This window comes from Loxodonta africana, chromosome 9 (assembly GCF_030014295.1).
Source record: "Loxodonta africana isolate mLoxAfr1 chromosome 9, mLoxAfr1.hap2, whole genome shotgun sequence".
NCBI classification, from domain to species: domain Eukaryota; kingdom Metazoa; phylum Chordata; class Mammalia; order Proboscidea; family Elephantidae; genus Loxodonta; species Loxodonta africana.
In genome coordinates, this window is record NC_087350.1 from 44292592 (window position 1) to 44580949 (window position 288358).

The 288358-nt window shown below is 45.5% G+C and overlaps 4 protein-coding genes across 13 annotated transcripts; 1 reads left to right on the plus strand and 3 right to left on the minus strand.

Moving 5' to 3' along the window:
* The first annotated feature begins 641 nt into the window (after positions 1-641).
* On the plus strand, positions 642-19610 carry FAM78A (family with sequence similarity 78 member A). Its single transcript, XM_003407532.4, has 2 exons — positions 642-1559; positions 17986-19610. The coding sequence occupies exons 1-2, from the start codon at positions 1237-1239 to the stop codon at positions 18512-18514; spliced, it is 852 nt and encodes a 283-aa protein (XP_003407580.1). The 5' UTR covers positions 642-1236; the 3' UTR covers positions 18515-19610.
* A 7928-nt stretch (positions 19611-27538) lies between these two features.
* Positions 27539-153084, minus strand: NUP214 (nucleoporin 214). Of its 9 annotated transcripts, none has more exons than XM_010587556.3 (36): positions 152924-153084; positions 150066-150261; positions 149271-149422; positions 148254-148452; positions 147503-147573; positions 146225-146288; positions 145601-145704; positions 143881-143987; positions 139429-139495; positions 136662-136788; positions 133328-133489; positions 130573-131047; positions 128220-128395; positions 126511-126605; positions 123848-123934; positions 123492-123641; positions 121868-122026; positions 114387-114490; positions 104638-104820; positions 103871-103956; positions 103682-103765; positions 95441-95704; positions 94432-94593; positions 92473-92572; positions 84804-84879; positions 83205-83283; positions 80206-80296; positions 77760-77821; positions 73723-75552; positions 71853-71923; positions 62259-62412; positions 50690-50842; positions 46556-46727; positions 43356-43495; positions 42434-42458; positions 27539-41865 (listed from the first exon to the last, which is right to left on the minus strand). In XM_010587556.3, exons 1-36 carry the CDS (start codon positions 152966-152968, stop codon positions 41832-41834), a joined length of 6306 nt encoding a protein of 2101 aa, XP_010585858.2. In that variant the 5' UTR covers positions 152969-153084; the 3' UTR covers positions 27539-41831. The 9 variants fall into 9 exon arrangements, 7 of the variants coding, with proteins under 7 accessions (XP_010585858.2, XP_010585857.2, XP_023400596.2 ...); XM_010587555.3 differs by having other exon boundaries at positions 62259-62415; positions 152924-153083; XM_023544826.2 differs by lacking the exon at positions 27539-41865 and adding an exon at positions 41872-42009 and having other exon boundaries at positions 62259-62415; positions 152924-153083.
* Positions 153085-156045: 2961 nt separating this feature from the next.
* AIF1L (allograft inflammatory factor 1 like) lies at positions 156046-177862 on the minus strand. Of its 2 annotated transcripts, XM_064291321.1 has the most exons (6): positions 177736-177862; positions 177453-177514; positions 165605-165671; positions 162781-162822; positions 159875-160037; positions 156046-156920 (listed from the first exon to the last, which is right to left on the minus strand). In XM_064291321.1, the coding sequence occupies exons 1-6, from the start codon at positions 177764-177766 to the stop codon at positions 156833-156835; spliced, it is 453 nt and encodes a 150-aa protein (XP_064147391.1). In that variant the 5' UTR covers positions 177767-177862; the 3' UTR covers positions 156046-156832. The 2 variants fall into 2 exon arrangements, with proteins under 2 accessions (XP_064147391.1, XP_003407463.2); XM_003407415.4 differs by lacking the exons at positions 177453-177514; positions 177736-177862 and adding an exon at positions 172080-172383.
* A 5666-nt stretch (positions 177863-183528) lies between these two features.
* On the minus strand, positions 183529-262244 carry LAMC3 (laminin subunit gamma 3). The gene is made up of 28 exons (XM_064291322.1): positions 261872-262244; positions 246759-247063; positions 241446-241576; positions 235978-236144; positions 233519-233707; positions 233322-233439; positions 231022-231120; positions 225365-225501; positions 222950-223060; positions 220485-220677; positions 220178-220299; positions 215051-215281; positions 212846-213034; positions 211784-212029; positions 210585-210738; positions 209794-209936; positions 209006-209184; positions 206816-206957; positions 205582-205787; positions 205060-205136; positions 203504-203638; positions 202177-202324; positions 199967-200116; positions 192029-192131; positions 189103-189302; positions 187690-187836; positions 187504-187603; positions 183529-183779 (listed from the first exon to the last, which is right to left on the minus strand). Exons 1-28 carry the CDS (start codon positions 262242-262244, stop codon positions 183529-183531), a joined length of 4746 nt encoding a protein of 1581 aa, XP_064147392.1.
* Between the last annotated feature and the right edge of the window lie 26114 nt (positions 262245-288358).

Sequence of the window (288358 nt, forward strand, 5' to 3'; positions counted from 1 at the left end):
CGATCTGGCTGGACTGGCGTGGGGTGGGGGGGCACTGCGCCCTCAGGGGGCCGGAGGGAACCGACCGGGAGTGCGGGGAGGCGCCCGGCGCTAGCGGGGTGGTGGGGGTGGAGGTGGCAACAGCAGTGCCCAGGCTGGCAAGTCCACACTGCCCACTGCAGTGCCAGCCGGTCGCCCCCCCACCCCCAGGCCAGGAGGGTGTCAGCGGAGATGTCACCGGCGGCGATTATTCGCTGGTGCGCGCGGTCGTGCGGCCGCCACTGACGGGGCGGGCGGGGGGGCCGCCGCCTCCGGGTAGACCGCCCAGAGCTGCGCCGTCAGCTCCGCAGCCTGCGCCCAGCGCACACGCGTCGCCGCGCCCCTGTCGCCCCCCGCAGCAAAGTTCGGCTCAACTTTGAGACAGGCCCTGACGCCCTGTCCCTTTCACTTCCCACCAGGTCTTCGGGCGGCCGCGGCGGACCAGGCGGCGGTGGCCCGAACGGAGCCCCGGAGCCTGCACAGCGACAGCGGCGAGGCGACCAAGAGCGCGGCGGGCGCTCGGAGGCGGGTGGGACGCAGCGCGCCCGCGTGGGGGCGTCCGGCCTGCGCCCCTGCCCGCGCCCGCGAGTGGGCGCCGACGGGACCGCGCTGCGTCGGGCTCCTCCGGGACCCCGCCAGCGGCCGGAGCCTGGCGCTCCCCTCCTGGAAGCCTCCGGTCGGCGCTCGCCCCCAGTGGCGCTTGGATCTTCGCTGATTGAACAGAAACTGCTCTTTAATTGATTCAGCTCCGTTGGGCGAGCGGCCGGGTGTGTGCCCGGGAGCGCGTGCGGAAGGCTGAAGGGCAGGAAGTCGGTTTTCTGCAGGGAGGGTGGCGGGACCGCGCAGGCGACCGAGGCTTCCTTATTTATGTCAGCCAGCAGTCGCCTTCTTCATCCGAAGACTTCGGGGAGCGTCTCAGACCTGCGTCCCCTGCGCTTGAGGCACGGAAGGGCTGGATGTCAAAACAACATGATTATCCATTAAACTCCAAACTTTTCTTTTTTAACCCAAAGAATATCGGTGATTTTTGTCCACTGCTAGGAGAAGAAGAGAGCCCAGGGCTCCTGAAATGCAGCAAAATTCTTATTTATAAACAGGCCCAAGGTAGTGATATGCAAAACCCCTCTACTCGGTGAATTTTCTATCCTATGGATATCGATCCTGAGCTTTGAGACTGGCGAGCCCTCTGCACTGGGTCGGGCAGCCTCGGTCCTTTCAATGCCTGGTCTTCCCTGGGATTGCTGGCCTTCCCTGGAGATCAAAGCGGTCCTCTGTGCCATGGGCTGTATTCAGAGCATCGGCAGCAAAGCCAGAGTCTTCCGGGAAGGTATCACGGTAATTGATGTGAAAGCCTCTATCGACCCCATCCCTACCAGCATCGATGAGTCCTCCAGCGTGGTGCTCCGCTACCGGACACCCCACTTCCGTGCTTCTGCCCAGGTGGTCATGCCACCCATCCCCAAGAAGGAGACCTGGATAGTTGGCTGGATTCAGGCATGCAGCCACATGGAGTTCTACAACCAGTATGGGGAGCAGGGCATGTGAGTACTTCTCAGGAGCAAGCTCTTCGGACTGCTGGGTGGGTGGGTCCCGGTTTGGAGGTCTGGGTATGGGGGGAACAGGTGGGTCAGAGAGACCATTTACAGAGGGGCCTTGTCAGGGCTAGGGGGACACTTTGGGGAGGTATGAAAGTGGCCTCTGAGTCTGCCTTTGGCCAAGTGACTCTGGGTTTGCCTGTTGATGCAGATTGAAGTTGTGGCTCTAGGACCTCCTCTCTTACTGTCCCGGGCCCCAGGGTTCCTGTGCTCTTTCCCTGCAAAATGCTGAGAAAGCAGAGGAACATTCCACCCGGTGCCTCTTTGGCAAAGCAAGTGTGCCGTCTGCCCAGAGTGTTGATGCCATCAGGGGTCACCAGAGAGAGGCCTGGGCAGGCCTCCGGGAGCATGTGGCAGCTACTCAGGGAAGGAGAATGGAGCCCTCGGAAGCCTCCAGAGTTTTATAGTGCGTTGTGGTTGCCCCTCAGCTTGGCCCTCCGAAGTTTTACAGTGCCTTGTGGTTGGGCCTGAGCTTGGCCTTCCAGTGTTTTTAAATGCACATCAGGACCTGAGGGAGCCCTTTGCTGTTCCAAACAGTGTTTTGTTTGAGGGGTTAGTTTTAGAAACCCTGTTTGCTTCACAGTGTCAAGCTTTTTCTCTCCAAGGCAGAAGGCCACTTTATGCAGACTTCAAATGCCAGTGTCCCAAAGACCCTAACTAAGACTAGCTAAGTGGGGCCCATTGGCCTTTTCTTTCCAGCCTGGTACGTTCCTAGGGTGTTGTAGGTCTTGATGCAAGATGCTGGGACCCTGGGTCTTATTTTCTGGCATATTCCCAGACCCCAGAGATGGCCATCCCCAATGTAGACAGAAGAAAAAGGGATGTGACTTGAAGTGCCACTTTAAGAACAAGAAGGAGAAGACAGTTGTTGTTGACAGAGGCTATGAAAATTATGGTTTCCAAGTACTAGGCCCCTTCTGTATGGTCGTTATGAGTTGGAATGGACTCAAACGCAATGGGTTTTTTTGTTTTTTTTTGTCTGAGAGCTATGCAGGCCCTGAGGGGCAGCCCCCTTTGACCCTCACCATGCAACTAGCCACAAGCACTGCCCCCAGCCTCTCTCTCAACTTCCACCCTAGGAAGCCTCACTTCCTGGTTCTGCAAGTGAGGGCAGAGAATTTCTCCGGGAGTTGGAACTTTTCACCTTTTTAAGAACTTCATGGGCCACCTGTAAATAAGAGGGATTGAGGTGGGTCGGGGGTGGCAGGACCCCAATCTTTTGGCTTCTCCACTTAATGACGTTGACATTATAAGGCAAGCAGGAGGATGACTGTAAAACTTAAAGCGAGAGCGTAACCATGATGGCCCCAAAGAAGGTACATGTGGGATAGATCTAGATACCAGTTAGGTCCCCTCTATCAACCTGATTTCTACACCCTAGCCCCTCAGTTCTCAAAAGCAGCTATTAATTAATTTCGGGTCAGAAATTATTCTTAGTTTTTAGGTGTGGAGCTTTCCTAGGAAGCCTGAAGCCCAGAAACTGTCTAGGACTTTGCAAAGCTTCCAGGACAATTGTCGAGAAACAAAGGCTTTTGTAGGGTGTTTAGGCTAAAACCTAGAAGGGGTAGGGAAGTCAGAGGGCCCTTCTGAATTTGGAAAGATACAACGGCTAGGAAGAAGAAAGCTTGGGGAGAATTAGAGAGACTAAAGGCTAATGAGACAAGATGCGCTGGGCAGAGGTAAAAGCCTGTGTTCGAAATTACACAGCCCAGCTATGGATCTGGTTCTAACTGGCTCCGCCCCCTTGGGGCCCTCCCTGAGCCTCAGCTTTCCCATCTGTATACAGGGGTTTATAGGTGTCTTCAGGCACACAGGCCATGTTCTCCATTCGGTGGTTGTACGTACATTTGGGCATCATTGCTGGATCCAGGCATGAGAGTCAGGAGACCTGAGATGACCTTGTCCTTACTGGGCAAGCCCTTTGTTCCTCGTTAGACCTAATATATGCTTAGCCCCTGCAGGGAAGCAGGCCTGGGCAGGAGTCCCGGCTCTCTCACTTTCCAGGGCTTTGACTTTAGGCAAGTTCTGGAGCCACTCTGAGCCTCAGTCTCCTTGTCTGCAAATTGGGGCTAATATTTGTCCTTACCCATGATTTATTGTGATAATTACTTGAGGCAACCCTTGCCAAGCAGTTAGCACTACACTAAGCCTATGGTAAATACTTAATATAAGTGGCTACTGTCTTTAATGTTATTATTATGTGATGATGATTCTAGCAGTTGAGGTGTGATTCATGGTACCTGTAATGAGCTGGGGATCATGGTTCAAACCACAGCACTGGGGCAAATGCGAATTACTCATTGTCATGCCTTTTCTGTCCAGTCCAGGCTTTCTTCTTTCACACAGGGACCACTTCCTGACTTTTAAAAACTTAAAAATACTTTAAATCATGATTTGAGTTTCAAGTGGTTAAAGGCCATTTCCTTCTTCTCCATTCTCCCCTGATAGTTCCCTTTATTCCCTCCCCCTTCTCAGAATGTATCTTTCAGGGATGGGGTCCCCCGTGTCCTGCCCTCTGTGTGGGGCACATCTCATTTCCCCAGGGTTCACTCGTAGCCTTGGGATGGGACCAGCCCAAGAAGAGGGTGAAGTTTGAGGTTTCCTGGAAGGGGTGGCATGGCGCAGTGGTTAGTGGGCTCAGGCTCAGGGGTCAGAATGATCTAGCAGTCCTAGCTCTGGGGCCTTACTTGTGTCATCTGTGAACTGGGAAAAAGGACAGGATTTCTCTGTAGGCTTCTGTGAGGAATCAATGAGAAGAGAGGTGTAGGTGATGATCCCGTGACTGAAATTATGGCTGCTCGATTTCTTATTACTACTGAAAAAAATCATATTAAGAAAGTGGATGGTCACATAGCAGGACTCCCTAAGCGGAAAGGCCAGTCCCCTAGGCAGAGCTCTGCATTCAACCAGCACCCTCTGAAAATGAGCTGAGCTTGTTTAGACTCAGCCTCCTTCTCCTCCTTGGATGTAAATAGAAGTATTTAGGTGTGATCTAAAAAATTACTCTTCCCGTTTCCCCTACCCCAGACCTCCTGTGATAACTACTGTTTTCTGTGTTTTTTAAGCTTGATGGCTTGAAAGAGAGTGAAGTGTGGTGAGTTGGTGAGACTGGCCATAAACCTCCACCAGCCCAGAATTGTCCCCCTGCCATGCCTGGATCTGAGCCGCATCATTCTTTGTGGTGGGGAGCTAGCTGTCCTGTGCATTGTAGGATTTTTAGCAGCCTCCCTGGCCTTTACCCACTAGATGTCAGTTGCACCTCCCCTCCCCCCAGTTGTTACAACCAAAAATGTCTCCAGACATGGCCTAATGACCCCTGGCAGGGGGAAGTGAGAGGAGTGTGAAATTGTCCCTGGTCGAGAACCAATGGACTGTCGTTACGTGCTGTTGAGTAGGTTCTGACTCACAGTGGCCCTATGTGCAACAGAATGAAACACTGTCCAGTCCTGTGCCGTCCTCACAATCATTGCTATGTTTGAGCCCACACTTGTAGCCACTGTGTTAATCCATCTAGTTGAGGGTCTTCCTCTTTTTCGCTGACCCACTACTTTATCAAGTAGAATGTTCTTCTTCAGGGACTGGTCCCTCCTGACAAAATGTCCAAAGTACCAGAGACGAAGTCTCGCCATCCTTGCTTCTAAGGAGCATTCTGGCTGTGTTTCTTCTAAGACAAATTTGTTCATTCTTCTGGTAGTCCAATGGTACATTCAATATTCTTCAACATCACTGTAATTCAAAGACATCAGTTATTCTTCGGTCTTCCTTATTCACTGTCCAGCTTTCGCATGCATATGAGGCTATTGAAAACTCCATGGCTTGGGTCAGGCACACCTTAGTCTTCAAGGTGACATCTTTGCATTTTAACACTTTAAAGAGATCTTTTGCAGCAGATTTGCCCAATACAATAAGGCATTTGATTTCTTGACTACTGCTTCCACAGGCGTTGATTGCGGATCCAAGTAAAATGAAATCCTTGACAATTTCAATATTTTCTCTGTCTATCATGATGTTGCTTATTGGTTCAGTTGTAAGGATTTTTATTTGTTTATGTTGAGGTGTAATCCATACTGGAGGCTGTAATCTTTGATCTTCATCAGTAAGTGCTTCAAGTTCTCTTCATTTTCAGCAAGCAAGGCTGTATCATCTGCATATCTCAGGTTGTTGATGAGTCTTCCTCCAATTCTGATGCCTCGTTCTTCTTCATAGAGTCCAGCTTCTCGGATTATTTGCTCAGCATACAGATGGAATGTAGTGGTTAAGAGCTACGGCTGCTAACCAAAGGGTCAGTTGTTCGAATCCATCAGGTGCTCCTTGGAAACTCTATTGGGCAGCTCTACTCTGTCCTTATAGGGTCGCTATGAGTCAGAATCCACTTGACAGCAGTGGGTGTGGGTTTTACAGATTGAGTAAGTATGGTGAGAGGATACAACCCTGACACATAACTTTCCTAATTAAACCACACAGTATTCCTTTGTTCTGTTGGAATGACTGCCTCTTGGTCTACGTACAGGTTCCTCATGAGCACAATTAAGTATTCTGGAATTCTCATTCTTTACAATGCTATCCATAATTTGTTATGACCCACATAGTCAAATGCCTTTGCTTAGTCAATAAAACACAGGTAAACATCTTTCTGGTAGTCTCTGCTTTCAGCCAAGATCCATTTGACATCAGCAGTAATATCCCTGGTTCCACATCCTGTTCTAAATCTGGCTTGAATTTCTGGCAGTTCCCCGTTTTTTTCTTTTCACTTGCACAATATTCCGCTGCTATTCATAAGATTTTCACTGGCTGATTTTTTAGAAGTAGATCGCCAGTTCCTCTTTCCTAGTCTGTCTTAGTCAGGGAACTCTGCTGAAACCTGTCCACCATGGTTGACCCTGCTAGTATTTGAAACTGGTGGTACAGCTTCCAGCATCACAACAACATGCAAGCCACTACAGCATGACGAACTGACAGATGAGTGGTGGACCATTGGACTAGCCCCAGATAAAATGAAACATTAAAGGTAAATCCACGCACTGAGGTTTAGTGGCCCCAGGTGGGGTAGCCAGGTGGCAAAGGCTAGGTTAGGCTTTTCATTCTTTACAAATGGGTTGTATTCAAAATATTCATTCCACATACTTAACTGAAATCCGTAATGCCCCCAAACATTATCCCAGCTTGAGATTAATCTCTAATCCAGGAGGTGAACTTTTTAGAGTGACGTTGTGGGTTTGAAATGTTTACAATGGAATAAATATAAACACCAGCTCACTAATACCCTGATTTCTACAGAGGAGAGCTGTAAAATGATGAGTTTCTCCTTGCCAGCTTGAGAAGATTCTATATGGTTTTGGGTCCAACCCACATTACTTTTAAAGCCACCCCCCTCCAAACTGTTGGAGACACCTGCCTCCACAGCCCTGTCCTCCGCAATTCCTCAACTGCCACCTGTCAGCTGGCACAGTAGCTTCTAAGTGACAAGTCACAATTTCTTGCCTGTGTGGGAGATGCTTCAAGTTGCCTCTAGCTTGCCCTTCTCTGTGGCCCCCAGGGAACCTGGCCCAAGGTCAAGGTCAAGGCCAAGGCTAGTTTATGGCTCAGGATTCTACCAAAGGGCAGACTTGTGGTGGGGGGAAGGGGAGGAGAGCAGCTCAAGTAGAGGGGGTCTCTTTGGGTTGATAGTCCTGCCTCGCTGTACCCATGTCCAGCAGGGTGTGTCCCAGTCTCATAGCCTTTCTGAGCCCCAGTGTTCCCATCTACAAAATGGGATAGTAATACCTTCTTTATAGAGTCATCGTGAGGATTAAATGAGATAATGCATGGTGGGGCTTAGCACAGTGCCTGGTGCATATTGAGCGCTCAGTACATGATTGCTATTAATACTACAATTTGCTGTTGTTGTTTTTGGGTGTCGCTGAGTTGATTTTTGACTCATAGCAACCCCATGTGACAGGGTAGAGCTGCCCCATAGGGTTTCCTAGGCTGTGATATTTATGGAAGCAGACTGCCGTGCCTTTCTCCTGCGGAGCAGCTGGTGGGTTTGAACTGCTGACCTTTAGGTTAGCAGCCTAGTGCTTAACCACTGTGCCACCAGGGCTCCTTAATGTACTAATCATAATCATCAATAATTTATTATCAATAAATTGAAATGGCTGGTGAAGAGTCAGCATAAAAATGGCTGTAATTATCGTTGTGGTTGTTCCTGCCCCGGAACCCTGTCTATACTGTGAAAGTCCTCGGATGATGAGACGTCTGTCAGCCAGAGCTGATGACTTCGGGTGTTGCAGGGCTCTGACAGGCAGAGGTGGAGGGACCTGAGATGATGTGAGAATAGCACCTTGGACTCCCTTTCTACTCTTTACCTTCTCATTGTGTCCTCCTGAGGACTTCTTGAGGTTCTTATTTTATGACGAGGAAATGGCTTCTGTGACCTGAAGCCACTTACCTACCCAAAGAGCCCTGCTTATCTCCAGCGGATCTGGGGACCAGCCAGGGGGAATGTCCCTGGTGGCCATGTGGCCTCTTCCTGAAGCCTGGGCCTGAGCAGCAGCTCTGCACATCTGCACAGAACAATTGAGGACGATGCTTCCTCTCTGTGACCAACCGGAAGGCAGCAACTCCAGGGCTGGGCGGAGGGCACAGGCAGGGATGGGGAGGGAAGTCCTTCTTTCAAGGCTCTGCAGTGGGAGGAAGTGGGGTGGGGGGGCATGACACAGCCTAAAGAGACCTCTCCTGGACCAGCCCAGCCGAGTGATCACTCTAACCCTCACCCATCTTCCAAGCACTGAAAACAAAAGCTATCTGCTCCCAGAAAAACCAACCTCAATAATTAGGAACACGAGCCCTGGTGGTACAGTGATTAAGAACTGCAGCAGGCTATGGCCGCTAACCAAAAGAATCCGCCAGGCACTTCTTGGGAACCCTATGGGGTGGTTCTACTCTGTCCTATTTTGTCGCTGAGTTGGAATCGACTTGATGGCAATGGGTTTTTTTTTTTTTTTTTCTTGGTGAATCAGGGAGACAGCAAGTTAAATACTGAGATCCTTTTCTTGTGATCTGACCTGGGTCAAACTGAAAAAAGTCAGTAATAGCCAGTGTTGGAGGAAACCAAAATCCTTTGCTGTTGAGTCAATTCTGACTCATGGTGACCTGGTGTGCTGCAGAGTAGAACGTCTCCATGGGGTTTTCAAGGCTGTGACCTTCCATAAGCAGATCACCAGGCCTTTCTTCCACCTCTGGGTGGGTTTGAACCATCACACTTTTTGTTAGTAGCTGAGTCCTTAACTGTTTACCATACCCAGGGACTCCTTCCTGTTGGAGAGGGGGTGGGGAAATGGACATCCTGGAGTGCTGTGCATGGGAGAAAATTTCGAGCAGCTTCTGGGGGTTCAGTTGGTAATATCTATTAAAATGTCAAGTATACATGCCCTTCAACTGTTAGTCTACTTTTAGAGTCATCCTATGGAAATCAGTACACCTGGCCTGGTTCCTGGCATAGAGTAGGTGTACAATAAATAATCCACCCAACAAATGAATTCATGATGAATAAATGAATGAAAGAACAAGAACATAAAGATATACGTGCGAGGATGTTCACTCCAGCACTGTTCCTGATAGCAAAATTGCAGGAACCAATCCAGCACCCATCAACAGAGGAGGAGATTATTGTCTGGCTACAGTGCAGGATTCAATAGGGCAGCTAAACATGATGAGGTGGGTCTGTAGATGCTCTACATGAGAGAAAAAAGTGTATTTTAAATTAAAAAATCAAAGTTCTAAAACAGTATGTAGGGTAGGAACCCATTTTGTTCAAACCATGTGTATTTGCAAAGAGAAAGATCTAGAAGGATGTTTACCAAACCGTAATATGGTGAGTAAGCTCAGGGTGGGAGGAGGGGAGGGACGAAGAAAAGGCTTTCGTTTTTTCATTTTATACACTCCTTTAGGACTTGAATTTTTTTTTTTTTAAACAAAAAACACACATTTTATAACTAAGAACTAAAACAGGCACTGTTGGTCCCTTCCTTCTGTTGTGAGACCTCCGGGGCCCAGGGCTGTGGCCTGGGGAAGAAGGACGAGGCTGGCAGGAAGAGGGTGGCCAGGCCCCGGAAGGAGTGGGGTTTGTTGTTGGGGGAAGGCCCAGCTGCAGTAGCACAGGCAGCAAGGGAGGCAAAACCTCCAGCGTCCCCCACCTCGGGTGTGTGGGCAGGGAGCTGGGGGCTGGGAGAGGAGGGGCCTGGTGATCTGTTTGGTGGAAAAGGCTAGCCCAGTGGGCAGCGGCACACAGCAGGAGTCAGGAAACCAGATTCTAGACTTTGCTCTAGAAGGGAGCTCCTGGGCCTCAGTTTCCCTGTCTGGCCAGTGTGAGGGGAGTGAAGCCAGGGCTAGGGAGAAGGTCCATGTGCTCTCGGGCAGGCCCCTTACCCTGGAGACACAAACCCTTATGTGTAAAAACTTTTCTTAAAGTGCCGAACTGAAGCCACTTGTGGTAGGTGACAGAATCTTAGGGGAGAGTTATGGCTAAATTTTATTTTAAAGAAACATATTTATTTTAATGTATATTAGGAAACCTTGGTGGCATAGTGGTTAAGTGTTATGGCTGCTAACCTAGAGGTCGGCAGTTCAAATCCTCCAAGCGCTCCTTGGAAACTCTATGGGGCAGTTCTACTCTGTCCTGTAGGGTCACCATGAGTCAGAATTGACTCGACGGCAACGGGGTTTTTTTGTTTCTTAGAAGAGACGCAACTGAATTGGGAGTGCCTGGGTGTTGCAAATAGCTTGACTGCTAGCTGAAAGTTTGAAGGTCCCAGGCCACCCAGAGGCACCTCACAAGAAAGGCCTGGTGATCTACTTCTGAAAGATAAAAAAAAAACCCAAAAAAACCCACTGCTATTCAGTCAATTCCAAAGGCCAGCCTTTGAAAACCCTATGGAGCACAGTTCTACTCTGACACACATGGGGTCGCCATAAGTTAAAACTAGTTTTAATTGTTCTAGAAGAATATCTTTTGACAAAAAAATTATAGCATGTACACATGGGGCTGTCATGAGCTGGAGTCAACTCGATGGCAACTGGTTTTTTAAAACTGTTGAGTTTTTAAAACAGCAACCCATTTTAAGGAAAAAATTAAATCACTAACAGTAAAGGTGATATGTAAGTAGAGAGGACAAAAATAGACACAGGAAGTTTGGGAAACACTGAAAAGAAGTAGAGGTGGGTCTTGTGGCTCTAAAATCCAGAAACAGTTCCCGTGGCCTGGGGAGCTGTAGTCAAAGGGAGCCTGGCGACTCAGAAATTTAACAGGTGGAAAATGGGTTCCCATGAAAGCTTGAGGGGATCCTGCCTAGGCTCAGGCCCACCACCTGGCACAGAGTAGGGCTATTCCATAGTTGTTAGAAAAGACTGGAACCTTCATGTGGGTCGTCCTTCCCAAAGAAGTGTGAAAGGTGTACCTCTGTCTGCCTGGTCCCAGGCCTCAGTGGCAAAGTCACACCCCTTCCTTCTGAGGCATCCCTCCCCTTGAAGCCCCCGGGCACCCCTGGTTTCATCCACACCCCTCCAAGAGGCCTTCTGGAGTGGCCAGCTTCCTGCTGGTGGCTGGGCCTGGAGTTCTCAGCCTGGGCACTCCGCCGGGGTGATCCTCATTCACGCCTGTGCGTGCCTCCCTGGCAGCAGCCTCAGCCCCACCTCCAGCCTCCAGGGCAGGCGTCTCCGCCCCTTCAGATTCACTGTCAGTCACACCTCTGCATGTATGTAGGAGAGGCTCAGTTCGAGGCCACGTGGGTAAGAGCTGGCTCAGGTTGTGGGCCCTGGCCCAGATGCTTCCCAGTTGTGTGACTGTGGAGTAGCCTCTTAGCTTCTCTAAGTCTCCTCTCTAGAATGTCCCCACAGCCCAGCACCCAGGGCAGCTGGGGACTGTGACTGTAAGTACAGCTTCCGGCCATGCTACATACTCAGGGAACATTCCCGGTCTCGCTGGCATTGCTGCGGTGATGGCCATCCTGAACCAGTTGCTGTCATGTTGACTCTGACTCATGGTGACCCCGTGGTGTGTCAGAGTAGAAATGTGCTCCATAGGGTTTCCAATGGCTGATTTTTCAGAAGTGGATTGTCAGGCCTTTCTTCCGAGGTGCCTCTGGGTGGACTCGAACCTCCCACTTTTCAGTTAGCAGCTGAGCATATTAACTGTTTGCACCACCCAGAGAAACCCATTACCATTGAGTCAATTCCGACTCATAATGACCCTATGGGACAGAGTAGGACTGCCCCATAGGGTTTCCAAGGAGCAGCTGATGGATTCAGCTTTTGGTTAGCAGCTAAATTTTTAACCACTGCACCACCAGGGCTCCACCACTCAGAGAGGGGTGGCTATTCCAGCTGCAGCTTCTCCAGGCTGAGAAAGTCCCAAGAGCAGAGGCACCAAGCAACTCTGGGTGCCCTAAACTTGTCACAAAGCCCCCCTTGTGGCTGTGTAGGTTGCTGACAGTCATTGGCTCAGGCCACAGCATCACCTGTGTCCTGATTCTGGGCCAGGCACAGTGACAGATCCTGGAGTTGGGTTGGTGAGCAGGGCAGACGGGGCCCTGCCCTCTCGGCCCTTATGATCTATCTGGGGAGTCGATCTTAAACAAAATGATTGTATAATTATTTAATCACAGTTGTGCATTTGCCAAGAAGAAGCAGTCCCAGGATCCAGTAGCATCCAAAGGGGGCACCTGGCCTTGTATGAAGGGTCAGGGCATCCTTCCCTGGGGTGGTGACTCCAGAGCTTAGTGGTAAGTGATGAGTAGTTGTTACCTTGGGGAGGAAGACGAGGAGGGGGAGGAGCAAGACGGGGGGATGCCCCTGGTAGAAGGCCCTGAGATGGAAAGAGAAGGCCCATTAGAGGAACTGAAAATGAGGCCATGAGTCTGAAGCCTGGCAAAGGCAGGGAGGGGGCGTGGGGTGGCCTGGGGAGGTGTGCACAGAGGCTGGTGAGGTGGGCAGGGCCCTGGGTTTTAACAGCGTCTGGCTTTAAGGGTTTAACACCATTGGAGGGAGGAACAATGAGCGGTCACATTTGTGTTTTAAAAGAACCCTGAGGTTGCTGGGAGGGGAACAGACTGTAGGGCTGGAGAGGAAGCTACAGGCCTTCCAGGGAGAGAGGAGGGGTTGGGGCTGAGCGAAGGCAAAGGAGAAGGGGATGGAGGGGCAATCCAGAAGTGGGAGGGCCAGTCAGGGATGGTGCTGGGTGCTCAGAGGGTGCAGGCTCAGCCCATCTTGGGCACGACGTGGTGGCCAGTGTCAATGCAGATGCTCCAGTGAACGGATGGGTGGGGACGTGGCAGGAATGGGGTGCTGAAGGAAGCTGAGGTGTCCATTTTGGACATGTTGTGAGGGGCCCCAGGAAGCATGCTGAGGTCCAAGTTCAACACTGGACTCACCTGCTGTCCTTTGGGTTCCCACACCTACGAAGACAAGGCTGAGAATGCAACAGGCGGCTTCGTGGGTGGTGGGACAGGGCCCCGGGTATGATTTAATGCTCTGCTGTCACTGTCTTGAAATTCTTAACCCTTTTTAAACAAAGGTCCCACGTTTTTATTTTGTACTGTTGTTGTTTGGTGCCGTGGAGTTGATTTTCGACTCAGGTCGACCCCACATGACAGAGTAGAACTGCCCCATAGGGTTTCCTAGACTGCAATCTTTACAGGAGCAGATCACCAGATCATTTCTCCTGTGAAGCTGCTGTTGAGTTCAAACCGCGACCTTTCAGTTAGCAGTTGAGCGCTTACTGTTAGGGCCTGCCAATTCTGTAGCCAGTCCTGCCTTGAAGACCAGCAGGGGCCAGTGAGAGGATAAAAGGGGAAGAAGGGAGATCAGTGCTTCTCCAGCTCCCTGTGCAAGGGCTAGCTCAACATGCTTGGGTCTGGGAAGAAGGCCATGGGGGGAGAAGGTCAAAGTCTGTGCACTCATGGGCTGCAGGAACAGGTGGGTTTGAACTTATTAACAAAACTCCCCGCTGCCCAAATAGATATGTTGGTTGAGCACTTCTGGCCAGGCTGATGATGAGAGCTTTGCCTATACCTTTCAGTTGCATCTGCAAGTGGGTATCCCAGGATAACCAGTTGCCATTGAGTTGACCCCATGTGTGTCAGGGTAGAACTGCACCCCATACGGTTTTCAATGGGTGATTTTTTGGAAGTAGATTGCCAGGCTTTTCTTCTGAGGCGCCTCTGGGTGTACTTGAACCTCCAACCTTTTGGTTAGCAGCCGAGAGTGTTGACTATTTGCATTACCCAGGGCCCATTCCGGGGTAGGAGCCCTTATTGTTCCCATCAGGCAGACAAAGGCTGAGGTCTGAGCTCACTCCTCTACCCCATGTAGCAAAGAATTGAGGGTCTGCCTTGAAGTCTAAGGTTATTTCAGAACAACAGGAAATCTTACAGGGCGTAGGGAAGGCAGTAACTTATGGAATTCACTACTTAAGAGAAAGTATAATCCAAAAATACATGAGGTTAAAAAAAGGCTTCTGATTAAGTCAGGGATTGGAAATCTGTTACCGTTAGAGGCAGAGCTCTCAAGTGGCTCCAGAAGTTTCCATTTATTGCTGTTTACTGTATACCAGGAAAGATGTATTAATACACTTAATTGTCACAAAAACCTTGCAAGGTGGGTGTGATTATCCAGCTTACCAATCTAAACTGATTCCGACTCATAGCAACCCTATAGGACAGATTAGAACTGCCCCATTGGAGCCCTGGTGGCACAGTGGTTCAGAGCTACAGCTGTTAACCAAAAGGTCAGCAGTTTGAATCCACCAGCTGCTCCTTGGAAACCCTATGAGGCAGTTCTACTCATAGGGCCGTTATGAGTCAGAATTGACTTGATGGCAATGGGTTCGGTGTTTTTTTTTTTTTTTTTTTTTAAATAGGGTTTCCAAAGCTGTCATCTTTATGGAAGTAGACTGCCACATCTTTCTAACAGCGAGCAACTGGTGGGTTCAAATCACCGAGCTTTTGTTTAGCAGCCAAGTGCTTAACCATTGTGTCAACAGGGCTCCTTGAGTTGAAATTGACTTGACGGCAATGGATCCACAGTTTACTGATGAGAAAATGGAAGGTCAAAGGGTTGTGACTTGTCTAAGATGGTAGAGCTAGTAGTTAGTGCTGGGATCGGATCCTGGGCTGCTCTGTGTCATCCTGGGATCTGAGGGGGACCATGGCGACTAGACTGTGCCCACACTGGCCTTGTGATGATTCGAAAACATGACGCTGTTGGCAGCAGGGTCATTTATTTATTCTGAGTAATGCTCCCCATGAGATGCTGCTTGTCTGCCAGCTCCTGAAGCTCATCACCTGCCTGTGACAGGCTTGGGCATTTGGGGGCTGGGGAAAGAAGAGGGAGCCCCCAAGCTCGCTTCAGAGATTGAGTGAGAAGGGCCATTCTGGAGCTAGTCCCCACTTCCCAAAACAAGACCTTCAGCTTTTCGGAGTGAAAGGGGGGCCAAGGCAAGAGCAGAGTTCCTTTCACAAGCTTGCTTTTTGCCTTAAAAAAAAAGAAAAAACTTGCCCAAGCAAGTATATCCACTGTGAGAGGACAGAAGAGAGTGCCTTCCGAGAGAGGAAGTTGGGTCACAGGGGGTGCAAAGGCACAGGACCTCTGAGAAATTCAGACAGGGACCTGATCCTCTACCTGCCTGCAGCCCACCCACTGGGGAACAGACACATGGGGCTAACAGACATTATCGTTGCCCAGCCAATGGCTGCTGGCACCGGCGCTGCAGGGGCGGGGGGCCTGGGAGGACACCGTGGTCTTGGGGGCTGGCAGTACATGCTTTGGAAATGTGGGTTCAGATAAACTGCTGCCTGGGTTCCCTGGGGGTTGGATGTGTTTGGGGCCAGACAGGAGATGGCCTTCTAGGCAAGCATTACCATAATTAGTGAGCTTCCCAGTGAAATGGACAGAAAAATGAGCAAAATCATTTTCTTGATTGTTCTTCCTCTGTTGCTGTTAGTTGCCGTCAGGTAGATTTCAACTTACAGCGACCCTATATGTCAGAGTACCACTGCCAACTAGGGTTTTCTTGGCTGTAATCTTTACAGAAGCAGATTGCAAGGTCTTTCTCCTGCGGAGCTGCTGAGTGGGTTCAAACCGTCAACCTTTTGGTTAGCAGCTGAGCACTTAACCACTGTGCCACCAGGACTCCTTATTCTCCCTCTAGTGGCCCCAGTTTTGCTCATTGTAACACCAAAGCTATACGTCTCAGTGAAGGAGGAATGCATTCTGAAAAGCGACGTGTACCTGGAGAGTACCTGAGCATACACAGGTGTGAGGACTGAACAGCAGCATTCAGCGTCAGCAATGCAGGTGCCAAGTTGGGACTAGCACTGGGGAAAAGTCAGGCCTCCAGCATCCCTGCCCCCCCACTTAGCCAAACCACCTGGGGAAAAGGTCCTTCACTCCCGGCTTGGCTGTCCTCTGTACAGTAGGATTGGATGGAGGTGATTGTGAGTCTGTGCTTCAAAGGGGCCCCTGCCTGGGGAGGAGGGCTCTCCCGATGCTGCTGTGATGTTGCTGTGCCCACCGCCACATGGGAGCATGGGGTCTGTGTGCCACAAAGCAGTTCGGGACAGGCAGAGAGTTACTATAACTACGGCAATGACAACAATACTAGCAGCCACCATTCACCTGCATTTGCTTTGTGGCTTTGTTTTCAAATAGTCACAAGGCTAGTGTGGGCATGCTGTGGTCCCCGCGGTCTTCCCAGTGGGAGAAGGTAAGATGGTGGGTGGTTGGTTAAGGGCCACCGCTTCAGGATGGCGAGGACCAGCTGGGATTCAATGTCAGTGCAGGCTACCAGCTCTGTGATCTTGGGCAAGTCACAAACTCTCTGACCCCTCTTGGTTTCATCAGTAAACTGTGGACAATCACACCTTGCAAGGGTCTTGTGATGATGGAATGCATTACTATATAGTGCCTGGCGCACAGTAAACAGCAGTAAGTGGGGACTTGTGGAGACCCTCTGAGGACAGTGGTGGCCATGAGAGCAGTGCCTGTAACAAGAAGGGGTTTGCAGTCTCCCTGGTGACCCCAGGAGGGACATGTGGGATGAGTCTGGGGTCCAGAGAGAGCTGGGACCTTGCCCAGGGTCTCGTGCCAGTGTGGGAGCAGCTGAGACCTGCAGCAAGGCCTGTGGGTTTCTGTGTCTGAGCTCCGGAGCCCTGGGCTGCTGCTCCCATCCTGGGAGGGCTGAGCCCCCTTGGCCTTCCAGCAGTAAATGCAAGGCAACTACAGGGTGGGGGGTGGGAGGGGGTTTCTGTGTGGAAGGCGCAGGTCTGTTGCAGCAAAGCCCTGATTGGCCCAGTCCAGGAGCTGGTGTGAAGCTACCCCTGAGGCTGGGGCTGAGTCCAGCATTGGGAGGGCCCCGGTCCAGTCGTACTTTGTTCTTTCTAATGCTCTAACAAAGGGCGCTAACCAGATGGAGGCCATTCTGGCCATAGCATTGCTGCTTCTCCTTCTAGGCAAGCATGAGCTGAAAGACAGTGCCCGGGACCTCTCCCGTGGCACTGGCTCCAATCTGGCCAGAGGGGCTGGGGAGGCTGGACCCCTGTGTGGCAATAGCTGTGGCAGTGAGAGTAGCCCCCACACCCCTGAGCTGAGGGGTCTGGGGGCCTGGCTCCTGTGCCTTTCACCACAGCACTGGGGGTGAGGGTCCCTCCCCTTTTACAGCTGAGGACACTGAAGCCCAGAGAGGGCAGGCATTTGCCTGAGGTGACACAGCTGGTTAGTGGAAGGGCCAGGAATTACCCTCAGATCTGGGGACCCCAGGCTCCTGTCGGCCCCTAGAGAAGGAAGCTTGCTGCCACTCTGGGGCAGGTGCAGGCAGGATCTACCCTATCCACACCTGACACGCTGCGTGGCTTCCTGGGTGTCATCCTACCTCTGGGAGCCCATGGTCTCTACCCTGCCTGAGGTCTGTGGAGGCCAGCACTGTGAGCTGGAGGGGCATGCTGCTCAGCCTGGTGCCCAGCCTGCTGCACCAGGACTCCCAGTGTTAACAACCACCAGGTTCTTCCAAGTGGTGCACCCCGCTCCCAAAGCCCAGCTGGGATCAGCCCCCATCTATAATGGTTTCAGTCCTGGGGGGAGACTGGGGATGAAGTGAGAGAAGGGGATATGGCTTTTGAGGAGGATCATGTCTAGGGGAGCCCTGCTTCACCCAGCATATTGTGTATCTGTTTACTGTCTATCTCCCAGAGATGGTAAGCACCCCCATGGACAAAGCGGACACGGTCAGCTTTGTCTGTGCCCTATCCTCAGGGCCCAGGACAGTCCCTGGCCAGCCACAGGGTTACAGAAAAGCCTTGCTGAGTGACTGAGTGTGTGACCTACACTTCCTTTTCCCCAGGTCCAGCTGGGAGCTCCCAGACCTCCAAGAGGGCAAGATTGAGGCCATCAGCGACTCAGACGGGGTGAACTACCCCTGGTACGGCAACACCACGGAGACATGCACCATCGTGGGGCCCACCAAGAGAGACTCCAAGTTCATCATCAGCATGAACGACAACTTCTACCCCAGCGTCACGTGGGCCGTGCCGGTCAGCGAAAGCAACGTGGCCAAACTGACCAACATCTACCGGGACCAGAGCTTCACCACGTGGCTGGTGGCCACCAACACCTCGACCAATGACATGATCATCCTGCAGACGCTGCACTGGCGGATGCAGCTCAGCATCGAGGTGAACCCCAACCGGCCACTGGGCCAGCGGGCCCGGCTCCGGGAACCCATTGCCCAGGACCAGCCCAAAATTCTGAGCAAGAATGAGCCCATACCACCCAGCGCCCTGGTCAAGCCCAACGCCAACGACGCACAGGTCCTCATGTGGCGGCCCAAGTACGGGCCACCACTGGTGGTGATCCCACCCAAGCACCGGTAACAACCATGACACTCGCTAGGTTAGACTCACAAATAATACTACTACTCAGAATGAACCCAAATGCACTCTGTCATTCAGCAAAATACAACCATTCTACCTTTTCCAGCGGGACGGATCTCACTGTGCTCATGCCCAGGATGGCCTCCCCCGGATCTCTCAGAACCACTTCCTTACAGGGAGGGAGGGACACCCAAATGGGACAGACAAATCCCACATGCGCCCTTCCATCTCCTTCCCTCTCCTTTTCTCACAGTTTCATGCACTTGCAACAGACTCCCAGAAACAACTGCTTTTCTAGTTCTTTTTCTTTTTTTTCCAAATCCTCTTTATGAGGTTCAGGGGTGGGAGGAGGAGGAGCCAGCGACGCAGAATGCAGAGGCCGTGGATCCATCAGCCCAATGATGGCACTTGCGGGTGACTTGCGAGAGCGGGGGTCTCCCCGTCGCGGCTCCCCCTCGTCCTCCGTCTGTCACGCGGCCTTACATAGACTTGCTTTGCCAAACTTTTGCCTTAAGCTGGATTTAAAGGGAAAAACAGAATGGGACAAGAAAGCAGCATCTCTTTTCTACTGGACTCTCCGTCCTTCTGCCAGAGGTGGAGGGAAGGGGATTGGGTCTGAGGTGACAGAGATTCAGGAGCTCCTCTTCCTGGTTGCCCTGGAAGAGGTTTAGACCTACAACCAGCTGCATATTCTTTCATTTCAGCAGGAACAAAACCACTGACTGACCCTGCCCAGAGAGTACCTCTTCCCTCCCCCTAGTAGAGCCCCCACCCCAGTACCTGTGGAGAGGGGGTGTGAGCTCTGGCCCTGGGAGGTCTGCCATGGGGCCCCTTTTCTCCCCTTTCCTCAGCATCCTTAACTTGCCTCGGGTGGGTCTAGGAGGAGAGGGAGGGTCCCAGGAGCTGGAGGTTGAGCCCAGGGAATTTCACCATCTCAGTCCTCAATGCCCATCCAAGGTCCATGGCACCTCCTCACAGGGGGGCTGTCCCTTTTCCATCTGCATTGGTCCCGAATGCCTGGAAGGCCGGCCACCTTGACTGACAGGACACAGCTCCAGGGTTAGTCACCAAGATAAGGAAGGTACACATGTCCCTTCTTGCAACTGCATTGTCAGACTTTAACCTGGGGGGCTCATACCCTTCTAGGGGATACTCCTCCCTGGGGGGATGCAGACAAGCACTGTGTGCACATGATGAGCATGGGGAGGGGGGCTCCAGAGGAGGACACCCAAGCCATAGGTGGTCCTGGAGCTGGGCAGCCTGGGAGGCTGTCAGCAGAGACCCCTGCTGCTGACCTCCAGGGCTGGGGAGGGTGAGATGGACCCATGGCAGAGAGGTGCCAGAGCCACTCAGGAGGCTGGACCAGCCCAGTGATGGCCTGGGGACACTGGTCAGGTGGCCAGTTCTGAGCAACATCAAAGTTTCGTAGCAATGTCTGGAGCTTTTTGGGGACACCCTGCTGAAGCCATATCCCTGCAAGCTTGCCAAAACCTGTAGCCACATCACCTGGGCCCTATATTCAAACCAATAATAATCAAGCACAGAAAACTATCAGATAGGAAACAGAATCCATGTTTGCTGCAGATGAGCCACTTGTAGGAGTCTCAGTGACAACTTGGGAGGGTGCGGGTTGCCTGCATCCTTCTTAGACTCCATCATCCATGTGACAGTATATTTATTCAAGGGGTGCTTAATGTCCACTCAGTCTCCCAAGCCAAGTTTGTGCCGGGAGACTTGCAGGAGTGACCCAGAAACAAACTGGGCTGGGAACACTGGAAGTCACTGAGGGTGGACAGTGGGCATGGTGCTTTGGGACACCTGTGTTGTGACCGGGACCTCCCCTCTGGGAACTGCTGTTTCCCCTTTGCATGTTTGGAGCCCAGGCCATCCAGAGAGGCTGTAGCCTTGAGTAGGGGGAAGGTGGGGTCCCCAGCTCCACCTCCAAGGACAGGTGGGGGCAGGAGGTTAGACTTGGTCTCTAACTGGAGTGGCCCTTTTCTGTACTCAGGTTTTTCTTGCACTAAACAGGAGAAAGGGCCCTGTGCGAGGGGTCCACAAACCAGGGTTCTGGGCCGAGTCATCACTAAGGGGTTCTTACTGGGGTGACGGTTCTTACTGGGGTTCTTAATCATCACTAAGAAGAACAGTGGGCTGACCTGAGCTGCCCGAGAGCCCCCCAGCCTGCACGACTCCGAGGCAGGGGCAGCGCTGAGCCCATTTTGAGGGAAGCAACGTCTGCTCTGGCTGCCTCTGCTGTTGCCCCCACCCCACATGCTTGGCCCCCAGCTCACCCTGACCCCTCGCTCCCTATCACCCCCGTGCCCTTTTCTCTCCATCCTTCCAGCCTCTCCAAAGACGGAGCTGGGAAGGCCCTGGAGAGGCCACAGGTCCGACCAAGGGTGCTCAGCTATGGTTGGTGTGGTTCCCAGCCTCCTCCTTCATGTTGGGACCTCAGGCCCCCGGGGTGCTTCCTGGGCCCCCGAGTCCTCTGGCATCCTCCCTGACCTGGACACTGATCCTTCCAGCAATAAGAACTGTCCTTGGTCATGGAGTGTACTGTGAAAACAAACCAATGCACTTACTAGGAGGCATGAGACTCTTGAAGAAAATGTAAAATGAAACCTTTTTTTCTAAAAAAAAAAAAAGAGAGAGAAATAAAATGTAATTTTAAAGTAGGCCTGGCTAGGTTCTGGCTGTTTCTGAGGGGCCGTGGTGTTTCCTTTTGGGGTTGAGGGGTCTGGAGGCTGCAGGAGAGACCGTGTTGAGGGTGAGGGGGTGAAGGACAGTCCGAGGCTGGGTATTGTGGCTCTAGTGGCCTATGGAGAGACCAGGGGGAGCCCGGCCGCTTCAATAATGGATTTGTTCCTTCCCACTGCTTTGTCCAAGTTCCCGCCTCCATCAAAGGCCAGCCCTGGGACTTGGTCATATGCCAAAAAGTGCCACCTGGTTGGTGCCCTGTGTGGAGGGGGATGGCAGACTTGGGGTAGAACTAGGACTTGGGGGCAGCTTGGCTTTTTGGCAAACAGTGGAAACCCATATGACAAGGGTGGTTAGTGTTTAGTTTGGGATATAACCCGGGCCGAATCGTGGACCTGCAAACCTGTCTTCATATGATCATACAGCTGCTAGGACAATATCAGCCTAGAGGACGGCTCTGCGTCCCATTCTCAGAGACATATGAGAGGGGGTTGTATGGAGTCAAAACCCTGGTAGAAATCCCTCTCCTTCTTATATAAGGATGGGCACTGGGGGACTCAAGAGGTCCTGGAGTGGGTATGGGCTCTGAAGGTAGATTGTGGGTTTAAGCCCATTTGTGTGAGCTTGGGCAAGGCATGTAGCCGCCCCCAGAGCCCCATTTATTTCGTGTGGAAATGGGGATTCTATGAGGGGACACCTCATGGCTGAAAAAAAACCAAAAAAAAATTTTTTTTTTTTTTTTCACGGTGTGAAAACACTGCTCTGCTCTGTTTCTGGGTATTAACTCATTGAACCCTCACAACAACCCTGAGGGAGGTGCTATCATTATCCCCATTTTACGGATGAGGAAACAGGAAAAACAGGGTCAAGAAGCTGCCCAGGGCCACGCGTGTAGTGAGAGGCAGGTCCAGGGCTGCAACCCCAGTTCTGGAGCCCATGCTCTCACCATTGCACGCTCCCAACCCGATGCCTGTGGCAGTGGTGAGCACACATTCGGGGCTCAATAATCATTGGATACTATTATTAAGAAAGCCTAGGCCTTTGGCCCTCTCCATCCTGAGGTTCCAGGAAATGCCTTTCTCTCCCCCACAGGAAGTCTTTCTGCAGGCGGCCCTCTGCTCGCCCACAATGAGCCCATCTCATTGCCTTTGAAGAGGGTCTGCCCAGCCACCTCCAGACCAGAGGCTCATTCTCTTGGGTGGGCAGCAGCCCCTTGCATCATCACAGAGGACAAGGAGCTTGTTCTCAGGGATTAGGTTTCTTCTCTGGGTCCTCTACATTGCAGCAAACCAAGGGTTTTGGTCCCTGAATCCTGCCTTCTGGGTCTGAGACACCAAAGCAGGAAATTGCATAATCGCCTTCTTTGGCTGCCCTCCACCCAGATGGCTTATGGGTGGTGCTGTTCACAGCAGTGGTTTGGCTTTTGGTTGTAGAGTCGGCTCCTGGGTTGTGCCCATGGGAGACTATGGTGTGTGTGTACACATGGGTGTGTTTGGGGGGAGGCGGGAGTTGGGAGGCAGAGAACGGGGTGCAGCCCTAACCAACAGCAGGAGAAAGCAGAGCTGGATCCCAGGACAAGGCCGAAAGTGGACGAATCTTCAAGCTGACAAGCAGTTGAGTGAGGCTGGGAGATGGCTCAGGGGGTTACGAGTAAAGTGGATTCCAAGTGGCATTTAGTCACACAGTGGGAGCCCTCCAGCCGCTCAAGCTGATAGCAGGTTAAATTTAGAAGTCCCAGACTGGGTTGAGAGACTCAGACACCAGACACTACTCAGCTGTTGCAGGCCCCCTCCAGGAGCTGGGGTGGGGAGAGCCGCTGTCTAGGCTGGCAAAGCTGTCCTGCCCCAGGACATCTGGGAGAAACAGCCACATAGCCGCCTCGTGGGGACCCTGCCTCTCCCCTTTCATCTTCCCCCCCTCAAGTAACTTCTTGGTAGAGCCCAGCCTCTGCTCTGGGGGACATAGAATCCCTGCAGGCTGGGCCTTGAGGCCATAAAGGAAACCCCCTTCAGGTCCAAAGAGGAGATGGTTTCACTGGGGACTGTAGAAAGGCGACAGCATATGGTGTTCTCTCAGGTTCTGCAAATTTCTAACAGCCGGATGCTCTTTCTGTAACTTCTGGCTTTATCTGTCTCTTGGTCATCAGTTGCCCAAGACCAGCTATCCTGCTTGGGTGGCCTCAAAGAAACTATTTCACACCTGGTTGGGGTCCAGGCATTCGATTAAAGCAAACGTTTTGGGTAACAAGAGGGCCCTCGTGCACATGATCCAAAAACTATCCATCGAAATCATTAGGATGGAACCAAATACTTGGAAGATCCTTGTGTGAACAGAGGGCAGTCTGGTGATGCCACCAATGATCACACTGAATGTTGTCCTTCCCTGTTGACAAATGAGGAAGCTGACTCTCAGAAAAAGCCAAGTGACTTGCAAACAGTCACTGGGCTAGAAAGTCACAGGACTGGGCTAGTTCCAAATACCTGTCTTTTGGCCCTGCATCAGCGTTCTTTCTGCTGCACCACACAGCCTTTCCCTACCCTAATTCTGCCTGGCTGCCTTGAGTGGTTCTTTTGCTAAATGTGGTGCAGAAGGCCCTTGCATGATGACGAATATGAGCCACGGCCTGCCCTGTTGGCGCTGGGCGACGGAAATTATTAAATACAAGAAAACGCGTCTGAGCAAATAAGCTCAGTCTCTGTGTATGTGTCCAGAGAGGCAAACCCACAAAATTGACACTCGGTCCCGGCCAAATCAGCCCAGCTCCAGTCTGCGTAGAGCCCTTCCCACTTGTCTTGGCACAACCCATGGCTGAGGATGCAGAGCAGGATCCGTTCTTCCACTGGGCCAGGCCCGATTTAGGTGTAAGCTCTATTGCCCTGGTTCATATTTGATGGTCCCTTTAAGTTTTTTTTTTTTTTTAATCAGGCAGATGAAAGGTGGCATGGCTGGGTGTTTACAGCAAGCAGACGTGGTTAGGAGCTCTGCGCTATTCCTGGTCATGCCACTTGTCTTGCTGAGTGGGGCCAGGCAGGTCACCTGACCTCACATGCTTGAGTTTCCTCACCCACAACCTGAGAAGCGCGTCGCTAGCCTGTCCTCTCTGCCAGGACCCAGCAAACTTGGAGCCCTGGTGCCCAGTGTTAAATATAAAAATGGGGCTGCCTCAAAGCTAATTAGTCATCCTGGAAACCAGGTTTGTATCAGAGACTAGAAGCTCTTCTCTCTTTAAATGTGGCTAAAGTCATCTGCAACCTCTAGAGGACAAGGACCAGGCTTGGTTATTTTGGATTCTTAGCAACATCAACAAATACACGCTAAGTGCAAGTCAGTCAGATCAATATTTTTTTTTCTTTTTTAAATTGAGGTGAAATCCACATAACATAAAAGTAACCGTTTTAAAGGCAACAATTCAATAGCACTGAGTACAGTCACCATGTTTTGCAATCACTACCTCTATCGAGTTCCAAAACATTTTCATCGCCCTAATAGGAAAACCCCGTCCTAATTAAGCGGTTGTTTCCCATTCCTCCCCTACCCCAGCCCCTGGCAACCACCAGTCTGTGTTCTGTCTCTATGGATTTACCTATTCTGGATATTTCATATAAATGGAAGCATCCAATATGTGTTCCTTGGTGCCTGGCTTCTTTCACTTAGCATGTTTTAAAGACTCATCCCTGCCATAGCATGTATCGGTACTTCCTTTCTCTTTATGGCTGAATAAGAGTTCACTGAATGCATATACCACGCTTTTTTTTATCCATTCACCCACTGATGGACATTTGGGATGTTTCCACCTCTTGGCTATTGAGAATAATGCCGCTACGAACATTGGTGTACAAGCGTCTGTTTGCTTCTGTTTTCAATTCTTTTGAGTATATCCCTAAAAAAACTTGTTGCCATCGAGTAGATTCCAACTCATAGCAACCCTATAGGCCAGAGTAGGACTGCCCCATAGGGTTTCCAAGGAGCGCCTGGTGGATTCGAACTGCCGACCTTTTGGTTAGCAGCCAAGTTCCTAACCACTGTGCCACCAGGGCTCTGAAGTACATACCTAGGAGGGAAAATTCTATGTTTAACTTTTTGAGGGCCCACCAAACTGTTTTCTGTAGCGGCTGCACCATTTTACATTCGCACCCGTAATGGATGAAGGTTCCAATACTTCCTGCTACTTTGAAGGCATTTCTGTCCGAGGCCATCAGTCCTGAATATTCAAAGGGCACCCCGATATTACAGCCCAGCCCAACCACAGTTCATGAGTTCACCAGTAATGGGTAGTTATATTGAGAGAGTGATGTCAAGAAGCAAGTGATGGTCCACTTTGGAAGATTTCCTGGTTAAAACAATAAAATTCCAGTGCTTTAAGGAGGAATTTTCCTCATCTACAAAATTCAGTTATCTGAAAACCCTATTTTCCGTGGAATGAAAAGGAGCCTTAGAATATGAAGATGTGTTTTGCCAAGTGCCATCAAGAACCTGGACTTCAGGGTGACCTTTGAGAAGGTCTATTATGATATCCTCAGGGGCAGGTGTTTACAGGCTTAACCTTGGGCTCTTCCAACTCTTTCCATCTGGACATGAATTATTAGGAGATGTGGTGGGACATGGGCTGAGTCGAGGATGTGGCCAGGTTGCTTCTTCTGGATCATTGGCTGGTGTCCTCCTCATGGTGTAATGGCAGGGCCTCTGCCATGATCGAAGACAAAAACATTTATTTTGTTGTTGTCGAGAATATACACAGCAAAACGCACACCAATTCAACTGTTTCTACATGTACAATTCAGCGACATTGATCACATTCTTGAAGTCGTGCAACCATTCTCATCTTCCTTTTTTGACTTGTTACTTCTCCATTAACATAAACTCACTGCCCCCTAAGTTTCCTATCTAATCTTTCCAGTTGCTGTTATCAGTTTGATCCCAAAGAGATAGTTCTTATAAAAGCATAATGCTCAAGGCAGACATTTTTTTTCCGAAATATTCTTTTTTTTCTTTTAAAAATTTTTATTGTTCTTTAAGTGAAAGTTTACAAATTAAGTCAGTCTCTTAGACAAAAATTTATATACACCTTGCTATATACTTCTAGTTGCTCTCCTCCTAATGAGACAGCACACTCCTTCCTTCCACTCTCTCTTTTTGTGTCCATTTAGTCAGCTTCTGACCCCCTTTCCCCTTTCATCTCCTGACCCCCTTTCCCCTTTCATCTCCCCTCCAGACAGGAAATGGCCACATAGTGTCATGTGTCTACTTGAACCAAGAAGCTCACTCTTCATCAGTATCATTTTCTATCCCATAGTCAAGACCAATCCCTGTCTGAAGAGTTGGCTTTGAGAATGGTTCCTGTCTTTGGCTAAGAGAAGGTCTGGGGACTATGACCTCCGGGCTCCTTCTAGTCTCAGTCAGAAGGCAGATATTTTTTACAAGCTAAGCTCAACTTTGTTTTTAAGAAGATTTCGGGGAATATCTTTGGTTTAAGGTTTAAAGATTATCTCAGTGCAATAGTTTTAAGGGTTCATCCAACCATCATGGCTCCAGGAAGTTTGGAGTCCATAAGAATATGAAATTCTGTTCTGCATTTTCCCCCTTTTGATCAAGATTCTCCTATAGAATCTTTGATCAAAATATTCAGTAATGGTGGCCAGGGACCATCCATTTCTTCTGGTCTCATGGCAAAGGAGGCAGGTGTTCATGGAGGCAATTAGCCACATCATAACTTCCTTTTATTCCTGATTCTCCTTCTTCCTCTGTTGCTCTAGGCAAATAAACCCACTGCTGTCAAGTCAATTCTGACTTATAGTGACCCTATAGGGCAGAGTAGAACTGCCCCATAGAGTTTCTAAGGAGCGCCTGGTGGATTCGAACTGCCAACCTTCTGGTTAGCAGCCAAAGCACTTAACCGCTACACCACCAGGGTTTCCCTCTAGGCAAATAGAGACCAATTATTGTGCCTTGGATGGCTGCTTGCAAGTTTTTAAGACCCCAGGCACTATGAAACGAACTAGGAGATAGAACAGAAGCACTAAACATGTTATTAGGCCAATTAACTGAGATGTCCCAAGAAATCATGACCCCTAAACCTTCAAACCAATGAAACAAATCCCACGAGGTTTTTGGTTGTACATAAGCAGCCTCAGCAGCTACTTTTTTTGGTCATTGCTGTAATAAATCTATCACACAACTTTTGCCAATTCAGCTTTTTATAAGTGTACAACTTATTGACAGCAATTACAAAAATCGGCTGTGCAACCCTACCCTTAATCAATGCGATATTTCCATCACCATCAGACCCTCCCCTTTCCCCTTCCTCTACCTCTAGTAACCACTAACAAAATTTGTTCTCTATACGTTTGCCTTTTCTTGTTTTTTTATATGTGAGGTTATACAATATTTGTCCTTTTGTGACTTATTTCACTCAGCATAATGTCTTCCAGCCCCATCCATATTGTACCATGTATCAAGATTTCATTTCTCCAGCTGGCTGAGTAGTCTTCCATTGTATGTATGCACCACATTTTGTTTTGCCATTCATCTGTCGATGGGCATTTAGGTCGCGTCCACCTTTTGGCTATTGTGAATAATGCTGCAATGAATGTTGGTTTACAAGTCTCTGTTTGAGTCTCTGCCTTCAAGTCTTTTGGACATATACCTAGGAGTGGAATTGCTGGGTCATATGGTAGTCCTATTTTTAGTTTTTTTGAGAAACCGCCACACTGTTTTCCACAACAGCTGTGTCATTTTGCGTTCCCATCAGCAGTTGGTAAGGATTTCAATTTCCCCACATCCTCACCAACATTTGTTCTTTTCTGTTTTTTTTTTTTTTTTTTTTTAAATCTTAGCCATCTCAGTAGGAGTGAAATGGTATCTCATTGTGGTTTTGATTTGCATCTCTCTGATGGCTAATGACGTTGAGCGTCTTTTCCTGTATTTGCTGGCTATTTGAATGTCCCTCTGCCATGATTTTTAGTGATGACTTTGGTTGCTGATCTGGCTGTAGGCAATGGAAAAAGACTCCCTTTCAGGCTTCCTAAGGTGCCTCTGATCAGCAGATTTCTGTGTGGTTGGGCCTCCAGGAATAAGCTTGGTAGCACAGGCACCAGCCCTTCACTGCAGTGCAGAGGATAGAGTGGTTAATGCAGCACTTAGGATGTTGTTACATTCTGGGCCTGGGGATTTCCTGCCTGCTACTTCCTGTGAAGTGAGGCAGACGAGGCTTCTACAGCTGCCTTCTTAACAGACAGTGCCAGGTGATTCCCCACAGGGACCCATTCCAGCTCCCTCCACCGGTGATGGAGGAGGGACACCCACTCCTCCCCCAGCGTGAAGCTGATGATTCTATAGGAATGATGGGTGTGAGAAATAGCTGTGGGATTGGCTGAATTGATGGGCTGATGGCCAGGGAACCCAGGAAGGTCTGAGTCCTGCACAGGATCCATCTTCCTGCCCTGGGGGATTTTAGGGAGATGGGCATGCAGGGAGGAAGGACCACTTCCTTCTTAAATGGGAGTCAGGTTAGAGAATCCGGCAAGCTGTGTCTTGCAGAGGACCCCTTTGGACTTCAGTCCAAAGCAGGCCAGGTGGCTCACCCCACTCCACCCCTCCATGGCCAAACCCAGCCATGCAGCTCATCACCCTCTGGCTGCCTGGAGGGAAGGTAGAAGAATCAGACTCATATGCCCAAGTTCACCTCTGGGATTGCACAGTGACTCCATGCACCAGCACACCTGACTTAATCACCTAATCATAGCGCTCACTTCATAGGCGCTCACACAATTGCAGCCTTATTATTTTTTGGTGGTAGAGTATGTTTAACAAAACATGTATTTTGAGCTGAGCAGCAGGCATCAGCTTTCCGAATTTCTCTTTCCCAGACTAGTGAGAAGGGGAAAGGGCTACTCAAACTCCTGTCTAAAAACAGCTTTGTTCTGGTATGATTGACATACAATATGTAAAGGGAATAATTTGGGAAGTTTTATCATCTGTATGGATTCTCGCTTTCCATGCAGAAGACCCAGGTTTGATGCCCAGCCAATGCACCTCATGTACAGCCCCACCTGTCGGAGTAGACTTGCATGTTGCTATGATGCTGAACGGGTTTCAGCGGAGCTTCCAGACTAAGATGGTCTAGAAGAGATGCCTGGAGATCTACTTCCAAAAATCGGCCATTGAAAACCCTATGGACTGCAATGGTCCAATCCACAACCCACCATGGGGATGGTGCAGGATGGGGCAGCGTTTCCTTCCCTTCTGCATGGGGTCATCATGAGACCGGTGTGGCTGTTTTCCAAGGCAGTTGGACCATTTTACCTTCCAACCAGCAGCATATGAGAGTTCCAGTTGTTCCATATTCTTGCCAATATTTGCTATGGGCAGTCTTTTTAATTTTCAGCATTTTAATAGGTGTGCAGTAGTATCTTATCATGGTTTTAATTCGTACTTCCCTAAATGACTTTCTATTCCATACAATTGATCTATTTGAGTATCCTGACACTAACAGCACACGGTCTTGAGTATGTAGCTTTATAATAAGGCTTAAAAACAAGTAGTATAACTTTCTTCTGTTTCAAAGTTGTTGTGGCTATTACTGGTCCTTTGCATTTTTGTATGAATTTTAGGATAAGCTACAAAAATAGCCTGCTGGGATTTTGACTGGGATTGTGTCAAATCTATAGATCAATTTGGAGAGAACTGACATCTTAATAATGTTGAGTATTCTGATCCATGAGCACATATCAGTTTCCAAGGAGTGCCTAGTGGATTTGAACTGCCAACCTTCTAGTTAGCAGCCATAGCTCTTAACCACTGTGCCCACCAGGGCTTCCTCCACTTATTTAGGTGTTCTTAATTTCAATCAGCAGTGTTCTGTAGTTTTCAGTGCAAAAAGTCTTGCACATCTTTTGTCAGACTATACCTAAGTAATTCTTATTTTTTGATGCTATTGTAAAAGGTATTGTTTTTTTAAAAGCTTCTGATTATTTGTTGCTTGTATATAGAAATACAATTGATTTTTATTTATCGGGCTTGTATCCTGTAACCTTGCTAAACTCAGTAGTTCTAGTACCTGATCTTTTTTTATTATAGATTTTATAGGGTTTTTCTGTGTAGATTATAACCATCTCCAAAGAAAGCCAACTTTACTTCCTCCTTTCCAGTCTGGCTGCCTTTTTTGTTTCTTTATCTTGCCTTAGTGACTGACTAGAACCTCCAGTATAATGCTGAATAGAAGTGGTAAGAGCAGACATTTTTGCCTTTTCCCAATCTGCAAGTGAAATCATTCCGTCTTTCATTACTAAGTATGATATAAACAGAAGGTTTTTCCTAGGTATCTTTTATTGGGTGGAGAAAGTTCCCATTTCTTCCTAGTTAGCTGAGTTTTTTTTTTTTTTTTTTAAAAACTAGGAGTAGACACTGGATTTTATCAAATGCTTTTTCTGCATCTATTAGATGATGGTATATTTTTTGAAGTGTGTTACACGGTCAATTATATTGATTTTTAAACCAACCTTGCACTGCTGGGATAAACCCCACTTGGTCATTATGCATTGTTCTTTTTATAGATCGTTGCATTTGATTGCTAAAATTTTGCTAGGAATTTTCGCACTTGTCTTGATGAGAAATATTTGTAATTTTCTGTTGTTGCATGTCCTTCTCTGCTTTTGGTATCAGAGTAATGCTGGCCTCATAGAATGAATCGGGAAGTATTCTCACATCTTGAGTTTTCTGTAAGAGTTTATGCAGAATTGATACAATTTCTTCCATAAATATTTAGCAGAATTCACTAGGGGAGATATTTGGGCCTGATGTTTTCTTTGTGGGAAGGTTTTTAATGACAAATTCAAATTTTTAAATAGCTATAGGGCTAAGCAGGTTATTTTTTTCTTCTTGAGTGAGCTTTGGCATTTGTGTCTTTCAAGGAATCTGTCTATTTCATCTAAGTCGTCAGATTTATCGTCATAGTATGTTGATAATAGTCCCTGACTGTTCTTTTATTATCTGAAGAATCTGTAATGATGTCACCATCTCACTTTTGACACTGGTAATTTGTGTCTTATCTCTTTTTTCTCTTATCATTCTGGCCAAGGGTTTATTAATTTAATAGATTTTCTCAAAGAATCATCTCTGGTTTTATTCTATTTTTTGGTCTTGTTTTATTTTCTATTTTATTAATTTCTGCTCTGATATTAATTTTTTCCTCTGCCTATTTTGCTCTTCTTCTCCTAGTATCTGGAAACCCTGGTGGTGAGTGGTTAAGAGCTACAGCTGCTAACCAAAAGGCTGGCAGTTCGAATTCACCAAGAGCTCCTTGGAAACCCTATGGGGCAGTTCTACTCTGTCTTGTCGGGTCGCTATGAGTTGGAATCAACTCGACAGCAACGAGTTTTGTTCCTAGTATCTTAAGGTAGAAACTGAGGTCATTGCTTTGAGACCATTCTTCTTTTTATAAAGCAGTTAGTGCTATTTTAGCTCCATAGACACTTTATGGAGAAGGTTGCCCAGGGGCTTGGTCACTTGGTCGATAGACACAGTTCCAATACCATAGCTGAGGTACAGTCTGAAAGAGTTTTACTGTAATGATAAGCAGTGCCAGTTCTGTTTTTTCTTTAGCTTTCTGCCCTCTCAAATCTGGTATTAGTGCCAGGAAAAAAACAGAAGTCATTATTTGGCAGTATTAATAAACTTACAAATGGTAATAGATCACCACAACACAGGTCCCCATGGTTCCATTTCCTGTTACTAGGCAGCCAAACCAAGTGTACTTGGAATATTCTATTTGGTCTCAACAGAAGTTTAGCAGTAAGACAAAATAAACATCTTTGATTAAGCATCTAATGGGAAATTGAGTTCTAGATTAGAGTGACTCTTATCTACTCAGACAACTTGCTCTCATGCCCTGATCAGCTTTAAATGATAAACTGAAAAGAGCTGTGCCCTTTCTCATTCCAGATTCCCCAACTGAATTGCTTGGGAACAAAATACTCTCTAAAAGCAAGATAAGCCATTGGAAAGAAAAATGAGTTTCAGAGAAGCCCAAAGTGTTTTCTGATTTTATACCCAAAAGGCAGTGGATGGACACCATCATGAAGTCTCATCTCTATAATAAAAACCAGTTAAGAAACTTCTTAAAGAGGCAGGTTTTCCTTTGTTGGTAGCTTCCAATTTTAGGCCAAGTGCATTTTGGGGGCTCTCACTTCAACATGGATTGCTGAGAAGTGAAATCGCACCTTCATGGGTGCCATTCCATGGGGGAAATTGTGCAGTGAGGACATGCAGGATGCCAGAAGGTAATTAGGGACAGATCTTTGTAAGCAGTGAAAAGTAGGAGGCAGGGCCTGCCTGGTTTGCACCTTCAAGTGATAGGTATCGTTATCCTGTGGACACACAAACACCATAAATGGCCCATGTGTTCCTGGAACTCCTCAGTCCATTAGAGACTGCATGCAGGTTATAACTAGATCTCCATGGTGCGACTTCCAATAATCGATTTTTATGGCATGGCTGAATATGAGAAGATAAAATATTTACCACAGAAAGTTTGACCATGAATATTTTTCTCATCCAGTGAACATCTATTGCACAAACTGACCCATCATGTACAGCTGAAGAGGAAGATCTTTTAAAGTTGTAATGCTCCAAGAAAGATTTCACCTCTTGGCAGCTGTCTCAATTGTTTTGGACTATAAAGAGCTAACAGAGCAAGCCACTCAGATCTCCTTACAACAGACTCATTTTAGCTCTTTGATTCTAGCCATATGCTAATAAATCCAAGAGTCATTATGTGCAGTAAAAGAGCAGTGGGTCAGAAATGGAAAAATTAGCTTTCTATTCCTACCTTGTCCATAAATATGATGATGATAATAAAACTACCAGCTTTATGTACAGTGTCTCATTTAATCCTCAACAAGTCTAATTGAAGGTATTATTCTTTCCCCCTTTGATAGATCATGAAACTGGAACACAGAGAGGTTTAAGTGACTTGCCCTAAATTGCACTGTTAGGATGTGATTCGAGCCCAGGTATACCCACGGTCTTAACTAATACACTCTACTTCCTTCCCCTTCCTTCTCCTCTTTGGGTCTCAGTTCTCTTTTGTATTCGAGGAGAGAGTTGAACTGGATAATCACTTAGCCCTAAATGCAAGGTACTTGGATGCCTCATGGGTCAGCTTTGCTCTGAGCCACAGGCACAGAAGAGACCACCTACTGCTCCCTGAGCACACGTCTTGCAGCCAGCAACACACACCCTGGGACTAGGGCCTGGGTGATAAGTGTGTGGCTGGAACAGCCCAGACCTAACCCTCCCCATGCTGTGCTGATGGGGGGTTGGCAGGACGGCTTCACACAGGAAGTATGCCACCTCGATAAATGCTTTTGGATGATGACCACCGGTCCCTACCATCTGTGAAGCTGACAACCAAACAGCAGAGTCTGAGCACCACTTGGCTTGACTGTCTCAAAGAAGATATTTCCTCCTGTCTCCAGAGTAGCTCAAAATAAAAAAAAAGAGGGTCCTGAAGGCAACAGCGAGCAGTCAGCCAGGTCAGCAGGCCCAAAGCTCAGCAGTGGCCATGGTGAGGAGGATTAGGGCTTGAAGTCAGCTCAGAGGTACAGCTGCTGCCACTTTGCAAATGGTTCTCATTGGCTAGCTGCATCCTGGGCAAGAGGAACATGTGGCAAGGGGGGAGGTGGGATTCAACCTGCAGGATCAAATCACCAATACGGAGAACCTTGTGACATAAGTAGTTTCATCTCCCTACACTGAGGTAAATCTGTGTTCACTAAAACAAAGAGAGTAAAAGTGAAAAGGCAAACACCCTAAGTCTTGAGAATTTGAAATGCTCCGGAGTACATTGGCTGGTGGCAGTTAAGCTGTTACATCAGCTCATACAGCCCCTTCTGTCAGCTGCAGCCAGGGAGTGACTCAAAACTCAGGATGGCAGCCCTTCCTGCCCTCTCCCCCCGACCCCTGCCCGCCCATGTCCCCTTGGCCAGCTGGAGAGAACTGGGATGGCAAGACTGGCAAGGGGTGGGTGGGAGCATGGCTTTGGTGGGGGTGTGAGCTGTGACTCCAGCGTTCTCTCCTGCAGGGCCAGAAACCAGACCTGCAGACTGGGTAAGTGGACAGAGGTCCTTTCCCAGGGCTAGCCCTGTACCTACTGGGTCAGGCCAAGACCGGGGGGAAAACAGGGCCAGGTATCCTTCAGTCCAGATCTGGCCCTCCTCCCCGGGTCTCTCAGTACATTCCTGAAGGAAGTGCTGCTAGTCAGCTCCTGCATCAGAGGAAGACCTTGTGGGCGTGTGCCTGGGCAGAAGGGCACTGGCCTGGTCTGCTCAGCAGGGCTACTGCAGCTCCTGGGTCTCTCCACAGTGCCAGGGAAGTTACCGTGAGGATGCCTGGTGATTCCATCCCACCGCTGTCTGACGTCCTGTTCATACCCTGCCCTGCCCTGCCTTGCCGTTTCACAGGTGAGGAAGCCGAAGCCTGAATCAGGTGAGACAACTCGTTCTACCTGGCCAGTGGAGCAGACGCTCGTACCCGGCGGGGTCTTTGTGTTCAGGCCGCAATCCTCATCACTTGCTGGGCTGCATGGACACGGACAGCCATTCTGGCCCTGAGCTAGCATGCCCCTGGGATGATGAGAACCAGAGGACCAATGGGCACGGAAGGGGTCACTGTATGGTGCCTGGTGGAAGCTTGGGTGAGCTCGGACGGAGCAGAGAGCGCCGGGGCCAGCCCTGGGCCTGTTCCAATACTAGCCTTGCTGTGTGACTATGGGGGACCAGCTGGCTCCACGCCCTTGAGCTGTCATATCCTACCGCCCCTTTGTCATCCCTTCCTGGGGTCTGGCTTTTGAGCAAGTTTCAGCTTCTTTCTAGGATGTGCTTGTAGGCAGTCATTTACCTGACAGCTCTTGACCCTTGCTCTGACCTGGCACTGTTGGGGGCTGGGGGCAGACAAGGCTGATGCAGTCCTTGATCTTATGCAGCTGTTTAGCAGAGGGGACAAAGACTAAAGAAAGCGATCAAACAATGAATTACACAACTAACTGCAACTGTGACGTATCCCTCAGTGCAGCAGTGCACAAGGGGAGGGGTGCTGAGCAATCCGAGGGTGCAGGCTCTCTGGGGAAGCGGGGTTTAAACCGAGACCCACAGGATGAGTGGGAGTGTGGAACAGCCCTGAGGTGGGGAGAGTGGGCTGTCTGAAAAATGGAGTGTTCAGAGGGGCTGTGCCTTGAGAATAGGAAGAGCGATGGAAGAGGGGCGGTGGAGCGGGCAGGAACTGTAGCCCATGTGACCTGCAGGCCAGGGGCAGGATGGACTTGATGTAGGTGTCCAGACCAAAAACCAAGCCCAGGCACGGCCATGAATCATCATTAGTTTGGCTGCTAAGTAAAAGATTGGCGTTTGAATCTACCAGCCGCTCTTTGGAAACCCTATGGCGCAGTTCTACACTGTCCTATAGGGTTGCTATGAGCCGGAATTGACTCTACAGCAACGGGTTTGGGTTTTTTGGTTTGGAAGCAAAGCCTCTGCATCCTTGTAGCCCAGCCAGCAAGGTCAGGCCAATCAGGATGGGGGAACCAATCACTGAGAACAGATTGGGGCTGGACTCCCGGCTTCCTTCCAGCATGGGTTTCTGCCTCCTGTCTCCCCCCACACAAACTCTTTCTCTGCAGCTGGCAATCTAGGGCCAAAACAATGCAGAGAATCTCCGGCCAGGGCTGTGGTATGGATGGGTTTCTATTTATAAGCAGAGAAGGGCTGGAACAATGCAGCAACTGCCGCCTCAGTGGTCTGTGGCCTGACCTCCTGTGGAATTCTGGAAAGCCTCAAAGCCGGACCTCAGGAGATGGCAAAGGAAGGGGCGCGCTAGACAGCTGAAGGGCTGGGAGCCAGCTGATTCCACGAGGGTGTGATCGTCTTCAACAAAAAAGCCTCCATCTGCCATCTGCACATGGTGTATGCCCCCCTCCCCAGGCTGCAGGTTAGACAGATGATGATGACAAATATGTATGAGATTAGAGCCAGTGGAATGGGAGGCAAGTAAGTGTGCAGAGTAGGAATATTTACTGTGATTGATGTCAAAGGTCAGTTCATTTTCTTGTGGTAAATGGGGGCAAGAGCATGATAAGGTGCTCCACAGGGTCCCTGGCAGAAAGCAGGCTGGTGTTTCTTCTACCGTGAATGAGCATCTTGGGGAAGAAAAACAGTGAGACCCAAATGCAGCCAGCACGGGCCTAGAAGACTGCTTGCTCCCCCAGATAGCTGAGGTGGGGGAGTGGTGTGAAGAGCAGGTTGGGGGGCAGTTCCGGGTTCCAATTCTGCCTCCACCACTTACTCGCCTCTGACTAGGACAAATTTCCTCATCTGAAAGTTATGGGTAATAGGGTTAAACATGAAAATGTTTGTGAAGTGCTTAGAACACAATACTTGGCACATAATCTGCATTCAATAAATCATAACTACTATTATAATCAAGGAAACCCTGGTGGCGTAGTGATTAAGAGCTATGGCTGCTAACCAAAAGGTGAGCAGTTCGAATCCAGCAGGGGCTCCCTGGAAACCCTATGGGGCAGTTCTACTCTGTCTATAGGGTCACTATGAGTTGGAATTGATGCCACAGCAACGGGTTTGGGTATTATAATCAAATAAAGAGGAAAAAAAAAAAGAGGAACGGGTGTTAAAAACAACTTCCAGGAAGCTATACTTCTGTCCAACAGTTCCCGGGAAGAGTTCCAAGTAACCTGACTCCAAGTGAATAGGTCTCATGCTCAGAAACACTTAGGAAACAGCAGGCTATTTCACCTTGTTGATTTACAAAGAATATTCACATATTAAAGGCTCCAAACAAGTCCCTCAATAAAGAGAGCTGTTAAATTTTATTCTGTTCACTTTTTCCCATACTCATTGGCCCCTGGAACTCCTTCTGTTTGGGCAGGATACTAACTGCCCATAGAAAACACTCTGAGGATGGCAAAAGTTTGGAAGCTGAAACTATCTCAATCCAATTATTTTTGTTCCCACATGAATGATGAAGGAACAGCGGAATCAGGGAAGGGGCGTAGGAGGGGGGAGAGAAACCCGATTCAGACAGCACAGCGTCCAAAAATATACCCTCCCCTCCTTCCACCCAAGACGTACTAACAACAAACCTGGAAGAAACGGACATGTGGAGGAAGCTGCCTCCGGCATGAATTTGAGCCAGTTTTATTTGCTAAAAAGCGAATGCCTAGAATTACGGTCAGGTCTTGTTAGAAATTATAAACGAATATCAATGAGCTGATGAAATGTGGGAGAAAAGTACTGAGAGCCAGCCTCAGGCAGGATGAAGCCAGAGATACTCCTCCTCCTCCTAATATAATTTGGAATAAATGACGAGGTAGAAGAACAGAAACAAAGCGGGAGAGAGCTGTACTGTGAGACAGGGTAAGTCAAGAATATCCCCTCCTATTCCGTTCACTGGAGGAGAACTTACCCGAATGGGAAGGAGGTGACTTGGCTCAAGTCAAGTCATACTGATGGGGCCTGTTTTTTTCTGAACAGGTACCCAGAGAACAGTTTACAGTTAAACTTGGTGCTTCTTAACAATTTCAGAAAAGATCCTTTACCCTGAATTAACTACAAAAAATAAACATTTCCATGGGAGTTAGGTTCTATCTTTCACAATGCAGACAGGGCAGCTATTTATATTTATCGTGGTTAGATGAAAGCATTTCTCAAAATGTGGTCCATGGATATCTGCACTACAGTCACCCAGGAAGCTTGTTAAAAACACATATTTCAAGGGCCCACCCCAGCTCTGCTGACTCAGACTCTCCAATCAGGGTTTGAGAACCATTGTTTTAGAGCTACTTACAGTGGGGGAGACGTCCTCATTTGGCACAGGGTATTCATGTTGGTGTTTGATAAGGGGCCCCAGAGCCAGGTGGAAGATGAGGCTCCCCCTCCTCCCCGATCAAATGAAGCCTCAGGGGAAACACGTTTGTTGTTGTTGTTAAGTGCCATCGAGTGGATTTTCGACTCACAGCGACCCCATGTGACAGAGTAGAACTGCCCCATAGGGTTTTCTAGGCCGTAATCTTTCAAGGAGCAGATTGCCAGGTCTTTTTTCCATGGAGCAGCTGGATGGTTTCCAACTACCAACCCTTCGGTTAGCAGTCGCGTGCTTAACTGTTGGGCCACCATTTAGGATTATGTAAACCAGATGCAGGACAAGATGCTATAAGGTGTGAATAAAGTACCATTTACTGACTGCTTACTTTACTGATCACTCACTCACTTATATGTATCAGCTCATTTCATCTTCACAACCACCCTGCAAGATAGCTATCCTAAATTCCATTTTATCATCAAAGGGAAACAATCCCAGGATATTCAGGGGCCAATCCACTTGTTCTCATCAGAGAGCTAGTAAGGCGTAGGGCTGGGGTCTGCCTGCACAGCCCACACCCTTTCCGTGATGCCAGAGGCCCAACCTAGAACTCTCTCTGGAGGCATGCGCTGGGGCCCTCATACAGGGAGGGAAAGGAGCCTCCAGGGGAACCAGAAGGGTGGAAGAAGACCGACTAGGCCTAGGCTGGTCAGGAGACATGCAAAGGCAGAATTTAGCTCTCTTCACCTGTAATTACATTGCTCACTTTAAAACTAGGCCCTCCCCCATCAGCTCTCCCCATGAACACTCGAGTCCCTTTGTCTCAGACAGGACTGTGCAGAGGGGACCACTTGCTCTTGGTGACATATCAATATGCAAGAGGACTTCATACTTCTGCCCAGAGAAGGAGCCCCGTTAATGGGCATTACTTTGTTATTTTGGTTCTGTTTATCCCTGAGAAGCCCAACCCCTGGCCTCTATCACTGTGCTGCCACCTGAAGCACCAATTATGAACGTGTAACATTTATGTCTGGAAAAGCCAAGCAAAACACAACCTCATTAATCTGCTCCCCTTTTTCCTTCCTGCTTTTGAATATATATTCAACCAACTGTACCTGATAACCTACCCACCACACTGTACTGCTTTGAAGAAGCTGGATATGGGTTGCTCTCCTGGGGTCATTTGGCAGTTATGACTGTCTTCTCAGCAGGACACTGATTTCTACACCCCACACTCTCATCCTCACTCTTTACCACCCTAGTTCTGGAAAGGCTCAAGCCCTGCTGGCCTCTCCCCGGCAGGTTGGAGCCACTGTGCATTCCCAGTCTGACATCTGGGAGCATGGGTTTCAGGATGCACGCTGGCTGAGCTCCGAGATGACCCCTGCCACCTACCGTTGTTATAGAGCCCAAAAAAGGAACTCGAGGGGCTGTAACCCTCCAGCAGCACATTCCTCTGGTGCCGCCCGCCTCAGCAGTGAGTGGTGGGGAGTTATCTGGCAAAGCACAGCTGATATGCCTTATGGAGAGATGTCACATGCCACCTCAATAGAGGATTAATGTAGAGAATTTGAGGTCAAGGGTTTAGGCTGAACCCTCTTCTATTTATAAAAAAGAGCCTCCAGGGGAACCAGAAGGGTAGAAGACTGACTAGGCCTGGGTTGGTCAGAAGACATGCAAAGGCAGAATTTAGCTCTCTTCACCTGTAATTACATTGCTCACTTTACAACTACGCCCTCCTCTATCAGCTTTCCCCATCAACACTTGAGTCCCTTTGTCTCAGATAGGACTCTGCATAGGACAATGACAGCATATATGGGAGACAACCCCCTGGCTGATCGTAAAGGCTCTTGGGGACTGGCCCCTTGCAGCTACCAACCCAACTGTCCCCCTGTTTAATGGCTGAGGGGCCTTAAGTGAGAGCAGGGCAAAACCAGATGACAGGCCATCAATTTTGCAAGGACTAAACAGATTAACCTTAAACTTTTGAAGTCCCCAACACTTCAAAAGTGGCAGCCCTGCAATGTAAAGGCAAGTACGAACAGATGCCAACTCCACCCTCACAAACTGCAAAGACAGTGAGTTGACCGTTGACCACAGACACACAGATCCAGTTCCAGCTCTTAGGTCTGCCCACAGCTGGTTCAGGAGGGGTTTCTGAAACCCAAGAGTGCTATACTATGAGACTCCTCTAGTTATGAGCTTAAGATACCATTGAATAAAAATTCATTTGGGGTCCAGCTCCAGATCGGAATCTTGAGCTCGAGGCCTATGAATCTGCACTTTACAAAACGCTCCCCAGATGAGTCCGAGGCCCAGCCAGAATACGGCCTCCCAGATCAGGCTGGGCCACAGGGGAAACCACATTCTGGTCTGCCCTCCCCATACAAGCCAATAAAACCAAGGTTAAACTTGTTGTAACAATACAAATTAATATCACATGTACAACTTTTATTAAAACATTTTAAAATACAACTTTCCAGTACGCAAAACTCTAAACTGACCCCTTTCCAACTCTCCCCTGCTACTGACCCCGCCCAAAGCACTGCCATATTCTGGGCCTGAAAGATAAGAAATTCTCAGCCCTACTTTTGAGGCAGAGAAGCCCTGTTTGTTAGCAACTCTGTAGAATATTACAGGCCTAAGAAATAAAATATGCCCAGGCCTGTAAGATACTGCATTATAGGAAAATAAGCACTTTAACAAAACTGAAATTATGCTCTACTGGCCATGCTAACAAACACTGTTGTCAAAGCCAGCACTGCCTGGCTAGTGGTATCTGGAGACAGCAGTGCCTTCACAACTCCTGGGTCTCCCCAAGGGTTATCCGCACTGTGGTTAAGAGAGTGCTAGGCGTGGTTACCAATGTCACTGTCACGTCCTGGACATAAAGAACGCCTTCTCAATCAACTGCCTACCTCTTCTCCAGGATAGAAGAAATCAGCTGTGGGACACACAGTGCCCAAGAGCTAAATGAAGGTCAATGAGGGTGTTCAAAGGCAGCATACCCGTTTGTCACAACTCAGCTGTGGCCCCTCTCCAAGGAAAGGAGATGGAAATCCTCATTTGATCTATTTTTCATGCTTGCCTCACAGCTAACTATACTTAATGGTGCTATTACCACCTCTGAAGCGCAACTGATGCCTGCTCTTACGTGAGTTCTGACGCATCCACCTGGTCAAAGAGTTGGTACGTTGAGGCCCTGATACACAGTAGCAAAAAGGACATGCTGAGAAGATGCCAAGCTGTGGCCTCAGGAAGGCGGCCCTCCAGCATTCCACTTCCCCTCTACTGGGCCTTAGGTCCAAGCGTGGTCAGGGAGATTCCCTGGGAGAAGCCTCTGCCTAGTCCTTTCGTGTGTCAAGATCCTATGCTGGTTACTTTTGATGTCATCCTTGAAGACATACATTGCTGGCTGGGAGAAGGCTGTGGAGGTTTCTGAGCACCACAGAAATGGGAAAACCTCTCCTTGGCTATAACCTGAAAAAACCCACATATATTCTGTACCAAAACAGACCAGAAGAGTTTAATAGCAGAGAAACAAAAAAACTAAAATCCCAAGATAAAATATAAAAGAAAACAGACAATCAATCAAGCATCTTAGATTTTTTGGTTATTGTTGTTTCTTTCTGGGCATGTGTGTGTTTCAATGGAGAAGGTCCACTTTAGAAGCCGGCTTCAGGATTTCTCTGTGGAGAGGATCTGAGAGTGCAGCCGGTCAGTGATAAGAACTGAAAGGGACGATGACACCCACTCAACTTCTCCATCCACCAAACCCTTGGACAGACCTGCAAGGAAGTACCAGGAGAGAGTGGCGAAATCAGCAACCGCTTCTTACTGTGTAAGGGTCCTGGTGGTTACGCAACTGACTTGTGTTCAAAGTTCAGACTGTGAATTTTTAATGTTGCCGCAATTCTACACAGAAGCATTGCCTGAGGATAAAAAAAAAAGGGCTTGCTAATGGCCTAGAGCCCAGTGGTCAGCAGGAAGCTTCTGAGACACTAACAGGGAAAGAAGGAGAAGCATCTCTCACGTCCTGCCTTCCAGTTCTTTGTTCTTCGGAAGCCACATTTTTCTCTCTTTTATCTACTGTCCTTGAGAGGGCCAGGACTGGCATCTCCTGCCTTATTTTTTGGAGATTAGCAAGTCCACAATCACAGAGGGCAAAACCCAAACACTGCCACTGAAACCTCATGCTTCCAGGACAAGCTTTTGAAACAGTAGAAAAATGGATACGAAATACATTCGGCAAGATTGAGTATTTCAATAGTTATCTTTTCATATCCCACACACTCTTCTATTCTTATTTAATGCTTTTAATAAAAGTCAGACTCAAAGCTGGGGATAGACACTTACGAGTTAGATGTTCCAAAGCTGAATCCTGAAAAATAGAGGAAAAGGGCAATGTTAAAACACTCATACACTTGAAAGACAAATGTGGACTCTAGGCCACGTTCTTCCCTCCCTTATTTCCTATGGTAAAAGCCTCCCACCTGCTGGTTGGGCAGGAAGGGACCCACAGAAACTGCTCTATTCTCTTCAGAGGTGATCAGATCCATTAGGGAAGGCAGGGATATCCTTCAATGTCTAAGCGTTGTTGTTTCACTATTTCAGGGGTCCTCCCCTACCCCCTCCCCAGTTGTAGCAGAGGGTCTCTGGCACAGTCTGTCTCACTTAGATGTGCTATGCCACAGAGATCCATTTCAGTAGGAAAGCTTGTTGTTTTTCCTATTTTTTCATCCACTAGCTTCCTCTTTTTGAGAAGAATTGAGACACCTGGGCTCCAGGCCTGGGTCTGCTGTATAACTGCCTGACTATCTGAGCACACCACTTAACCCCTTGGAGCTTTTGTTTCTTCATTTGTAAAATAATGATGCCTAACTATGTATCTCAGAAGTTTGTTAGGTGATAAAAACAGAACACATATAGTCTGCTATCTGAAGAACCAGGGTTAACAAATGCAAGGTATTCTGTGTAGTTTCTATATCCCATTTTTTGAATTTGCTGGCTTGGATTTTTAAACCAAGGTTTAGTAAGGCTGTATTATTTTGGTTCTCAATTCTTGAGAGAAACTTAAGCCAGCCATTTCTTTGTTAGCAAATGGTACAATGTTACAAGTCTAATTAAGACCTAAAAAGAACTCTCAGCTTTAAAAATACTAAACTGAATAGCCAGGTAAAAAAATACTCCTTTCTTTCGGGGATAAGGCCTTCCTCTGAGGGTTCAGCATAAGATGGAAAAGGCAGGCAGTGCTTGAGAGGGAAGAATGGCTGCCTACCTCCTCCACTGGATCCAAAACCAGAGAATCCACTGCTCTGTGTCCCAAAACCGGAAGTCTGTTGAGACAGTGATCCAAAAGTAGGAGCATTTTGACTTGCGAGGGTGCCAAACGATGTGGTGTTGCTGCTGCTCCCAAACCTGGATTCCAATAAGAAATAAGGCTGTGGTCAGGGTGGCTACATTGTTACCTGGCCACCAGAACGCCTCAGTCCAATGACCTGACTCAGGTAGACTCTCAGAAAGAACCGACTATAACGCAGAGGAAAACTTCCTCTCAGTTTTGGGAAGAAAAATAACAGTAATACAATATGAAATCCAACCTGTCCCATGTTTTAGTTTTCATCTACTGTCTGGAAATTCCAGGTCATTTGGAAATTAAGCAGCACCACACTTCTTGCTCTTTCTACCTCCCACAATTCTTAAATTTTATTCCATCATTTTATTTTAGCATTTCTCATTTATCTACAACTCCCCTCCGCCCTCCTTATTTATTTATCTTCAGCTCTTCTTGGAATGAGGTAAAGCGTCTTTTACATCCAAAGACCACTGTGTGCCTGTACTTACTGCATTTTTCCCCAGCCATGGCCCTAGCTGGCCCTGCTGTATTCCTACTCCTGCCTTGGGTCTCTCTCTCTTTAACAACAGCACAGACTTTTCAGATGGCCTGCCAGAGTCAGGGACAGTCTTACGGCAACTAACTCTTCTGGATACTTAATACCAGAACAGGTACTTACAATCTTGTTTTACGAAATGGAACTAACCAGCTAGTCAGGCAGAATTCAGATGGGAGGGCCACCCCAAAGTAGAAGATGACACTTCTTTTCTACTAATAAAGAAAATAACTGGTTTCAAATAAATAAATAAAACCTCGAGATTCCCAGTCAACCAAAAACCTTCCCCACCTGTACAATAGTATGTGCCAGGCAGTCACTGTAGAGATCAGGGTCCATCAAGACTGCCAAGAATCCTAGTTTAAGCCCCTTCCTAAGTCTCCTTTAAAAGCTTTCCTTAACTTTAATTATTGGCATTTCCTGAAGGGAGACTTAATAGATTCATTAGTCTTTACATGAAATGCGAGAAGCAATACATAAACTTGCTCACTTGCCTTGAAACTTTCAAGCATTCTGCACCTGCATCATGGAGGGTGCTGTTGTAAGGTGTCATTGAGTTGATCCTGACTCATAGTGACCCCAGGTGACAGAGAAGAACTGCCCCATATGATTTTCTTGGCTGTAATTTCTACAGAAGGGAGCCCTGGTGGTGCAGTAGTTAAGTGCTTGGTTGCTAACTGAAAGGTAGGCGGTTTGAACCCACTAACTGCTTAGCAGTAGAAGGATGTGGCAGCCTGCTTCTGTGAAGATTTACAGTCTTAGAAACCTGACGGGGCAGTTCTACTCTGTCCTGTAGGGTTGCTATGAGTCAGAATTGACTCGATGGCAATGGGTTTGGTTTTCTGTAATCTTTACGGAAGCAGATCGCCAGGTCTTGCTTCTGCGGAGTGGCTGGGTAGATGTGAACTGACAGCCTCCTGGTCAGCAACTGATGGTAAAGGGTGTGAATAGGAGGCAGTGGTGTTAGCTGTGGCCAGGGCTGGGGTAGGGAGAATGAGGACTGGCTGCTAATAGACACAGGGTTTCTTTCAGGGGTGCTGAGAGTGCTCTGGAATTAGATAGTGGTGACGGCTGCACAACTCTGTGAATATGCTAAATACTAGTGGATTGTACATTTTAAAAAGATGAATCTTACGGTATGTGAATTATATCTCAATTTAAGAAAACTAAAAATTAAATAAAAAAACAGATTGGGACAAACTTCTCTGTCACACTGCTACTGGATTAACTATGCCTTCCCCTCTTTTGTAAAAGAGAACAAAAGAGTCGGTAGAAGGTAAGGGGAGGGGGGACTACAACCGCTCAGTCTGTCATACCTTGCTGTGACAAAAGAACTCAGTTTAAACCAGTCATGAAAAGAAATGGGTTCATTAAGTACACTGGAAATTTATGGTCAATCCACCTTAACTTTAAATGTGTAGCCTGTTAATTTATAGCTTGTCATTTCTCTTGAACATACAAGAGAAGAGGCAAGAAAGTTTCTAAGCTATGGTAACTTTTGTTTTTAATGTAAACTTTTGGGTTCAGGTCACTTTTACCCTCTCTTATCTCTAAGTCCATGTCAGGGTTTGCTCATGGCCAACTCAGCTGGGTGAGGACAGTGGCAGACCTGACCTCGGGTATTTACAGAACATACTTCAGTTTATTTTCAAGATAAAGATGCTATCATCTTGCCAAGCTTTTCCCAAGTACCCTTACAATTCCCCCAAACAAAACCACCCCTGCCCTCTCAACTCTTTAGTTTTACCCTTCTTGAACCCAGTTACAAGGGCGAGAGGCATATTAGAGTCCCTTCCAGGCATTAATACCTCCCCTGAATTAGAAGCTATTTGTAGTCATCACCAATTCCATTTTACTGGGACTTCGTGGTGTGGCAAAAGGCGATTTTTTCCTTGAGGTTTTGGCAAGAGATTGAATTTCTGGGGCCCTTAAAAGCAAACCCTACTATGGCATTTTCAAGTCAGGATGTGCACAAAACAGAAAGAACAGCTTTGAAAGCTGAGCAATCATCAAAACTCTTTAATGTGTTGGGATGCCAGGTACTGCCTCGTCTGGAAGCTGGCTCACGGGACTGTGAAACTGAATGCCCGCTTCAGGGGTTGGAATGGAGCAGGGACACAAGGAATTGTTTGCTCAAGGACAATGGGTTTAATGCAGAACAATTCCAAGAGGAAAGAATCTGTGAAAACTATTCATTCAGAACTTCATAAGGGAAGTTACCACATAAGGGGCAATCTTGGCTATGAAGTAGCCAAGGCAAGACTATGTATCTTCTTTTAATCAGCTCCACCAAGGAGAAGGGGGTTCTGACAACCAGTGCTCTACATGTCAGGGGACAGCAACACCGCTGATGCCCATCCACACATTCAACAGAGCCTGGCTTGACAAAATGAGCCTCAACCTAGACAGGATCAGGAATCCTGGAGCAACTTGTTTGCTGATTTGGAGGACCAGGTGTTCAGCTCACAGTCAAGAGCTGGAAAAATGTAAGAACTTTCTTTTCAAAACAAGAGCACTGGGCCCCAGCTCTTTTGGCTGGCATGAGCCCATTGGTGTCCCCATGTCATCCCCACCACATGGGGCTTACCCGAATCCTCCTGCGCTGGCAGCCGCAGTGCCCTCTCCGAACACTTTGCCTCCCGTCGAGCCCAGAGGGCTTGTAAAGGCTGGGGCTGAACCGAATGCTGGCACCCCTCCAAACCCAGGGGATCCCCCAAAAGTAGGAGGGCTGCCAAACACTGGAGCAGCACCGAAGCCACCTGAGCAAAACAGAGGCAAACAAACAGAAAAGGGGAGAAAGAAGACAGGAAGAGAAGACATTGAATGATGAGAAACCAAATCAAAAGAAAAAGGGAAAATATGTTAGAAATTCAAATACAGAGAACTATAACAAAGGGAAGCACCCTTCTATCAGCAAAATAAAAATAAAAAATCCTAAAAACCAGAAAACCAAACCACATCCCCCGACTCCTCCGATTCTAACAGAGGGGTCTGGAGTCCACTCAGGAGACTTCCTTGGAACTCTTAGTGTCTGTCTGGCATGACCTGTGTTTGTCCGAGAGATCCCCAATCCCTTCTGGAGGCAAGCTGGATGTCACCAGCTTGAACAGTCTTAGGAAATCAGATCACCACCAAAAACATTCCGGTATATTTCAGATCCCTTCTCAGCTCCTCTGAGTGGTTTTGAGGTTCCTCATTGAAAAAAATCAGTCTCAAGAACTCCAATCCCTGCCCAGCTGTCAAAAGATTTTATTATTTATCAGCATACACAGGCAAGGGATCTAGTTTCACAGAAAGCCAAATTATATAATGAGAGGCTGCAAACCCCTCTCAGGAAGAATCCATGACTCGGGTTACCGCAGAAACACCGGCGCCCAGCCAGGCACTTTTTATTTATTTAAAGCCTAATGGCTCTCACATCTCTCACCAGGGACTCTCTCTCTTTGTAGAGAAGAAGAATTTTTTAAAAAATGCTTTCTTTCCGCAGTCAGGAACTACTCCTAAACAAAAAGCATACCGAATTTCTTTTCTGGAAGAAAGCTGCTGTATCACTCTAAAGTAATAAATCAACTGTGAGGACAGCAGCCAGAGTCCGAGCCATCTTTTGCAAGCTCCCAGCATTGATGCTCACTGGGATACCAGGCTGGCCTGAGGGCAGCACACATGGCTGGTGATCACACAGAACAGAGGCAGACCATGCAGGGCAGCAGCCTCCTCTGATTGGGTGAGATGCCTAGCAGGTGAGAAGATAACGTCCCTCCCTTAGCGATTCTTTCCTTCCGCTTCTCCAAGATATACCTCTGCTTAAATCATTCTAAGGTATCAGAATAGGCACTCAGTGTGCTCTAAAGGGGCCCACCCCCTACAGGAAGTACAGTATTCCCCAAATGAGTAGTGCTCGGTGAGCTACATGCTGAAGGGAGTAATAGTGGCCTAGTAACAACCAAGTAGATGATTAGCCCCTTTCAGAAAGTAAATCTAATTACTAGTGCGATGAATCAGGCATAATAAGCATAATCACACCACAAGCTTCTGCTACTTGAATCAGGAAAGATCAAATACCGCATATGAAAAGCTACCGCTGAATGCTTTAGTTAACTCTTATTTTGTGATCCAATTATTTACTTACCATTAATAGTGGTTGCATTACTAATAAAATACTTTGTGCTAAGGCTCATACTTGGGTTAACATTCTGCATTTTAAAACCTTGAGTGAAATTCCAAGCCATGATAATGGAAACTGTTGGGTTACAAATATAACAGACCGGAAAAAAAAAAAAAAAAAAAAAGTGCTAAAAAAAACCCTTGCAGTTGAATTATTTAAGACTGATTGTAGATCGAGTTACATGTTCTTCCTGGACACACAACACTCTATCTAGTGCCTTGCACTCAATACTGTTTAGATTTCTTGGTGGAAGATGAGTGAAAAACGAGAACTCACAATGATACAGAAATTAACTCGACAGTGGAGGAAAGGAGAGAGAGAAAACACACACAGAGAAAATGCCCCAAAACAACAACAAGCCTGGGTCAACAAACTTGAGTCTTGTTTTTGGAGTTAGGCAACTTACTCCTGATGCTAAGAGGGATTAGATTTTATTAGATGCCATATTTTCATCTCCAGAAAAAACAGAAAATTAACAATAATCGATAATAACAAAGTTGCTAATTTACCAAGGGTCTGTTACGTGCCAGGCATGGTGCCAGGTGCCTTTCAACAGTTCACTTTAATCCCTATTTCACAGATGAGTAAACTGAGGCTGGGAGAATGTCACTTGCCCAAATTTAACCAGCTGGTTAGTGAGAGAGCTGGGACTAGTACTAGCTCTGAGTAACTCAGAAGCCCATCTATCATCAAACCATTATGCATCACACTGCCCTCCTCCACTTCCACTGAATTTATGTCATTCTAATAGCTCCTGTAATTGGGCAGTAATGTAAACGCATTGGACCAGGAAGACAGCATGGTACTTTTTAGTCTATCCCCCACACCTCTCAGAAATCTCCATCAGTATTAGTTTCAAAAGCAGTTTTACTGAAGGGAGGATGGACACTTTTGGAATTCTTCAAAGGCTCATCCAAACCATCACCCTAAAATCACTCTTAAAGCAAGAGGTAATAATCCTGATGCCTCAGATGTTTGTATGGCCTTGGCAAGGTTAACTCCTTATTTAAAGCAGCCTTTCCTTACACTCAGTACTTTGAGGCACTTCCTTCTGTAGGAGCTCCTTGGGACACCAATACACCAATACAAACAAATGCAACAGACACAAAAGGGAGTGGTCTTGAAACACAAGTGGGAGTGGTCTTTCCTCCACATTCACACGCACATTTTGGATTACTAGTTCATTCACCTCATGTATTTCAAAAGTGCTTTCCCCACTGGAATCCTCAATCTAGGTGGTTTCATAGATCTAATAAGAAACATACTCTAAAAGGTACGAGGATACATTTTTCTCTAAGACCCCCAAAAGTAAAAAGGTCAGATTCTCAAATCAATTGGGACTAGATCACAGGATAAGGTACCATATATACGAAAAATACAAGTCAGAGAAAACATTACCAGGTTACTTAAAAATAAATAAATAAAAAGTCCTGATGATTAATGAACTAAAAATTCAGTCAAGTGTTCAAATTTGCCTTGTTAGCTAGGGCCAAAGCTTTGTAGCCCTTTCATTTTTAAATCATTCACTGGGAGAGGGGGATGACCAAAATAAACATTTCTAGTCCGTTTTAAATTCTAGGACAAGAGTATCAAAAACTGACCCTCAAAGATTGAACTGCCCAAGCGACAGGTCTGAATTAAGGTGCACAGTGCATCCAGAAACCACGGAAACTTGGGCTCTAAAATGTGATTATTCCAGGCACTAATGTGGGGTGGTCCCGCTCCCAAGTCAGAGCCACCTATGCCTGCGGTACGATCCTTCCCCTGGAGTTAGCATAATTTCAAAGTATCCCATATACAAGAGAGAGAAGTATCTTGCCTACCGATACTTGGAGAGTTTGTTTTGAAGAGTTGCTTTCTTAGCAAATATTTTCCCTCACTCTCTACCTTTAAAACAAAATCTGCACATAATTTTCCATGCAGTTTATAAATTTATGCTTTAAAAGTAATGCTGGGATAAAAAGCTGTAATGGTTATATTCTTTTTTCTTGGTTACATGGTGTGTTCTAACTGTGAAAATTAATTGAACACTTATGATATATGGATATGGTATATGTATACATGTATATGTAATGTATAAATATATTTCAACTAAAAGTAAAAAAAAAAAAAAAAAGAAGATTTGGGAAAGAGAAGACAAAATGATACAGGCCTAAGCAGTTAAACATACTCTGTCTTGACCAACCATCACAGGTAACGGGAGCCTAAAGCAAATCTGTGTATGACTTCGGATGCTTTCTTGTTTACATGCTCCCTTGTTTTGGTTGTTCTGTAATTGGTAACTATTTACAATGCTTTCTTCCCTAAGAAGACTCTAAGTTCTCTTATGGGTTGCATGACGTGCTTTCCATGTTTTTTAACATGTCTCAGAAGGCCTGGAGCAGTGTTAGGGACACAGTAAATGCTTGGTAAATACAAAAACAAATTGGGGGGGTGGTAATTTCATCCATACTACAATTCTATTCTCTTAAAATAACCACTTCAGAGATGTCACCATCCAGATATCTATGTACATACAAATATCAAAGTAACCATAACTAATACATATAGGAGTACCTGCTTTATTTGGAGTAGAAAACCCAAAGCCTTGAGATGCCACACTTCCTCCTCCAGAGCTAAAAGTGCCAGCCGGTTTCTGTTCTCCAAATGATGAGCTGGTGAATCCACCAAATGTCTTGGCCCCACTGTTTCCGAATAAGTTAGAGGTATCTGGAGAGATGAAGAACTTGTGTGAGGGAGACCCAAGGCCAAGAAATGTCCTTATTTACTTTTCAGAAAAAGAAAAAATAAACCCTCAGTTGGGTGTTTGGGGAGAAAGGAATGACAAAGAAGTCTAGGATCCAAGGGAGCTAAACTCTGGAGAAAGAGATACCCTCTCTGACTTTTATACATCTTGATTATACGTTTTTAATCATTTTGACAACCAGGGTCAAGATTTCCTGACATGATTCTATAGGCACAAAATAAAGCGGCAGCAGGAGACATCAAAAGCAGGCCCTATATAAATGCATTAAAGAATTTCCTTTTTATACTAGCTGAAGAAACGGAAAGGGCCACATAAACCAGAGACTCCATCGGCCTAAGACCAGAAGAACTAGATGGTGCCTGGCTACCATCAACGGCCGCCCTGACAGGGAACATAACAGAGAGTCCCTGACGCAGCAGGAGGAAAGTAGGGTGCAGAGCTCAAATTCTAGTAAAAAGACCAGACTTAGAAGGGACCCCAAAGACATGGCCTCCAGACTCTCTGTTAGCCCAGAACTGAAACCATTCCTGAAGCCAACTCTTCAAACAAAGATTAAACATAAAATCATACTCGTGAACAGAGTGCTTCTTAGCTCAAGTAGATACTGGAGACTAAAAAGGAGCTCCTGTCCAGAGATGAAATGAGAAGGCAAAAAGGGACAGGAGCTGGTTGAATGCACATGGGAAATCCAGGATGGAATGGAGGAGTGTGCTGTCACATTATAAGGAGAGCAACTAGGGTCACAAAACAATGTTTGTATAAATTTTTATATGAGAAACTGACTTGAACTGTAAACTTTCACTTAAAGCACAATTAAAAAAAGAAAAAAAAAATCTTTTTAGAAACTCATCTGTGTGCCCACAATGATATCAAGTCTACCCAGCAACAGATGACCACTATCTGAGCTTTACACGAGACTGGTTTCTGTAGAGTAACAGGGCTTGCTTTCATCAGTTTCTTCACATAAAGACCCACTTCAGTTTTTGTCAAACTAGGGAAACTACAGCTAGGACAAATCCAAACCTAGCATAATAGCTTCAAATACTTACAGCTAAGTTTGGTATCCTTGCCATTGCCTGATCTGTTCAGAGGGTGGTGGGGAAACAAACATCATGCTGCTTCTACTTCTGAGCCAAAGGGAACTGGACAAGTTTTAAAGGATGCAAAAGAGGCCAGCAAGACTTCCAGGCTAATTTCCTCTTTTGAAGAGGTCCAATTGAGCTCTTGACCTTTTAGATGCATATCTAGTACGTCACTCCTTCAACCACTTACTGAAATCTGCTCCAAGAATGAAAGGAAAAAAGAGTAACTACTAGATACTTGCCAGCCGTTTCTTCTCATTTTGAGTTATGCCACATCAGCAAATGAAGGCCGCAAAGGCTCGACTCCATTCACATCAATAAGGTCAACTCTACTTTGAGAAGGCAGCTCTTGCCCAGTCATATTCTGAGTGCCTTCCAACCTGAGGGGCTCATCCACCTGCAATATATCAGACAATGTTCTGCGGCTATTCATAAGGTTTTCACTGGCTAATTTTTTTAAACTTATTGCCAGGTCCTTCTTCCTAGTCTGTCTAAGTCTGACAGCTCAGGGGAAACCTGTCCACCCTGGGTGACCGTGCTGGTATTTGAAATACCAGTATCATAGCTTCCTGTATCACAGCAATACACAAGCCACCACAGTATGACAAACTGACAAATGAGTGGTGGAAACACCCGTTAATAATCGGAATGTGGAATGTATGAAGTATGAATCTAGGAAAGTTGGAAGTCTTTCAAAATGAAATGGAATACATAAATATTGATATCCTAGGCATCAGTGAGCTGAAATGGACTGGTATTGGCCATTCTGAATCAGACAACCATAGTGTTGGGAATGACAAATTGAAGAGGAATGGTGTTGCATTAATCATCAAAAAGAACATTTCAAGACCTATCCTAAAGTACAACTCTGTCAGTGATAGGATAATATCCATATGCCTACAACAAAGACCAGTTAATACAACTATTATTCAAATTTATGCACCAATCACTAATGCCAAAGATAAATAGAAGATTTTTTTTTACCAACTTCTGCAGTCTGAAATTGTTCAAACATGCAATCAAGATGCATTGATAATTTCTGGTGATTAGAACGCAAAAGTTGGAAACAAAAAAGGACTGGTAGCTGGAAAACATGGCCTTAGTGACAGAAACGATGCCGGAGATTGCAAGACAGAATTTTGTAAGACCAATGACTTATTCACTGGAAATACCCTTTTCAACAATATGAACGGTAACTGTACACGTGGACCTCACTGGATGGAATACAAAGGAATCAAGCCGATTACAACTGTGGAAAGAGACAATAGAGAAGTTTAATATCGTCAGTTAGAACAAGGTCAGAGGCTGACTATGGAACAGACCATCAATTGCTCATATGCAAGTTCAAGTTGAAGCTGAAGAAAATTAAAACAAGTCCACAAGAGCCAAGTACAACCTTGAGTATATCCCACCTGAATTTAGAGATTGACGCACTGAACACTAACGACTGAAGACCAGACGAGTCGTGGGGTGACATCAAGGACAACACACATGAGGAAAGCAAAAGGTCATTAAAAAGACAGAAAAGAAAGAAAAGGCCAAAATGGATGTCAGAAGAGATCCTGAAACTTGCTCTTGAACATTGAGTCCCTAATGGAAGAAAAGATAAAGTAAAAGAGCTGAACAGAAGATTTCAAAGGGTAGCTCCAGAAGAGAAAGTAAAGTATTATAATGAATGTCCAAAGACCTGGAGTTAGAAAACGAAAACCGAAGAACATGCTTGGCATTTCTCAAGCTGAAAGAACTGAAGAAAAAATTCAAGCCTCAAGTTGAAATATGAAGGATTCTATGGGGAAAATATTGAACAATACTTGAAGTATCAAAAGAAGATGGAGGGAATACACTGAGTCATTGTACTAAAAAGCACTGGGCGACATTCAACCATTTCAGGAGGTAGCATATGACCAAGAACAGATGGTACTGATAGAAGTAGTTCAAGCTGCGCTGAAGGTACTGAAGAAAAGCAAGGCTCCAGGAATTGATGGAATACCAATTGAGATGTTTCAACAAACAGATGCAATGCTGGAAGTGCTCACTTGTGTATGCCAAGGAATTGGGAAGATGGCTATGAGGCCAACCGACCAGAAGAGATCCATATTTGTGCCCATTCCCAAGAAAGGTGATCCAACAGAATGCAGAAATTATTGAACAATATCATTAATGCCACATGCAAGTAAGATTTTGCTGAAGATAATTCAAAAAAGGTTGCATCAGTACATCAACAGGGAACTGTCAGGAATTCAAGCTGGATTCAGAACACGTGAAACGAAGGGTATCACTGCTGATGTCAGATGGATCTTGGCCAAAAGGAGAGAATACCAGAAAGATGTTTACCTCTGTTTTATCGACTATGCAAACGCATTTGACTGTGTGGATCATAACAAGTTATGGATAACACTGCGAAGAATGGGAATCCAGATCACTTAATTATGCTCATGCAGAACCTGTACATAGAACAAGAGGCAGTTGTTCAAACAGAATAAGGGAACACTGCGTGGTTTAAAATCAGGAAAGGTGTGTCAGGGCTGTATCCTTTCACTATACTTATTCAATCTGTATGCCGAGCAAACAATCTGAGAAGCTGGATTATATGAAGAAGAATGCAGCATCAGGGTTGGAGGAAGATTTATTAACCACTTTGTGGTATGCAGATGACACAACCTTGCTTGTTGGAAGTGAAGAGGACTTGAAGCACTTACTGATGAAGATCAAAGACCACAGACTTCAGTATGGATTACATCTCAACATAAAGAAAATAAAAATCCTCACAACTGGGCCAATAAGCAACATCATGATAAACAAAGAGGAGACTGAGGTTGTTAAGGATTTCATTTTACTTGGATCCACAATCAACACCCGTAGAAGCAGCAGTCAGGAAATCAAAAGACACACTGCACTGGGCAAATCTGCTGCAAAAGACCTCTTTAAAATGTTGAAAAGCAAAGACATCACCTTGAATACTAAGGTGCACCTTACCCAAGCCATGGAGTTTTCAATCGCCTCATATGCATGTGAAAGCTGGACGATGAATAAGGGTGGCCGAAGAAGAACTGATACCTTTGAACTGTGGTGCTGGAGAAGAATATTATATTCCACAGACTGCCAAAAGAACAAACAAATCTGTCTTGGAAGAAGTACGACCAGAATCCTCCTCAGAAGCAAGGATCGCAAGACTAAGTCTTACCTACTTTGGATATGTTATTAGGAGGGATCAATCTGTCCTTGGTAAGGTAGACAGTCAGCAAAAAAGAGGAAGACCCTCAATGAGATGGACTGATGCAATGGCTTCGACAATGAGCTTAAGCATAGCAAGGACTGGGAGGATGGTGCAGGACCAGGCAGTGTTTTGTTCTGAGTCAGAACCGACTTGACAGCACCTAACAACAACTAATAAAAACTGACATGAATGAAAAGGTTTCTGTTTGTTACAAGAAATGCAAACCTGCCAGGCAATATATAAATAGCCAAAGGCATTTACAAAGAAGAGGAATGGAAGCAATCACTCAGATAATACAAATAGTACACTCTATTTCAGGAATTTTCTTTCAAACCCCTCTTTTTTTTTTTTTTTTTTGTGGGTGGGGCAATTCACACTTTCTCACTATATTTTGATAATTTTTTAAATTAAAAGTAGTTTGCAACCACAATAAAGCAGAGAGACTGTAACCCAAAATGGGAGGATGCCCAAAGACACATGCATAAATAGGATGCTGAAATGATATGCTCTGGGTGGGTAATGAAGAGCTGACTCTGTATGTCACTGACAGAGATGGACAAACAGTGCACAAGGCCAGTTTCTTCCCCAGCCAATCAGAAGCTGACAGTGAAGGTGACTGGAAGGGAAAGTAATTCCCTCTCAAAACTTAGCTGTTTAAAGAGGTGTTCCCGCACTAACCTGTCAGTTCCAAGGTATCTCATCTTGCTCTACTTCTAATCCTACCTAATATGAGATGCAATGTTTTTAATACTTCCAGTATTAAAGTGCTCCTTATCTACAATCCAGGAATTGACCTATCTTATCTCAGGGACCCTACCATCTCAAACTGCTGGGTACCAATAACATAGTATCAGGGTCTTAGGTGGTCCCCTATTCTGTAAAACTACTGCTGACAGTTAGGGAGCCTGACTAAGGACCTGTATATTCAAGGTACCAGGCAATAACAGTTGGGTTGGCTAAAAATTCCTTTTTATCACTCTCATATACAGTATCACATGATTGTTTATCCCTGGTGATATCTACAAAACACCCTCTTGAGCAGTAGCAGTCTGATCTTTCCCTGAATGAGGAGAACTGGAGGTTACATTTGATTTGTCGGCAGCAGCATATTTGATTACTAGAGACAGAAAAAGAGGCTTTTCGGCCATTCCTCTTACTTGGTATTTCAAGAACATAAAGACTATAATTTCCTGACATTGTTAGTGCTAGCAATGCAAAATTCTGAAGAAGAAACAAACTCAAGTGCAAGATCAGGCTGGGTCTCCTTTTGGAGAAACTCAGTGCAACCATATGAAATCAGAGGTTAAATAATTTTACTGGAAGCATACTGGGAGACTTAAATTCCTGAGAAGTCAGAGAACATTTAGAAGCCTTTTGATATTATGATCTCTTTAAGAATATTTGTTTTTAAGATCTTCATAGCATGTTGTAGTGGGAAAAGCCCCAAGAGTTTTGCCAGGCGACCTGAGTTAGAATGCCTAAAAGCTGCATGACCTTGAGCATGGACTTAACCTTCCTGAAGTTCCAGTTACTCATACATAAAACGAGGATAGTAATTCTGACTAAGGGTGTGAGGATTAAATGAGATAATATATACAGAGCACCTAGTCTGGCATATAGTAGACTCTCAGAAAATATTACTTCACTTCTCTGTTCTCCTTTAACTGTTCTTCGTTCCATATCCCAGTCATGTTCAATATAAAAAAACTAAACAGGTGAGCAACAGAAAACTAAATCTTTTTCATTTGGTAAAAACTATAAGAGTTAAACCACTAAAATTCTAACAGTTGTCATCTGCAGTCTCAAAAGGAGCTTGGCATATTAAAATGTTTTACAGTTTACTTAAGCTTGCTCTGAAACAAAGTAGCCTAAAACAACTTCCTCCTCTCTCGATCTCCATGGTCACCAGTGAGTCTCTAAGTTCTCTGCTAATGGCTCCAACACAGCAGTCTCTAGCTTGTGAACATATGTGAAAGAAGAGAGTATCTTTGATGTTGGAGCAATATTTCATTGTAGAAGATTGTTGTTCATTGTGGATAAATCAGTCAGTAAGAAAACAAGGTCTGGCTTTGCAGAGCCATCTGACGACTGATACTTTGGGGTAACAAGTACATGTAAAACTAGTATCTGCTCTGGCACAACATGGATCTCTTCAGTCTTTTATTTGGCAAAAATCGACCAAATTAAATTATATTTGATAAAAATTGGATATGAATTACATTTGAAGTTAATATATATCACAAAAACCAGGTCAGAAGGGGGTTCTCAAGACGCTCCTCTCCAAGAGACTGTCCAAGCCATTTTCTTAAAGAACAGTTGTGGAAGGAGCCTTGTGGGCCCAAATGATTATCAACAAATGGCTTCTTCATCACTTGAGTCATATCTTTTGGGCCCTTGAGCAGACAGAGACAGAAAGAATGTGCAGAGAAAGATACTCAACAGAGTCCTAAGGACAAGATGCAAGAAGGTAATGAGTCCTTATAGATAAAAATTTACAGCGGTGTTGAGTTTTAAATGACCTTGGGGATTAATAGTTTATCTTTGGTAGAGACTCTGGGGAAGACAGAGAGAAGAAACCTTTACAGAACATGCCAACTTCAAGCAACAGTGTACCTAGCTTGTCTTTCTTGGTCACAACCATAATTTCAATTACTTCTCATGGCTACAGAGAGTAGCTTCAGGACTAAACAAGAATTACAGAATTAAGCAGGCTGTGGCATCAATTTCACAAAGGAAACTGATGGTTCACTCAATTTGTGCTCAGATATCTATGCAAGGAAGTATGTTAGATGTCATGCAGAACATGCATAAGGGTTGTCAAATAAGGCAAACCCGGGAAAAGGTACATTACACTACAAGACTGGAGAAGATCTCAGGTGGCAATGTGGTGAACCAGAGCTCTGGAGACAAACCTGGATCCAGCCTTGGCTATACCAATTAATAGCTGTGTAACCGTAGTAAGTCCACATCCCCTCTCTGAGCCTGTTTTCTTATATGTAAAACAGGGACAACCACATCTAAAAATATGTTTCAAGATGTGATTAGACTGCATATATTGAGCATCTAACCCTGATGGCGTAGTGGTTGGTTAAGTGCTACAGCTGCTAACCAAAAGTCTGGCAGTTTGAATCCACCAGGTGTTCCTCGGAAACTCTGTGAGGCAGTTCTACTCTGTCCTATAGGGTCGCTGTGAGTCGGAATCGACTCCACGGCAATGGGTTTGGTTTTTGGTTTAGCACACAATGCGTGATCAATAAAGGTTAGTTCCCTTCTACTTGATATTACGTGAAGGAATGGAATACAAAGGCTGCAGGATTTCCAGGGAGGGAGCGATCACCATGGACCTGAGTAACCCTTTGAGAAAGCTGCACAGAGGAATAGACTTAGACTCAGCTTTAAAAGAACGGTAGGTTCAGAGGGGTGGAGCAGAGGGAACAGTGTGAACTCTGGCACTGAAACAGGGAGAAGTAAGGTATGTGAGGCAGAGAAAGAGAGACAAATAACATGCAAGCAGACAACTGGATGAAGCAGAGGCAATGTGCTGTGGAAGAGAGTCAAAGTCAGAACGTCAGTCTAAGGCATTGGTTTGGATTTTATCCTATTGTCAATGGGGAGCTGTCAAAGAGTTTTGAGTAGGACAGTGGCAAAATAAAGGGAAAGTCTTAAGCTACTCAGTTTGGTATGGATTTTCAGCCTATAGTGGAGGAGACTGGAGGTGGGGAGGGGGTGGAGTTTGGAGACCACTGTGATAACCCAGGTAACTATGGGGGACACACCTCACAATACCAGAAAGAAAAGAGAAAAAGAGAACAGGAATTGTTCGCGAGGCAGGAAGAGAACCACGACAGTCTATTAACACAGTCCAGGAAAAAAATGGTGCTCAAAAGTGTCAGATGTTACAGAGCCATCCAAGGAGAAAGAGGCTGTCACTGGTGATTTTACAGAAAGCATTATTAGTACTGTCATGAGGACAATGCCTTTCCCCAAATGACTTCTAGCTCCCTTCTCCCTCCCTCTTATCCTATACCCGGTCCTTGGGGCTACAGAGGCTACTGCCCCTTTCACTATCAAATCACATATTTAGGTTGAACTGGCTAAAGTTGTGTGATGGATATATTTACCAAAAAAAAAAAAAGCGTAGCTACTGAGGTTGCTTATGTACAACCAAAAACTGCATGGGATCTGGTTCCTTGGTTTAGGGTCATGGTTTCATGGGACATCTGTTAATTGGCCTGGTAATGTTTAGTGGTTCTGTTCTGCGTCCTAGTTTGCTGCGCAATGCCTGGGGTCTTAAAAGCTTGCAAACAGCCATCCAAGGCACAATAATTGGTCTCTGTTTGCCTGGAGCAACAGAGGAAGAAGGAGAGTCAGGAAGAGGGGGAGGATATGGAACATGTGGCTAACTGCCTCCTTTGCTGTGAGACCGGAAGAACTGGATGGTGCCCGGCTACCACCACTGAATATTTTGATCAAAGGTTCTATAGAAGAATCCTGATCAAAAGGGGTAAAATGCAGAATGGAGTTTCAAGTTCTCATGGACTCCAGACTTCCTGAAGCCATGAAGGTTGGATGAACCCTTGAAACTACTGCCCTGAGATAACCTTTAAACCTTAAACCAAAAATATTCCCTGAAATCTTCTTAAAACCAAACAAGAGTTTACCTTAACTTATAAAAACTGTTTGCCTTGAGCATTATGGTCTTTTAAGAACTATCCATATAGGATCAAAGTGACAATAGCAACTCTAAAAATTAGACAGGAATCTTAGGGAGCAGCGAGTTTATGTTAATGGGAAGAACAACTCAGAAAAGGAGTGTGAGAGTGGTTGTACTACTCGAACAATGCAATCAATGTCACTGAATTATACATGTAGAAGTGGCAGAATTGGTGTATGTTCTGTGTATATTCTCAACAAGGTAAAATTTAAAAAATCATACATTTAGTTTAAAAAAATAAAATAATATTAAGCCTTTCCTGTGCCCCTTCAAATTCACTTAAACTTCTCTGAAGCATAAATGTAAACAGCTGGTTCAATTTAATAGCCACCATTTAGGAGGTGAAGACCAGTGGGTGTCTGGTATCAAGAATAGATATGTGTTTATTTTAAACCAGAATTAAAGAAATGGAAGCAATGTGTGTCAGGAAATGTTTAACAACAAGCTGGGAGGGTGGGCAGCAGAGAGAGGGAGAAAAGCCCTGATTTGTAGCATTTGCCAATTTCCATGGTATAAATGTTCTCACTGTGGCTGATTTCAGGCTACCACCGTGACACCACTGAACTTGGATTTCGGGTGGTATGCTCACAGCTGGCTCTCGTAAGCCAATGCAAACTAGATCCAGCCCATCACTGAGAAATGGCAATTCTTTGACAGTTAAGAGCCATGGCATTAGACATGAATCAGCCAGAAGGAAAAGAAATTTTTACAAGGATATGACACACCTGTTTTTAAAAAAATTGGCTAGTAACACAGTCTCACAGATGATAACTTACCTGTAGAATAAAGCCAATTTTCTAACTGGCATGTTGATCATCAAGTGCCTACTGTGTGCTAGAAGCTGTGTTTGTCAAGTTACCTATGGCCTAGTTAAGCTCTAGATCTGCCACTTTCTGGTTTTGTGACTTAAAAAAAATCGCTTAACTGTTTTGGGTTTGTTTCCTCATTGGAAAATGGAGAGAGCTATACAAAGATCATGATTTTCAAAGTGTATGCGATGAGGGGTCTTATGGTTCTGTGGTGATTGCTGGAAAAAGATGGGGACACTATTCATATGTTACCTCAGAGTTCTTGACTCCTGCTTCAGAGTGAACCTACTTTTATCTGTTTTTCATATCAAGATTCTGCTTAAGTGTTCATTTGCAAAGAGTTTTTGGGAAAACTACTAGACTTGATTTCTAAGATTCCTTCATTCTGGGATTCTAAATCTATCCCAGCAGACTGAAAGCTGAGTGACAAAAATTTCTGATTACATAATTTTGTGAGTTAAGAGGTATGTGTCTCTTGACAAGTAATCGTTCCTTACATATTACTAGAGTAGACAGTGACATCAAACTAACGCGTTTGATCCATGAATTCAGAAGGGAGAATTAGGATAGAAAGTTTTTGCTTTCAACTACATGGGCCTTAATATTAAGGAAACATCTGTCTTGTTTGTAGGGCATTAGGTCTTGATTCTTTATGATTAAGATCTACTGCATAGAAGGAGCTCTGGTGGTGCAATGGTTAAGTGTTTGGCTGCTAATGGAAAGGTTGGAGATTCGAACCCATCAGCTGTTCCATGGGAGAAAGATGTGGCAGTCTGCTTCCATAAAGATTATCACCTTGGAAACCCTATGACGCAGTTCTACTCTGTCCTATAGGATTGCTAGGAGTTGAAATCAACTCGATAGCAACGGGTTTGGTTTTTTTGGTTATTGCACATTAAATGAGAGAAGCTAAGATGAAGATGAGAAGTTTCCAACTCCCCACCTCAGCTTCCATCAGCAACAGAATATTTTTTAAAGAGTTAAACAAATTTCTTTCACGTTCAGCCATGAATAAACAGATCAACAAAGAATTTTAAAAATTAGCTGGAGAAGAAGAGCCAATATAGCTACAGCATCAGAGAAAATAAAACAAAAATGTAAGAGATGAAAAATAATGAAAGCTTCAGCATTTGGGTGACAATTCCCTAAAGCAAATGAATTTTAAAGCAAATTCAAAGAGAAGTACTACACAGATGAAAATCCAGATGCCCCTCGTCCACGCATCCCCCAGCTTGTTCTGCTGCCGCTCATTTATGCCTGTCTGTCTGCATTCACTTCAAACCATTTCAATCCTAAGAAGCAGAACGCTGTGGGCCTTGGGAGTACCTCCATACACAGATTCTTGCCCTGCAGGTTTAATGTCTTTTCACGATTATATAGGACATCTCATTAAAAAATAAAAAAATTAAAATAAAAACAAACCGCGCTGCTTTAGAGTAAATATTTTAAATGGGCATTCTAGACCTTTCCTTTCTATATTTGCTACTGAAACTTTTGGTAATGTCATGAGGAAGACAATGTCATTAGAGGGGCTGGGAAAACTCTTTCTCAACTTACTTGGGGTAGCTGTAGATCCAAAGCCCCCGCTGGCTGAGCTGAATGGGTTTTTGTTGGCTGCATCCTGGCTGGGTTTCCCTCCAAGGCCACTGAAGAAACCTCCCCCTCTTCCAGTGTTTCCAGAACCAAACACGCTACCACTGGAAGAGGATGACTGCTAAAAAACAAAAGAGGCAGGAAGCAAGATAGGATGAGAGGTCATTGTAAAATGGCAGGCCATATCCGTGGGCAGGAGGCGTTCACATCTGGTACAAATAGAAAAAGCAAGAGAACTGTGATTAGTCCTGGTATGGGTGCTCTAACCACCACAAAAGAAGCTAGACTCTGGACAGGGACTTCCTTCAAACAAGTTTCTCAAGCCATGCTAACGGTCCTCTGAAAACATGATTTACAGTAGCTGGAACTTCAAATATTTATCTGCTCTGCTGCCTTCAGTCTCTGCATGACGTGATGCCAGGGGCAGGAAAACCAATCCTCAAGGGCTTCCCAAAATGAAAAGTTTAAAAACATTTATAGGCTATTATGAGTACCACTTCTTCTGATTCCTGTAGCATTAGGATGAACTAATCAGCAACTGATGACAAGTGATTCATACTGCCTTTTCTCTCAATTTGTGCACTTTTATTTCATAACGGCTTTTCCAGTGATGCAGAAATTGGCTTAAATTAGCTGCATTGTTGAAATGATGACCATAGCTGAATTCTGTACAAGTTTGCAAATCTTATGTTCAGAGGATGCTGCTAGCTCAGGGGCATATGCTGACTCAAAGCTCTATCAGGCACCAGATACTATATTCTCTGTTTGGAACTGGGTTCTCTAAGGAAGACCAGTGCTAGGTTTGGGGGGCCATTAATATTAGTTAGGAGTAATATCGCCTTGGCTGATAATGTAGAATAAGACAGACTTTTAGAAATGGGTCACTGTGCACAGGAACCTTACAAAGGGGGGCAGAGTGGTGTAGTGGTTCCTCTTAAAATGGGGATAATAAACTACCCACCTCGAAATGGTGAGTGAATTAAATGAGCTAAAACATGTAATGCACTTTGCGTGCTCAGAAAATGGTTGTTGTTCAGTATCCGATAACATACTGAATAACAAGAATAATGACACTGGAGCTGTGATGGAACATCTGTGTTGGGCACTTTTCATTTAATTCTCACAGAAGTCAAACCTCCAGTGGGCTACTTCCAATGCCTGCACGCCTAATGTGTGCACTCTCGCTCAGCTGCACAGCCACCACCTGGTCCGAGCCACTGTCCCCTCTGCCTGGACTATGTGATAACTTAACTGGACTTCTGCTTTCACTGCCATCTGTTGTCACACAGTAGCTAGAATGATGGCATCAAGTCACTCCCGTTTAAAAGTTCTGAAGACTCGACATGATCTGGCCTAGCTCTCTGACCTCACCTTTTAACATTCTCCCCCTCACACAGTGTACAGTTCAATCATGCCTGTCTTTTTGTGCCTTGAACATATCAAGCTAATTTCTGCCTCAGGGCAATGTACTTGATAGTCCCTTTCCCTAAAATGCTCTTTCCTAAGATCTTTGCAAGGTTTCTTTCCTTCCTTTTTTTTAAAAAAACAAAAACAGTTTATTATAACCATTTAACGATGAGAAACTGCTTTTTAAAACTTGGAATCCAATCGTAATAGCATAGGCTTTGGTAACTGGGAAACGGCCTTTGAATGGATAAGACAGCTAATGCACGCACACAGGAAGTGTCAGATTTTTTTAGCTGACTTTTAAGTATTAGGCCAAACACGTCAAAGTGCAAATATATGGGCATTTTTGCTCTACAAAAGAAGTAGTTACCTATGGCTCAACCTAATTTTTAAAATGTGATTTGATAAATATCTGTAAAAATGAACAGAAGTAGATAATACACTTCACTGAAATGATTGTGGATTGCTATTGTGGTCCCATAAATGAGCCAGAGAATCCCATTCATTTGAATTGCGATAAATAACAGTTTTAAAAACTTAATTATGGTAAAATTTTTAAATGTACAAAAAGCAGACAGAAGACTGAAATGAAACCCCTATCACCCAGCTTTAACACTTCTCATTTCATAGCTGACTGGGTTTTATCTCTATTCCTACTTCCCCTTCTGTATTAGGGTGAAGCAGTCTCAGGTATCACATCATTTCATTCACAGATTTTCAAATATAAAACTCTAAAGCATAAACCATAAGCACAATGGCTTTATCATGTTTTAAAAAAATTAATAATTCCTCAACACCACTGAATAGAGAGAAAATTCAAATTTCTATTGTCTCATAAATGCCTCTCTTAATTTCAGTTTGTTTCTTTGAATTAGAACCCAAATAAGGTCCACACATTGACACGGGTTGGTATCAGGGCTTCTAATATCAACTGGTTCGAACCCCTGCTGAGAATTTGAATTTCGAAGAAGTCTCCAGGCGATGCTAATGCAGTTGGTTTGGGAACAACTCTGAGAACCACCAGTAGAGCCCTGGTTCTCAAAATTTATTATACATAAGAATCATCTGGGGGACCTTGTTAAAATGTAGATTCTGATTCCGTATGTGTGTGTGTGGGGTGGGGGTGGAAATCCAAATTCTCAGCAGGGTCCTGGTTCGTATGCCTCTTAAATCTCTTTTCACCTATAGATTCCCCTTCTCTGTCTCTATTTTTCCTTATAATTCAGTTGTTGAACAAAGTAGGTCCTTTGATCAAGAGTTTCCCATGGTCTGGTTGCTGACTACATCCCACAGTACAGTGAACTTGTTCCTCTATCCTCTGTTAAAAAACCCAGATGCCGTGTGAGCTGATAGAACCTGTGGTAACCCCATGCGTGTCAGAGTAGAACCGTGCTCCGTAGTGTTTTCAATGGCTGATTTTTCAGAAGATCACCAGGCCTTTTTTCCAAGGTGCCTTTGGGTAGACTTGAACCTCCAACCTTTCAGTTAGCAGCTGAGTGTGTTAACAGTTTGTACCACCCAGGAACTCTGTTAATTCCTGCAAAGTGTCGGTTGGACCTGGAGACTTGACGAGAATCAGATTTGATTTTGGGGGGCAATATTATAAGCCTGGATCTTTCTTGTCTTTCAAGTCTTAGTTCAAATATTGCTTCTTCTGAGAGGCATTTCCTGACCATCTAACTGAAAACACCTTCCCTGATTACTATCAAATTATCCTGCTTTATTTTCTTCATAGTATTTAACACTAACTGAAATTATACTGTATTATTAATGACCGACTCCATCAAATGTAAGCTCTATGAACACAGCCACTTTTCTCTGCCTTACCAGTGAATTCCGAGGTGAATGACTACATTAAGTTGGACAACCCTTGGTTTCAATCTAAGCTCTGCAATCTACTAGCTGTATATTGCCATCTTAATATTGTATCTTCTGATCCATGAACATGGGGTATCTCTTCACTTCTTTAGATTTTTAATTTCTTTCAACAATGTTTTACAGTATTCAGATCATAACTTTTGCACTTTTTTGTTAAATTCATTCCTAAGTATTTTATTCTTTTTGATACTCTTGTAAATATAATTAAAAAAAAATGTTCTTAATATTCAATTGTTCCTTCCAAGTATATAAAAATATAATTGATTTTTGCATATTGATCTGTATCCTGCAATCCTTCTGAACTCTCTTACTAGTTTTAATGGTTTTTTAGTGGATCTGTTAAGATTTTCTATATACAAGATCATGTCACCTACAAATACAGCTTTATTTCTTCCTTTCCAACTGGAGTGCCTTTTATTTCATTTTCTTAACTAATTGCCCTGGCTAGAATCAAACATGCTTTTGGATTCATCCATATTACTTTCCTTTTACTGCTCAGTATTCCACTTTATGAATATACCACGTTTGCTAGTCTCCTGTTGGTGAACATCTGGGTTGCTTACATTTTTCGGCTATAATAACTCTGCTATGAGCATTCTTGTGGAAGTCTTTTTGAAGATTTGTGTTTCAATTTCTTTTGGGTAAATACCTATGAGTGAACCTACTAAATCTTAAAATTAGTGTATATTTAACTTAATAAAAAATTGCTAGTTTTCCAAAGTGACTGCACCATTTCACACTCTCACCAATGATACCTGAAAAGATCTAGTTACTCTGCATCTTTTCCACATTTGGTTTTGTCAGTTTTCAAATTTTAGCTATTTTAGTGGGTATCAAAGCAGGCCTGGTTGCACAGTGGTTAAGCATTTAGCTAGTAATTCACCAGCCACTCCAAGGGAGAAAGATGTGACAGTCTGCATCTGTAACAATCACAGCCTTAGAAACCCTACAGGGCAGTTCTACTCTGTCACTGTGAATCAGACTCAACTTGACAGCAACAGGTGGGCATCAAATGGTATCTTATTACGGTTTTCATTTGTATTTCTCTAAAGACTACTAATGTTGAGCATCTTTTCATCTGCTTACTGGCCATTTATCTTTGGTGAAATATCAGTTTAAGTTCATTTTCCACTTTTTAGTTGGATTCTTTGCCTTTTTGTTGCTGAATCATAGGTGCTCTTTATATATACTACATATATTCTGGATATTAAACCCTTACCAGATATAAGATTTTCAAATATGTTCTCCCATTTGTAGGCTATCTTTTAACTTTTTTTGGTAATATCCTTTCATGCACAAAGGTTTTTAGTTTTGATGAAGTCCAATTTATTTTTCTGTTGTTGTTCATGCTTTTGGTGTCGAATCCAAGAATTCATTGCAAAAAACGAAGTCCTGAAGGCTTACACCTATGTTTGTTTCTAAGAGTTTTATGATTTTAGCTCTTATATTTAGGCCATCTTTGCATTTTGAGTTGATTTTCGTATATGGTGTGGGGAAGAGGTCCAACTTCATTCTTCTGCATGTGGAAATTCAGTTGTCCCAGCACCATCTGTTGAAGAGACTATTCTTTTCCCACTGAATGGACTAGGCACCTTTGGTAAAAATCAATCGGTCATAGATGTATGGGTGAGGTTGGTTAGCATTTTGTTTAGGATCTTTACATCTCTATTCAGGAGGAAGACTGGCCTATAATTTTTCTTTTAAACTTTTTTTTTACGTTAGGCTCATAAAAGAAGTTGAGGAATGTTCTTTTTTTATAATTTGAAAAAAATGTTTCTATAAGACAAACTTTATTATTTCCTCCTTCAATATTTGGTAGGTATCACCAATAGCTGTGAGTTTTTTGGGGGAGGGACGTGGGTAGGAAAAATTTTGACAACTCATTCAACTTCTTTTAATAGTTATATTCAGGTTTGTTATTTCATCTCAAGCCAGGGTTTTTTTTTTTTTTTTTTTAAACACCCTGACACCTCTTCTGAGAACAGTTTATGTGAGATCATTCCCCAGTTTCTGGGCCAGTTTAAGTCCCAGTACAAGAAGAACACTGGTATCTACTTCCCCAGTGAAGGTCCTCAGCCCAGGCCTTTGGAGTCAGCCAGTCATGCCATCACTACCACACCTTCACCTTGAGCAGCTCCCCCATCCTCATAGACACCCACAGCAGCAAAGGGCTAAGGACCATCACTGAGAAAACTTTTAAGGCTGTCTAATGGCGACTGTGTTTAAGAGAACCAGCGTTCCTACAGGGCTGCCCAGATCTTAGCCACTCAACACTGTGTAACTAGCCACTCAACACTGTGTAACTAGCCACTCTACTAAGTCTGTTGTAGGTTACCTGCATCTGAGTGAGGGGCCAGAATTAAAACACTTATGTTGGAAACATTTTGGGGAAAAAAAAAATCCATTTTGCATAAAATTTAAATAATATTGCAATAAGGTTGCTCTTACTGTCTTTTTAACATCAGCGGCTGTGGTAATGACACCCCTCTTTGTTCCAACTTCTTGAGTAGGATGCCAACCTAATTTTTAGCCTTTTTCTCTAATATTTACATTCAAGCATATAAATTTCCTTCTGAGCATTGTGTTTGCTGTATTTCACAAGATTTGATATTTACTATTTTCATTTTTTATTAGTTCAAAGTATTTTCTAATTCCATTATGATTTATTTTTTTTCTATTTAGAATTTATCTTATTTTCCAAACGTGGGGTTAGTTATCTTTTTTTTCTTTTACCAATATTTAGTTTAGTTGCACTGTGGTCAAAGAACATACTTTATGATGTTGATCCTTTGGAAATCTATTAACATATACACTATAGTCAATTATGTAATTATTCTATAAGTTTTTGAAATAAGATACAGAGTATAAATTTTGGCTGTTATCTTCTATAAACTTCCATTAAATCAAGTTTGTTAATCATGTTATTTAAACCGTCTACATTCTTTACTGACTTTGTGTGTGTGGTTTATTCTCTCAACTAGTGAGAAATGTCAGGTTAAAATTTGTCACCGTGATTATATATTTGTCCATTTTTCCTTGTTCTTCAATTTTTGCTTTCTAAGACTTTGGTATTAAATTTAAAACTGTTACATTGTGCTGACGAATTGAACCTTTTATCAGCATAAAGTGTACCCTTTTACCTCTAGTAATGTCTTCTGTTAAAAGTCAATTTGCCCGATATTAATACAGCAGTGCTACCTTTCTTTTGGTTATTATATGCACAGCATACCTTCTTCTAACCTTTCATTTTCACTCTTTCTGTATCCTTATGTTTCAGATGTATGTTCTGTGAACAGCCTAAGACTGTTTTTAAAAACCATCCTGACAATCTTTCCCTTTTTGGGAACATTTAGTCCATTTCAACTTAATGTAGTAACTGATAAATTTATCATCTTATTTGGAACTATCCCTCCTTCCTATCTTATGTTTTCCTCTCCGTTGCCTTCTTTTTAATTTTTTTTACTATTCCATCTCCCACCTCTATTAGTTTCGATGCCATATATTTTGTTTCTATTCTTCCAGTTGTTTCCCCTCAGATTCTAAGGTACTTAACTTTCAAAGTCTAAAATTAAATGCCATACTTTTCCTGGAAAATAAAGGACCTTAGATTACTAAGTCTCTTTTCTCTCCTCCCAACCAATATTATAGTTTTTACGTATATTAATTATTTTTTTAATCCTCCAAATACGCTATTAATATTATGAATGGCTATTTTAAAATGTTGGTCATTTTTCACTTAAATTTATCCATGTATTTATCACTTTTTAAAATTTTCACTCCTCTTGTATTTCAGATCTTCCATACAGTGCAATTTTCCTTCTGCCTGAAGAATACGCTTTAGAATTTCCTTCAAGTCTGCTAGACATGATTCCCTTAGTATTGGTCTGGAAAATGTCTTGATTTCACTTAATTCTTAAGAATATTTTTTGCCAGATTTAGAATAAACACTGCCTCCCGGCATTCATTGCTACAGAGAAGTCGGTTGTCCATTACCTCTTTGGAAGGCGACCTGTGTTTTTTCTTTGGCTGCTTTTAATATTTTTTCTTTGTTGTTCTGGAGTTTCACTATGATAGGTCTTGTCACCAATTTCCTTTTACACATTCTGTTTGCCACTTGTTGGGCTTTCTGAATCTATGGATTACTGTTTTCTACTAGTTTTGGAAATGTCTTTTTCTCTTCTAATATTTCCACACATTTTCTGTCTTCTTCTTTTGAAACTCTGATTAAATACATGTTAGAACTTTTCTTCTTTTAGGAGTTATACTCTCACTGTCATATTTTCCAACTTTTTGCTCTCCAGGATGCATTCTAGATAATGTCTTCTGACCTACCTTCTAGTTCGAGAGTTGGTGAACTAGAGCCCATGGGCTAAATCTGGCCTGCTGCCTGTTTGTGTAAATGAAGTTTTAATGGAACACAACCATGTTCACTCATTTAGGTATTGTCTATGGCTGCTTTTGTGTTAAAACAGCAGAGTTGAGCAGTTTTAACAAAAACTGTATGTAGCCTGCAAAGGCTAAAATATTTACTATCAGGTGCTTTTTAGAAAATGTTTGCTGACTCCTAAGTACATTACTTGCTCTCTTCAGCTGGGCCTAATCTGCTGTTAGGTTTGTCTGTTGAATTTTAAATTGTGATTACTGAATTCTCCTAGAAGTTCTATTTGGTTCTTTTTCAAAGCTGCTATGACGCTTCTTATAATTTTCTATTCCTTGTTGGTATTTTCAGGTTTGTCTTTTATTTCTTTTTCAATGTGTAAAACCTAGTTGTTTTATAGTCTAGAAAGTCTTCACTAATCTGTTTCTGATATTTATCCTGGCTCTTGCTTATCGTCCCTTGTTTCTATGTGTGCCTAATATAGGTGTGGAAATCAGTGTTCTTAAAATGTATTTGTAAGAATAATTTGCAACCTAGAATAAGGTTGTTTGTTTTCAGAGTGGATTTGTGTTGCTTCTGCCAGGAAACTGGAAGCACCGCCATTCGAGGGCCAGGTTAGGTCATATTCACAGTCTGAGGGTAGAACCATTTGAGCCTAGGTCACTGTAGGCAGAGTCTCTTTTAAATTCCCCACATATCTTGGTTAGTGATTTCTGTGAACTTGCCTTTGAGGTTATTAAATAGATAATTCAAATTTTCTCAGATTAGCAAATGCTCTCAGGGCAAAACTGGCCTCTGTGCTCCATTAACTTCTCTAGGTGCTTTTTAATTTGTCTTGGTAAAATACCTTGGCGGCTTGCCAGTGCTTTTGTAAAGATGGTTTTTCTGTTTTATCCAGAAATTTTTAGTTGTTTTTGGTGGGAAACTTGATTTTAGTGACCTAACCTATCATTACCAGAAAATGGAAATTAGAAGTTTCTTTTCAACAAAGAGCACTGACAAGTGCACAGCCCATCTTCAAAGGAGAAAGGATACAATAAAGAAAGTCTTCTACGAAAGATGTGTACAAAACATATACTATGTCTTATATGGGCTTAACCACTGCTCTAATACCAATTTCACTATCAGAAAGTCATACTAATTTCTGATCCATCCTTTCTTCAGAAGGATTCCGAATGAGGTTACTATGATCTAGCAGCAGCTGGCATGTGATTTAACAGTAAATGTAACCTCCCCAGGCCCTGTGTCCTCATCTGTCAATAGGGATAATAACAGTACCTACCTTACATTGTGCTTAGGTGATTAATTAGGTTATTAGCATAAAGCACTGAGAACTATATGTGGCACGTAGATAACTACTAGCTATATAAACTGAAACAGCTCAGTTGACTGAGAGGAGTCCCTGGACTACATACATACAGATTAGCATAGGGGTCTGCAAACTTTTTCTGTAAAGGGCCAGATAATAAATATTTTATGCTTTGTGGGTCACATATGGTCTCTGATCCCATCTTCTTTTTAAACAATTGAAAAATCTAAAAACATTAACTCAAGGACTTTAAAAACAAAACAAAACAAAAAACAAGGCCAAGGGGAGGATTTAGCCCGCCAAACTGTGCCTAACAGAACAGGCAAAAGATCGATGGAAATCAGGCAATGTGTTTTTAAAGTACTTTCCTAGGGGACTGTCACCAAAGGGTCAAAATGCCAGTGATTCTCACATCACAGGCTGAGACGGCTGTGTCCCAAGGGAGCTAAAGAGGGTGGAGCTTAAGAACCACAAACAACTCTTTGCTGGGAATGGACATCTAACATGAATTGATTTCATTTTATAGGAGAAAAGCAGATGGGTCTGGCATAAGCTGATGTGAGTGAAGACAGACACACATATTTACCTGGCCAAAGACTGTTGCACCAGTACTGGCTGCTTGACCAAACACAGAACCAGTACTGCTAGACCCAAAACCTATAAAATACAAAGGAAACATAGGTTCAGTTTGGGTGAGTCTTTTATAATATTCATGATTTTTTTTTTATGGCATTCAGGGGTGCTAAGCTATCCCACAATAAATAAGCTTATGAATAAAATTTGTTTCCTTATTCAGGAAATGGAGAAAATTCTGAGTAACTAGTTTGAAGACTTTTTTATAGCTAATATTATATAATAGCATAAATTCCAAAGTTCCAAGGACTGAATCCTTTTCTCCCACCAAATCACAAGTGGGTGGTCTATTTTCAGAGTATAGCTTCTCTCCACACTTTAAGCCACCAAGAATGGTTTCCAGTGACTGATACAATACCATGAATATTTCTACACTCTGGTATCCTGAATCTCAAATACCAGATTTTTCAGGGTAGCTTATTTTTCTTCCAGGTGGCATAACATGGCTGAGGAGGTGGGCTGAAAAGGACCTGGGAAAACGAGGCAGAACTATTTACTGTAAGAATAGAGCCCTAGATGAGGAGTCAGAAGGCAGGAGTTTTATTCCATTTTGGTCACTGATTGAGGCAGGTGAGCTTAAGCAAGTCTCAATTCTTCAGGGTTGGAGTGGACTGCTCGGGTGCCTTTCTGCACAGTTACTAAATGAATAAAGATTTCTTTACGGGTTCTGAATTGTGTTGAAATAGTTTGGTAATGCCTATGCATAAAGGTTTCTCAAGTGTTGACTGCAGAACAGAGGATGTGCTAGAGACTCCATTAGATATCCTACTCTCTTTTAAGACTCACAATTTACAGGCCTTCTCTCTGCCCATTCTCTAGGGCAAGTCATTATATTTCCCATCATTCAAATGGGCCGACTGACCTCTTCACAGGATATCAGGTGGATCTCAAAGCTATGTCTCTCTTTTTACCACTGTGTCCTCATAGCTCAACACAGCACTTGGAACTTAGTAGGAACTTAATAACACTCGTTGAATGGAAAGAAGGAAAACATTTTCTTTCTAATGAATTATAAACCATTTTCAAAGAACTTATCACTGAAGGAATGAATTAGCAGCTACCTATAATCTTACCCATCATAAAATCATTGATCCTTGTTTATCCCCTAGAGACTAACTGCTGAGGAATTGCCTTTCATAAGATAACCGTTAGAAAGCAAAACTGAGAAAAGATTTTCAAACTGCCTTGTCTATTGAAGACTTCTAGAAGTAAAAGCAGCCACTAAAATTGGACATTCAGTTGTGAAGGACTAAGTTTCACTTTCAAAAGTAGTAAAATTTAGAATTAAAAAAAAGAATCTTCACAATGAGAAATGGAAAAAAAATCCAACTCTATAAATGTCCGTATCTGTTCTCCTAACAAGCAAAATGGTGTTGGAGGAATATAGAATAATAGCAGGCCAGTGGGCTAAGAAGAGGAGACTTCACTGTTAGCACCCTAGAACACTACATCAGTAACCTTTAGTCTCGACAGTTTTGGACACAATGACTTCTAAGTCTCTTTCTCAATTTAAAATTTCATATTTATGAGCCATTAAATTATTTGCCATGGCCTTAAACGAAAGATGCTTATTTTTTCCCCATGAAATTGGCACTGTAGTAGCTAACTGAGTGGAGAACATGCTGAGAAACAAAACTAGAGCTACAGTTAGCTGTGGCAGATCCAACCAGTTAGGCCAAAGAAATGAGACCTCAAGTGCTTCAAAGTCCCTTCTGGATTTTATAGATTTTAGAGATTCTTTTTTGTTTGAGTTCCCTCTCTTTTCTTTACAAAAGTAAAGCAACACAAAAGGGTCAAAGTAAAAATCTTCCATAAATTCTTACCTGAAGATGGACAAAAGTTAAACCCAGAGGATGTTGCTGTTGTGGTGGTGGCTGAAGTACTACCAAATACAGAGCCTCCCTGTCCAAAGCCTGGGCTCTGACCAAAGGCAGGAGGATTACTTTGGCCAAACAGTCCTCCTCCTGTGTTGGCAGAAGACTGTCCAAACGAGAAGGAGCTGGAACTACTGGTGCTTGAGGAGGGGCCAAAGACATTCCCACTGGTAGATGTGGTGGTGGAGGAAATGGATTGACCAAAAGCAGGCACTGAACTGAACCCAGACTGACTGAAGGAGAAGCCACTTGCGGAGCTGCTCGTAGGCTGCCCAAAGGCAGGCGCCTGCCCAAAGGTCGCTTGTCCAAAGACCCCTGTTGCTGAGGTGCCAAAAGCTGGACTGCCAAATCCTGAGCTGCTGACTGGTGCTGTGGAAGCTGCTGTGCTTGCTATGTTGCCTGTCTGCTGCCCAAACAGGCTTGGTGCAGTGCTGGCTGCCACCTGCCCAAACATGGGGGAGGTGGAGGGGGCAGTGGCTGTGTTGTTGGTGAGTTGGCTAAAAGCTGAGCTACAACTGGCAGCAGGTGGCTGAGTAAAGACAGATGCGCCAGAAGTGACAGTTCCAAACACTGCTGTCTCTGCAGCTGTGCTTGGAGCAATACCGGAAACAGTGCTGGAGGTTGTGGGGCTGTTCGATGTTTCTGCAGCCACGAGGACTGCACTTGTGATTGTAGTTGCTGTGACAGCAGCCTGCCCAGGCACTGAAAAAGTGGGAGCCGGAGATACTGCCTCTGTCTTAACGTCAGGTACCCCGGTGGCTGCTGGAGTGGCCTCTGCAGAAGGTGCTGCGAGACTGGCACTAGATGCTATGGTGGTGGAGTTGCTGACAGCAGGCTGGGCAAGAACAGGCTCTTTTTTAACAGAGTCAGAAGTTTGCAGAGGAGACTGGGAAAGCTGGGCTGACTGTTGCTGCCCTAGAGGTGAGGGCATTGATGCTGCAACCTCACTGCTGCCTGGCTTCTCTGGCAGAGCTGATGATGTGACTTCCTCTGTGTTTTTACCAGAGGACACAGGCTGGGTGGTAGCAGATGCTGAACTCAGGAGGTTACCAAGTGACAATGCAGGGAATGATGCAGGCAGGGCAGTGGCAGTTGTAGCTGATGGTGGGACAGATGGGGTCACTGCACTACCTGTCTGTTGGCTTCCAAATGAAAAACTAGCCTTGCCACCACTTAAAGAAGTCCCGCCAAAATTGATTACCCCGGAGGAAGCTGCACTGGTGAGTGGCAGGCTGCCAAAAACACCAGTTGAGGAACTGCTAGTACTTGTGCTGGCTGCTGCTGGTGATGCTACTGTGGTAGAGGTCATGGAGGAGGTCACAGGGGGCTCCACGTGCTTCCCTAACACTGGAGGGCCAGTAAAACTAAACCCTGAAGGTCCGGTTGAAGTCTTGGTTGTCTGTGCACTAGTTAGGCTTGTGGAGGAAGCCTTACTGGCTGACTTTGTAGAATCATCTGCTTGGCCAACCCGCAATCCTGAAAAACTTCCTAGAGTCTCTCCAGTCAGAGAATTTGGGAATAGAAAGTCTCCCAACTTTGATGAAGGAGTTTCTAGCTTGCTAGAGGCTGTGGGAAGAGCAATTCCAGAAGGTGCCACAAGTCTGCTGTTAGATGGAACAAACTCTCCTGAAGAAGCCACAGCAGCTCCAGCGGTGTTTGACGCTGATGTGATTCCTGAAGGAGGTGGGCTTTCAGGGGTGGTCTCATAAAAAGGTTTGCCCACCCCACCAAATGAGAACGCATCAAGCTGGTTTGCCTCTTTACTGGGGGGTGTTGCCCCTAGCAAGAAAAAGAAATAATAGGTTGGATACAGCAAAGTAGGTCCTACCACATTTCCACTGACTCTATTTCTAAGCCAAAGTTTATATTCTCCCTTTATAAAATCAGGGGTCGTTTGTTCTAATACAGCAGTTTTCTCTGGAGAAACTACAATGAGTGCTTCTCCACAGGAATATCAGGCTCTGTCTGAACCACCTTAGTGAGGTCAAAAGGAGTTAAGATGCTTTTGGTGATCATTAAATCACAACAAATACAATATACCTAGAATACACGAAAATAACACATTATCCCAAAATAGAAATAAAAAGGCATCTTCCCTTACTACCCACTGACTCTGTGTGCCTTCCTTAACAATATCCTCGGCAAAGTGCTAGCCTATGGCCTACCAAGGGGCCTCTTGGTAGACCAGAAATTGATCCAAAATGGAAGGTCTTCCTTTAATGGGTAAATAAAATATCGATCCACAGACATTCATTTTTACATACAATTAAGGGTTCCTCACTAGTGCTCTATGAAACAAGTGATTTTACAGAGGTAGTATGGCCTAGCTGCCAAGAACATGGGCTCTAGAGCCAGGCACTCTGCCACTTGCAGGAAGAGTTAGTTGACTTCTCCAGGCCTTAGTTTCCCCATTTGAAAAACAGAGACAATGAGAGTATCTTCCTCATAGAGTTGTCACAAAGATGAAAGGAAATACAGTTAAAGCACTCAAGATAATGCCTAGTCAAACTGTAAGTACTCAATAAATAAAAGTGACTAAAATTTGATATTTATAGACCAACATTAGCTTATTTCAAGTGTTTACTGGTGCTTCTAACTCCATATTGTTTTAAGAAGTCTGGCTTTTTGGGGACACCACCAAGCTCCTACTAGCTGTGTGCAATTTCCAGAAAGACCTCTCTGTATCACTGATGCTGTACTGAGTAGTTTATGATTTTGGATTGTTCTCATTTTAATTAAAATGTTTACAGAACTACTGTACTTTATTACTATTTTAATTTATTTATGATTTTAGATAACTATTTTGTTCCTCCTCAATCTTTTTATATCACTGAGTTGTTTTTCCTTTAGAAAATGAGACTGGTGAGAAGGCGGGCCGTGAGGGTACTCTGCCACATCTACTAACAGGGCAAAGGTTAAAAAACAAGTTTAAGAATGTTTTAAAGAGGAAGGAATAAAATCACCAATGCTTTAAGTGTCACACATGAATCAGGTTTAAGAAGTCTGCTATGCTTTCAGCTCCCTAATTTCTCTTTAAGTAACTTATTAAGAAACTCCTACCATTTTGCTTGGCACACAGAACTCTCTCAAAAAACATTTGCTGAGTGAATAAATGAAAAATGGCTGTAATTACGTTTTACTATAGGGAAAACCTCGAAATACCCTAAAAGTACAATAGGTGAATGGTTAAATAAATTAAAGCATATCCACAAGACAGAAATAATTTAGCCATTAAAGAGTAATATCGATACAAATTTTTTCAGTTATATTAGAAAATTCTCAAGATTGTGTTACATGGAAAAAAGAAAACACTCCAAAAGGAAATACAGCAGGATTATAAGTTATCACCGAGGGCACAAGGTGATTTTTAATTCCTTTGTGCTTATTTATATCTCCGTATTTTCTTCAATAAGGACACATTACTTTTATAATAAAACTTTCTTCAATAAAAGAAAAATGAATTTAATTACTTAAACCACAAAACTGGGTGGCATTTAAAAATACATTTGGTTTCTTTTTAAGTCTCAAATTCTTTAAAACATTAAGAACATGCTAGCTGATGGATTTGTAAAAGCATGCACGGGACCAGTGTGTTTACAGAAATGTTACCAAGGAAAAAAGATGAGCTGGGTTTTCTTTAGTATTATGTCTACCTTGCTCTACAGAGTTGTCCAACAAACTGATGAAATTTTAAATTACAGATGAAAAAGATGTTCACATGTTAATAGTAACATGTTAACACACAGCCCTGATTTTCCAGAAGCATCTCCTTTCCTTGTTGTTAATTACAAAAACAGCCAGAAATCCTTTGCAGGAGTTTCCTGAATTGAACATAATTCTAGTGCACGATATTAACACCAAACTTTACCGCAGAAACTTTAACCAAGACTCAGCAGTGGCTGAAATGTCAACACATTGGTACAAAAATAACCTACAGTTGTTCAGGGAAAACACAAAAATAAAGCTATCCAATGCAGAGACCGTACCTTGGGCACCAGTAAAATTAGAAGCTGGTGTTGATGTGAGTATCCCAAAATTAAAGCCAGTCCTATGGAGTGGAAGAAGAGAAGTTAAAAAAGAACACACCTAAGGCAGTGGTAAGGCATAATATCGCCCTTTTAATACTCCCTTTTATAATTCATCCAGAGAATCTGCTCTCAAGGAATTCACAATCTGTAAGACAAACAACAGAGTAAAAGTACATATCTCAGAAGTGGTAAACGCTCCACGATCTCTAAGCAGAGAGAGGTAATTTGCGGATGACATAAAAATGTGGTAGCAGTTGAGAATGCCTTGGAGAGGTCCAGCCATCCTGAGGTTTGGATGGAGACCTATTCCAAGTAAAGCAAAGGAGCTTAAGAACAGGAGCAAAAATACACTAGAAATGTACACTTGGAAATGGTGGGTAGAGCAAATGGTCTGCCTAGTGAAGTAGTGGAAGAAAAGGCTGGCAACATACAACGTGGCTGGATTAGGATGAGCCTCTTATAACCCACCGCACGATGGAACTGCATGTCAGAAGAGCCCTACGCTAGAAGTAGGGATGAAAAATAGCATGAAATATTAGAAGCTACTGACGCTGCCATTTTAACAGAACTCTTAGTTCTAAGCTGGGAAAATTTAGTTAAAAAACATTCCTGACTCCTTTCATCATCTCCTTTCTTCTTCTGTCCATTTACTTTACACTGTGAGTAAAGACACCAGAGCCAAAGAGGAAAATTCAGCACAACTGTCAATCAGTACAGACTAAAACCGCCCCCCCGCCAAAAAAAAAAACAAAACAAAACTATTCACTGTGATAAAAGCTCAGACAGTAAATTTAAAATTAAATAAAGTGTTTAAACGTAAGGGACCAACCATGTCAAATACAGTAATTAAGGATTTAAATTTTCTACTCATCACTGCTTTCGTCTAATGGACAAAGGCCGCCTAGAAGACGTGTTACACATTTTTATCATATTAAAAAAAAAAAAAATCCTCTTCTTTGTCAGTAGGCCTTAACCTAGATGAAGAGATAAACCATTGACCCAATGATCCAAATCTTCCCAGCTTACTTTAAAAAAGGGATGCAGAGTATGATTTCACAGGGGTATTCTATTAGCATTTATAAAGGATGTGTTAATTCTCGGCATTGACCTACTCTTTAAAATTTGCTTCAAACTACCTTTGTGAAGTACAAAAAAACATAATGATTTATAATGAAGAAAAAAAATACATATAACACACAATTTTCCCCCTTAAATTATTTTCTAACATTCTTTTCTCCCAATGGGTTAGGATGAAGGACATTCAAGAAACATACATCAGGGGAAAAAAACTGTTGTTACTATGATTCCAATTACAAAAGCATAAACTGAAAAAGCTTATGAAGCTTTTCTAATGGAACTGAACACACAACCCTTTAATGGTAAAAATTCTTCTGACAGATTTTACTTTCAGCTACACAGAGTCTAACTTCATCACTGTAGGGAAGGGAACATTTTGAGAGCTTTCACAGGTTTCCACATGAGTGCTTCTAAGAGCCTGCTTTAGCATCCAGATAAACTGACCTTCAGAGAAAAGGCATGCTCATGCCAAGGTTAATGAAAGCTCACTTGAAATGTGGTTTATAAAATTCTTTTGTTTTTAAAAATGACTCTTGGATTTTACAAATACAGTCATCATTACTTGAAGAGAAACAGAAACAAATTCCCAACTTCCGTATAAAATTCAAATGTTCAAACAGCTACTGTCTTTCACTACTTTAAGAAATTCAGTATATTGAACTCTCAATGCAGTAAAACCAATTCAAATGTCACATCTAGCACCCAAACAGCGTCAGAATGAAAATCTTAGTGTGATAAACTAGATTAACTATTGAATTCAACACAGAACCATTACCCAAAGAAAATGAAACTTACCCCCAAAACAAAAACAAATACATAGTAACACATGTAATAAACTTGAATTTCAAAGGGAAAATATATTTATATTAGGACATTAAGATATTGTCACTATTATCAGATGTACTACAGCAACAGTAAGAAATCTGGGCTCATGTACATTTAACAAGCATATAAATGTACCTACTGCTTATACCTCTATTTGACAGACCTGGAACAGTTAATGTCTACTTGTAAGGTTTCCACTACAGATGCAAGAAAAATGTTTCCTCATTCCACTTTGTGTCTGTTTGATTTTGGCAGTCAAGATTGAATGAGGGAATACAGGAATTACTAAAAACTGGGGAGGGGGAAAAAGGGGAAAAGGTGTAGACAATTATTGCAACTCAGAAATAACCTTGTGAACAGTGAAGAATCTGTTTTACTCCATGGTTTAAATGGAAAACAAAACAACAACAACAACAACAAAACCCCTACTGATCATAACATTTGGGGACTCTATCTATAAGGCTGCTGGTGATCTGTCATAAAAGCTAAGTTCATTACTGACCCTGATGGAGAAAATGAGAAAGGCTTGCTGAACTGTCCAGCAGCAGATGGGGTAGACGTCACAGCTGTTTCTATCTTGGCTGTCCCTGGCCCTGAAATTATTGAAACAAATAAAAACATTACAAAAAGTCAGTTAGAAACACCATTCCAGTTAGTGATGCCCTGCAGCACAGCCTGTGTGGTACTGCTAATAGGCGTAGCTTCACTTTTGTGGACCTCGCGTGCAATCTACGAGATAAGTTGGGGGGTCACGGGGAGTGAACGTATTGCCTAACTCATGTTCAAGATCTCTGATCTTGCTCTTTGGCTCTGTCAATGTCAGTTCCAAACTAAGACCTGACACATTCTCCTTTCCAGAGAAGACATCACAGTAATTCTAGTGCAGTATAAAGCTTTAAAAGTATATTTTTTCTAGGTTTTAATAGTGTGGGAAAATGCTTATAATGTGAGGCTAAGCAAAAAAAAAAAATATATATATATATATACATATATAAACAAACTTGTACACAGTTCTATAATTAATGAAAATTAATATATACTGAAGGAAAAAAAAATCCAAAGAGTAATAGGTTAGTATGCTAAGTATCTCTGAGTTATGGCTTAAGGGCTGACTGTATGCTTTCTCTATACATTTCTGTATTTTCCATAGATTTTATATACTTAACAAATAATACTTTTCTTTTTTAATTACAGAGCTAACACGATTGCTGTAATATAGAGATGTGTACAAAGTTAAAAGTACAATCCCTCGTTTTCCCCATAACCAATCTCAATGTAACTACTTTTTAATACTTTGGGGTGTAATTCTTAATATTTGTCTTGTTGCTCTACTTCAAAAGGGGGGTGGAGGTGGGAAAATGACGTAAAAACCCAAATCAAATCAAACCAAACCAAACAATAATAAAAAGCCCTTCTCTTTAAATGAGTATGCAGTAGATTTTAGTAAAAATATTTTTTTAAATGACTGAACTACAATGTGGCATGTCCAAGGATGTTCACTGCAGTATTGCTTATATCTTGAAAATTAGAGACAATCTAACTATTGGTAGGGTATCAGTAAAATTTAATACAGTGCAATTATACAATGGAAGCCCTAAGCACCCATTATACCCAATGAGGTAGAACTGTATCAGACCTGGAAAGGCGAACAAGATATTTAAGCGGGGGATGGGAAGGAAAAATTACAAATCAGTATGCATAGGATATATTTATTTTTGTTTAAAAAACAATGAAGAAACCTCAAGAGATATACATCTGTCAAGAATTGTTATTTCTGGTTATGGAATTTATAGGGCAGCTTGTGCTTTCTACATTGTATCTATACCGCAGAAATTTTTTGTTGACAGGTAATAAATAGTTTCATAATAAAAAAAACAATGAAGGTATTCTCATTATGAAAAAATAAGAGAACTATTCTCCAAAGGTTTTGAAATGTCTTTTTAAAGAAATTCTTTGAAACTCTCAAATTATATTTTTTCAGGGAAATATTTTTCAGGGAAGTTTTCCTAGCAAAAATAAGTCCTTTTCTAAACCTTGATTACCTAGCAACTGAAAACAGAAGTAAACAGAGTATTTTTCGATCATCGCTGAGTAATAAATCTCAGAAATTTATTTTTAAGTCATACTAATTGCATAAGACACGCATGAAACAAAGTCCCTTGGATTTCCTAGATTTGCTTAAATACTTCAAGAGTGACAAAAGGTTCTCCAACAAAGTCCTTAAAAGGAATTAGTATATATATGATCATTTAAAACCCTTTTCCAAAATACGAGCCAGAAATGGAAGCAAATTTCTTGATCAGAATCCTAAAAGATTCAGAAGTCTCTGGCAATCCCACACTACTACTACTCTACTCTGGCTTACACAATGAACACTTTTCTTCTGAGTACAAGGGCTATTTACTGAAGATAAACTCAATATCCAATCAGAAAGCTTTTAATTATAGAGGAAGTTAAAAAAAAAAAACCAAACCCATTGCCATAGAGTCGATTCCTAGTGACCCTACAGGACAGAGCAGAACTGGCCCACAGGGTTTCCAAGGAGTGCTCGGTGGATTTGAACCGCCAACCTTCTGACCTTTTGGTTAGCAGCCATAGCACTTAACCATTACGCCCCCAGGGGTTTCCTAGAGGAAGTTAGGATGATTGTATTACTGAATAGAGATTATGCAAAGGAGGCTGTTAATGCGTGAAGTTCAAGGTCTCTACAGAATTGCTTGAAGATCCACTTGAGAGCACGAATCAAAATAAAAGCCAGAGTCCAAAGTACTATGAAAATGCAGGATTGCAGGTGACACAAGACCCTTGAAGCAGAAGGTAATACATGCCAAATAAGGCGAGCTATAAAAAAGGAGCCTACAAAAGGGGATATTGAGGAAGACTCTACATCAAAATTAAGCTATAAGTAAAAGCGTTTTTTCTGCTCCAAGTTGACTTGGGCAATGGGGACTCCCGGTCAAAACAGCTATGGTGACTATTAAAAATTTAGTTATTTAAGAATAATTATCCTTGAGTGAGTGTTGGGAGGAAGTATGTGAAGTTATAAGTTTACAATATTGATTTATTATATCTATTCTGAGACCTTACATTGTAACAGATCCATTTTAATTTCTGTATTTTACTGACTTTCAAACTGTCACTGTGAACCACTTGGATTTTTGATTCCCTTTAGGAGAAGAAAGATTTCAACATTCTGATACAGTATTCGTATTCTAAACCTTGATTATCTAGCAAGTCAGGAGAAAACAATACTATTACTCCTTTCTAGGTAAACATTTAAAGGAAGGTTTCCTCCTCTTACTCTAACGTTATTCAAGCTAAAGCTCTACACAGCTGTTGGAGGGCTTGCTAGGTTCCTGGAGACTCTTTGTCAACTGAGGATCTTCAAGTATCTCTTTCCTTGATTTCTATGTCAACTGCCTCTTTGATCTAGAACTATAAATTCTATTGCAGAGCTCTTCTTTCACCTTTATTTTCGCTGATACAAAAATGCAAACTGACCTGAAGCTTTGTCACCAGATGACAATGGAGTGGATGTTGGTATGGGCGTAGATGGCTTTAGGGAATCTATTAGAGAACCCTATAACAGAACATAAGAAAAATATTTATATTACACCACTAATTATTCTTTGGAATAGAAGAACATGTGAAATGATGACATAATTTAACATAAGCAAGCACAAACACTTTTAACTTAATTACCAAAAAAAAAAAAAGCTAGATCTAATTTAAGTCAACATTTTAAAATGCTTACCAAATCTAAGATTGTATTAAAAAAAAAAAAAAGATTGTATTAGAGGGTAAAAATACGAATATTCTGTAAGCTCCAAGAAGGCAAAGTTATGCCTGTCTAGCTCATGGCTATTTTCCCAGTGTTTTGCACAGTGCTTGGCACCTGAATATTTGGTAGACAGACGAATGGATGAATAAGTAAATGAATGAAACAGTCTGGCTCTCAATGAATTTATAATAAGGTTAAAAAACAAAACGGTTCACTTATCCATATCCATTCAACGTCCTTTCATTCTTGTTACGATTTACGCCTTATCATGTGTCCTCTGTGGTGAACATGAAAATCTCCAAAAGAATGACCAAATGCTAAATGCTTAAACACATTTTAAGTTATGGGAAACTAAGAAAAAGAGTCATGTTCAAGAACTCACACCAGGCAAGTTCTGATTTTCAATCTCCAACTCTGATCTCAAACACCATCTAAAGTCACTCATCTCAGAGAGAGCTGCAACAGCAGCATAGAAACCACGTTTCTTTAGGAAAACTTTCAAAGGTAGCGTATGTAGCTTGATCTACCTTCCAGTCATCTCCCATTATTTTCTTCTGGATTGTTTAACTGTTTACTACATAACTTATTTTTGTAAGAGACGATGTTTATCAGGCAAAAGCCTGAAGCTAGACGTAACAAACATCACTGAAAAATATGCAAGCTCTGAAAAACAGGGATTGTTGGAGAAAACAAGATAACCCATCTCTTAAACATCAAAACTGTTTAAAAAAAAACCCCAAACCCACTGCCACTGCAGTAGAACTGCCCTATAGGGTTTCTAAGTAGTGCCCGGTGGATGTCAACTGCAGACCTTTTGGTTAGCAGCTATGGCTCTTAAACACTATGCCACCAGGGTTTCCCAATACTGTATGGTGGAGAGAAAAAAAAAAAAAAAAAAAGGCAATGCACAGGGAAAAGTTGGAAGACCTGGGTTCCAACTCAGTCACTTGAACCTAGGTTTCTTCATTGGTGAAACATATCTCAACGCTTTTCCTGTTTACCGCATGCGGTTGTTGTATGGACCAACTGAGGTAAGTGAATGAATACTGTAAACCAAAATACACCATACAAATGTAAGGTATTATCAAGATTACTAGATGCAGAATGTCAAATGGCCTATGAATACACTATGATTCCTAACTGACCTACCCTGATTAACAACCATGTCAATACCTGCATAAATTACGGGGAAAAGATCACAAGTCTTTGTCTGACTTACAGTTCATTTATACAAAGTCAGGACTTAAAGCACTACTATCTTCAGTTACAAAGACAGACACTGGATGACTGTTCACAAAGTAAAAATCAGTAAAAGTTACCTGCTTGGCTTGGTTAGAAGCCACTGGGGTCAACATTGGGTGCGGTACTTTGGCTGCAGAGTATGGCACTGAGGAACTGAAGGACACACAAAGCAGACACTCAGAGAGAAACATGACTGGAGGGAAACCACACCCATCCTTGAGCCAACTTTCTATTTTGGTAAAAAAACAGGTATCTAGAACCCCAACCAAACTCATTTGACATTTTTCTGATTGAAAAACATATTCTTTAATTGATTTGGGGCTTTAGCATAAAGGTCAAAGCAGTGATCTTCAGACTTACTTCCCTCTTGCAATCCTAAGGAAAGATTATTATTACGGTTTAGTAGATATTTTTCTTATCTGGAGAACATGTCCTTTATTCTCCAATTCTAGATCATGTGGGGTTCTTTTCCAAGCCTGAGGAAATGTTATCAGGATTTACGGGATGTATAAAATCTGTTGCCATGTATGGTGCTGCCCAAAGAAGACATCTCAGTTTCTTATAGTAGTCCCCATGCACCATGGCCCTCAAGAGCTCTGGCAGAAGAGAGTCCCAGGCTCACCAGGTCAGTATACAAGAGATTCAAACGTACCCCTGTTGTTTCCTTCCTGCACTTTATGTTACAGTATGAAAAGTGTATCCACTATTTGCAGAAAGAGCTCTCATCATCTCTTGTTAACAAAACATAAAATGTCACACATGCAACCCTGAACACTATATACAGGGAACTGTCAATTCAATAATCACTTAGTGTCAAATGCATAGGAACAGAACCTAATCAATCACCTGTTAATGCAATCACAGACAAATGCTCTATTCTTGGTTCCTGGGCAGTTATTTCAATCAATTTATCTGCTCAAAGTCCTTACAGAAACTGCTTTGACTGGTATGTATAGTGACAGCCAATACAGGATCTCTCTAGCTTTAGGCAAGATTAATATTTTTCCATCAAAAAGTTAACTTGGAAGACGGAATACAAAGGCAGGCCCATAACCTGTAGAAGAAAATTATCAAGCAATTTAACAATCCTTATAAGCAAGTCAGGATTCTCTGCTGGAATAACACAGGAAATTTCCCAATCAGGCTATCAGGTTGAGAGAGAAGAAAGAAAATGCACTTATTTCCAACGAAACAAATCCTCGTTATTTTTCTACTGAAGCCAGGAGCTGTATATGTGGATCTCTCTGGAAAACACATCACTGTTCCCCTAAGATATTCTACCAAGCAGGTACAGAGGTACAGCACTCCCCTGAACACCTCTGGTGAATCTCCAACAGAGAAAAAGAATGTGTAAGCAAAACTGCTGGAACCCAAGAAATCCCTGGGAAGACATAGCAGACTAGGTTAGAGAAATGGTTTGCACTCACAAGAATCACAAGGGAAATGAAAATAGTTTACCTTTCTTCAAAGACCAACAAAAAAGAAGCTGGAAAGAAAATGAAAGCAATTTATCCAATTTTTAGACTTTTTTAATACCCAAAATTTAGTTATGACTTCATGATAAATTAAATCATACATGAATTAGATTGAGGATAATTACTGTTCTATTTACTTGTGATAATGCTATACACCTCTTGGGTATTCTCAATACCCAAAAACACAAGATTAGGATTCATCGTACCAACACGCAGGGTCATGGGACAACCCTGTAGAGAAATGCTGTTCAGTGCAATCAGCCAACAAGCCAACTGATCTAATCTGATCCAGGCACTCTCCATCATGATCCAAGAGTGACAACAGAAAAGAACAGTATACTACCAAATAAACATGTTCAAAGATTTGTGCACAGTCATGAACAAAAGCAATGAAAATCAACAGCTAGAAATGTTCAAGAGAAGATAGAAAACCCAAATTCAGAATTACCATATTTTGGATGACTATCTACTTTTTAGCAACACGAAAGACATCATCAGAAATTTACCTTGATACACTCTGTTCTACAATTGAGGGAAAAAAAATCAATCAAACGACTAGACATTGAAAGCAGAAAACAGAACTTTAACAGGCATGAAAGGGACATATATTTGCTGCACACATCTACAAATGGCATTTCCATTACTGGCTAACTTGGGGTTTCTGCTTTAGAAATGAGAAATAGAAGCACAGTAAGGGCAATGAAATTATGTCCTTGGAGAAAAACTATTCCAATAGACCCTAAATTCTCTGACTCGCCATCATCCAAACTACCCTGGGGAAAAAATAATAAACAATTAAAGATGAAAATATTAAATATGATAAACATGGTGACATGCTACAACAAATCTATTTCAGAAACTGCCTTGAAAACAGAAGGGTCATGTTTTTCTCTGTTTTGCCATACTTTATCAGCACTACGTGTTGAGACAGGAAGATAAACACACACCCGTGCTAGGGATGTATACTCTAAATGCAGTTACAAAACTGAGTTGTTAAGATTATGAGGCATTAAGATGTCACCTAGGTGCTTTCTTAGTGATCCTTAATGAACTTTAACAAAGTAAATATTCCTCCTATTGTTGTCAAAGGGGTCAATTACTCATTCTTTCACCTACTTCAACATCTAAAAGGGCTTTAAAAAAGAGGGGCCCATGCCCTTTATCACCATCCTATCTAACATTGTGCTGGAAGTCCTAGCTAGAGCAATAAGGCAAGAAACAGAAATAAAGGGCATCCAAATTGGTAATGAAGAACTTAAACTCTCCCTATTTGCGGATGATATGAGACTATACATAAAAAACCCAAAAGACTCCACGAGAAAACTACTGGAACTAACAGAAAGATTTAGCACAGCTGCAAGATACAAGATAAACATACCAAAATCAGTTGGATTCCTATACACCAGTAAAGAGAACGTGAAAAGGAAATCAGGAAAACAATATCATTTATAATAAAAAAAAAAAAAAAATTTTTTTTTTCATTTATAATAGCCCCTAAAAAAAGCAAAATACTTGGTAATAAATCTAACCATGGATATAAAATGCCTGTACAAAGAAAACTACAAAACACTACCGCAAGAAACCAAATGAGATCTAAACAAATGTAAAAACATACCATGTTCATGGATAGGTAGACTCAACATTGTGAAAATGACAATTCTACCCAAAGTGATTTACAAATATAATGGAATACTGATCCAAATACCAACAATGTTCTTTAAAGAGATAGAAAAACTTACCATTAACTTTATATAGAAAGAGAAGAAGCCCCAGATTAAGTAAAGCACTACTGAAGAAGAAAAAAGTAGGAGAACTTGCACTACCTGACCTCAGAGCCTATTATACAAAGCTATGGTAGTCAAAATAGCCTGGTACTGGCACAACAACAGATACACTGACCAATGGAACAGAATTGAGAACCCAGATGTAAATCCATCCACCTATGGTCACCTGATCTTCAACAAGGGCCCAAAGTCCATCAAATGGGGAAAAGACAGTTTTTTTAACACATGGTGCTGGCAAAACTGGATGTCCACCTGCAAAAAAAATGAAACAGGACCCATACCTCACACCATATACAAAAACTAACTCAAAATGGATCAAAGACCTAAATATAAAGCCAAAACTATGAAGTTAGTAGAAGAAAAAATAGGATCAATGCTTGAGGCCCTAATACATGGCATTAACAGGATACAAATCACAACCAACAATACACAAGCTCCAAACGATAAACTAGATAACTGGGATCTTCTAAAAACTGAACACTTACGCTCATCAAAAAACTTCACTGAAACGGTAAAAAGGGAAACAATAGACTGGGAAAAAATTTGGGGCTATTACAAATCAGACGAATGTCTAATCTCTACAATCTATAAGAAAATCCAACACCTCTGCAACAAAAAGACAAATAATCCAATTAAAAGATGGGTAAAGGAAATGAACAGACGCTTCACCAAAGAAGACATTCAAGCAGCCAACAGACACATGAGGAAATGTTCACGATCTCCAGCCATCAGAGAAATGCAAATCAAAACCACAATGAGATACCATCTCGCCCCAGCATTACTGGCATGAATCAATAAAACAGAAAGTAACAAATGCCGGAGAGGCTGTGGGGAGATCGGAACTCTTACACACTGCTGGTGGAAATGCAAAATGATACAACCATTTTGGAAAACGATATGATTTTTCCTTAGAAATCTAGCAACAGAAATACCATATGATCCAGCAATCCCATTCCTAGGAGTATATCCTAGAGAAATAAGTTGTCATATGAACAGGTATATGTACACCCATGTTCACTGCAGCACTGTTCACAAAAGCAAAGAGATGGAAATAACCTAGATGCCCATCAACAGATGAATGGATAAACAAACTGTGGTACATACACACAATGGAGTATTACACAACGATAAAGAACAACGATGACAGTGAAGCATCTCATAATGTGGATGAATCTGGTGGGCATTATGCTGAGTGAAATAAGTCAATCACAAACAGACATATTATATGAGATCACTACTGTAAAAACTCATGAAAAGGTTTACATACGAAAAGAAATCTTTGATGGTTACAAGGCAGGGGAGGAGTGGGGATTGGAAAAACACTTAATTAGACAACAGGTAAGTGGAAACTTTGGTGAAGGTAAGACAGTACACAATACTGGGGAAGCCAGCACAACCTGTATAACGCAAGGTCATAGTAGCTCCACAGATACATTCAAAATACCTGAGGAACCAAATTGCTGGACTGAGGGCTGTGGGGACCATGGTCTTGGGGAACATCTAGCTCAACTGGCATAACATAGTTTATAAAGAAAATGTTCTACATTCTACTTTGGTGAGTGGCGTCTGGGGTCTTAATAGCCTGTAAGCAGCCATCTAGGATACTCCAATGGTCTTACCCCTTCGAGAACAAGGAAGAATGAAGAAAACCAAAGACAAAAGGGCAAGATTAGTCCAAAGGACTAATGGACCACACCTACCACAGCCTCCATCACACTGAGTCCAGTACAACTAGATGGTGCCCAACTACCACCACTGACTGCTCTGACAGGGATCACAATAGAGGGTCCCAGACAGAGCTGGAGAAAAATGCAGAACAAAATTTTAACTCACAAAAAAAGACCAGGCTTATTGGCCTGACAGAGAGTGGAGAAACCCTGAGTATGGCTCCCAGACACCCTTTCAGCTTAGTAATGAGGGCACTCCTGAGGTTCACCCTTCAGCCAAAGACTGAACAGGCCCATGGAACAAAACAAGACTGAAGGGGCTTACCAGCCCTGAGGCAGGGACTGGAAGGCAGGAGGGAACAGGAAAGCTGGTAACATGAAACCCAGGGTTGAGAAGGGAAGAGCACTGACACGTCATGGGGCTGTTAACCAATGTTATACAACAATGTGTATACTAACTGTTTGATGAGAAACTAGTTTGTTCTGTAAACCTTCATCTGAAGTTCAATAAAAAAAAAAAGAAGAGGGGTCCAGTTACATTTTATTTTGATGAATCTAATCATTATGACATATCTTTATATAAATTCCTATGTGATAATTATAGTGGATCTAAACTGTCAAAGCCACTAACGTTATTACTTAATGAGCAGTGAATTTTTGGTAATAATTTTAAAGGCTAGGCAAATAGGCGGGACAACTGAATAAGAGCAATTGAGGAAACAGAAATTAAGAGAAAAAACAAAGAAAGTAATAGAAGACATTGAAGACAAAAGCCATCAGTTCATTCTTCGAGTTTCTTCTGTCAATGGAGATCAGAACTTTGAGCTGTGGTCCCTTATTAGTAAATTCTAAGTCTCTGAAAACGCAAATACTCAAAACATCATCTAAAAGTCTGTAAAATCAAACTGCAGTTCCTGCATGAACGTCTAGATGCCAAATAACTTAAATAACGTAAGCTGAAACTGCATTACATCTTTTAAAAGACTAAGTTGAAATCAACTTGACAGCAACAGGTTTATATTAAATATGAAAGGATTCTGTAAGAATTTTTAATGACAGAAAATGTTAACAATAAAGTTTTATGATTAAGATGAAAAAGAAAGTTACGAAGCAACATGGTTCAAGTTTTACTTTAAAAACTAAATTTTTATAGAAAGAAGATTTTAAAAAATGTAGTGATTATACATTTATGGTAGGATTAAACGTGATTTTATTTTTTTTCTTTTTCGCTGTGTTTTTCATAGTATCTTCAACAAAATGAACATTTGCAATAAAAATAATTTTAAAAATAAAAAGGATTAAAGTTTTTTTTTTTTTAACATCTACAGATATTACTATAGCTGTTATTTTTAAAGTAGAGCCAAGATCTTTAAATCAATAAAAGGAAAAAAGCCATCAACCAATGGAGTCACTCCTCTAACAAATTCCTTATCAAAGATCAGCTCAGATCAACCATTTGAGGGAAACTAAGCCTGAGAAAAGGTAAAGTGAAATGACTAAGAGGTGCTTCTCATACATAGGTTAATGGCTAAACTATCTCAGAAATAATAGACCATATTTCTTTCACCGTAAGCTGGATTTTCCCAATCTTATAATATCCTGCCTTTCAGTGGCTTTTCCTAGCCTTTCGTACACTAGGAATCTGGGGAAAATTCCAAAACTCTCTAATGCACAGTTCTTTCCCTTGAAAAGTTCACAGTGACCACAAATACCATCTTGGTCTAAACAGCATACCAAGGCTCCAAGGTCATTATCAAGACAGGAAAGTGGGTAAGCTTGTTTTGTTTTTTGACTTTTAGGATGGCCCTGAGATAAACAAAAAGTTCCTGCAACAGGCATATTGATAAGCAGACCAATGTGAGAAAGAACGCCAGTGGACTCGTGAAGCAAGGCCACTTGATAAAGCGAAAATGGAACTGTGAGCAGAACTGCTCTTTTGGGGGCAGCAGGGAGCTGGCTTGTTTTGGAAAACTCTCAAGGTCTGTGGCTGCTGTTCTTGCCACTGGACTAATCATGGACAGCATCTGTAACTCCCTGAATGACAAGGGTTCTCACAATCTTCACATTCAAACCGAGGGAATGTCACTCAACTTTCCCCATGTCACATAAAGCTGGTTGGACCAAATGGATCACAGCTACAAAACGTGCAGAGCAAAACAGGGCAGAGGCATATTCTCTGAGCTGCGCTCCAGCACAGCATCGTGGGAAGGAGGCAGTGCCTGGAATTGTAAACACAGATTTGGACGAGACAAATACGGCTCTGGATCAAACATGGTGTGGAAGAGAAGCTGGGGCTCCCTACACAGAGCTGCTGTCTTTTATAAGATTATTTCTTTACACAAAAAGCAAAGAAACTTGCGAGATGAGAAATGCCTAGAGAGAAGAAATGAGGGAGAAGATGGCCAATGTCAAGATCATCACTGAGTTATCTCAATCAACAGTCTACATTAGTGTCCCAAAGTGTCAACTCCAGAACACCAAGAATGTTAAAAAAAAAAAAAAAAAAAAAAAACTACACCCAGACTTAACTATAACATGTACCCAAGTAGATTTACACATGGCAAAGAGTAAACTGAGTACACACCAATAAGACAGACTTTAAAGGTTTATGCAGCAATGGTAACTGGCAAACTGAAGAGGCAAATACCCTGAAATCCCAATTGTGTACACGGGATTGGCTGTACATCCCGTTATAACCTAAGGCTTCTTAAGAAAAAATTTTACACTGTGGCAGCAGCAATGCTGCACCCTACAGGCAGCTCAGCCCTATTACAGAGTAAATCACGGGTTTAAAAAAAAAATTGCAAACTAGTAACATACCCCATTGCTGGAGAAGGGGCTGCTGGATTATTCTTCAACTCCTGCACATTTACCACTTGAGGGACATTCTTCAAAGTCGATTCAGTCAAGGTACTTACAGCTATTTAAATGAAGAGGAGAAAGAGGCATGTTAATTCCAGTCAAGGATCAGAAATTCCAACCATACTAGTAGACTGCACAAAGGGAACCTGTTCTAGGTAGTTCTGCAGCAGTGTTCAATGGAACACCCGGCCTAATCCATTAACAAAAAATCATCGAATAAGCCACCATTCAATTTAATCAAATGTACTAGTGTAGGGAAAAAGAATTCCCTGCCCAGCTCTTCTAGAACAGAGCGGAAACACCTACAACATCGTTGGCTCATCCTGGAAAGGGGCAGCAAGAGCCAGAGGATTAAAAGTATTCAGACTTGGATTCGACTCGACAGCAATGGGCTTTTTGGTTTTCTCTGTCTTAGACTAGCCACCTTTATTTCTCTTTTTTTAGCTTACAGTTATCTTTTAACTATATTTCTGGGAAAAGTAGAAACTTGCATCCCAAGGTAGAAGGCGGACCTGTGGTAGCTCTTTCCTTTCCTCCTTAGAGAAGTGACCAGGGACATCTTGCCTATGAATGCACATATTTCATCTTTCACATTCCAAAGTGCCTACTCCTTTGAAATTTTTGCTTTCTAAAATGATAATAGAAATCACACTTCCTCTTGCTGACAGTGGAACAATCCTAAATCCGGGCATATTTCAGTCTACAAATAATTAACTCAATCAGCTTTATTTTGGGGCTGTGCAGCACAATATCAGGATTCTGCCTGGGGTCCAAATAATATTTAAAGAGAACAATGAAGGTTTCTATTTTCATAAGGCTCAAAGGTATCTTAGTTATCTTTTTTATGATCTCCAGTATCTACTTTAGATGTCTTAATAAAAGTTTTAATAAACTTTTGATTTATCATTGCATAATGGTAATTTGCTATCTAAATCAAACCGCCATGTTTTTTTAAAAGGCTGTCTAACTTGACAGACGTTCTAAGCAGTGGTAAGACTAAAAATTTTATTAATCTAAAACTAAAGTATTTTGCTTACACTAAGATTTCTCAATCTTGGCAGTACTGCTGTACACTGTAAGATTTTTTGAAGCATCCCTGGCTTCTATCTACTAGATGTCAGCAGCACACCCCGCCCTCCCTGCTGTGACAGCCAAAAATGTTTGTTTTGCCAAATGTTCCCGGGGTAGGGAAAATCACCTCTGGTTGAGAACCACTGGCTTGTACATATTGAACAAATGATAACTATAGTCCTTGAGGTCAACTATGTAGATTGCTAAATCCTACTGTAGAAAATTTTGGATAATCACAACCACTAACAAAATGTTAACACTGATCAGCTCATTAGAGTGTCCTCTACAAAGGCCAATTTTGCAATTTTAAGAAAAAGCTGTATTGCAATAGAAAGAACACAGGGTTTGGAGTCTAGGTTCTGCCACCTATTGGTCAGGTAACCTTGGGCAGGGGTCTTCACCTCTGAACTTAAGGTTACTCAAAAGTAAAATGAGCATATTAATACTCACCTCACAGGGCTGCTGGAATCCTTAAGATACTATGTGAGAGACTATTCTAATGTATTAGATAATCTAATCACAACCAATAATTTCAGGGCTCAAAGCAGAGGCAGTATTCAAAAGTAAGGATTATCAGCTTCATAAAAGAAACAACAACAACAAAACAACAACGATTTGCCATTTAACTGAGTAGGCAGATCTAGTACCTCCACTTAAAAGGAGAAAGTTTCAGACCTAGTCCCCAGTCCCTGCCTTCTTGAAACTGTGCCCCTGAAAGGTAGAAAGGGCTATCATATCAGTCTTCTCTCCTGAAAGGCAGCAAAGCCATCTCGCTATTTCTTGTCCTGGCCTGTGATTCTGACAACTCACAGTCAGTCTCTGCAAAGGTGTGGGGCTAGTTTTTACCTGGCGCCTGACTGGCCATCTGCCGTCTCAGGGCTGCAGCAGCAGCTGCCTGGGGAGCTGAGATGGGGTGGGAAGAACTAGGGGCACCATGTTTCACGGTTTTTGTTGCAAGCATTGTGCTATCGGCCCCTTGAGGAATAATTTTGCTGGCAGATGTAGATACTGAGGGAAAAGAAAAATTAAGTGAGAAGGTGGGTCAGAGGAGAGGAATATGCAAAACTTACAACAGTAAATTCTCCACAGTGGGGTACAGGCAAAATACTAAAATTAAAAACTTCTGAAGCATTAAGGTAGAAAAGTGCAAATAAACTGACAGGCTGGCACCTGTATCTTCCAAAGATGCCAAGGCCAATTCACTGGCCCACTTCTACCATTAGCTAAAATACTCTATATGGATCGGTCCCTCTGATACTGATCAAGACATAACTTTGATGTCAGTGTAGATCAATTCCCTGCTCTCCTCTCATAAACTCTATTCATTCCAGTATGTCACATTCATCAGTATTCGTCCCCTGCTAGAAGTCACCTGCCATGAAAAGTCCTGGAACTCTGAACTGCAGGTGTGAGAGCGCAATATAGGTCCACTTCACTGAGCCAGGAGCACTGTAGCTGGTGAGTTTTGAGGCAGAATATGGCTACAGGTAAGACTGAAATGAGCTAGAATTTGCAAGGCATGAGTGGATGTTGCTTTATACTGAGGCAAACTAAGAGCCTCCTTCCTTCAGTCCTGAAACAGACCTGTTTTAAAAAATACAGGTTGGACTCAACACTAAAACTGTTCGAGTGTGTAACCTCACAGTCTCTTCTTCCTCATCATTTCCTACCAAACTCTTTCAAAAGGGAACACGTATTTTTTGAATTAGTCTTCTAATTTTTGGAATATTAGCAGAAATTAGTTGGAACCCATAAACTTATTGGCACGACAATATAAAACTCAGCTATAGTGTCTTCATTAATTAGAAATCCAACAAGGAAAAAATGATAGTTTCCTTTCTCGTTCTTTACTTACTTGAAGTTCCTATCACGCCAGGTGAAGAACCATGAATCAGATGAGATTTAGCAAAAGGAGTTGCCTGAGGCAAGAGATTGGGTTGGATGGAGGGTGTGCGAACCACAGGGGTGTGCCTGGGGACTTGGACCACCGTATCCTCATCCTTACATGGCACCTGTACATCTTCACCTTCCAAAGACTGGGAAATGGATGACGTCGAGCTGACTTCATCCAAGTCTTCATAATATCTCTGAGACAGGAAGGCTGACCGAGAAAGGCTGGCTGCAAAGCCCAAAGCAAAACACAATTGAGACAACTCAAAGCAAGTCCAGTGCCATGTAATTTTCGCTGTTGATAGGGAAATATCCAATTTGTAAACCAATTTAATTATTACTTATTTTAAGTGGAAGCAGCTGTTTTAAAATGTGAACAAAAACGGTTTTGGGTCTTTGCTAAAGTGAGGCTTTGAAAAACTGAGCCAAGTAGGACCAGAAAGTTTTCACTATGAAATAAACAAATCCAAGAAAGTGAGAGACAGAATGAGTGCCGGTGTAAAGCAGGAAACCTTATGCCCTCACCAGAAGCTTTCACAGGTAGAATAATAATATATCAGAAAAATAACAGACACGCTTCTAACAGCAGGGTGAGCAGTCACACCACTGCTGTTTCTTTCCAACAAGACACTTCTAAGAACAGGCCTAATGTGAACTGAAAAAGAGAACGTGCTCAGTCTCGAGTGTCTCAAACATTTCCAGATAAATCTCATGATACTTCTCAATCAGACAATTAGGCCCCAAAAATAAATAAATAAAATCACTGAGCTTAATCCTGGTCTTCCCTCTTTTTTTTTTTTTTTAAATCTATAAACTATGAGGTAAAACTTTAAGCTATATTACTTTCTACTATAAGTTTCAGAATTCTGCATATTGTTACTGCCTATATTTGGAAAAAAACAAAAACCAAGCCAAACACCTCACCCTTGCTCCTACCCAAGTTCTTATTTAAAATGGCTTTGCTGATAATTATAGACTTGCCTGTTCTACAGGTACATGATTTTGCAAGGCTTTATTTGTCATAATGACAATGTAACTTATGCAAATGCCACTGAAAACCAATGGTACGTGCTAGAGCTGTGCCATCCGATTTGGTAGCCACTAGCTATAGGGTTGTTAGGAGTCCGAATCGACTTGATGGCAACCGTTTTTTTTAGCCATATATGGCTATTTAAGTTAAAGTAAATAAAAGCTCACTTCCTCAGTTGCACTAGCCTCATTTCAAGTGCTCAACAGCCGCATGTGGCTAGTGGCTACCATACTGGACAGCAGATACATTTTGTATCATCAGAAAAAGTTCTATCAAATAGCGTGATGCTAGAATATTGCGACACAATATGCAGCCGGATCACTTAGAAGTTCCATACATAACCACGAGCACCACCACTAAAACTGCAGTTAACATTTATTCAGAACTCACTCTGAATAAATGTTTCTGTGATGCACAATTATCCTATAAGCTAGAAGTTGTTACTATCTGACTTTACGGTTAATGCTTAAAAAGGTTAAGCAATTTGCCCACGATCATGAGTTGTAAGTGGTAGAGCTAGAATTCAAACCCAACTGTATCTGAACCAAAGACCATATTCTTAACAACAATGTGATATATAAGACTGAACCTTATGGTAGGCAGAATTTTAGCCCTCATGAATATAACCCAAGGTTATATGACGTTAGATAGGAAAAGAGAATCTGCAAATGTAATTAAGGTTACAAACCAGTTGATCTTAAAATAGGGAGATTATCTTGGATTATCCAGGTGGGCCCTGTGTGAAATCACATGAGCCCTTAAAAGCTGAGAAATGAAGCGAAAGAGGAAGTCAGAGGGTTGTGAAAAGGGGAAGTTAGAGATTGACGCACGAGAGAAGGATTCAACATGCTGTTGTCAGCCTGAAGAGGAATAGAGGACACACATCAAAGAAACAAGGATCTCAGTCTTACAACTGTGTGGAATTGAATTCTGCCAACAACGTGAATGAGCCTAGAAGCAGAATCTTTCCCAGAGCCTCCAGGTAGTCCAGCCTAGCCAACAAACTTGATTTTAGCCTTGTGGGGCCACACTGCTCTCCTAGTTCCTAAAGTCCTACTTCCTGAGAGTTAGTAGCAATAAAAGATAACTCAGGCTTATCACCTTCAAGGACCTAACAGAGAGAGAAAACTGGCAAAACTATTTAACTGCCAAGGTGTGATATAACCTTGGGATACTCTCAGTTTCCTCCCTTCATCTTTCTGATGCTATTCATTAGCTTTGGGTGGAGGAAGGTCCATCAATTAAAAGATGCAATGGTCATGCTCACTGTCAAATGGTAGGATCCTGTGCTGCTCACTACCCCCAAAGGTACTGCTTACACAGCTGATATGCATGGCTCCCTGCTGTGATCAAGGATGCAGCTACCTTCCTGGCATCAGAAAGGGTGCCTCACTGAAATTTAAAGGATTTTATTCTGCTTAAGCTCTAGCTCAGATTAGGAAAAGCAGAAAGCCACATAAGCAGAAAAAAAAAGAGACAAATCATATGATCATATCGGTAAATGCAAAGGAAGTGTTTGGTAAAATCCAGCATCTGTTCATGATTTAAAAAAACAAAAACAAAAAGCCCTTTGCTAAGTAGGGATAAAAGGCAAATTTCTCAATCTGATAAAGGTTATCTACACAAAAAGGCAGCACATCTCACATCTTATGGTCAACTACAGAAAATGTTCTCTTTGAGATCAAGGCAAGGATGTCCAATCACCACTTTCATTAGACACTGCACTGGAGGTCCCAGCCAGTGGCATACGGTAAGAACAATAAATAAAAGGACTGGAAAGGAAGAAACAAATAGTATCCATGGATGATATAACTGTTTACATGCATGTTACTATAAAAAAATTAGCATAGCTTACTCACGAAAACAGCTTTCAGGGGAGAGCACAGTTTGGCAAATAAACACAGAAGGTGCACATTATTTGTGTAAAATACAGTAATCCCAAAGTCTCAATTTTTGGGTGGGGGGGTAGAATTTGACAATGTAATTTAATATTAATATGGAAATGTGAAACACTAAGATGAACCAAAACACTAGATTCAGAAGTTAGTAAATGACAACCACGGGCCCGCTGTCTATTTTTATAAAGTTTTATTAAAACACAGACAGGCCATTAATTTGCACATTGACTATGGCTGCTTTCCCATTGCAATGGCAGTCAAGTAGGTACAAGAGAAACCATACGGCCTGCAAGCCTAAAATATTTACTATCTGGTCTTTTAGCAAAAGTTTGCCACCCCCTGCTTTAAACTGTAGAATTTTTTGTTATGATGAAATATTCTAAATTTGTGCTTCCCATTACAGTAGCCACCAGCCATGTGTGCTTACTGAGCATGTGAAAAGTGATTACTGTAACTGAGGAACTGAATTTTATTTAAATAGCCACATGTTGCTTAGTGGCTACTATACTAGACAGCACAGCTCTAGAATCTAGAAATAGAACAGTATTGAGATTTATTTTAATACTGGTCAATTAGGACAGTGTGGTATTAGTGCTTTCCAATCAGTGTATGAGATAACTGATTTATAATAAAGGTGGCCCTGCTAAGCAGCAAGGAGAGTCTCTTCAATTGCACTGGGACAATCAAATATCTAAATAGAAAAAATGATACATGAGCCATACTTCATATCATACACAAAGACTGATTCAAGATAGGATAAATAAAACGTGGCATATCCATAAAATGGAATACTATTCAACAATAAAAAGGAATAAAGTACTGATAAATGGTACATATCACAGATGATTCTCAAAAGCATTATACTAGCAAAAGAAGTCAAACGAAAGGACAACATGTAATTCCATTTATATGTAATTTCTAGAGAGTCTATAAGAAAAAAAGCAGATCAGTGATAGCCTGGGTCTGGGGGTAGAGCAGGCACTGACCGCAAATAAGCACAAGAAAACTTTCTGAAGTAACAGGAATATTTTAAAACTAAAATGGTGTTGGTTGTACAAGTCTGTAAATTTGCTAAAAATCATCAAACTGTATCCTTAAAACAGGTGAATTTTAAGATATATAAATTATGCATCAATAAAGTTGTTTTTAAAAAAACCAATTTCAGGTAAAGAGTAGATCTAAATGTGAAAGGCAACACATTACCTTCTTTTTTTTAGAAGGTAATAAATATGCACACTTTTGTATCTAGAGATAGAGAAGAATTTCTTAAACAGGACACAAAAAGTACTAACTGTAAAAGAAAAGGCTGATAAATCTGACTATATTAAAACTAAGAACTTGCGTTCATCAAAGGACATCATTAAGAGTAAAATGGCAACAAAGTGAGCATCTACAACCCACATAGCCACCAAAGGACTAGGATCCAGAATTTATAAACTTTTTTTGTTACAAATCAACAAGTCAGATTATCCAACAGAAAAACACAGGCAAAAGACTTAATCAGGCACTTCACAAAAGATCTCCGGGGTCAATTTACAACAGCAACTCGAAGATTGGACAGGAACCTTAAGGGGCACTGAGTTATGTTAACGGGAGAGGAACACCTGGGGGAGGGCGAGAATGGCTGCACAAGTTGAAGAATGTAGTCAGTGAAGAATGTGATCATGTCACTGAATCGTACATATAGAAACTTGAATTGGTATATATTTTTGCTGTGTATATTCTCAACAAGAAAAATAAATTATTAAAAAATATGTGCAAATTGTGAAAAAAAAAAAAAAGTATCTACCTGAATGGCTACAAGGAAAAAGACCGGCAATAACAAGCTCAGTAAGGATGTGGAACAACTGGGGCATCTACACGTTGATAGTACAAGTGTAAACTCGTACAACCACTCTGGAAAAAGGTTTAGCAGAACCTACTGAAGCTGAGCATATGAAGAGTACAAGCCAACAATTCCACTCCTAGCTACATACCTAACTAACAGGGGTACAAATGTGCCCCCAGAAACATGGACAAAAATGTTCAGAACAATATTCTTTGCAACTTTCTGTGTAATAATGAAATAGCAAATGTCCAAAAGTGGGAGAACGGATAAATAAATGCAGTATATTCACATAATGGAATACTATACAGCAATAAAATGAATAAATTAACAGCTATACACAACTTGGATGAATCTTACAAATCTAATGTGACAAGCCAATTCAGTGAATTTATGAATGAACTTATGTAGTATGCAAAGACTAAAAAAAGAAAAAGGCAAAGCTAAGTTAGAGTCTTTGGGGTATGCATAAAAAGCAAAGATAAAAGACATTAAAGAGAACGATAATATAATGCATAATCTTGTACTAGATACTAGATTTTTTAAAAAAAGTATTCCCATATAGGACACAATTGGGACATTAGCAAAATTTGAGTATGGACTGCATTTTAGATAACAGCATTCTATCAAGGTGAAATTTCCGTAATTTGGAAACAGTACTATGGTTGTGTAAGAGACTATCCTTGTTCTTAAGAAGATACGAGTTGAAATATTTAGGAGTAAAGGGTACTATCTATAGTTCAGCAGGAAAAAAAAAAAAAACAATAATAATGTGTGTATGGAGGGAGGGAGATAGAAAAAACAACTTTCACAAAAACTTAACACTGGTAAATATGGGTGAAGGGTGTTGTTTTTGTTAGGTGCTGTCGAGTCGGTTCCGACTCATAGCGACCCCATGCACAAGAGAACAAAACGCTGCCCAGTTCTGCGCCATCCTTACAATCGTTGTTACGCTTGAGCTCATTGTTGCAGCCACTGTGTCAATCCACCTTGTTGAGGGTCTTCCTCTTTTCCGCTGACCCTGTACTTTACCAAGCACGATATCCTTCTCCAGGGACTGGGTCTTCCTGACAACATGTCCAAATTATGGAAGACACAGTCTTGCCATCCTGGCTTCTAGAGAGCATTCTGGTTGTACTTCTTCCAAGACAGATTTGTTCGTTCTTTTGGCGGTCCATGGTATATTCAATATTCATCATCAACACCAAAATTCAAAGGCGTCAATTCTTCTTCTGTCTTCCTTATTCATTGTCCAGCTTCCACATGCATATGATGCGACTGAAAATACCATGCTTGGGTCAGGCACACCTTAGTCTTCAAGGTGACATCTTTGCTCTTTGACACTTTATAAAGAGGTCCTTTGCAGATTTACCCAATGCAATAGGTCTTTTGATTTCTTGACTGCTGTTTCCATGGCTGTTGCTTGTGGATCCAAGTAAAATGAAATCCTTGACAACTTCGATCTTTTCTCCATTTATCAGGATGTTGCTCACTGGTCCAGTTATGAGGATTTTTGTTTTCTTTATGTTGAGGTGCAATCCATACTGAAGGCTGTGGTCTTTGATCTTCATTAGTAAGTGCTTCAAATCTTTTTCACTTTCTGCTAGCAAGGTTATATCATCTGCCTAATGCAGGTTGCTAATGATGCCCTGTTCTTCTTCGTATAGTCTAGCTTCTCAGATTATTTGCTCAGCATACAGATTGAATAGGTATGGTGAAAGAATACAACCCTGACGCACACCTTTCCTGACTTTAAACCAATCAGTACCCTCTTCTGCCTCTTGATCTATGTACAGGTTCCTCATGAGTACAATTAAGTGTTCTGGAATTCCCATTCTTCTCAATGTGAAGGATAAGTAGATGCTATTATTCTGCCAACTTTTCTGGAGGTTTGAAAATTTTCAAAATAACAAAAAAAGTCAAAAGAAAAAAAAATCGGGCACAACTATAAGTTTGTATTTTGTTATCTTTGGGGTGGAGGGAAGCTGGGGGTGTAGAAGACAGGCTTATAGGGAGCTGGCAACATTCTATTTCTTAAGCTGGGTTATACAGATAGAGATTTTTATCTTCTGTACGTGTGTACTACTGTACTTCAAAATTTTTAAATTTACAATGTCTATATGCTCTGAGCTAAGCTATTCTTCACAGCATGTATTATGATATTAAATGAGTATATGTATGGTTCTCTGTTTAATGTCTGTTTTCCTCCCTTAACTGAAAGTTTTATGCCATCAGGGGCCATGTCTCTCTTATTTATCACTGTCTGGAACAAAGTAGGCACTCATATTTGTTGAAGGAATGAATAAATACATCATACAAACATCACTTCTAAGGAATCTATCATAAAGATATAATCAGTGATATGGTTACAGATTTGTGAACAAGAATGTTCTAGGTAAAATCTTGGCAACAAGATTAACATTTAACTGGGGCTGGATAAGTAAACTATGGCCTTCTAATACAAGGAAATATTGTGCAGTCATTGCAAGGCATGTTTTCAAAGAATATTTAAAAATAGAAGGCAGGGAAAAAAAGGCTCATGAATTTTTGATAAAAAAAAAAAATCAGGACATAAAACTCTAAGCGTTATAATCCCAAACATCATTTTCAAAAAATCGAATTTACATATTCCAAGAAAAAAGTGTGGAAACCAAAATAAGATTAGTGATGCCACATCGGGATTAAGGGTAAAAGTGATTTTTATGTATACTTCTCCCTGTTTCTCCAATTATCTACCAAGAAATTATAGTCTTTAGATAAGGAAAAAAGTTATTAAAAATTCACTTGTCTATGGTCATTACTTACCTAAGCTAAACCCTATATGATTATAAAAAAAATTAATAAATTATGGTACGGTAAGATTAAATTAAATTTCCTTCAGCTATTTTAACTACCAAGAGACACTGCTGTTGGTATAAAAGAGAACAATCTTAACACAAAATGCAGTATCAAAGAAAAAAGTAGATATGGACATTAAAGCAAAGGACTTTTTTAAAAAAAAGGAAACTGAAGCAATTGTGTAGATAATTCAATGGCAAAAAAAAAAAAAAAAAAATTTTTTTTTCCATCAGCTATGTGGCTTTTTTCAGCCATTATTGCCTAATCAGGTTTGTTTTCTTCTTTCTTAAGAAATCTTTTCCCAAATGCAATCTTACTCAAAACCCCACACAAAGCAGAAAAGTAAAGCTTCTCTGGCTAAAGCGGAGGCTGGGATCGCTGGAGCCAGCGCAGCCTCCCCAAAGCCCCTCGGAATCCCTGCCATATAACATGGGGACTACAGAAAACACAGTTTAAAAAGTCAAAACAACTACCTGGAGCTGCTTCATCAATATGTGTAACCTGCTTCTGACTCCAACATCTAGACAAAGGAAAACACCTCTCCACACACACCCTACCCCACACACCATGTGCTGTATGGTTTATGTGAAAAAATTCCCAACTAGTTCTCTTTACCTGGAGCAGTGGATCTTACTGGTGGGGTCTTCCTCTTGGCCAAGAAGTTTCTCAATTGTGCCTGTTTCACAGGGGACAATTTAGCTGCAAGAAATTCATGAACTCATAAATGCTTAAGGATCAGTTTTTAAGATGTCAGTAGATGGAAAAGAACAAAGAGAGCCATAAGATCGAGAAAAATGCATTTACCTGGTATTTTGGGCAAGGGTTTGGTGTGAGATTCTACGGTGGTTTTCAATAAAGCATTGCGCAGGCTTTCAAGGTCGCTGTCAAAACTGAAAGAGGATAGCGTTACATTACCAACAAGCTATATGATCTGAGAAATCTGAGGATGTGGAGAGCACACTAGCCTCCCAAATATAAATGCAAGAGACAAGAGCAACTCCATTACAGAAACATGCAATCTAATCAATGTAATCAATCCAAAAGGAGGGCCACCAATCTCAGTATTATCCACCACCCCACACCAAGCACAACACCAATAGCACCTTCTATACACCTGGCCTAAAGACAGAAACACACTACCACCTTGACAACTGCCAGGGTCTAAAAGCTTCCACACTCAAGCAAAATGACAAATCTGGGCTAGGAAGACAAGTAAGCTAACCTAACCCTACCAGTTAATTTTCAGTAAGAACAACACTACTATTACTATAGAATGTGCTACCAACAAATGAGCACCTATTTTATCAGGCACAATACTTGGTGCTTTACAGACTTAATTCAACTCTCCAACAATTTCATAAGGCAGGTATTGTCAACCCTGTTTTTTAAGCAAAGAAACAAAAGATAGAGAGGGTGAGGAACCTGACCAAGACTCCACAGATGGCAGAGGGCAGAGTCCATCTCAAAGCTACATCTGAACTGCTCTAAGAATACCCACGTTACTCTCCAAATATTCATTTATTCATTCGACCATATTTATTGAGTACATGAGGCCCAAACTCCTCACAGACCTGTTAGTGCTGCTCTGGGAAGGAACAGGCGAGGGAAGACTCCACTGGGACGTCTGGTTATAAAGACGGAGCTGCTGAAGACTGTCCACCAGGTGATTCAGCCTCTTCCTCTGTTGGTTAATGATCTCCCGGTTGTTGGCTAGGGTGTTAAACAGTGTCTCTCGCTCTGGCACAAGCAGGCGCCTGTTGACAGTAATGAGAAAAGGATTTAACATGAATGGTTTAAGAAACCCCTCCACCAAAAAGCCAAAAACACACACACAAAAAACTTACATCTGTAACAGTGAAAAGAACAAAATAAGAAACCAACAGTAGATAAGAAATTATTAGAAGATAAAAAGGGGATGAAAGCCTAATGATGATAAAACTTAATGAGGAATTCAATAAAGTACAACAGTCATTCCTAATAAAAGCTCTCAAAATAGGTATAGAAAGAAAATTCCTCAACATAATAAATGGCATCTATATAAAACCAACAGCCAACATCATTCTTAATAGAGAGAGGCTGAACACAGTCTCTGAGAACGGGAACAAGATAACGATGCCCTTTATCACCACTTCTATTTAACACTGTGCTAGAAGTCCTAGCTAAAGCAATAAGCCAAAGAAAGAAAGAAAGAAAGAAAGGGCACCCAAATTGGTAAGGAAGAATTAAACTGTCCCTATTTGCAGATGATACTATACTACACATACAGAACCCAAAGGACTCCACAAGAAAACTACTGGAACTAATAGATTCAGCAGAGTAGAAAATCCAAGATAAACATACAAAAATCAGTTGGATTCCTATACACCAATAAAAAGAACTACAAAAAGGAAATCAGGAAAGCAATACCATTTATAATAGCCCCTAAAAAAATAAAATAATTTAGAAACAAATCTAACCAGGGACATAAAAGACCTATACAAAGAAAACTACAAAACACTACTGTAAAAAACCAAATGAGACCTACATAAATGGAAAAACATCCCATGCTCATTGATAAAGACTTGAATTGCGAAAATGTCGATTCTATCCAAAGCAATCTACAAATATAATGCAATCCCGATCCAAACACCAACAGCGTTCTTTAACAAGATGGAAAAATTAATTATTAACTTTATATGGAAAGGAAAGAGGCCCTGGATAAGTAAAGCACTAGTGAAGGAAAAGAATAAAGTAGGAGGACTCGCACTACCTGACCTCAGAACCTACTGAACAGCTACGGTAGTCAGAACAGCCTGGTACTGGTATGGCGACAGACGCATTGACCAATGGAACAGTATCGAGAATCCAGATGTACGTCCATCCACCTATGGTCACCTGAACTTCGACAAAGGCCCAAAGTGCATTAAATGGGGAAAAGACGGTCTTTTTAACAAATGGTATTGGCAAAACTGGAAGTCCATCTGCAAAAAAAATGAAATAGTCTACCAGACTAAGTCTAGTACAGCTAGACAGTGCCCAGCTACCACCACTGACTGCTCTAACAGGGACCACAGCAGAGGGTCCTGGGCAGAACTGGAGAAAAACGTAGAACAAAATTCTAACTTATAAAAAAAAAAAACCAGACTTACTGGTTTGACAGAGACTGGAGAAACCTTGAGAGTACGCCCCCCCACTCCCCGACACCCTTTTAACTCAGTAATGAAGTTACTCCTGAGGTTCACTCTTCAGCCAAAGATTACACAGGCCTATAAAACAAGACTAAAGGGGCGTACCAACCCAGGGACAAGGACTATGGAAGGCAGAAGGGGACAGGAAAGCTTTTAAGAGGGAACCCAAGGTCGAGAAGGGAGAGTGCTGACATGCTGTGTGGTTGTCAACCAGTACCATAAAACAATATGTGTACTAATTGTTTAATTAGAAGCTAGTTTGTTCTGTAAATCTTCATCTAAAGAAAAAAAAAAAAAGCAAAATTAAAAAAAAAGAAAGCAGCAGGACCCTTACCTCACACCATACAAAACAACTAATTCAAAATGAATCGAAGACCCAAAAATAAAACCAAAAACTATAAAAATCATAGAAAAAAAATAGGGTCAACGCTAGAGGCCCTAATACACAGCATAAATAGCATACAAACCATAACTAACAATACATAAACTCCAGAAGATAAGTTAGATAACTGGGACTTTTTAAAAATTAAACATTTAAGCTCATCAAAAGACTTCACCAAAAGGGTAAAAAGAGAGCCTACAGACTGGGAAAAAATTTTTGGCTATGAGAAATCCAACAAAGGTCTAATCTCTAAAGTCTGCAAGAAAATCCAACTCCTCTACAACAAAAAGACAAATAATCCAATTAAAAAATGGGCAAAGAATATGAACAGATACTTCACCAAAGAAGACACTAAAGAAAACCAGTGCCGTCGAGTCGATTCCGACTCATAGTGACCCTACTAGGGCAGCTAAAAGACAAATGAGGAAATGCTTGAGATCACTAGCCATTAGAGAAATGCAAATCAAAACTACAATGAGATACCATCTCACCCCAACATCACTGGCATCAATAAAAAAAAGACAGAAAATAACAAATGTTGGAGAGGCTGTGGGGAGCTTGGAACTCTTATGCACTGCTAGTGGGAATGTAAAATGGTACAACCATTTTGGAAAACAATATGGTGCTGCCTTAAAAAGCTAGAAATAGAAATACCATACAATCCAGCAATCCCACTCCTAGGTTATATATATCCTAGAAAAATAAGAGCTGTAACACGAATAGACATATGCACACCCATGTTCACTGCAGCATTATTCACAATAGCAAAAAGACGGAAACAATCTAAGTGCCCATCAACAGATGAATGGATAAACTATGGGACATATACACAAGGGAATACTATGCAACGATAAAGAACAATGATGTATCCACAAAACATCTCACAACATGGATGAATCTGGAGGGCGTTATGCTGAGTGAGATAAGCCAATCGCAAAAAGACAGATACTGTATGAGACCACTATTATAAAAACTCATGGAAAGGTTTAGACAAAGAAAGAAACTATCTTTGATGGTTACTAGGGTTGGGAGGGGTGAGGATGGAAATACACTAACTAGGCAATAGACAAGTGGTAACTTTGGTGAAGGGTCAGGCAGTGCACAATACTTAGGAAGTCAGCACAACTTGATCAAGGCAAGGTTATGGAAGCTTCATAGACACATTTGAATTCCCTAAGGGACTGAATTACTGGACTGATGGCTGGGAACTATGGTCTTGGGAGACATCTAGCTCAACAGCATAACATGGCTTATAAAGAAAATGCTCTACATTCTACTTTGATGAGTTGCATCCAGGACCTTAAAAGCTTGTGAGTGGCCATCTAAGATACTCTACTGGTCCCACCCCATCTGGAGCAAGGGAGAATGAAGAAAATCAAAGACACAAGGGAAAGATTAGTCCAAAGGACTAACAGACCACAACTACCACAGCCTCCACCAGACTGACTCTAGCACAACTGGATGGTACCCAGCTACCACCATCAACTGCTCCGACAGGGATCACAATAGAGGATCCCGGATAGAGCTGGAGAAAAATGTAGAAAACTCAAACTCAAAAAAAAAAAAAAGACCAGATTTACTGATCTGACAGAAATTGGAGAGACCCTGAGAGTGTGGCCCTCGGACACCCTCAACTCAGTACTGAAGTCACCCCTGAGGTTCACCCTTCAGCCAAAGATTAGACAGGCCCATAAAACAAAAGGAGACTAAATGGGCACGTGAGCTCAGGGCCAAGGACGAGAAGGCAGGAGGGGACAGGAAAGCTGGTAATGAGGAACCCAAGGTCAAGAAGGGGAGAGTGCTGATGTGTCGTGGGGTTGGCAATCAATGTTATAAGACAGTATGTGCATTAATTGCTTAATGAGAAATTAATTTGCTCTGTAAACCTTCATCTAAAGTACAATTAAAAAACAAAAACTAAAAAGGATGGAAAAAATATATCAAGCAAACAATAATCAAAAAAGAGCAGGAGTGGCAATATTAATTTTTCACAAAATAGACTTTAAAGTAAAACGCACCACAAAGGATAAAGAAGAGCACTATATAATAATTAAAGGGTCAATACACCAGGAGGACATAACCATACTAGATATTTACCTACCCAACAACAGTGCTATAAAACAAACTCTAACAGCATTGAAAAGAGAGATAGACGGCTCCACAATTATAGCAGGAGACTTCAACACTTCGATGAAGGGCAGAACATCCAGAAAGCAGCTCAAAAAAGACACGGAAGATCTAAATGCCACAATCAACCAACTTGACCTCACAGACATGTACAGAACACTCCACCCAACAGTAGCCAAGTATACTTTCTTTTCCAGCATGGAACATTCTCCAGAATAGGCCACATATTAGGCCATAAAGCAAGCCCTAACAGAATCCAAAGCATCAAAATATTAAAAGGCATCTTTTCTGACCATAAAGCCATAAAAGTGGAAATCAATAACAGAAAAAGCAAGGGGGAAAAAAAAAAATCAAACACATGGAAACTGAACAACACCTTGATCAAAAACTACTTGGTTATAGAAGAAATTAAGGATGGGATAAAGAAATTCACAGAATTAAACAAGCACGAAAACACATCCTACCAGAACCTCTGGGACACAGAAAAAGCAGTGCTCAGAGGTCAATTTATAGCAATACATGCACTCATCCAAAAAGAATAAAGGGCCAAAATCAAAGCATTAGCCCTACAACTCGAACAAATAGAAAACAGCAAAAGAAGCCCTGGGGCAACAGAAAAAAACCAAATAATAAAAATTAAAGGAGAATTAAATGAAATAGAGAATAGAAAAACAATTGAAAGCGTTAACAAGACCAAAAGCTGGTTCTTTGAAAAGATTAACAAAATTGATAAACCATTGGCCAAACTGACAAAAGAAAAACAGGAGAGGAAGCAAGTAACCCGAATAAGAAATGAGATGGGCGGTATCACAACAGATCCAACTGAAATTAAAAGAATCATATCAGAATACTATGAAAAATTGTAGTCTAACAAATTTGAAAACCTAGAGGAAACGGACAAATTTCTAGAAACACACTACCTACCTAAACTAACACGAACAGTGGTAGAACAACTAAATAAGCCTATAACAAAAGAAGAGATTGAAAAGGTAATTTAAAAACTCCCAACAAACAAAAGCCCTGGCCTAGACGGCTTCAGTGCAGAGTTCTACCAAATTTTCAGAGAACAGCTTACACCACTACTACTGAAGGTAGTTCAGAGCATAAAAAAGGGTTGGAATATTCCCAAACTCATTCTATGAAGCTAGCATAACCCTGATACCAAACCAGGTAAAGACAGCAGAAAAAAAGGAAATTACAAACCAATATCGCTCATGAACATAGATGTAAAATCCTCAACAAAATTCTAACAGAATTCAACAACATATCAAAAAGAATAATTCACTATGACCAAGTATGATTCATACCAGGTATGCAGGGATGGCTTAACATTAGAAAAACAATCAATGTAATCAATCAAATAAATAAAAGACAAGAAAACACGTGACCTTATCAATTGATGCAGAAAAGGGATTTGACCAAGTCCAATAGCGATTCATGATAAAAACTCTAAGCCAAATAGGAATAGAAGGAAACTTCCTCAACACAATAAAGGGCGTTTATACAAAGCCAACAGCCAACATCCTCCTAAATGGAGAGAGTCTGAAAGCATTACCCTTGAGAACTGGAACCATAAAAGGATGCCGTTTATCACCACTCTTATTCAGCCCTGTGCTGCAGGATCTGGCCAGAGAAAATAGGCTAGAAAAAGAAATAAAGGGCATCCAAATTGGTAAGGAAAAAGTAAAAGTCTCTCTATTTGCAGATGATATGATCTTATACACAGAAAATCCTAAAGAATTCACAAGAAAACTACTGGAACTAATAGAAGAGTTCAGCAAAGTATTAGGATACAAGAAAACATACAAAAATCAGTTGGATTCCTCTACATCATCAAAAAGAACGTCAAAGAGGAAATCATCAAATCAATACCATTTACAATAGCCCCCAAGAAGAGAAACTACTTAGGAATAAATCTTACCAGAGACGTAAAAGACCTATACAAAGAAAACTACAAGACGCTACTGCAAGAAACCAAAAGAGACCTACATAAGTGGAATACTAGGCAACAATAAAGAAAGTCATGAATTTGCGAAACATCTCATAACATGGATGAATCTGGAAGGCATTATGCTGAGTGAAATTAGTTGCAAAAGGACAAATATAGTATAAGACCACTATTATAAGAACTCAAGAAAAAGCTTAAACACAGAAGAAAACGTCCTTTGACGGTTACAAGGGTGGGAAGGAAGGGAGAGGTATATTCACTATCTAGATAGTAGACAAGAATTATTTTAGGCTAAGGGAAGGACAACACACAATCCAAGGGATGTCATCACAATTGGACCAAGCCAAAAGCTAAGAAGTTTCCTGAATACAACCAAACACTTCGAGGGACAGAGTAGCAGGGGCGGGGTTCTGTGGACCACGGTTTCAGATGACTTCTAGGTCAACTGGCATAACAAAGTTTCTTAAGAAAAAGTTCTGCATCCCACTTTGGTGAGTGGCATCTGGGGTCTTAAAAGACAGCAAGCGGCCATCTAAGATGCATCAATTGGTCCCAACTTACCTGGTGCAAAGGATAACAGAGGACACCAAAGACATAAGGACAATATGAACCTAAGACATAGAAAGGGCCACATAAACCAGAGATTCTACCAGCCTGAGACCAGAAGAACTAGATGGTGCCTGGCTACCACCAATGACCACCCTGACAGGGAACACAACAAAGAGTCCTTGATGGAGCGGGAGAAAAGTGGGGTACAGAACTCAAATTCTAGTAAAAAGACCAGACTTGATAGTCTGAGCCTGGAAGGACCCCAGAAGACGTGGACCCTGGACTCTCCGTTAGCCCAGAACTGAAACCATTCCCAAAGCCAACTCTTCAGACAAAGATTAGACCGGACTGTAAGACATAAAATGATACTGGTGAAGAGTGTGCTTCTTGGCTCAAGTAGATACATGAGACTAAATTGGCAGTTTCTGCCCAGAGGTGAGATGAGAAGGCAGAAAGAAGGGGCAGAAGCTAGTTGAACGGACAAAGGAAACACAGGGTGGAGGGGAGGCGTGTGCTGTCACATTATAGGGAGAGCAACTAGGGTCACATAATAATGGGTGTGTAAGTTTTTGTATGAGAAACTGATTTGAACTGTAAACTTTCATTTAAAGCACAATCTAAAAAATAAAATACATTCAAAAAATCGAAATGAAAAATAATAACAACAAAAAAACCTAACAAAGAAAGAGCAGCCTAAAATATGCAGGACAGGATCTGTGGCAAAGGACAGCATAAATTAGTCAGGCAAAGCCCCAGAGAGGCTCCAGGAAAAACAGGACAGGCATGAGATGGGTGTCAAATACAGAGGGGGAAAAATTCAGCCAGTCACATATTTAGGATATGCGTATTTTCCTGTACGTAAATTATATGCAATAAAAAGGAAAAACAAAACAAAACGGATTCACTGGAAGGCCACGGGAATCAGCTGTTTCTTCAGGCCACTGTCAAGAAATAGTGGACTACACATACCATTGCGTGTTTGGGAGGTAACCTACCTAAAAGAAGTAACACAGAAAGAGATAATTGTAGCTGTCTCTGGCAAGTAGGTCTTAAAGAGGAATAGGTCAAGAAGTTTCTGCTTTTCATTATAAATTCTTGAGTATCATTGATTTTTAAAAATTTTCTGACTATAAATTTGGAAAAAAAAATTAAAAGGGAAAACTACACACATAAAAGGAGCCCTGGTGGCGCAGCGGTTAAGTGCTCAGCTGTTAAATAAGAGGTTAACAGTTTGAACCCACCAGCCGGCTCCACAGGAGAAAGATATGGCAGTGTGTTCCCGTAAAGATTATAGCCTTGGAAACAGTATGGGGCAGTTCAACTCTGTCCCACTGTGTCACTATGAGTTAGAGCCAACTTGATGACAATGGGTTCGTTTTGGCTGTTTACAAGTAGGAACAAAATGAGTGGTCCTACGGCAGTTACAAACCAACAGTTTGTCAAGATATGTATTTTGCCTCTTAACACTATTCATGGAACGAATGATGCTCACACTGAACAGAAACTTCTGGCTTTGTTCCTCTTTCCCCATTACCTTCTGAGTAGTCCAGAGCCAGGTGAGTGACGGTTTCTGGTTCAAGGTAGTTCAACATAAAGTTTTAAAAATAGGCATTTCAGTAGGGTACAAGGCAATATCTAGAGTAGGGCCTAAAACAGAGAAGTGCTATCTAAATAGAAAACTGTATAGAAGTAAGAATTTGAAATCTGCAGAAACTTAGAAAAGCATGCTTTTAAAAGGCATACTACTTAGAAAATCCATGGGGTAGTCATAAAGGAGAAGAAAGCCTGGCTTCTCTACTGGCATTATGTACTTTTTAAAAAAGCCCATTAATTAATTAACAAAGTGAAATACAACTGTCAAGCAGAGCAGAATGTTCATGCTGACACATCAGGGCCTGCTCTCCCTTGTGAGGAAGCAGCACATATGGTCAAACTGAATTCAGAACCAGGGGAGTAAGGTGTGAAATCTCTATTCAGGGGCCCAACTGCACAAGGGGCCAAGTGCCCCAGTCCATACACCAGAAAATTCTGCCCCTAGACAGTGTGTGGGAGTGTGTGTGCATGTCTGGAGGGGGTGTTAACACTCACCTCTTATCTTCCACATCTACGCTCTGAGGTTCCTCAAGTCAGGGCACCAAGCCTTTCTTCACATTACAATATAATTGATTAAATTCTGCTTACTGAATTATAAGCATATTCTAGTCCTGCCCTTGATATTACACCCAGGTTGCCCCAGTTAAAAGCTCTCTGATTCCACAGCTTTGTAAACAAGTAAAAGACCGTTTCTTGGTTTGTTTCCACAGAGGGCTAATCACACTGATAAAGTGTAGGTGTTTCTGAAATCTAACAGCCTGAGGGCTGATCTGATTTCTGAGTTTCTCCTGAGCACATTTTCACTGCTCTCAATATGTATTGCAACCTATTCTTTCCAGAAATATATGGCATAAAACCAAATATCCTGAGATAGAAGATTGGGCTAAAAGGTTTTTCCGCATCTTTGCCATCATTCCTCTCATTCTTTTAACCATCCACACTAATTAGGGATGCTTTTTCAAAAAGAAAATTTGGGATATACAGAAAAGTATAATAAAGAAAAATTCCTCTTAATCCCATCTCACAGATATAGCTGTCAATATCTGACAGGTTTACTTCCAGTCTCTTTCCCACATTTATACATCCACACTGAGATCACCCAGTATGCTTTTGTGTCTTGCTTTTTTCTTAAGTATTTTATTGTTTTATATGTTGTATTTTAAAAATAGTTATATGATTATATATTTTATACACTTCATGCAACATATAAAGCATACTTAATATACTTTTTTTCTAAGAACATGCTGTTCACTGGTTACACAATATTCTGCAGCAAGAAAAAAATGTGACATTTATTTAGCCATTCTTCTACTTTGGGATAATCAGGTTGAATTCAATTTTTCACTACCCTAAATTATGTTGTAATACAAACACTTTTATGTAAACGGTGAGCACTGCTTATTAATTTTGCAGAACGAATTTCTAGAAGCAGAATGACTGGGTCAAAGAGAATGAATTTTTGTAGGGTGTTTTTATATACGCTGTTAAATCATCTTTTATAAAGGGTATAGCAGTATCTACTCTAAACCATGGTATAGGAAAGAGCTTGCTCACTTTTGTTTTTTCTTTTGTTCCAGATGCCGATCCCACTCCAAGTCTAGAACATCGTTCACATCTTGGACAGCAAATTTCACATATTGATGAAGACGCCTAATTTCCTACAACAAAAAAATTAAAAGACAAATATTTTTCCAGTACCTCGGGGGAAGATACAGCAAAACACTAAAAAATAATTTTGAAGTACTTTTAGATTGAGAACCGTAATGAACAAGGAAAACATAATAATTTTAAAAACAATCATTAAAACTTTCTAATAAAATGAAAACAGTTTTAGAAAAGTCAACATTGTTCACTGTGTGACAGAGAGGTGGTACAAAGACAAGGGAAACTGAATAGGTGTGCCTGCCTAGGGCCTCTAGGGAACAAATGTTCTTGCTTAGTTCTCATTTTTCAGCTCCTGTCAAGTATCTCAACATGGTTGGGGAATTTTCCACCGCACTCTGGTACTCAGATAGTACATACATTTAGTTTTTGCTCTCCCACGCATGAAATTAACTATAATAAAACACAATTATCCTACAAAACAGTGCTGAAAATAATTTGAACCTATCTATTCACAGTGTAGAACATGTAAGTCATCTCACCAGTTGAGAAATACTTGCTTCTTCTGAAAAACAAAGAATAAGTATCCACACTAGAAGTTGCATTCACCATTATTAAAATATCTACCTATTTAACTTATTTTAGGACTAGAAAATTTTCTTTAAATTTGGATCAGTGTTAACCTTCATGGCTATGCAACTTGACTCTAAGAAGTTAAAAATAAAGATGAAGTACTCAGTTAAGCACGCACATTTCAGTACCAGTACGTGTGCTATACGCTGAGGAAAGGTCTTCACATCTGTACAAAGGTCTTATTGTATTTAAATGTACAGGCAGTTCCCGACTACAGGGTTCCATTCCAATGACTCTGTTGTAACTTGGGTCTGACATAAGACTAATACCTCTTTTTTTTTTTTTTTTTTAGTTTTTGTCATGGATTGAATTGTGTCCCCCCAAAATATGTCAACTTGGCTACTCCATGGTTCCCAGTATTGTGTGATTATCCACCATTTTTTTTTTTGTCAACTTATGTGATTTTCCCTTGTGTTGTGAATCTTACCTCTACAATGTTAATGAGGTGGGATTAGCGGCAGTTATGCTAATGAGGCAGGACTCAATCTATAAGATTAAGCTGTGTTTTAAACCAATCTTGTTCGAGATATGAGAGACATGGGGTCTCTGCACTGAGAAGCTCCTAATCCAGGGGAAGATTGACGACAAGGACCTTCCTCCAGAGTGGCCAGAGACAGAAAGCCTTCCCCTGGAGCTGATGCCCTGAATTTAGACTTCTAGCCTACTAGACTGTGACAGAATAAACTTCTCTTTGTTGAAGCCATCCACTTGTGGCATTTTTGTTACAGCAACACTAGATTTCTAAGACAGTTTTTATTACTATTGCCTTTTCTTATTAGTATCTTTATAAATCCAATCTTTGAACATCTGCAAGTGAACACCTGAGAATGACAACATTAGCAAATTACACACTCCAACACTGTATGTAGTACATATTACTAGTGATAAAATGTACAAAAAACAAAAAGCAACACAAGTTGGGTACTACCTGTATTTTCAAAATGATTTTGGATAAAGGTATATGTCCCAACTGAAAGAGAGAAACTGTCATTTAAAAAGAGCCAAGTTGATTCAAAGGACATAGCAGTAACTTTAGCACCATATATAAATTTCAACTAAATACTAGGGGAGGCTCTTTTCTTCGAACACTTCAGATGTAATCATACCTCTGTGCATTAGCTGGTGCTGTTTTTCTGCATGGCAAGCCCTCCTTTGGTTCAGTGAATTGTTTTTATATGGTCTTTCTTGCCATGGTTTCTTAACTCCCACAAAAATAACTGGCTGGGACTATGCAAATAACTTTGAGGAGGCAGTTCTTCCCCAGTCTTATTTTGAGGGACTTCTAACCTGAGGGGCTCATCTTCCAGCACTATATCAGACAATGTTCTGCTGCTATTCAGAAGGTTTTCAGTGGCCAATTTTTTCAGAAGTCGACTGCAAGGTCCTTCTTCCTACTCTGTCTTAGTCTGGAAGCCTGTCCATCATGCTTTGAAATACCAGTGGCACAGCTTTTAGTATCACAGCAACACACAGGCCACCACAGTAGGACAAACTGACAGACACACGGCCTACTCCCCAAAGTAGAGTCGACCTTAATGACTTGGACGGAATTAAGCTTTCAGGACCTTCATTTGCTGATACGTCACGACTCGAGATGAGAAAAAACAGCTGAAAACATCCATTAATAACTGGAACATGGAATGTATGAAGTACGAATCTAGGAAATCTCGAAGATGCCAAAAATGAAATGGAATGTGTAAAAGATCAATATCCTAAGCATTAGTGAGCTGAAATGGACTAGTATTGGCCATTTTTAATCAGACGATCACATAGTCTACTATGCTGCAGATGACAAAGAGGAATGGTGTCACATTTATCATCGAAAAGAGTATTTCAAGATCTATCCCAAAGTACAATGTTGTCAGTGATAGGATAATATCAATAAACCTACAAGGAACACCACTTATTATGACTATTATTCAAATGTACACACCAACCACTAATGCCAAAGATAATGAAATTGAAGATTTTTACCAATTTCTGCAGTCTGAAATTGTTCAAACATGCAATCAAGATGCATTTGTAATTACTGGTGACTGGAATGCTAAACTTCGAAACAAAGAAGGATCAGTAGTTGGAAAATACGGCGTTGGTGTCAGAAACAATGCTGGAGACCACATGACAGAATTCTGCAAGACCAATGACTTTTTCATTGCAACAACATAAATAGCAATTATACATATGGACCTCACCAGATGGAAAACACAAGAAACAAGGAGACGGTGGAAACGAAATCATCAGTCAGAACAAGGCCAGGGGCCCAATGCAAAACAGACCATCAACTGCTCATATGCCAGTTCAAGTTGAAACTCAAGAAAATTAAAACAAGTTCATGAGAGCCAAAATACAACCCTGAGTATATCCCAACTGAATTTGGAGATCATCTCAAAAAAGATTTAATGCACCAAACACTAATGACTGAACATCAGAAGAGCTGTGGGATGATACGAAGGATAGCATACATGAAGAAGGAAAAGGGTCATTAAAAAGACCAAAACCAAACCAAACCCACTGTCGTTGAGTCCATGCCGACTCACAGCGACCCTATAGGACAGAGTAGAACTGCCCCGTAGAGTTTCCAAGGAGCACCTGGCAGATTCCAACTGCCGACCTTTTGGTTAGCAGCCGTAGCACTTAACCACTACACCATCAGGATTTCCATTCAGGAAAGAAAAAAAAGACCAAAATGGATGTCAGAAGAGACTCTGAAACTCACTCCTGAACATCGCTGAAGTGAAAGAAAGAAATGATGAAGTAACAGAACTGAACAGAAGATTTCAAAGCGCAGCTCCAGAAGACAAAGTAAAGTATTATAACGAATGTGCAAAGACCTGGAGCTAGAAAACGAAAAGGGAAGAACACACTCCGTATTTCTCAAGCTGAAAGAACTGAACAAAAAAATTCAAGCCTCGAGTTGCAATATTGAAGGATTCTATGGGCAAAATACTGAATGACTCAGGAAGCACCAAAAGAAGATCGAAGAAATACACAGAGTCACTGTACCAGAAAGAATTGGTCAACCCTCAACCATTTCAGAAGGCAGCGTATGATCAAGAACCAAAGGTGCTGAAGGAAGAGGTTCATGCTGCACTGAAGGCACTGGTGAAACGCAAGGCGCCAGGAAGTGACGGAATACCAATTGAGATGCTTCAACAAACGGATGCAGTGCTGGAGGTGCTCACTTGTTTATGCCAAGAAATGTGGAAGACAGCTACCTGGCCAATCGAATGGAAGAGATCCATATTTGCATCCATTCCAAAGAAAGGTGATCCAACAGAATGTGGAAATTATTGAACAATATCATTAATATCACATGCAAGTAAAATTTTGCTGAAGATAATTAAAAAATGGTTGCAGCAGTATATTAACAGGAAACTGCCAGAAATTCAAGCCAGATTCAGAAGAGGATGTGGAACTAGGGCTATCAATGCTGATGTCCGATGGATCTTGGCTGAAAGCAGAGAATACCAGAAAGATATTCATCTGTGTTTTATTGACTACGCAAAAGCATTCAACTGTGTGGATCATGACAAATTAAAGATTTAACATTTTGAAGAATGGGAATTCCAGAACACTTAATTGTGCTCATGCAGAACCTGTACATGGACCAAGAGGCAGTGGTTTGAATAGAACAAGGGGATACTACATGGTTTAAAATCAGGAAAGGTGTGTGTCGGAGTTGTATCCTGTCACTGTACTTATTCAATTTGTATGCTGAGCAAATAATCTGAGAAGCTGAACTATATGAAGAAGGATGGGGCATCAAGACTGGTGGAAGACTCATGAACAACCTGAGATGTACAGGTGACACAACTTTGCTTGCTGAAAGTGAAGAGAACTTGAAGTACTTACTGATAAAGATCAAAACTATGGATTACACTTCAACATAAAGAAGACCAAAATCCTCACAACTGGACTAATAAGTAACATCATGTTAAACGGAGAAAATACTGAAGTTGTCAATGATTTCATTTTACTTAAATCCACAATCAACACCCATTGAAGCAGCAGTTAAAAAATCAAATACCATATTGCATTGGGCAAATCTGCTGCAAAAGCCTCTTTAAAGTATTAAAAAGTGAAGATGTCACCTTGAGGACTGAGGTGTACCCGGCCCAGGCCATGGTATTTTCAATCGCCTCATATGCATGTGAAATCTGGAAAATGAATAAGGAAGACTGAAGAAGAATTGATGCATTTGATTTATGGTGTTGGTAAAGAATACTGAATATACCATGGACCGCCAGAAGAATAAACAAATCTGTCTTGGAAGAAGTACAGCCAGAATGTTCCTTAGAAGTGAGGATGGCCGGATTTCATCTCACATACTTTGGATATGTTATCAGGAGGGACCAGTCCTGATAAGGAGAAGGACATCATGCGTTGTAGAGGGTCAACTAAAAAGAGGAAGGCCTTCAGTGAGATGGATTGACACAGTGGCTACAACAAAGGGCTCAAACATAGCAATGATTCTGAGGATGGCAGGGAACCAGGCAGTGTTTCATTCTGTTGTACAAAGGGCAGCTATGAGTCAGAACTGACTGGACAGCACCTAACAACACCAACTATGCAAACAAGGTGCCTGTGGGCTACTCAAGGGATTGGTCAGTTTTGCCATCCTGCTAGGCTTAAAAGAACCAATCCCACAGAGGTTTAGGGGGGACCTCACTACCATCAAGAAGAAGAGCCAGCAGTGGAGCACGTCCTTTAGACCTGGGGTCCCTGCACTGAGAACTTCCTAGGCCCAGGAGAGAGTGTTAACACTGAGGACCAAGAGAGACTGCGAGAGATGGTGCAGCAAAAGCAGCAGCAGTACAAGTGGCAAGAACCAGGAGACTGATGCAAGGTGGCTATGGTGGGGCTTGACAACTTATGGAGCTAAAGAGCTGTAACCCTTTCCTGAGCAGGGCCCAGCGGCAGAGGCCAAGAGCAAGGCCTGCCTACGGGCACGGCTGAAAAGAAGCTGTCCTTATTGAAGAACTGTATCTTGAGTTGTTCCTGTTACTTCCAAGTTGATCATGATCCTGAATTATAACCTGTTTCTTCCCTAATAAACCCCATAATCATGAGTATGATCTGTGTGTTCTGTATGGCCACTACAACAAATTGTCGAAACCAGCGGAGAAGTAGTGAATGTTGTGGGGGAGGAGGAGGACAACTGCTGTCAGAATCGGTGAAAATGTTTGGAGAGGAGTTATGTCTGACCTCCACCTCACAGGACTCAGCCTTGGGCTGATGTAAATGGTAATTTTCATCATCTCCCCCTTGTGAATTCAAACAGGTTCTGATACTACTACTAGCGTATTTCACCTCCCACCTTTGTCTATCAGCAAAAACCAGTTCTCTTTTAATGTCTAGCACAAAAAAGTCTCTTTTCTGTGACTTAGCTGCTCCCTCATCTGTGGTCCCACAGCAACATATCCTGTATTATATTTATCTGCTCATCTTTCATTACAGTTATATGTTAAATTCCTATCTAGTTGCAGGGATTCTGCATTATAGTGTAGTGGTTAAGAATGCAGACTCTGAATTTAGATTGTCCAGGTCAAGACTCCAGCATTTATTAGTGGTAAAACCTGGGTAGTTTCAGTATTTCAGTTTCCTCATCTATAAAAGGAGAATAAACAAGTGAATACATGAAAAGCTCTTAGAACAGTGCTTTGTACACAGTAAACACTCAATGACTACTACCTATTATTAACTACTTTGATAATCTACAATGAAAAAAGGTTTTCTTTTGAACAAAGAAATTTCCCTCCAAAAGCCATATGGGATGCACCCTGAGTCCTGTAACCTGATGAATGGCAGGCAAGTGGTTAGTACTTTCTTTCAAGGGAATTAACATCTATAATAAAAGAAGGGCTGCTGAATACAGCAGGGGTTCTTCAACCTTTCTGGGAGGAAGGACCATTTCTTTGATTTTCCTACTGTCAATAAATTTACCAGGTGAGAGATGGAAATGGTGGAAATAGTAGAGTCAAAATAGCCAAAGAGCCCCAAATTCTCTGAGGCAGGAAGGGATTCATCATACTCACAGACCATGATGCTCTAGGTGAGGAGGCCCAGGGCTGCTACCTGTGCGCCCCTCTCTATCAGTATTCTAGGCAAATGTGAGGAGGGGTGAGGTAAGAGAGTGAAATACAACCCCACTGGTGACTGGAGGATCTATGAGGATTTTCTGATCTACTGCCTGGGGACCCATGGGTTTGCAATGTAACAATTTTGGGTAAATAGAAATATGGAAAAAAAAAAAACAGATTTAGCTAAAAGAGAGATTAAACATAATTGAGAATCAGTGAAAAACTAACTTTGCTAAAGTATAGCATATAGGAAAGAATCCGCGCAGACAGAGGTTTCAACCCTGGTTCCACTTGTACTAGCAACATTACTTTGGACAAGCAACTTAGCTTATCAGGCTCAAGTTCCTTATCTGTACAAAATGGGATCGATAATTCTACCCTGCAGACCAGCTGGTTTTAAAGACTAGGAATAATGTATAAAGACACATAACAGAGTACCAGGCACTTAATAGTGCGACTTTACTACTATCAATGATTTAATTTATAAATGTATCTTTTTCAACAGGGTACTCTCTACCAAGCTTAAGGTTTAACAAGGAATTTAATAATTAAAAAAAAAAAAAACATTAAATAGAAAAGTATGCCCTTTGCTTTGCCACAGTTAAGCATATCTATGGAAAATAAGGGAAATTAACAACTTCATTAAAGGCAGTCATTGAAATAAATATCTAACAAAGGATAGCAACTGTTGCATATCCTTCTTTGGACAGATTGTCCTACCTGGAGTTGAGCTTCACTCTTGGGGTCCAGTGGTCTCTTATAAAGTAAATGTCGATATCTAGAGTCACAATTTCTTTCATTTTGTTCTCTGGCTTCTTCAACACCAGCAAAGCCCTCAAGTAAAGTTGTTTTCAGGGTACTTATATCTCCATGAAGAGACTGGAAAAGGTCCAAGAAGATTCTTATACAAAAAGAAATAAAACCTTTCTGTCTAGGGCAAAGAAGGTAGCGTTTCTCAAACATTTAACATGATAAACATCGAAATATACTTAAAAAAAAAAGGTAGTGTTTCTCAAACATTTAACATGATAAACATCGAAATATACTTAATAGTCCTGCAAAAAAAAAAAAAAAAAAAAAGACTGTCACTATTTGGAAAGAAAGACACTAACGTTCTTTAAAAAAAATCTGTTTTCTTCCTCATTAAAAAAATACATATTCTAATGACAGAAAACAAGAAAAGTATTGAGAGTACACATAATAAACCCACTACCCAAAGACAATCACTGCTAATGCCATGGAGAACTTTTCTCTTTTCCAAACATGTTATTTAAGACCAGAGCTCTGGAATGAGATAGCCCAAACTGGGATTCTAGCACCACCACAAGCTAAATGGGAGACTCTGGGTAAATTAATTCGCCTCTATAAGCTTTAGTTTCCTCACTTGCAAAATGGAGAGAGCTATACTACCCACCACACAGGGAAGTTATAGGAATTCAGTGAGATAATACAGGTAAAGGGTAGAGCACAGTGCCAGGTACACAGTAAGTAGTAACTAACAGTAACACAGTAAATAACATCATTCACAATAAGTATTTGGTATTTTTATGCTATATATGCTCTTAAAATTTCTACTTTTTTTACCTAACATTGTACGAGATAGTAAATTTTCAAATGTACCTGTTATGGATTGAATTATGTCCCCCCAAAATACCTGTTGTAAATCCTACTATACCTGTGGTTATAACCCCATTTGGGAATAGGGTTTTCTGTTATGTTAATAAGGTAGTATTAGTACAGCGTGTGTCTTAAATCAATCTCTCTTGAGATATGAAAGAGCAGGGTAACCAAGCACCAAGCAGAGCAGAGATGGGGAAGACAGATGACAAGCCACATGAAGATCACCAACGAACCAAGGTACAAGGACCTTCCCCGAGAGCCGACAGAGAAAGCCTTCCTTCCTCTAGAGCTGGCGCCCTGAATTTGGACTTCTGGCCTCCTAAACTGACTCGACGGCACTGGGTTTTTTTTTTTCAAAACTGTGAGAAAATTTCTGTTTGTTACAGCTACCTATTTGTGGTATTTCTGCTATAGCACCACTAGATAAGTTAAGACAGTATATAAACTAAATTTGCAATTACAATAAACTTTTATAGACTGCCTAAATTTTTTTTTAATACATGCCAATTGGGTAGAAACTATTGTTATCCCATTTTACAGATGAAAAAACTAAAACAGAGTAGCAAGATTAACTTGCCCAAAGTCACATAATTTACTAAGTGCCGAGGGCAGGATTTGAACTCAGGCATTCCTAGGTAAATTACTCAACCACATAAAAACAATGTTGGTGGTCCATTTTTTAAAAATGTAACTCAACTTAAGAAAAATGTCAATAAACACAAACCTCTGTGGTCTCTTTAATCTCCAAAAGAAAGGTGTGCAAGTCATCTGATTCTATTCGCAGCATCCTCATCTCCTCAGAAGTGCCCACTTGGAAACAGGCTTTGGAAGTGCGGGCTTTCAGCTCTTCCAACTCCTTTTGAAAGTGTGCAATCTGTAGAATCCACAAATAAGGAAACTACTCAGTCTTAATGGCAAAGTGGTGATCTCACTGCTCCTGGACTCACTCATGGCACTGACTCCCGGGACAGACCAAGCTTCAATGTGAAAATAAGGTGGTCATTAGGAGTCTACACTCAGAACCATTAAGTCTCCTGGTCAGAGCTACTGCCGAAAAACATCTTCAGGATACACATTTACCTCCTCCCCGATTCCAGCCATCACAGGATCTGACTCTTTCCACTCATGTCCCTGCTTTTCTGAAACCGGAGGCTGAAGTGATTTCACCTGAAATGGAATGCGGAAGGTTTAAGAAGGCATCCTATACTCCAAGTTATGGCTTCTTGAAGCAATCAAATCAGTACCTGTCAGAGGTAATGGCACTCTCATAATTTAGTCATGGTTCCCTCATTCATTCTTTGGAGCATATTTTTACTGGGTACTCATTTTGTATTGACACATTCTAGACAGTAGACATAGCGGTGAACAACAAATAAAGGCCCTACTCTCATGGAATTTATCTCCTACTGAGGCAAGATGGAAAATAAAAAAGTAAACTAGTCAGATAATTTCTGCTAGTGTTGAGTAGTATTATGAAAAAAATCCAGCTTCAGTGAGCTGGCCAAGAAAGTCCTCCCTAAGGGTGACATCTGAACTGAGACCTCATACAGTAAGGAACAAAGTTATAAAAAGATCTGGGGCAAGCACCTTCCAGGCTGCAAGAACAGCAGTGCAAAGAATTTGAGACAGGAAAGACCCTGGCATGTTCTAGGCAAAGAGAGTAAATATGGCTACAGTGAAGTCAGGGAGTGAGCAGATGTAGGTAGAGGGACAGGCAGGGGCAGGTTGTGGAAGGCCATAATAAGGAGTTTGGATTTTATTCTAAGTGCATTGGAAAGCTAACGAAGTTTTAGGAGAGTTTAAAATACGACTTATGTTTTTAAAAGATCATTCTCACTGCTGTGTATGGCGTGGATGATGGTGAGAGGTAGGGGCAGAACCAGGAAGATGAATCAGGAGGCTGACTAGGGGAGAGATGTTGATGACCTGAAATATGATGCTGGCAGGGGAGAGAGACATGGATTTATGACATATGATAAGAGGTGACAGGACCGTCTGCTAGGCTGGATGGGGCAGGAGAGGTGCTGTCAAAGAAAAGAGAGGAATCTAGGATGGCTTCTCAGTTTGGTAGTACTAGCTACTGAGATGACAATACTACAAAAAGAATGGATTCTAGGGGGACAGAAAGAAAAAATTCTGCTTTAAAGATGTTATAATCTGAGATGCCTTTTAGACTGTTTGATACACACACCAATTAACACTAGAGAGGTTTTAGACTGCATAAACATTCATTAAAACAGCAAACATTTATTAAACAAATACCATGTACCATGCATCATGCCAAAAGCTAGAAGTGTTAACTGGGCATTCACTGTGACTAGGGGAAGAGACACAAGGATAAGACATGACTCCTATTCTCAAGGCACTCAAAAAATTAGATGGGAAACTGACAAAAAAATTCTCCTTAAGTTACACCATCAAAATAAACTGAGATCATGAATTGAATATCTAAATATGAAAACTAAACTAATAAAGCTTTCAAAGAAAACCACAGGAAAATATCTTTTTGATTTTGCAATAAGAAATGATTGCCAAAAGGGTCACAAAAAGTACTAATCATTAAAAAAAAAATTGATATACCGAACTGTATTGTTACTAAGAACTTACATTCATAAAAGAAACCACAAAGAGAATTCACAGAGTAAGAAAGTACCCACCCATTCAAGGAAGAAACATTCAGAATATACAAAGAACACTCATGAATCATTAAGAAAAAGGCGATCCAACAGAAAAATGGACAAATGATGTGAATAGATACTTCATAAAAGAAGATAACCAAATGACCAATAATCACATTTCTAAATGCTCAATTTTGCATCATCGGGGATATATAAACTAAAGCCACAAAACACAAGATGTGGAACAGGGGGAGCTCTCACAGACTGCTGGTGGAAATCTACTAAGGGGAAAAGATACGAATGCTCGGTAACTCAGGGTTCCACTCTTAGATATACACCGAAATGAAACGCAAACGTGTTCAAAGACATGACCTAGAGTGTTCAAAGCAACACAGTTCATAATAGCCTCAAAGTGGAAACTACTCAAATCCCCATGAAGTGTTGAATGAACAACTGTGATATAGTCACATAAAGAAATTGCATGTATCAACAATCAGATGGGTAAATCTCGTAATGTTGACCAAAAACAGATACAAGAGTACGTACTATAGGATTCCATTAATAGAAGGTACAAACAGGCTAAACTAATCTATGCTGTTAGAAATCAACTAGGTGTCTAGTTTTGGTGAGGGTAGTGATAAGAAGGGGACACAAGGGGATCTCTTGGGCCCTGGTAATGTTTTATTTCTGGATCTGGATGCTGGTTACCAAAGTGTGTTCAGTTGGAGCCAATTCTTTGAGCTGTATGCTTATCGTGTGTGTAGTTTTTTCTATGTGTATTATACACAAAAATAAATAAATAAAAGAAACTGAGATGGTACGGAAACTCAGTGAAATCTATCCGGCGCCCTGGGATTGAGATTCAATAGTCTAAGATACTCTATAATAACCTATGTAAGTTCAGGAATCAGAAGAGAAAATAATCCTAAGACTCCGGGGTGAAGATTAATGCTTTTTAGGAGTACACATCATAAATATCCAACGTTCACGCTGCAGTATGTCTCATCACATACTCCTAAATACTCTTCAAAGGTCTAAATTCTAAAACATGAAAATCCACTTTATAAACATATATGCTTGGAGCAGTAAACAAACACAAGCACTGTAAGCTAAATTTAAACATACCTGGGGAGAACCTGACTTAGCCACTGGAGGGGTAATCCTGGGTGATTTCTGTACCATTGAGGACGCTGGACTCAGACTGCCCTGAGCAGATCGTCCTGTGAGAATAAGAAGTCAGTCAAAACAGACAGTATTTGTTCCCATTTCTTCTCCCATCACAAACGTCCTTTTCCAAAATCTAAGAAAACAAGTTATTGATTGTCCCTGGTTCCCTTTTACAATCTTTGTAGTCTAGAGTGTTGTCCACCAGTTGTGTCAGCCTCTGCTCCAAGATAACTGAAAAACATGGGTTAGATTTTTGAATGTGAAACCCTTTTATAAAGCAGGTGAAATTGAAGCACCTCTGGTAACAGGTATGTGTATCCATGTGCAGGGCCCAGAACCTGGCCATTTGGCCCATCCTTACACCCCACAGAGGCTCCTGATACACCTCTGAGAACTGGAGAACAAGGTTTTAAAACCACTAGAACAATAATCCCCATCACCCTGTAAGAACTCACAGGGTCTTCAGGACCCTCCTGGAAGTCTTTCAGACAGGCCTCACCCCACTGTGCATTACAATCATGCAGGCAGCTTTTGAAGAAACACACACCAAAAAGCTGTACCTAAGCCTTATCCCCAGAGTCTGATTAAGCTGTTAGAGAGTGGATCTCCCAGTAATTCTAGTGTGCAACTGGGATTGAAATCCAGTAATTTAGGACCCTCCATAATAAAGGCAACTGGGGTAGGGAGATTTGAGTGGTGAGCAGTGGAAAAGGAGAAATGGTGTATGCTTTATGGTTCAAGTTTTATCTCCCGAACAGTAGAGATCTGAAAAGACTCAGGCAAAGCTTCTTAATTTTGGGGGATAAAGGAAAATGCCTTTCAGATTCTGATGAAAACCATGGGCCCTGGAATGAAGAGGCTTTGGCAAATTTCACAAGGCAGCCCTTTCTCCCGGGTGACAAGAGAAGATTTCAGGAACTTCAAAGCTCAATACTTGCTCAATATTTTTCAAAATAATATTTGACACTCAAATACCAAATGGCTACCCAAAAACGTCAGACTAGGTACTATCGTTGGCATTCATGAAAATAACCAACTCAAAAGCTGTGACAGATCTGGCAGACACCACCTTAGCCATGTGAGCACCTAGGTCAGGACAAAGTGAAGGCATGCGCTCCTAAGGTGATACACATGACCCATGTGGGCATCACTGCCAAAAATGTTTAGTCTAAACCTAATGTGGAAACAAGCAAATCCAAAGTGAGGGACTATCTACAAAGCTGTATTTCAATTCTTGGTGCTTATTTGATAGTCTTTTTGCTTACAGTAAATATGAGACTATGAAAATATGAATACAGTAGCCAGAGGCAATTAGCACTAGTCACTGCAAACCCTTTTTCTTCTGTGCACCTTCGTGAATTGTTCTGTAACTGCCCTTCATGCAGGCTTTATCTGAAGGTAAGTAACTAACCACAAGATACCTGCTTTGAATCATCAAGTACACTTAGCTCTACAAGGAATGGCAGAAAAACCAGCATGGCAGTACTGATGCCACTGCAAATCCTCCCAATTTCGAGTTTGCAAATCATAGCACATTAGTGTGAGATACAGGGAGCAAGAAAAAATAATCCTGTCTAACTATTTTGGCTAGGATTCTTAAAAACTTTCAACAATGTTAATCTGAGACTACAGGACTAAGCTCTAAAGTTGGTTGCTTAAAATCATACCTGCTGCTGAGGGAGAGACTGAGGGCTTTAATGCCATGGAGCTGGATGGTGCTGAGAGAGGCATGGGGTGGCTGACAGACCCAGAGGAACCTGTCTTGGAGGCAGGAGAGAAGGGCAGCATCGAGGGTGTGCTCTGTGAGCTATTAACAGGAGCCGAGGTAGCCACAGAAGTAAACCTGAAAATGGCAGCCAAGAATACATCAGAACAGCCTGCTGTAAGATTCTTTCACTTGGGTCATAAGCAATGTCATCACAGGATAACTTACTACCCACGCCTTTTTGCCTTCGTGAAACACAGCTATTTAAACATTATTACAAAAGGTGAAAGTTGTAATGAAACATTTATCTTACTGTCTGCTTGTTCAGGAATGAATTACTCAACTAAAACATCAAGTACTTAACATGAAGATGAAACTAAGTTTACCACGATGTTGTTGTGTGCCATCAAGTCAATTACAACTCATACCAAAACCAAAACCCACTGCCATCGAGTCAATTTCAACCCTTGGCAACCCTATACGACAGAGCAGAACTGCCCCATAGGGTTTCCAATGCTGTAAATCTTTACACAAGCAGACTGCTACATCTTTCTTCTGCAGAGCAGCTGGTGGTTTCAAACCACCAACCTTTCAGTTAGTAGCTGAGCACTTTAACCACTGTACCACCAGGGCTCCTTATTTACAACTCATAGCGATCCTGTAAGACAGAGTAGAGCTGCGCCAGTTTCCTAGGCTGTCATCTTTACGGTAGCAGGTCGCCAGGTCTTTTCTCCCACGGATTTGCTGGTGGGTTAGAATAACCAACCTTCTGTTTAGCAATTGAGCACTTTAACCATTACACCACTAGGACTCCTTTTTACCATGATGGAAATACTTATTTTCTATTCTATCAAGTTAAGAAAAAATAAAAGGGGAGGAGGTGTGGTGAGGCTCAATACTGCCTAGGAGAGCTTACCGCACTTTTACGCAAATAATGCCCCTAAGCAAATAACGTGCAACTTCTGCGTTTGTTTGCCAACTGCCCCCTGCCCCCTCCACAAGGTATCTCATAAGCGCTGCTTTGCCAATTATTTTTTACATGTTGTTGTAAAAAAAATCAGCAAGAGTAGTGCACTTACGAAAATACCTCACAGGGGGACGGCCCGGTTGGCAAACAAACATAGAAGGTGCACATTATTTGCATAAAAATACGGTAGGACTTTCTCTTTTGCCAAAGAAATTAGGAAGCACTCATTCTGGGAGGTGATTGCTGTTGCTCCTGCTGCTGTCACTGTTACTGCTCATGCTCAGTCAGCATGCAGAGAGCCACTTCATTCTAATGTCTGCATAGTGCTGCATTTTCTCGCTGCACCACATTTACCTTACCAGTTAACTGATGCTGGGTATTTATATTCTAACACCCTGCCTGACCTTTTGCTCTTTAGGTGGAACTGACTCAACATTCCTATTGGACCACAAGCATCCCAAAGATGGCATCCTGTTTTCCTCTTCCTTTTTCACTCCCCAGAGGAAGCAATCCGCCCTAAATCTTGGAAATTTTACAGGGCAGTTCCTTTCTGTCCTATAGGGTTGCTATGAGTTGGAAATGACTTTGCTGCAATGGGTTTGGTTTTGAGTTTTGGTAGAGAAAAAAGTTGGTAGTATTTATTATACTCAATGGTTACCTTGCTAAAGGTTACAGGATAAAGGGAATTACGTTCCTCAAGAAGCTTACATTCTAGTGGGGAGAACACAGTAAGTAGATAAAGAAGTAAATAAATAAAATATGAGTGAACGGGCCAGACCCAGATCTACTGGAATTGTACACCATGTTGAAGAATTTGGATTGTACCCGAAGGGCAATGAGAAGCCAGTGGAGACTGTCAGGCAGAAGAGTGACCTATGTGTTTACGATTTCACAAGATCACTTTGGTGGCTGTGTACAAAATAGTTTAAAGAGAGTGGACATGAGTGGACAAAAAGACGACAAGGTATTCACTTCCCTTACAAGATGTTGCTCTTTATTACTTCATTTTTTAAAAATAAGGATATCTCCTACACTTGTAATCTGAAAAAGCAAAGCAAATATTGAAATATAAACCAAAAAAACCAAAGCCACTGCCGTCAAGTTGATTCCGGCTCCTAGTGACCCTATAATCATTATTAAAAAAAAAACTATCTAAAAGACTTCTGGACTCCAACAACTGATGAAATACAAACCTTTTATGTTGTCTGAATTCTTACCATTTCCAAGAGTTACTTCGGAAAAAGGAAAAAGAGAAACCCTAGTCACAGTGACTCTATTTCTACTGAATAACAAGCAATATTTCTACTCATCCTACACAAGAATCAAACCTCCTTTAATAGGTACTTACTTTTCACTAAGGTTGGCTTTGACCGCAGAGGCTGAAGGCGGGAAGGAGGACCTCATTCCTATGTTTGACACAGACACACTTGGCATTGATGTGCTTTCCAGGGTAGGTTTAAAACTTGATGACCCAAAGGAGAATGAAACAGCTGATGGCGCCACAAGATATGCCACAGGGGCAGGAGCTAGAGGAGTCTTAGGAGGAGGAGCAAAAGAGAAGGCCATTGCACCAGAGCCCAGAGTTGGTTTGGAATTGTCTGATGCAATGGAATATGGAGGGGGCTCCCCAGTGACAGAAGCAGATGACTTCAAGGATGAAGAGCCAAAGGAGAACACGGCAGAGGTTCCAACAACAGATGGCAAAGAGAAGGTGGAGGTGGGAGCAACAGGCAACGCAGGTGGAACAGAAGCAGGAGCTGCAGCTGCTGAAGCATCAATCTTCTGTGGGGCTTGAGAGGAAGTTGGGGTTGTGGGAGTACTTCCTGCAATGAAAAAGATGAAGAAGAAAGAAAAAGTTAACACAGTGGCAGTCCACACAACAGAGTGCAAATAGAAAAGGGTTTATGGTAGAAGGAAGCCAGAAATGGCCCTAGTTCAAGAAGCAAAAAACAAGGAAACATAGCTGATCTTGGACTTTACATAGCAAGTATTCCACATAAAGATGTATAAAATTTTGAAAGGAAATGGGAAAAGACAGTAGATGGCTAAAGAGGAATTCACGGGCCCCCAATTTAATAAGATGGAAATATACCTCTTAATGCTATCATGGTATCACAAAACAATGAAGAGTAAGTCATTCTGCAACATTTGATTGACAATCAAGAAATGGTTTTAATTCAGACCTCCACCTCATAATATTCACTAAAAGCAATCCCAGTTGAAGTAAAGATATACACGTGCAAAAGCACATATATATGTATACCTCAAAACAGAGGAGGCAAAAATAAATTGATATATTTGTTAAGTCTCTGAGAATCTAACAACTTGTTAAATTTAGAAGTTATATTAAAAAAATCACAAAAGGAAAAAATTAAGATTTGACTCAATAAAAGATAGTTACTTAGATGTGACAATTAAAAAGTAAATGAACTAAAAATGCAGTAACTGACAAATAATACCTATTTTATATATAAAAAAAATTCTTACACATCGAGATAAAAAATTTCAGGACTATAATAGATATAAGATGGGAGCCTACTTGACAAAAAGAAAATACAGCTCAACTTTTTATTTAAAGAAATGCAAATTTTAATGAAGTATATTTTTGAATGTCCTCTAGATTATCAAAGCCTAAATATATATAACCCTTAATGTTTGAAAAGGTACAATGAAATCTCGAACTCTTTATCACTGGGGGTATCTAATTCAGCACAGTTTTTTTAAGATAACATTTGTCATTACGCCTCAAAAATCATTAAAAACTAAACTCGGTAACCTCACTTCTAAGAATAAAGTCTATGAAAACATAATCTAAAAAATGGAAAAAGATATAAGCACAAAAACATTTTGTACAACTCAAAATAATAAAAATTATTCAGTGGAATACTGAGCACTCATTTTCTTAAACTAATCATGGAGATTACACAAGAACCTGAAAAACACGATTGAAATAAAAAACCAGCTACCAATGATGTATACATTATGATTACAACTATGTAGGAAGATGCTTATTAAAAAACACTGAAAGAGAATATCCCAAAAAGAAGGTTTTAATTTTTTTTCTATTCTCCAAACTTTCTGTGATGCAAACATATTAATACTTTAAAATTAAATCACTAAAGAAAAAAGAAAGGAACATTTTTGTGTCAATACATTTCCTACTTATATTGGTGGGCCTTGGTTCTTCCAAACTGGCTGAGATGCCATAGGTAGTATCTTCCTGAAAGGTACTATATTTAAAGCAATGAAATATTTAGGGTCTAAAATGAAAATACCACCTTGGAAACAGACACCCAAGTATACTGTCACTTTTCAAAAAGTGAAATTTTAGTATGTGAGACAATATAATGCCCTTTTAAAAAGTTTTATATTATCTTCTCACAAGTGATAAACACGGTTACTGAAAATTTTGGAAATACAGATTAGTATTCATACATGTGCATTTACATGCATGAAGAACATGTACCTAAATGCTGACTGTGGATATTGCTGGATCTTGTTTTTGTATTTACTGATTTTTCTCCAAAAAACCAAGGGGAAGAAAAAACAAACCTAAAGAAAATTATAAAATATAAACAAACAGAAAATCCTCATGTTCTTTCCATCCAGAAATAGTCACTATTTACATTTTATCATCCATCTTTCAAGTATTTTTTCCTCATAAAAAAGGGACCACATAGTACTTTCTCATAATATATCCCGCTAACTTTTCTCGTCAATAAACGTAACATTTTTAATTGTTACATAACATTTCACCCTATAAATACACAATCATTTATTTAGCTGCAACCCCATGATTAAGTACAATGTCTTTAGGATTCTGATCATATAATACATGGTCTTATAAGAGGGTATTGTTGGTAAGTAATCTGATGGAATCCATCTGGCTATCCTTCCTTTTTTCTCTAAAGTAAAGAATCAGAGAGTAAAGACTGGTGGTGAGGGAAGCCAAATACATGCATATATATTCAAAGATTATTCCCTGTCTCATGAAAGGAGACAGGGCAGATAGTGATAATCACTACGCACGGTTTTCATCCTTAGGAATACCCCCACACAATCCAGTGATATTCCGTTCCTGCAAAGCAAGGAAAGCCACATACCTGATGACTTGGGTTGTCGCTCCCCTTCTAATGAGAGCTGTTCTGGTGACTTGATGAGGGATCTAATGCCAGGATTTTGATTGATCATATAAAATGGACAAAGCACACCGTCTGTTGAAAGTAACATAAGAACTGGAGCAGGAGGAAGAGTCTTTTCATCATCTGTTAAAAAAAAAAAAAAAAAGTGATAAAAGCAAAGAGCCAGGTCATTTTAAGGGCCTGGTCCCAGAAGGGAAAGACTGCCCTGAAAAAGAAATGGGCTTGACGGACTCATCTCGATAGCAGCTCAAGTCTATTCTGATTCAGACCTGAACAGGCTTTGGTGCAACAGCTATTTAGAGAGTTCTACTGCCATTATCAGATCATCATCAGCCTACAGTGGCCCGCATGGAAACCATTTTAAGCCTGCAGTAGCTCTGACTTTCCCCAAGCTCCCTCAGTTCTTACGTCTTGGTGTTCAGAAGGTAGGTTCAGAATTCTCCTGACCAAAACAGGAGTCTTCGGGCAGTTTGGTTTAGCAGAGAAATGATAGGCGAGACTCTTCGAAAAGCACATGACTGGACACAGAAAGATGGATCAATCAGCTATATTTTTCACAGTAGAATCACCTATGTGTACTTTGTACTTAAGACATCAAGAGAACCAGAGTAAATCAGTATCTCTGTCTGAACAGTGCAAACTGCTAGTTAGACCAAATATTCCTGCCTGACCAGGGAAAAGGACAAGGAACTTAATGGTACCTGACAGAGACACCCCTCTAAACCGGAGGATCAGACCGCAGATAAAGAGCACTTCTCTTCTTGTACGTTCACGTTTCCCCTGACTGCAGCGCTGCGAGACTCCAGCAGTAGAGCACATACAGCCCAGACCCAATGGGGGAGCCACGTGATCAAGGTCTCATTTCCTAATCTAGGCCTTCGAATCAAGTATTGGCATGCAGAATGTTTCCCTGATTAGGGCATTAGAGAACTCTCTGAAAAATTGAAGGGAGGGGAGGAAGACCAAGAACCCTATAGAAATATGAGCAAAAGACACAAACAAGAACTTCGTAAAAAGATTTTTGGCCCTTAAACACATGAAAGGATACTAATCTTCCCTCTAAAAAAGAGAAATACAAAGAAAAACACTTTGTATTTTACAAAAACACTATTCCTCACCAATTAGATTCAAAAGTTTGACAACACATTTCTGGCAAGGCTACGGGGAAACAGACGCTATCAGACATTGTCAGGAGTGCAAAATGGTGCATGAGGGGTGGGGGTGTGTGGGGGGGGGTGGCGGGAGATGGCAACTGGCATATGCATTACCCCCTTGACCCAGCAACCGCACTGCTACGAATTTATCCTGAGGCTATACCTGCACAACTATGAAAACAAATGCACAGAATATTACTATTTAGGAATGACTTGTAATAGCAAAAATATTAAAAACAACCTAAATACTCATGCACAGAAGACTGGTAGAATAAGCTATGGTACTTCTACACAACAGATGCCAATGCAGCTGTTAAAAAAGAAAGAGGAAGATCTCTACCCAGTAATATGGAGTGATTTTTTTTCCCCCAAGATATACTGTTAAGCGAAAAAAAGCAAAGTGTAACGGTACATACACAGAATAGCTTGTATAAGAAAGGAGAAAGAGAAGAAGTATGTATTAAGTGTATGAATTTGCTTATTTCTGTGGGGGGGGAGCAAAGAAGGATAAACTAGAAACTAAAATAACTACCTATGGTGCAGAGGATTAGAGCAGAGTGCAAGAGACAGGAAGGGGAGGGAGACATCTCTGAGTACACATTCTTAGAGTGTTGACTTTTAACCATGTGTAAACATTTTGTACCTTCACAAAAAGTAAAATGCAAACCAGAGTTTAAAAAATAAAATCCTATACTAAGTACACGTAGACACAAATGAACCTAATTGTATATCAAATTGATAACAAACAACATAGGAAAAAAATAGAACTGATTCAAAAAAACTTTTATACACAATAGTCTAACTGTACACCACTGACAGGATATAGTGTAAGCACAAAAAGAACTGCAAGGGAATCCTGACTTTTACTTAGCACGTTTGTTGTTGGTAGTGGTATTTGTGTAGTAATTCATTTTGCAGGATACAGCAAATGAGGAAATACATGCTGTTAAGGTAACCAGGGTTTTCACTCTGGGGGAAAGGGAAAAAAGTTGTAAAATTGTGCTATTTGACTTAAAAACGGTGGTAGCATTTTTTACTTCCTCTTTACTTTTATGTTTTTATGTATACCATGCCTCATTCCCCAAAATCAGAGGGCTTATAGTGAGAACCCATAAAACAAAGTAGCCATAGCAGAATCAGCACCAGTTAAAAATTCAATCACTGAAACCAAAGACCCAGTAGTGAAGGACAAACCGTTCTTACAGAGAAGCTTTAAATCTAGCTCTAAATTTCTTTGGCACCAAACTAAAAGGGAGATAATCAGTTTCATAATTCTTATTGCTAGAAGATACCAGTGGCCTCAAGTGAAGCAAAGTTTTTCCAGCGCCAAATTTCAAAAGAAATTTCTCACATGGAGCTATAAATAGGGAGCTTGGAATGACGGCAGGGATGATTTCCTTGACTGCATTTCTATGGGTTATGTAGTGCCAGATTTCACACATGTGTTCTGGTTCTTCTGATATCCTTGAACCAGGGCCTAACAATGAAATGCAACTCAACGAACCAGTTTCAGTAAGGAAACATTTTTCAGATTTACTTCACTAAGAATGTATTCACAATAATGGGGGAGAAAACCTCTTCTGATGAATGGATAGAGGGATATGTAATAAAGCAAGCAGAGTAAAATTTCGGTGGTAGTGAGTATACGGGTGTTCAAAGTACAGTTCCTCGAACTTCTCTGTATGCTTAAAATTCACATAATAAAATATTGAGGATGACAGACTTATCTGAATATTTAGAGGCCAACAGGCTTCTGTTTCTAGATCAATGATTTTCAGTTCAAGGATGAGAACGCATATGTGGTTTAAAAGTCCCTGCTCCAAGTTTCAGGTATATCTTTCCTTTATCTAAAATATGTTCTATATTTCAACTATATTCTGAAGCACACACATCCGTAGAGAGACAGAGAAATATGGAGAGTGTGTTCACCCTTGGTCTCATCAATGAGTATCCATACAAATTAGTTTTAGTGTTATCACAATGCACTATACATCATTCTTCAACTGTAAGTGGGCTAGTAAAAGTTAAAAGCGCCCAGCTACTGGAGTAGACTTTGCCATGAACATATATAAATCATGTTTAAATATCAACCAGTATAAGAAGGGAGCATATTTTTGCACCAAACATCAGGCCACACTTACTGATGGTGATTTCCATTTGGTTAGTATAATCTATGGCAACTCCCATGGGCAAGGAGTCATCGTTCTTGTCTGTCACAGGTAGTTCAGCTCGACCAGAATCCTCCAGTAGCCAAGACTCCCAGTTTATCTGGGAAAAAAAAAAGAAAATGCCATCTTGTTTAGGTTTGCGTTAGTTCCTCTCAGCATCATTTCAATAGAAAAGAAGAAAAAAGGAGACTAACTTGGTTTAGATTTGTGTATTGACTGTGAGGCTTGGAAATCTGGGAAGATGGTCTAAAAGCCATGGGTACTCCAGCAAGCAAGAGATTAATTTTCCTAGTCAGCCTATCTATTGTTGGTATACCAAGTCCTTGCCTTGTGAATAAATAATCATGATTGTGAACATTTTCTGAGATATCCCCTACAATAACTGGGGCAGATTCCTGACACAGGGCGCAATTCCAGTAGCTGCACTAAGCCAGTCAATACCTACTCCTAGAAATTTGGGCCCAGGAGTTCCACTGATGTCTGCTGGGGTTGTGAACAGAGAAGCCTATAAAGCTGGGCCAGATGCCCTGTGCTTGTTCATCCAGAGACAGAAGGTAACCCTAGTTACTGTCTTTTCAGTTTCAGGTGACAGTTCCTCAGTCTGGTCAGTCTTCCTATGCCAGGATTCCTTGAGAAACCCCTACGTCTTTCCAATAAGCTCCCCTTTTGCTCATACTTGTTTGAGTGGTTCTGTTTTCTTCCAACAAATGATTCCCAATTCAAAAAATCACTAACATTTTGTCTAACTTTCAGTGATGATCAGAACTGGGTGCATGAATCCAAGGGGAGAGCCCACCGTAAGTAACATAAAAACAAAAAGTGCTTCAGGAAAGGGGACATAACCATACTACTTGACTTAGCTACGGAGTGAATATTATTCATATTTTCATAATGTAAACAAAACTGATGTCAACTTTCAAAAACAATCTCCAGACAAAACAAAGGTGTGTAATTAATAATCGATAACTAGTAATACAGTACATTATTATTTAGAGACAAGAAGGTAATCATTAAAATAAAAAGCTTACAAGTTAAAAATGACCCCCTCTAGAGGGCAGGACTGGAACAGGACGCGGTAGAGCAGGGGACAGTGATTTTTTTCATTTATAAGCCCTTTTGCACAATTTGATTTTTTAAGCATGTGCGTAAATGATTTTGATAAAAAGTGAAAATAAATTTTTTAAGCATGGATACATAAAATATTTGTGCTATTAAGAAAATTACTACTGACGTCTAGGGTTTTAAAAGCCTGTGAGCAGCCATCTAAGATTCTCCACTGGTCTCACCCCTTTGGGGGCAAGGGAGAATGAAAAAAACTAAAGACACAAGGGAAAGGACTAATGGATCACAACTACCATGGCCTCCACCAGACTGAGTCCAGTACAACCAGATGGTGTCTGCCTACCACCACTGACTACTCTGACAGGGATCACAATACTGGGTCCCAGACAGAGCTGGAGAAAAATGCAGAACAAAATTCTAACTCACAGAAAAAGACCAGACTAACTGGCCTGACAGATACTGGAGAAACCATGAAAGCATGGTCCCAGACACCCTTTAAGCTCAGCAATGAAATCACTCCTGAGGTTCACCCTTCATCCAAAGATTAGACAGGCCCATAAAACAAAATGAGACTAAAAGGGCACACCAGCCCAGGGGCAAGGATTAAAAGGCAGGAGGGGACAGGAAAGCTGGTAAAAAGGAACCCAAGGTCAAGAAGGGAGAATGTTGACATGGATGTGACATGACATGGAGTTGTTAATCAATGTCATAAAACAATATATGTACTAACTATTTAATGAGAAGCTAGTTTGTTCTGTAAACCATCATCTAAAGTACAAAAAAAAAAAAAATTGCTACTGAAGTCAGTTCACGATAGGTATTTCTAGAGCAGCAAGTCAGAATGCTGAATTCTGTCCTATGACCTCAAAGTGGCCCACTCTGAACACATGAAAGCCACACCACTTTCAGTGGGCCAACTTGTCTCCCAGAGAACGATGGATAACCGCTGAATGACCGAAGAAACACAGGTATTTGTGTATGGAGTGCGCAAGTACTTATTTCTTATTAACAAGGGGGTACAAAACATTTGGAAACGAACAGAAGTTCTTCCTTTCATCTTGCCTCCTCTGGAGTCACTCTGTACAATATGTAAGTGAATGGCTTACCATCACTACCTCAGTCCACTTCTTCACCGCAAGGAAGACTAAGTGAAAGAAGGAAGAGAGGGAGATTCTTAAGTGCAGAGGGGCTCTTTTGCTTTCTGATGTTTTTTTCAAAGTCAAGCAAATTATTTCTGAGGAGTCACAATTTGCTATTATCTGTATGTCTTCCACAACCAAGGGAAGACCACAGTTTCTCGTATAAAAGGGACAGGGTCAAGTACTAGGAAGAAAATAAAGACGATAAAACAGAACAAGGCAGATAAAGCCTCCTATACAAGGTATATTCCTGCTGAAGGTTGATGACGTATTTTACTTCCACAAACTGCGGGGCTAGATCCTCAAAGAACAGAAGGGCTTTTTACAACATTGAAGGAACTGCTCAATCTGACACCCACGTTTATCCAATGCCATAACCAAGCCATTTGATCCAAAGCACTTTGTCACTTATGCTTTGTGCTCATCCAGAAACTCATTAATAGGGGTGTGAACCCCCATCTAAATCTCAAATAGTTAATGCCTTCCAAAGTCTTTCTCTGGAAAATGCCACAAAAAAGTCACAAAAAAGAGAAATTTACCTGATCACTCTGTCGAGCAAGGATATTAACTTCTGTAGAAGCCGCAGATGCTGCCAGCACTAAATCCCTTTAAAGAATAAAACCAGACCATTAAATTCAAACACGGCAACAACTCTACCTTGATTTGGGTCCGTGGAACACCTAGGAGGATATCTTCCAGATGTTAAGGAAGGGGTAAGGTTTCCTGTATTGTTGAAGAAAGGTGGGAAATTTTTAGATGTAAAGTTCAACTTGTTTTTTTTTAAATAATTTTTATTGTGCTTTAAGTGGAACTTTACAGATCAAGTCAGTCTCTCACACAAAAACCCATATACACCTTGCTACACACTCCCAATTACTCTCCCCCCAATAAGACAGCCCGCTCTCTCCCTCCACTCTCTTTTCATGTCCATTTTTCCAGCTTCCAACCCCCTCCACCCTCTCATCTCCCCTCCAGGCAGGAGATGCCAACATAGTCTCAAGTGTCCCCCTGATCCAAGAAGTTCACTCCTCACCAGCATCCCTCTCCAACCCATTGTCCAGTCCAATCCATGTCTGAGGAGCTGGCTTCGGGAATGGTTCCTGTCCTGGGCCAACAAAAGGTCTGGGGGCCATGACCACCAGGGTCCTTCCAGTCTCAGACCATTAAGTCTGGTCTCATGAGAATCTGGGGTCTGCATCCCACTGCTCTCCTGCTGCCTCAGGGGTTCTCTGTTGTGTTCCCTGTCAGGGCATTCATCAGTTGTAGCCGGGCACCATCTAGTTCTTCTGGTCTCAGGATAATGCAGTCTCTGGTTCATGTGGCTCTTTCTGTCTCTTGGACTTGTAATCGCCTTGTGTGCTCTTCATTCTCCTTAGATCCAGGTGGGTTGAGACCAATTCATGCATCTTAGATGGCTGCTTGCTAGCATTTAAGACCCCAGATGCCACTCTTCAAAGTGGGATGCAGAATGTTTTCTTTACAGATTTTATTATGCCAATTGACTTAGATGTCCCCTGAAACCATGGCCCCCAGACCCCTGCCCCTGCTACGCTGGCCTTCGAAGCATTCAGTTTATTCGGGAAACCTCTTTGCTTTTGGTTTAGTCCAGTTGTGCTGACCTCCCCTGCATTGTGTGTTGTCTTTCCCTTCACCTAAAGTAGTTCTTATCTACTATGTAATTAGTGAATGCCCCTCTCCCATCCTTCCTCCCTCCCCGCTCTTGTAACCACAAAAGAATGTTTTCTTCTCATACTATTTCTCAAGCTTCTTATAATAGTGCTCTTGCACAACATTTGTCCTTTTGCAACTAATTTCACTCAGCATAATGCCTTCCAGATTCCTCCATGTTTTGAAATGCTTCATAGATTCATCACTGTTCTTTATCGATGCTTAGTACTGCATGGTGTGAATATACCATAATTTATTTATCCATTCATCCGTTGATGGGCACCTTGGTTGCTTCCATCTTTTTGCTATTGTAAACAGTGTTGCAGTGAACATGGGAGTGCATATATCTGTTCGTGTAAAGGCTCTTATTTCTCTAGGATATATTCCAAGGAGTGGGATTGCTGGATCGTACAGTAGTTCTATTTCTAGCTTTTCAAGGAAGCGCCAAAATTGATTTCCAAAGTGGTTGTACTATTTTACATTCCCACCAGCAGCGTAGAAGTGTTCCAATCTCTCCACAGCCTCTCCAACATTTATTATTTTGTGTTTTTTGGATTAATGCCAGCCTTGTTGGAGTGAGATGAAATCTCATTGCAGTTTTGATCTGCACTTCTCTAATGGCTAACTATCGTGAACATTTCCTCATATATGTTAGCTACCTGAATGTCTTCTTTAGTGAAGTGTCTATTCATATCTTTTGCCCATTTTTTAATTGGGTTATTTGTCTTTTTGCGGTTGAGTTTTTGCAGTATCATGTAGATTTTAGAGATCAGACACTGATTGGAAATGTCATAGCTAAAAACTTTTTCCCAGTCTGTAAGTAGTCTTTCTACTCTTTTGGTGAAGTCTTTGAATGAGCATAGGTGTTTGATTTTTAGGAGCACCTGGTTATCTAGTTTTTCTTCTGCATTCTTTATAATGTTTTGTATACTGTTTATGCGATGTATTAGGGCTCCTAACGTTGTTCCTATTTTTCCTTCCATGACCTTTATTGTTTCAGATTTTATATTTAGGTCTTTGATCCATTTTGAGCTCATTTTTGTGCATGGAGTGAGGTATGGGTCGTTTCATTTTTTTGCAGATGGATATCCAGTTATGCCAGCACCATTTGATAAAAAGACTGTCTTTTCCCCATTTAACTGTTTTGGGGCCTTTGTCAAATATCAACTGCTCATATGTGGATAGATTTATGTCTGGATTCTCAATTCTGTTCCATTGGTCCATGTATCTGTTGTTGTACCAGTACCAGGCTGTTTTGACTACTGTGGCGGTATAATAGGTTCTAAAACCAGGTAAAGTAAGGCCTCCCATCTTGTTCTTCTTTTTCAGTAATGCCTTATTTATCTGGGGCCTCTTTCCCCTCCATATGAGCTTGGTGATTTGTTTCTCCATCTCGTTGAAGACTGTCCTCGGGATTTGGATCAGAATTGCATTAAACGTATAGATCGCTTTTGGTAGAATGGACATTTTCACAATGTTAAGTCTTCCCATCCACGAGCAAGGTATGTTCTTCCACTTATGTAAGTCTCTTTTGGTTTCTTGCAGAAGTGTACTGTAGTTTTCTTTGTATAAGTCTTCTACATCCCTGTTAAGATTTATTCCTAAGTATTTTATCTTATTGGTGGCTACTGTAAATGGCATTGACTTGGTGATTTCCTCTTCGATGTTCTTTTTGTTGGTGCAGAGGAATCCAACTGATTTTTGCATGTTTATCTTGTATCCTGATACTCTGCTGAACTCTTCTATTAGTTTCAGTAGTTTTCTGGAGGATTCCTTAGGGTTTTCTGTGTATAAGATCATGTCATCTGCAAATAGAGATAGTTTTACTTCTTCTTTGCCAATCTGGATACCTTTCTTTCTTTATCTAGCCTAACTGCTCTGGCTAGGACTTCCAGCACAATGTTGAATAAGAGTGGTGATAAAGGGCATCCTTGTCTGATGCCCGATCTCAATGAGAATGCTTTCAGGCTCTCTCCATTTAGGGTGATGTTGGCTGTTGGCTTTGTAATAAATGCCCTTTATTACACTGAGGAATTTTCCTTCTATTCCTATTTTGCTGAGAGTTTTTGTCATGAATGAGTTTTGAACTTTGTCAAATGCCTTTTCTGCAACAATTGATAAGATCATGTGATTCTTGTCTTTTGTTTTATTTATATGGTGGATTACATTAATTGTTGTTCTAATGTTGAACCATCCTTGCATACCTGGTATGAATCCCACTTGGTCATGGTGAATTATTTTTTTGATATGTTGTTGAATTCTATTGGCTAGAATTTTGTTGAGGATTTTTGCATCTACATTCATGAGGGATATGGGTCTATAATTTTCTTTTCTTGTGGTGTCTTTACCTGGTTTTGGTATCAGGGATACGGTAGCTTCATAGAATGAGTTTGGTAATATTCCATCCTTTTCTATGCTCTGAAATACCTTTAGTAGTAGTGGTGTTAACTCTTCTCTGAAAGTTTGGTAGAACTCTGCAGTGAAGCTGTCCGGACCAGGGCTTTTTTTTGTTGGGAGTTTTTTGATTACCTCTTCAATTTCTTCTTTTGTAAAGTTTAACTTTTTAAGCTTTTATACGATACAGCACTGGAGAATTAGCCAAGTCTATTCACTTAAAGATGAGGTAAAAACACAACAGAACCAAGTCAAAATTCAGAGTAAAGACGCCACTGTATAAGCAGAATAATCTAGCTTTAGGAACAGAATCTTTGCTTCAAGTACTCTATCTTTCAAATTTTCTTGCTCTCAGAGAGAAACAATCTATTCATTGTTGTTGATGTTGGTTGCCGTTGAGTCAGGCCCCAGCTCATGACAACCCCATGCATAGCCAGATTGGACCACTGCGATCCACAGGGTTTTCCCTGGGTGATTTTTGAATGGAGACCACCAGGCCTTTCTTCCTAGTCTGTCTTAGTCTAGAAGCTCCACTGAAATCTGCTCAGCATCACAGCAACATGCAAGCCTCCACTGACAGAAGAATGGTGGCTGTACCTGGGGTGCAATGGACAGGAACCGAACCTGGGTCTCTCACATGGAAGGTGAGAACTCTACCACTGAACCACCACTGTCCTCAATCTGTTCCTTAGATACCAGTTTTTTTACGCAGTCACTGGGGTTGCATAGAAAATAGAATTTTAAGATTAGTACCTATTCAATCTAAATAATTCAAGATTGAGGAAGTAGAAAAGCATTATCTAGTACCAGCTGGAAATATTTTCGGGGCAGCCAAAGCCTGTATTTTGCTCTCTTACAGAAAAAAATTCAAAGTGCAAAAAAAGTGACTCAGCAACAGCAGGAACTCACGTTGTGGGTTCTACACTCACCATTCCTCAATGTAACTGAGGAAGTAATGATGCTGTCTCTCCGTGCAGCTGCTGTAGCAGGGCTCCATGAAGTTCACAAATATCTCTGGGTGCTTGTCTTCCTTTTTCTGCAATGAACAGGGTGAGAAGAAGGCCTTGTGTGATTTTTCTTTCATGCAACACAATTAAGAATCTCAAAAGATTAAACCATTTTAGTTTTATACGAAAATTCACTCAAAATCTATGTCTAAAAATATGAACGTGATACTCAGACGGCACTGAGTAGTACAAAGAATATAAACGTTGGCCATCAACTGAAATGCATTCAAACCCTGCTCACCACTTGTAGGCCATGGGACAAAAATGGGCAAATTATCCAACCTTTCTGATACTCAGTTTCCTTATTGTATACCGGCCTTACTAAATCTACTTCAGAGTTTGTTGCAAGTATGAAATCAAATGATGCATGCATATAAAGCTTCTAGCCAAGTATCAGAGCATAAGAAGTAGTTAATAAATGCTAGTGTGTTAATATTATCCTTAGGAATAATAAAATCCTAATGATATCTTGAAATAAGGCACGTTAATAAACACTCCTTAAAAATTCAACCTTATCAAGAGCTGAAAAAAGTTGATTAAAAAAAGCCACTTTTTTCATGTATCTGATTGGCAAGGCACAGGTGCTAGGAAGCTGGTAGTCCCGGGAATATAAACAGGTATAACTTTTCTGAAAGATACTTTGGCAATGTTTTCCAAACCTTATCGGAAAAAAATATATTTCTTGACCTAAAAATAGTATTTCTAGGTATTTATCCTAAAATAAACACGATTAGATAAAATATACTTAAAGAATACAGCAAACCATTCTTTCTTTAAAAGTTGAGAAAAACTGAAAACCACCTGAATATCCAACAGTAAAGGAACAGCTAAAAGTAAATTGCTATTTGCCCAAATGATCAAATACAGATTCAGTGACACACAAACAATGTTTTCAACTTTACTGTTAAGCAAAACAAAGTTGCAAAACAGAATGACTAGTACAACTTCTACTTATAGATGTTCCATCTTATTTGTTTTTAAATGCCGTCGTGGTTTAGCAATACTTCATAGATCTTGTTACTAATATTCTTCTCCCCGTCTTCAAAAAGGCTCATTCCTTCATTCTACTCTGGTCTCTGCTCAAATGGTATCTCCTCAAGAGGCCTTCTGGACCACCCAACCTAAAATGGCACCCCAGTAAAATCATCTGTCCCTTACACTGCATTATTTTCTTCATTACACTTGTCCTTCTTTGATTCTATACTTATTTGTTTATTGGCTAACACATTCATTAGAATGTAAGATCAGCACAAAAGCAAGAACTCTGCCTTGGTTACCACTGTATTCTCAGCTTCAAAACAATGTCTAGCACACTGAAGGCATTCAATAAATATTTGATGAATAAATAAATAAATAAAAATTTTAAATCAAGACATTTTCTTGCTTTTTAAAAATTTTCTAATTGGGTGAACATCTACTAAGAGTTTACAGCTTAAGCAAAAGCAAGTTTCACAATTTTTTTCATTATATAAGTGGACATCATAATTTTGGTCCCCAGGCCCATGCTGCAGCCCTGAAACCTTATAACTGAGGTTGCACCATCGTTGCCAATAAATAAAGGAAACTGAAACCTAAGCCTCAAACTTCCTTAGAAGACTTCTATGACTGTCAAAGTCCCAAGACGTTCCTTCCATACACATACAGGCAGCAGGGCCATCACCACATCTGGCGACGTTTCCAAGGTGCCATCCGCAGCGGCATACACTATCGTGAAGACATAGGTACCGATCCACAGCACATCCAGAACTGAAAGACACATACCCTAATAAGTAGGTAGTAAAAATCAGAGCAACCAGGTGCAGCAAGAAGCTTCCCTATAAGTATAAAAATAGGCACTGAATATTATAAAATTAACATCCTACAGATAAAAAGTCAAGGTATTATAGCTTTAACGAAGGTACAGATTTCACTGACTAAATATAAGTCACGGGTTATGTTTATATTATATTCTTGAATCACAAAGACTCAAGAAGCCCAAATTCATTCCAAAGCGGTATTATAATCATGGCAAATTATGAAGAATCCTAATAAAAATAGGAATTCATTTCATGTCGTTTACCACAAGATACAGTTATCTACCGCAGAATTATCATTAAGCTGATTTAATTAGCTAATTGAAATTACCATAAAGGAAGCATCAACACTGTCCCGTGCAGGTATGCAGGTACATCACATGATCTGAAATTTCTACAATACACACCTAGTCAGGTTATACAGACAATACCTCATTAAAGGTCAGTCCAATTAAGATAAGCAGGCATGTTACCTCTGACTGGATGATCCGACTCATAAAATGGAGGACAAGGGATGACTTTTTTTTCCTGCAAAGTCTGAAACAGATTTGAAGGAAAAAAAAAAAGTGTCAAATGAAACAATCCCTCAACCAATGAAACTGTCAAATACTACACATTCTCCTTTGTTTCACTTTCCTAGACAGAAGAGACAAAGAGAAAAAGTGGACGTCTACGTCTAGAACACTATCCTATGGAAACACTCACATGAACATGTTCACATGCAGGGAATGACAATGTTCAATGCAATACCGTTTATAGTAGCAAAATCACTGATACTGATGTAGACGGCCATCAACAATGGAATAAAGAAATGACGGTACATCCTTCTAATGGACCACTATACAGACTTTAAAAAGAATGAAGTCGCTCTACACGTAATGAGTTAGAAAACAAACCCCAATATACTGTTGTGAGTTAAATAAAAAAGATGAACAGCAAACTAATAAATCGAACCAATTATGTTACCTTTTTACAGGATAATACCCTAAAAGACTATATACCAGATTTCACATAACAACTTTTAGCAATAACAAATAAGGCACAAAAACCTTAACTCCAAATCCATACTACCATGTTCACTTCACACACCATCCAGGGAATAATCTCTCAAGGAGCAATGCACAATAGCATAGGCCTTGGCACTGCCTAGTGAACCCCTCCTTTGTGTTCAGACTTGAGTGCACATATGTAGATTCTCTGTGAGGCAATTTATAATGAAGAATACTTGTGAATATCATCTTAAGAAAATCACAGGGAGAGGATGACAGAGTGTATATGCAACAATGGGAGTATCCATTTTCTTTGCTGTCTATAGTTACAGAAACTGACCCTTCAGATAGGACTTTGTTAAAGGGAAAAATAACACCTACTGTGCTTTTACCCAGAGTGATTTTGCACTGCGGTAGGTAATAATAGCCTTTCACCAACTCCTTTCCCCTTTGAGCCCTATTTTATGGAATGCACTAAAGATAGAGTATGATCACATTTTTATTTAAGAAACAAAACAAAAACCATGCATTTAACATACAGAGTATTTTTATAAGCATCCAGAAAAGTCTGGAAGATTACTCACTAAGTAGAACAAAGTGGATGCCTCTAGGAGGATCAGATGATAAGAAGGAAGGTCAATTTGTTACAATGAGTATAAAACACTTTTTAAAGGAAAAAACAACAAAGACACCACCAAACCACACCAAAACCAGTGGGTAACTTAAGTAACAAGAGTTCTTAAGTCTGAGGCAAGAACTTACAGGAAGATACTGGACCACAGTTCCATTCTGTTTTCCCACTGCCAGCTGCTTTCCTTTGGGGCTCCAGCACACTGAGCAAAGAGAATAATGCTACCAATTAAAAACTGAAGAAAATTGAGCAAACCAATGAGATCTGTCACAAAACAGTTATGTAGCCACCACTTTCATTCCTTCTGTCAGTCCACAGAAGGCTGCAGAATCATCCCTACTCTGCAAAGTTAAAAAAAAAAGTGAAATCATCTTAATAATGCAAGCTAATCATGATTCATCACTGGGCCATTCAAATGAGAGCTGAAAATGCTATTTCAATGGAGTACTAACCAGAAAGCTGGAAAGTATAGAAAGCAATGCAGTCTTTAGATGAGACAAGAGTAGAAAAAGTCTTCAAACACCAAGAAATCATTTTACTGTACCTATTTTTTTTATTTTTATTTCTAATGTCTTTCCCCCAAAGGTACAAATGACTCCCGGAACATGACCCTTTTAGGTCCGGAAACAATTATTCTCAAAAATACAATTCTAAACTAGCTGTACCAAAATATTTCTTTCCCCAGAAAACCGATGCACACGCAAGTAAACTATGCATGTTGTTTGGCTTCAAGGGCATTAACTATAAAAATGAAAAATACTCTCCTCATTTCTACCCCCGCCACCCCCCCCAAAAAAATCAGTCCACTTTTATTTCCAGAAATTAATTCTTAAATAGATCACTGTTACTATATGTTATAGAGTGAAAGCCTTTATTACCCACCAGATGTTACCGCTACTGTGGAAGGAAGAGTTGCACACACTTTCACTGTTTCTGTGACTTGTAGGACAGCTATACTGCCATCAGCCAGACAAACTGCCACCATAGAGGGAACAGCGGGGTTCCATTTCATATCAATCACCATGCCTCCTGCATCTTTTAAAAGCTTATGATAGGCAAATGGGCGTTTCTGCTGTTTAGCCTTTTAAAACAAAGCAAACATAAATTAGTAAATACACAAAGATGCTAAGTATTCAGAGGAAATTGCATATGTAAGTTTTCTCCAATCATAGTTCACATTTCTCCTACAACTATGAAAAAGATTTAGCTCTACACAACAATCTATTGTTTCAGAAAATTCCCATACGGCTTTGAAATGGCAATTATTTTAGCACATTCAGGAAGGACTCCCAGGAGAAGAATATACAAATTCAAAATAACCAACAAAGAGGAGACACTAGATTAAAATTGTGGCTGTGCTCCTTGATAGTGCTGGGACCTAGGCAGTTACTTAAACTCTTTGAGCCTGTTTCTTCATTTATAAGATGACGGTAATAGCACCAAAAGGCTGTGGTAGACATAAATGAGGACGAAGCATATAAAACACTTAGTATAGACACTGGCACACAGTATAAACACTCAATATTATTAACTATTATTATTATTATTAAACTGCTTAAAATGGAAAACCACTACATTAGAAGGCCAGAGACCTATAATACAGAAATTCTGTCATTAGCTATTAACTCTATGACTTTGGGCAAATCACCTAAACATCCCTGGGCTTTGGCTGTCTCATGTATAAATGAGATATGATAATACTTTGTTATGAAATAATCTCTTAAGAGTCTCCTTGGACTCAAAGAGCTATGATGCTGTAAATCTAAGGATTTTTTTAACTCGTATTTTAATCTAGAAAAAGACTTTAAAGGTCAACCTAAGAAGCTTCCAAGTTATGATTCAATACCAGAAAATCTCCTTAAGTTCCCATGTTTACACTAGAGTTTTCCAGTAGCTTACCTCATTTGAGAATGTACGAACATCAAAAAAAGCGATAATGGAGCCATATTCACTGGACATCATGCACACGGACAGTGTGAGGTTATCACAGCTCAGGGCCAGGTGATGTATAGGGAATTTCATAGGCACTAGTAAGCTTTGGACTTTATCAACTACAAAAACATAAAGACAAAGCAGAAAATGGCCTGCTCTGAGCATAGAGTCACAACCCTTTTATCCAGGTCTGTATGAAATAATTTTTGCGTCTACAGAAACAAACACACACACATATACAGATACCTAATTATTATGCATATAAATCCTAACTTTCTTAAAGATGTATAATGATACATTAAATATCCTGGGGACTCTTCTTCATACAACCTAGGGAAACTTACTGGCCATTGTCCTTGTTAACTATAGTATTGCCCTGGGCTCATATTTTTGCAACAATGCTCCAAATACCACACATTGCCATTTGTTTGGATGGTAACATGTCAACTAAAAAGCCATGCAACTAAACCCTTCTCCTAGAAATCCACGACACAAGTTCAACTAAGCAAAAATAAAAGTATGGCATGGACAGTTCTTCCTTCCTTTGTGCTTAGGGAAACAACTCATCAAAAAGAGAAATACAAAGGACCAAAGAGAACACCTAGAAAAGTTCCCAGCATCCCACCTGGAATTTACTTTTCCTGGGGGGTGAAGGGATCACAGCAGTTTTAATTTTAATATTAAAATGACTGTTTGAAAAGGAAACATTAGCACTCCACCACACTCTTCTTTTTAATATGCAACATAAGTCAAGTAACTTACCAATTTTATTGGGATCATCCCCAGGTTTATTTTGAATCAGAAGATTTTTAGTAGGAAAAATTTGCAATCCACTGGTTCCACCAGCAAAGACCAGACCATACTTGTTGGACACGGCAAGCAAACTCGTGCGTTCCTTGGGCAACTTGTCAGGGGACTCAAAGATTCTCACTTTTTTCAGTGCTCTAAACTGAAAATCCTATTGTGAAGGATTGAGGGGAAAAAAAAAAAAATTCAGGGCTAACAGAAAATTATGTCTGTCGTTATATTCCAAGAGACCCAATTCCAAGGCAACAAAAGAATATAATTCCTTGAGGCTAAGGACAGTGTGTCTTTAAATTCTTGTGCTTATTATCATGGTGCCTGGCATAGTGTGCAATATTTGTTAAATGAGATAAATGAGAGAAAACATTCATGAAATTTTTCTTGGACTAATCTAGCTCACACTGATCTCTTCTTTTTTCTGAATTCCTACTGTATTTATTCTTCGAATCACCACAAACTGTATTATTTATAATCTTATCCTATGTCATGTTAAGTGCATATTGTCTCAGACCCAGAGTAGAGCTTAATATTTGTTAAATATTGAAAGTATCACCTAACTACAGTGAACTCTTAACTTCTAGTGTAGTAGTCAACAAATATATATTGAAATAATGATGACAGAAGATGACCAAAGCCCAAGAATTGGCTTACTTATATCATATGCCAAAAAAGCATTCTATCACAAAATGGAAATGGACAATCTCTTGAAGCTCAATGCTTTTAAGCAAAACACAGATGCTATGAGAACATTTAAAACACAAAACCAAAATTCATAACACAATCTATAAGGTCAAGCATGGCTTGATCCCTCTACCTCTGTAGTCTCATCTCCGTTTCCTCTAAAAAATGCACTATCACCACTGCTACAGCTACCTTCCCTGCTCCCCCCCACCCCATTTCCCTCAGTCCTCATGCTCTTTAGTACCTTAAGGCCTTTAGACATAAATAATTGGCCTGGGAGCCTCCTCCCCTGATCTCCTGCCAATGTCTGACTCACCTGTCTTCCATGGATTTATCTAAGTTTTCAATAAGAGATACATAAGTTTATCAATCACTATGTTAAACTACACTGTGGGTATATATATATATATACACACACACACACACTTTTTTTTTTTAATATAATTCTAAGCCTGTCTTTAAGTCAAGGCCTCAGTAAATCAACTTTATGCTTATAATCCAAAATTGTAAAAACAAGGACAGTTTTTCTCAGCCTTCATTTTTTTTCCACACTGGATTCTTATACAGTTTCATATAGGATCCTTTCCACACCCCACAAGAGGATCAGTCCCTGGAGAAGGACACCATGCTGGGTAGAGGGTCAGTAAAAATGAGGAAGACCCTCAACGAGGTCGAATGACACAGCAGCTGCAACAATGGGCTCAAGCACAACAATGATCATAAGGATGGCACAGGATCAGGCAGTGTTTAGATCTGTTGTACACAGGGTTGCTATAAGTAGGAACCAACTCTATGGCCCCAACACAACCCACGTACTAGTTTCCTTGGGTTAGGTGTTTAATACATATTTGCTAAAAGATTAACTGAAATACTCTTTCCTAATTCCAACTAGGAGCCCTGGTGGCACAGTGATTAAGAGCTTGGCTGCTAGTCAAAAGGTTGGCAGTTCGAATCCACCAGCCACTCCTTGGAAACCTTGAAATTCACACAGCTTTTCAGATGAGACCACACTATAGTTTCATACAGGAGGAGAATAAAAATTTCATTTTTGTAATTCTTATCCTGATAATCCTAAATTTTTTATTTGGGTCTTAATCACATGGGTACAGTAGGCCAGTGGGATGAAGAAGCACAGGAGAACTCTCCTTTCTGTTACAATCATATAACTCAAAGGGAGACTATCGTTTCTAAGGCTGTGGTCCTAAAACCTTTCTTTTCTTCTGCTCCAGCATATCTGAGGAACATGACACATTCCCTCTGGGTTGCTCACCACAGCAGTGATTCTCAAGAAGAAAAAGTAAGAATCATTACTCTAAATATGGATCATTATCCCTACGACTCGAGGGCACTGGGTGGGTAAATGCTTCCTAGGGATTTGTTGTTCACATGAATGCCTGAAATCTTCCTGTAACTTATTTCCTCTTAGCCGTTTGCTATGTAAAAGAAATGTAGCTTGTTCTCTGTACTCTCGTTCTATCAGAAAATTTATAAGAAACGTCAAACACAACCATCCTAGGGACCTACCCCCGCACTCTCCAACTTTACCATCATTTGGACCACTTATTTCTCCCCTTTTCTTGACCTTAAGCTGATGTGCTGCGCCAAAATAGCCCTTCTATGCCAGTTACCTAAAGGTTTTGTAAGATGCCTGATCTTCGGCTCTATGTTAAGCAAGTCTGGACCGCCCTACAGAAGTAGTACCGTGACAGTGAAGAAAGTGTCTTAAATAAACCTAGACTTCAGTCCCCTTGTCAAATGTGACTGGATAAGCTACTTTCCGGGTCTCGATTTTCTCCTCTGTAAAACAGGGATACTAACAACCACTTTATAGGGTTGCGGTGATGATTCAGGGAGATAATGCTTACCACAGTGCCTGGCACACAATAAACGCTCAATAAAGTTATTACCACTACTCAGACTACCACATGTAAGCAGCTAAGATAACTCCAGAAGAATGCACAAGACTAACAAAGACCGGGGAAGCTCATTCCGTGGGGCTACCACGCAAGCGGCACAACAGAGCGCTCCAGAGCAACGCCAGTGAGAACTCTGAACGCCGTAACCTGTTCAAGCCGAAGGCGGGGCTCCAAGGCAACGCCAGTACTAAGGGAGGGAGCCCCTGGCCAGTATCTGACCTTCATTTCCCGCTCGGGGATCATCGCATCCATCTCGTCACCCATCGCGCCGCACACAGGTTGTCGAAGCAGCTACTGCTGCCGGCCTGGGCCTTGCCCACAGAGCACAAGCCGCTCCTAGGCCAACTTCCTTCCCTCAGGGACAGTACCGCGCAGCTGAACTCGCATTTCCGGCGCGCTTTGATGACGCCACGCGTCCTGTTCCGCTAAGTGTTTGAGGAAACTAGAGGTAGACTTGAAGCCGCGCGCTCCTCGGACTGCCACCTCCCATTGGCCAGTTCAGTCCGAGTGGGGGCGTGGCCCTAGGGCCCGCACGCCTGCCGCCTGGAGCGTCCTGACTCCGCCCCCACGCTTACGGTCTCGCCTGGGGTTGGAGTTACTCGTTCGGCGTCTGACGCCTGAGGGCTGCAAGCACCTTGTTCCGTTGAAACCTCACAGTAACCTTTCGATGTAGGTGGTTATTGTTCCCGATGCAGAGATGTCAGGGACTTGACAAATATTTACAGGGGCGGCTCTTGAGAGAGGCTTTGGTGGGGCAGGGTAAGGGAAGAGAAGTTCAGAAAATAGGTGGATGGAACCTTGTCACAAAAGTCCGTTTTGAAAAAGGGCACCAAAGACCAGCTTTGTTTACTCCTTTGAAGAGCCGTATCTATCTCCGTTAACAAAATAGTTTGTGCTGAGTTCTGGGCAAAACCCTTTAGTTGTGCTTATCTTATTTAACCGTCAAGACATCCCAGCCACCTGGGATTGCCGTTTAATTGATGAGACGACTGAAGCACAGAGATGTTAAGAAAATTCCTCCAGTGCCCCTCAGCCAGAAAGTGTTGAAGGTAGGATTAGAATTCATGTTGTCTGAATTTGATAACTATTACACAGCCCTGTTGTAGAAGAAATTTTTTGTAATGGAATTATAAATGCTGTAGGATATTCTACCACTAACTATCAGGTTTGCAGTAAGTTGTTTATCTGCTCCAAGCCCAATTCTCATCTGTAAGAGGTTGACAATGACAGAACCTATCTCACGGAGGTTTTTGTGAGGGTTAAATAAGTCTGGCACATTTTAATCTGTTAACTAGCTCTTCTGAATTTGCTGAGCTAAAGAACTGTATTAAAAATAAACCAATCATGACATCGATAAGTTTGTCTGGTTTATTTCCAATCTGTAGAGATGATATCCCACACCACACGCACTCACACACACACACACACATACTTCATCCACCTGGATTTACCCAACAAACTCCTTCCTTTTGAGTCATAGGGACAAAGCCATAATTGGCAGTCCCCAAGTTGCTGGTTACATTACAGATAGATTTGGTCTTTCAGAAATAAAGACAGCTGAAGCGCCAAGAAGCTGAGCCCCTAGCCAGAGAAGTAAGTATCCTAGAGCCAATAGCCACAACCTGAAATACATGCAGGCCCCTTGTCCGAGAAACATTCTTGAGACCCTTTCCACCAAGGGTTGAGTTCTAAGAAGTGGTGAAGGAACTGATGGGGTTTCCAAAGGTACCCCCCACCCAATGAGAGAGCCCCTCTTCCGGCCCTTTCCAGAAGCTGGAAACACACCAGCTTGTTTTCCTTCCTTAAGGAGGCTTCCTTCGGTCTTGTAAGCTGCGGAACCCACTGAAATAAGCCTGGCTAGTTTTGTCTTTCTCTGTGAGTGAGGAACGGGTACACTGAATATGATGGGTAGTAAGGAAGGCTTTACCTTGCTCAAAGGTCCCAGCCTGCCCAAAGAGGACAGGCAGTGAGAAGCCTTGGGGTCAGGTAGCTGCTAATCTATTGATCTCAGGAAAAAAAAAAAAGGCAGAGGAGGGAGAGGTGGGATTTTACATTTACAGGGTGGAGTGTTTTACTCGGGTTTAAACTTCGACTAGGCCTGTGCATTTGAAGCAGCTTCTTAGGCTGAAGATCAGCCAGTCATGGCCAAATAGTCTTGCTCCTGAACTGGTTGAGACCAGTGGACTAATCTAACCTGGCCATTTCCCCACCCTCTTCCTCCCTTATCCTCTCAAGCTACTATAGGGAGCAGCACGTTGGGCCCTTGATTATGGGTCACTAAGGAGCCACAGGGAGCCTGCACTGGCTCCAACAGCCCCCAGACCTTTCTACTTTAGGTTTTGCAAAGGTTTCTCCAAGTCTCCAGTCTTGGGCCCAGCTCATTCCCCCAGGACTGCAGGGCAGTTACCCTTGTATCCCCCATTCCTAACATTCATCTCTCATGTTATTATCTGGGTCTGACTTCCCCACTAGACTCACAATTCCATGAGTCTGTCCTATTTTACTGCTGGATTCTTAGTTCTTTGCTCATAGCAGGTGCTTAATAAATACGTTCAATGAATAAGTGCATCCAAGTCCTGCATGGGGAGAGATGAGGGACTGCAGAGCACAGGTGGTATCAAGGCTGAGACCCCCTGCTCAGCCAAGAAGTGGCCAAGTTTGACATCTTCCTGCATGTGTTCTGAGAACCAGGCACCAGAACTGTAAAGGCAGTCCCAGGCCTTATACAGACCCTGATGCTGACTTGGAAATGCTGGGTAGTTAATCCTGGCCCAGGGCCTTCCAGGCAAGGAAAATCTTACCCAAATGTTGACCTAGGAGACTACCTTTCCCCAATCCTTCCCTGTTTTCACAACTAACTGAGGATTCCAGAGCAGAGATGAGGTGTGGGCAGGGGATCAGAAGACCTGAGCTCTGGTCCAGACCCTTCCATCTCCAAATTAACCCCCTGACCTTGGGCAAGGCACTTAATCTCTATGGGCCAAACATGGTTTTCTCACCTGTGACATGGGAGGACTGCCCAGCTAACCTGCAGGGTGGATTGGGACTCTTAAATCCTGTGAGTCTATAATAAAGAACAAAGGTATCCCCAATCCAATTCCAAAACTCAAGGTTTTGGGTGATTTGGAAAAGGAGAGATGATTTAGAGAGACAGTGGACACAGCACATGTCAGGATAAAGGGGAAGGACTTAAAGCTCGTAACAGATGGTCAATAAATATCTGTAGAATGAATAAGTGAATCGTGTGAGTAGGGTGGGAAGACAAATGGGGGAAGAGTAGTCAGGTTTCATGAAGATTGGGGTCAGAAAGGTAGCTCTTGGTTTAATAGTAAGGTTGACTCTTTGTGCCATGAACATTTTATTCTTGATTCTCCTGTCCTTTTGCCCTCAGCATCCTTCCTAAAAGAGACTAGACTGAGGCGACCCCTCCCCTAAGGTCCCTGGCCCCATCTCTCCCTCCAAAGCCCTTTCCTGCTCCAGCAACGGCCGGCCTGTGCAGCTGCACCTGCCCTCCAAACTGCCTGTAAAAGTGTGGTCGCTGCTGGTGGCATGGCCAGAGAGCTCCTTCCGGTACCTTCTCAAAGGGCTCAAATTGCCAAACTCCTCTCTTCCCCTCCTCCAGTCGCCTCCTTGAGAACCCTCATTGAGGATAAGAAGCACAGACTGAGTGGAGAGCAGCTGGGGTGGTAGGCCATGGTGTGGCCGGCAGGAAGCTGGGCCAAGCCAAGAACGCTGGAAACACAGAGCTGCCAGAGGAAATGTTCACAAGGCTCTGCAGCCTTGTCCCAACTCCAGAGCCTTCCCAGCCTCCCTGCCCTGGCTCTGGCCCTTCCCCTGTCCCTGTGGTTTTTGGTTTGATGTCAGCTCTTCTGCAGAGGGAGGACGGAAGGATGGGTGAAGAGGGGACTGAAGGCTCAGGATTCCACCACCCAGAGCCCTTTTAAGGCAGGTAGTTTGTGCTTTACAAAAAGATCACTGATTCTGTCCAATGAAACAAACAAACAAACCTGCAATGACCAAACAAACAAACAAGACAAATCACAATGAGTCAAGAAGGCCAGCGAGATGTGGAGAGAGGAGGAGGGGCGGGGAGGCCAGGTAGGGCAGGGGCAGGTCCAGGCAGGGTCCTCAGGGTAGGCTGGCAATGTCTCTCTCTGGAGGAGGGCCAACTGGCTTCGGGCTGTTCTCATTGGCTTTTCCTTCAAACATCATGACTCTGGTTTGGAGATGGAGAAAAACAAAAGAAAAGAAAAAAAGGATTAGGACTTCTTCCCCTATCCAGGGAAAGATCATCTAGCCCTCAAGTCTACGGGCCGCAACAGATGCCCCTCAAATCCATTTCCCAGTGGGATCTTGTGGAAGCCTAGGGCAATCTGCTAGGGCCATTGTACAGAGGAGAAAACAGGTGCAAAATGATGACTTGACTCTGCAGAACCACATAGGTACTCCAAGGCAGGGGCAAGAAGAGACACCAAACCTCTGATGCATAGGCCATGTGCCTTCCCCTGCCCACAATGCCTGGTGTAGGCTGAGCAAGGCTGGGCCATGGCTCTGCTTAGGAGACAGTTTTTAAATGCAATCCTGACCTTGCCACCGCCCTTCTTAACTGAACACCTAACCTGTTGCCCTCAACTCAGTTCTGACTCATAGCAAGCAATCCTATAGGACAGAGTAGAACTGCCCTACAGGGTTCCCAAGGCTGTAAATCTTTATAGAGGCAGACTGCCACATCTTTCTCTCGCAGAGCAGCTGGTAGGTTCAAACTGAGACCTTTAGGTTAGCAGTCAAGCGCTTAACCACTGTACCACCAGGGCTCTCTACTTAAAACTCTTCAAAATCCCCTCTTACCTTCAAATAACGCCCCACTGCTCTGAGAGTAAAGTCTGGGAAGTAAAGGGCAGGAGCTCAGAGTGTAATTTAGGAGGGAAACAGCCTGGACTCGAAGCTCAACCCACTACCTCCCAGCTGGGTGACTTGAGCAAGACACTCAGCCTCTCTGAGCCTCAGGCTTCCTTCTGTAAGTGGGGCTGCTAAAAGTGCTCACATCCTAAGGTTGTCCTAAGTAATGGTGCCCACGGTCCTGCCTTCTGCTCTTCTCCATCTATAGTCGCTCCCTGGCTGGGCTCTTCTGATTCCATGGCTTTAAATCCCACCTAAAGGTTGACAGTCCACAAATAACTTATCTCGGAGCCCCAGTCTTGCTCATCCAGCTCTCTCCTTGACTTCTCCCTGTAGATGTCTGAAGGGCATTTCCAATTTAATGTGGAAAACTGAACTCTCAGTTCCCCTCTTCCCCACCTGCTCCTCCATCTCAGCAAATGGCACCATCACTCACACACGTGCTCAGATCCTTCAGTTTCCTTTACACCCCACATCTGGGCCTTTAGGCAAATCCTTCCAGCTCCACCTTCAAAATCCCAGCTGCTCCTGCCCGCCTCCACTGTAGCCTCTCCAGGCCAAGCAGTCTTATCTCTGTCCTGGACAAGTACCTGAGCCTCCTACTGCCTCCCAGCTTCCCTCCTTGTAGCAGCCAGAAAGGGCCTTTTAAAAAAATCAACCCTCAGCACAGAATCCTTCAATGGCACCCCTTCACATTAGTATAAAATCCTAAGTCTGACCATGACCTTCAAGGCCCCATATGACTTGATTCCTGCCCACCTCTGCAGCCTTATTCTCTCACTCACTGCACTCTAGCCGCATTGGCCTCCATGTGTTCCTTGAGTACACAAGCATGGTCCTGCCTCAGGGCCTTTGCACATGTGGTTTCGTCTGTCTGAAGCCTTTTCCCCTGACCTCCACATGGCTCCCTCCTTCCTTTGCTCAGGGCTGTATATCAGATGTTCCCTTCTCTGTGAGGAGTACCCCCTTGCTCACTTTTCCATCCTTCTCTGCTCTCCTTACGCACTTTATTTTTCTTTGGTGCACATCATCACAGTGTGCTTGCTGTTGTTTTATATATTGTCTGTCTCCTGCCTCTAGAATGTAAGGTCCATGAGGCCAGCGCCTCATGTGTCCCCAGTACCTAGAATAATCCCTGGCACATAGTTGGTGCTCAATACATATTTGCTGAATTAATGAATGGTAAATGTAAAGAGTCAACATTTAGACTAATGCCTGACACATAGTAAACTGACCCACTAAGCATTAGGTGTTGTTTTGAGAGCACCATCACTCTTATTGCTACCCACTGGCCTCTCAGGCCCTGTGTGTCTGACCTTGCTGGTGTTCCCCACACACAGCTGTTGCCCCATCCCACCCCAAAATGAAAGCTCTGGCCAGACTGAACTGTGGGCTCACAAGCAGGTTATTCAGCCTCCTCAGCCCTCAGCTTTCTCCTTCATACAATGAGACTTAAAAACCTGTTCATCTTATTTCCTAAAAGCCAAGTGTCCTTTTCAGCTCTGAAAAATGACTACAAGCCTTCCCCCAAGGAATTCCTCTGCAACTCTTTGTGTGAAAGTACCTACAATACGCAAGTTTGGCTACCATATAACTAGATGTTTGCCATCAGCCAGGCACTGGGCTGCAATCTTCAGGGTAACATGTCACAGATGTTTATCATCATCCCTATTTTATAGATGAAGAAACTGAGGCTCAGAGATCTAAGGCAACTGGCCCAGGGTCATGTCAGCAGTGTAGTGGTTAAGAGCTCAGCTGTTGACCAAAGGGTCGGTAGTTCAAATCCATCAGCCATTCCTTAGAAACCCTATGGGGCAGTTCTACTCTGTTCTATAAGGTTGCTGTGAGTCGGAACCAGCTCAACGGCACCTGACAACAACAACAACCCCCCTTTAGAGCCCATTTTTAAGCCTATATTATGCTCAGAACAACACTACAGGGTAGTAGGTTGTTTTGCTCTGGAAGTTTGATGGTAGATTTATCTTTATCCTCATCATCACCACAGTTATTGCTTCCTGAGCACTTATTCAGCCAGTGGCTCTGCTATAGGATTTACGTGCGTAATCCCATCTCATTTCCCCTGCAAGGTTTAACAGATAAGGAGACTGAAGCTCAGAAAGATTAAGTATCTCGTCCTGCAGGTCACACAATGAGTTAGAAACAGAGGGGTGGCTGCCCTACTGGCTGGGATATGGTTGAGGTATTCCTCCCGCCAGCCAGCAGAGTGGCTTTGCCTTCGGAGTTCCCAGGAGAGGCAACGGAGGTACTCACAGCTTGAGGACAGCTGACCGTTTCCCCAGCATCATATTCACAAAGTCTCGGTAGGAGATAGTGTCGCTGACCCCGCCGGTCACCTCTGAGATCATCTTCTTCATCTCCAGATGGGTCTTGGGGACCCCAAGCTTCTCCATCATCCTCTTTAAAGACATCAGGTCTGCCAGGAGGGAAAAGCAGATGTGTTAAGTGTAGACTGGCTGCTGGGGCTGCTAGGAAAAGCTCCACTCTGGGGCCCCCCAAGCCCAGAAGCTGGATGGGGAGATGTCCTCGTGTGGAGAACTAGCCCACATAATCTCCCTGCTCTCGTTGGAGGCAGTATAGACTAGTGGTTAAGGACAGAGGCTTCTAGAGTCAGATACAGCTCTGTGTTCCTTGATTTAAGTCCCTGGGTGGCACAAATGGTTTACATGCGACCACTGACCTAAAGTTTGGCAGTTCAAACCCACCCAGCAGTGCCATGAAAAGGAGGTCTGGTGATCTGTTTCCATAAAGATTACAGCCAAGAAAACTCTATGGAGCAGCTCTCCTCTGTAACAAAGGGATCATAGTGAGTCATAATCAACTCCAAGAAAATGGGTTTGGGTTTTTGTTTTGTTTTGTTTTTTCATGGCTGTGGGGTCTGGGCTAAACTACTCTAGCTCTCTCAATTTCTGCTTCTATCAGTTGTAAATGGGTAATGGGGTCATTCAGAAGGACTAGGTCATGAAGCACCTGGCACAAAGCAAGAGCTCCGTTAACAAGAGCCATTGTTGTTAATTGCCGTCTAGTGGATTCCGACTCATGGCGACCTCATATGTGCAGAGCAGAACTGCTCCATAGGGTTTTCAAGGCTGTGACCTTCCGGAAACAGATCACCATGCCTGTATTCCAAGGCACCTCTGAGTGAGTTCAAAGCACCAACTTTTTGGCTAGAAGTCTAGCGCTGAACCATTTCTGCCACTCAGGGACTCCTGAAGAGAGCCACAATTTATGCCATACAACAGTTATTGCTCTCTCTCCTGCTCCCTTCAGTGAGGGTGAGCCTGGCCCGCTGCCTCCTGCTAGAAGTCACTACCCAGACAGGTGGGGGCAGGAAGTAGCCTGACCTCAGGCAATAAAAGCCACTCTCCAGGGCTCCGGGTGGCTTGTCCCTATCTGCCACTCCCACCCCTGCAGCCTGCTAGGCTGGAAGGTAGAGAGTGCCAAAAATATCCTGCAGAGCAGGAAAAAATAACAAAATTCAAGAAAAACAAGGGAGGCACCCAGAAGTTACTACACCCTGAAGAGCTGCTGCTTCTGAGCTCCCCACTCCAGCCAAGATCTGAGGCAATTTCCTTCAGATTGTTCTTCAGGGAACAATGGATTAGAAAGGCAGGCTGGAGCAGGAGTGGGAAGGGGGTCTGGTTTCAGGGCTAAGGGAGTGGTGGTGAGGCCAGCGCTCACCCAAGAGGAGGGCAGGCAGCACTGGGGCCAGGCCCCTAGGTACCAGGATGTCCAGGGCATTTGAAAGAAAGCTGGGTGGCGTCCTCCAGGAAAGAGTGAAAGGTCTCCCCAGCTGCCGGACAGACTCTCAATTAGAGTGACCTTTCTGGAGGGCAATTTGGCAAGATGCTTCAAAAGCCTCTGACCCAGAACTTCTAATTCCTAGGATTCACTCTAAAGAAATAATCAGCAATGCAGACAAAGATTCACGTACAAAGATGCTCTTCACAGAGTTATCAACTGTAGTTGGAAATCATCTAAACCCTCAATACTAAGGCGTTGGCCAAGTAAATTATAATCCATTGCTACAATGGAGTATTATGTAGCCATTAATTTTATTTCAGAAGAAAGGTTAATATGTCAAAATACTCACAAATGTCAAGTTTCGTTTTTTTTTTTTTTTTAGGTTCTAAAACAATATATAAGACAGTATTTGTGTGTGTGTGATTTAAAAAAAAAAAAAAAGTAGAGAGATGTAAACCAAAATATTTATAGCAGTTATTTCTGGGATGTGGGATTGTGGGTGACATATTTTCAGCTTTGGGTTTTGTTGCGTTCTCCAACTTTATCTTATAATGGATATGTTTTAATTTTGTACTCAGAAAAAGCTTTTATGAAGAAAAAAAGGATCAAAATATTCAAAAGGGAAAAGAAAAGAGAGAGGACAGAGAAGGAGGAACAGAAAAGCCAATGGCGGCAGTGACAACACCGGTTAGCGTGCAGCAGGGGAGAGAAGCCACTCAGAAACCGAAGGCTGGGATGCCAGGCCCTGGGCCTGCTGCTTAACAACCAGGTGGCCCAAAGTAGTCTGTTTCACCTTCCTTAGTCTCTGTTTCCTCGTCTATAAAATGGGGATAATTATGCCAGCTCTAACTTCAGAGCATTACTGGTGAAGCTCAAGATATGGTCTTCCCACCAGGACATAAACGCCACAGGGCAAGGCTTTTGAGACCCCTGGACAGCAGGATGCAGTAAGGATCTGTTGGAGGGGGAATCAATGAACATGGAAGCACCCCATCAATTGTTAAGAAACGTACAAATGGAAAGACAGTCTTGGGGACGAAGGAAATGCCAGCCTCTCGGGTCAGGGAGTCAATTGCCATTCACCCTGGAGCAGCCTGAGTCTTTCCAGTACAGGGTCCCTGTAGCACGTGGGGTGGGAGACCGAGACAAGGGCAGGGAGGTGGGGAGCGGGAGAGGAGCAGTAGGGAGATGGCTTGAGAGGAAATGGCCTTGAGGAGTGGATGGGGGGTCAGGCTGGCTCGGCTAGCCTGGCACAGCAGGGAAGCTTCAGCATGTGTGTCACACTCATGGGACCATCCTGTTTCCTCTGACCCTCATCACGAAGGTGGGCCAGCAGGGGTCTCCGGACCCTCACACCCTCTGCCCACACCTAACACCCCCTTCCCTGGACACACAATCCTCAAGACCTCACTCACCAATCTCGCCTTCATTGTTCAGGTCAAACTCCATGTACTTCTCTGAAAATCACAGAGCAAAAACTGGCATTAGCTTTGGAGCAGGATCACACCCTGTAAGGACCCAGTGGCTTCCCTTGAGGGTGACTGGGAGCAGGGTCCTTGGGGAGCCTGGGGCAACATCTTCACCCCACAAGGGATGGAGGCCTTGACACGAGTCCCATCATCTCGATCATCGTCTCTGGAGAAAGCGCTCACCCTGCCTGCACCCCTCTCCCATGGCGCTGTGAGGGAAAGGTGGCCAGGGAACAAGGCTGACCTCAACCCAGCAGGCAGGTTCCCACTAGCGTAGGCTGTGTATGGATCAGCTGGGAAGGGACTCAGATTCCCAGCCCTGGAGAGTCAGGGGCAATGAATTTGGGAAGGGCAAGCAGGGCCGTGATTGGTGTGTTTCCAAAGTGTTGCTGCCAGGCAGCCAGGTGTGGGAGCCACCAATTTCGGTAGTCACCATGGCTCTTAATCTTTTGGAGGTGTCGTGGACACCACTGAGAACCAGATGCTCTTCCAGAAGAAATGCCTATAGACCTACCCTTGCCCACAAATTGGTGCATACAGTTTCCAGGGATACGTGGAATCTCCCCCTCAAACCCCACCTATGGACCTTGAGTTAGAAATACCTGATCAAGGAGTTCAGGAAACCACTACTAGGGAGGGAAGACCACTCTGAGCAAGGAGCTTGGTATCTCTGACTGGGGCAGTGTGTGTAAACAACCACATGGCCTTGGGCAGGTCTCCCATTCCACAGAGAGGTGGGGGGTGGGAGGCTCACTGCTAATTCTGCACCCAGCGGCCAGCATAAGAAAGTCCTTATGGCAGCCTAAGGGCCCCATGTGATCTTCACCAGTGTGTGTCCTTCAGCCTCTCAGCTGCCTGTCCCACGATCCCCTCCGTTCCAGTCCTACTAGCCTTGCTGTTCCTGGCACACTCCTCACCTGCCACTGCTCAGGACTCTGCACCTGTTGTTCCTGTCTGGAATGCTCCTCCCAGTATTCTCAGGGCCCCTCCACATGCCTTCAGGCCCCTCCCCACCTTTTCTAAGTGGGCACCCCTGCCCACATCCCTATCCTTCCTACCTAGGCTCACATCTTACCAAAGTGCCCACTACCATCTGGTGTACTTTTTATCTCCTTGCTCTAAAAAAAAAAAAAAATTTTTTTTTTCTTTCTCTCTGTTTACCACCCACCGTCCCTGCTAGATCGCAGGTCTCTTTGGGCCAGGTCCTTCTTGTGTGTTCACTACTATCTCCCCAGGCCTGGAATGAAGCCTGGCCCATGGTAACTGCTCAGTAAAATCTGGTGGAGATCAAACGAGTGAATGATTTGAAGACCTCTACAGTCCCTTTCAAGGAGCCCCGGTGGTACAATGGTTAAGTGTTCAGCTGCTAAATGAAAGGTTGGTGGTTTGAACCCACCAGCAGCTCCACAGAAGAAAAGACTTGGCGATCTGCTCCTGTCAACATTACAGCCTAAGAAATCCTATGGGGCAGTTCTCTTCTGTCACATGGGGTTGCTATGAGTTGGAACTGACTTGATGGCACAAAACAACAACGGTCCTTTTTCTTCCAAGGTAACTTCCTGTGGTCCCAGTACATCTCGACCTGCCCCATCCTACATTCCAGTGATGTCAAGGAGAGTGGACGGTAAATCCTTGTGACCTCAACCCTACTTTCAGAGCCACCTCTGGAGAGGGGCCCTGTTGGTATCCAGACAGAAGGGAATGCACGGCTTCTCCTTTGCACGACTCTCCTACAGGCGGCTGAGACGGGACAGGTATAGGGTGTCTTTTTTCTACTTCTCTTTGTTTTCTGTAAAAAGCATCATAGCATAATGGTTAAGAGCAGGGTCTTTGGAGTCAGACGGACGTGGCTTCAAGTCCCAACTCTGCTAGAAGTGAGCTACGTGACCTCAGGCCAATGGAACACCCTCCCTGAGCCTCCGTTTCTCCAGCTGTATGTATATCAACGATGTCACAATCTCCCTCCTGGGTGGACTGGGATAATTCCTCAGAGCTAGGAATGCAGCATGTAAAGTGTGCTTCCACGTGGTCGGCACTCACCACATGCCAGCTGTTATGAGTAGTATTAGCCATAGGTGTCCTGCTGCCCAACCAGGCGGGAAGCTGCTTGAGGAACACTTGGCCAGTTCTTGGCCTTGGAGCAGGGAGGATGCCCACATTGCCAAGATGCTGGGAGGGGGTGGGTGCAGCCTCCAGGGAGCCCAGGACTCCCACGCCCCGCATGCCTGGCCCGGCAGGAAAGGTGGGCCTGCCCTACTCCCTATGTGCATGGCTCCTCTCCTATGGAGTGCTGGCTGGGAACCAAGAGCCAGGGCCCTGAACAGAGGGATCTTTATCCCGTCCCTCTCCCTGCGCGGGCTTCCAGGCCCTGTTTTCTTTTCATCCTGTGCTGCCGGGATTCAATGGGCAGAAACTCTGCCCCCCTGCCCCACTGTGGTGACACAAACGTCCATTCTCCACAGGGGCTCCACCGCGGAGGGGGAGAGGCAAGGGCGGTTCACAAAGGGCTGATTGTGTGCTGGGGCCCCAGAACAAGCAGGGCCTGGTCAGCGGCAGGCAGTAGCCAACCTGAGCCCAGAGAGAGAGGGGCAAGCCAGGGTCTGCAGGCTGAGGGGCAAGGGCACCTGCAGAGGCCAGAAAGAGGGACGTTCTAGATGAAACAGAGCCATAGTCTGTCTCTGGCCCTGTGAGGCTAAGCAATGAAGTGTACAAGGGGCTGAGGGGTCAGCCCAGCTCTTCTAGGCGGGTAGGACAGCCAGCTCTGGCTTACCCTTGAAGGCAGCGAGCTTTTCCGGCAGGTTCTCTTCATCGCTGTACTTCTGGTCACAGAGAAACTCCTGCAGAGGTGAGAAGGCAGTGCTGAGGAAATGGGTCAGCAGGCAGAACTCATCGACACACAGACCCATGCCCCGTTCCTCCTCTCCTGCTGTATGTCCAGGCTTGGCCAGGCAGGGCAAGAGTCCCCAGTGTTTGCCCTGGCTCCATCAACCCTTGGTGTTGGCTCTGCCCAGGCCACTCTGTGGGGAGAAAATTTCTCAGCAGCTTGGGGTGGAGCCCAGGGGTCTTCTCTAGAAGACCGAACACTGGATTATGGGTGCAGGAACCAATGCCTCTCCCCAGGGCACCCTGGCTCCAGGATCCACGAAGCTGTGAGTTACCAAGACAGGCTGCCTGGTTCCACCATTCACTTCTTAGGTATGTGATCCTGAGCCAGCTAACTCACCTCTCTGTACACCCATTGCCTTATCTGCCAAAAGGGGATAATCATTGTAGCTACTTCCTGGGACATGTATGAGAATCAAATGAAAGGCGAATGTATGACTCTTGGCATATGATAAGTGCTCAATACACAGCCACCATCATTATTAGCCTCTGCTCTGGCCAGAAAATGACTGTACAATGCTTGGGAGGCTATTTACCCTCTCACCTGTTTCCTCATCTGTAAAATGGGAGTTTTGATCCCCGATCCACCTTCCCTGCAGACGCTTAGGGTGCATCAAATGAGTCATTTCAGAACCAGATGGGTGGGGTCACAGGGGACTGACAGTAGCCTCCAGGGATGACGATTATGCTCAACACCTTATAGCATCATCTCTTTGAATCTCCTAGTAGCCCCAAGAGGTAGCTACTATTATTATACCCATTTTATAGACGAGAAAACTGAAGCTCACACAGCCAGAGCTTCAACTCAGCTCAGTCTCATTTAGAGCCTGCATCCTTAAGCCTAACAGTTAAAGATGAAAGATTGCAGGAATTCATCCAATCTAGTCTCTGGTCTTAATGCAAAAGCTACCAACTAGCGAGCACCTGCCATGCACAAGCACAGCACCGTATCTTACTTGTCTTGTTGCTAATCTTTAGCAGTCCTAGAACCTGTATTGAGACAGGAAAGCAGAGGATGTGTTCCTACCCTTGCCCTGCCCAAATGCATTCTGGGACTCCGCTAGTCCCCTCATTTCTCTGGATCTCACTTGCCTCGTTATCGAGCCAACTGGACATGGGCATGGCCTGTCCATCCATTCATTCAATCTTTTTGAAAGACTACAGTGCACACTGCACTAGGCTAGGCACTGAGGGAAGGAGTGTGACCAAGTTGAGTAAGATCAGGTCCCTATCCTAAAATTACAGAAAGTCTGTGTTTAAAACGATGTTAAATGTTATCTAAGTCAACCACTCAATCTGTTTCTAAATTCCTGCTATCATTCCCAACTAAATGGTAACCAAGTCTGTATTTACACATCTCCTAGAGCCAAAAGAAAAAGCCAAGCCCGTCACCGTCGAGTCGATTCCAACTCATAGCAACCCTAAAGGACAAAATGGAACTGCCCCATAGGGTTTCCAAGGAGAGAAGTGCCTGGTGGATTCGAACTGCCGACCTTTTGGTTAACAGCCATAGTTCTTAACCACTATGCTACCAGGGCTTCGCAGGTAACTCATTATCTTTGCTGGCACTGCCCCGTCTATTGTTGTAAACCCCCAAGAGGCTTAAAGTAGAATAGGAAGATGACGAGAACCTAAATGATTATAAAGCAATCTGGGTTTCAATCTCAGTTCTTCTACTTAGTACCTGTGAAATGGGCACAACAGTGCCCATCTCCTTGACTACTGACCCCTCAACAGGGATGATTCATAGGAACACTGAGCACTAGGCTCAGCACATCAGCTGTCAATAAGCAACGGGTGTGATTGTGCATATGAGGCAGAATATGATTCCTTCTAGGGCTCAAGTTCCTCCACGTTAACTGTGACAGAACAGGAGAAGCCATATTCAATGTGGCTTCCGCCGCTCCCCTCACTGGGTCTGGGAAGTCTGGGTGAAACATTTATTGTGGCAGGCACTGTGTTATCCCATCAAATCCGCAGTCACTATTGCTGTGATTTTACTGGTGGGACCTGCGGACCACAAATATTAAAGTCCCCAAGCAGCTGAGGATGTGGTACGATTGGTTTGGAACCTGGGTGTGTTGGACTCCAAGGTCCATGCCCTCCTGCGGCTGAGGGCAGCCCCAGGGCCATGGGTCTGGCTGGCCCTGCCACTGCCTCACTTGGGGCCTCGTTACCATGTGCCCGGCATGGCCCTGCCTCCATTTAGGAAGCTGATCCCTTCTCCCAGCTGGCCCTGTTGAGGGCTGCCTTTCCTCTTGGCTTTCTCTTCTAGTTCTTCTCTACTGCTCCTCTACCCCATTCTCTGACCAAAAGTAGGACAATTAATTCTTGTCTGTGACCCTGAGTAAACCAGGCACCTCCCAGGGCCACAGATCCTTTATCTATCCAGTGGAAGGACAAATTAGGTCAGTAGTTCCCAGACTTTGGGGGTAATAGGAACACAAAACATTTCCCTCAAAGGGGGGCGGTGGGGGGGACTGGTATAGGGCTGCCAAGTTTTTATTTTGCCAAGATTTCTTAAACAATTACCGATGACTAGTGCCAAGAGTTCAGAAAAAGACATTTCATAAAAGTAGGAAGCGTTTATCTCAGAATTTAAAAATGAAATCAGTTTAGCCCATGTTCAACTTACTACATTGCCTCTATATTCCCTTCATTCTACCAGTAAACAGAAAACCTTCATGGGGAGGGCACAGGCAAAGCCCAGCATCTGGGAACCTTTGGGGTGCCATTTGGAGGGTGCTTCCTTCCCAGCTCCCATGTTCTGGATTCCCAAAATCCTACACCAGCTCCGAACCTGTCTGTAAGTTTATACCAACCACCCCTATGGGCCCAGTTCTACTCAGTCACTTCCAAAGGGAAGGCCACGGCCCCTGGTCTTAGAGACAAATCACACAAGGACACAAAACAACCCGGCAGCAATTGAGAGCAGGGGTGGGCAAGAGCACAGCATGGACTCCTCTCAGCAGTCATCGCCGCATACATTGTCATAGCAGCCCTGGGGGTCTAGGAGTACCACCATGTCACTTAGCACTGTCACCACCTAACGTACTATTTTGTTTCCCCCATCTCCATTTACCCACCACTAGAGTGGGTGTCCCAGCCACCTCGGCCTCCTTTCCATGCCTCCCATGTGCCAGACATGCACCCACTGCAGGATACTTGTTCTGGCTGTGTCCCCTGCCTGGAGCATACTTTCTATGTCTGTGTGGCTCATTCTCTTACCTCCTTCAATTCTTTCTCAAGTGTTATCTTCTCAATGAGGCTAACCCCATCCAACCTATTTTATACTGCAAACTACCCGCTGCAGACCCCACTCTCCTTCCAATCCACCTTGTCTTGCTCTGCTTTTCCTTTTATCTCTATAGGATGAATCACCTCCTAATGATGTAATGGCTTATTAGGGTTATTGTCCACTGTCTGTCACCCCCAGCTAGACCGTAGGACAGCATACTAGGCACTCAATAAATATTTGCAGGATGAGTGAATGAACTCAATGCAGCACAGCTAGAAAGTGGCCAAGCGGGACTGAGCTCCATAGCAGATGCTGCTCCTGCTCCTTGCCGGCACAGAGCTGAGTAGGAGTGACCAAGGCTGTGGGCGTTGGATGGCTGCCGGGAGGGGAGGCAGGTTCTCAGCCACAGGCTCTAGGAGGATGGGTTGATAGTCTGTGACCCACAGGATGCCCAGCACCCAGCAGTGCCCAGCATCTAGTTGGTGCTCAATAAACACTGGTCGAATGGAGAAGCCATTCAGACCCCCACTCAGTCCCCATTTCTTCTCTTCACCCTCACTCCTAGAATGGCTGGGCAGCTTTGCCCAAAGTGTGTGCATGTGTGTGACAGAGACCAGAGGAGACTAGGGGATTGGACTCACATTCTTCTGTACAGCCAACATGACAAGTGCTTGAGATGCAGAGTGACTATGGGTGGGAGAAGCAGCTGACCGGTTCATGTGTGGGTAGGCAGCCCTCACATGACCTAGGCTTAGGGCAGCTGTGCAGACCATGCCCTTGGAGCAGGCGGGTGGCAGGCAGAAACAGGAGGTCCATTGGTTGGGCAGCCAGCCCCCACCTCTCAGCTTTGGATTCTTGGTTCCTGCTCATGCACAGCCCACAGCTTCCTTCCTCCAGGCATCCTCCCCTCTATACCCTGGTCCAGCCTCAGGGCACAGCGATTTCCAGCGGGCAGGTACCCTATCTGTGCAGGCTCCAGGACCCCAGGCAGCCCTGGCCCTGGGTCTGTAGGCAGAGAAGGCAGAGGTAGGATTCACCCCGTATCCTTGGAAGAAAAACAAGAGAGGCAAGAAGAGGGCAAGCTGGAGCAGACTACCAGGGTTTGAATCCTCTTTGTGGCTGTATAAAAATTATTGTAAAAATTATCTGTGACTCAGTTTCCTCATCCACAAACCAGAAAGGATAAAAAACATCCACCTCACAGGCTTGCCCTAAGAACTATAGTTGTTGTTGTTGTTAGGTGCCGTCCAGTTGGTTCCGACTCATAGCGACCCTATGCACAACAGAACGAAACACTGCCCGGTCCCGAGCCATTCTCACAATCGTTGTTATGCTTGAGCTCATTGTTGCAGCCAATGTGTCAATCCACCTCGTTGAGGGTCTTCCTCTTTTCCGCTGACCCTGTACTCTGCCAAGCATGATGTCCTTCTCCAGGGACTGATTCCTCCTGACAACATGTCCAAAGTGTGTAAGATGCAGTCTCGCCATCCTTGCTTCTAAGGAGCATTCTGCTTGTACTTCTTCCAAGAAGAACTATGGTATATATGTAGATACATGTAAAGTGCTTAACACAGTGCCTGGCACTTAGCAAATGCTAAATAAATGTTAGGTATTTATTATTATTATTTTCTAGCATTTATTTTATATAGTCAGCTTATAACTCCCAGTCCATCTTCAAGTGTTAAATAGATGTGGAAGAAAACTGTACCCCCCTCACTTAGGCTGGTTATGATTTTTCTTTTTCCTATCCCCATTTGACAGATGTGACAACTGAGGGCCAGAGAGGTTGCCCAACTTGCTCAAAGTCACAAAGTCTTAACAAGTCAAGGTCTACTTCCTGCCACTGTTCCTGCTCCCTCCCTGTCCCAAACTAGGAGAGAAGGTGGCCTGACCTGTTTTCTAGGCAAATAAAGTCAATACTGGACTTTCCTTGCCTCTTGGGCAGAGGCAGGAGGTTATTCCATAGGCCAGGGAACCACTCTATAGCCCTCTGGGGGGACGAGGGGGCAGATGGCTTACTCTGTCCCATCCCCCTCTCCCTCTCCAACCCACTGTCCCAAAAGACAAGATTTTCCAACTCAAGAAACTGCTGTCAGGGCCCCCAGGTATGAGAGACGCAGGGTGTCCCTGGACTCAGAGGAGGGGCAAGTCTGGAGGCCTGTGTAGCCTGGTCAGTCCCTGGCGAAGAGCCAGGAGTCTAGGGATGGAAAACAGGAAGCCTTGAGCCTGCCAGTCAAGCCCTAAGGACCCCAGTAGGCTATCCATGGGTAAGGCACAGAAGGTGGCCAAGCTGCAAAGACATCACCTAGTCCCAGAACCTGGGACTTCTCAGAGCATCCAGCTTGCCCTCCTTGTTCAATAACTGGGAAAACTGAGGCCCCAGAGAAGAAGGGTCTTGCCCACAGCTGCAATGGCTGGAAACTCTACATAAACCCCCCGAGGGAAGGATATACACGGCGGAGTGATAGGGGAAGTTGACTCAGATTGCCGGGCTTCAAGTCCAGCTCCACCACTTGGTAGCTCTGTGACCCTGGGCAACTTGCTTTGCCACTCTGGGCCTCAGTTTCCTCATCTTTAAAATGGGGTCATAATGATAAAATCTTCTCACTGGGCTGTTGTAAGATTAAATGAGCTAATACATAGAAAGAGCCTGGCTCCTAGAACTGAATGTTACTAAATATTAACAATTATTACAATCCATTCAGATCACCCAAACTCAAGCCACACCAGTAGATGAGGGGAAGGCCAGAGAAGAGACTCATTCCACAACAAGCCTTGACCCAGGCCATTCCTCATCAAGGGCAAACTTTGTTGTAGCTCCTCAGACTTCTGCCTAATCCTTAGTGATGGGCATCCATATGGGACATCTCAGCCCCAGGCCACAGTGTCCACAGCCACACACCTGCTCCCTGCTGCTGCTCTTGGTCATCTGCAACTTGTGATGCACACCAGAATCCCCCTAGGACTCTCTCTAGGTGCTCAGGCCCAGAAGGGGCTTTTTCCAAAAGCTCCCAGGCAAGTATGAGGTCCATCAGAGGTTGGCAGTCCCTGCTGTGCCCCCAGCCCTCAGATCTCTGCCACCTGTCTGCTTTTCCCTGACTTAACCCTCTTTCTGGGCTGGTACCTCAAGCACCTGCTGTTGGATGCTTGCTCCTGGCCCTTCAGGCTCACCTTTATGTATTAGCTGCAGCAGAATTTTGGGATGGGCAGATATCACCATCTTGGAGGCCATCCAACAGGCTGATGGCTGAAGCCCTGGGGGAAAACCCTGAGGATGGGCAGCACCATGTCAGGCTGCAAGGCCTCTGATGCAGCCTGCAGGCTCTTAAAGGGCCAGGACCAGGCCACAAATGGCCGGCCTGGTGCCTGGCGCAGAGCAGGAGCCTGTAATGTGCAACCACAAGGACAGCGGGCTCACATTCCCCATGGCAGCTCTAGGGCCTCATCCAGACACCAAGTCCTCGCCAATAGCCAGGGCAGCTGAAGAAAAACGCCCACCAACTGCACAAATGAAGCAGACCCTGCAGAAATTCTATCTCTAGCTTCCTGTGACATGGCCACACCCAGGTCGTGACTGGTCAGCCCTGTGGGGACATTGAATCCTTTGAGGCTCATGTGGCCGCTTATCACCACCTCCTTTATAATATATTACGGAAGAGCAAGAGAGACGAGTGCCTGGTGATGCCAACTGGGCAGGGACAGGGAGCTACTGCCAGGTACACAGGAAGAGACACACCTATGCAGTGGCTTAGGTCAGGTCCCAATGCTAGGGGAAAGGCAGGGGATATGTACACCCCTGGACAGAGGTACCTGGCCAGCTGTGCCCAGCTCTCTTCCCAGTATAGCATGTGGGTTCTGCAATCACCATTAGGCACCCAAATGCTACAAGGAATGCTGAGTGCCCTTCATTCGACCCAGGAGGCCTGGGACATCAGGACAGTAGCTAGAGATCCTTATCCACATAAGCGAGAGAGGCCTGTGTCACAGTCCTGTTCAGACAGGAGCCAGGCTGGCCACAGGCAGAGTCTGGAGTCAGACAGACCTGGTTTGAATCCTAGCTCTGCCACTTCCTGGCTGGGTGACTGCGGGCAGGTGATTTCACCTAGCTGGACCTCCATTTCCTCATCCCTGAAATGGGAGTCCTAAGAATCCTTATCCTGTGGGGATATTTAGATTGTCAATCAGCCTCTATCTAATGGATGAGTCCATGAGCTGGCACATGCCAAGCACTGGGCACGATGCAGAAGCAGGACGCACATTATTTTGTTAAAGAGCCTGGCCTCTGGCCACTCAAGCTGCAGCCCTCGCCATTCTCTGGGCTCTTCCTGCTTGGTCCCCAGGGCAGGGACACTCTGATGGGCAGCCCACCAGCCCCACCGCTTCTCTCTGTCCCTGTGAGGAGCTAGAGAAAATTTCTCCCATTGCCATATAAGGCTGGGCCTGGCTGGCCTGGGGTCACCCATCATGCCATCAGGGTGTGGGGAATGTCAGCTATGTGGAGGGAGTAGGAGGCTGGGCCGGCCCTGACCGCTCCAGCAGTGCTGAAAATGCATACATGCACACAAACACAGATACACATGTGTGTGCGCACGCACACACACACACATCACATCTCATCACATCACATCACACAGGCACGGAGGTAGGAGTGGGCACCAGCAGAGAAGACCCAGTCAAGCTTAAGAGGTTGAGAGAATGGGCTAGGTTAGAGCTGTGGCCGTTCAAACCCAGGCAATTTAAGAAACACCTCTGAGACTTGTTTTCTGTAAAATGGGGGTTAGGCTGAGGATTCAATGGGAAAATGCTCACAGCGTGCTTGGCACAGTGCCTGGCACCCACCAGGTGCTCAGAAAACGACCGAAAAAGCCAAAGTGAAACAAGCAAAAGGTACATTTCCATACAGCTCCTCCCTTTCTCCTTCCTCCACCAGGACCTGTGTTGTTGTTGTTGGGTGCCACCGAGTAGATTTTGACTCATAGCAACCCTTTAGGACAGAACAGTACTGCCCCATAGGGTTTCTCAGGCTGCAACCTTTATGGGAGCAGATCACCAGGTCTTTTCTCCTGCGGAGCCACTGGCAGGTTCCAGCTGCAGACAGGTAGCAGCCAAGCGCTTACCCACCGGGGCTGCTTCCAGGACCTGTAGGTCCTCCCCAGTCTCCTACTTATATTCTTGGGTTCCTTATAATAACAGTAGCTGAGAGGGAGCTGCCATCTGGAAGCTGGCCAGCCCCAACGGAGGAGAAAGGCCCCAAGGGAACTGGAGTGCTGGCCCAGAAAAGCCCCCAGAGCTGCCAGCAGCCATAGCAGTGCCCCAGCTGCTAGGCACAGTAGCAACCATGGGCCCCCAAGCAGCAGGGAGCCATGAAGCCCCATCTAGAGAACATTGGTCCTGCCTCCACAGCCACTCAGCTCAGCCCCAACCCCCAGAAGCCCTGCTCTAGTGGGGCAGTGAAGCTGCACCCCAAAGGAAGGCAGCCTGAGCTGCCAACATGATCCCCTCTGGAAATCTGTTCAACACAGGGACCCTCCGCTGTGGCTACAGCCATAGGTGAACCGGACTCAAGGCCTCAAAGCCTCAAACAAAGAGACAGCCCCAGACACTGCAAAGTGCTTCAGTCTGTTTTTCCCCACTGATTATTGTAGGAACTTGGAGAGGGTGAGGGCAGGGATCCAGGCTCCCATTTCAGGCAGAGAAGACTAAGGTTTTGCTAGATTAAGGCGTGGCCAAGGTTGAATACCAAACAAACAAACGGTAACAATCATGATAGCTGCCAGCTCTCCAAGGTGCTTTAAATAGATGACATGTAAATGTTTACATAGATTACATAGGCATCTCCCAAAAAAAAGAAAAATCACAACTCAACTACTGCTATCTTTTTTGGGAGAGGCAGGCTCAGAAAGGTCAAGTGTCTTGCCCAAGGTCATGACTTTCAAGTCTTGGGGGGCCACCCTGACACCGGGATGGGGAACAGCTCAAGTGATCTGGCTTGATCCTGGAACCTCCTTCTTCCAGAGGCCCAGACCTTGGGTTCCACCAGCCCTCAGCAGCCTGGGCTCACATGGCAGGTCTCAACACAGCATCCTGGGAAGAGGAAAGGACCAGATTGCTGGCTATGCCACTGGCTCCTGTGTGGCCTTAAGCTAGTTGCCTGCCCTCTCTGGGCCTGAGACTACACCCCTTCTTGCTCTGACCAGGCACCTTCACCTTTCCCAGCCCAAAGGCACTGTCTAGATCAGTCCCAGATAGCCACAGGTCCCCTTTCCTTCCTGAGCCAAGCCAGTCTACTTCCCAGAACAATCCAGTAGCCTCGTCCCATAGATACACCCTCTCTGCCTCCCCAAGCGTGGTGTTGGCAGGGAAAGCCCCACATACTCTCAGCTCTACTGGCCTGTCCAACTACTGCGGTCACCTCACTCCCTTGTCCAGCTGTCTCTGGCTCAGGGTCCTGCTGGCTATGGGTGGATGCAGCCAGCTCAGAACTGCCTGGCCAAGTAGCCCCAGGGACTGTATGAGGTCAGGGTCCCAGGCTCCTGTCCAGAGGCAAGAGCAGCCAAGCCTGAGGCCAGGCTGACTGCAGAGATAACTGGGAGGGAGCCAGCAGGCCTAGACCCCCAAGAGCCGTCGCTAGATATCCAGGCAACTTTTCAGCTGTCCTTAGATGGCATTAAGAAGCAGGGTGAGGATAGGGGCAAAGGGGTCCCCAGAGTCCTCCATGGGATCCTTGCAGCCAGCAGAAGGAAAACAGAATGGCTGCCTTGTTCTAGGCAGTCCAAGAAAATCGAGGAGGAAATCAAGACTGCAAGCCACCAGCAAGAGATACTACACCCTTGCCCCACCTCCATGAGGGCTCTGCTGGCCCCTCCGGCTTCCCCTTCCAACTTCCCGAATTGGGGCTCTAAGCTAGGCTCAGACCTCGGTGCCCAGTGGCCCAAGGGGGCCAGCAGGGGCAATGCCCAGCCTTGCCTCGGGGGCACACCTCTGCCACCAGTTAGGAAATGACCCAGGAGACGTCCCCCTCAAGAAATAACAACTCTAGTACCATCCATAGTCTTCCTACATGCTGGGCACCGTACCAGGCATGCTACTTGCCTTCTCTCATTTAGCCCTCACAGTGACCCTGGGAGAAAGGCATTGTAACATCCCCAGTCCCAGAGGGAGAAACTGGGCTCTGCGATGACAGGCCCCTTGTGAAGACCACAGAACTGATAAATGATGGAGGATCGGACCCCAGGTCTGCTGAACCCTAAAGCCACTGGCTGTGCTGTCTTTGAAGTTTTGCCAATACAGGCAGGCCTGGACTTTTCCTTATCTTTACAATCTACATAGTCATTACACAAGTATTTAAGGAGTACCTACTGTGTGCCTAGGTCCCTGGGTGGCACAAAGGGTTTGTGCACAACTGTGAACCTAAAGGCTGGCAGTTTGAACCCACCCAGCAGTGCTGAAGAAGAAAGGCCTGTCGATCTACTTCTGTAAAGGGTCCCACCCATTGCTGTCTAGAGACCCTATAGGACAGAGTAGAACTGCCCCATAGAGTTTCCAAAGCTGTAAGTCTTTACAGAAGCAGACTGTCACATCTTTCTCCCACAGGGCAGCTGGAGGGTTCGAACTGCCGACGTTCTGATTAGTAGCCAGCCGGGGGTTAACCACTACACCAAGAAAACCCTATGGAGCAGTTCTACTTTGTAATACATGAGGTTGTCATGAGTCTGAATCCACTGGATGACAACAGGTTTACTGGGTGCCTGGCAACAGCTGGAAGGATTTCTTCATGTAAACCCACGGCCAGAACAGCAATCCCTTCTCAAAACTAACGAAAAAAGCATCAACTTCTTAAGGAACGATTCCTATAAACTGGAGAGAAAAAATAGACATGTGTGTGGCAGGAGGCCAGGCACAACACCAACCTTTGCCAGTGAGCCAAGAGACTTTCTTGTATGGTGAAGAGAGCACTGGCCTGGGAGTCTGGCCCTAGGTTCTAACAGCAGTCCCAAGAGACTTGCTGTGCACTCTCAGAGCAGCCATCTCACCTTTCTGGACCTCCTTTCCCTCTCTAGGCCGATAACCGAGGTCTGCCCGGAGACCTCCTCGAGGGTCCCTCCCAGCGACAAATCCCTGTGGCTCGTCCCAAGCCGGCTTCCGGGAAGTCCCGGCTTGAGCTGGCATTGGAGCTTCTTGACCGGGCGGCTCCACCTCGCGACTCTGAGAGTACCAACTTGCAACCCGAAACGCGGGGACTAGAGCTGAGAGTGGGGGCGGGAGGGGGGTAGCAGGAAAGCTACCTGGTGTCGGAGGCGACAGGGGCGGAGCGGAGGGAGGAAATGGGGGCAAGCCCAAGGAAAGAGAGGAAGAGGGAGTTGACTTTGCTGTCGGCACAGCAGTACAGGTGGAGGGGCGGAGGGCGTGGACAGCTCCGCGGACTCGCGGGCTCCGGCCACTGGTAGGTTGCCGGCGGCCCCAGGGCTGGGGAAGCGAAGTCTGGGCGCGCGCTTACCCGGTTGATCTCAGCCAGCCTCCTTTCTTGCCGGGCTTTGAGCAAGCCGAACGCCTTCCCTCCTGAAGGAGACAAAGAGGCGGGCTGGAAAGCTGGGGGCCTCCCAGGGCCGCGCCCCCAGCCCTCGCCGACTTCCCGCGCGCCGCGCACCCAGCAATCCGCCCCGGGCGCACAGGTGGCGGGCAGGGGAGTTGGGCGCGAGGGCGGGGGACAACGTGGCGGGAGCGCGGGGCAGGGGCGCGGGACAACGAGAATCAGCGGGGGACAGCGGCGCGGCGCCTACCCTGGAACCTGTTGCTGAGAGCGACCGACATGCTGAGTGCGGGGCTCCCGCCGGCTCGGGACTTGGCGGCGGCGGCTTGGGACCAGGAGGAGGAACGGGCGCCTTCGGAGCTCCGGCTGCGAGTGGCGGCGGGACCGAGGGGCGGAGGGGCGGTGCGGGGCGGCCGGACACACCTCCTCCCTCCCCCGTCCCGGCCCGCCTCCCCTCCCGCCCGGCAGCCGCCTGGGCCGCCGGCATCAAAGCGGCTATTATGAAGGATGCGGAGCCCGCCCGCCGGCCCGTCCCCTGGAGGACCGCGAAAATGCAGGGCACGGCGGCCTCTCTGCTCCTCAGCACGAAACTACAGGGACCTCGGCCTAGCCGCTTCCCCACCCTGAGCCGCAGGCGTCCCATCAATAAAATGATTATCCACTTCAAACCGAGTCCTGGTGGCACAACGGTTAAACGCTCGGCTGTTAACAGAAAGGTTTGCGGTTAGAATCCACCCGGTGGCTCCGTTGGAGAAAGACCTGGAGATTCGCTTCCGTAAGAATTAGACTAGGAAATCCTATGGGGAACAGTTCTACTCTGTCGCATGGGGTAGCTATGAGTCAAAATCGACTTGACGGCACACAACAGCAGTACCTACTTCATGCTGGTCGTTGTGAGTATCAAGTTCAGGCACCCAGGCAGGGAGTAAGCCTCAAGAAATGAGGCTGCTGCTACACTTATCATTGGCCTTTGCAAGGTGTACATTTTTAGAAGGGAGGCAGGATCTCAGCATTTACTGCTAATTCTTGAATGGAAAATATATAAACATTTAGTTTTTTTTATTTGAGAAAATGCATAATGATAACATATGTGACTATAATATCACTGGCACTTTAAATCCGTGAGAATTAATTCATGTTCTGTTAATAAAAACTATTGAGCACTCACTACGTGCCAGGCAATTGCCATATAGTTATAATAGGATACATTTAATTCCCAAAACTCTGTGACACCAGACTCCTTATTCAATGTTACAGAAAAGTCAGGAAGCTGAAGCCTGAGGCACAAGTCCACCAAGATGATAAATCAAGCCTCTAACTTCAGGAAGAGTGGGATTCAAGGTGCGGGAACCAAGGACTGGTTACTAGGGCAACCGTGTAGTCTATTGTCCAAATCAGGACCTTTCTGAGAGGGAAAGGGGCCACAGTCATAGACCAGGCTGTCCTGGGCAAACTGGACACCTGGTCACTAGTAATGGTCCCACCACACATTCTGAGCCTCCCTGTATCTGGGGACCGGATTCAGAAAGTCTCCTTCTCCACAGACTCTTCATTTGACCCCCAGGATTGAGATCTTGGAACCAGCCAGTGATCTTCTGTTTTGTGGCTGCTCCTGGGGAGTGAAGTAGCCAGGCTTTCCCAAGAGAGGGACTGGGCAGAGAAGAAGAGAGAATGGGATGGCCAGAGTGGGCAGACTCCAGGGTAGCAGTGTGGGGGCACAGTTCCTTCCTCCCCAACACAGAGAGTGCATGCTTTGAGCCAGGTCATGCTCCTAAGCTCATTCACTGCTAGAGTTTGGATCTGGCCAGGATGTATGTCCTTGGGGAAGACACTGGACTTGTTTGATCCTCAGTCCACTGATCTGCAAAATGAGGGAAACCAGAGCTCCTGCCCTCTAGAGTTACTGGGGGCTCAGTGAGCTCCTATAGATGAAGCCCTTGGTTACCGCCTGGCCTCCAAGGCCTGTTATCTGAGCAGAGGGTGTTACATTCAGGGTGGTTTAAGCAGATAGTAAATGCTTGGAGGAGAGATGAGCAGGGCCTTAGGTCACAGCACTCAGTTAAAGGGGGATCTGGAGGTCAAAAAAAGGTGCAGACTTAGAAAACAGTTCCCAATCCAGGCAACAGCTGGCCTGTTGCCCTTGTCAGTTGAGCTGATTAGCCCTGGTCAGCCAGGGGACCACCCCACCTTTCATTGCTCAGCCAGTGGGCTACATTGCTAACCAGATATTCAATAGCTGCCACATTCCACCCCCAGCAGCAGCCCCACCTCTGGGGCTGGAGAGTGGCTCAGCATGGACTAGTCATGATCACGAGATGTCAGGCATGTCAGGTATGAGATGTCAGGCCTGAGATAACGTCGCTGTAGAATGGAGAGGAAACCTGTTCTCCAACCGTCGGGGATGCTGGGACTGGGCTTTGCTGAGCCCCATGACTTGGGCAGATAAAGGTTGGATGCCAAGAGCAGACATCAGAATGCTGTGTACCCCTGTTAGTCTAGAAGCTGGGTGGAGCCCATCAGACCCCGCCCCAGAAATCTTCAAAGAATCTTCATTTCCTCAGCACCACCCAGACCAAATGTCAATCATCAGACTCACTGTAGAGCAACTGCTTCCCTGTCCTCACACCCCCCTCCATGTACCAAGTCACTCCCCAGGGCAGTGATGTCCACTATGTCAAACCTCTGCTCCCACCTGCCTGCTTTCCCATGTTCTCTGAACCCTCTCCTCCAGCAGGTTGGGGAGAGCACAACCCTGTATCTCATTATATGGTTCTAGGCTCTCCCCCACTCCCCCCCCCAAAAAAGTTGCCATGTCATTAATTCCAATTCACAGCAACCCTATAGGACAGAGTAGAGCTGCCCCATAGGGTTTCCAAGGCAGTAATCTTTCTGTTGTTGTTGCTGGTATTGAAAACATATACATCAAAACACACACTAATTCGTTTCTACATGTACAGTTCAGTGACACTGATTACATTCTTTGAGCTGTGCAACCATTCTCACCCTCCTTTTCTGAGTTGTTTCTCCCTCTCTGACATAGACTCACTGCCCCCTAAGGTTCCTATCTAATCTTCCAAGTTGTTGTTGTCAATATGATTTCATACGGATAGTTCTTAAAAGAGTATAATGCTCAAGGCAGACCTTTTTTACTAGTTAAGCTAAACTATTGTTTGGCTTTAAGAAGACTTCAGGGGATAATTTTGGTTTAAGATAAAAAGATTATCTCAGGGCAATAGTTTCAGGGGTTTATCTAACCTTCGTTGTTCCAGGAAGCCTGGAGTCTGTGAGAATGTGCAATTCTCTTCTTCATTTTCTCCTTTTTGATCAGGATTCTTCTCTGGAATCTTTGATCAAAATGCTCAGTAATGGTAGCCGGGTACCATCCAGTTCTTCTGGTCTCATGGAAAACAAGGCAGTTGTTCACAGAGGCAATTACCCACACAGTCCATATCCTCCTCCTATTCCTGACTCTCTTTCTTCCTCTGTTGCTCCAGGTGAATAGAGACCAATTGTTGTGCCTCAGATGGTCAGTTGCAAGCTTTTAAGACCCCAGGAACTACCCAACGAACTAGGAGGTAGAACAGAAGCACTAAATACCAAGGCTGTAGTCTTTATAGAAGCAGATTGCCACATCTTTCTCCTGCAGAGCAGCTGGTGAGTTCAAACCACCAACCTTTCAGTTAGCAGCTGAGCGCTTAACCACTGTTGACCAGAGCTTCTTCCTAGCCCCAGAGATCTGCATGGTTCTGAACGGAAGGACCAGACCTGAACAAAGGGGTCAAATGTATCCCCTCTCCCAGAAAGCTGGAACTGGGATGGTGTTTCCCACTTGTCTCTGTCAAGCACTTGGACTGATGATATATAAACCTGAGGGTCATGGTGGGGGAAGTCACAGCAGAGGGCAGTAAGCGGTTCTCTTCACCAAGTGGAAGAAGGGCAAAGAAAGCTCCTGTGCGTGGAGAAAAGAAGGAAGCAGAGGCAGAGACCAAAGGGAGGGGGAGGGAGATCGTCTGTCCCCTCCAGCCATGGGCCAGGCCGCCCAGGCAGTCTCCAAGGAGGCCTGGCAGCCTTTCTGCCCCAGGCTTCCAGGAGACCCTCCCATGTCCTCCCAGTGAACTCTTTTCTGCTTACACCAGCTTGGGAGGGGTTTAGTCCTGGTGGCTCCATACTCCCATCCTGGGTTCTCAGTGTGACCCCATGCTGCAGCAAGCCAGGCTCCCGCCCTATACACCCCAGTCTGCTGCCCACCCTCTTGCCTGGAATGTTCCCTTCCTCTGTGTCCCCACCCTTGGAGCCTAGCCTCAAGCCCTCCTCCTCCTCTATGTGGCTCTCCCTCTTTCGTCACTGGTGTCCTCTTCTGCCCCCACTGTGTCACTTGGTTGAGTTCATCGTTTCCTGTCTTAATGTCTCCAGACTGAGGCTCCTCCCTCCCCTTACCTCCAGCCCCAAACTCTCCTACCCCTAGACTTTGACTGATGAGCCCCCAAAGCAGAGAGGAGAGAACTGTGCCGTTGGTCACAGGACCCCTGCAAAGCCCACCAGTGGGAAGAGTTGCTGGCAAAGCCCGTGAACAGAAGAGACACTGGGACATCCTCCAAGTACTCCCTGGGCACTGGGTGTGTGCTCACACTCAGGTGTGCTCGTGTGTGCACCCTGCCCCAGGCTCTGTGTGGGTGGGGTGTAAGTCTGCATCCAGGGTGGCGTGTCTGTACCCACAGCAAGGACCTCAACCAGCATGGGAGGATCAAAGACACACCCAGCTCAGCAAAGAGGGCCTTTATTTCCATTAAACAGAAGAACTCCGCACTGTCACCTGTCCCCTCTAGCCCCAGGTGCACTTTGGGGAATGGGGTACACTTGTGACTCAGGTAGGAGGAGCTGTGGAAGTGGGGTCCCAGCACCAAGACCCAGCAGCCTGGTTCTGTTGGCAGATGGCCCAGGAAAGGGGAAGGAGGAAGCGCCAGGAGGAAATGCTGAGACTCCTGGGCAGAGGCGGGCACAGGGCTGGCCACTGGAGGATTCCCCAGGCAGGACAACCTGGAACATCAGCCAGGACTCCCCACCCCTGGCAGCCTCCCTGGCAGCAGGTTGTTGAGGAAATGGCATTCAAAGGCCAACCAGAGTCAGTGGGGTCAGAAAGGGGTGGTCTTGGTAACCTATCTGAGCCCCTCAGGCCCCTGTAGTCTCCACTCTTTGGACAGGCCACAGGCTGAAAGGCCCAGGGCAGGGCAATTTCTTTGGTGAGCCTGGTCCAGTCCCAGGGTCCTGAGAGTGAGGCAGCTGATGAAGCCAATGGCACCCCTGCCAGGGGTGGGCCTTGCCCCTGGCCGACCTAGCAGCCTGTACCACATTACATTCCTTGGCCTGTCTGGTCGCTTGGCTGTGGAGGGCTGCTGGGTACGCGTGGTGGGTGATGGCTGTGTGTGTGGGTGGGGGGGGGGAGCTACAGCAGGACAGACAGGGTCACTCTGAGACTGGGGGCTCTGGCTCTTGCTGAACGCATCCCAGATCTCTGTGCATGCTGTCCCGCAGCTTCCCAGGTGCCAAGCCTGCATGTGTCCTTGCTTTCTGGAATAAGAATGGGTACATTAGAGCCACAGAGTATTTAATATAAAAACTCACCCAGCATCCAGAGGGTGTGTAGCACAGAGCTGGCTCCCAATAAATACCTGTGGATTGACTGTAACGTGTGCATATGCATGGATGGGCTTTGACACCTGTGCATCATACACATAGGCATGCATGCACAACAGGTACACGTGCGGGTGTGTACCTATTATTGACACTGGGTGAGGGCGCGCGCTGTGGATGCCTAGTGAAGCATGTGTGCACACTCACTCTGGTATGCTCATACTCTGCTGGCAGGACAGTGCTATGGGACAGACTTGGAGGGCATGTGAGTATTCACACAGGGGAGGGGAGGCAGCAGCAGGCTCTGGTAAGTGTGCCTGTATGGGTACACCTGTGGGGTGTGTGTGCATGCCCTGGGCCGGGTACACAAGGGGGACAGGTGAGGAAGTATGCACTGAGGTTTGGGTGGCCCTCACTGCCAGCTGGCACAGCCCTCAGGCAGGCTGTGCAGGATGGCTTCCAAGTTCTGCTTGTCAGCACGGATCTCAGCAAGGTCACTTTCAAAGTCCTGGATCTGCAGCTCCTGCTGCTCAGACTCCTGCTCCAAAAGCCTCAGTTTCCCCTGCAGGGCCCCTAGTGAGCCCAGCTGAAGCCTCAGGTGCTCCAGGGCTTGCTGGGTCTCATTCAGGGCCTGGGCTGGGGCTCGGTGGGTGTCCAATGACCCTGCAGAGGAGCAAAGGGTAGTCTTAGGATGGGCCGGCCCCCTTGTGGGCTCCAGGAGCCCATTTAGCCCTGAGACTTCCCAGCTCGAACCTTCCAGAATTCTGACTGCCGAGGCCTGCCAGAGAAAGCAGGGACCAAGAGGGCAGTGTGGTGAGGGTGGAGAGGACCGGGTCTGGGCATTTGTCCAGGCTCATATGCAGACTCGGCAATGTTGCCCCGGGTGGCACTGGGCCACTGTTAATTTTTGCTGTATCATTACTATTATTGTTAAAAATGGCAGCCTTGGGTGGGTCCTCAGTGAGCCCCAGTTTCCTTATGCATAAAGTGGTATGTGTGAGAGGTCCCCATGATTTCTGCTGGCTCAAGCATGCTGTGTCAATTCACCAAGAGCCACATTTACAGGCATGGCCTGAGCGCTGGGATGTAGGAGGATACCAGGCTGGACAGAAGGGTCTCTGCCCCAGGGAAGTTGGCTTCAGAATGATGGCTGGGCAGCAGATAGGGCAGGAAAGACTGTAGGCCTGGCAGCCAGGCAGCAGGGTTCTGGTCCTGGCCCTGCAGGTATTAGTACCATCTCTTGGGGTTAAGGACTTATGTGAGCCTCCCCAAGTGTAAAACAAGGAGGTAGGCAGGTGCTTCATAGGGGCCCTCCATAATTCATACTGGAAGTTGGTGGTGGCAATAATGGATTTTCCTGTACCTCAGTGCTCCCCAAGGCCCTGAATTTCCTGGGCATTGAAGGCCAGTTAGAAGGCAGGCCAGAGCCAAGCCAGAGGGCAGGAAGAGGCAGAGAGAAAATTGAAGTGATGGTAGGTGGGAACAGAGGTGATGGTGACTGGGAGTGGGGGTGATGGTGGGTGGGAATGGAGGTGATGGTGGGTGGGGGTGAAGGTGATGGTGGTGGGGAGTGGAGATGATAGTGACTAGGGGCAGAGGTGATGGTGACTGGGAGCGGAGGCAATGGTGGGTGGGAGTTGACATGATGGTGACTAAGAGTGGTGGTGGTGGTGGGAGTAGAGGCATGGAATCCACCAGCTGCCTCCCCTCTCTGGTCTTTGTTACCTTGTCACGAAGTGTGACATTCAGCAGAAAGATAGCTCAGCCACAATGGGGGAGGGGGAGTCCCAAGCTTCTAACCCCAGGGGATTTGCCTGGACCTCAGTGCTCCCCAAGGTCCTGAAATTCCTAGGCATCTGAAGTCACCTTTAAACTAAGAAACAGCCTGAAGAGTAAAGATTGTCACCCTTGAGTATTGCATTTAAAAAACAAAATTATCTATATAATTTACCAAAGGGTCAAAAGCTATTTTAAAGCATACCTGAGAAGGCTGGGAGGCAGGGAAATAAAATAAATACGAGTGAAACAACTAGAACAGAAATAACGAGAATTTTGACACAATGTGAGGAATGTAACCCATGTCACTGATCATTGCATCTAGAAACTGTGGAATGGGAGCAGGTTTTGCTGTGTGTATTTTCATCAAAAGTAAAATAAAAACAAAATAACCCTATGGAGCCCAGCTTTACTCTGACACACATGGAGTCATCATGAGTCGGAGTCAACTAGAGGGCAACTGTTTTTTTTATGCCTATTTGTGGTGGACACACCTAAGGTGACCCCCCCCCTTGTACAATCCCCTCCCTTTAAGTACGGGTGGAACCTGTGACTTGCTACTAACCAATAGAATATGAGGAAAATGATGGAACATCACTCCCTTGATAAGGTTATATTAGAGACTCCCTTGCTGGCTTTGAGAAATTGTCATGTCGTGAGGGCCACATGGCAAGGAGTGCAGGTGGCCTCTAGGAGCTGATGGAAGCCTCAGCTGAGAACCAGCAAGAACACAAGGACTCAGCTGTTAAAACCACAAGGCAATGAATTCTTCCAACGACCCAAAGGAGCTTGGAAGCAGCATTTTCCCCAGTCAAGCCTCTGATGAGATCACAGCCCCGACCAACACCTGGACTACAGCCTTGTGAGCCCCTGAGCAAAGTACCCAGCTAATCCACACCCACACTTCTGACCTGCAGAAACTGTGAGATAGTAAACATGTGTTGTTTAAGATTTTAAAAAAGAAAGAGAGGCAGAGAGATGCTGAGGACCTGCTGCGCCTGGGCAAGTCCTGCTCCCAGCAAAGACCTTGAGGGGTCTCACCACCCGCAGGGAAGTCTAAACGGCCCGACCTTTGAGGAGTTTCAGAATACAATCAAATTATGAAAACCTGTTGCTGTCAAGTCAATTCCAACTCATAGTGACCCAATAGAGCAGAGTAGGACTGCCCCATAGGGCTTCCAAGGAGTGCCTGGTGGATTTGAACTGCTGACCTTTTGGTTAGCAACCATGGTGCGCCTGCGTGGTGTAGTGGTTAAGTAACACAGCTGCTAACCAAAAGGTAAAAAAAAAAAACCAGTGCCGTTGAGTCGATTCCGAACTCATGCAGTTCATATCCACCAGGCACTCCTTGAAAACCCTATGGGGCAGTTCTACTCTGCCCTATAGGGTCACTATGAGTCGGAATCAACTTGACAGCAATGGGTTTTTTTTATTTTGGTTTCACATTACAGTCGGTGCTCTACCTGCCCAGACCAAGGTTCCCAGGGGGAGGGGCCAGGTGTGTGTGGTTCACTCCCACATCTCCAGGTTAAGCACAATGCAGGCCCAGAGTTTGCTGAGTGAATGAATTAATAACGAGTGACAACAACAACTGCCAGGGTAGAACATGTGCCAAGTTCTTGAGTTAGGGGCAGTCTAATGGCCACGAGCATGCACTCTGACTCATGGCAGTGACTCACTGGCTGTGTGAGCCTAGTAATGCTGTGCTTTCTGTAAAACGAGCAAGAGAATAACAGTCCTCACCTGAAAAGGTTCTTATGAGAATTCTATAAGATCATGTGTGTGAATAATAGCTTAGTGTAGGCCTGGTGTCCAGACAGAATGCAGAACACAGAGATTCTTCCTCTTATTAGTGATAATAAAAACTAAATGTGTATGCTATTCACTTCAGCCCAACTCCTCTGACTATCGCCCCCTTCCACCCCGTCCCACACACCAGTGCCTCCAGAGCCTAAACACCTTGGCAGGTGCTGTCCCCTTCTTCTGAAATGTCTCCTTGTGAAAGTCAATCTCCAGTTCTACCTCCTCCATCAGAATTGCTATTTACTGAGTTTCTCATCACATACTAAGCACTGTGATTGCACTTTCTAAATCATTCTATTGTTACTCCCACTTTACAGATAGGGGAAGCGAGGCTCAGAGGGGTGGAGTGACTTGCCCAAGGTCTCATGGGCAGGAAGAACAGAGCCAGCCTTGAATCCTAGTTTGTCTGATTCCAAAGCCAGCACTTGATTGTTGATGCCACACTAGCTTAATTGACGTTCTCTCTCTTTTTCTCAGGCCCTTCCTCACGGAGTATTGACCTGCTCACTGGGCACATAGCTCTGTACTTGTATGTGGTGGTTTTCTGTGCATCTCTCCCCCACCAGGCAAAAGCCTCTGGAGACACAGAGAATTATTCAAAGTGAATTCACTTCTGGATACTCACCCTGCGTCGTGTAGGGTACCTGGGGCAGCTACGAATGCTTGTGATTGACCACAGAATGGGAATGGCGGAAGCCATGGAGATGACAAGGAAGAAATCTTCCCCAGGACTGGGTGCCTTGCAGAAAGCTCCCAGGGGTGTCCCAGGGGCCCAGGGGTTCTGGACCCAGCCTCAGAGTCTCCTTACCCAGCCTGGCAAGTAGCTCCGACAAAGCCTTCATGTCCATTTCCAGGGATATGCGCGACTCCCGGATCTGCCACGCCAGCTCGCTCAGCCCGGCACCCACCTTCCGGGGAGAGGGAGGAACAGATGAGTGGTCCCCTCCTGGCTGTGGGGTAGGGGGAAATAGGGTGGGGGCCTTGGCAAACATACCCACTTAGCTTCCTCAAGCTCCTGTCGGCGCGCTCCAGAGGCCAGCGCCTGCTGGGAGGCCTGGCAGAGCGTTGCCTTTGTCTGGCTGGTCAGCTGGCTGGCACGACGCCGCTCCTGTTTCCCTTTCCTCAGCAAAGCCTTGGCAAGCTATGGGGTGGGTGGTAGTGGCAGGGAGAGAAGGCGAGTTGAGTAAGTCCTCTACCTCGGGGGGTAGAGTGCTCTTGTGGCAATAATGCCAAGCAGGCATCTGCTTTGTGCACCAGATCATTAATTCATGCATTCAACACATACACACTGGATGCTCACTAGGTGCCAGGTGCTGTGTAAATTGCTGGATCTACTCATGTGTCCCCAGAGGAGAAATTCCAACTATTTTAAGCATGGGGAAACAGAAGCACAGAAAAGAGTAGGGGCTAGCCAAGGCCGAAGTGGCAGGAGCAGATATCAGTCCTCAGTATTCATACTTCGAATTCAGCACTTCCTCTAGACAACCATGAAGGAAGTTTACTTAGGGCCTGAGCAACAAAGTCAGCAACAGCACCAGGAGACACACATCATCAGAATTTGGCCCCAATTAAAAATGAAAGAAACTCTATGGGACAGCTCTACTCTGTCCTATAGGGTCGCTATGAGTCCGAATCGATTTGACAGCACTGGGTTTTTAAAAATGAAAAGCCTAGAAGTTTAGGCAGTCAAGTCAAACAGATTCTGGTGTGAGTCCTGATCAGGTGATTTAATTTACTGAATGTTCTGGGCCTCAATGTCCTTGACTGTAACATGGGCACAGCAACAACATATTTCATGAGGAATCAACAAGATCACCCATGTGAAGCCCCTGAGCTCAGAGCCTGGGATCCCTGAAAACTTGTAAGTGTGGAATAAGGAAGACTGAAGAAGAATTGATACCTTTGAATTATGGTGTTGGCAAAGAATATTGACTATACCATGGACTGCAAGAAGAACAAACAAGTCTGTCTTGGAAGAAGTACAGCCAGAATGCTCCTTAGATGTGAGGATGGTGAGACTTCGTCTCATGTACTTTGGACATATTAACAGAAGGGACCAGTTCCTGGAAAAGGACATCATGCTTGGTAGAGTAGAGGGTCAACGAAAGAGAAGAAGACCCTCAGCAAGACATATGGACACAGTGGCTGCAACAATGGGCTCAAACATAGCAACAACTGTGAGGTTGGCTCAGGATCAGGCAGCTTTTTGTTCTGTTGTACATGGGGTCACTATGAGTCAGAACCAACTCAATGGTACCTAACAAGAACAACATCCTGCATCAGACACAAGAAAGGGGGCAGATCTGCAGGGGCAATGTTTGTCCTACAAAAGGGTAGCTGTTATATGACAGTCCTCCCACAGGCCAAGGGGTAGGAAAGCTGCTGCCACCATGTCTGCAACCCTGACCTTAGCACTGTCCTTAGCCAACAGCTCTGCTTCTCTGCCCTTCTTCTTGGCAGTAGAGGAGACAGATGCCGCATTTCCCAGCATCCTCTCCACCTGCTTGGTCTTCTTCTTCGTGTCTGCAAGGAGCCGGTCCTGGATGATGCCTGCCTTCCTCCTCAGTGTGGCCTGGTCCTTGGGCTGAGGAAACTGCAGCTTCATTTCTGCAAATCCAGCAGAGGCTATGTCAGGAGAGCTGGGATCACATCTTAAGGGCCTGCCAGATGGTCACTGCAGATGCCTGACCAACCCCAGACCCTCAGACAATGGGATTCAAGATGCATGAGATCTGTGTGTAAACTTCTCAGGCTAATCCAAGAAACAGTGAGATATCATGCTCAATGTATTTAAAGATTTGTATTTTATTATAATACTTATTAAAGTCATGAAATTTTATGATGGCCAATGCCTGAGCTTGTGGCAGGAGTGGGGAGCCACAGCATTAATCTATCCAGTTCTTTATTTTTATATACTACCTATTTCTAAAAAAAAAAGGCTTTAAGGCAGCTTACAGTGACAGATAAATCAGTAATTGAATCATTAAAAAAAATAACAGTCATATATAATTGGGAGGATGGGGAAGGGAAGAGGAGAAGTGAGAAGTACCGGAAACTTAGGATATGACATTGCAGGAACCAAATACACTATTTACCTCTGAGCTTCCTAGCAGCCAAGACAAAAATGGAAATTCTACAATTCACATAGGTTTTATTGTCTAATAAGAAGTCGTTTTCCTCTGTGTAAAGAAACAAGGATTTTTTTTCTTTCAGTAAATTCTAAGGGAAATTTATCATAAAGAATACTGAGTATAGTAGACAAAATCAAATTTTAAAAATAATCAAGCCTTCTAATTTTTAGGGACATAATAAGTGATCTACGAAGATAATTCAAAAATTAGATCTAATTTGATTTTTGTACAACAAATTTGTGTTTCTTAAAGTACATTCTGTGGAACACTAATTCTCAAAGTATTAATAAATATTAGGGAGAAATGTCAGTTAAGTTTAAATAAAGTGAACCAGGTTTCTTTATAACAGGACTTCTCAGAGCCTTTAATATTCTAAAGCGTGCACTATGAGGTCTCCAGAGGGTGCTACAACATGCAGCATTTCCTAAATTTCCTGGAACACAAACTCTCTCTTGGCAGAGCATACCAATGGCTAGGGGACCCCAGGCCATAGCCTGGGAAAGGCACCTCTAGGTTCCTTTTATCCTGAACAAGAACTGAGCACATGCCAACTGGTGGTACGAGAAGGTGTCTCTGAAATGGAGTGGGAATGGAAAAAGGAGGCTGTGGTTAGAGGATCAAGGTTGGTCCTTGTGTGGATTACTGCACTGCACCAGGTAGGCAACTTTCTGTTCAGAACATGTAAGAGCTTTCTCATTCTTAGAGCCATCCAATGATGAAAAGGTGATATTGTGTGAGACAGCTAATACTCTGTCACCAGAGGCAGGCAAACCGAGGGCAGTGAGCTCCATGCCTGGTGTGGGGTTATAGAAGGCGACTTTAAGAACCCTTATAATTCTAATGTTGTTGTGTGCCATCGAGTTGATTTTCAACTCACAGCGACCCCATGTGACACAGCAGAACTGCCCCGTAGGGTTTCCTAGGCTGTGATCTCTACAGAAGCAGATCACCAGGTCTTTCTCCCAAAGGTTGGGTTCAAATTGCCAGCCTTTCGGTTAACAGCCAAGGGCATAACCATTGCATCACCAGGACTCCTTGGTGCAAATTGTTAAGTGCTCAGCTACTGGATGAAAGGTTGGTGGTTTGAATCCACCCAGTGGCGACTCGGGGGACAGGCCTGGTAATCCACTTCTATAAAGATCACAGCCTTGAAAACTCTATGGAGCAGTTCTACTCCGCATACATAGGGTCGCTGTGAGTTAGAATCAACTTGATGGCAACTAACAGCTAATTAAATAACTAATGTTCTAAAATTCTGACATTTGCCACTACATATCTCATTTTTCTAGACCACTCTAGAGATGTAAAAGCATGTCCACACCTTTCCCATCAGAAGCCCCACACCAGTGGGTGACTAGGACTTCAATTCACCGAGGAAACTGGTGACTAGGAGGCACTGACCAGCTCACCTTCTGCACTGGAAGCCCTGGGTCCTTGGCTGGATCTATGTCACTGATGGGTGGGGAATAGAGGGTAGGGGGAAACTGTTGATCCAAGAAGATGACAGAGACTTCATCTGGGGCTCAGGGTGCATTCCTGCCTTACCCAGTGCTTTGGTACAGAGCCACAGATAAAGGGGGTGGACTTCTCTCTGAAGCAAAGAAAGCTTCTCAGAAGCTCATTACACAGGGGCACACTGAGGCTGAGAAATGTAATACTGCTGGTGTCTACTCCTGGCTCAGGTATGACCCAGGGATATACATTAATTCCTTTCCTTAGCCTACTTATCTGTTAAATGGGGACATTTGACCTCATTTTCCCAAAGCTCAAAGTAAACCTTGACTGGCATCAGTCCATACCCCCTGTTAAAGAGAATCTCCCTTTCCCTCCTCTCAGCCCCAATTGGAGATTGGACCAGGGCAGCCATATTTGTACCAGGTAACCTGACCCTGGCCAGAGTGGACCAGACCGGGGGTGGACAGCTGACAGCATCAGATCCTCTTCATATCAGGTCCTGAGGGACTCTGAACTGTGGTCTGATGACACTGGGTTTTGGAGGGAATGGCCACATGGGCAAGTCCCCAAGTGAGTGGTGGTATGTGAGGCCAGGAGAGATGAGCAGACATGGCAGAAGTCCTGAGAGGTGGAGGGAATGGACTTCTGTCCCTGGCAACCAAGCCTGCCCTGGCTGAGTTGAGACTCTAGGTAGCTGTCATGAATACCTGTGGGCCACAGAACCCGTGGCTCGCAAGGCACTCATACCTTCCAGGTCAGCCAGCAGTGTCCTGGCTCCCATGACGGTCACTGTGGCAGCCTGGACAGATGAGGAAGCCCGCGTCAGGGCAGCTCTGGCCTCCTGGTACAGCTGTGCAGAGGAGAAGAGAGTGGCTCCAGGTTAGGTGACCACCTGAAAGCTGGTCAGGTGTGCACCAAACCCACATGTGGGGTCCCAAAATTTCACCAAAATACTGAAACTGTTTTCCAGAAGTACCTGATTTATTTTATTTTACAAACGTTAAACCCTTGAATATGTCTCCCAAGACATTACCTATCTCAGAAAAGCTCAGAAGAAAACTGGAGCACAAATAGTGAATCTGTTTATTAGGCAACATTTACTCTTAGAAAATCAATTTCTTTCCCACTCAGTAGCCTACACCAGTTGTTGTTGAGCCAATTCCGACTCACAGTGGCCTCAGAGTAGAACTATCCTCCACAGAGTTTTCAATGGCTAGTATTTGGAAGCAGATTGCCAGGCCCTTTCTTCCGCCAGTAAACTAGTGTAGACTAGGTATATAAAGAATGTGGACTTGACCAAGAGACAGAAAGAGCCACATAAGCCGGAGACTACATCAGCCTGAGACCAGAAGAACTAGATGGTGCCCAACTACAACCGATGACTGCCCTGACAGGGAACACAACAGAGAATCCCTTAAGAAGCAGGAGAACAGTGGGATGCAGACCTCAAATTCTCATAAAAAGACCAGTCTTAACGGTCTGACTGAGACTAGAAGGACCCCAGAGGTCAAGGTCCCCAGACGTTCTGTTAGCCCAAGACAGGAACCATTCCCAAAGCCAACTCTTCGGACAGGGATTGGACAGGACTATAAGATAGAAAATGATACTGGTGAGGAGTGAGCTTCTTGGATCAAGTAGACACATGAGACTATGTGGGCAGCTCCTGTCTGGAGGGGAGATGTGAAGGCCGAGGAGGACAGAAGCTGGCTGAATGGACCAAGAAATACACGGTGAAGAGAAGGAGTGTGCTGTCTCATTAGGGAGAGAGCAACTAGGAGTATAGACTAAGGTGTATATAAGTTTTTGTGTAAGAAACTGACTTGATTTGTAAACTTTCATTTAAAGCACAATAAAAATTTAAAAAGAATATGTTCTGCATTGGTGAGTGGTATCTAGGTCTTAAAAGCTATCGAGCAGCCATCTAAGATGCATCGATTTGTCCCAACCCACCTGGAGCAAAGGAGAATGAACACAAAAGACCCAAGGAAAATATGAGCCCAAGAGACAGAAAGGGCCACATAAACCAGAGACTCCACCAGCCTGAGATCAAAAGAACCTGATGGTGCCCAGCTGCCACCAATGACTGCCCTGACAGGGAACACAATACAGAGTCCCTTAAGAAGCAGGAGAAAAGCAGGGTGCAGAACTCAAATTCTAGTAAAAAAGACCAGACTTAATGGTCTGACTGAGACTGGAGGGACCCCAGAAGACATGGTCCCTGGACTCTTTGTTAGCCCAGAACTGAAACCATTCCTGAAGCCAACTCTTCAGACAAAGGTTAGACTGGAGTATAAGACAGCACATGATACTCGTGAAGAGAGTGCTTCTTAGCTCAAGTAGGCATATAAGACTAAATGGGCAGCTCCTGACCAGCGGCGAGGTGAGAAGGCAGAAAGTTTCAGGAGCTGGTTGAATGGACTTGGGAAATTCAGGGTGGAAAGGAGGAGTGTGCTGTCACATTACAGGGAGACCAACCAGGGTCACATAACAACGTATGCACAAATTTTTGTATGAGAAACTAACATGAATTGTAAACTTTCACTTAAAGCACAATAAAAAATAAAATATATATATATATAAAAAAAAAAAAGAATGTGGACTTGAAGAGCCAGCAAATGATGAGCCCTGAACACTTGAAGGATGCGAAAGACAGGAGGAAGGTGGGAGCATCATGGCGAGCTGGAAGAGCACTGGGCAAGTAGGCATCTGCACACCTGGAATCTCGACCTGACTCTGCTACAGCTCTCAGAGCAGCTGCGGGGATGAGGGCTCCTCATCCACAGAGCAGGGTGTTGGACCAGATCGTTGGTACTACCTGTCTTAGCTATCTAGTGCTGCTATTGCAGGAAAACCGCAAGTGGATGGCTTCAACAAAAGGAAATTTATTCTCTCACTGCATAGGAGGTTAGAAGTCTGAATTCAGGGTGCCAGCTCCAGGGTAAGGCTTTCTCTCTCTGTTGGCTCTGGGAGAAGGTCCTTGTCATCAATCTTTCCCTGGTCTAGGGGCTTCTCAGTGCAGGGACCCCAGGTCTAAAAGACATGCTCTCTCCCAGCTGTTTCTTGGTGGTATGAGCTCCCTCTGTCTCTCTGCTCACTTCTCTCTTTTATATCTCAAAAGAGATTGACTCAAGACACAACCTAATCTTGTAAATGGAGTCCTGCCTCATTAACATAATTGCCTCTAATCCTGCCTCATTACATATAGGATAATCACATCAGATCACAAAATGGACAACCACGCAATATTGGGAATCATGGCCTCACCAAATTGACATGCATTTTGGGGGGACACAATTCTATCCATAACACTAACCCTGGGGACCCAACACAGCACAGTTCTCCCACTATGTGCCGAGCACTGGGCCTAGCTCTTCAGATAAAATCTCTCATAATCCTCACGGGGAGGGTTATACCCTATTTCCTAACTTTAAGGGAAAAGTAAAAATGGCTACCAAATTTTTCCTCCCCTGTTAATATAAATTTGCTGACCCCTAAGTTTCCTATCTAAAGTTTTGAGTTGCTATTGTCAATTTGATCCCATACAGATAGTACTTTAAAAGAGCTCAATGCTCAAGGCAGACATTCTTCACTAAAAAAAAAAAGCTAAATTGTTTGGTTTTGAGAAGATCTCAGGGGATATTTTTGGTTTAAGCCTTAGAGAGATCCATAGGGTTTTTATTGGCTGATTTTTCAGAAGTAGATTGCCAGGTCTTTCTTCCTAGTCTGTTGTGGTCTGGAATCTCTGCTGAAACCCGTTCAACAACATAGCAACATGCAAGCCTCCACTGACAGATGGGTGGTGGCTGTGCTTGAGATGCAGTGACCGGAAATCTAACCGGGGTTTCCCTCAAGGAAGGTGAGAATTCTATCACTGAACCACTCGAAAAGATCAGGGGCCGCAGGGGGATGAATAGGGAAAACAAAGAGCATTTTTAGGGCAGTGAAACTATTCTGCACAATACTGTAATGGTGGACACGTGACATTATGCAGTTTTCAAAACCTACAGAACTATCCAATACAAAGTGAGTCCTAGTGTAAACTGTGCACTTAAGCTAATGATAACGTATCAATATTGGTTCATCAATTGTAACAAATGTACCACACCAATGCAAGATGTTAATAATAGAGGAAATTGTGCTTGGGGTGGGGTCACAAAGGAACTCTCTATACTTTCTGGGCAATATTTCTGTAAAATTAAACTGCAGTGTATTAAAAAAAAAAAAAAGGCTACCAAATAAACAATCCCTGCAACAATTGACAGGATATGAATAAGGTGTATACACTAGTCTTTTGATTTTAATATTTACCATATTATATGCAAATAACACACACCTTCCATGTTTGTTTGCTAACTGTGCCCTCCTCCCTCAAGGTATTTTCGTAAGCGTACCACGCTAATTTTTTTACAGCAAAATGTGAAAGAAAAAAAGTGGCATAGCAGCGCTTATGAAAATACCTTGTAGGGGGAGGGTGCAGATGGCAAACAAACATAGAAGGCACGAGTTATTTGTATAAAAGTACGATAGTTGCTGAGTTTAGGCAAAATGCCCATTTAAGGGGAATCTGGGTGAAGAAGGGGGTAGGCATTCCTCACTTTATTACGCCTCACTTTATTGCTCTTTGCAGATACTGCATTTTTTACAAATTGCAGGTTTGTGGCCACTCTGCATCGAGCAGGTCTCTTAGTGCCATTTTTCCAACAGTATGTGCTCACTTCATGTCTCTATGTCATATTTTGGTAATTCTTGAAATATTTCAAACATTTTCATTATTATTATATCTGTTATAGTGATCTGTGATCAGTGATCTTTGATGATATTGCAATTATTTTGGGGTGCCATGAACTGCACCTATATAAAACAGTGAACTTAATAAATGTTGTGTGTGTTCTGACTGCCCCACCAACTGGCTGTTCCCCCATTTCTCTACCTCTCCTCAAGCCTCCCTACTCTCTGAGACATGACAATATTGAAATTAGGCCAGTTAATAACCCTACAATGGCCTCTAAATGTTCAAGTGAAAGGGAAGAGGGGTAAATCCCTCAATATAAAAAAAAACCTAGAAATGATTAAGCTTAGTGAGGAAGACATATCGAACACCGATAGGCCAAAACTAGGCCTCTTGCACCAATTAGCCAAATTGTGAACGCAAAGGAAAAGTTCTTGAAGGAAATTAAAAGTACTACTCCAGGGGGACATCTAGCTCAACTGGCATAACACAATTTATAAAGAAAATGTTCTACATCCTATTTCAGTGGGTAGCACCTGGGGTCTTAAAAACTTGTAAGCATCCATCTAAGATGCTCCACTGGTCCCACCCCATCTGGTGCAAGGGAGAATAAAGCAGACTGAAGACACAGGGGAGGATTAGTCCAAAGGACTAATGGACTGCAACTACCACAGCCTCCACCAGACTGAGTCCAGCACAACTAGATGGTGCCTGGCTACTACCACCAACTGCACTGACAGGGATCACAGTAGAGGGTCCTGGACGAGCTTGAGAAAAATGTAAAACAAAATTCAAACTCACAAAAAAGACCAGACTTATTGGTCTAACAGAGACTGGAGAAACCCCAAAAGTATAGTCCCAGAATACTCTTTCAACTCAGTACTGAAGTCACTCTTGAGGTTCACTCTTCAGCCAAAGATTAGACAGGCCCATAGAACAAACAATAATATGTGTAACTCAACCATATGTGAGACTGAATGGGCACAGCAGCCCAGGGGCAAGGACAAGAATGCAGGAGGGACAGGAAAGCTGGACGAGTGGAAATAGATAACCCAAGATCAAGAAGGGGAGGGTGTTGACACGTCACTGGGTTGGCAACCAATGTCAAAAAACAATATGCGTATTAATTGTCTAATGAGAAACTAATTTGCTCAGTAAACCTCCATCTAAATCACATTTTTAAAATAGCCCTACTCCAATGAACACACAAATGAAAAGAAAGCGAAACAGCCTTATTGATGATATGGAGGAATTTTTAATGCTCTGGATATAAAGATTAAGCCAGTCACAACATTGCCTTAAGCCAAAGCCTAATCCAGAGCAAGGCCCTCACTCTAACTGTACGAAGGCTGAGAGAGGTAAAGAAGCTACAGAAGAAAACTTGAGGCTAGCAGAGGTTGGTTCATGAGGTTTAAGGAAGGAGGGCATCTCCATAACATAAAAGTGCAAGGTGAGGGAGCAGCAAGATTTTCAATGCAGATCAAACAGCCTGGAAGAAGATGTCAGTCTAGGACTTGTATAGCCAGAGAGAAGTCAATGCCTGGCTTTGAAGCTTCAGAAGACAGGCTAATTCTCTTGTGACGGGCTAATGCAACTGGTGAATTTAAATTGAAGCCGTTCGGAAAATCCTAGGGCCCTTAAGAATTATGCTAAATTTACTTTGCCTGTGCTCTACAAATGGAACAACAAAGCCTGGATGACATCACATCTGTTTACAACATGGTTTACTGCATATTTTAAGCCCGCTGTTGAGACCTACTGCTTAGAAAAAAAGATTCCTTTCGAAATATTACTGCTCATTGACAATGCACCTGGTCACCCAAGAACTCTGTCTGATGGAGATGTACAAGGAGATTAATGTTTTCATGTCTGCTAACACAACATCCATTCTGCAGTCCATGGATCAAGGAGTAGTTCCAACTTTAAAGTCTTACTATTTAAGAAGCACATTTTGTAAGGCTGTAGCTGCCATAGACAGTAACTCTTCTGCTGAATCTGGGCGAAGTAAATTGAAACCCTTCTGGAAAGGGTTTACTATCCTAGATACCATTAAGAACATTCATGATTCATGGGAGGAGGTCAAAACACCAACATTAACAGGAATTTGGAAGAAGTTAATTGCAACCCTCATGGATGACTTTGAGGGGTTCAAGACCAGTGGAGGAAGTAACTGCAGATGCGGGTGAGAATAGCAAGAGAACTGGAACTAGAAATGGAGCCTGAAAATGTGACTGAATTGCTGCAATCTCATGATAAAACTTTAACAGATGTTATGGATTGAATTGTGTCCCCCCAAAATGGGTGTCACCTTGGCTAGGCCATAATTCCCAGTATTGTATGGTTGTCCACCATTTTGTGATCTGATGTGATGATACTATATGTTGTAAATCCTAACTAACTTGTATGTTGTTAATGAGGCAGGATTAGAGGCAGTTATATTAATGAGGCAGGGCTCAATCCATAGGATTAGGTTGTATTTTGAGTCAATCTCTTTTGAGATATAAAAGAGAGAAGCCAGGAGAGAGACCTCATACCACCAAGAATGAATAACCAGGAGGGGAACATGTTCTTTGAACCCTAGGTTCCTGCGCTGAGAAGCTCCTAGACCAGGGAAAGATTGATGATAAGGACCTTCCCCCGAAGCCAACAGACAGAAAAAACCTTCCCCTGGAGCCGGCACTCTGAATTCCGACTTCTAGCTTTCCAGGCTGTGAGGGAACAAATTTGTTAAAGCTACCCACTTGCAGTATTTCTGTTATAGTAGCACTAGATAAATAAAGATAAATAAGACAATGGAAAAGGATTTGCTTCTTGTGAAGCAAAGAAGGTGGTTTCTTGGGATGGAATCTACTCCTGGTGAAGACGCTGTGAACATTTTTGAAATGACAACAAAGGATTTAGAATATTACATAAACTTAGTTGATAAAGAAGCGGCAGGGTTTAAGAGGATTGACTCCAATTTTGAAAGATGTTCTACTGTGGGTAAAATGCTAACAACCAGCATCGCCTGCTGCAGAGAAAACTTTCAGGAAAGGAATAGTCAGTTGATGTGACAAACTTCACTGCTGTCTTATTTTAAGAAATTGCCACAGCCACCCCAACCTTCAGCAATCACCACCCTAATCAGGCAGCAGATATCAGCATGAACAACGCAAGACCCTCCACCAGCAAAAAGATTACAGCTCGCTGAAGGCTCAGATGATGGTTAGCATTTTTTAGCAATAATGTATTTTTTAATTATGGTATGTACATTGTTTTTTTAGACATAATGCTATTGCATACTTAACAGACTACAGTATAGTGTGAACATAACTTTTATATGCACTGGGAAGCCAAAAACCTCACGTGACTTGCTATATTCACTTTATACCAGTGATCTGGAACTGAACCCACAATATCCCCAACGTATGCCTGCATATGGGAATTCTTTGTACTCTTTTTGCTACTTTTTTGTTAAGTCTAAAATTATTTCCATCTGAAACGTTAAAAATAATTTTTAAGAGCAGGCCTGTATATTTTAATAGGCTGGAAACCACTGGACTAGACTAAATTCACCCTGTAATTCTTGAATTCCCATGATTCCCCTGCTGGACTGTAAATGTCAAACTGTGGTGTGGCACTATGAGCCCCAGTGACAGCTCAAAGTAGGTGCTCACTAAATATCTGGTGAACGAAGAGCCATGCTAGCTGTAACAGAGGCTGAATAAGTGTAAGGCGTGGTCCTCGAATGTCCTGGTGCTGCTGTCTGTCCCCACCCACCCGCCTCTCACAGTTCTACTCCCTTAATCTCAGGAAATCATAACTCCTGCCTTGGCTTTGGCTGCCTCTGAGGTTCCCTGGAGTTTTGGGGGAGGCACTGGAAAGAGCCACTTCCTGCCTTTGCTCCTCACTCTTCTGCAATCCTCCACCCCCCAGATCACCCGTGGCAGTCCTCCTCCAGGTTCCCTGCTTCAAACCTGTGTGAGGGGTTCTGTCTTCTGCAGCGCCTCCTGGGCAGTGGCTTGGAGGTCTTGGACAGCTTTGGTGGTCACACGCTCTCTGGCTGTAACTGTGTTCTCCAGGGTCTGCACCTTCAGGCCCAGGTCATGGGCCAGGGGCTTCTGAGGCTGCAGGGAGATGGGACGAAGCTCAAGCAAGGCCTTACAGGAAGAACTGCAGGGCAGATCCTCTACTTCGTGGGCAAGAGGCGCCATGCTGGGCTGCAGCTGAGGGTCTGCTCCTGGCTGCTGGCCCAGAACCCAGGCCTTCTCCCCCCTGAAAGCCCAGGGGGCTTCCCTGATGCCCCAGACACATCAGCAGCACCAGGGGCAGGGGAACTGGGAAGGGGGCTGAATGTGGACTCAAGAGGCTGAGGAGCCAGGGCAAGAGAGCCCAGTTGGGGAGCCTGTCACTTTAGACTCAGATTCCATCCCCAACAATTTCTAGCTGCATGGCTTTGGGGAATTCCCTGAGCTATGGTTTCCTCACTGCAAGGTGAGACTCCTTGTCCAGGTCCACAATCCCTTGGGGCTAAAACCTTGGGGCCAGCTGTACTTCAGAATTCAGAACTTTCTGGAGATCAGAGAAGCAGGACTGAGCAGCTACTGCATTCAACATCCCCAGCAGGATCTGGGGCAGCACCTGGAAGCAAATACACTAATACTTGGGTATTGCCCCTCACGTCCAGTGGGACAAGCAAAGACCATGAAGAAATAGTCTTAGGCCAGTCAGGGTCAGGTTTTGCCCCAAATACATTTGTAACAAGCTTCACCAGTTGCCATCAAGTCAATTCCGACTCATGGCGACCTCATGTGTGTCAGAATAGAACTGTGCTCCATAGGATTTTCAATGGTTCAATGGTTGATTTTTTGGAAATAGATTGCCAGGTCTTTCTTCTGAGGCACCTGGGGGTAGATTTGAACCAGCAACCTTTCAGTTAGCAGCTGAGCACATTAACTGTTTGTACCACCCAGGGACTCTGTATCAAGCTTAGCCTTTTCTTAAAGCTCACTTTTCCTCAGGATTTCAGAACTACTGAGAGGGATGGTGGGCCCGACTTTTCCTGGAGGATGCACTGATGGCCGGAGGAAATGAATGCAGGGTGATGGGCAGCCAACAGGCATGAGGTCACCCTGTGCCAGAGCCCAGCTGGTGCTTTACATGCATTATGCGTGAATCCCCGCCACCATCAGTGCAGCCCTAAGATAACATTATGGGCGAGCCCCATCTAACAGACCAAGTAACTGAGGCTCAGGGTGGGAAAGTCTCAGCCAAGGTCACGGAGCTGAAGTGGAAGAGCTGGGATCTAATGCCATGTTCATCTGACTCCACCAGTCGGTGCTGGTACCTTTACCAGTGCCAGTATAATGCAGAAAAGGCCCTGTCTCAATATTATTATCAACAATAAGGACTGGCTGAGCCAGGAGGTACTCCACTGGGCTCTATAGGTGGATGACCTCATTTTAACCAACTGCTTTATAGTCGGTTAAAAGAAGCCACATCCAACTACCTGACACTTCAGAAAAGACAAAAAACTGTAGAAGCAGTAAAAAGATCAGTGGTTGCCAGAGGTTTGAGGTGGGGGGCAGGAGGAGGATGAACGGGAGGAGTGCAGGGAATTTGTAGGGCAGTGAAACTATTCCACATGATACTGTAATGCTAGACACATGACACCATGCATTTGTCAAACTCCATAGGATTGTACCACACAGGGAGCCCTGGTGGTGCAGTGGTTAAGAGCTACAGCTGCTAACCAAAAGGTCAGCAGTTCGAATCCACCAGGCACTCCCTGGAAACTCTATGGGGCAGTTCTACTCTGGCTTATAGGGTTGCTATGTGTCAGAATAGACTCAGTGGCAATGGGTTTGGTTTGGTGTGGTACCACACAGAGTGAACCCTAACATAGACCACAGATTAGTTAATAATGACGTATCCATAATAATTCATCAGTGGTAACAAGTGGACCACAATAGGAGAAACTGTGCAGGAGGGAGAGAGAGTATGTGGGAACTCTCTGCACTTTCTGCACAATTTTTCTGTAAACCTAAAATAGCTCTTAAAAAAAAAAGTCTAATCAAAAATAATAATAATAAACCAAGTCATCTGGCTCTGGCTGGGCCCCACCAGTTTCTCCACTGCCAGATCCCCATACCACCCCCAGGCAGAGCTCCAAGGAGGCCAGGCTGACCAGTGTCCCCGAGGCAGACAGCGAGACCAGGCTCAGGGCTCCGTCTGTGCTGACTTGCCGCACGGAGGCCAGCACCTCCTTGGCTTCAGGCAGCACCTCTGCCACAGCTGTGCCCAGTGCGTTCTGGGCTCCCTGGACCTCCTGGTACCTAGGAAGAGAGAGGCAGGATGGCCCACAGAGCAGGGCACAGGGCCATTCCTCCCCATCGGTGCCGGGCTGGAGCTTCTCCCAACTTCTCTGGCAGTCACCCTCTGCAGGGTCAGTAGCCAGCAGCTGGCCTCAGAAACTGGCTGCTACTCTGCAGCTTTCAAATGAACATGAGAGGTAGTGAAGGGCCACTTCTTTTTCCATTCATTCAATTCAATCACACCATTCTGAAAGGCCTCACACTTCGTTTCCACTTGGGAATCACACATTTGGCAAATGGCTGGCTCCTCTGGATGAATCATGAAGAGGAGAATGGGGGCAGGGAGGGGCTGTGTGGTCTTATGCAAAGGACAGTGCCCAGGCCCTGGTCTGGGCTGGGCCACGCCCTTGCAGTGTGACCTTGGGTATGTCACTCTCCACGTGTAAATGGAGACCTGTGGACTAGACGATGCTGATGGGCCCCTTTAGCCCCGATGGCCTGTGGTTCTGAAATCGACCAGCTAGAACAGGTTCCTTGTCCTGTCCAGTTGTCCACATCCTGCTCTCCTCCCCACACCATGGGTATAGCTGGGGTGAAGACCTCCAGGTTCCTTGCCATCCTTCATTCCTTCTCAGAGAGCCAGTACCCACTGCCCCAGCAGGGGGTCATGTGACCGCATCCCAGCCATGCCGACTGGCTCTGGGCTGAACACCTGGTCTGAGCTGGGCCAATCAGATCTTTTCAGAAACGTCAACTTGGGGCTCAGAGACATTGGTGGGTTGACCTTGAAATGACAGGGCTATAAGGGGGCCACCCAGAGCAGAGAAGCAGAACAAGCCGGTGCCAGAGAAAGCTGAGAGGAGATACTCCGTACTTGGGGTGGGGCTCAAGGGATGTTGCAAAGGGGAGAAAAAGGGGTCCGCTGCTCTAGACCCTCCTGGTACAGTTCTTGTCCCCTTGTTCCAGAAGCTGAGCTGCATTCTCCAAGCATGAGAGGGCTTCTGTAACTCACCACCAAGAGGGCCCAAGATCCCATGGTTCAACCCTGAGTGGAATGCAGCCCCAGGCACCCAACTAAACACCAACAGCATCAAGATGCAGGGAAGGAAGATGGTTCTAGAACCAGCAGCCTCTGGCCAGGCCCTGTCAGATCCCGGAGGCCAACCCCCAGTTTCTGCACCCATCTAAGGGAGGTCTCACCTGTCCTCCAGTTCCCGCTGAGTCTCCATGGCCATTCTACCCTCCACCAGATTCCAGAGGAGCGTGTAACTGGTGTTGGAGGCAAGCAGGGCCCTTTGAGCAGTGGCCTTGATCTTGATGGCGGTGTCCCAGTGGCTGTGTGAAAATATCCACCTGACCATCATCGGGAATTCACAAAGAAGGAGGTCTAGGGTCTAAACCTACAATCCTGTCTGTATGGGCCTCTTGCCATCCCCTTCTGGGCCTCTTGCCATCCCCTTCTCGGCCTCTCTGCCTGACACACAGGGAGAGCTTAATAGGAAGGGGGACACATACCCCCGTCCCTGTAATTATGATTAATGCCTGATGATTAATAATGATTAATAGGGTTTTGGGTTTTTTTTTCACCTGTAAAGTCATCCCAGTTTGGACAATGAATTATATGATCACCCTAGTAAAGACAGAATAAAAGAATGAGGGGTTATGACAGCCTGGGTTTGAATCCTGGTTCTATCACTTACAAACTGTGTGTTCTTAAGCAAGCAACCTAACTAAGTTCTCTGAGCCTGTTTTCTCATACGTCTGACCTAAATGAGTCTAAGATCCCACAGTACAGCTAAAGGGGACAACTTCTGCAGACCTTGTGCTTTTAGAGTCTTGAGCTGCTTTTTAAAAGGCAGTGGGTGAAACAATCCAGATGTCCACCAACTGGTGAATGGATAAACAAAGTGTGGTACTATGCATAACAATGGAATATTATTTGGCCATAAAAAAGGAATGAAGTTCTGATTCCTGCTACAATATGAGTGAAACTTGCAAACATTATGCTAAATGAAGGAAGCCAATCACAAAAGACATTATGATTCCATTTATATGAAAGGTCCAGAACAGACAAACCCATAGAGACAGAAAGTAGATTACTTGTCCCCTAAGGCTGCTAGGGAGGAGCCCTGGTGGTGCAGTGAGAAGTCTCTTGGCTGCTAACCAAAAGGTCAGCAGTTCGAATCCACCAGCTGCTCTTTGGAAACCCTATGGGGCAATTCTTCTCTGTCTGTAGGGTTGCTATGAGTCAGAATTTACTCGACAGAAACAAGTTTGGTTTGGTTTTGGTTTTTAGGACTGCTGGGGGGCTGGGGGGAAAATGAGGAGGAAAATGGGGAACGACTGCTAATGAGAATGGGGATCTCTTTTGGAGTGATAAAAATGTTATAAAACTGTGATGGTCGTACAACTCTGAATATACTTAAAAGCCTTTGAATTGTGTATTTTAAATGGGTAAATTGTACGGTATGTGAATTCTATCTCAACAAAACTGTTATAAAAAAAGGCAGTCAACCTAGGCTTGCTTCCCCCACCTCAGGCAGTCTCTGGGCTCACGCTACCTCCACACACCTTTCCTTCCCATGACTGGTGACATTTCCCTCTACCAGGAAGCTCTTCTAATCATCTGATTCCACTCCTGGAGTGGGGGCCCATGTGGGCTAGCCCCGCCCCTGGAGCCCCCTGGAGAAGGGCTCTAGCTCCCTAGAAGATTGTGTGAGCAAGACCTCACCACACCCTGGGACCTTAGGGCTCACCTCCTGGCTAGAGCTCGGGCCTCTGTGGCCAGCTGGCTCCAGTTGGTAAGCTGACCGGGCCCTTCCTGAGGAATCACCTTTAGAGAAAAAAAGGAAAAGAGGAGGAAATTGATGGCCCATCCCTGAAGGGCTCTGGGCCAAACTGGACAGCATCAGTCATTTTATAAATGCAATGGAATATTTTTTAATTTTATAAATGCACAAAGCCAGTGCCAAAGTCAGCAGCCAGTGAGCGGGGTGCACGTAATGACAATGCCACTGACCGCTCACTGAGGACTCACTGTCAACCCAGAATGTGCCTCATTCTGTGCAAAGTTTACCTCCCAGAATCGACAAGGAGGAGCCACTGTATAATCCCCATGTTGCAGATGAGGAACTTGAGCCTTAGGCAAGGGGAAAGGTATGCCCAAGGTAACCAGATCAACAGCAGCACTGGGCAAGGACCTAGTCTCTCACTGCCCTGTCCAGAGTCCCTTCCATCGGCCAAGCTCAGTGGTGAGTGGTAGGGGGCCCCTGGGGTACCAGAGATGAGAGAACGGTGGCTGCGTGCAGAATCTCCTCCTCCGAGGACTCCAGCACCGCTGCAAGATCGGCCAGCTGGACGCAGGTCTTCTCAGCTCTGGCCTGGGCACAGCAGGCACTCCTGCTCAGCACCTGCAGCTGCTCCCGGGCAGCCTTCACAGAACCCTTGAGGTCTGTCATCTGCTCCAGAAAGGCTTCCCGGGACCCTGGAGGAAGCCCACAGCCCAGAGGTCACAGAGTGCTCTAGATTTTACACTGAAGACGCCACCCTCCTCCAGGCACAGTTAGCCCCATTGCCTGCCCTGAGCACCGCGAATTTCAAAGCCAAAGCCTCCACATTTTACAGATGAAGACAGTGAGGCCTAGAGAAGGCAACCCATGACCCAAGCTCCTGAAGTAAGTCAACCACAGATGAGGGACTGGAAGGAACCAAGGCCTTCTAGGGCCACCACAAAAATTTCTTGAACCTGGGACAGCAAGGAAAACTCTGCCTCCAGTTAATTTTGTAATTTGCAACATGGCTGACTAACATCTAGGCATTTTAAAGATCGTTCCCTATTTTGAAACTATTCTTGCTGACAGGTGCTCACCTCACCTGTGACTGGCTATTAAAGGTATACAGGTGCTTACAACACATTTCACTAAAGAATCAATTCCCTTTTGCATACCTCTAAATTTCAATGGTCCAGGGCAAAATTGCAACCACTTGGCTTTAGTTATAATTCTCTTTCCCTTTTTTTTTTTTTTTTTTTTTTATTATTTACTCATTTATATTCTACATGCTGAGCACTGTCCAGGGGATATGGCAGTGAGCGAAACAGCTAACAATCAAGGCGGTGGGTCTCTACCTATTCAGCACCTGGGACAGAGCCTCAATAATCATTTATTGGATGACAGAATAAATGAATGAATCCAGCCCCTGGCCTTACTGATCTTACACTCTTGTTGGAGCAATGGGGCTGGAGGATAGAAGCTATGGGCAAAGACTGGCATTCACAAAGCTACAAGTACGACTGGGCTAGGGACGTGAAGGAGAGGTCCATGGGGTAACAGGACTGTATCACCAGGGGCGCCCACTAGCCAAGAAGATGAGGCTAGCTTCCTAACCAAGCAAGCAGGAGGCCAGGGCCCTCAAAGCATCCGGGCAAGATGAGACTGAAGGGTTCCCTAGGGAAGCCTGAACCACCAGCCCTTTCCTTTTCCTCCTGGTCTTCTGGTCACTCTCCTGCCATACCTTGCACCAGGTGGTGGCCCTGGTAGACATCTCCCTGTGGGGCCTCTCCCTGAAGAACATCCAGTGGTTCCCAAGGGATGCCACAGCTTGGCCCCTGCAGCCACCCCTCCATCAGGGTCAGCCTGGCCTTCAGCTTGGCAGCCTAGAGGCGAAAGGGAAGGGAGTGTGAGGCTGGGGACCTGGAAGTTCTGCCTGCACATGCGCCCCAGCTTCTGCCTGGCCTGCCTTCCCCAGGTGCTCCCTTTTCCAAATTCTACCCTGGACTTCAAAGCTAAGGTCACACCACACCTCCGAGAACAATGCCTGACCACCTGCCGTAGCTGGCCCTTCCCATGCTCATGGCACTGTTGACATTCAGCCGTCCATATCTCTGTCCTAGTGAGGGAGGGCTGAAGGGAGCAATGGGAACAGAAGCTCCTGAGGATTTCTATTTGGCTGGTCACTGTCCTCCCCGTACCTGACACACAGCAGGTGCTATGTTGGACACTTGCTGGTTGAGCAAGTATGGTCTGCAACGTCTCCTAGCACTGGTCTTTAATCATATGAACAAGAGCTGCATTTATGGGTCTCTTGCTAAGAGACAGCTGTGGTACAAATGCCTGCCACTTTGTAGCAACCCTAAGTGGCAGGGACCACAAGTCCCGAGCCCTCTGTTCTACTCAAAGTCTAAAATGCTTTGAAAACCTCATGGCTTTCTACTCTTTACAAGATGACAACAATCTGACCTGACCTGAACTCATCTAGAAGTAAAGTCTGTTTTGAAAAAGATTACTATGGCCTTTTTTTACCCGCTTGATGTGAACATTCATCTGTTCTCCCACGGAAACATCAATGAGTTTGATTATGGGGGAACCCTGCTGGGGGTGTGAGGGTGAATTTTATGTGTCAACTTGGCTAGGCTGTGGTGCCCAGTTGTTTGGCCAAACACTAGTCTAGATGCTGCTGTGAAGGTATTTTGTAGATGTGATTAACATACACACAATCAGGTGACCCTAAGTAAAGGACATTGCCCTTGATGATATAGGTGGACTTCATCCAGTCAGTTGAAGGCCTTAAGAGCAAAAACTGAGGAATTCTCTGTCAAGACTGTAGCATAGATGCTATGGATTAAATAAAAATATGTTTTGAATTCCTTACCCTTGTTACTGTGGAAGAGACCCTATTTAGAAACAGAGTTTTAATTTGTTATGTTGATAAGGGCATACCAGTATAGGATGGATGCTAAGCCTAATCACTTCTTAGTTGTAAAAAGACACAAAGACACACACACACACACACGGGGGAAGACAGACGCCACATGAGGACCCATCTACAAGCAATGATTGCCAGCAGTCACTAGAAACTAGAAGAGAGGGCCACAGAAGGAAATGATACAGCCAAGGCCCTGATTTGGACGTTTAACCTTCAGAACTGTGAGAAAAGAAATTGCTCTCCTTGAAAGCCACCCAGTTGTGGTATTTCTGTTACTGCAGCACAAGGAAGCCAAGACAAGAGATACCTTCTAGAGTTTCCAGCCTGCTGCTTGACCTACAGAGTTTAGACTTGCCAGCCCCAATAACTGTGTGAACAAGTTCCTTAAAATTAATCTCTCTCTCTCTCAATCTATACATATGTATACACACATATACATATAATAAAGTATATATGTCTATTATATACATGTATAACCCGCTGCTGTCGAGTTGATTCCGACTCACAGCGACCCTACAACTATTACCAGTTTTAGAATAGAGCAGCAACTCTGAGGCTTACCAAGGCTGTCACCTAACAACTAATGAGGCTGGTGGGGAGGAGGGGTAATCTAAACCTAGCACCCCTGACCCCTGCACCACACCCCTCCCCACAATTCTACTTGTGCCCCAGAAGTGGCATCGCCCTCCTCTTGACCCTCCCCATGAAGAAGTTATCAATGGTCACATTCCCACTGAACCTGAGAAACCCAGAGACCGGGACCCACAGAGGCATGGAAGGGCATGTGCCAAGAGGTGCCTTTTTCCCACCCTCCCAGGTGAAGGGGAAGGGCAGAGTGAGAGGTTGAGCTGGGCTGGAACGGGCCAGGGGTCTGGCTGGGCCTAGGAGGAGGTGGAGTGGACTCAGATCTGGTGCTCGCTGGGGCTCCGTCACTGTGTGTTGGTGAATGGGAAAGCGGAGCTGGGTGAGCCTAGGGTGGGAAAGGGTAAGGGGACTCACCTCCTCCTTCACCAGGATGTAGCAGGACGGGCACTCCTGGCAGTGCAAGCCACCGCCCGTGAGGAAGAAGTTGTCCTGGCAGCGGTCACACTTGTAGCCTACGAAGCCAGGCCTGCACACACACGTGCTGTTCTCATAGCACTGGATGGAGGCAGCGCCCAGCGGGGAGCACTTGCAGGCTGTGGGGGCCATGGCAGGGCCGCTGGGTGATGTGGGCTCTGCAGAGGTCTGGCTGGCACCTCCCAGAGACCCCCTGCATCGTCTGGGTTGCTCCTCTAAATTCTCATATCCGGCAGCTCCCCAGAACCCTCTGGGTAGCCTCAAATACAGATTCCTGCCCCTCCTGGGAGATTCCAGTTCAAAAGATGGGAGGTGAGGACTAACAACCTAGCCTTATTTAAATACTCCCTGTGGTGGGAGAGAGGAGGGGACATCTGAGGACCAGCCAGATTCGGGAAGTGCCAATGCAGGCCAGCTGTACAAATGAGGAAACTGAGGCCCAGAGAGGGGGCATGATGGTTCCGGGCACACAGGGATTGCGCAGGAAGTCTGGAGCTAGATGCCCAGGCCACCATGAGGATGATGCCATTCTTCCCAGGCCTTGGGCCTTACTCGCTCTGCTCATGGCTGTTCCCAGGAGACCCACTCGGAGTCTAACCTTTCCCTCTCCTGCTGCACAGTCCTCTTCCCCTCAGTCCTCTGCTCAGAAACCTTCAGGCCTCAACTTCCATGCAGCCTCCCTCCTGCCCTCTGGAGCTAGAGCAGCCCAGAAGGACCCAGCTCCTTACCCCGGCAGCCCTTGGCGGAGAAGCCGAAGAAACCCTGCTGGCATATGTCACAGGCCTGGCCCCCCACGCCTGGTCGGCACGGACACTGCCCAGTCTTTGGGTGGCACTGGTCCTCCTGGGAGCCCAGCGGGTGGCACTTGCAGCTGTGATAAGGGATAGAGCCGGGGTCTGAGGTGAGCTCTGGGCTGCCTCACAGCTGGCAAGGGGCCTTCAGACCACAGCCCTCTGCTGACCGAGCCCGTTTTAATGGTGGTGCACGTGAAGTGATTTTCCCCAAGCCATGCTCTGGGGAACACAAGGTACTTGCAAAAAAAAAGGTTTTATGAATGAGTCTGTCCTGGACTACACCCCTTTGTTGGAGAGTCAAAATGCAATTAGCATATTAAAGGCTCTGAGCAGTCCTGCAAGGAAGAAACCTGTTTGCTTCACTTGGCATTTCCCTGGAGTCCTCTGCTGTGCCCTGAGGGCACTTGTCCAAGGTGCTATTGTGGCCAAAAAGGCAGCCCAGTGACGATGGTCACTGAGAAGGGAATCAGAGGTCAAACCAGCCACCTGTCCACCTGGACATCCCTTAGAGCTGCTCTTGGCTGGAATCCTGGGCTGGCAGGGGCTTGAGTCTGACCCCAAGGGACTGTCCCTTTGTTCCCCTTTGGTGAAGGGCACAGTGTCCCTGGCAGCGGGTTTGGGACAACCCATTCCAAATCAGGCCCCTCCCTGGATGCTCCTTGGCTCCTTCTTCCAGCCTAGCAGACACCCAGGTGCAGGGGCACCCATAGCCTCACCCCACCTACCTCCGGCAGCCCCTCCTGGGCTGAAGGTCATAGAAGCCAGGGCTGCAGTGGCTGCAATCCCGTCCAGTCACATGAGGCAGGCAAGAGCACTGGCCGGTCACTGGGTCGCAGGGTGGCTGCTCACTGACCGAGCCCCCCAGGGTGCAGCTACAGGCTGGGGAGGCAGGAAAGAGTATTGGGGAAGAAGGCAGATCATCAGCTGAGCCCTTGGGGGTCCAACAGAGGTACAGACGCTGGGAGAGCCCACAGAGATGCCTCCCATTCAACCCATCTGCTAAGTTCTTTCTGGAAGAAGGTTCTAGGGCAGAGCACACATCTAAACTCAGTTGCTATGTCCTTGAAGAAATGGCCTAGAATACTTGTGGCAGGATGGCCCTTCCCAGCTGCCCTCAGACCTCACAGGCAGGAGAGAAGGCCAGAGACTCCCAGTGCCCCCCCTCACCCTCAGCCCTGGCTCGGTCAGGGATCACAGGCAGACCCTCTGCAGCCACTGCTTTGAGTCATGTGACCCAAGGGCAGCATCTAGTTCTGGGCCAGTACAGCATTTCCAGAAGGCGGTTCCATAAAACAAGAGGTCAGCAGGATGCCAACAGATGTTATGTGAAAAAAGGGTTCAGGGAGCAAATAAGTTTGGGGTGAATGCTAAGTGTCTGCCCTGCAGGACTTCTGAGAGCCTTCCAGAGGTTGAGGGGTGCTACGGCTCTGAGAAGGGTGCAGAGGTCTCAGTGGTAAACCAGCAGGTGGGGAGGAGGGAAGAGGAAGAGTGTCCTGAGGGATAGGGCACAGCTTGACTAGAAGCCCAGGGAATCCCAGGACCAAATATGATGAGGGCCTCTGTCTGGGATTGTCTTATGTGTTAACCGTGGAGCGTGAGAAAAGTGTTAAAAAATGATGAGGGCCTCTGTCTGGGATTGTCTTATGTGTTAACCGTGGAGCGTGAGAAAAGTGTTAAATTATCAAGGAAGGAAAAAAAGTCACAAGATCACAGTTTATAAGATTTCAAGATTGAAAGAGATCTTGGAGAAGAGCAAAGCCTTATGTTTCCTGAATGTGGAAATACAGGCAGTAAATAACCTGCCTGGGGTTGTACAGCCTCCCGGAGGGTTCCCTGGTCACTGTCTCTGGTCCCTGAGCCAGGGCAGGGGATGGGGGCCCACCGTGCTCCACCCACCCCCGTGGCCCCGGGCATGGATACTCACGCACACACTTGTCTGCAGGCCGAGGGGCCAGGGCGCTCCCGTAGAAGCCCTCTTGACAGTGCTCACAGTGTGCCCCTGTCGTGTTGTGGAGGCAGCGCAGACAGCGGCCAGACAGGGGGTCACAATTGCCCACGGCGTTGGGGTCTATGTTCTCGCTGCACTGGCACTGCTGGCAGGGCTTGGGGGGCCCAGAGAGCCCCAGTGGGTCCCCAAAAAAGCCATCATCACAGACCTCACAGCGGCGCCCTGGGGAAGGAGAAGGCTGTGTGTGGAGGCAGCAGGTGCAGGGGCTGGTTATGGAAATGGAGGGGCAGTACAGTGGTAGGGTGGGGAGCAGGGCCCCAACGGTGGAACTTGCTCCCATGTCCCAGCCCTGCCAGGCTGCTGGGAACTGCTTCTAGAGGGGGTCCCCTGGGAAGCTGGGCGCCAGGCAGTATCAATTCAATGGGCTGCTCAGATGCAGCCACAGGCACAAAATGTAAACCAGATGTCTAGGATGTCCCCGAGCTCCGGAGCGGGACTGAAGAGTGCGAAGAGACTTGGGAGGGGGTATATCTGTTTCACACATTACCTGATGACTTTTTTTAAAGCTGAAAGTTTAATCAGAGGTTTTCTACCTTAACTGGAGATTGGAAGCATCTAGGGAAGCTGTTAGGAATACAGGATCCTGGGCTCTGTCTCAAGCTACTAAGTCAGGCTGTATGCGACAGGGACCCATCTATGCGACAGGGACCCAACGTGGGTATTTTTAAAAGCTCATCTATGAGCTCGTTCTAAGGCATGACCATGTGGAGGACCACAGGGCCATGGTTTGTTTTTTAGGCCCCAGCAGTGTGCCTGGGTCCAAAGGTCACAGCTGGATGTGGTCAACGGTTTAAGCAGCCCAGGGCCCTTGGCTATAGGACTCAAGTGCCCCTAGAGGTCAGGCCTACCACCTATAAGCAGGGCCCACCCCCACCTGGCACACCCCAGACACGGGACCCACCCCTAGAGCCTGGTAGAAGCAAGGTATCAGGGCTTGGTCATCCCATGGGCCAGGGTTCCTGGGTACAAGCCACTCACCTCTCTGGCCTGGGGGGCAGTGGGTACACACCACCTCCCTGCTCTCTGGGATGGTCGCACAGGCCGACTGCCCAGGGCACGGACAGGGCTGGCAATCGTCGGCTTGGCCTGTGAAGGGGTTGCCATAGAAACCTGGCAGGCAGCGCTCACAGGATGGGCCCTCAGTGTGGTGGCCACACAAGCAGGTCCCTGAAGGGTATGACAGGCACCTGGTTACCAGCGCCTGAGCCCAGAACACCCCCGAGACAGCAGGCAGTGTGGGAGAGGGAGACTCCTACTCCTCCAGTATCTTGGTGGTGAGGTCATGGGGTGCATCCCAGGCAGACCTGGGAGGGGAACCCTTCCAAGGTGGAGGCAGGGTGGACCCAGGGATGAAAAGCCCAGGCCTGGAGCCAGACCACCTTCACTTCACATCCACTACTTACTATGTGAACCTGGGCAAATTGTCTAAGGCTTCTGGACCTCAGTGTCCTCACCTACCAAATGGATATAAGAACTAGACTGACTGCAAAGAAAGGGTTTTTGTCAGCATTCAATGAGAGCATTCATTCAAAGTGCCTTTCATAGTCTCCAGCACACAAAATTACTATTACTGTCATCATTAGTATCTTGTATTCCAAAATGTATAACTGAATCCACAGTCAACAATGTTGGATTGGGGAGCCTCCTCCAGACTCGATTAGTGATGTCTGCCACAGGCAGGAGAAGGGAAGAGGCTCCACACCTTGCATGTGGTTGCCCTCCCTGGTTGGGTCTGCTGACTCCCGGGTTATGGTCCTTTCCACTGCCCTCAGCTCCATTGTTGACCCCGAGAAAAGCTGAGCAGGCATTTCCCTTCTAAGAGAGATCACATCTGCTCAAGGAGAGCCTCCCGCATCCTGGTGTGAGATGCCCATGAAGTAAGGGTACAAAGAAGCCTGCATGCCAGCCCCTGTTCAAAACCTTCCAACTGCAAGGCCTTGGGCAAGGTTTCCTGAGTTTCCTCAGCTGCAAGAGGGAACAACAGTAGTAGCTGGTTGTGAACAGTCAGCCTGGGAGTCCACAGATTTGTGGGAGGAGAAGCTCTGCCACCTACTGGCCATGGGACCTCTCTACACCTTACTCCGTCACCTGTAAAATGGGACAACTATGGTCCCAGCACACCCAGGGGTTTTTTCGGGATTCAATGATGCATTATATGAAAAGGTACCTAATACATGGAGGAATACGGTGACATTATTTTATTAGTGTTGTCTATAGTGATCGCTCACACGTGCACAAAGCATCACTGCATACATCCACCAGTTTGGATTTCCCAATAGTCCTGTAAGGGAGGGACTTGCACTGTCTGCATTTTCCAGGTGAAGACCCTAAGTCTTACCCAGATAGTGATGGCTGAGCTTTGAGGCAAACCAGGTCTGTTTCAGAGCCTGGGTTCTTGACCTCTTGGTGGCCTTACTGTTATTATCCCCATTGTACAGGCTCAAGGAAGGGAGTGACTTCTCCAATGCCACAAGCCAGTAAGCGGTGGGGGTGGCAGGTCTCTGGCTCTATGTGATCCCTGTGTGCTGTGTGACCCTCACGAGAGCCCTCCTGCCATCACCTGGCCCCTTTCTCACAGCATCCCCCTGCATGGCAGGATCCCCCAAGGTCTTTTTCTGGTCTGTCCTGGGACCTTCCCTAGTCGGGGGACAGAGGGTGGACTCACAACACGCAGCCTACAGAGGGCTCAGCTTAAGACTCTAAGCTGATGCTACTGGGCAGCATCTGTAAACGAGGAGAATAACAGTAGCCAATAGGGGCAGAGTGGAGATTCAGTGAGAAGCTGTGTGCCCAGCTCTTCCCACAGTGCCTGAAATTCAGCAAGGGCCTATCCACCTGGTCATTACACTCTTAGCTGGGTTAAGAAGTAATTTTCTTGATCTTTGAGAGCTTCAACATTGGAATGATAATTATCTTAGGCCACAGGGTCATGTGAGGAGTTGAGATCCAGCATACGAAGTCCTAAGCACAGAGCCTGACACCTAAATAAATTCCAGTTACCACTTTTATAGGAATATAAGATGCCCAGGCAGCAGCTCGAGGGTGGTCCAGTGCCTGTGCTTCCCCACAGCTTCACAAACACTCCAGTGCCCATGCAGGCTGACCCTGTCCAGGTCAGTACCCATCTTGCAATTCTGGATGTAGCCCAGGTGGCTTTAAGATGGGGGTGCTGGAGTGGCTCACCTGTGTTGGGGTCACAGGTACCATGCTGGTTGCAGGTACAGGGGACACAGTTGGAATAGGGACCCCCCATTGGTGTCTCTCTCTTGTATCCTGGAGCACAAGATTCACAGAACTGGCCCACATACCCCATGGGACATGAGCAAGTCTCCACCCAGGAGGCTGGGGGGAAACGTCCCTGCTGGGCTGACGTGAGCCGGACCTCAGTCAGGACCACTTGGCCTGCAGGGGGAGAAAAGAGAGAGGGTAAGAGTTACATGTGCATGTTTTTCCCCCAAACTTTCCCATTCACAGGTGTACCAGGCAAAGGGTTACTGCCCCACATATATAAAGGCAGACCATGAATCAATTGTAATTAAAAAATAAAAACAGTCTAGGGCAATGGAGACAAATAGGTAATTTTCAGAACAAGAAATAGATATGGTGGAGAATCTTGTAAAAAGACATCTTCTCTCACAGGTAATCAAAGATACGTAAATTAAAACTATTTGTACAATGGCATATTACTCTGCCATAAAGAGAAATGAAGTCTTGATACATGCTGCAACATGGATGAACCTTGAAAACATGCTGAGTGAAATGAGTCAATCACAAAAGGACAAATACTGTATGATATCACTAATATGAAATACCTAGAAGAAGTAAAGGTCTAGAGATTAGAGCTTAGTAGTGGCTACCAGGTGCAGGAGGGATGCAGAACCGGGAATCATTGTTTTTAGGTAGCATAGAGTTTTTGTTTCTGGGGATGGAAAATTTGGCAATGGATGTCAGTGATGGTGGCACAACATGACTGATGTGGTTGGTTTTACTGAACTGTATGTACATGTGAAAAATGCTGAACTGTAAAATGTTGTGTTCTTTATACTTTTATAACAACAACAACAAAAAACTACAATGATAGCATTTACAGCCTTCACACTGGGGAACACCATAAAGCTCAGTTACAGTGAAAGATGAAAGTCTGGGAAATTCACACATGTGCATGTATTAATATAAATTGGGAGGTAATAATAGAATAGTAATAAAGTAATAGAAGAGTAGCTTCTCTCAGGCCGACCTTCCCACAGATGGCAACTATAAACTCTGGACAAAATATAAAAACAACTGTCTGTAAACACTGGGGAGCAACCAGAAGCAGGCAGATAAAGGAGGAAGGTTGACACCTGGAAGAAGGGAGCAGCACTGGGCGATTTTCTGGTTTTTATGACTTTTAGCCAGAGGGAAGGCTCCAGACTGCACCATGTAGAATGGATAAAACTTAGAAACCCACAGTTTGACTGGATTGAAGACCCAGTAACAGAGATTGGGTGACTACAACAGCTAGAAAGTTGGGGAAGAAATTCCAGAAAGGAGAGAGCAAGAGATGGGGAGCCCCCAAACTCTGTATACAAACTCTACCCAAATCTCTGGCTGACTTCTGAATCACGTATGTACAAGACAAACTCCAAGCAGTTCAGCTAAGCCTAAAAGAACTGAACAGAAATTTTTGCTGCTTTCTATTCAGGGGCGATAAAGTCTACAGTTATTTAGTCAGATGTTGTATTGTACAGTTTGTCATTTTCAGTCAGAGGTTGTATTGTGCAGCGTATCGTTCATAACGACCAGGATACAATCCAAAATTATGTGACATACAAAGAAACACGAAAAAGCCACTCATACTTAAGGAACCCTGAGATGACCCAGATGTTGGAATTAGCAGACAAGGATTTTGAAGCAGCTATTATAACACACTTCAGGGACTTAAGAAGATATATGCTGTAATGAATGAAAAAAAAAATCTCAGCAAGGAAATAGGAACTATAAAAAGGAACCCCACGGTTCTCCAAAGAAGATACACAAATAGCAAACAAGTACATGGAAAGATGCTCAACATCATTGGGCATTAAAACCAAGCCTGTTGCCACTGAGTCAATTCTGACTCATAGCAATCCTGTAGGAACCCCGTAGGACAGCTAGAACTGCCCCATAGGGTTTCCAAGGAGCGGCTGGTGGATTTGAACTGCTGACCCTTTTTTGGTTAGCAGCCATGTTCTTAACCATTACGCCACCAGGTAAATGCAAATCAAAACCACACTGAGATATCACTTCACCCCTACTAACCAAAACCAAATTCATTGCCATCGAGTTGATCCTGGCTCACCCCTACTAAAACCAAACCCATCGAGTCAATTCCGACTCATAGCGACCCTATAGGACAGAGTAGAACCATCCCACAGAGTTTCCAAGGAGCGCCTGGTGGACTCGAACTGCCGACCCTTTGGTTAGCAGCCGTAGCACTTAACCACTATGCAACCAGGGTTTCCTCACCCCTACTAAAACTACTAAAAAAAAAAAAAAAACTACTAGGACGTCTATAATCAAAAAAACAGAAAATAAGTGTTGGCAAGAATGTGTAGAAGTTGGAACCCTCATACGTTGCTGGTGGGAATGTAAACTGGTGCAGCCACTGTGAGAAAACTTGTACACAAATATTCATATCAGCACGAGTCATGATAGCCAAAAGGTGGAAACAGATCAAGTGTCCACCAAACTGATGAATGGATGAACAAAATGTGGTATACCCATTCAACGGAATACGATTCAGCAGTAAAGAGAAATGAACTTCTGATACATGCTATGACATGAATGAACCTTGAAAACATCATGCTGACAACAGACAACTCCTGAGGGAGCAGGAGACCAATGGGATACAGACCCCAAATTCCCATAAAAAGACCATACTTAATGGTATGACTGCGACTAGAGGAATCCCGGAGGCAATGCTCCCCAGACCTTCTGATGGCACAGGACAGGAACCATCCCCGAAGACAACTCATCAGACATGAAAAGGACTGGTCAGCGGGGGGGAGAGAGATGCTGATGAAGAGTGAGTTAATTAAATCAGGTGGACACTGGAGAGTGTGTTGGCAACTCTTGACTGGAGTGGGGAGGGGAAGATAGAGAGAGAGGGAAGACAGCAAAATTGGCACGAAACGAGAGACTGAAAGGGCTGACTCAATAGGGGGACAGCAAGTGGGAGAAGGCAGTAAGATGTATGTAAACTTACATGTGACAGACTGATTGGAATGGTAAATGTTCACTTGAAGCTTAATAAAAATTAATTAAAAAAAAAAAGACCAGACTTAATGGTCTGACTGAGACTAGAAGGACCCTAGAGGTCATGGTCCTCAGATCTTCTGTTAGCCCAAGACAGGAACCATTTCCAAAGCCAGCTCTTCAGACAGGGATTGGACTGGGCTATCAGACAGAAAGTGGTGTAGTGGTTAAGTGCTACAGCTACTAACCAAAGGGTCGGCAGTTCAAATCCACCAGGCGCTCCTTGGAAACTCTATGGGGCAGTTCTACTCTGTCCTATAGAGTCGCTATGAGTCGGAATCAACTTGACAGCAGTGGATGTATGTTTTTACAAAACAATAGAACATTACCAGAGAGAAGAGGAGGGCGTTCAGGCGTGGGAGTGGGATGAAGGCTCACAACCTTCACCCTGTCTACATCTCTAAGATTTACAGCATTCTCCACCAGCATGCTCTGATGCATCTCTTATGCCATTGAACTGTGGTTACCCTGTACCCCATCCATAACATGAGACCCCAGCAACTGGTAATCCCACCCAGAGAACCCCTCATGCGCTGACAGGAAAAGATGTCCATAATATGGAAGTGAAAAAAACATTTTTTTTTTTCTGTACAATATACTCAATGGGATTTCATTTTGGAAAAACAAAACCTGTATGTGTAGGCCCACATCTGTTTTATGTCCTTGGATACACCCAAACTGTTAACTGTGACTCTCCTCTGAGGGGTGGATCTGGGGACAGGGGCTATTCGCTCTTAACTTTATAAAATGAAAACACAAGATATCACATTGGAGAGATGCCATTAAAGCAGTCCTTTGGGATGGGGAAAAATTATAGATTCAAATGCCTATATTGGAAAACAAGGTCTCAAATCCATGACCTCAGCTTCCACCTTAAGAAATTAGAAAAAGAGAGCAAATGAAGCCTGAAGTAGGAGAAAGAAAATAACTAAGATCAGAATGGAAATCCATGACATAGTAAATGAAAAAGCAATATTGAAAGGCAATGGAACCAATGCATTTATATTTTTAGAATTTTTACATGAGCCTGTATCGCTTTTGTAATTAAAACCAATGATCGAAAAAAAATTAAAAAGAACAATCAATAAACAAACCCATCCTGGGTTCTATTTGCCACTTCCACTGCAGACGGTCAAGGCCGTTTCTGCAGAGTGAAGACGTGCCTGGTCTGGGCCTCCACGCCAGCACTTGGCTGGGGAGGGATCAGGAGGAACAGGGAGAGCCCAGAGCTCCTGGCTGAGGCCCCATGGGATCCCTGGCCTAGGTACATACAGCTGTGGGGGGTAAGAAGGTGAGCTCGCAAGGAGGAGGGAAAAGCGCATGATGGGGAGAGGAAGAACTAGGGACAGGTCAGAGGACAATGATGTCAGTAAAGAATGGGATCCCTATGTGACCAGTTGCGAGGTGGGGGCAAATACTGGTCAATGATGTGGGTTGACTTAGCACCCTGCTTTGGGAAGAGGTACCCGTCCAGTGGCTCCATGGAATAAAGGCCTGGCAAACTGCTTCTGTAAAGACTACAGCTAAGAAAACCCCATGGAGAAGTTCTACTCTACAACACATAGGGTCACCATGAGTTGGAAGGAATCAGAAAGTGTAGAAAACCAGACCTGCTCATGAAGTGATTTAGATGTCATCCCACCAGTGACCAACAGGGGGACCGGCTCTTTCAGGGGAATCTTGGCTTGCTCCTTGCCATTAGCACTGACCAGGGCTCCCAGGGATCCATCCCCCCGGCAATGTGGATTCTGTGACAGTGGAGTGACTGCATCCAATGGTTCTTGGCTGCTTTGCTGGCCATAGATCTGTCCCTCTGAATCGTCCCTCCTCAGTACCCTCACCTGCCTAGTCCCCGCCTCTGTCCTCAGCATCCACCTCCACTGCCTGTATTGATTATAGGGCCTTGGGTAAGTGAGCCTGGGTAAATATGGGAAATAAGCACCCCGCTGTGAGGTTTCTACAGGACAGGGCCAGGAGGACCTGCTCCGAGGACCTGGTGATGCTCAGTTCTCTGGAGGCATCGTTATCATTACTGACCGGGAGGGTTTGAGCTTTGGCTGCTGGCCTGGATGCGCAGAGCAGTGAGATTGGCGAGGAGCCGCTGAAAGTGGAAGGCGGGCAGCAGAGGGTTTGCGTCCTCAGAGGTTTCCTGCAGCCTGGCAGGGAGAAGGGTCAAAACAAGAACTTGAGCATGGGGGCAGGGAGGGCAGCGGCCTTGGAATCATCACCGGTCCTCCAGGCCACAAGGTGAATGTGAATTGTGCCCGAACCTCAGAGACCAGCTGAACACCCTGCCTCCCTTCCCACCACCCACCCCCCTAGGGCAGAGGAAGACGCTTACTGGAACCTAAGCTGCACCTCCCTGGGCTGCCCAGTATCCTGGGGGCTGGACAGGCTGAAGTGCCGCAGAGACAAGGCCAATCCTGCCCCTTCCAGCCACAGTTGCATGGGGAGTAGGGAGTGCCCAGGGGGCACCCTGAAAATCACTGTGAGGAGCTGCCCGTAGCTGAACCGCTGGTCTCCCAGGAACTTCTCTGCAGACAAAAGAAGGTGGCTTTAACGTTGTTATTTAATTAGCTTGACATTAAATGTCTGTATTGGTTTTATTGGCAATTAATCATTCAAATAAGATAAAACTGCAGCAAGGCAGACATGAAGACTCCCTGCCCAGCAGTGTGAAGGGGGCCCACCCACATATCCTGGTCATAAATGTGAATGAGGAGCAACACACTGGGGTCATGCTTATTACATGTATCTCCTGCTCACTCGCATATGTGACAATCACACAGGGCCCCCATGCTTGGTTTAATGCTCTCTTGACATTTTTAGTAATTTTATCTTTGAACTTGTGTTTTGTAAGTGAAGTCCAATGAGACAACAGAGCGTGCATGTGAGTGAATATGTTAGGTTACATGGCAAGGGGGGATTTAAATTTCAGATGGAATTGAGGTTGCTAATCAGCTGACCTTAAAATAGGGAGATTATCCTGGATTATTCAGGTGGGTCCAATGTAATTACAAGGGTCCTCCAATATGGAAGAGGGAGGCAGAAAAGTCAGTGTCAAAGGAACACAGCCTGAGAAAGGCTCAGCCCAGCACTGTTTTGAAGATGGAAGAGGACCACAAGGCAAGGAATGAGGGCAGCCTCCAGTTGCTGGAAAGGGCAAGGAAACAGATTCTTCCTTAAAGCCTCCAGAAGGAATGCAACCCTGCCAACACCTTGATTTTGGTCCAGTGAGACCATTTCGGACATCTGACCTCCAGAACTGTAAGATGATAAATTTGTTGCGTAACAGAATGTATTAAGAAAACGTTCTGCATCCCACTTTGTTGAGAGGCATCTAGGGTCTTACCCATCTAAGATGCATCAATTGCTCTCAACCCACCCAGAGCAAAGGAGAATGAAGAACACCAAAGACATATGGTAAAGATGAGCCCAAGAGATAGAAAGGGCCACATAAACCAGAGACTGCATCAGCCTGAGATTGGAAGAACTGGATGGTGCCTGGCTACAACTGATGACTGCCCAGACAGGCAACACAACAGAGAACCCCTGATGGAGCAGGAAAACAGTGGGACGCAGATCTCAAATTCTTGTAAAAAGACCAGGCTTAATGATCTGACTGAGATTAGAGGGGCCCTGGAGGTCATGGTCCCCAGACCCTTTGTTAGCCCAAGACTGGCACCATTCTCGAAGCCAACTCTTCAGACAGGGATTTGATAGATAGATAATGATACTGATAAGGAATGAGCTTCTGGGCTCAAGTAGACACATGAGACTATGTGGGCAGCTCCTGCCTGGAGGCAAGATGAGAAGAGGGGGACAGGAGCTGGATGAATGAACACGGGGAATAAAAGGGGGAGAGGAGGAATGTGCTGTCTCATTAGGAGGAGAGCAGCTAGGAGTACATAGCAAGGCGTGTGTAACTTTTTATAGGAGAGGCTGACTTCATTTGTAAACTTTCACTTAAAACCCTTAAAGCGCAATAAATAAATAAGAACTTTTTTCCAAGGGAATATAAGATTCATAGCATACCAATTAATTTGAAAAAAATCTTGTTGAAAAGGTCAGCAGTTCGAACCCACCAGTCGCGCTTCAGGAGAGAGATGTGTCAGTCTGCTTCAGTAAAGATTTACAATCTTGGGAACTTTATGCGGCAGTTCTACTCTGTCCTTTAGGGTGCCAATGAGTCATAATCAACTCCGACAGCAACAGGTTTTAGATGAAATGGGCATATTTCTAGGAAAACTTTGAATATCAAAATTTATATAAGATGAAGTGGGAAGTTTGAATAGATCAATAATGAGAGGCTAATGTAAAGATTTTGAAAGATTTACATTAGAAAAAGTACAAGCAAGCTGGATTTATAAGAGAATTCGGTCAAGCCATCAAGGAACAGCTAATCCCTCTCTATATTATTCAAACTCTTCCAAAGATTAGGAAAAGACAGAATACCTCTCAAATTACTTTGTAAATCTAGCCTATCCCAGATTCAAAAACTTGATAAACATCACAAAATAGAAATTATAGACCAATATCATTTATGAATTCAGACACAAAAATTTCAAGTTGGCAAAGAGTCGTACAACGCATTATGAAAATGAATCATGACTAAACTAGGTTTACTCCAAGAAGTTTGGATCAAAAGAAGCAACAAATGGTATTACTTTTATTTTTACTAAATGTTTTAAACAAAACGAGATGATAAATTTGTGTTGTTTTAAGCCACTGGTTTGTGTACTTTGCCACTGCAGCAAGAGGACACTGACACAGGGCAGTTCTGCCCCTGCCTGTGGCCGGTGGTACCTGGTGCTGTGAGCTCCTCCCCGGATTCTGGGCTCAGGATGATCCCCCTCGGGGTCCATCGTGCAGGGTACTCCAGGCCCCCCGCGTTTCTGGCTCCCCAGCCCTCGGCTCCTAGGCAATAAACACAGACACACACATGCCCATCAGTGTGAGGCATGGAGCAGAAGGCACATTCAACAGGGCCCTGCCTCCCCTCCCACTTCACACCCTTCCCGGGGCCCCAAGGATGGCAGCCAGAGGGTACCCAGAGGGCCTTCTCTTGGACAATGCCTGAACACAACACTGGGGACACAGCCTGGAGATCCCAGTATGGGGGTGTTGGGACATCAGGGCCATTTCAGAGAACTTTCTCACCTGTGACCTCACCATACCCATCATTCAAGATCATTTGAGTGCACGTGCCATTAGCCCCATTGTCTCCAGGAAGACCACCTGGTTAGGAAGTAGCAGAACGAGAACCAGAACCCAGCCCTTCTGGTCCCCAGTCCAAGTTCAGCCCACCCTCCCTCTGGCAACAGCAGGGTATGGAGCACAGGCCTCCACAGAGCAAATAATCTAAAGGGGGTGCTCTCCAGGGGGCAGCTAGGGAATGGGGTAGAGGCCAAATATCTGGGGCACCCAAAAGCTGAAAAAAGGAGAGGTCAGAAAGGGAGACACGGGGCTTTTTCAGTGCTGCACTAGCCTCTGTGACCTCCTGGATGTGTACGTAACCCTGGGCAAGTTACTTAACCTCTCTGAAGCTGGTTTCTCGTCTGCAAAATGGGGGCAATGGTGTTCTTAAAGCCCTGGGTAGCAGTTCTCAGAGTATGGTCTGGATGCCCTGGGAGATCCCTGAGACCTTTTTAGGAAGCCTGTGAGTCAAAACCATTTTCTTAATAACACCAAGATGTCACGAGCACTTTTCATTCTGTCTCTTTCACAAGTGTACAGTGGAGTTTCTCAAGAGGGCAAAGTGTGTGATTTCGCAACGGATCTAATGGCAAGAGCCAATTGACTTCTATTAAGCCAGACCTTAAAGAGATTTGCAAAAATGTAAAACAAATGCCGCTTTCCTCATGAAATGTTTTGTTTTAAAAAAGATAGTTATTTTTCATAGAAGTATGTTATTTTCGTTATAACGTGATAGGTTTATTATTGTTCTTTTAAAATGAATTAAGAACTAAACATTTTTAAATGACTCGGGTTTGATTTTGAATACAAAAAATTTCCGTATAAATTATCACATGAACAAGAGCTCTTTGGGGTCTTCAACAATTTTCAAGACTGAATATAAAGGGATCCTGAGACTAAAGAGTTTGATTATTAGGATAAAATAAGGTGATTCGAGTGAATTGCCAAACCCAGGAACAGGCGCAAAGTGAAAGGAGATAATAATGTTGTCCTTATGATCCTAAAATGAATTTCATGTGCCCTGATCCCAAGCCCCTCTCGGGCTGGCTTTCCATGCGGCGTCCAGCAGAGGGCGTGCTGACCCTGTGTCTGGGGCACCTCAGAGCCTTCAACTAAATTTGTACCCAAGGCCAATGCCAGTTCCCAGGAGCCCAGTGGGGCCCCTGGTACCTCCCTAGGGCAGAGCCACCCTCCCACAGGCTCCTGTTAAACCAAGGTGAGTGGCTACTCCAGGGCAGAAAGGTGAGAGGGAGAGAGGGAGGGGACGATCAGCACACGTCACCCTCCGAAGACCCCTGGCCCATGGCAGGCTGTGACTTAATGCAGAGCTCAGAGCTCAGCCACTTTCCTGTGCCATGGTCTCACTGCCAATGCTCCAAAGTTGTGGCTGTGCCACCCTGGAGTCCCGGTCCCAGGTCACCACAGCACCCCTGGACTAGAGAGAGTCTGCATGTTGGTTAAGAGCAGAACTCAGGAGTTGACGGATCCAGGTACCAACTGAGTTATATGACCTCGGGCAAGGGACCTCCCTTTCCTGTGTCTTGGTGGCCCCATCTATAAGTATCTACCTGCCAGGGTCTCTGCGAGGTTCCACGCATGAAAAGAGCTTAGTATAGTACGTAGCATGAAGCAGGTGCTCAATAAATGGAGGCCGGGGGGTTGAGCTTGAACCTCTAGCATTTAGATACACCAAGGGAGGCCAATCTTGACAGGGTGATTGGCAATTTCTCTACAGGATACAAAGGATGGTACCCAGCCCCCAAACCTGCCAAATATAAACGCTGCTGGAGGCTGAGAACAAGGGCAGAGGCTGCGGAGGGAGCCAAGGGATGGACCTCTCACAGCTGACTCATACTAAGTGTGCTCTGTGTGGGCATATGGAGACACTGCCTATCCCTCGGCTGTGGCCTTGGCTATTTCATGGCCACCTACACCAGCAACATAGGGTCCTCCCCAGGGTGGATCACTTGCCCACTTGGGTTAGAAGCAGACCCCTCCAAGGAGGCAGGAGGAGGCACCTCTTACCCTGGCGGAAGTCGGAGAGGACGTGGTGCTCTCGGAACTGGGTGGCGGCTGCACACACCTTGGAGTGGCCGTAGCAGAAGCAACTGCTGCACCCAGCTGGGTTGTGTGGCTGCAGGTTAAACGTCCCTGGGCGGCATCTGAAACAGAAGCAGGACAAGGCCACTGGGGCCAAATGAATCGGCCAGGGGTGGGGAAAGGGATGGCCAGACTGGCAGGTTTTGTGATCTCAACTAGATTATTGTCCAGAATCACTGGAAAAAAATTTTTTAAATAATTTTAGATTCACAGAAGAGTCACAAAGATAGTCCAGAGTTCCCATATACAGTCAATCCTCATCGTTCATGGGTTCTGCATTTGTGAATTTGCCCGTTTGTTATAATTTGTTTCTAGACCACAAATCAACGTTCATGGCACTTTTGTGGTCATTCGTGGACATGTGCAGAGCGGTGAAAACTGAGTCACCTGACGCACACGTTCGCCACTGATGTCTAACAAGGCAACACTCTCGTGCCGGTAAACAAGTGTCCTTTTTGTGAGTCTACTTAGTGCCACACTTTTTTGTATTTTTTTGCTTTTTTGGGTGATTTTGCTGTTTAAAGTGGCCCCCCGAGCACAGTGCTGAAGTGCTGTCTAGTGTTCCTAAGTGCTAGAAGGTTGTGATGTGAAAATATACATGTTGGGTAAGTTTCATTCAGGCATGAGTTACAGAGCTGTTGGCTGTGAGTTCAACGTTGATGAATCTAAAACATGCATTAAATAAACCAAACCAAACCTGTTGCCATCAAGTTGATTCTGACTCACAGCAACCCTATAGGACAGAGTAGAACTGTTTATAGGGTTTCCAAGGATTGGCTCATAGGTTCAAACTGGTGACCTTCTGATTAGCAGCCAAGCTCTTAACCACTGTGCCACAAAGGCTCCATATGTTAAATAAGCTATCTCTAAGCAGAAACACACACAAAACAAGGTTATGTAAAGATAGGTTGACATAATTATTGTGACCAGAGGCTCTCAGGAACCTAACCCTGTATTTCCCTCGGAGCAATAGTTCAGTATTTGCTAATTCAGTGTTTGCAGTGACTATACGGAGCTGTTAACTACTGTGAATGATGAGAACTGACCATACTCTTCACCCAGTTTCCCTAATGTTAACATCTTAATAACCATGGTACGTTTATCAAAGGTAAGAAGTTAACACTGATACAATGCTTTTAACTAAACTCCAGGCTTCATTTGGATTTCACCCTTTTTTTTCCCACTAATGTCCTTTTTCTGCTCCAGGATCCAATCTGGGATATGGCATTACATTTATTATCATGTTTTCTTACTCCCCTCCAATCTCTGCCAGTTTCTCAGGCTGTCTTTCATGACCTTGACTCGAGTACTGGTCACTTATTTTGTAGTCTGTTCCTCAGCTTGGGTTTGTCAGATGTCTTCTCATGATTAGTCCAAGGTTATGGGCTTTGGGAAGAATACACAGGGATGAAGCGTCCTCATCACATTGTATCAGGGGTATAGGATATCCAACGGAGCCCTGGTGGCACAATGGTTAGGCGCTCCACTGCTAACTAGGAGGTCGGTGGTTTGAACCCACCAGCCACTTTACAGGAGAAAGATGTGGCAGTTTGCTTCCATAAAGAGTTATAACCTTGGAAACCCTATGGGGCAGTTCTACCCTGCCCTATAAAGTTGCTACGAGTTAGAATTGACTCGATGGCAATTTTTTTTTTTTTTACATATATGATAACCACATGATATCACCAGGGATGTTAACCTTCATCACTAGGCTAACCCTTTCATGTTCATGGGTACCTCTGGAGGCCAACTCCTTCTTCTGCCTCTGAAGGTTTACTGGGAAGCTGCTGTACCACTGACAGTGTGTGCTGCTTCAAGGCAGGGGCCTTTATGACTGTTTGAAACCAAAGAAACAGACAGGCGTGTACCACAAGCTACTGTTTTTACAGGGTATTGTATGAGGTGTCTGAATTTTTGGTAGGAAAAATAGAAATTTTGAAAATTTTAATTTGTTACACATGTGTACCAATGGAAGCGCTGGTGGCGTAATGGTTAAGGGCTATGGCTGCTAACCAAAAGGCTGGTAGTTCGAATCCATCAGGCGCTCCTTGGAAACTCTATGGGGCAGTTCTGCTCTGTTCTATAGGGTCGCTATGAGCCGGAATCAACTTGACGGCAACGGGTTTGGTTTTGGTTCACGTACCAAAAGACCCCGGTAGGGACACTGGGGTATAATTAGTGGTACTTTATATGTAACACTAAACACTTAGGGTAGGCTTGTGGGAGGGGGTAAGAAAAAAAAAATCCATACTACCTACAAAAATTCAAACACACTCAATGATTCAGCATGCTTCCATTAATGAAAACACATGGTATCAACAAAAAATTCAAAGCAGAAAATAACTGGTTCACAAAAGGGTTAAGGTGATGCCTGCCAGTTTTCTCCACTGTAAAATTTCTATATTCTAATCATTTTTTTTTTTTTCTAATCATTAGGAAGAAGCAAGTCACTAAGTCTAGCCCTAAACCAAGAAACCAAACCAGTTGCCATTGAGACGATTCAGACTTCTGGCGACCCCATGTGTTTCAGGGTAGAACTATGCTCCATCGGGTTTTCAATAGCTGCGATCTTTTGGAAGGAGATCTCCAGGCTTTTCTTCTGAAGTGCCTTTGTGTGGATTCAAACTGCCAACTTTTCAGTTAGTGGCCAAACGCTTACCCATTTGCACCACCCAGGGACACCAAACCCAGTCCAAAAGCAAAAAAAAAAAAAAAAAAATTCCCGTCGAGTTGATTCTGATTCATAGCAATCCTATAGGACAGAGTAGAAATGCCCCATAGGATTTCCAAGGCTGTACATCTTTACAGAAGCAGGTTGTCAAATCTTTCTCCCTCGGAGTGGCTGGTGGGATTGAACAGATAACCTTTTGGTTAGCAGCCAAGCACTTAACTATTTCGCCACGAGGGCTCCTAATCCAGCCCAAGGGGAGGAGAATATAGCTCCCTCTCCTTGAGTAGGGGGAGTACAAAAAAATTGTAAATGTATGTTAAAACCATCATAGTAATTAATAAATCCTTTGAGGGAGATATTTTGAGTCTATGCAAATGTCCTGTTTCTCCTTAAAGTTTGGCACATTCATTTTAACGTTCATCAGGGTGGTCTTGCCTGGAGCGATTATTACTGTGATGTTATAACAGTGATCTTCTATTTCACTCATTCCTTCCACATTTATTATTTGGAATTCTTCTGGAAGGAAGATGTGTCCTTTTGTCCCCAATTATTTATTTATTCAATAATCTATTTATATCAGTATGGACTCATGGGTATTTATTTTATTCTTTGGGCTATAATGCAATGCCATATTATTATTTATTTTGTGGCTTAAATTGTTCCAGCTTTGAGAACTCTTTCAGGTTGGCTCCTGTGTCCCTTTGACATGCCCCCATCCTGTTTTGTTGTTGTTCATTTGTTCTTGTTTGGTTTTGTTTTTAAGCACTTCCTTACTTTGTGGCTCTACAAGATGCTCCAGGAGCGTGTATTTTCTCTGCCCCAGTTCTAGAATCAGCCATTTCTCCAAAGAGCCCTGGGGAAACTTTTTTTTTTTTTAAATAATTTTTATTGTGCTTTAAGTGAAAGCTTACAAATCAAGTCAGTCTGTCACATAAAAACTTATATACACCTTACTACATACTCCCGTTTACTCTCCCCCTAATGAGTTAGCCTGCTCCCTCCTTCCAGTCTTTCCTTTCATGAGCGTTTTGCCAGTTTCTAACCTTCTCTACCCTCCTATCTCCCCTCCAGACAGGAGATGCCAACACGGTCTCAAGTATCCACCTGATACAAGTAGCTCACTCTTCATCAGCATCTCTCTCCAACCCATTGTCCAGACCCTTCCATGTCTGATGAGTTGTCTTTGGGAATGGTTCCTATCCTGGGTCAACAGAACATTTGGGACTATGACTGCCAGGATTCTTCTAGTCTCAGTCAGACCATTAAGTCTGGTCTTTTTATGAGAAATCTGGGGTCCGCATCCCACTGTTCTCCTGCTCCTCAGAGGTTCTCTGTTGTGCTCCCTGTCAGGGCAGTCATCGGTTGTGGCCGGGCACCATCTAGTTCTTCTGGTCTTAGGATGATGTAAGTCTCTAGTTCATGTGGCCCTTTCTGTCTCTTGGGCTCATAATTATCTTGTGACCTTGGTGTTCTTCATTTTCCTTTGATCCAGGTGGGTTGAGACCAATTAATGCATCTTAGATGGCCGCTTGTTAGCATTTAAGACCCCAGACACCACACTTCAAAATGGGATGCAGAATGTTTTCTTAATAGAATTTACTTTGCCAATTGACTTAGATGTCTCCTGTAGCCATAGTCCTGGGGAAACATTTTACAAATACAGATTCCTGGTTTCTACTCCTGGAGGATCGGTATGAACAGGCTTGGGTGGAGGAATCTGATTCGTAAGAAGCTTTCTGACGACCCTGATGTCTAGCCAGTTCAGATGAACATATCTCAGCAAGCCCTCCCATTTCACAAATGTGCAAACTGGGGCTCAGAAGGGGAGGACCTACTCAAGGTCACAAGGCACTCAGGGCAGACTTGTGATGAGAAGCTTCCCAGCCACACTCTGGAGGAAGTTAGCCTCCCTCCCCACAGGCCCGTAGGCCACACATTTACAAGATGAGAGGGCAGCCTGGGTCTGGCCAGGGGACAGATAAGGCCAGTGACAGTTGAGACCAGGGACCAACCACACAGCTTTGGTACTGGCTTCTTCTTGAACTGGTAAAGGACCAACACATATTAATAAGAATAGAGTCCATAATAGAATACTATGTCAGGCACTTTACACACAGGGTCTGTGGCCAGCTCTGACCCTTAGGCTCAGTCACAGGACATCAAAGAGCTCCAGGCAGACCTAAGCTGGGTGCATTAAGGCTTCAAAGGTCCAAGACAAAGCCAGGAAGAGGAGATAGTGTATGTCCAAGGAGGTAAGCCCATGTTTGTTTGCTAACCCCACTGCTGGAGTAAGGAGGCCAGCTCCTGAATGCTTGAAATAGGAAGTTTAAAGACTGTGTGACCTTGGAAAAGTCCTTTCACCTCATTGAGCTTCAGACATCCCATCTGAAACATGATAGGGTTGCAAGGGTGGCAGATAGGCTTAACTCTCAGCTCAACTGGTAGGGCTTCTTAAAGTAGGAGATTAAGAAGGATTCTGAGGCTATTAGGGCTCATTGTAAAGACTGCTATGCTCCATTAGTGATGTCTGCCATGGGTATGAAATGGGAGGGCTGTGGTAGTGCTCCATTAGTGATGTCTGCCATGGGTGTGAAATCAGATGGTTGTGGTGCAAGTGTTACGTATTTGTTATCGCTGAATTAGATTCTCTCTCCTGTCCTTTCAGCTCTTTCTTTTTCAATATATTTTCATAGCTTATGTACTTACCAATGGTGCAGGGTCAAAGTATAAACAGTGTCATAAAGCCTTTGTATAACTCCTTGGATGGCAGATTCATGGGGTTCTAGGAAGTGTGTAGGGTGATGGGGATGTCCAAGTCTGTGACCTCCCCTGGCCCCACAGTCAATTGGTGCCTCCTCAGTGACACCTGATGTCACTTCCAGCAGGCTTTTTATCAAATCAGCTCACCCACCTGTCACACAGGTTGCCTTCCACATTCTCTTTGCAGGGGCAGTGTCCACCGCGGGGGTCACAGGTACCCAGGCTGCCAGCAAGATTGCAGGTGCAGGGTCTGCCAAAGAGATAGGACAACTGAAAAAATGTCCAATGAGCAAGTCCAGAGTGGCAATAGCCCATTCTCCCTGGAAGAAATCTCCCTGTCCTTCACTGATCCTGAGAGGACCAGAAGCAGACTGACTGAAGAGCCTACCCCTGGCTTTATTATTCCCACCTTGCCAAGGAATTGACCCATCTACTAAGCCATATAAGGATCTATCTGCCCACCCACCCACTCATCCATCCATGCATCCGTCCACCCAGCCACTCATCCTTCCATCTATCCATCTACCTACACACACATCCTTCCATCTACCCATGCATCCACCCAACCACCCACCCACCCACCCTCTCACCCATCCACCCACCCACCCATCCATCCATCCATCCACTCATTCATTCACCAGGCACCCATTCATCCACCCCTCCAGCCATGTACTCATCCATTTATCCACCTTTCCATCTACCCATCAAAAAAGACACAGCTCCTACCCTCACAGTGCACACTGTTCAGTGAGAACAGACAGGTAAACAGGCAGACACTATACTGTGATACGTGCTATTGGAGGAGATTGTGGCAGCACCAAGGAGGCACATGTGCCCTGGTCTAGGAGTGGGAGCAAAGGGCAGGTGGAAGGGAAGACTTCCTGGGGGAGTGGCACTGTGGCTGAGAACTGAAGAACAAGTAGGAGTTTGCTAGACACAGATTGGGAGAGGCTTGGAGGATAAGGGGAGACCACTCCAGGCTAGGAAGAACAGCAGCAGTGTCATGGATTGAATTATGTCCCCCCAAAAATGTGTGTATCAGTTGGGCTGGGCCATGATTCCCTGTACTATGTGATTTTCCTGTATGTTGTAAAGCCTGCCTCTATGATGTTAATAAGGGAGGATGGGCGGCAGTTGTGTCAGTGAGATAGGACTCAACCTACAGGATTGGATTGTGTCTTGAGGCAATCTCTTGAGATATAAAAGATAGAAGCAAGCAGAGAGACAGGGGGACCTCCTACCACCAAGAAAGCAGCATCAGAAACAGAGCACATCCTTTGGACATGGGGTCCCTGTGCCTGAGAAGCTCCTCATCCAGGGAAAGATTGAGGACAAAGACCTTCCTCTAGAGCCAACAGAGAGAGAAAGCCTTCCCCTGGAGCTGCCATCCTGAATTTAGACTTGTAACCTACTAGACTGTGAGAGAATAAATTTCTCTTTGTTAAAGCCATCCACTTGTGTATTTCTGTTATGGCAGCACTGCATGACTAAGACAAGGCACAAAGGCCTAGAGACAGAGAGACACTGGGGAATCAGACAGGTCCCCATCCAGTGGCCAGTTTTCTACCCAGAACCACTGAGTATTTTGCAAAGGATTGAAACTTCCCACACATCCCCAATACCATTGCACTGACTTTCAAACATACAAGGAGAGTGATGCAATTAATCAAAGCCAAATTCATTTAAAAGTGGTTCTGAATTTATAATAGCTGTACTTTTTTTGTCATTGTGTATTTTCTCAATCAAGTGATGACAAACGTCTCCTGTTAGACCCCTCCTGAGGGTCAGACCCCAGTAGCCCCCGTCCATCTCTCTCCTTGGATGTCCCATAGGCACCTGCTGACTCAGCACACCCCAGACTGCACTCAGCATCTCCATCCCCAGCTCCTTTTCTCGTGCTGCCAGGATGCCTGAAGTAGAGCCCTGAAGTTGGCCTTGTCCCTCCTCCATCCTCAGCCCTCTGTGACCACATCCTGCCAACTCCGCCTTCCAAGAGGGGCTCTGGAATCTGTCCAGTTCTCTCCTTCTCCATGGCCAAACCCTAGTCCAGGCTGGCACCACTCCTAGGTGTTACTGCTGCAGCCCCTGCCCTGACCTTCAATTTCATCCCCTCCTGCTTCAGGTCAATCCACAGCTCCTCCTGAGACCCCTGAGGCCTCGCTGGACCCGGCCTCCTCTGCGCACCCTCTCTTCTTGCACTCCACATTCAGCTGTCAAGACCTCCCCCTGAAGGGCCCTGAGTGCACAAGGCTTGTTCACTTCAGGGCCTTCGCACATTCTCTGCCCCTGCCTGGAACACCTGCCCCTCCCTCTGCCCCTGCCTGGCCCTCATTCATCAGGTCTCAGGTAGAACTCAGCACCTGTTACGGGAAGCCTGTCCTCAACCCCCAAGACCAGCTGGTGGGCCAGTGGTGGGCCACCCATGCCCTACTCCTCCCCGGCCACCCTCACCTGCAGCCTCCCTCGCTGAGTGAGTGGAACCCGGGCAGGCAGCGGTCACACTTCCAGCCCGTCACAGTAGGTTTGCAGGTGCAGGCGCCCGAGCCATCACACTGGAGGTGCAGGGAGCCTGGTGGAGGAAGGACGCAGGGCAGCATGGACCGGGACAGGCAGGAGTGGGGGGCGGGGAGGGGCGGGGGCCTACTCACCTGCCAGGTGGCAGTCACAGGGCTGGCATGCCATCTGTGTGTCCCAGCGATAGAAGTTCTCCTGGCAGCGCTCGCAGTGTGGCCCGGCAGTGTGGTCGCGGCAGTGATGGCAGCGCCCGCCATGCCCTGTGCTGCGGAAGAGTTCCGGGTCAAAGGTGCATTCCTCTGAGCGGCCGCTGCAGTTGCAGGCTGCAGGTGGGGGACAGGGGAGAGGGGGTGTGAGGGCCTGCCCAGCTCTCCCTTTGGTAGGTGCCTACAACAGCCGCTGGCACATGGTAGCAGGAGAGTGAGTGCCAGCCAACCTCCCTGTGCCAGACAAGCATGCAGCTCCATGGAGGGCAGGGTTCAAGCCTAGCTTGATGAAAGATTTGAAGACCAACTAATTGACCATCCAAACCAGGACACACTTAAAAGCAAAGGAGACACCATCAATAAACACACCAAAACGTCAGGCCTAGACAGGACACCCCAGGGAAACCAGGATGTCTGGTCGCTGGGTCATGGATCGCACACTGACCACCTTCTAGAGATGCACTGTGGCTCACTCCGAGATGTCCCGCAGACTCTCCAAGACATGATAATTGTGTGAATCTGGTCTCCAGCACTTCAAAAAAAATCCCAGGTTATGCAGGCTCATGGAAAGCACAAGTCACCCTTCATTCACTCATTAATTCATTAAGAAAAAATACGTCCAAGGATCAGTTCTGTGTGGTGAGCCCAGGGGGATGTGCAGTGATAGACAGGGACGTTGTTCCTGTCCTGGAGTGACCCAGCCCTCACTCCTATGGTCACACCTCTGTCCAGGAGCCAGACACAGGGAGCGAGTGAAAAGCCCATGGTGAGGCTCTGTGATAGAAGCATAGAGTGGGACTGGGGGGCTGGGACCTGAAAGGAGAGGAGGGGCCCCTACAACTGTCCTGGGGGTGATGCACCGAGCCTTCCTGGAGGAAGTCATAGCTAAGCTGAACCTGAAGGATGAGCAGGAAATAGTTACCAGGTGAAAGGGGAGGGGATTTTCCAGGCAGGAGGTGAAAGCCCAGAGGATAAATAAATAAGATGTGCCCAGTGTCGGGGTGGTAAGCAGTGCACTACGGGGACACTGTGGGCGTGGCACGCTACTGGCTATGAGCCAGGCTGGGTGGGGGTGGTATGCAGTGTGATGGGGCACAGAAGGGGGGCAGCTGTGAGGTCAGAGAGGTGAGAGAGGTCAGCAGAGCCTGCTCTGGGGAGGCCAGCAACGTGCTGAGTGGACTTTGCCTCTGAGCAAGGGGCCCATGGAAAGGTTTTGAGCAGGGGATGGGCATAATCTCCACTTCAGAAGGAGCCTCCAGCTGCAGGTGAAGGAGGACTAGAGGCAGGGAGATCAGGGAAGATGGGTGTACAGGCACCCAGTGGGGAGGCGATGGGGCCTGGACCAAGGACACAAGTTAGATGGATCAGAGGAATGCCAACAGAATCTGGGGCTCTGGGGCTGGCTGGCCTGGTGGGGGGGAGGGGGTGGCGCGGGCTCAAACATGAAGCCCTGGCTTCCAGGCTGGGTGGCTGGAGGACAGAGGTGTGACCACTGGGATACGGATGCGGCATAAGCCGCCTGGCCTTTTGTTTCCCTGCTGTGGAGCCAGCCAGCACGGCCACCTGGGCCTGGAGGGGGCCCTGGTGGAGGCAGGCCAGAAAGGGCAGCAGGAACCCATTACGGCCAAGGCAGCACGAGGCAGCTCCTGCCGACAGCATTGCGTCCCAAGGAACAGGCTGTCCCTCCCCATCCCAGCCCTGGCCGCCAGCAGCCCAAGCCCAAACCCAAGAGGCCAACAGGGACTGGAAGCCAGGCCAGTCAGAGGCGCCTCCGTATGAAAATACTTTTCCTCCTGGCAACAGTGCCAGTGCCTGGCGACAACAGAATACATGGGAGAACCTAAAGGAAACCAGATGGTGTCTGGGGAGAGAAAGGGCTGGGCTGGGGGTGGTGGAGGGCGTATGGGCAGGCCGGCACGCCAGGTGGCGGTGGGAAGAAGGCGGTGGTCCCCCACATGGCCCCATGTCACTGGAGAAGGTATGACGGCACCCTCCTCTCCTCGGCGCGTCTCTGAGGTTTGGCTGGCAAAGCCACATCACTCAAGGGGGTGTATATCAAAGGGCTGCCTGGGGTCATGGGAAAGACTGGGGTGGGCAGGTCAGCACCCCCCTTGTAACTGGGGTGGCCTGGCTTTGATTAGCAACTGGGGTTGGAACAGTGAAGACAAAGGAACAAGTCGTTGGAGCCCACAGGCGCCTCTACTGGGGTGGACTTGGGTGGGGAAGCGGGGCTGCTGATGGGGGAGACAGGAGCTTAAAGGTCCCCCCAGTTTCCCCTCATCCCTGCAGTGGTGCGGAGGGCTCAGAGCCCCAGCTGTCAGCCAGGGCCACCCAGGCGCAGTCCCCACAGCCATGTTCAGGGGAGTCTGTCCTGCCTGGACACTCACGCAGACATTCGTTGGCAGCCTCGGCCGCACCTCGGGCCCACGGGCGGTCCTGGAAGAAGGGCAGGCAGCGCTCACAGTCTGGGCCGGTGGTGTTGTGCTCGCACCGGCAGACTAGCTGGCCTTCCTCACTGGGGCCACACTCGCTGGCATGCCCATTACACTTGCACCTGGGAAGAGAGCATGGAGGAGGGGTATCCCAGGTTAATAGTCAGGTAGCTCCTGTGGGTGTGCGCTTTATTGAATGAATGCCTGCTATGTGCCCTGGGTAACAATACTAAAGAAATGGCTGCACTGGGCACTCGCTGTTCTAAGCTCTGTACTTATATAAACCCATTGTGTCTTCACAGCCCCTCATGGTCCCCACTTAACATATGAAAAAACTGAGGCACATTGACCAAGGCCACCAGCTAATAAGGGACAGAGTTAGCAAAGCTGCCACAAAAGGTTTCTGCCCGAGAGGAGCCCTCCTAGGAGCCAAGAGGGACCCAGGGAGAAATCATCTCTGTCTCCCATGGGGAAGGATGGGCTGGTGGTCTCGGGGTGGTGGGCGTGGGAAGGGGTGGCTAGGGAAGCTGCCTCATGTAGTTCTCTTTCAACTGTGTCTAAAAGGAGGAGAAAGAGGTTGTCCCTTACAGGGAACAGCTTGTCCCAAATCCCCAACAGACTCTGTCTTTGAGAGCAGCCCTGGGCCATGTCCCGACCCCCTCCTACCCTTTCACAGGATCAGAAGATGGGTGGACCCAGCAGGGACAAAGAGCTTTTCCGGGAACTGCATGACACGCTTCGCTGGCCTGAGCCTGTGTGGCCATTACCCCGTCCTGAGCAGCCAGACTGAGAAACTTAGAGGATGACCACAGCTCCCAGCTTGTGGAATTATTCTGTGCCTGGTCCCAGGCTGGGCAATCAGCTCACATCTTCTCTCTCCCTGGAACCTCACCACCAAGGCAGGAGGGGCTGTTATTATGCCCATTTCACAGATGAGGAAACTGAGGCTCAGGCCTGCAAAGTGACAGACACCAGGCAGCAGAGCTAGAGTTTGAACCCTGTATTCTGACTTCACACTGACCCTGAGCTCCTGGGCATGTCTCTGTAGTCATGTGGTAGCTCCCTAAAGTGGGTTGAATAGTGTCCCCTCCAAATTCGTGTCTACCTGGAACCTCAGAATGTGACTTTATTTGGATATAGGGCCTTTGAAGATGTAATTAGTTAAGATGATATCATATTGGATTAGGGTGGGCCTAAATCCAATGACTGGTATCCTTACAAGAAGAGAAGAGGACAGACAGAGCCACACTGAGGAAAGACTGCCATGTGAAGATGGAGGCAGGGATTGGGGTCATGCAGCTGTAAGCCGAGGAACACCAAGGATTGCCGGGAGCCAACAAAAGCTAGGAAGAAGCAAGAAAGGATTCTCCCCTACAGCCTTTGGAAGGAGCGCAGCTAGGCCGACACTTCGATTTCAGACTTCTGGCCTCCAGAACTATGAGGAAGTAAGTTTCTGTTGTTTTGAGCCACCTAGTTTGTGGTGCTTTGTTAAAACATCTCCAGGAAACTCATACATTCCCCACAAGCCATATTCTACACTGTGTCCCCAGTGGGTGTTGAGGAATTGCTAACTACAGCCAGGACCCTGTGCTTTCTCTAACATGGGAAGACAGGGCTGGGGAAGGCTACGGGGCATCACTCCAGCAGAAGCCTGAAGTAGGGAGGCAGCACTCAGCACTTCTGGCACAGGTGAGGTGGGTGTCAGGCAGTCGTGGGGCACAGAAGCCCAGGGCAGTGACAAAGGACCACCCATGTCCTTGAAGGGGTGCTGCAAATGCCTCCCTCCTCCATTAAGCCCTCTGACCCCAAGGGAAGGAGAGTAAAATTCCTGGAGGCCACTGTGGAACACAGGCTGCTCGGGCCACCTGCACCCACCAGTGAGCTGCCTTCCCCAGCCAGCTGCCGGGCTGAGGGTGGTCCAGCTCCTCACGGCTGGGGCCCAGATATTCTCTGGCTCAAAGCCCCTGACAGCAGATGCTGGAGCTCACTGCTGCCTGCCAACCTTGGAGACCTCCCGTCCCAGGAGGTTAGAGCTGAGCCAAATGGGGCTGGCAGGGAGGAGAGCAGAGAGGGCCTCACCAATACCTCCCTTCACTCCCAAGCCCCAGCGTTCCCTGGCAGATGTAGACACCCCAAAGTTCAGGCAGTTGGGCCCATGGTCCACTTCCTTGCCTTCCGCATCTTGCTGAGCACCATCACCAGAATATAGAAACTGGAAGTATGGACATCATCCTGAGACTTCCTAACCCCATAGCCCATCACTTATAAAAAAGAGCCAATTTTCTGTCCTAAATAGGTTTTGGACCTCTGTAAATACCCACCCCCCCAAGTCAATACCACTCCCTTCTTCCACTCCCCCTCACACTACCTTCACTGCCTCCCTGGCCCAAGCTGCCCTCATCTCCCAAATGACTCCTACGATGGCTGCCCCCGTCATCCAGGCTTCCTCTCATCTCTTACCTTTCTCCACACACATCAGGGGATTGAGATGCTTAAAAAATGTGACTCTGTTGCTTGCTTCTTATTGTTAGTTGCTGTCAAGACAACTCTGACTCACGGCAACCTTACATATAACAAAATTAAACGTTGCCCAGTCCTGTGCCATGTTCATGACTGTTGGTGTGTTTGCGTCCATGGTTGCAGCTATCGTGTCAATCCATCACATTGAGGGTTTCCCTCATTTTTGTTGGCCCTCTACTTTACCAAACATCATGTCCTTTTCCAGCAAATGGTGTTTCCAAAGTAAGTGAGTCAAAATCTCGCCATCCTCAATTCTAAGGAACCTTCTGACTATATTTCTTCTAAGACTGATTTGTTGGTTCTTTTTTTTTTTGGTAGTGGTGTGTCATTAAGTCGACTCCAACTTGGTAGTCCACAATATATTCAATGTTTTTCTCCAACACCACAGTTCATGCATCAATTCTTCTTTTTCACGGTCAAGTTTTCACATGCATTTTAGGTGAATGAAAAAGGCCATGGCTTGGGTCAGATGCACCTTATCATCAAAGTGACATCTTTGCTTTTCAAAACTTTAAAGAGCAACCCAGTTGCTACCCTGATCAAATCCTTCAACAGCTTCGCATTAACTGTGGGTTAAGAATAAACTTGGCCTGTGGTCCACAAGTCCTAAAAGTCTTCCAGCCTCATCTCCTGCCCTGCCCTGTACCACATCCTCACTCCAGCCACACCAACCATTTCCTAGCTCCTCAAGCCCCAGGATTCACACATGCTGATCCTCCTGCCTGGAATGCCCACCCCTCACCTCTGGCTCAGGCCTTGGCTCCATTCCACCAGCCTCCCTATTCTCATCATTCTGTACGTGTTTACACTTTTATTGGGGAGATACTCAGATTTGTGTCTGTTGCCCCAGAAGACTGGGGCAGGAACACATTCTGTCTTACTCTCTTAGGATCTCAGCCCCGGGCACTGGACTGGTGCACAAGAGGCCCTGGACAGATGTGCCTTGGATGTGCAAACAGGGCCGGCACTGACCCTCCTGGCTGCAGGGCTTTGGGTAAGTCACTCAAGCTCTCTGAGCCTCTGGTCTTTTGGTCGTAAAATGGGGACGATAACAAGTGATGGTTGTGGAGGTTCAAAGAAACCGTGGCTGCAAAGTGCTCAGCACGGGACCTTGCGAGCAGGATGTACCCTACAAAAACTGCTGGTTCATATGAGGAACGTGGCAGCGGCAGTCATCAAGGGTAGGCTTTTTCTCTCTGTTCATTCCATATTTTCCTTCCCCCAATGCCAAGAAGGCAGGCAGGCCTTGGTGTTCCTGCCTTTAGGGAAGCAGAAGTTACCTGGGGCTGCCACCATGCCCAGCTTTTGTATGCAGGAGTAGAGAGCAGGCTGAGGCAGGAAAGGAAAGGGGTTCTGAAGGCATAAGGACCCTGGTGGGCAGGGCTATGTGGGGCCCTGGGAGACGGGACCCCTGGCCTGGGATACTGAGTCTGGGTGTCTAAGCAGTCACCTGCCTCCCACCATGAGGCTTGCAGAATGGGCATGTCAGAGACCCAGAGTGGGCTGGGGGCTGGTAGGACCCCCCAGGTGTTCTGCTCTGGGTTCTTGAGAGGTGAGGGGCCTGAGAACCACCTGAGGCAGGGTGGCATCTGGGGTGAGTAACCTGGCCCCCCCTTGCACATGGCATTTGTGGGATAAAATTCATGTGGACTGGGCATACCGCATTCAGTGGGCTGGCTGAAGTCACCGATGGAGATCAGGGCAGAGCTGGCCGGGACCAGGGTCTGCCAGCCACAGGGACAGCGTGGTGCCCCTCAGGAGAGGGGGAGATGAGCATCCCGCAGCAGGTCCAGCAGAGGGCAAAGTGGAAACAGCCTACATTTCCCAATAGCTGCAAGATGTGGCTGAGGGGCAGTCACTGGCAGAGCCCTTCACCTCCTGCCCCAGCTAGTGGCTGATCAGTCGCAGCAGTAGGAGATACTGGGGGAGGGCTCATACAAGGGGTCGAACCCAGTCAGAGGGACTCTGGTGCCACTGGGCTGGGGGGAGAGGGGTGATAGGTGGCTCTTCAGGAACAAATGTCACACTCTGACCCACCCCCTCCACCTCCCCTCCTCCCTACCCCCAGCCCAAGCCCCCTGCCCAGGCAAAATCTGCATCCAGCAGACCTGTCTCCCACAAAGAAGGCGAGAGTTCCATCACTGAACCACCATTGCCATTGGGTACATAGCAGGTGCTGGACTAATGTTGCTTGTACAAGTGAATGATGAATGTCAGGGGTATGGGGTAGGGGCTTCCTCCATCTCTCTGACATGCTGTCAATCTTCTTCTCAAAGAAACAGGCTGTAAATGTTTATGGTGAAGACCACTGTCTGTGCCTTCACTCATGCCATGCCCTTATAGAGCCCCCAGGATGGGCAGCTGCATACATACAAGACAGGCTCTGGGGTGTAGAGATGAGAACCACCAGCCCCTGCCTTCTGGATAGCCCCTGCGTCTTGGAGATGGAGAGTCTCAAACAAACTACAACGTGCAGTGACCAAAGCTAAGAGAGGAATCTGGAACCCCGGGTGCAGACACAGAGTCCCTCTCTCTGGGGGCAGCGGGTAGGGGGCAGTAGTAGTTCCCACATGTGAAGAGGGAGGGGGAACTCCAGGCAGAAAGAGCAGCAGGGCAAAAGCCTGGGGTGTCTAGCCAGCAAACAGGGAGTAGCTCCATGGGGGGTGGGGAGGGGAGACACAGCTGATACCCCAGAGAAGCAGCAGGAAGCACACATCTGGGGTGGTGGGAGGGAGCTGGGCGAAGGCCTCAAAAGCCAGAGTCCTGGCTCCCTCCTCTCCCCTGGGGCACCAGAACTGGCTTCTCTGCCTCTCCACAGCTACCGCCAGGTGACTCCCACGTGGCCAGCCACCTCGCTTTACTCCTGCCTCCCCTCTAGGCCTCGGCACCCTGCCCTCACCTACCTGCCGCCCACGGAGAAGTCGGACACGGCATAGTAGTAGGACTGGAGCACTTTGGGGTCCTTGAAGATGTCGTCCCCAAATGTGTTGAGCCGGTCTAGGGAGATGAGGAGCTCAGTGCTGGTGACCCAGTCCTGGTGAGACGAAGGCGAGAAGAGATACCATTAACAGGTTCTTGAGTATATGCCCCGACCCCGCTCTGCTGGCAGGCCCGGCTGGCTGTGCTGGGGGGCTCCTGGGGCACAGGGACAGGCCAAACTCTGACCCTGAGAACACTGCAGAAATAAGCAGCCCGTGATTTGGGGTCATGCCAACCTGAGTTCCAGGCCACTCACTGGCTGTGCTTAATGTCTTAGAGCCTCTGTTCTTCCCATCTGTGAAATGGAACCAATGTGTCCACCCCACCAGGATGTTCGAAGGAGTAGATGGATGGCGAATGTAAGTGGTGGAGCTGTTGCTAGGGGGGCCAGGAGACCATATAAGATCCTGCCTGTGCTGGTCACCTGAATTCTCCTAGTGGCCCCCGAACTCCCATTCTAGAGCTCTGTGAGGGAGGGCATATCCCAGCACGCTTTTCCCCTGCTCCACGGGGCCTGGCTTAGGACAATCCCCACAGACAAGTCACCTGCCCCAGGTGACATCTAAGCCCCAGGAGAGCAGGGACTTGGAGCTCCTTGATCTCACTACATCCCAAGCCCCTAGCCTCTGTCTGCCTGGCACATAGCAGGCACTGGATAAATACTTGCTGATCAAACAGCTTCCCCATGGAAGAGCTTGATGGGGAAGTGGGGGAGGACTCACGTGAAGGCTGACATTTTGATCTGCCTGCTGTTATAATCAGAGGTAGCTCCCGCTGAATTTTAATCAACATTTTAATTCAGCCCAGGAGCCCCTGGTTTAGCAATCAGGCTCATCAGTACAGAAAAGGAGCTCCTGGAAACGTCTTTCTTCTCTCCCCAGCATAACTGGGACCAGAGGGGTCTCTCCAGCTCCCCCTGAGCTTGGCAACATGACAGCCCACTGCCTGGGATGGAGGGCCTCTGCCTGAGGGTGGGTGCTTTGGCAGGACCAGAAACCTTCAGTGGGCCTCTCCACACTGAGCTGAGTTTGTGCTTGAGTCTGCAAGTCCCCATCAGTCCTTGAATCACCTAACGCCGAGTTTTGTAAATGTTAGTGTACATTCAGCTCACCCAGGGAGCTGGTAAAATGCAGGTTCTGATCAGAGGTCTGGGGTGGGGCCCGAGATGCTGCCTCTCTAACAAGTGTCCAGGAGCTGCCGAAGCTGCTGCTGTCTGGATCTAAGGCCTGAGGTGGGAAAACCCAGCAGTCCACAGCTGAAAGCACTGCTGTTCTTTTCTTTCTCTAGAAAAAGTGCCACCTAGAGAACTCAAACCAGTTGGAAGTCAGAGTTGGACGACGCAGTAGCAGTGGCTGACGCTTACTGCATGGTTACTATGGGTTAGGCATGTTGCATTCTCCACCTCGTTGGGTCCTCACAGCAACCCTATGCGGCAGGTCCTGTTGTTATCACCATTTTACAGACAAGGAGACTGAGGCTCAGTGAGGGAGGGTATTCCAGTCCAAATTGCCCAACTTACCTGGCAGAACTGGGATTTAGCTCTGTCTGACCCCAGGGCCCAAGTCTTCACCACTAGACTAGCCTGTCTTCCAGCATCTACCCCAACACCCTCATCACACCAGTGGGGCCCAGAGATGGCAATGGCCTGCCCAAGGTCTCCTGGTCTGTGAGTGACAGAGCAGGCAAGTGCCCCTTCCTGCATCTGCTTTCTGGCCTGTGACCTGCTCTATCAGTCTGTAAAGAGGATGACATTAAAGGAACGAGGTAAAAGACACCAGGATGGGCGCTGGGAAAGAAATGAGCTTTGCTCCCTCAGCCCACATTGTAGAGGGCACTCCCGATGCCTTAAAGGTAAAGTCATTTAGGCAGACCGAAGCCCCACTGTACAAAGGCAAGGGCTTTTGCAATCTGTAATGGCCCAGCCACAACCATGGTGGGCTCAGGGTTTATCGTGGACAGATCCCTGGCTGCAGAACGTGGGGTTAAGGAGATGTGGAAGGTGTAGCACTTGGGTTCTAAGGAGCTGTGATTTTGCCCCATCCAGCACCACAGGGAGCCAGGGATGCTGCTGTTGCCCCTCACCTCTGGCGGCCTGATTATGGGTTGGCCAAGTAGACCTTCTCTCCAAGATCCCTGTACCCTCTGTGGGGGACAGAGGGACATGAGACCCAGCAGCCACGTGCACACATCCTTTGTTACCTCCCAGCCTCCCACCCAAAAACACTCCACGTCCTCGGAGAAAGCTCCATCCCTTGTGCCAGGAGGCGAGGACAAGGGAGAAGTGCCCGGGGTAGGGGTTGGGGGCTTGGCTTTCTTTGTCCTTCTTTGCCCTAGGCTTCTGCCCGGGAACAGCAGGGGGGACACTTCGATTTTCCAGGATGTATGTGGCAAGAGCTTCCGGTTAGAAACTGCCCCCTGCCAAGGGTCTCAGGTTAAGCCTGTCCCCGGGTGACAGCAACACAGATACACGCTGAGCAATAGCCTGGCCCTTCCTGCTTGCCCGCATCTGACCTTGGCCGATGTCCTCTACCCTAAAGAGCCTGGAGCCCCGTGGAGGAGAGACTGTAATTCTAAACAAAACCACGGCAATGACATGTGAACATTTTTAATGGGACAGCAGAGCCTGGGCATCTAGAGATACGATCCAGGCAGGAGTGAACTAACCAGTGAACACACTATACAGTAAGCAAGATAGGCACCGGCTGAATCATGTTTACTTACTAATCTGTAGTGCACAATTTCACACGGGTTCCACCACATCTTTGATGTGAAATTGTGCACTACAGATTAGTAAGTAAGCACAATTAAGCCCATGCCTGCCTTGTTTATTGTGTAATCTGTCCCTGAATTGTCAGGTCTTGCTCTGCTGTGCAGCCCAGGCAGGATACAGCTTCTTTCTGGGCCTCAGTGTCCCCTCTGAAGCCAGACAGTGCTCTAACCCCAGCCCCCTGGCTATCCCAGATAGGCAAATATATTCGTTTCCTAGGGCAGCCATAAAAAAACACCACAAACTGGGTGGCTTATAAAAATGGAAATTTATTGTCTCAGAGTTCTGGAGGCTGGAAGTCCAAAATCAGAGTATCAGCTGTGTTGATTTCTTCCTGAGGCTTTGAGGGAGAATCTGGTTTATGCCTCTCTCCTAGCTTCTGGCGGCTCCAGGCATTACCAGGCTTACAGCTGCAGCATCGCACGGCACCCTTCCTCTGCTTCCCATCTCTGTGCCCTTTCTCTTTTATAAGGACACCACTCAGGTTGAATTAGGACCCACCCTACTCCAGTATGACCTCATGCTAGCCTAACTGGTAACATCTTCAAAGACCCTATTTCCAAACAGGGTCACATTCACAGGTACAAGGTTTAGGACTTCAACTTATCTTTTGTGGGGGACACAATTCAATCCATAACAGCAAAGAAATGCTTTGAAAGTCTCGAGGGAAGGAAGTGGCAGTTTTACTTGGTCAGAGGTCTGTTGGAACCCAGGGAAATGGACCAGAGGGCCTTCCAGCCCTTGGCTCCCTAAGAACACAAGCAACATCAAGCAGACCAACACGTCTGTAGGTGACGGAATTTAACACACATGAATGTAGGCATCTGTGGGTGCAGCCACCCATAGGGCCACAAGTCTGAGTTGACTCCCATGGGCTGGGCTTGGAGGGTCTGTATTGCTGGACACAGCCACAAGCCCACTGCTGTCTCTGCCGTGAGGATGAGAATGGCAAGTGCAGTGAACTCTCATATTCAAAGCAGGAACGAGCAGCTCCTGTATGCCCAGTCCTGTGCTGGCCACTATGTAGACACTACCACTATCCCTTATCATGCTGGCCACTGTGTAGATACTACCACTATCCCTTAGCATGCTGGACACTGTGTAGATACTACCACTAACCCTTAGCATGCTGGCCACTATGTAGACACTACCACTAACCCTTAGCATGCTGGCCACTGTGTAGACACTACCACTATCCCTTAGCATGTTGGCCACTGTGTAGACACTACCACTAACCCTTAGCATGCTGGCCACCGTGTAGACACTACCACTATCCCTTAGCAGGACTCTCCACAGAGCTGCTAGACACATATGGCTTGAAAATGAACTAAAATGTAAAGTTCAGTTCCTCAGTATTATGGATTAAATTGTGCCTGCCCCCCCCCCCCCACTACCAAAGGTATGTTGACGTTCTAACCCCTGGTACCTGTGAATGTGATCTTGTTTGGAAATAGGGTCTTTGAAGATGTTCTCAATTAGCATGAGGTCATACTGGAGTAGGGTTGGTCCTAATCCAATCTGAGCGGTGCCCTTATAAAAAAGAATGGACTCAAAGACAGAGACAGAGAGGGAGAATGCTGGGTGATGAGGGAGGCAGAGAATGCTGCGGCTACAAGCCAAGGATTGCCTGGGGCTACCAGAAGCTGGGAGAGACAAGAAAGGATCCAACTCCCAGAGACTTTGGAGAGAACATGGCACTGCCAACGCCTTGAATTCTGACAACTAGCCTCCAAAACTGTGAGACAATAGATTACTGTCATTTTAAGCCATCCAACTTGTAGTACTTTGTTCCAGCAGCCCTGGGAAACAAATACAGCTAGTCACATTAGTGACATTTCGGGTGCTCTATAGCCACCTGTGGCTGGTGGCTATGATACTGGACAATGCAGATATAGACCAATTCTATCATCACAGAAAGTTCTGTTGGATAGCGCTGCCTTACTATATTGAACCCAAGGCTATAGGATTCCAAAGCTCATGTTCTTTTCATGTTCTCCAGTTTATCCTCATGAAAGTCCTTGGAGACACACAGGGCAGGCGCTGTTAGCATTTCACAGAGGGAGGAAGGAGCTCTGTAGTATGGCATTCCAGAAGAGGACCGCCTGGGAGCTTGGAGACTCAGGTTCTGGTCTGGGCTCTTCCACCAACTCATGTGTTCCCCTGGCAAATCCCTTCCCTCTCCAGGCCTCGGTTTCCCCATTCATTTAAGGAAGGTTGCCACAGGGCTCCTGGGAACTGCAGGGCTCCGCTACAGGAGACAAAGGAAGGGGCACTTTTTATCTATTTCATTATCAGGTGTTCACAAAAGATTTAGACACAATAAAGATTCTGTTGCTTAATGTTTGGAAACCAGAAGATCTCACAGGGGCCCTGGTACATGACTAGTGTAGACTTTCCTGTGGTCCCCCTAACCCAGGCATCCCACCCCAAGCCCAGCTCCCATCCCCTCCCAGCCCCACTCCTCCCTGACCTGCAGCACGGGGCTCTCCTCGAAGTTGTAGGCGCTGGGCCGTCCCTCCAGGGTAGAGAAGGCCACGTTGCCTCCACTCAGCGGGGAGATGTCACTGAACTCGGAGGTGCAGAAGGCCACATGCTCGTCCTCGCCGGGGCGCAGGTACAGCCTCTCGGGCCTGCCGTAGGTCTTCTCGCAGGAGGCGCTATAGTACTGGTAGGGCTCCCACGGGCCACCGGCACGGCTGCGCTTGTAAATGGCAAAGCTCTCAGGGCGACTGGTGTGGAACTTCAGCCTCACATAAGTGATTTCATAAGCCTTCCCTGCAGCCAGGAAGAAACAGACCCCGTTTACAGAAGGGAAGGGAAAGTAGGAATCCTAGTCCAGGGGGAGTGGAAAGGCTGCATTGTATAAACTAACTTGGATGGATTGTCAGAGGCTGTCTCTTCTCTCTGGCCCTTAAGCCTGCCACACTGCTGCCACCTCTCACGGTCCACAGTCTTCCTTACATGCTGAGGAGAATCACTTTAGTTCTCTGCTTAAAAATCTTGGCCCTATGCAAGTGCTAAAACTACAAAACTCTTAGAAGAAAATACAGAAGTAAATCTTTGTGACCTGGGGTTAGGCAAAGCCTCCTTAGCTATGATACTAAAAGTGACAAAAGAAAACAGAAAAACGTGACTTCGTCAAAATAAAAATACCCGTATTTCAAAGGATACCACTGAGAAAATGAAAAAACAACCCACAGAAAGGGAGGAAATATTTGCCAAACATATATCTGATAAGGCACTCCTTTCTAGAATATATAAAGAACTCTTACAATTCAATAATAAAAAGACAAATAAACCAATTAAAAAACGGGAAAGGATCTAAATAGATCTTTCCCCAAAAAATGATATACAAATGGCCAATAAGCACATGAAAAGATGCTCAACATCATTAGCTATCAGGGAAATGCCAATCAAAACTATAACAAGATATCACCCACTAGGATAGATAGAATCAAAGGATAATAATAAGTGCTGATGAGGATGTGGGGAAACTGGAAGCCTCAGGCACTGCTGGTGGGAATGTAAAATGGTGCAGCTACTTCGGAAAACAGTCTGATAGTTCCTCAAAATGTTAAAACACAGAGTTACTATGTTGTTGTTGTTGTTAAGTGCCATCGAGTCGGTTCCGACTCATAGCGACCCTGTGCACAACAGAACGAAACACTGCCCAGTCCTGAGCCATCCTTACAATCGTTATGCTTGAGCTCATTGTTGCAGCCACTGTGTCAATCCACCCTGTTGAGCGTCTTCCTCTTTTCCGCTGACCCATCTGCCAAGCACGATGTCCTTCTCCAGGGACTGACCCCTCCTGACAACATGTCCAAAGCATGTAAGACGCAGTCTCACCGTCCTTGCTTCTAAAGAGCATTCTGGTTGTACTTCCTCCAAGACAGATTTATTCATTCTTTTGGCAGTCCATGGTATATTCAATAATCTTCACCAACACCACAATTCAAAGGCGTCAACTCTTCTTTGGTCTTCCTTATTCACTGTCCAGCTTTCACATGCATATGATGCGATTGAAAATACCATGGCTTGGGTCAGACGCACCTTAGTCTTCAGGGTGACATCTTTGCTCTCCAACACTTTAAAGAGGTCCTTTGCAGCAGATTTGCCCAATGCAATAATACATTGTTTGAGTTCCTGACTGCTGCTTCCATGGCTGTTGATTGTGGATCCAAGTAAAATGAAATCCTTGTCAACTTCAATCTTTTCTCCATTTATCACGATGTTGCTCATTGGTCCAGTTGTGAGGATTTTTGTTTTCTTTATGTTGAGGTGCAATCCATACTGAAGGCTGTGGTCTTTGATCTTCATTAGTAAGTGCTTCAAGTCCTCTTCACTTTCAGCAAGAAAGGTTGTGTCATCTGCATAACACAGGCTGTTAATGAGCCTTCCTCCAACCCTGATGCCCCATTCTTCTTCATATAGTCCAGCTTCTTGGATTATTTGCTCAGCAAACAGATTGAACAGGTATGGTGAAAGAATACAACCCTGACGCACACCTTTCCTGACTTTAAACCAATCAGCATCCCCTTGTTCTGTCCAAACAACTGCCTCTTGATCTATGTAAAGGTTCCTCATGAGCACGATTAAGTGTTCTGGAATTCCCATTCTTCGCTACATTATCTGTAATTTGTTATGATCCACACAGTTGAATGCCTTTGTATAGTCAACAAAACACAGGTAAACATCCTTCTGGTATTCTCTGCTTTCAGCCAGGATCCATCTGACATCAGCAATGATATCCCTGGCTGCACGTCCTCTTCTGAAACCGGCCTGAATTTCTGGCAGTTCCCTGTCGATATACTGCTGCAGTTGTTTTTGAATGATCTTCAGCAAAATTTTGCTTGCGTGTGATATTAATGATATTGTTCTATAATTTCACATTCAGTTGGATCACCTTTCTTGGGAATAGGCATAAATATGGATCTCTTCCAGTCAGTTGGCCAGGAAGCTGTCTTCCATATTTCTTGGCATAGACGAGTGAGCACCTCCAGCACTGCATCTGTTTGTTGAAAAACCTCAATTGATATTCCATCAATTCCTGGAGCCTTGTTTTTCACCAATGCCTTCAGAGCAGCTTGGATTTCTTCCTTTAGTACCATTGGTTCCTGATCATATGCCACCTCTTGAAATGGTTGAACACTGACTAATTCTTTTTGGTATAATGACTCTGTATTCCTTCCATCTTCTTTTGATGCTTCCTGCATTATTTAATATTTTCCCCACAGAATCCTTCACTATTGCAACTCAAGGCTTGAATTTTTTCTTCAGTTCTTTCAGCTTGAGAAACGCCGAGCGCGTTCTTCCCTTTTGGTTTTCCATCTCCAGCTCTTTGCGCATGTCATTATAATACTTTGTCTTCTTGAGCTGCCCTTTGAAATCTTCTGTTCAGTTCTTTTACTTCATCAATTCTTCCTTTTGCTTTAGCTGCTCGACATTTGAGAGCAAGTTGCAGAGTTTTCTCTGACATCCATCTTGATCTTTTCTTTCTTTCCTGTCTTTTCAATGACCTCTTGTTTTCTTCATGGATGATGTCCTTGATGTCATTCCACAACTCATCTGGTCTTTGGTCACTAGTGTTCACTGCATCAAATCTATTCTTCAGATGGTCTCTAAATTCAGGTGGGATATACTTAAGGTCATATTTTTGCTCTTGTGGACTTGCTCTGATTTTCTTCAGTTTCAGCTTGAACTTGCACATGAGCAATTGATAGTCTGTTCCACAGTCGGCCCCTGGCCTTGTCCTGACTGATGATATTGAGTTTTTCCATCATCTCTTTCCACAGATGTAGTCAATTTGATTTCTGTGTGTTCCATCTGGCAAGGTCCATGTGTATAGTCGCTGTTTATGTTGGTGAAAGAAGGTATTTGCAATGAAGTCGTTTGTCTTGCAAAATTCTATCATTTGATCTCTGGCATTGTTTCTATCACCAAGACCATATTTTCCAACTACCAATCCTTCTCCTTTGTTTCCAACTTTCGCATTCCAATCACCAGTAATTATCAGTGCATATCAATTGCATGTTCGATCAACTTCAGACTGCAGCAGCTGATAAAAATCTTCTATTTCTTCATCTTTGGCCCTAGTGGTTGGTGCATAAATTTGAATAATAGTCGTATTAGCTGGTCTTCCTTGTATGCGTATGGATATTATCCTATCACTGATAGCGTTGTACTTCAGGATAGATCTTGAAATGTTCTTTTTGACGATGAATGCCAACACCATTCCTCTTCAAGTTGTCATTCCCAGCATAGTAGACGATATGATTGTCCTATTAAAAATGGCCAATACCAGTCCATTTCAGCTCACTAATGCCTAGGATATTGATGTTTATGCATTCCATTTCATTTTTGACGATTTCCAATTTTCCTAGATTCACACTTCATACATTCTAGGTTCTGATTCTTAATGGATGTTTGCAGCTGTTTCTTCTCATTTTGAGTCGTGCCACATCAGCAAATGAAGGTCCTGAAAGCTTTACTCCACCCACATCATTAAGGTTGACTCTATTTTGAGAAGGCAGCTCTTCCCCAGTCATCTTTTGAGTGCCTTCCAACCTGGGGGGCTCATCTTCCAGCACTATATCAGACAATGTTCCGCTGGTATTCATAAGGTTTTCACTGGCTAACACTTTTCAGAAGTAGGCTGCCGGGTCCTTCTTCCTAGTCTGTCTTAGTCTGGAGGCTCACCTGAAACCTGTCCTCCGTGGGTGACCCTCCTGGTATCTGAATACCAGTGGCATAGCTTCCAGCATCACAGCAATACGCAAGCCCCCACAGTACGACAAACTGACAGACACGTGGGGGAGAGTTACTATATGATCCAGCAATTCTACTTCTATGTGGAGGAATGAAAACATAGGTCCATACAAAAATCTGTGCACAAATGTTGATAGCAGCATTATTTATAATAGCCAAAAAATGGCAACAATTCAAACATCTGTCGACTAATGAACGGATAAATAAAATCCGTTCAACCATACAAAGGAATATTATCTAGCAATAAACAGGTACAACCATACAAAGGAATATTATCTAGCAATAAACAGGAATGAAGTCCTGATACATGCTACAGCATGGAAGAACCTTGAAAACATTATGTTAAGTGAAAGAAGCCAGTCACAAAAGGTCACATATTGCATGATTCTATTTACATGAAATGTCTAGCATACGCTGGTGCAGAGTGAAGCACTTGACTTATAAATAAAAAGTTGATGGTCCGAACCACTGAGAGAAGCCTTGGGAGACAGGTTTGTCAATCTGCTTCCAAAAGGTCACAGCCTTAAAAAGCCTATGGAGTGTAGTTCTCTCTGCACACATGGGGTCACCATGAGTTGGACTGGACTCAACTCAACGGCAACTGCTTTTTTTTTTTTTTTTAGGGCTGGGAGATGTTGGGTGGTAATGAGGAATGCCTTTTAGCAAAGACGTCACTTTGAGGACTAAGGTACGTCTGACCCAAGCCATGGTATTTTCAGTCTCCTTATATGCATGTGAAAGCTGGACAATGAATAAGGAAGACCGAAGAAGAATGGATGTCTTTGAATTACATTACCGTGTTGGTGAAGAATATTGCCAGAAGAACAAACAAATCTGTCTCGGAAGAAGTACAGCCAGAATGTTCCTTATAAGCAAAGATGGCAAAACTTCATCTCACATACTCTGGGCATGTTATCAGGAGGGACCAGTCCCTGGAGAAGGACATCATGCTTGGTAAAGTAGAGGGTCAGCAAAAAACAGGAAGATCCTCAAGGAGATGGATTGACATAATGGCTACAACCACGGGCTCAAGCATAACAGCGATTGTGCAGATGACGCGGGACTGGGCAGTGTTTCGTCTGTTGTACCTAGGGTCACTATGAGTTGGAATCAAATGGACTACTCCTAACAACAACAACAGTGAAAAGTGTTAAAGGGTGCAAGGTTTCTTTTTGGGGTGAGGAAGATATTCTAAAATTCATTGTGATCACCACAACTCTGTAAATATACTAAAACCCATTAAATTGTATACTTCAAGTGGATGCATTGTATGCTACATGAATTTTCTCTCAATATAGCTGTTATATTAAAGAAAAAAAATCTTGGCCCTTTGGCAAGGCAGTTGGGCAACACGGATGAAGAGCCATACAAATATTCCTGGCCTCCGACAGAGGAACTTCACTTCTGGGAATTCAAACAAGGAAAGGAGTCTAAATGCATGAAGATGCTCATAAAGGCATTTTTATACTAGGGAAAAATTGGAACCATAGGGAATAGCTAAGTAAATTGTAGGACATAAAGTCATGTGATGAGCGTAGCCATTGACACCGCTGGCAAAAAATACTTCAGAAAAGCTTAAGTTAAAATATTAAATGAAAAAAAAAGGCACAAGCTGATACACGTGGAATCACCAGATTTATATTTTAAAAATCCCAAGAGAATAGGCAGAAAAGAAAGACACAAACTGGTAGGTGCGGTGCTCTGCAGGGCGCAGGACTTTGAGTGACTTTTCTTCCCTTTTCCATTTTTCTACATTTTCCGAATTCTCTCTCATTAAGCTTGTTCTAATTTAAAAACGGAAGAAAACATTTTTTTTTTAATTTTAAAAAAAGTAACTGCCTTGTCATGTTCTGTTTTAAGATGTTTTTTAAAGTGAAGTTGCAGCCCAGCTTGGCACTCTAAGTCCCTTAAAACAAAGCATGTGTAGCAAACGGAGCCAGTGTCTGGGAGTAGCGTGGTGTCTGCTTCGGTGACAAGCAGGCTTCAGGCCCCTGATCAAGGCAAGCTGCTTTGCCCCAGGTTCACATTCACTGAGGAGGCTGCTGTGGGGTCGCAGGCACAGACTGCTCAGTAAACATCTAGCAGCCAGACACCTCTCGGGAGGGGAGCTTGGAGCCACTTAAAAGGTAGCTGGCAGCTAGAAATCGCTATCGGAAAAAGGCAGTCACTGGGATTTCATGCAAACAAGCAACATCACGTGCTATGAAATGGCTTTTCTTCTTCCCTGCCAAGCCAAGAGGTGAGAGAAGATACAGCAACATCACAGAGACACGGCAGGGACTTTTTGTTACAAGAGTTAATTAGACGGGCCAAGGCAGCATCTTAATCCCCGCTTTGTGATGAAAAGGTTTCTAGGGAAGGCAAACCAAAGGCTGAGGAAGCAAACAGCCTCAAGATCCTCTAAACAGCCACAAGAATTAGATTTGCAGCTCCAACCCAGACCCTCGCAAGTTCCAGGGCCGGAGGAGGCTTCAGGGTAATTTAGACAGATGCATTCCATAGGGAAAGTTGGCCCAAAACATCATCCCCAACTGTTAAGGGGGGGTGATGCTGCTTGGGAGCATGTAACTGCCTAACCGCCCAGCCACCCAATTCGCTGTTCCCTGTGCCTCGAATGCTTTCTGCCACTCCTCACCTGGCTGGCTCCCACTCATCCCTGCTCATCCCCCAGCTTAGCAGACTGACCAGATGCCCCAGCCTCACTCCTTGCCACTGCCCCCTCCTCCCGCTCCATGCTCCAGCCAGACTGAACCATGAAAAGGCCCTGGCTCTGGCAACACCTGGCCCAGCCCAGAACGCCCTTCCCTCTGCATTCCCTGGCTAACCGCTACTCATCCTTGCCACCTCAGCTCACGGAAGCCTTTCCTGATAGGTTTATGTAGCTCACCAGGGCTCCCAAAGCCTCTCTGTGATTCCCATGGGGCAGGGGCTGTGAATCCTTAGAGCTGAGCACAGCACCTAGCACACAGTAGGTGCTCAATAAATGCTGCCAATGAGCCAGCAAGGATGAAGCACAACTTGTAACTTTAAGGAACGAGTTGAGACAGGCAGGCCTGGCAAAATGGCTAAAACCGTAAGTGTGTGGACCAGTCACGATCTCCCAATGAGTCTATTTAACAAGAGTCAATATTTAGTGAGCACCTACTGTGTGGCAGGTAGCTGGATAAGAACTTTATGCCACTGTATCACTGAGATCCCCAGACAGTCCCATCACTGTGTGCATTTTCCCAATGAGGATACTGAGGCTCAGGGAGGAGAAAGGGAGCTGCCTGACGTCCTGCAGAGCACAACTGAGCCTCTCCTCCACCTCTAGCTTGTCTGCCCCAAAGTCGCTGCTCCGACTCAGGTTATCCTCCTATTCTCGCTGTGTATTCTCAGCGAGAAGGGGCTGCTGGGAAGGGGGTGCTGGTGTCCATGGAGACTGTGAAGGTCCCACTTTGCTCCCCAGCCTTCACCTGCCGCCTGGTCCAGCCACTGGCATGGTAGAGGCACACCCGAACCAAGCACTGGGCATGGCAAGCCATGTCTTTCCAACCAGCTGGGACATAAAGCCCATCAAGAATGACACGAGGGCCGGTCATAAAAACAAGCCGCCCACATCCGGCACTAACCAGAGAATGAGCTCGGAATGGGAGAGGCTTATTTTGAGAAGATGGAAACAAAACAAAGCCCTTTAATTGGAGCCATCTGGGGATCAGTGGCCTGGGAGTGGGGCTGGAGGGGGCAGGGTGGGGAGCAGATTGAGAATGCGTGGGCAAGGCCACCTTGCCCTCTGTGGGCATCAGGAACAGGCCAGGGAGCTGCTCCCAGCCTGTGGGGAGATCACACCGTGCTAGTCCTTCTCCTCGCATCCTAGCTCTGGGTAATTCTGGGCATGATGAACTGCTGTCAGGAGCTGGGGACTCCCCATGACCATGGTGTCCAATACCACAAAAGCCTGGCTGAACTTAGGCTGAGCCCATTTCAGCCCTCCAGTCTCGAGATCAAGAGCCTGAGCCCCAATGAAGAATTGAGATCATCGAACCTATTGTCTCTCCTGGAGAGAGTACACAGGTTTCATCAGATAGAGTACTGCCTAGGGTTTTGTGTTGAGAAGGATTCAGAGGTCCAGTCTGAGCTGAGACATGACTGGAAAAACTACAATAAAAGGTAGCAGGGTATTCAGACCTGCACTAAGCCTGGGGCCAGATGAGGGGTTGAGTGGGGATAATGGGGAGGAGGAGGGCACACACAAGGGAGATTTCAGAGAACAATCTAGTTGTCTGGTGGATGCTAGAGTCAAAGAGCTGAAAAGAGAAAAGAATCACATTTGACTCCCAGGTTTCTGGCTTCAGTGCATGGATAGATGGGAACGGGGAGGGAGGGACGAAGCCTTTCTTTGCTTTTGGACTCTAAGTCTAAGGCCCTCTTCTGACACTCAAAGTCTGATGTTTAGGAGGCTGCTCGAATACCTGGCCAAGGGCTCAGGTGGCAGACTGCATCTGGGCATGAGGTGCAGGTGGAGTCCTGAACGTTAGCCACAATTTCAACTGGTAAAGCCAAGGGCATGAGATAGGGTGAGGGCATGCCCGATGGAAGGCCTGGCACAGAGATGAGGGAGAGCGAGGAAGGGCGGTGGATGAAGTGGCTGTAGCCTGGGATGAGTGTGGGTGGAGTGTGGACAGGAAGGACAAGAAGGCCAGGAAGAAGACTGGGGCTATTTGGGAACACCACTGCTGAGGGGTCTGGGATATATCTGGAAGACTAGGGAACTTCATTCATTCATTCACTCATTCCTTCGCTCCTGGTGAGGAAATACAGTGTAGCTGTGTCGTGCTGGGGTTCACGTTTCAGTTCCACCACTTACTGGCTCTGGGGTAAAATTTCTAAAGTCCCTTGGGTTAACTAGGCAAGTGATTTGAACGTGGTGCCTCAGTTTCCCCATTTGTAAAACCGCCAGAATAATGTTGCTTTTAGCTGCCATCGAGTTGGTCCCCAGCTCATGGCAACCCCATGCACAACAGAACAAAACACTGTCCTGTCCTGCACCATCCCCACAATCAGTTGCAGGTCAGGCAATTGTGATCCACAGGGTCTGCACTGGCTGATTTGCAGAACTAGGTCACCAGGCCCTTTTGCCTAGTTTACCTTAGTCTGGAAACTCCACTGAAACCTGTTCAGCATCACAGCAACACACAAGACTCCCCCTGCAGATGGGTGGTGGCAGTTGGGGTGCATCTCTTGGCAGTTGAACCCGTGTCCCCCATATAGAAGGAGAGACACCTGCCACTGAACCACCACTGCCCTGAAAGGGCGTAATAACCGAGCTAAGTGAGCAAACACTGCAAAGCACTCTCGAGAGCCCCAGGTATGGGGCATGCCAAACAAAAAACAAAACAAAACCCATTGCTGTCAAGAGGATTCTGACTCACAGCGACCCTATAGGACAGAGCAGAACTGCCCCACAGGGTTTCCAAGGCTGTAATCTTTACAGAAGCAGACTGCCACATCTTTCTCCTGTGGAGCTGCTGGTGGGTTCCAATACCAACCTCTGGTTACCAGCCGAGCACTTAACCACTGTGCCACCAGAACTCCTCATGAGGGGAGCATGCACACAGCAAAATTTGATCTGTTACTCCATTCACCCACTCGACAAATACTTATTGAGCACCCACCGTGCTGCAGGCCCTGTGCTGGGCACTGGGGGACAGCTGTGAAAACAGGCTCTCCCTCTGGTGGCTTGGAGCTTGTGATAGACACAAACAAACCCAAAACCTCAACACAGCATGACCCGAACTGAGATGGGGGCGGGCGGGTGGCTGAAAGATTGCATGGGCGGGGCCTCTGCCTGATCCTGGAGGGGTGGGGGTGGGGAGCTGTCCAGAGGTGGTCACCTCTAAGCTGAGTGGGGCCGACAGGAGCTCATCCACTGCTGCCTCCCCAGGGATTGGCACAGGGACTTCAGCACAGTAGGTGCTCAACTGAGTTTTGTTGAGTGAAGGGGATATGGGCCAGCCAGAAGAAGGTGGGAAGGGAAAGGGTCCCAGCTGAAGCAGCAGCAAATCTAAAGGCCTGGAGGAAGGAAGGAACAGCCCCTCACAGCCCTGCTGAAGTGCATTTGGCTGCAGCCAGAGCGGTAGGGAGAGCAGAGATGATCCCAAGGCTGGGAAGGCCGAAGGAAGGCCAACCTCCACCTGGTCAGTCCATACAGATGCCTGCATTTCCCACCTCTTTTTTTATAACTCCTGGGCCAGTACTCAGGGAGGCCCAGGGAGGGGCCAGGCAGCGAAGGCCACCTGGGCCCAGGCATCTTGGGGGCCACTTTTGTGGATGGAGGCTAACCAGGGCTGCTGCCTTGACCCCTCCCACTGGCCTGGGGCCCAACGTTCCAGACGGAACCCCCAGGGACAAGGAAAGAAGACTCGGCCCCCCAGCGCTGGCCCCAGCCAAAAGAAACAGCCTCCCACTCGACAGGAAGATGCAATGGTGCTAAAGCTCAGGGGACCCAGCTGGCTTTGGGGTGCCTCAGGGGCTGGCAGGGTCCTCTTGACATCCAGCCCTGCCTCCCTGTGGCTGGCCAGGCCCCATTCTCTCCTCACTCCCTATGCTCCAGCGGTCAAGGCCCTGGGGATTCTAGAACACACCGAGCTGTCTCCTGCCTCCCCACATCTGTTCCCTTGGCTTGGAATGCCCTTCCCTCTTCTGTCAACTCCAAGCATCCTTCAGATCTCAGCAAAGCCCTTCCTGACCCCCAGACAAGGCTCCTTCACCCCACTGTGAGCATCAGCCCTCATTCACAGAATTCCTGGGTACGACTTGTCTTCCAGGAAACTGTGAGCCCCACAGGGCCGGGACTGTGTGAGGGTCTTGCTCACAGCCATTTCTCTGTGGCCAGTGCAGTCGAGGTTCAGCAAATACTGAGTGAATGAGTGAAGGATACAACAAAGAAATCAGTTCTGCACATGGGAAATTAGGGACATGGGGCTGAGCCCACCCACCTTCTTCTTTGTACCTTCCTCTCGGCTCAGGGGCTCAGAACTCATCTGCTGGGGGACTCAGGGGTCTTTCTGATATTCTAGGAGATTCTTACGAATCCAAGCAAGCAGGATGCTGGGAGAAGAAATAGCCTCCCCCCCGCCCACCCTTGCCAAAAAGCCAAGACTTGGATTTGGTTCTTTCCAGGACCGAGGCTTGAATCACATGAATGCTCATCATTCCTAAGTGAAGCATAGTTAGTGATAGGGGCCCTGGGTCAGACTAGGCAGGGTTCAAAACCTGGCTCCATCATTTACTGACTATGTGACGCTAGGCACCTGATTTCATCCTCAGACCCTCAGTTTCCCCATCTATAAAAGAATGAACCCTGCTAGGTTGGGGTACTGACTCAGTAGGGTTCCTGACATGTGTTGAGTGGCCCCCTGATGACCATTCACTTCCCCCTACGCCCCCTGCCAGTCACCTGGCCGCAGCCCAGCCTGCTTCCCTAGGCCTCGGTGGAGGCTAGGAGCAGCCAGACCCCACTGCTGCCTTTCATCCCAGACAGGAAGGCTCAGCTTAGCAACTCAAGGATTTAGAACAGATGTCTGGGAGCTCGCAGGGGGCTGGGAAAGCAGTGACCTCCATCCCAGCTGACCGGCAGACTCTCCCTCCCCTGCCCTTCACCGGACTCCCTCCAGGGCACCCCCAGCCAGAGCAGACCGCCCACTCTCCCTTCCCATGAGCCTTCAAGGAGTGGGGAGAGTGGGGGATGGAGCGAGTAGAGGTGGCCTGAGGACTGAGAGGAGAGGGCCTCCACTGGGGACAAGGGTCCCATCGCCAGGGGGACAGTGGCATAGCAGAGGGGATCTGGAGATAACCCTGACAGCCTCAAACCTCTCCTTCGCCCCAAAGTTATGCAATCCCTGGCTTAGCTTAGAGCTGACCAAAGTCATATGGAACCAAAAATGGGCTGAGTCTGGGGCTGCGTGGATCCCCAGCTCCCCGTGTGCATAAATGGGGCCCAGGGTCAGGGCGTCTCTTGGGGGCCAGGTTGGCCAGGTCCAGCATTTCTCAATCCTGACAGTAGAGCCTACCCTGCAGCGGAACCTCAGCTCTGAGCTATTCTCAGCAGAGTGACATTTTCCACACACAAGAACTATCACGGCACCTGTAAGTACTTGGCTGACCCAGCCAGGCTCATGGAACCCACACAACCACCTTGGGAGGTAATGATTCTTATCTCTATTTTACAGGTGAGAAAATTAAGGTGCAGAGAGGCAAAGTTGCTTGTCCAGTGGTGGCTGAGCTGGGCCTGAGTCCAGAGCCCTTGTTTTGTGATTTCCGTCCTATCCCATCTCCCAGAATAAGCAAAATAGAACTCTGAGCTGGGCCTAAAAGCCCCAGACAGGTGAGGTGACACCTTTATTTACTCACTCACTCATTTATTCACTCTCGCATTCCTCCATTCACGTACAAACACCCCTGGAGCATCTCCTGTGTGGCTGGAGCTGTACAACGTAATGGAAAGGACACCGGCTTAGGGTAAGACACGTCGGGGTGAAGTCTTGGTTCTGCCCCTTACAGTGAGTGGCCTCTCTGAGCCTCAGGTTTTTTCGCTTATAGAGGGATAGGAACCACCCTGCCTCCAAGGGTTCTAGACAGAGTTCAACAAGGTCACCAGCTAAAGAACAGGGCCCAGCGCACAGCAAACACTTAGTAAATGGGACCCATTGATGTCAAGTCAATTTCAACCCATAGCTCCCCTACAGGAGAGTAGAACTGCCCCTGTAGGGTTTCCAAGACAGTAATCTTTACAGGAGCAGACTACTAAATCTTTCTCCCTAGGAGCCACTGGTAGGTTCGAACCACCAAAGTTTCAGTTAGCAGCCAAGGGCTTTAATCACTGAGCCACCAAATGACAACTGCTCCCAAATACAAAAACTTGGACGCCTCCCTCCCTCACCCCGCCCCTGCTTTGTTAGTGCCGGCCTGAGCCCCTTTCCCCTGCTGGCTCTGGATTCCACTGACACATGTAACATATCAGCAAAACCCACACCCTCTGCCACGGAACAATATGTCTCCCTTGCAAGCCCCCACCCTATCTCAGATTCCTTCCCCTGTGGCCTTGGGGTCCTGCCAGCACCATCCAGCCAGCACCTTCCTTAGCCTCTTCCCCCCATTGGCTTCCTGTCACCTCCACCTGGGTAGAGACCCCACCCCATCCAGAATTCCCACCTACTGGTCCAGACAAGTCAAGAGAAGTTGATGACACCCCAGGAAGTGAGCTTCACCAGCACTCCACCAGCAGCTGCCTGCTCTGACGAGGAGGGTCATGCTTCCCCCACTCCAGTATCACCTCCCAGTCCTCCCCATGGCACTGTCACCTAGGGCTAGGAACAGCCAACTTTGCTGACGAGTGGTGGAGTTTGTGTTAAGGACTTTGTACACAGGTTCATATCAACTCTCGAGTAGCAGCTGTGTGTCTTTGGGTAAAATACTTAACCTCTCTGAACCTCAATTTTCGCATCTGAAAAACGGGGATACAGTTCCAAAACGCCTTACCCGAACTCTTTGGATCCAGGTATGTTTTAGAATTCAGAATTGCTCAGATTTTAGAAGGATAATGCACTGCATTTATCATAGATTGTGTTAACACTCCCAGCAGGGTGTGGGGCTGCAGACTGTACTCAGATGAGATTTCAGTAGCAAATTGTATGAATATTCACATGAAGTGGGCTAAAATAGACTATAGATAGCCTCGGGTCAGATTTAGCAGTCAAAATGAGTTATTAAAAAAATTTTTTTTGGCTTTCAAAGCTTTGGGGGACTTTGACATTGCAGATAAAGGAGTGCGTGCTTGTGAAAATACTCCCTTCCCGGGACAGCTGTGGAGACTGCAACCAATACGATGCTTAGGGCAGTGTAGGGTTCAAGGAGGATGCTTGACTGGGCGGGGCCAGGGCGAGGGGCATTCCAGTTCCCTAAAATTGGGGGTGGCTGGAGAGTGAGGGCTGGACGCAGGCCTCTGAATTCTAATTCCCAGGTACGAAGGGGTAAGTTTTTGCCTACTAGCCAAAAGGTTGGTGCTTCAAATCCACTCAAGGTCACCTCAGAAGACAGGCCTGAGAATCTACTTCTGAAAAATCACAGCCTTGGAAAATCTATGGAGCACAGGTTCTACTTAGGGTCACCATGAGTCTGAATCAATTTGACGTCAATTGGTTTTAAGGCTCTCTGCACCTTAGCAAAAGGAGCCCTGGTGGCACAGAGGTTAAACACTAGAATATTAACTGAAAAGTTGGCAGTTTGAACCCACCAATGGCTCCTGCAGTTGGCTTCGGTAAAGATTACAGCCTTGGAAACCCTTTGGGGCAGTTCTACTCTGTCCTACAGGGTTGCTATGAGTCGGAATTGACTCAACGGCATTTGTTTCTTTGCACCTTAGCATGGGGTTGGGTGGAGGGAGGCATGGGCAGAGCAGAGGCCATGCCACCCAGTCAAGCTACCCAACAGCAGGATGAAACTTGGTCCTTCTACACAGAGGCTCAGCTTTTCTGGGTGATGAACACTTGGACTCCTCTCACCAGAAAAACACCCAAAGACTGCATGCAGCCATCACAGGGCACTGTAATTGTACGCAGACTCACCTCTAGGCAAAGAGCTCCTAGAGGCTTTAGGGCCCCTCTAGGCCCCAGGGGCACCCCCCAGTCAATCGTACCAGCCACTAAGGTGCACATGTCCTATTCTTGGGTCCCCCCATATCTTGGTCCTCCAACCGGGCGCACAGCAGCTGCTGCCTCTGCCTTCCGCCCGGGATGAGGACAGGGAAAGAGGTGGCTGTGCGCCGGTGGTGCTTACCCAGGCGGAGGGTAATGTTGACCGAAGTGGGGTACTGCACGCCAAAAACCATGGACGGGCTCTGCCACCAGGTGCTCTCATCCTGGCTGTGGAAGTCGGTGAGGTAGGAGGCGTTGTGGTGGCGATCAGGGTCTGCGGCGTCACAGCGCTGGCACTGAGCCGCAGCGCCCGGCGCTCCCACGTGCGGGCAGAAGTCCTCCGGAGGGTGGCCGCACGTGTGTGAGGCTTCCGCGCTCCTGCCAAAAGCCGCGTTCTCGAACACTGGCAGGCAGCGCTGCGGGCGCCCCTGGCCGTCGTAACACGCACCCATGCCGGCGCCAGCAGCCGGTGGAGCCAGCAGCGCCAGGCCGAGCAGGAGCGTGACCGCCCTCATGGTCAAGAGCACCGACGACCGCTCGCGCCCGGCTGTGCGCGCCTGGCTCTGCCTGCCGGGCTCCGTTCGGTTGGGATGGACAGTGCGCCGGGGTCCAGGACCCGCCTCCCCTGGCGGGCGGGACCGCGGCAGGGCTGGGAGCGCAGGAGGGAGGGGCCGACGACAGGCAGCACCCCTTGGGGGGACCACCTCCAAACTGCTCCGTCCCTTCGAGCTCACCCCCACCTGGCGGACGTGCTGGAGAGTGCCCGACTTTGGAGTGGCCCGACTTGCCTTCTGATCTTGGCTCTGCTAGGGGACCCTCGCCTCTTTCAGCCTCAGTTTTCCCATCCGTAAAATGGGGCTTGTAATGGCCAAGCGGAAGGCTGGAGGCCAGACGATGTGGAATGTTGGGTGCCATGGCGATGAGCTGGGGCCCTGTCCTCTAGCGGTTTGCATGGGCTCTAGGCTGTGAGCTCCTGGCGGGCAAGGATGATATGTGCCTCATCCTGGTGCCCTCACGGCCTGTGCCAAGTGGAGTTCAGGAAATGTTTATGGAATAAACAGGATCAGGAGCCACACGGCTGGCAGAGGCTGACTCTATAAAGGTTGGACCAGAAGCTCCTTTAAGAGGTGCCGGTGGTGGCTGACATCACCCAGTTTCTGCCACAGCCCTTGGAGGGACCATCCTTTTCTGGCTAGCAACTTTAGTTGAGGTCTTTGACCACCTCCTCCCATACTCTTCGCTTCCTCCTGGATTCCCAGTTTCCCTTAGGCCTAGTGGTGAAGTGGTTGTAGTTAAGTGCTACGGCTGCTAACCAAAAGGTCGGCAGATTGAACCCACCAGCTGCTCCTTGGAAACCCTATGGGGCGGTTCTACTCTATGGGTCAGAATCGAGCCAACGGGTTTGATTTTTCCAGTTTTTCCCTATGCTCAAACCTCTCACTGAGCATGTTCACCCACTAGGTGGAGGCATTGGCCACCATACAGGGACTGGCCCTTTCGCCCCCTAGTGGCCAAGGACACCACCGGGAGCTGACCATCCTGATCAGGCAAGGGGGCTCAACCGCCCTGACTCTCCTCTCCGCCTCTCTTTCCTTCAGCTGCCTTTAGCCCCAGACTGTTGTGTGTGGAGCAGCCAGGTCGATAGGAAGCCCAGATCTGGGTTGAGGGTGTAGGGGTAAGGCGCTCAGAGCAGGAGTGACTCCCAAGAACACACAGAGAGTAGAGGCCAGAGCCAGGACTAGAACCCAGGTGTTCCGCCTGCCTCAGGGCTCATTCTACACTTGTCCAGGCCAAGGGATAGGGGTGGGGAGTGGTGGGGGAGTGGGTGGGACAGATACAGTGTCAGCCCCTCACGGGGAAAGGGAGGGAAAGAGACCTTGCCTCGCTTTGGGTCCACCCCTCTCCAGGTTCCACATATCAAAAAAATCATTGGCCCCTCTGCCTTGCACCTGGGTGGCAGGGCAGCAGTCCCCTCAGCCCCCTCCCCTGAGTGCACCCCTGGCTCCATACAAGTGCTCTCTCCATGTGCCCATATGACAGCCACACTGGCACAGGGTCCCCAGACTCAGTAAGTGCCACACTTGGCACACTGGCTTTGAGTCCACAAAATGGGTTTGTCAGAGACCCGCTGGCTGAGGGTACTTGGACCAGCTCTGCCAGGAATGCCTTTCTCTGAGATCTTTCTGGATGCAGCCCATTGCCGTTGAGTCAATTCTGACTCATAGCAACCCTGTAAGACAGAGTAGAACTGCCTCCATGGGGTTTTCCAAGGCTGTAATCTTTACGGAAGCAGACTGCCACGTCTTTCTCCCTCAGAGCTGCTGGTGAGTTTGAACCACCAGCCTTTTGGTTAGCAGTCAAGTGCTTAACCTCTGCGCCACCAGGGATCCTTCTGGGCACAGAAGCCCCTAAACATTTTTGTGGCACTTCCATGGGGCAGACCCTGCCAGGCGCTAGTGCTTCAGGGAGTGCCCATCTGGCCTACTACCAGCAGAGAGAGCTGGGAAAATGGGCCTCGGGGTGGGAGGCGGGTGAGTGGAAAGGGCATGGCTGATGAAGTAACTGTGTGTGCAGAGCGGGGAGGTGGGAAGCATGGATTCTGAGGTTGGCGATTGGCAGAAATAAAGCCAACAGGGCTGGAGTTCTAGGTGAGGGGCTTGCCCTTTGCCCTAGCTGTGGCAGGGAGCCAGGGAAGGCTCTTGAGCAGCAGAGAGCCCCCTGCCAGAGTTTCTTTTAGGAAGATAGATGAAGTGGAGTCCAGGAGGCCTGCATGGAGGTGGTGAGGCCAGGGAGAGGAGACACTGCCCTCGCTGGGTTGTACTCTAGCTGGGGACTTGGGGAGTCCCTGCAGAGGCCTGGCCTCCCGCTTGGAGCCATGAGCTGGGTGGTGGGATCCCCTCCCTGCAGCCCACACACCAAGGGTTAAAACCTTCTGGGAGAAGGAAGGATGGAGGAAAACCCTGTAGTTCTGATTTGCTTAATGAACATTAATTAAGAAGACAGAAGATTCCTTCGGGACAGAGATGAAAGGCCCTTTAATTAAATCTGGGGAGAGGCAGCCAGGGCCCTGCTGATCCCACCTGACAGCCCCTGCAGCAGCCTCTTTGGAACCCAGAGTTGGGGAGGGGCACTCATCTGAGGGGAAAAGCAGGCCTTCAAGCCTTGGGGTCCAGACTCTGGAGGCTTAGGAAGGAGTCTGGGCTGGGACCAGCTTCACATTTGCTGCTAAGGTACCTTGATGGGCTCTGCCCCTCTGGGTTGCCTCGGTTTACCCATTGGACTGTGAGAGTGTTGGTCGAGGTAGTTTCTGATGACACCCTGTGGTGCAATGGACTTTCTAGCCATGGTCTTATAACTCCTACCATAGGGTTGGGTGAGACTGCTCACACAGGGATTGGCCAGCTTGCTAATAATGCAAACAAGGTGCATGGCACCCTTGTGGGGGGTGGGACCATGCAAATAAGGTATTTGGAACCCTAATGAAGAGATTGGTCAGTTTTGCCATTCCACTAGGCTTAAAATGAGCCATCCCAGAGGCAGAAAGGGGGGACTTTACTACCAGCAAGAAGAAGAGACAAGAGCAAAGTGCATCCTTTAGATCCACAGTTCCTGCACTGACCTAGACCCAGGAGACAGAGAGACAGCTGTAACACTGGAGATAGCCCCAGGCTGTGAGAAGCAGTGGCAGAGAAACAACAGACAGCCAAACGAGGAGACCAGTGAGAAAGGGCACAGTGAGCTTCCTCATCCACGGAGTAAGGCAGTTACGGTGGGCGTGCCGACCTATGGAACAACAGAACTGAGCATGGTTGCAGAGACTTAGTGGTGGAATGGGGTGCCCTGGGCACTTATTGGCAAAGTTAAAGAACTTTGTAACCTTTGCCCAAGCAGAGGCTGTTGAGGGGCCAAGAGGCCAAGCGCCAGAGAGGGGCCTGCCTGCAGGCACAGCTGAGAAGAGGCCGTCCTGATCGAATAACTGTATCCTGAGTCATCCCTGATCTTGAATTGTAATCTGTTACTTCCCTAATAAACCCCATACCTGTGAGTATGATCTATGAGTTCTGTGTGACCATTGCAATGAATTATGGAACTCAGCAGAAAGTGCCGTGGGAGGGATGGTTGGTGTCAGAATTGGTGAAGATGGTAGAGAGAGGAGGCATGTCTGACCTCCTCCTCGCAGGAATCAGCCTTGGGCTGTTGGTGTTGATAGTGATTCTCTCTCCTTCTCCATGTGAAGTCAGATGAGGAGGTCAGAGGCCTCCGCCTTGCCATTTTTACATACTCTATATGGCTCCAGGGTTGCGTAAGTCTGTGTTCTCTGTCCACATCCTGGACCTCAGTCTTGCTTCTGTCAAGTGGGGAAACTTCACCCACTTGCCAATAGGCTGCAAGGGCAGGAGGGAGGAACCAGGGATCTACAGAGGGTGTGTGGGGAACTGTGGGAAGAGGGAAGTCAGTAACTGACTATTCCCCAGCCCCCACTCCCTAGACCCCTGCTGCCATTCCTGAGCCTATCTGCATTGACCTCTGGGGTGCCATCTTGCATTTCTGAGCAAGGACACGGTGCTATCACAGAGGCTTGCTGGGCACCAGGCCTGGGCTGAGTGTTCCACCTGGATTAATATAATTATCGTTATCCCATATTGCAGCCAGGGAAACTGAGTCTCAGCCCAGGACCACCCAGCTAGTCAGCGACAGCCTGGATTTGAACCTGTGTGCCTGGCCCCAGAGCCGGTGCTCGTTTCTGCTTGCCTCTCACCTCATTTCATTCATTTACTCCATTAGCGAGTGTCTTCTCTGGGCCCACTCTGTGCTGGACACCAGGACACGGGTTCGCTAGGCCACGACCTCATGGGGCTTCCCCATGAGGCTCCTCTGGGGATCAAGGAGACAGAAAACAAACTGATGAATTAGGTAGTGGCTGATCATGATACGAGCCACATAGGAAATAAACAAGGGGTCAACAGAGATAAACTCTGGGAGGGGGTGAGTTCAGTTTGGGCAATCAGGGGAGGCTTCTTGGAGGAGGTGACAGCTCAGAGAAGACCTGCAGGATGAGCTGGGAGGCTGGGTGTAGAGGGAGGGAGGGCTCATGCTGATGGAAGCTGACAAGGGGCCCCTCAGCTGTCACCATCACAGAGCATCTTCCCAGAGCACACATCCCCCAGGAGTTAACAAGTTCAGACAGGCTGAGGGACATGACTGGCCTTGGGGCATGCCACCACTCAGTCCAGCAACTTTCCCAACCCCCCTGCTGTGCCCAGCCAGAGTTGGACTCAAACCCTGGGATGGGTTAGCCCTGGGCAGCCCTTCCCATCAGGAGGGCCTAGAAGGCTAAAGAATGCCCCCCTTCTAGGTGGTGCAGGGGCCAGAGGCCAGGCTGGGGACGAGGGAACAGAGGCTATCCACTCATTCAGGGACTCACTTATTCCATCACCGGGCAGACATGCCAGGCCCTGGGCTGGGCACTGGGGACAGAGTGATGAATGACAGCAAAATTGTCCCTGCACTTGGGGGAGAGCCCAGACGATAAAGCAGTGATTTTAACACGGGGGGTGATCAGAGTAAACACCAGGGCTGTGAGAGAAAGAGGAGATGCCTAACCCAGCCTGGAGAGGTCAGGGAAGACTTTCCAGAGGTGATGGGGTCTCAGCTGATAGCTGGAGGAAGAGGAGGTAACCAGGGAAAGTGGAAGAGTGTTCCAGGTAGAGGGAACAGCATATGAAAGGCTCAGAGGCAAGATAGTGAGGAATTGAAGGAAGCCCAGTGTGACTGGAGCCTGGAGTTTGAGGAGGCAGGGTGGGGACAGGTAAAGGGTGAAGCTGGCGGGGTGGGTGAGGACCAGACCACAAAGGCCCCATGCCCTGGTGATGAACCCTGACTTTATCAGGGAGCCTCGGGAAGGTTTTCCGCAGAGACATGACCCAAGCAGGTTTGGTTTCGGAAAGTTCTCCCTAGTTGCTGTGGAAAGAACGAGTTGCAGGGAGCCAGCATGGAAGCAGAGTGACGGTGCAATGGTAGTTGCCGAAGGAGCCTTGGGAGACAGAGTGGTGGCCTGGCGCTGGTGATGTGGTCTGGGGCAGGGGCAGAGTGGCAAGTTCCAGAGATGGGAGCAAGAGTCCCCAGTTGGGCTAGGGGTGGGAGAGTGGGGGAAGATCAGGGTGGTGTCCAGGCCTCTGGCTGTGGCACCTTGGAGGGGCTGCCATCCTGAGACAGGGAGCCCAGCCCAAGGAGCAGGCCTGGGGAAGTCGGGGAGGTAAATTTTAAGCGTGTGCCCAGAGGTCATTCGGAGGAGGTATCCAGGAGGACCATCTTCTCCCAGCTTGGCCCCTCCCTCAGTGTGTCCTTGGGCAAGTCCCTTCCCCTTTGAGGGCCTCAGAATTCCCATCTGTACAATAAAGAGGTGGCAGAAGGTGGCCTCTGAGGCCTGTCTAGAGCAGCCTCTCCTCCCCAGACCTCTCCCAGGGGTCCAGGCTATCCGCTCCTCTGTGAGGGCCTCCAACCCTAGATCCAGCCTCTGGCCCCTGCTAGTTCCAGCTTCCATCTCCTCTGGGCACCCAGGGTCCTTGGTCCCCGAGAAGAGCTTGGCCCACATAGACATGGCCATGCCAAGGCCCAGAGGCTGCCCACACGCAGCCAGCATGTACAGATGGGCACAGGTCCTCTAGGCCTCAGCGTAATGTCATTTCCTGGGATGCCAGGAGCAAGGAGCCCATTCTGTGGGCAGATCAGACATCTTAGCTTCCCCACTGTGGGTTTTCTCATCTCTCCAGTCAGACTGTGAACTCTTTGATGGCAGGGGCTGGGTTGGCCTCGTGAGGCTGTGCCCCTCCACCCTCAGCACCCTCTGCACCCTGTGTAGACACTCATGGGCTGAATGATCTGAGGTGCAAGCAAGCAGCAGAACAGGGTGCAGAGTTCCCAACAGAGTAACCAGTTCCCAGAGAACACTGGCCCTCGCCGGTAGCTCTCACTCCAGGGAAGCTGTCCTTAAACAGTAATTTTGTTTCCGAGCTCTTTCTGCTGAGGACAAGGAAACAGTAGTTAGAAGTCACCAGCAGAACCTAATGAGGGAGAGGAAGGTGCGAGAAAACAACCATACTCCAGCCGCCCTTGGGATTCTCAAATCTGAGTACCATGAGATCCTCGGGGACTGTTGGAAGGTCCAAGCCTGAGCCAGGCCGCTGTCCGTAACTCTAGCCACTCTTAAGGGTCCAAGTCTGGGGGTGCCTGCCTTGGCCTCCCCACCTCTGCTCATCCCCCTGCAATGCATCCCCACCCAGCAGGCAGTGGAGCTTTCTGCCCACCCATCTGCCCACCGAGGGTCTGGCACAACCCTGCAGGGACTCCCATGAGCCTTGAGAAAAGGCGACCTCTCAGGCCTCAATTCTTAAGACCCCTCCCAGAGCTCCTGTCTCACTGGCTGCTTCCTGACCTTCCAGTGCACCAGGGCTTTTGCACCTGCCAGTCCTCCTTCCTGAAATGCTCTTCTTCCTTTTCTCACCTCCTGCTGGTCCTCTCAGGCCTCAGCATAATGTCACTTCCTCAGGGAAGCCCTCCCTGATGCCCCCCTCTTTATTGTACTTCTAACACTCCTCATTCCCCCTTTCCCACCAGATTGCCGGTTCCAGAGAAGAAGAACCCGTGGTTCCTGCTGTGTCCCTGACATACACCCAGGCAAGGTATACACTAGGTGGTCAATAAATAGTGTGGAATGAATGAATGAGTAAATGAGTGAGTGTATGAAAGAAGCTGGGGAGGAAGAGGGCAAGGAGGGAAGGACAGAGGAAAGCAGGAAGGAAAGAAGGCAGGAAGGGAGGTAGGAAGGGAGGGAGGGAGGAAGGAAGAAGGAGAAGGAAGGGAAGGAGCCGGGTAGAAAGCAGGCAGCAGGCAGAGAGGAAGAAGTCTGGCAGAGAGAAGGGGGCTTGTGGTTGGGTTGCCACGATGGCGCTGGCCCTTTAAGGGGGAGATGAAGGCCAAGGGCAGGGAAAGAACTGGGAGGAAAGCCCAGGACAGGAGTGATCCATGAGTGCACCTCGCCTGCCCTTCCCGTGGCTTTATTTTGAAAACGTGAACTTTACAAATGTCAGGGAAAGGCGGATTCTCGGCCTGGGACCATGCAGAGCTGATTAGCATTCCTGTATCCCCCACTAATGGGGCTCTGCAGAGGCCGTGGGAAATTTATGCTGCCTGCTGGGGCCTATGCAGAAGGCCATGGCAAGGCAGCCTAGAAAATAAAACCATAAGGATGCAGAATATATGCCTCCCCCAGGAGGGCCTGGGACAGTGGATATAGCATAACCCCCATAGATGGGTGGAAGCAGCGGGCCGACAGGGGGCGCTGTAGGGTGGGGAAGTCGGGTTGGAGGATATCTCTTTACTGCACCCCCTCAGACTTGGAGGGGTGTGTTGAACCTGGTGATCCCTCACCCCTACTCCTCTCCCTGCTCCCCCCCAAACGCATGCATTGGGTCAGGCTCTGTACCTAAGACCTCGCTACAGAATCATCTAGATTCACCCTCAGGACATCCTATTCAGGAGAGGGCATTAGCCCCATGATACAGGTGAGGAAACTGAGGCTCAGGGAAGGGAAGTGATTTGCCCAAAGTTGCATGGCTGGAGATGTCAGAGCCAGGATTTGATCCCAGTTCTCTCTGATGTTCTTACCAACCTCTTTGTCCTGCCCACCTCCCTTATTTCTAGCATAAACCAGATTTCAGAGGGTCTACACCATTGGTGCCTGATAAGAATTCCCCCTGCCAGTGCTAAGGGAGCTCTGCATAGGTCTTGGAGCCTTTATGCACACGCCATTCCCTCTGCCGCACACGCCATTCCCTGTGCCTGGAACACCCTTCCCTACGCACTCCTTTCCCTGGTTGTCTCCTCTTCTGTGTGTGCATGTGTGTGTGTGTGTGTGTGAGTCGTGGGCTGGGTGAGGACCCAGAAACAGCCTGAAGGCTGCAGAGACCTGTGGAGACCTGAAAGGTCTGGGGTGAAGAGAGACCTGGCCTGGGAGTCAGCCAGGAGGAAGCTTCAGTGTGAGCCTGAGGGGGAACAGGGTTGGAACTGATGAAGAGGTGAGGCCCACAGAACCTGGACCCCCGGGCGTAGCTGCGGGGTTGTCATAGATCCCTACATCCTGACCTGGACAGGGCACTGGGCTTGGGGAAGCAAGAACACTCTTTGAGATGGGGGAGACCCAGAGTGTGGGAGCATCTGGGGGTGGGGGCCTCTAGGACGGAGGTTGGCTGGTGGCATCTCTCCAGGACAGTGTCTAACGGGGCACAGAGCAGGGGCACTCGAATCACAGGGTGCAGGAGTCAGCATGAGATGGGGGCCATGGACTGGCTGTGGAGGGCAGCCTCGAAGTCTGCCCCCTGAGCTCCGCAGCTGTGACCTCCTCACAGGCTGGGGTCCTGCTGCAGCATGAGATGGGGACCTGTGTCAGCCACTGAGCCTTTCTGTACTCTCAGCACGGGGACTTATGGAGGCCAGGGACGATGTGCACTAGTGCCGCCACACCCAGCCCCTCCACAGAAAGTGCCCTGAACATATTTGCTGAGGAGCAGACATCTAGCCCCATGCCTTTGTTGTGCGCAGGACCTCCTCCCATCCTCCCTGCAACCCTGGGATAACGGCTGCTACACCCATTCTCAAGATGAGGGAACTGAGGCTCAGGGATGAGGTGACTTTCCCAGGGTCCCAGAGCCTGGACGTGCTGGCGCTTGGCTTGGAAGACATGGTCTGACTCCAAAGCAGAACTTGGTGGCTTGTCATGGAAGCAGGAAGTCATGTGGGGGTTCCCATGGGAGAGCTGGGTGGGGATAGACGTCTGTCGTGTTCTCTAAGAGCAGAAGAGCTGAGACACCCCTCCTGGGCCATGGGCAGAGGGAGGCCTCAGGGGTTCCTGCAAGCAAGTGGCAGAGCAGTGAGGGCTTGGTCCGAGTAGGGACTGTGAGGCCCAGTGGCAGGCAGAGGGCAGGGAGGGCAGCCTGCCAACGGAGGCCCCTAAATAACGGGGAGTGACCAGCACGTCTGCTCCCCATCCCAGCTGGGGGACAGGCTCCGGCTTCATAACGTGTGATGGATGGGCCTAATATGGGACTGGAGATGGTGGGCTGGCAGCCCCGGCCCGGCCTGCAGGCTGCCATTTGCCCATATATTTATTTATTTATGCATTCTCCTCCATGGCAAAAGCCCAAAAACAATAAAAGAAATTGAATTGCATATCAGATGGGACATCAGAGGGAGATACGGCCATAAATTGCATCGTATTTATTCCATAAATATCAGTGCCTCCCGAATAGCTAGGGCCCGTTATGAAGTTATAATCAGGGATCTGGTCCCATGGTGCTAGCTGCCAGCCCCTTATCCATTAGATAAACAAGCTGGGTCCCCAAAATAAACAACCACTTCCTCAGGCCACCTGTCCTCATTGAAGCAGGCAGCTGCTTACCCAGGCTGTCCCCACCCAAAGTCAGGGGCAGGGTCCTAGGGAAAGGGCGAGGTAGCTGGCATCACAAGGCAGTGAGGGCTGGTTCGCTCAGGCCAGAGGCAGAGAGCCAGGTCCTCTCCCTTCTCCCCAGCCCCGGGGGTTGCTTCAGGTTCCCCAGCCCCTCCGAGTCAGGCCTCTCTGCCCCCCACCTACCCACCTACCCCACTACTACCTGGTTGGAATCACCATTCTCTCTCTATGCCACTTTTCCCCCATATTACTGGTATTCATTTATTGTACTTTTTTTTTATTGTGGTAAAATACATATAACATAAATTTTTTCATTTTAATCATTTTTAAGTGTAAAATTCAGTACACAGTGTTGTGTAATATCACCCTCTATTTGCTTCCAAAACTTTTTCATTACCCCAAAGAGCAACTCAATACCCAAAGCAACGTTCCCCATTCCCCTGTCATGGTAACCACTACTTTCTGTCTCCATGCATTTGCGTATTCTAGATATTTCCTATAAGTGAGATCATACAATATTTGTTCGTTCATGTCTGACTTTTTTCACTCAGCATCATGTTTTCAAGGTACATCCATGTCATAGTATATATTAGAACTTCATTCCTATCCTTGGCCGAATAATATTCCATTGTGTGGATATACCACACTGTGTTTATCCATCTATTCATCTGCTGAAGGACACATGGGTCATTTCCACCCTTTGGTTATTATGGATAGTGCGGCCAATGAACATTGTTGTTGTTAGGTGCTGACGAGTCAGTTCTGACTCCTAGCCACCCTATGTACAGAAGGAAACACTGCCCAGTCCTTGCAATTGTTGTTATACTTGAGCCCATGGCTGCAGCCACTGTGTAAGTCCATCTCCTTAATGGTCCTCGTCTTTTTCGCTGACCCTCTACTTTACCAAGCATGATGTCGTTTTCTAGGGACTAAAAAACTAGCTCCTCCTAATAATATGTCTAAAGTATGTGAGATGAAGTCTTGCCATCTTTGCATCCGAGGGCCATTCTGGGTGTACTTCTTCCAAGACAGATTTGATCGTTCTTCTGGCAGTCCATGGTATATTCAGGCATCAATTCTTCTTCAGACTTCCTTATTCATTGTCCACCTTTTACATGTGTATGAGCCAATTGAAAATACCATGGCTTGGGTCAGGCGCACCTTAGTTGTCAAAGTGACATCTTTGCTTGCTAACACTTTAAAGAAGTCTTTTGCAGCAGATTTGCCCAATTCAATTTGTCATTTGATTTCTTGACTGCTGCTTCCATGGGCGTTAATCGTGGATTCAAGTAAAATGAAATCCTTAACAATTTCAATATTTTCTCCGTTTACGATGACTTTGCTTATTGGTCCAGTTGCAGGGATTTTTGTTTTCTTTATATCGAGGTGCAATCCATACTGAAGGCTATAGTCTTTGATCTTCATCAGTTAAGTGCTTCAAGTCCTCTTTGCTTTCAGCAAGCAAGGTTGTGTTATCTGCATATCACAGGTGGTTAATGAGTCTTCCTCCAATCTTGATGCCTTCTTCTTCCTCACATAGTCTAGCTTCTCAGGTTATATGCTCAGCATACAAATTGAATAAGTACAGTGAAAGGATATAACCCTGATGCACACCTTTCCTGATTTTTAGCCACACAGTATCCCCTTGCTCTGTTTGAACCACTGCCTCTTGGTCTATGTACAGGTTCCTCAGGAGCACAATTAAGTGTTCTGGAATTCCCATTCTCTGCAATGTTATCCATAATTTGTTATGATCCACACAGTCAAATGCTTTTGCATAGTCAATAAAACACAGGTAAACATCCCTCTGGTGTTCTCTACTTTCAGTCAAGATCCCTCTGACATCAGCAGTGATATCCCTTGTTCCACATCCATTTCTGAATTTGGCTTGAATTTCTGGCAGTTCCTTGTCAATGAATTATCTTCAGCAAAATTTTACTTGCATGTGATATTAATGATATTGTTCAATAATTTCTGCATTCTGTTGGATCACCTTTCTTTGGAATGGGCACAGACTGGATCTTTTCCAGTTGGTTGGCCAGGTAGCTGTCTTCCAAATTTCTTGGCATAGACAAGTGAGCACCCCCAACACTGCATCTGTTTGTTCAAACATTTCAACTGGTATTCCATCAATTCCTGGGGCTCTGTTTTTCACCAATGCCTTCAGTGCAGTTTGGACCTCTTGCTATAGTACCATCAGTTCTTGATCATAAGCTACCTCCTGAAATAACTGAACACTGACCAATTCTTTTTGGTACAGTGACTCTATGTATTCCTTCCATCTTCTTTTGATGCTTCCTGTGTAATTCAGTATTCTCCCTGTAGGATCCTTAGTATTGCAACTTGAGGCTTGAATTTTTTCTTCAGTTCCTTCAGCATGAAAAACACTGAGTTTGTTCTTGGTTTTCTAACTTCAGTTGTTTGCGCATTTCATTATAATACTTTACTTTGTCTTCCCAGGCTGCCCTTTGAAATGTTCTGTTCATCTCTTTGACTTCATCATTGCTTCCTTTTGCTTTGCTTCCTACTTTCAGAGTCTCTTCTGACATCCATTTTGGTCTTCTTTCCTGTCTTTTTAATGACCTCTTGCTTTCTTCATGTATGATGTCCTTGCACAACTCTTCTGATCTCCAGTCATTCGTGTTCAGCGCATCAAATCTATTCTTCAGCTGGTCTCTAAATTCAGGTGGGATATACCCAAGGTCGTACTTTGGATCCGGTGAATTTATTCTAGTTTTCTTCAGCTTCAACTTGAACTTACATATGAGCAATTGATGGTCTGTTCCACAGTCAGCCCCTGGCCTTGTTCTGACTGATGATATTGAGCTTCTTCATCATCTCCTTCCACAGATGTAGTCGATTTGATTCCTGTGTACTCCATCTGGTGAGGTCCATGTGTAGTCACCGTTTATGTTGTTGCGAAAGTTATTTGTACTGAAGAAGTCGTTGGTCTTGCAAAATTCTATCATGTGATCTCCAGCATTGTTTTTATCACCAAGGCCATGTTTTCCAACTACCCATCCTTTGTCTTTGTTCACAACTTTCACATTCCAATTACCAGTAATTATCAATGCACCTTGGTTGCATGTTTGATCAGTTTTAGATTGTAGAAGTTGGTAAAAATCTTCAATTTGTTCATCTTTAACTTCGGTGGTTGGTGTATAAATTTTAATAATAGTCCTATTAACTGGTGTTCCTTGTAGGCACAGGGATAGTGTCCTATCATTGACAGCGTTGTACTTCAGAATAGATCTTGAAACATTCTTTTCGACGATGAATGCAAAGCCTTTCCTCTTCAATTTGTCATTCCCAGCATGGTAGACCATATGATTTGTCTAATTCAAAATGGCCAATACCAGTCCATTTCAGCTCACTGTTGCCTAGGATGTCAATCTTTACGCATTCCATTTCATTTTTGACAACTTCTAATTTTCCTAGATCCATACTTCGTACATTTCATATCCCAATTATTAATGAAAGTTTGCAGCTATTTCTTCTCATTTTGAGTCGTGCCGCATCAGCAAATGAAGGCCCTGAAAGTTTGACTTCATCCATGTCATTAAGGTCAACACTACTTTGAGGAGGCAGCTCTTACCCAGTTATATTTCGAGTGCCTTCCAACCTGAGAGGCTCATCTTCTGGCACTATATCAGACAATGTTCTGCTGCTATTCATAAGCTTTTCACTGGCCAATTTTTTCAGAAGTAGAACACCAGGTCCTTCTTCTTAGTCTTAGTCTGGAAGCTCTGCTGAAGCCTCCTCCACCATGGGTGATCCTGCCGATATTTGAAATACTGGTGGCATAGCTTCCAGCATCACAGCAACCTGCAATCCCCACAGTATGGCAAACTGACATTGGTGTACACCTATCTATTTGAGGTCCTGCTTTCAAGTCTCTTGGGTATATACCCAGGAATGGATCATATGGTAATTTTATGTTTAACTTTTTTAGGAAGCACCAAAAAAATTTACAACCACAGCAGCTGTACCATTTTACAACCCTACCAGTAATACGAATATTTCAGTTCCACCACATCCTCTTAAAAAAAAAAATTTTTTTTCTTGACATTTTCCATTTTTCTGATAATAGCCATCCTATTGTTGGTTAGTTGTTGCTGAGTCAATTCCAACTCATAGCGACTCCATGTGTGTTCCATAGGCTTTTCAAGGCTGTGACATTTTGGAAGTAGATAGCCAGGCCTGTCTTCCAAGGCATGTCTGGATGGGCTTGAACCACTAACCTTTAAGCTAGTAATCGAGTGCTTAACTGTTTGAGCCACCCAGGGACTCCTAATAGGCACCCGAGTGGGTGTGAAGTAGTATCTCATTGTGGTTTTAATTTGACCATTTTTTTAGATCAATTTTACATTCAGTAAAATGCACAAATTATAACTGTAGAGCTTAATGAATGTCTACATATGTATGCACATGTAAAACCACCAATAATATCAAGATAAAGAACACTTCTGTCACCCTAGAAAGTTTTCTTGTGCCTCCTCCCTGTCTACTACCACTCCAAAGGAATCTGCAATTCTGTCTTCTACCACCATAGAAGACTAAGGTGCGCCTGACCCAAGCCATGGTATTTTCAATAGCATCATATGCATGTGAAAGCTGGACAATGTATAAGGAAGACTGAAGAAGAATTGACGCCTTTGAATTGTGGTGTTGGTGAAGAATATTGAATATACCATGGACTGCCAAAAGAATGAATAAATCTGTCTAAAAAAAATTTTTTTTTTAGAAGAAGTACAACCAGAATGCTCCTTACAAGCCAGGATGGCGAGACTGCGTCTTACATACTTTGGACATGTTGTCAGGAGGGATCAGTCCCTGGAGAAGGACATCATGCTTGGCAGAGTACAGGGTCAGCGGCAAAGAGGAAGACCCTCAATGAGGTGGATTGACACAGTGTCTGCAACAACGAGCACAAGCATAACAACGATTGTAAGGATGGCTCAGGACCGGGCAGTGTTCCGTTCTGTTGTGCATAGGGTCGCTATGAGTCGGAACCGACTCGACGGCACCTAACAACGACCACCACCACCACCAGAGATCACTCTGCATGTTCTAGAACTTCAGATAAATGGAATCATGTAATATGCACGCTTGTGTCTGTTTTCTTGCTTGACATTAACATATATGGGATTCATCCCTGTTATTATGTGTATCAGGGGTTTGCTCTATTTCATTGCTGTGTAGTATGCCAATGTGTAAATACACCACAATTTGTTTATGCATTCTCCTGTTGATGGATATTTGGCTTGCTTCTAATTTGGGGCCATTGTGAATCAAGCTGCTAAGAACATTCTTGTGCAAGTCTTTTTGTGAATATAAGCACTCATTTTTCTTTGGCATATACCCAGGAGTAGAATTGTTGGGTCATACGTTAGATGTATGTCTAACTTTATAAAACACTGCCAAATGGTTCTTCAAAGGGGCCAGTGCCATTTTATTCTCCCATAGCGGTGTTCCCAAAGGCATTCGACTGTGTGGATCATAACAAATTATGGGTAACTTTGGGAAGAACGGGAATTCCAGAACACTTAATTGTGCTCATGAGGAAGTTTTGCACAGATCAAGAGGCAGTTGTTCGGACAGAACAAGGAGATACTGAGTGGTTTAAAGTCAGGAAAGATGTGTGCCAGGGTTGTATCCTTTCATCATACCTATTCAATCTGTATGCTAAGCAAATAATCTGAGAACCTGGACTATAGGAAGACAAACAGGGCATCAGGATTGGAGGAAGGCTCATTAACAACCTGTGTTATGCAGATGACACAATCTTGCCTGCTGAAAGCGAAGAGGACTTGAAGCACTTCCTAATGAAGATCAAAGACCACAACCTTCAGTATGGATTGCACCTCAACATAAAGAAGACAAAAACCCTCACAACTGGACCAATGAGCAACATCATGATAAATGGAGAAAAGACTGAAGTTGTCAAGAATTTCATTTTACTTGGATCCACAATCAACAGCCATGGAAGCAGCAGTCAAGAAATCAAACAATGCATAGCACTGGGCAAATCTGCTGCAAAGAACCTCTTTAAAGTGTTGAAAAGCAGTTACCTTGAAGACTAAGGTGTGCCTGACCCAAGCCATGGTATTTTCAATTGCATCATATGCATGCAAAAGTTGGACAATGAAAACGGAAGACCGAAGAAGAATTGATGCCTTTGAATTGTGGTGTTGGTGAAGAATATTGAATATACCATGGACTGCCAAAAGAACGCACAAATTTGTCTCAGAGGAAGTACAACCAGAATGCTACTTAGAAGCAAGGATGGCGAGACTGCGTCTTACATACTCTGGACATGTTGTCAGGAAGGATCAATCCCTGGAGAAGGACATCATGCTTGGCAGAGTGCAGGGTCAGTGGAAAAGAGGAAGACCCTCAACGAGGTGGATTGACACAGTGGCTGCAACAATGAGCTCAAGCATAACAACGATTGTAAGGATGGCTCAGGACCGGGCTTTTCATTCTGTTGTGCACAGGGTAGCTACGCGTCGGAACAAACTTGATGGCACCTAACAACAACGACATGGCAGTGTGTGAGAGTTCCAGTTGCTCTATTTCTGTGCCAACGGTTGTCGTTATCTGTCTTTTTAATTCAGCCATTCTGGTGGCTGTGTACTAATACCTTTTTGTGGTTTAATTTGCATTCCCCTTCATTGACTATTATCTAGTTGGCTGTGTTGGCCACCCACCTGGAGTCCCTGTACCGGCCCTCGCCTTCCTACAGTCCATCCTGCACCCAGCAGCAGGGGCATCTTGTTGTCAGGTCACGCCCTTCCTCTGCTCTCAGCCCACTGAGAGTAAAATCTGAGGTCTTGATGGGCCCTGCTGTGCTGTCTCTGCTTCCGCCACACTGGGCCTCCTTGCTGTTTCAAGGACAAGGCGGGCACCTTCCCATTCCTGCCTCCGCACTTACCTGGATGTGTTTTCCTCCTTCTAGTCTCAGCTCAGATGTCACCTTCTCGGTGAGACCTGCTCTGGTCCCCACTCCCAGCCTCCCTTCCCTGCTTCGGTTTTCTCCCCAGCACTTAGCACCATCTAACATATCAGGTGGCGCATTTATTGTCCGTCTCCCCCTCTCTGAAGTCAGCGCCCAAGGACAGGATTTTTGTTTTGTTCATTGTTACATCCCAGGGTCCAGATCAGTACCTAGCACATAACAGAGGCTCAGTCAATACAGGTTGAACAATTGAAAACACAGGTAACATGGCATTACATCTTTTTTTAATAGAGGCGAAATTCACATAACATGAATTTAACTACTTTTTAGTGTGGTAAAAAGATATATAACAAGACATTTGCCATCTCAACATAAAATTAACCACTTTAAATTGAACTATTTAGCAGTATTTAGTACATTCATGACACTATGCAACCACCATTTCAATTTAGTTCCAAAATACTGTTATCACCCCAAAAGGAAACCCCATACCCATTAAGCAGTCAGTCTCTATTCGCCCTCCCCACAGGCCTGGCAACCACTAATCTGCTTTCTGTCTCTATGGATTTACCTTTTCTAGACATTTCATAAAAATGGAATCATACAATATGTGACCTTTTGTGTCTGGCTTCTTTCACTCAGCATGCTTTAGAGGTTCAGCTACACTGTAGCATGAATCAGCACTTCATTACTTTTTTGTGGCTGAATAATGTCCTATTGCATAGATACAACATGCTTTTGTTTATCTATTCAGCCATTGATGGACACTTGGGTTGTTTTCACCTTTTAGCTATTGTAAATAACACTGCTATAAACACTTATGTACAAATGCTTGTTTGAACACCTGTTTTCAGTTCTTTGGGTATATGCCTAGTAGTGGGATTGCTGAGTCAGATGGTTATTCTATGCTGAATTTTGAGACACTGCCAAACTATTTTCCACCGTGTAACACGGCATTTTGACAGAGATGTTTTCACGTGGCCTCATCAGCCTCTAATGTGACCTGAATACTCTCTCTTTCCCTTTTCGCAATTAAATGTCTCTGAGCTTCTTTCCGACTCCCTCCCAACCCTGAGTCTTGCCACGTCCGTGAGCCTCTCTCCAGCCTACGGGCAAAATGTCCCTCCTCGAAGCTGGCCGTGGAATTGGGGTTGGTTGACCAGGCTTCCCATCCCAGTTGAGTGCCCCACAGCACCCCTCCCCATGTGACCATCCCTGGGGCCTGATCAGGAGATGGGGGTGGGAAGTGGCTAATCAGACTCTCTTCCTCCGTTAGGCACTCTGCCTGGGCCCACGGGTCCCCTGGAGGTGGGACAATCCCAGGTGTTGTCACCCCACACCCTGGCCCCTCTCCCTTATGCCCCCTCGTCTCCCTCTTCCAATACACAAGAATCTTTCCTCTCCCTTAGCTAATAAGTGGGGGGAAGGGGAGATGACCCAATTTATTTGACAACAAATAAAGAGCTGCCATGATGGGGGGGTGGTTAAAGGATAAAAAATACCTTGGGTAATGCCATCTTCTGCATCTTTATTTTTTGAAATGGATCGTTCTGGACGCGGGCAGAAGGCCTGATTTAATATCCTCATGGAAAATACTGCACCTGATCCAATTACCACGGGAATTTTGATACAGTCAGCAGTCAAGATGAAAGATTCAGAGGCGCTCACTGCAGGAGTAAACACGGAGACCGAATTACTTGGGCTCCTTGGGGAGGAGTTAGGTGGTTCAGGTCGCTGTGAGGGCACCTCAGGCCATGCTGGGGGGCATGACTGGGGCTGGTTTGCCACAGCCTCTGATGGGGGCTCAGGGGCCATGCTTCTGTGTCCCACGGCCAGCCCACTGCACTCCCATCTGGGAGCTGGGGCTCAGGTGTGGCAGGCCAGGGGGTCCACGAGGAGAGGTACCTGTGGCCCAGCCTGGCCTGGGGGTCGTCCATGATGCCTACCCTTACCAAACTCTGTCCAGGCTGCTTCTTAAACCCCTCTCTAGTGGGGCCACCCCACTCAGTCTCCGAGCTACCAGCCTAGCCCAGGCCCCAGCCCCTCCCCTAGACACCAGTGGCAGCCCCTCTAACTTCCCTGTCTCATCCTGCTGCTCTCCAATAAGGGGTCGCTTATAACCGCACATCTGATGACCTCTTCCATGCTCAAATTCCTTCTGTACCCCCCAGTTGTTCTCAGGAGAAAGTCCAAAGTCATGATACACTTTCCTGGGGCTGCCAGACCTGGCTCTGCCCCTCTCCAGCCTGTCCCTCGCCTTGCTCCCTGTATCTACCTGGCCTCCACCCATGCTGGCCCCTCTCCAGCACCTTCCTGCCTTAGGTCTTCACAGGCGCTGTTCCTCTGCTGGCATGGATGTTCTGCTCTCATACCTTTTCCTGTGCACATGGGCGTACACCCACACACACCTGTATATACACATACACTCACGCACACACATACACTCTCACACACCGATATATACACATACACTCACTCACACACACACACACACATGCACACCTATATATATATATATATATGTATATATATACACTCACACACATACACACACACACACATTGCCCGGCAGGATCACAGTTGAAGTCTCGGCTTAAACACCACCTCCTCAGGCACACCTCCCCGAACCCAGACCAGACCAGGTCTCTCTGCTCTGTGCGCTCTGAGCCTCTGCCTTTTCCCTGCAAGATGCTGGCCACGGCTATAATCACAAAACTCTACAAGGAATGTCTATTGAAAGTCTGTCTCCCCCCACTGGACTCCTGCTGCACAGACGTCAGAAGGACCAGAAGCTCCTGGTTCTCTGCCCTCCGCTGTCCCATGCTTGTCATACCACTTAGGGTAAGGTTCTAGACTCTGTGAGCCTCAGTTGACTGATCTGCAAAATGGAACAATAACATCTAGTTCACAGAGCTGGACGAAGTGAGATGCTGAAGAACAGGAGCGTGATGAAAAGCGTAGGTTCTACCGCCAGGCTGTTCAGGGTCACCTCCCAGCTCTGCCACACCCCAGCTCTGTATCTCAAGTTTCCTCGACTGTGAAACGGTCATTATGAGGATTGCCTGAGTTAACTGTATGCAAAGCTTCAAAACCATAGCAATGTTAGCTGTTGGTATCTTCTTCAGTACCCTGAACACTTCCTGGATATTGTTCAAGTTCAATGACTTCCCCTGCTTGAATGGGACGGTTAACTAACGGCTCCTGGGAGAGTCCCCCCATTAGAGACCTGCTGGCTACCATCAGAAGGCCCTGATCGTTAAAGACCAAAGTGTTTCCCTCCGAGGCGAGATGTGGGCCACACGCCAATGCCTGAGGCCGAGTCTGTCCCCGGAGCGCACTCACCTCTGTTCCGTACACAGGAGCGGTAAGTTTTGAATAGGGATAGGAGTATGTCACGTGAGAGTTTGATGTTCCCTGGGGTGGCTTTCGTGCACAGAAAAGATAACTCAGACGATGACTTTGATTTTGAAAATTAACATTTGATTCATGAATGTTGCACATTCAAAAACGCCGTTCTTTCTCACGTTTTATATTCCCTCTACGTAGCTTGCTATTCTATTTATAAATCCAGCATAGCCAACAATCCCTTTTAAGGGCCGTTTGATTACTGCTTGGTCCCATTTACAGAACTAGCTAATAAACCCCTTTCAACATTTTAGACTACATAAATACATTTAATATATTCAGTTTTCTTTTTAAGTACTTCGAGTGCTTGACAGAGAAACCAACCTCTTTCCAGATTTAAGTACGTCTTTTGTGCTTCTAATAAACTGAACTTATCAATGTGGTGATTTCCTACACTGTTTACAAACTTCCTAAGGGTTCATCTTAAAATCCCAAGTCTAAATCAAGTAGTCCATCTCACATTTTAAATTAGAATCACAAGGCCGATCTAGTACTTCAGGTCAGCAAAAATCTCCTGAACGTTACAAATATTAAAACCCTCCAACGTGCACACACCTGAATAAAAATATTAATATTATTGTTTTGAGTCTCTTTAACATGTCTGTACAGTACTTGGTTCTAATATTTCCTGGGCTGAAAGATGCTTACCTACCATGGAAGTGTTTTTGTCATAGCCAGCAATTTTGGGGTTGCCCCCCCAGCTGGCTGAAGGTCATAAGGACCAGGGTAACCCACATCCTCACCCACAACCTCCAGTAGCACTGGAGCCCTGGTGCAGTCAAAATGTTGACATCCTCCAGAGAGGAGCTCCGGCCCTCCAGGATGAGTTCCCCAGCCCTTCATTCTCCTATCTGCTCACACCAGCTCACAGCCCCCTACCTGGACCCTCCCCCAGTTGATTGGATTCAGCTAATCGGTTTACTGCTTCATTCTGTCCTGAATTCTTTTCATATTCCTCCTCTCGGTTAGGGCCACCACTCTAGAGGACATTTCATGACGGGTGATTGGATTCTGTGTCTCTCCTGGGGTTTTGTCTGCGGCTGTGGTTATAGTTCTGAGGTCACACCAAGGACGGGGTGAGGGTAGGAAAGCATGGTAGGAAGAGGCCTGGAGGGAGGGGCGGCGGTGAGGAGCATGGGGCCCTCCTAGGGCTGCAGGGTGAAGGGGTGCCCCAGTCTCCTCACTTTTGCCAAGTGCAGGCTCTGCAGCAGGCTGCCACCAGGGGGCAGGAAAGATTTCTCTTCCCCAGTGGATGTGGTTTAGGGGAAGATCAGGGCCTTTGAATCAGGCTGGGAGCTGGCTGAGAGAGAATCGCACTTGCCCTACTTGCCCCGCCTTTCCTGCTGTGTGCTGTTGGGCAAATTGCTCGCTCTCTCGGAGCCTCACCTGTTAAACAAACCAACGACACACAACCAAACACCAACCTCTTAAAATTAAAAAAAAAAAAAACCAAACCTGTTGCCATAGAGTCAATTCCAACTCATAGCGACCCTATAGGACTGAGTAGAACTGCCCCAAAGAGTACGTCAGACATAAATGGACAAATATTGTATGATCCCACTTATATAAAGGCAAAAGTAGATTAGTGGTTACCAGGGCCATGTGGGAGAGCAAATGGGTTATTGCTTCAGTGGCTATGAGTTTCTGTTTGGAAAGCGTTTTAGAAATGGATAGTGGAAATGGTTGCACAACATGGTGAATGTAACTGATGTGGCTGAATGGTATGCCTAAAAGGGGTTAAAACAGCAAATGTTTTGTTGTGTATTTTTTTACCACAATAAAATTGAAAAAAAAAAAAAACAACCCTCACTTAGCACTGCCTCCTGGGCAGGGCAGGGGTGAGCAATGAGCTTAGGGCCTGGCGCCCTGTAAGCCCTTCATATATTCCAGCCTCCTTGCTGGGAACAGCTTCCTCCAGAGATCTGCCTATGGGGAGGCTGCAGCCGAAACAGACCTTACAAATGGTTAATGTGTTGCAATCCAAAAGGTTGGAGGCCTGAGTCCACCCAGAGGCAACACAGAAGAGAGGCCTCATGATCTACTTCCAAAAACTCAGCCACTGAAAACTCTGTGGAACACAGTTCTCTTCTAATACATATGGGGTCACCGTGAGTTGGAACTGATTTGATGCAACTGGTTTTATTCCACAGCAGCCTTCGTTACTGAGCACTCACCAGGCGCCAGGCTCACAGGAGGGGCTGCCCATGCATTCTCACGTTTGATCGTCACCAAAAGCCTAGGAAGGCAGCATTAGTATGTGCTCAGTACTGGCACCCAGAGAGATTAAGTAACTTGCCCAAAGTCACACAGCTTAGAAACGATAGAGTCCAGGTTTGCACCCAAGTCAGTCTGATTCCTCAGTCCCCTCATCTTGGCCCCTGTCCTGTCCTTTCCCAGGGCTCTGGGACCCCAAATGCAGGCCTGGACTGAAAGAGGCAGCTGGAGGTAGGAAGAGGCAGGCGTGACCAAGCCTTTTCCACAGCGGAGAGGATTCCGTTCCATCTCCCGTCACTCCCTCCTCAATTATCTCGCCACAGGGAACCTGCAAGTATCAAATCCTCTGGGAAGGCAGCTTCTTACAGATGAAAGCCAAAGCCTGCAAACCCAGACTGACAGCCCTGTGGTGGGGGCACCACCAGCCCCTTGTCCGGCCCAGCCCGGCCTCTCCCTGTGTGACCGAGGGAAAGATGGGGGCTGTGGAGTGGGCCGGATAGGGTGGGGGTCTCCCCCACCTCTCCTCCTGTCCCCGCCACCAGTGGGAAGGGGAGGTTGTCTTGGTAACTCCGGCTAAGTTGACATTAGTCATCTTACCAGGGATTCTTTCCTGTGATGAAAGGTGCAGCGAGGAGGGAGGGAGGGAGAAGAAGGGAGCCTACGAGCCTAGGGCCCCCCTTCCTTGGGGCTGCTGATTTAATAAGACCCAAAGGCAGCTTTGAGGATTGTTTTCTGCAGGAAACCTCAACCTCAGGTTTGAGATGTATCCACAGGGTCTGGGGGAGCCAGGTCCGAGCTGGGGAGGGGGGTTGGGGTGCTTGTAGGGATGGCCTTTTCTGCCTCAGGCCTGGACCCCATGGGAAGGCATTCGGGTCATAACCCCCTCCAGAGCCAGGGCAGAGTCTGGGAAAGACCAAGTGTGGGTCTATGGCTCTGAGGTGGGGACAGGGAGAGGACCCTGGGAGGGTGGCCCCAATGGCCGGTGGTTGGACCTCAGGCCCTGAGGTGGGCTTGAGTCTCCTTTGATCTGGGCAAGTCACTTCCTGTTCCTCCTCAGTAAAGAGGGGAATAACACCTACCTGCCGATGCTTGTAAACAAAGGCCCTCCGCTCTCACAGATGGCCACTGTTGGCATTATCACAGATGAAGTGGGATGGCCAAGCCCAGCCTAACTAAGATGTCCACCCAAAGAGCTGAGCAGAAGGGAGACCAGGTCCCTTTTTCCTTCTCTGTTTTTAATCAGCTCACAATCACCTAACTCCCTTAGATTCGGAAAGAGATGCTGAGAAGAAGCTGGGCTGTGTCCTGCTCTCGGGCAAGAGTCCATTCCTGTCACTATCCATTATTCATTCGAGTGGGTCCTCTTTCACTGAAGCTCAGAGAGGTGAGGTGACTTGCCCTGGGCTGCCATGCCTAGGGGAGTGACTTGGGGGGCTAAGGGTGAGGAGGCATCTGCTGGCTGGCCCTTCCTCTGACAGCTCAGCTCTGTCCCCCCATGTGGAGAGACCCTCTGGTTTCCCCTGTAGGGGGGATGGCTTCACAGGAAAATGTCCGCACACTCTAATCCAATCCTTTTCATGATCTAGGCCACATCTCCAGGGAAGTCACTGTGTCGGAGACCAAACTTGGTCTCGTAACTGATCACCCCAAGGCACCAGCCCATGACCTGAGTGGCGTGGGAGTTGTGTTATAAGCACAGAGCTGAGGATCAGCCGCCTGGGAGTACAGAAGCTTTCTAAAGTTGCTCTACTGTGCAGGAGACCCAGGCCACCCCCCACTGCCCCAGGGGCAACGCTTCCTTCCTCAGCGTCATTACTAACAAGGTTGCTACGAGTTCCATATTAATCAGAAGAGATTTCATTTACTGAGCACTTGCTACGTGCCAGCCCCTTTGTGCAATCTGCATGCTCTACAGAATGTTATTTCCATTTTACAGATGAGACACGTGGGCTCAGAGAGACAAAGTCACTTACTGTCTTAGTGAGTTTTCCCAGAAGTAGACCTGCATCAAGGATTTCAGGGCAAGAGACTTTATTAAAAAAGTGCTCCCAGGAGAAGCCTAGAAGGAGGTGAGAGAAGTCCAACAAGGGTGCAGTTTCAGGTGATGCCCCAGGCTTGGCCTGATCACCTGAGGATCACCAGAGCATAGGCTGCACCCTCAGCGTTTGTCCCATCCGGAGGCCAGAGCATAGGCTGTACCCTCAGCGTTTGTCCCATCCGGAGGCCAGCAGCTGGCCATTTCACAGTTAGCAGCAAAGCCCTGAGATGCCGGGGGATGGTCTGCAACCCCAGTTCAAAAACCAAAGACCAAAACTGACTCAGCCTGTATCAGTTTCCTGGGGCTGCTGCTGCAAAGCACAGCAATCTGGGTGGCTTAAAATCCCAGAAATACATTGTCTCATAGTTCTGGAGGCTAACTGTCTGAAATCAAGGGTCATGGTCTGGAAACCCTGGTGGCATAATGGTCAAATGCTATCTATGGCTGCTAGCCAAAAAGTTGGCAGTTCAAATCCACTAGGCGCTCCTTGGAAACTCTTTGGGGCAGTTTTACTCTGTCCTGTAGGGTGGCTGTGAGTTGGACTCGATAGCAATGGGTTTTTTTTTGGTTTTGGTCTCTCTGAAGGTTCTAAGGGAAGGTCCTTCCTTGCCTCTTCCAGCTCTGGTGGTTCACTGGCTGGTAGATGAGTCACTCCAATCTCTGCCTCCATCTTCACACAGCTGTCCTCTCTCTGCATCTCTTTGTCTCTCTGTCTCTCCTCTTCTTATAAAGACACCAGCCATGGATTGGAACTCACCCTACTCCCTTTTAACTGATAACATCTTCAAAAGACCCTATTTCCAAACAACGTCACACTCGCAGATGCTGGGGTTAGGACTTCAACATATATTTGCGGGGGGCCGGGGCGGGGGGACAAAATTCAACTCATAAGAAGGACTCAAGGGGACCTGTGAGGGACACCAAAGGTCTCTACTGTACTTGCTCTAAGTCACACCTAGTAAATGGCCAGCCCTGCTGGATGCTTAACCACTGCCCTACACCGCCGCTCCCTGGAGCTGGTTCACTGTCCTCACTCAGACCCCAGGCTTTCTCTTGGTTTCCGAATCTCTGCTTGGAAGCCAGCAGGCGTATTCTGGGTGCTGAAATGACAGGGGCATATTTTGCATGCTTTTATGATGCCATGTATCGTATCATACTCTAATGCATGGTCTCATCACAGAAAATATCGCACAGAAGCTCTCATGTATTATTTATGCTGCCAGATTCTTGGCTGGGGTAAAGGAAGGGCAGTCTTAGATATATACACATGAGACTGCAAACTCGGAGAACTCCCTGTGCTCAGAGGAACAATTAGACATACCTAAATTAGAGCCCCTCATCTTGGGTGGCAGAACAAACAAACAAAAAATTGAGATGGTTTAAAGAAAATGATGCTGTAAATGACACTGCAGTTGGCCCATGGATCTCGCCAGATCTAGACAGGGGACTGAGGTTTGGAAAACACTGACCCACATCAAACTTTCCATTTGAGGGTTGAGGAAATGAGGACCACAGAGGGGGAGGCGGGTACAGCAATGTACCCCTATAA

Bases quoted from the DNA above. Each gene is read 5' to 3' on its own strand.
- FAM78A (XM_003407532.4), top strand. From the start codon at position 1,237: ATGCCTGGTCTTCCCTGGGATTGCTGGCCTTCCCTGGAGATCAAAGCG. The intron at 1,560-17,985 runs GTGAGTACTTCT...CCTTTTCCCCAG, and splicing joins CAGTATGGGGAGCAGGGCAT to GTCCAGCTGGGAGCTCCCAG.
- NUP214 (XM_010587555.3), bottom strand. From the start codon at position 152,968: ATGGGTGACGAGATGGATGCGATGATCCCCGAGCGGGAAATGAAG. The intron at 128,396-130,572 runs GTAAGTACCTAT...TGCCATTTTCAG, and splicing joins AAAGCCAACCTTAGTGAAAA to GTTTACTTCTGTGGCTACCT. The intron at 71,924-73,722 runs GTAAGAATTTAT...TGTATTTTATAG, and splicing joins TAACTTTTGTCCATCTTCAG to GTTTTGGGTCTAGCAGTACT.
- AIF1L (XM_003407415.4), bottom strand. From the start codon at position 172,187: ATGGCCTCCAAGATGGTGATATCTGCCCATCCCAAAATTCTGCTGCAG. The intron at 160,038-162,780 runs GTGAGTGAGGTC...CCCTCCTGGCAG, and splicing joins GAACAATGAAGGCGAGATTG to ACCTGATGTCTTTAAAGAGG. The intron at 156,921-159,874 runs GTGAGTACCTCC...TCTCCAAACCAG, and splicing joins CGGTCAGCTGTCCTCAAGCT to AGTCATGATGTTTGAAGGAA.
- LAMC3 (XM_064291322.1), bottom strand. From the start codon at position 262,244: ATGAGGGCGGTCACGCTCCTGCTCGGCCTGGCGCTGCTGGCTCCACCG. The intron at 223,061-225,364 runs GTAAGAGGTGCC...TTTATTGCCTAG, and splicing joins CCTCTCCGACTTCCGCCAGG to GAGCCGAGGGCTGGGGAGCC. The intron at 183,780-187,503 runs GTAAGGAGACTC...GCTCCTCTGCAG, and splicing joins GGAGCTACTTGCCAGGCTGG to GGTCATTGGACACCCACCGA.